General features: G+C 50.2%; 3 protein-coding genes and 1 non-coding gene across 5 annotated transcripts in view; 3 read left to right on the top strand and 1 right to left on the bottom strand.

Annotated features, from left to right (window-relative positions):
* Positions 1 to 24,635: 24,635 nt before the first annotated feature.
* ZDHHC14 (zinc finger DHHC-type palmitoyltransferase 14) lies at positions 24,636 to 196,725 on the top strand. Of its 2 annotated transcripts, none has more exons than XM_059699965.1 (9): positions 24,636 to 25,749; positions 139,981 to 140,141; positions 165,525 to 165,683; positions 177,404 to 177,541; positions 181,305 to 181,353; positions 188,004 to 188,106; positions 188,928 to 189,037; positions 189,832 to 189,934; positions 195,471 to 196,725. In XM_059699965.1, exons 1-9 carry the CDS (start codon positions 25,505 to 25,507, stop codon positions 195,867 to 195,869), a joined length of 1,467 nt encoding a protein of 488 aa, XP_059555948.1. In that variant the 5' UTR covers positions 24,636 to 25,504; the 3' UTR covers positions 195,870 to 196,725. The 2 variants fall into 2 exon arrangements, with proteins under 2 accessions (XP_059555948.1, XP_059555949.1); XM_059699966.1 differs by having other exon boundaries at positions 24,638 to 25,749; positions 195,516 to 196,725.
* Positions 196,726 to 236,068: 39,343 nt separating this feature from the next.
* On the top strand, positions 236,069 to 236,399 carry LOC132237850 (small nucleolar RNA U85). The gene has a single exon (XR_009453665.1). It is a non-coding gene; the product is annotated as a small nucleolar RNA U85 (small nucleolar RNA).
* Positions 236,400 to 238,135: 1,736 nt separating this feature from the next.
* LOC132236645 (large ribosomal subunit protein eL39-like) lies at positions 238,136 to 238,571 on the bottom strand. Its single transcript, XM_059699733.1, has one exon. It carries the CDS (start codon positions 238,569 to 238,571, stop codon positions 238,350 to 238,352), a length of 222 nt encoding a protein of 73 aa, XP_059555716.1. The 3' UTR covers positions 238,136 to 238,349.
* Positions 238,572 to 261,999: 23,428 nt separating this feature from the next.
* Positions 262,000 to 262,129, top strand: part of SNX9 (sorting nexin 9) — a 68,949-nt gene continuing 68,819 nt past the window's right edge. Inside the window, exon 1 of the mRNA XM_059699953.1 lies at positions 262,000 to 262,129. This exon is cut by the window's right edge and continues 77 nt beyond it. The gene's annotated coding sequence lies outside the window, so the exon portion shown is untranslated.

The following is a 262,129-nucleotide window of genomic DNA, read 5'->3' as shown; positions in this document are numbered from 1 at the left end:
GGCACTTAGTTGAGGGGTTTTATTCCCTCCCTAACTTCAGGGGAAAATCCCTACCTGGGGATTCAACCTTTCTTGGAGAGGTGACCTTGGTTAAAACACAGCGCCAAGAAGGTGAGCAAACATATTAAGAACCGTATGCCATATATGCCAGGTCCCTTGAAACAGCAAGGATGGACCGGCTCCCGGCATGTAACTTCACTTGCAGGAGGGCCTCCGTCTGGGGGACGGGCGGTGCTGGAAGCCAGCCTGCACGCTGCTTACTGAGCCCTGTGTCCCCTGCGGGGCCGCCACTGCCCCCCAGAAGGGCCACCTTTTCTGGCTCACAAAGAAGGCAGCACATGGGCAGCACTAGCTTTGGAAACCTGACATTGACAACTTGATATTCAGAGGTTAGAAACTAATTTGAGATATCCCAGCTGATGGGAGTGTCTGTACCTCAATGTGTTAAAGCAGAAAAAAAAATCTCGAGAAAAATATAAAGCTTCCAGGCTGAGGTCTCAGAAACCCTTGTATGGTAAATGAAGTGCGTATAGATTCCAAGTGCCTTTGGAATTCAGAGAATACAGCAGAAAAGCGCTTCTGAGAGTGCTAACACGCTCAGACTACTTGAACTGACTTTATGTAAAGATACACACACACATCTACACTAATAAAAGAGAAACATGCAAATTGGTGTCACTCCGCTACGCTTACCAGCCAATCAGATGAGTATGCAAATTAACCCAACAAAGATGGTGGTTAACTTACATTCGCAGACAAGGAGCGAAGACTGAAGACTGAAGATTGAAGGCTGAAGAGGCTTGGCTTCTCTGCTGCAGCTGGACCAAAGGCCTGAGTCCCGGGTGCCGGAGGAAAACCGGTGCCGGCAGCCAGGGGAAGAAAGGCCTATTGTGCGAATCTTCGTGCAACAGGCTTCTAGTATATATATATACACACACACACACACATACATATACATTTATATTTATATATATATAAATATGAATATAGATAGATATAGATATAGATATAGATATAGATATAGATATATTAGAGGTCTGGTGCATGAAATTCAGGTAGGGTCCCTAGGCCTGGCTGGCCATCAGGGCCAATTGGGGCCTTCCTTCCTTCCCCTGGCTGCCAGCTGCTGGCCAGGGCCTTCCTTCATTCCGTACCACGCCCTGATGGTCAGTGCACATCATAGTGAGCAGTCGAACTCCTGGTCAGTAGAACTCCTGAGGGGACAATTTGCATATTAGCCTTTTATTATATAGGTGATTATATATATATATATATATATATATATATATATATATATATCACCTTTGGACAGTATTTTATAATTTTGGCTCGCCAACTATTGCGCTCTACATGATAAAAGAAATGTCTACAGTTACTTCTCGCTGGGCAGTCTATTTCTATCTTAGTCACAAATTTAACTGAGATTTGACCCCTTTGATTTACTCTCATGTATAAAAGGACTAACCTCTTAGAACATGATTATACAGCACAGTAAACTATTTCAGTGTATAGTAAATTACATGCCATTTAAAAGATAGTCTCCTTTATTTAGGTCAACTGTACAGGGCCCGATGCCCTTTTTAAAACATTCAAAGCACTTGATGGATTCATTGCTGAGCGCTCTATAAATAAATACGACCTCAAATTGCAGACAATGAAAATATGCTGGGGATACATCAAAGCTACCACCATTAACGATGCCTCCCTCTTTCAAGGTGATTCAAAGAGCCAACGTCTAGGTCCCAGCCCTGCCAGTAAGGGCGCATGATGGTCTCCATGTCTCTTAATATGGGCTTTACTTTTCTCCTGTGTAAAATGAGGGGAGCATTGCATAGACCAGCACTCCTCAAAGCGCTTCATGGCATGCCAGTTCCAGAAGCTGTTAGGCATTACTCAGGGTGGGAAGTGGGGGATGGTTTTGTGATCAAATAAGTTTGACAAACAAAACATAGCATGTTTCTTTGCTTCCGGGCTTCTCAAAGTCTTCACGGGGAGGACACAGTGAACAATGAATCTGTGAGTTATTGGCCCGTGGTATCCTTTGGGAGCATCTTGTAGACTGGAGTCGGAGAAATACTGAGCTAGCTGGTCACTAGGGTTCCTTCTACTCCCCGTCTATGATCCAGCTAACTTTGGAGAAACAAGGCTTTTCTGTCGGAGGTCAGAGAGCGCGGCCTCTCCTTCCTCTTCCAGCTCAAGGTCAGAGCTGAAATGTAAGGTCTTCACTACGCCATTAGTCTGGACCCTAAGGTGGTTGAAAGAGCAAAGACAGGATTTCACTCAGGGATGGAGGTTTTAATTCTACTTAAGCCAAAAATAACATCTCAATTTCCCATGTCAAATTTAGAGCTATTCTTCACGTTCTAAGAAAGAAAAAAGAGAGCTATTTGTTGGGGGGTGGAGCGGGAGAAGGGAGAGGAAGCCAACATGGTCATGAATAATCTACTTCATTCCAATCAATTAGAAGAAAAATGCAGTCCCCAAAGCACATTCTGAATTAGTATAGTTGAGAAACCAAAATAGACTGACTTACAGTAGAATTAGACTTACTATTTCGAGCCCTGCTCTTTATTTATCCTTATTTGGTGGCTTTTCACAGAGTTGCATGGCTGTGGAAATGGAGGTGACCTTGAGAGGTCATGTAGCAGATCATCTTGCATCCAGGAAGGATTGCACTGAAATTCTCCTAAGTACAGATTCAGCAGCAGGTCCATCTTGACTGCTGATCGTAGAGCAACCAGTTGGTTTGGGCACATTCTATCTTATGCATATTTTCTCTGAAAGGAACCCCAGGTGCTGTGGTAATGGGAGCAGTACGTACTGGAGAAAGTCAACGGTGTGCTGCCTGCCAATCACATGCTCCGTTCTGAGGAGGGTGGCCACTCACATTTCCACCTGCTGAGTGTCCGGAGAGGACCAGGTTGTTCCTAAACCAGAGGGGGAGGTTGTGCAGAAGAAAAGGATATCCCAGAAGAACCTAAAAACAAACAAACCCAAAAACGTATGGCAGGGGAGTAAATTCAGCATAAGATAAATGCTCATAAAAGTTTTGTGTGTTTTTTTAAAGAATGGTCAAGAAATTTTTTACAAAGCAGTATCCCGAGTGCGACCTGCCCTGCGACGTTGGAATGCATGATAACCCACGTGCAAGTGCCTGCCACAGCACAGAGGACCCACGAGATCCGTGCAGCAGGATAGCAAGCACCCAAACGGACTTCAATGTACCTGCTAGCTTAGTAAACAATTACGATTTTTCAAGTCAGTGGAGAAAGCAAAACATGATTTTGGGGCCACTGGCCAATTATCTGGGAAAAAAGTTTGCGTTCTACGTCATGTTACACTGAAACCATAAAAGCGATGGAAAAAATACAGATGACTATTAGACCATATCATTGAGTTGGGGAAGAACTTTTTAAGCATGAAACCAAGGGAATAAATAAATATACACTGCTTTGACGATATAAATCTTAAAACTGCTCTATGGCAGACAGTGTAAATTTACACAATTAATTTCATCTTTCCTTCGCCCTGGCCTGCCCCTCACTTGCTGCGGGCGAGTGGCCATGTGACCAGTTCTGGCCAATGGAAATGAGCAGGAGTCTGTGGTGTTGTCTCTTTCTCCACCTTCCTCCTTCTGCAGCGGCCATTTGGTGACCATAAGATGAGAAGCGAGAGAAAACCAATAGAGGGCAGCGATGTAAGCCCTCGTTCTGTGCAGGCTCTGAGCCAGGTCCTGCTCCTGCCTCTCTAATGGCTTGTTATGTGAGATAAATCCTATTCGTTTAAGTCAGGGGAGTTGGGTTTTCTCTTACATAAAAGTCACATTCATTTCTCACTGAGCCTGAGCTTAAGGCCAAATACCATATTTTAATAAAAGGCAAATAATAAACAGGGAAAGATATTTGCAATGTATGTCACAAAAATTAAATTCTTATTAATATAAAGACCTCTACAATAAATAAGAGACAGATACTCCAATAAAAATGGCAAAGAATATACACAGGAAGATTAAAAGAAAGAAATTTAAGTGACCAATAAATTGATGAAAAAAAGTTTAGCTTCACTATTAATCAGAAAATTATCAATGGAAATAAACCTCATGATTTATCAGCTATAAAAATTGGCAAGTGCTGGGGCAATGCTATTTTCTGGAAAGCAATCTGACAAAATGTCTCAGGAGTCTTGGAAGGCGCATGCCCTTTGGAAATCTGTACGGTGAAATGGCTAATGAAGTGCAAAGATTTGCGGCAAGAATGTCTCTTGCAGCGCTGTTGGTAATTGCAAAATTATGGAAATGGAAGAAATGGGCAATAATGGAGTTCCACTTAAATAAATTATAGGATTGCTCCACCTAAAAAAAAAAATGTATCCATTAGCATGCTATAGCAGGGGCATTTTTTTTTTACATGCAAAGATGTTTATTATTCATTATTAAGTGAAGAACAAGCTGAAAAAAAACCTCAGTAAGGATAACACATTTCTATTTGTGTTACTATGTACATTTGTGTATTTAAGTGTCTGAGAAATGGCATTGGAGAGAATAAATCTAGGCATTAACGTCATCCCTGGGCCCAGTTTTCTGATAATTTCTGTAATAAACATGCATTACTTTTGAAATAAGAAAATTACCATTATAAAAATACGTCTTGGTGAGCACAGAGTGGAATGGAGGGATTAGAGGAATTGCTTATTTAATGGGGTCTGGCTGAGCGTGTCTCTCACCAGGAGGATATCAGAACCTCCGCTCACCCGGCTGTTCCTCCGCATGGCGCTCCTCGGGGCACAATTGCCGGCCGCTGGGATCTCCTTCAGTTGCCTCTTGGACTAACATGGGTTTGCTTTCCAGCGGTTCTCAACCTGGGGGTCGAACGACCCTTTCACAGGGGTCGCCTAAGACCATCGGAAAACACGTATATAATTACATATTGTTTTTGTGATTAATCACTATGTTTTAATTATGTTCAATTTGTAACAATGAAATTGGGGGTCACCACAACATGAGGAACCGTATTAAAGGGTCGCGGCGTGAGGAAGGTTGAGAACCACTGCTTTAGACAGTTTAATACATTAACCAAGCTAAAGCCAACCTTATACTTCCAGGGGTCCCTGTGCTTTTTAAGGTGGCTTTGCCTCTCTCGGTTCTGAGCAGTCCAAGGGCCTTAAAGTTGAACTCTTTGAGAGTAACCTTATATCCCTGATTTCCAAGATTGGTGGGTGTTGGGATGAAGATATGCCTCGTGGAAGACACTAGATATTGGCTGAGGGGTGCGCGTGGGAGTCGTGTGGAAGATAATTAGCATTTTGCGTTAAGAGAGGAAGCAGTGAGAAGGCAACGAGCAACAACAGATGAGCTTTGGAGAGCTCGGTTCTGCAAATTCCTGTAGCTTTAAACTTCCTCTTTTTCATATTTCTTAATACATCAAGCCACGAGTAAGGATTGGATTTCCTTTACAGTCTCGCTTCCAAGTAATACTAAAAATGACTATTTCCCTGGAGGCAGTTATCATCATGACCTTGCAAAAGCCACATGTGCCCGTTGGAAATTCTCCAGGATTTCTTTTTTCATGATGGAAAAATGTGTTATTGAACTAAGAGCATGGCTGATAGGGAGGCAGGTTGCATGGAGAAAGATGGACATTTATTATAAGCATATCTATCAACCAGGGCCCCGCAGGAAACAGACAATGTCTCAGGTGGTTCAACAGAAGGTTGTTTCGTGGAGGGACTCTTTACAGGCTTAGGGGACCTATGAGAGAGGTGAAGGCACCCAAAGGCTGCAGCGGCGGGCAACCCTGGGCCCGAAGCGAAACGGGGGCCCAGGGAGATCTGGAGTCAGGCGGAAGACCTCTCTGTGGCAGGAGGTGTAGCCTATAAGGATTTCACTCCCCGACTCGGGCCCCGAAGCTGGAGGGGAACAGAAAGACTGCCCTGTCCCTGCACTCCAAGGTGCTCCGGTGCCTCCAATTGGCCAAATCCTAACAGAAGTCAGCTGAAAGGGAGCTCTCGGGAGCACAGAGAAGAGCAGGGAGGGCGAGGAACGGAGCTGGGAGCCAAGTGGAGAATGTCCAGCTCACTCCCTGGAACAATGTTTTGTTCTCTGAAAGGTGATAATATATGAGGACAATTTTGACACTGGTTAGCTATGCTGCTGCAAGGTTCAGTTGTGAATGGTTTCAGGAATGTATTATTTTCAAGAGACTTTTTTTAAAAAAAGTCTCAGGCCCAGTGAAATTTTAGAAAAACATACTGTTATGGACTGAATGTTTGTGTATCCACCAAATTCATACGTTGGAGCCCTGCCTCTCAATGTGATAGCATTGGGAGGTGAGGACTTTGGGAGATAATTATGGTTAGATGAGGGCATGAGGGTGGGGCCCTCAAGATGGGATTAGTGACCTTGTAAGAAAAGGAAGAGACTGGCTGTTGTTCTCTCTCTCCACCACTTGAGGGCACAGCGAGAGGGTAACTGTCTGCAAGCCAGGAAGAGAGCCCTCACCAGACCCCGACCATGCTGGCACCTTGATCTCAGTCTTCCAGCCTTTTAGCTTCCAGACAATAAAATAAATGCCTATTTCTTAAGCCCCCCAGTCTGTGGCATTCTATTATGCCAGCCAAGCTAACTAGTCATGTACCTAAAATTAAAAATGCATATACTGTATTAAAGACTGTACTGTCATTTATCAAGCACATGCTCATTGTCAGGCACAGTGCCACATGCTTTACCTCCATGAGCTCATTTAATCCCCACAGCTGTGGGGTGGGTGCGATGATCCCCATTTGACACAGGAGGAAATTGTTGTCCATAGAGTTATTAGTCGTCTCCTGCTCCAGGTCACACAGCCAGTAGGTCAAAGGGCTTCTATCTCTGGGGGGCAGACAGTTGGAACTGGCAGCACGTGCTGCCTCAAACTGGGCTGTATGTGCAAATGCCATGGATGGAAAGGGTAGCTGTTGGGGTGCTCAGCCCCAGGAGGACTGTGGATCTGAGAGGCAACTGGGGGAGCCATTATGCTCATTTACTGTTTAACTTCCTTCACTGGGACGATGGGAGGAACTTGGTAAGTCTTGTTATCACTGTATCCACACTCCCTGGCACACAGGATGTGCTCAATAATGTTGGTGAAGTGAATACATGACCGGCATCTGATATGATGGATGTTTGTAACTTCCACTCTTTCAGCCAATCACTTGTGGGAAGCGCACCTCACGGTTTCCCACGTGGTTTGCAGGTGTGTTTGATCACAGAGAGCGGTTGCCGCTTCTGGTCTGGATGACTCAGGTCAGCAGCCCCTAGAGAAGGCTCCCCAGGGCGCTGTGTAGGGACACGGCAGAGCCAGCACTACAGCAGAGCCGGACAGCGACCTGGCACCTGCAGAACCAATCGGAATGGCAGGTGTGTAAGAACTGTGGCCGGCCTTACAGGAAGATGGAAAGGATTCAGTTACCTGCAGGTAGTGAGGGACTAGAGAAAGTTAACTGCAATCTCAGAGCGAATGCAGTTTCCGCCATGTCCCGCCAGGCAGGAAGGCCGAAGGAAGCTTTGGAAGATTCGGTCATGTTACCACTTGAATCCAGGCATCTTCAAGATCGACACCTTCCTCAAGGTGAGGACTTGGAGTCCCCTGCTGTCCAAGGTCAAGAAGGGCCCAGCGAGCCATCCCTGGTGCAGGTGGGATCCCGGGCAAATGCAGGCTCACACAGATGGGTCTCCTCCAGGACTCGGCTGCCTGGCCAGTGAGTGATTCTAACACCTGGGAAGACAACCCCGGTTTTGGGGGTGATGAAATTATTCCCTCAGTGGATGAACTGTGTGTTGCGTCCCAGGAAAGTTTAGAATTAAGCCTGGAGATAGAAGTGAATTAACCCTTAATACTCAGCCTTTTATGTAGTTCAGGAATACATTAGAAATCATTGGCAAATCTGGGTGTACATGGATTTCCCTGTTTGTAATAGAATTGAATGTATCAGAACAAAAACAGACTATTGTGATTCCAATTTAAAATGTGTAATTAAGTCAATGATTTTAGACTTGTGATCTAAATTAAATGCCGAAGTTTGATTAAATGTGTAAACAAATTGGAATACTTAAGTGAACTCGAGAGTCACAGTATTTGGAGTTTAATTTCTTAGACTTATTACAGTTATTTAAGAACTTGGAAAGGCTTTGCTGCTTAGGATAGGCCTTTAAAGTAATTCAAAAGAAAAGTGAATATATTACACTTATAACTGCAGTTTTACAATTGGAGGGAATTTAATTAACCAAGATGTAAATGGCAGTGACTGTTTAAGGGCATTTAGTTTATTCAACTTGGTGTAATTGGTCATTAATGAAAGAAAAAGTAAAATTAATTATTCTTGTTTTACTGTCTGAATAAGTAGACTAAGAGTTGTAATTTGAACTTGGAGGCACGAGGAAACACAGTTTGTAATCTGGCCTGCCTTCCGCCTTCCCAGCTCCCTAAAGCTTTCGCCCGGGACACACAGTATGAGACTAGTGGAGGGGCTGCCCCTGTGACCTTGGGGGTAAGCAGTGAGACATGTCTTTTGTTATTTTTGGGAAATAGTTTCTGCCCCATTCTTTCTCCTCTTCTGTAATGTTAATTACACACATATAATCATTTTCACCATGTCCTATGTAGCTCTCACTCTTTTCCCCATTTTCATTTTCCCCTGTTCTTCAATTTAGATTTTTTAAGTAATCTCTCTTCCACTTTGCTAATGCTCTCTTGTGCTTTTGATCTATCATTAAATCTAGTTTTTGAATTCTCAATTCAGTTATTACATTTTTCAGTTCTAGAATTGCTATTTAATAATGCTTTTGTAATAGACTCCAGTTCTTGGTGAAATCCTCCATACAAGGTGGGGTAAAAGGGGGTTTAGTTATGAGTAGCCAAAACACAGAGTTTGTTCTTGCAATATTAATAATTAATTATTGTATTTCCCCCCCATACAAACAACTGTAAGCCTACTTTTGCCTCACCTGGTATTTTAATCAATTTCCATGACCATTTCAAGCATACTTAAAGTCGGAGTTTCAGAACCTCAATGTCTGGATCACATGTGTTTTTTTTCTTTCTATTGTCTTGGCTTTTTCTCTCTCTTGAATTTTGGTCCTTGGTCATATCTTCTGTCATGTCTGGTCATTTGGACTGAATGATGGACATTGTGAATAATAACTTATAGAGTCTAGAGGATGATTACCATCCTACAGAGGGGGTTTAATTTTATTTTGACAAGCAGATCACTTTGACCCACTCAGGAGCTGAGCAGATCGTAGCTGAGTTTAGGTTGCATAAGGGCTGTTCACCTCTGAGTTACCCCACCCTCACTCCCAGGTGTGGCCCTTCGGCGGTCTCAGTTGAAAGTTTGGGGTGTGTACCAGCAGTTCTCTTTTTTGGAGGGCCCTGAACTCTATGTTTTGTCTTCCCAGTACCGAGACCATTGAAATCTCCCGTGACTCATTTAGTCTGAGAAGCTTTCTGTTGTGCGGTTGCTTGGTTTCTACCTGTTGGACTGTCTGCTTAGTTTAAAAATAGTTCAATGCCTTCGGGGGAATTGCGGGGGGGGGGGGGGATGTGGGGCTCATGCCTCCAGGATGCTGGCTCCTCAAATCCTTTCAGTTTGACAGCCCAGAGGTCTACTGTTCATCTCCTTAGACCAGTGAGGCTCCTGCAGCACTGACTATTTATGTCTCTGTCTTTTTCTCTGCCTCCATCTCTATTTCTATCTCTATCTGAACTATCTGGCTCACCTCAATGCATTTTCTTTCTCTGCAGGATCTTGAGCCCTTAAGTCCTGGCTGCTTTGGTTACGCATTGTTTTAATAGCTTTTGTATTTGGAGGGGCTGTCTTCATAGCTCTTTTTGTGGGAGAGTTAGTCTGATGCAAGGTATTCATACGCAGGTGCTAGCAGACGTTTCCCATCTTTAATGTTTAAAGAAGAGGCACATGTTGTCAGAAATGTGCACCTGGCAGGGGGAATGAACGCTCCTTCCCTCCCGAGCCAGCGGGAAGGCTTCCTGGAACGCTGTGTCTTCTGGGTCCCACTGCCTCATTCGACATTTGACCTCAAGCAGATTTGGAGAGCCTGACAATTTGGTCACAGCTTCTGTAACTTTCCACTAGTCCCCGAGGACCTGAGTTCCTCAAACTGATCTCGGGGGACAGAATGGCTTTCCGCGGCTGTGCAGCGGCTGCGAGCGTGGCTATGGCAGCACTAGCTGGTTCCCCAGCGGCCAGGATTAGCCTTGAAGAATCCACTCGGGTGAACTATGTGTTTGTGTCATCCAAAGCTCAACAAGGGAAAGCAGCTTCGATACAGAAGGCCCTGCTCAGAAATGGCCGCCGCCACCCCCAGGGAAATGGTTTCCATAGGAAACAGTAATGAAATAGCATTGTTTTGAAACTGGGAAGAAGTGGCCCTTGAGGTGTCCAGATTTAAACTAATAACGATCACAGAGGACATGTGTGAAGACCCTGCTGCTCTCGGTTTCCCAGCGCCCCTTGCTGCATTCTCTGGGTACATGACCTGGGACCAGGTTGCAAGGAAGGTTGTGAGTGGTCCCTCACTTGTGATGGTCCAGCCTGCTCCAGGAGAGTTAGTTGAAATCATTGTAGTATCTTATTTTCTATCGTAATTCTAGAGGTTAGGTGTTTTTTGCATTTATATAATCTAAACCAGTGATGGCGAACCTTTTGAGCTTGGCATGCCAGCATTTTGAAAAACCCTAACTTACCTCTGGTGCCGTGTCACCTATAGAAATTTTTTGATCTTTGCAAGCATAGTAAAACAAAGACTTATATTTTTGATATTTATTTTATATATTTAAATGCCATTTAACAAAGAAAAATCAACCAAAAAAATGAGTTCGCATGTCACCTCTAACACGCGTGTCATAGGTTCGCCATCACTGATCTAAACTGTTCTTAAAACTAAACTCCCCATCTGAATGAGGATGTAGTTCCTCATATCCTACATGTGTTTGAATGAGGATTTGAAGATCTTAAGCCTTTTCTACAAGTCAAACATGTGAAAATCTGGGTCTATTGAGAGTTTTTTTTTTTCTTAAGTTGTTACGGTTTCTTTCAGCCAGCTGCTATCAACAGACTATCACAGCGTTCCTTCTCACAATTAATAGTTTGTCTCTGATAAGAGCAAATGACTCTTTGGAATTTTTCCTCAATATCTTTTCTAGAGCTGTCCAGAGATTGCTCACTGCTTACAGACCTTTCTCAACATGTCCCCTTTCTTGGGCTCCTGTATTATTCAGGTTTCGGAATTACAGACTTCTGATGGTGAGCACGCGACAATGTTTTTAATCATTTAAAAACTGATCTACTTGAACAACTCCTTTCTGCTTTCTGGTAAAGCAACTCAGCCAACCAGAGACAGACTTGGAGGACACAGCGTCAGGTGGGTGCCAGGAAGTGCTGGGAAGACACCCAGCCAAATGCCCAGGGCAGAGCAGGTGTGAAATTGACCATTTAACCTCTCCATCATCCAATGTTAAAGAGACAGAGAGAGCACTTTAGAATTTCGTAACAGACAACCATTAACGGTGAATTCAGACAACACCTACACCCTGGGGCAGAGCTGTGCCTAGAATTGCCTCCAGGGTGGATTCTGGTTGCCTCAGACAATGCCCCTCCTGGAAGCGGTCGGCACAGCACTCAGAGGTCCCTGTCCGAAGGAAAGTGGCTCTTGTCCTTTACTGAAGTCACTGTGACCAGGTTACCCTTGCCCCCGCGGTTTAGCAATGACAGCCCTCGTTGGCGTCTGAGCCTCTGAGCATGCCCAGCTCTGCCTGCTATTGCCAGGGAATTTCAGTGTCCGGAAGGAAATGAGAGGTGATGGGAACAAGAAGACGAGGGAGCCAGCGATGCCTTGCTGTTCAGAGATAGTTTCAGGGGAGCTGGGAAGGAATAACACAGAGAAAGGTAGAAAAAAAGATGTTGTTTTGATTTTGTGGTAAAAGGAATCTCCACTTAATTAAAATTCTTCCTCCTCTTCAGAGCCAGAGTTTAAAGCTACCTGCTTTGAGAAACCTTCTGCTGCCCCCACCTGGAGGGAACGCCTGCCCCGCCGCCCCCCCCACAGCATTGATATTCTTCTCTTAGTAGTTGTTCACTCAGTGTGTGCCTAAGTGTAGCAGCACCCTGCAGGTTCCCCAGCCAGGCATAGAATGTCGAAGGTCACTTCGTGCCCTCGGCAGTACCCAGGAAATGACCTTGAATCAAGTAGTCTGTGTGATCTTGCCCTGGCCAGTGTTGTACAGTGGTTAGAGTGTCAGCTCACACACCAAAGGGTCTTGGGTTCAATTCTCAGTCCAGGGCACGTACCAGACTTGGTGGGATGCTTGAGAGGCAACCAATCAATGTGTCTCACACATCGATGTTTCTCTCTCTCTCTCTCCCCCACTCTCTCTCCTCCCCTCCCTCCCTCGCACTCTCTCTAAAAATCAATGGAAAAAATATCCTCGGGTGAGGATTAACAACAACAAAAATGTAGTTTGTGTGATCTCAAATAACATAACTTTTTCTAAGCCTCAGTTTCCTCATCTATAAAAAGGCTGCAGTCATAGTACCTACCTAATTGGGATTGTGTAAAAAGTAAATAATACAAGTGAAGCTGGCAATATGCTACTTAGGACATGATACTTAAATCCATGGATTGGTAAGTGTGTACATATATCCTATGTAATAAAAGGGTAATATGTAAATTGACCCTAATGGTGGAATGACCAGGAACGACTGGTTGCTATGATGCCCACTGACCACCAGGGGGCAGACGCTTAATGCAGGAGCTGCCCCCTGGTGGTCAGTGCGCTCCCACAGGAGGAGCTCCACTCAGCCACAAACCGGGTTGACGGCTGCAAGCGCAGCGGCAGTGGTGGGAGCCTCTCCTGCCTCCTTGGCAGCACTAAGGATGTCTGACTGATAGCTTAGGCCTGCTCCCCCGTGGGCTTAAGCTATCAGTCAGGCATCCCCCAAGGGCTCCTGGGCTGCCCAAGGGATGTCTGACTGCCAGCTTAGGCCCACTCCCCGAAGGCCTAAGCCATCAGCCAGACACCCCCCGAGGGCTCCCAGACTGTGAGAGGACACAGGCCAGGCTGAGGGAACCCGACCCCCCCCCCCTGCCGAGTGCATGAATTTTTGTGCACCGGGCCTCTAGTATTCTTATAACATTGATGACACATCATCCTAGGGCTACCTGGCTAAGATACAGGGAGAAAGAGTGGTGCCTGGCACACTTTCTAAATACACACCTTCTCCGCCTCTCTCTCCTTCTGTCTTTATCTATTCAATTTTTGTGTGTCTGTGTGTCCTCATCCCAAGGGAACCTGGCTAAAAGGTAGGGAAACCAGACGAGAAGGCACATTCCTGTCATCAAATACATTTCCAAGCGTGTTCTTGCCCCATTATGGAACCTGGCTAGGAGCCAGTTCTGCTGGTTGCTGCCAGCCCCTTAGCTTAGAGGGGCTATGAAGAGATTTCACTGTCAAGACCTGTGGTTCATAGAAACATCTTCCCACTTAGCACAAACTACAGGCTAATTGACAGATTACACTAGAATGAATGGATCTAGAAACACCTTTGGTACCATGCAGAAACAGCTGCCCATGTTGCCGCGGTACCCTTCCCTGGGTTTCTAGGGTAACGGGCATCTCCACATCCCGGGTGTGTATTCAGGCTATTCTTAGTATGATGATGACAGTGTGCTTCAGTTCCTGAAGGTCTGTCATTTCTTCATTATTCATGGCTTTGCTGCCTTCCTTCCTCGCTGCCCGTTCTCCCCACAGACCCTCACAAACTGGCCCCGCCTCCTTCAAACTGCTCCCCGAGGAAATGACTTCCCGGTGCAACATGCTCCTGCCTGACCTCCAGGCAGCTCTGCAGTGCTTACCACTAGCGAGCGCCCTGTTCTTCTGCACCCGCCCTTCACCAGCTTCTTTGGAATTAGACCCTGGGGTTTCTCCTCTCCCGCGGATCCTTCTTTGTTGCCTTTGCTCACTCCCACCTCTGTCCTTTAAATAACAGCATCCCCCAAGGTTCTGCCCTGAGCTACATGCTTTTCTTGCTCTATATATTTATTCCCACTTGACTGTTGCCACTCACATGCTTATTCAAATAATGGACCAACACAGAAAAGCCCAATGGAGAAAAAAATTCAAATCACACAAAACATCACCAATGACATTTTTAATCTATCTATATAAAAGCCTAAGCGACTGGATGACCGACGACCGGACAACCAGCCAGTAGCTATGACATGCACTGACCACCAGGGGGCAGACACTCAGTGCAGGAGCTGCCCCCTGTTGGTCAGTGCTGACAGGTGCCAGGCTGAAGGCTGGTGAGCGCAGCTGGGGCAGTGTGACCCTCTCCTGTGGACACTCCCCCTGCGGGCCCCAGCGTTGGTGGCAGGTGCAGGGGGGCCAGGATGAGCGGGAGCAGCGCCCGGAGGCCAGCCTGGGCTTGGGCTCCTCCCCGGCCACCTACCGCTTCACGCACTGCTTTGTGCTACGTGGGACTGACACGTGGACAGCGGGCTGGAGCCCGACGAGCTGGTGGGTAAGGCTGGGCTGTGGCAGCGCAGAGGTCCACTGATCCCCGCAGGCCAGGCCGAGGGAACCCACCGGTGCCTGAATCTGTGCACTGGGCCTCTAGTATTTATGTATATAGTTCCACGATTTTATAAAAATTGGATCTTTCTATACAAGTGTTTGATAGCATGCTTCTTAAAATTCAACAATATGGCTTAAATATTAAAGGGTTTTGACCATCATTTTTAGTGTACTATATTGAATTCGTTTGCTAGTGTTGCCATAACAAAGTACCACAGACTGGTGGCTTAAACAACACACATTTACTTTCTCACAAGTCTGGAGGCTAGAAATCCGAGATCAAGGTGCCAGCAGGGTTGGTTTCTTTTGAGGCTTCTCTCCTTGGCTTGGAGACAGCCATCATCTCTCTGTGTGTTCACATATCTGCCTCCGTGTAAGTCTGTGAAACGGGTTAGGGCCCACCGTGACTGAACACCTTATCTCCAAACACAGCCACATTCTGAGTTACTGGGGATTAGGGCTTCAACATAGGAATTTCGGGGGTGCATGGGGCATACTTCAGCCCATAACATATATTTTTAAAAATGATTCTTCACGCATGTCTTTTTTTTTTTTTTCCAAACACTTCAACAATGCCTTGGAAGTTGCATTTTATCCTTGGTTTTGAAATTTTCTTTTTATACCTTTGACTGAGGGTGGGTAGAGTTTTGGTAAAGGTGCAGGCTAAATGCTAGCTTCCCCATGAGACTCCACAATTGGTTATTCCCTGCTCACCGCGGCGGCACACACACAACTGGTCATTCTGTGGCCTGTGAGGAATGTTGACATAGCTCACCAGTATTACTCAGATTTACCTTGGGCACCCAACACTTTTAAGGGTCAAACTTTACATTTTTTATATCATACAGACTTCATCCGCTTTTTTCTTCTCGGCTGTCCCCTTCAATACTCTTGTTTTTTCAGCCTACAAGAGATTTTTTCAAAACTTTGCCCTAAGCTCACCAAACACTCGTATTAATCCAGATATTTCTGTTTCCCTGTTAAAATGCCAAAGTTAAGAAAATTGAATTTTTATTAGCCACTTCCCCTTTTGCCAGGAGGGTAGTAAATATTTAACAGAGAAGAGCTGGTTGAGATCAGGTAACACAGTCAAGTTTTTCTTATGGTGATGGTTTTACTAGTATGTGTGGACAAAGCCATCAAGAGAGCCCAACAAATTTTAATGTGTAACTGAGCTCTTTACCCTACTTGCACTGCAGTGATGAATGAAACACACCTTACTTTTCCAGCTATTCCTTCTAACCTGGGCTTGACGACTCTCACATTTTGCCCGAGCCTCCATAGTCAACCCTGCTGACGAAGTGCCCTTCCGTATCTCAGTGAGCAGATACAGACCTTCCTCATCAGTGCGGGACAAGGCCAGAAAGGAACTGGCTAATTACAGAGTGGGAAAGGTCAAAAGAAAATTCCCTTCCATTTGCTGGTTCCTAAAGAATAGGTTTTTATCTGAGAAGATGCATTGTTTGAAAACACTTTCATTCATTTCTAAACATATCAGGCTGTGGACGTGAAAGAAAATTCTGTTCCTCAAAAATGTGTGAAGGAATATTGCAGAGTTTTAAAAAAGTTGAGCTATTGAATATAACAATTTCCCCTGTGTCAATCACGCAGCTTAAACTCTGGATCCACTTTTTCTTCTTTCCTCCTTCCTTTTCAGAGAGAACAAATATCCCGCATTTTCAGTTTGGCATCCTTTGGATTTTTTTGAAAGTTCGCATACATGTATATAAACACAAATGATATGCCCTATTATAATTCATATAAAAACATAATAGATGTCTGTAACCTTCAGCAAAATTCTCTTTTCATTTTATATCATTTTTTTAATTTACATGTCTTGAAATTTACATGTTATAGTTCCAATTTTCCCATGTCACTCTGCATAATATTCCATTGTATGAATAATCCATAGTTTATCTAGGACATATATGTTATTTCAAATTTCAATTCTTTTTACTATGAAAAAACACACTGCTTCAGTGTCTGTGCTGTACCTGTCTCTTCTGAATAGCACCGGATGAATGCAGTCTATGAGAGCTCTGTTATTTCACCTCCTCCCCAGCATTTGGCATTTCATTATCATCAACATTTACTACTGAATTTTGCACTAGACAATGAGGAGGGGATTGGAGGACACTAATCTAAATCCAAGACTGCTCAAATTTTATCTTTAAATGGAAGTATGGAAAGATTCAAATATTAGTCATAGGTTTACAAAAGAAAAGGAAATATTGACAAGGAATTTTATTTGAATGTGCATTGAATGAAAAATATAAATTCATTTTTTTAAAAATATATTTTATTGATTTTTTTACAGAGAGGAAGGGAGAGGGACAGAAAGCTAGAAACATCGATCAGCTGCCTCCTGCACACTCCCCACTGGGGATGTGTCCGCAACCAAGGTACATGCCCCTGACCGGATCCGAACCCGGGACCCCTGAGTCCGCAGGCTGATGCTCTATCCACTGAGCCAAATCAGTTTGGGCTAAATTCATTTTTTTGTATTAAAGGGTGCTCAACCAATATCTCTCTCTTATTTATCCACTAGAGGCCCGGTGCATGAAAATTCATGCACTGGGGGGGGGGGTCCCTCAGCCCGGCCTGCCCCCTCTCACAGTCAGGGAGCCCTCAGGGCGGGAGGTGACCCGGCGATCAGGGGAAGGCGATACCCCATCACACCTCTGCTGCTGCCACTGCCAGTGGAGCAAGCCTTGGCCAGCCCTGGTTACCTGAGCCTTGGGCGGCCTGGGGCGGCTGGGCAGCCACCATCCAAGGCTTGCCTGCACCTTGGGCCAGCCCTGGGTGGCTGGGGGGCTGAGGCGACCCCAGAGGCAGGTGATGCATGCCTGCTGCCCAGGCGGGGCTGAGGAGACTGGGCACTGCCATCTTGTGGCTGTGGGCACCGCCATCTTTGAGGGTGTGACAATTAGCATATTCCCTCCTTATTGGCTATGGGCACTGCCATCTTTGAGGGTGTGGCAGTCAATTAGCATATTCCCTCCTTATTGGCTATGGGCACTGCCATCTTTGAGGGTGTGTCAGTCAATTAGCATATTCCTTCCTTATTGGCTATGGGCGCCGCCATCTTTGAGGGTGTGGTAATCAATTAGCATATTCCCTCCTTATTGGCTGTAGGTGTTGCCATCTTTGTGATGGTATTAAGGTCAATTCACATACCCCTCTTTATTAGATAGGATAGAGGGATTGTAATTAAGGTGAGTTTAGTGGAAAAAAGTCAATTTGAATAAGTCTGTCTTGTCCCCTCCTGATTTTATTATTAAACCACTAACTTCTACCCCTAAGTTCAACAGTAAACTACGTACTTGTGAGTAAGTAGACACTCTCATAAAGATCTCAATTTTCTTTTGAAAGAAAATATGAACAATGAAAACTGCCGAGAAAAGGGAAAAGAAGAATACGATTAATACCTGCAATTGAATTGACTACTTAGAAGGCACATCCACATATTTTTTTGATCTCACAACCTACCTTTGAGGTAGGTAGGTTTCAATTATTCATTCAATGAGGTTTTTATTTCCCAGAAATGCCAAGGATAAAAAAAAATGTCTGTTCTTGGACCTGGTTTCCATGTATTCAGAGAATAATAAAAGTCAAACATTGTTCCACTGACTAGCTTTAGTTCAGAAGTAGCCTTAGACATTACTCAGAATCCATTCTTTAGAGAGGAGAGAAGAAATTTCTGAAATCCACTGTGGATTCTTTTGGAATTCTTTCTGGCTACGCAGCATTTTTGGTTGAGATAAGCATTTCTTTGTTTTGTTCAAGTCCTTACAGGAGCATGTGGGCGCTGACTGTCCAGATGTAGGTGTTCTGGAAACAGAGGCAGGGCTCTCGCCTTTGGAAATAGACTTTGTAGAACTCAGCGCTGGATTCTGGGGTCTCCTGCCTGGGTGTGATCTCAGTAGAATTGTTTCTCATCGCAGATACAGAGCGTCTCCTTTTACCATGATGTTGACTGTTCTGGTGCGTGTCTGACAAGTCACCAACAAAATAGTCTGAGAGCCGTGCACCTCTTCATAACTTTTGCTTCTTAAAAATTGAGTGCATACCTTTTTGCCTCTTAATTCACAAGTGTCTGTATTTGGGTGTCAGCTTGGGTTTGGGCTTCAGGCACATTCCAGATTTACCCAGCACCTGCAGCGGGAAGCAGTATGGACGTGCTTCTTCCAAAATGCTCTTCTCAGGGTTGGAGCTAACTGTGGGCCCAGAAGGGGCAGCAGGCCTGACCCAGGCACAGGCTTTCAGCGACGCTGCCTGCGTGCACAGGACTGGAGCCTGCTGGGAGCCCTGTCCTGGATTTTACTGTAAAGAAATGCCAGCCAAACCCAAACTTAGTAACACTGCACACACAAAATAAATGCCTGTACTCTTCTGAATTGTCAAAAGCCAGAAACTAAAAGAGAGAGGTGGGGGCCTGTTCCATATTGAAGGCTACTCAAGGGACCTAATGTCTGAGTGCCACGTTCGCTCCTGAACTGGGGAAAATGGATTATAGAGGACATTGTTGAGACAATTAATAAAATTGGAATATGGGCTGTATCTATGTGTGTATGTATGTTTGCCTGTAATTATATGAGCCTGGAGGAGGACACATACTTGGGAAGGAGTGGGGGTGAAAGATTAAGCGGCAAAATAATACGATTATATATATATATATATATATATATATATATATATATATATATATATATATATAGTTATATATACAGTATATAATATATATATATATATATATATATATATATATATATATATATGCATACAGCGTGAAAGCATGCATGATACCATCCTATTTTTGTTAGATGATAATAGATGTGTATGTGTGCATACATGAACTATATAAGGAGGGTCAACAAAATGTTAACGATTAAGATGATGGTATTTTGAACTTTTCCATTTTAAATATTTATGTGTAATATAATTTCTCTTTCTAATATTTTTTCAATGCATATGTATTATTTTTATAAAAACACTAAAGTATTTTTTTAGTGCTAAAATGCAAGAAAAACTCACTTGAGGAAATTACAAGAACATTTTTAATTTTTTTCTGTCTCATCCAATTTTTCTTGTAGTGCTGAGTTTATTACCTTAAACACCTTATGTGTTTGGCTACAAGATGTTCCCAGATGTGCTGAGACATGTGAAAATGGGAGCAAGCCTCCGGGTTGGCAGGAATTCAGGTGTCTGGCTTTCTGAGGAACTTTGTTGGTCTGGGAGTTTCAGCAGTTACTTCCTGCCATCACAGGCTTGGAGGAAGTCCCTTTCTGGTCATTTCAAAGTTCTCCTTCCAGGACCATGTCCCTTTGACGTTTACATATTTTGAGCACATAGGACGCAGACTCCTGCGGGCCCCACATACTGTTCTCGGATCTGAGTATCTTCTTCTTGCACCACAGATAAGCCCACACTTCCTCCCGGCTGCCTGGAGGGGTGCTGAGTATTACCCAGGTGGGTTTGTGGAATGCTTTGAGCTGCTCAGATGAAAGGCACAAAGCTCTAATTTTGTGGATACTATAACCCCTGCTGTCAGTGGCCCCCGTGTCAGATGACAACAGGGAAAGACCCACTGGAATCAAAGATCCCGCCAACTGCCAAGGGAGGGCCATCTTCGTGCTGTGAGTGCTACTCTGGTAGCTGTAGGAGGGAGGTCTTGCAAAGAGGATAAAGAGTGAATGCTCCCGGAAGGAACTCTAACTAATGGCAGGCAGGTTGGTGGATAAAGTCCAGCTTCCTCTCTCCGCAGGTGGGGTGAGCACGAGGCAGGCTCTGTGCCACTTCCCAGGCCCTGGAGGGGCTGAGCTTCGGCTGCCCACAGTGTAACTTGCTCACCCCGAGATTCATAGGCTCCTTCTCCTCCCTATCTCGCTTCAGGAATATCTTAGCAGTGTTTTCTGGAACCCCCTCCTAAGCCCAGTCTACTCCAGCTAGACATCACGCGTTTTTCCCCCATTCCCATTTCCCTGAGATCTAAGCCCTCTAGCCCGGCCCATCCGAATTGTCACAGTCCCTGCGTCCCACCTGGTTACAGTCTAGGCCTCAGAGGTCTCTCCTTCCTCTGAAAGGAAGACACGCTACTCACGTGGCAGGTAGTCAGACACAGTACACTCTCTCCTCTGTGGGGTGGGCTGGAGAGAAAAAGTGGGAACCAGACATCGACACTGGGCCCCGAGTCCTGGCCTGGGTACTTCCTAGCTGGAACCTTGAGCAAATCACCTAACTTCTCTGACCTTCAGGTTCCTCCTTGCCTTGTTGGGTTGTTCTCTGGATTTGATGAACTAAATACAGGGTGTCTTCCCTCTCCCCCGCCCCCAATGTATGCACACTTTGTCTGTAGGTTCTATTACATTTTGAAAATGAAATGTATCTTAATGAACACTGCCTTTATAATTATTCAAAGCGTGCATACATTTTTTGGGACACGCTGTATGTAAAGAGCCAAGATAGGATATTGACTAATACGAGAAGATACTCCAGAAAATAGTTATTTGTAGTCCATTATTCTCTTTCCTGCTTTACTTTCTCATGCATCTCCATCCATCCTGTCCCCTGAACTAGACCATAGCTTCTCTGCCACATTTAACTTCTTTTCACATTGCCTTGCCCATGGCAGGCACTAAAAATTCTTCCTGAGTTTCCTAAAGTTTTACATCAATTCAAATTCATTTGCAGATTGTTTCTTAGTGTGAGGAATTCTCAAAGAATTTTTAGCAGGTCACTTCCGTTTGGGGCCTCAACTTCCTTAGATGCAGAACAAGTGTTTGGGTCTGTATTTCTAGATGCACTGAGGTCCTCCTAGCATTAAAGTTTGGAATCTATATATTCATTGAGGGCACATACTGTATGTTGTTATTCTTTCTGACCACCCGACACTTAATACAATGGTGGTCCTGAATTAAGTGACTACCCAGTGCATGTAGAACCAATTCCAGACACCTCCCAGCCGTACCTCTTACCACTGATCCTCTCTCTTCGTACTCCTGGACCTTCCCAGGCTGGGTCTGCCTTAAGGCCTTTGCACTTGCTGTTTCTCATCATTTGGTTCTCTGCCCAAGGTCTCCTCCATGAAGGTCTCTTGCTCCACCTGTCTATCCCACAACGCTTTTTTCATTTCTGTCACTGCTCTCTGAAATTGTCTTATCATTTATTTGACTTCATTGTTTTGTCTCCCTACCTCTTCCTCTAGCCCTCCAACATCTTGGATCCTTTCATATCCCTGCTGCTAAAATAGTACTTAGCACCAACGAGGCCCCTAAATAAATGTGGCATGAATGAATGAATGAATGAGTGAGCCCCCTCATGTTTTATAGAGTCGTTTTTAGGTGGCAAGCTCAAATCTGTGGCTATCATGCTAGGTTCTAGTGGGCCTCTTTAGGTATGTGTCCTACATGACTATTGCCATAGCGCCGAGTAAACATGGAGTGGGAAGAAACAGGAACTCCTAGAAAGAGAACCGCAAACAATTACATCAGTTTATCTAGAAACGTACTTGCAATGGAAAATTCAGGTATAATTAAAGAGAATAATTCTTTTTATTAAGGAAAATTTCAAACATAAACATTAGATGTGGTAGATAAGAATAGCATATTGGACTTGCTTGTACACTGTGGTGGACACCCCTTAGAGGGGCCCCCCACCCTAATGTCCATTCCCTTTCATCTATAATCCCCTCCCCTGAGTGGTGGAAACCTGTGATTGGCTTTCTCACCAACAGAATATGGCACATTTGATGTCACCTCTGTGTGATGACTAATGTAAGACTGCATCTTGCTAGCAGACTCACTCTGGGGCCTCTCCTTGCTGGCTTGTTGAAGTCAAGTGGCCATGCTGGGGAAGCCCACAGTGACAATGAACTCCGGGTGCTCTCTAGGAGCTGATGGCCAACTCCAGCTGACAGCCAGCAGTCTTACAGGCGCAAGGAGGTGAATGCTGCCAGTGACCTGAGTGTGGAAACTGATCCTTTTCCAGTTGAGCTCCAGACAAGAATGCAGCCAGGCCAACACCTTGCTGGCAGGTGTGAGACCCTGAGCAGAGAACCCCAGGTGCCTGGACACCTGACCCACGGGAACTGAGGTAATAAATCTGTGTTGCTTTAGGCTGCTAAGTTTGTGATAATTTGCTGCAATAGATAACTAACAGTTTTCAACAGTTTGCCAATATTGTTTCATCTATACTGTCATGTTTTGGGAGGAGTGGGTGGGCTGGAGTATTTTAAAGCACGTGCAAATACTTTAGTATGTATCTCTAACTTTTAAAAAACAGAACCACAATGCCAGAAAAGTTAGGTCTTAATTGACAACAAGGATGAGAATCTTTATTTTAAAGCCATCACGTCATGGATCTTGATTGGGCACCCTGAGAAAAGTGCTTGTAATAATTCGAATAAGAATAGCATCCCACTGATCCCATGAGCTAAAGGGCAGGACAGCATATGAGAGCTTTCACTTGAAATGTCAGGCTTGCCAGTTGCTGTTTTTTTTAACAGTGTAGCCAAAAAGCACTTAATAGTCCCCATAATGTGCTTATCCATCATGCAATATCTAACACCACTGGAACTCAATTCAGATTGTATAAGACCCTACTCATTCCCTTAACCTGCTTTGGGATGGCCGCTTGTAAATTCCATTTTTTAAAATTCTTAACTCCTTATAACTTCGTGTCTTTTTCTAATCGCCACCCCCACCACGTTTTCCTTACTGATCTTTTTCTTTTTCGATTAAATGAATCTCCTCTCCCTTTGACACAGCTCACCGAGGCGGCAGCGCTTTGCCAGGGAAATTCTCAGGGTTTGGGCCCTATCCCATCACCACAGGAGCGCTTTGTGATCGTTGGCAAGCAGTTGAGCATCTCCAAGCTGCAGAGATCAGTGCCGCGCAGGGTGAGGCACAGCCTGCACATATAACGTGCGCAACGTGTACAGTGCTAGCACGGAGGGGGCACGGCCGTCCCCGCCGTTCTCTTTGTTAGCTCCCACCTCCGACCACCCAGCACCAGAAATGCCCAGCACCATGCCTCTCCCGCCCTCGTCGCGGGGGATGCTGGGATTTGTAGTCCTTTAGTTCCCAAGTCGTTTCCTCTCGGAGCCGGACGGGGAGAGGAAGAACTACACCTCCCAGTGGGCCGTGAAAGGAAAGTGAGGCTCGGAAAACCGAGCGTTTGCGCCGGCTGCCTCCGCTCTCTGCTTCCCACGGGCAGTGCCAACCCGTGGAGGGCTCAGACCCCGCGGCAGGGCCGGGGAGGGCGCGAGCGCACCAGCGGAGCGGCGGGGGCTGCGGGGCGGGCGGGCACGCGCGGGCGGAAGGTCCCTCCGCGGCCGTGGGGGCTCGAGCGGGGAGCAGAGAAATAAAGCGAGCACGCTAAGCGCCCGGAGTGGAGACGTGAGAAAGGACAGGCCCGGGAGGCAGCAGCCCACGCAAAACAAGCCTCCGGGCTGGTCCTCCGGGCGGGAGGCAGGGGCCAGGCCCGGAAGCGGCCCAGACCGCTCCGCTGTCCTCGCCTCCCCGTGGGGATCCCCGAAACCTGGCCCGAGACCCCTGCCCGCAGCTCATCCCGGCGTCCGGCCTGTCTCGTCACCAGGCCCCCCTCCACCCCACTCCCGAGCAGCACTAAAGCCACCCGCAGCTCGGCCACGCGCCCCGCTAGGGGGGCAGGAGGAAGTGCCTGGCAGGCCCGGGAGGGTCACCTCTCCGCGCGGGGTCCTCGGGTCCCCAGAGTGGCTAGAAGGGGCTGGTGTGTTTCGAGGCTGCAGCTGCTGCCGGGAACCCGGGGGAGGGACGGGGGCGGCCAGGAGCCTGGGGGAGAGCGCGCGCCGCGGGGGGCCACGTCCTCGGGCGATGCCGGAGGGAGCCGGGCTCCGGTCCCCGGCCCGGCCGGTGCGGGGCTCCGCAGAGAGAGAAGGAGCGGAAGGAGGAGCCGCGAGGGCGCAGCGCGGGCCGCCGCCCACCCGGCCGGCAGGAGGCGGACCCGCTCGGAGCGCGGCGCGCGCCGGGCTGAGCCTTGCAAACAAGTGTCTGTGGCGCTCGCCCCGCGGCCTGAGACGCGCTCCTCCGCCCCCGCGGCCCTCCGCGCCGCCCGGCTCCTGCGGGACAGGCGGGAGCGAGGGGCCCTGGCCGCGCAGCCCGCCCGCCGCCGCCACGACCGGCAGCCCCGCGCGGGGGCCGCGGGCTCAGCGCCGCTGCCAGGCGCTGGCGCGGGGTCGCCGCGCGAGCCGCTCCGGGGTGTCGCCGAGCCCGCTCCGGACCGAATAACGTGCGGGGTGTCCCCACCCCTGGGAGGGGTGGCCGGTGCCGCGAGCGGCCTCCCAGGTCCCATCTCTCTCCTGGGGAAGACCCGCGGCCGCGAGGAAGGATTAGACTGAACCTGGCCGAGGCGCACAAGTGGCTCCCGAGCGAGCCGGCTCCGCGGCCGCCGCCTCGTGTTCTCCCCGGACGCAGCGCTCGCGGGTCGGCGGGGCCGGAGCCTAGGCGCGGCCGGCGGCCCGGGGGCGGCGGGGCCGGGCGTGCAGCGGAGCGAGGGGGCGGGCGCGCGGCGAGCACGGGGGCGGACAGGCAGCCCCACGCGCCCCACGCGCCCCGCGGGGGCCCGGCGCCCCGGCACGCGGGCTGGAAGCGACTGAGCGCCCCCGCGGGCTGCGGGCGAGCAGCGTCCCTCCGGGCAGGGGACCCGGCGATGAGAGCGGGGCTCCCCGCGGGGCCAGCCTGGGCGTCCTCCGCAAAGTTGTCACCGAGCTCGGATCCCGCCTAGGGGCCACCGCGCCGCGGCTCGAGGGGCGGCCGGGCGGCCGGCGGCGGTCGTGGCTCGGCGGGGCCCGCGCGGCCGGGGGGCTTCGAGGGGCGTGCGCCCCACGCCGGCTTCCCTCGTGGATGTCTCCCGGCGGCGGCGGGCCCATGAAAGACTGCGAGTACAGTCAGATCAGCACCCACAGCTCCTCCCCCATGGAGTCGCCCCACAAGAAGAAGAAGATCCCGGCCCGGAGGAAATGGGAGGTCTTCCCGGGAAGAAACAAGTTCTTCTGCAACGGGAGGATCATGATGGCCCGGCAGACGGGCGTCTTCTACCTGACGCTCGTCCTCATCCTGGTCACCAGCGGGCTCTTCTTCGCCTTCGAGTAAGTGGCGGGGAAAGCTCCCCACGCGGGCTCCCCTCGCCTCCCCGCCCCTCCCCTGCCCTCCCTTCCCCTCGGTACTTTCGTTTTCTAGAAGCTTTATCTACGGAATATTGTTATATAATGCAAGCCCTCTCTCCCTCTTTTTCTGTGGAAGGTGTTTGCTTCTGGGTCGGCCCTGGGAGGAAGGCGCGGGGCGTGGAGACACTTGTAAGGTGCACCAGCCTTGCTGCCTCCCGGGTTGGGTGGCACCGCGCAGGTGGCGACTCTTGGCGCTGTCTCTGTAGTTCGGAGACTAGCAAACCCAGATGTAACCTGCGGGAAGGGGGACGAGGCAGAGTCTCAGGTCAGGGGTAAAGAGAAGCGACTTCCCTTCTTGCGCACAAGCTGTAGGGCACCTTGTTAAGCTGGGGGGACTCTGTCTCCTCCGGTGCATACCTTTGCTGAATAATGCCGAGTCCTGGTCATTCTAGGTTTCAAAGTGCAGGCCGCCCAGTGTGGCCCGGAAGGGGAACGGCATTTTTCGTTCTGCTTAGACGTTCACTCTTGCACAACAATTTCTGATTTACCACGATATTTCTAAAAGGTCCACTTGTTAAGAAAACGTTCAACAGCCAGTGTTCCAAACAAACACCTGGCCTTCCCCTCCCGAATCCGGGAACAGGTGGAAGGAGACTTTAGACCTGTCCAGGAGAAGTGTGGCCCTGCCTGGAGCTTTCTCATTCCAGGAGCTGTACTTTGGGACTTGAGCGCTTTTATCTGGAACAAAAGTGCATGTAAGTCTTGGCTGTCTTCAGGAAGATCAAACTGGCCAGTAGCAACTGTCCAACTAATGAAAGATCTTCGTATTTATTAATGGTATTAGATAAAGCAGTTTAGCCACATTCCAGAATCGATTTCAATTGCTCTTATTGGGGCCAACATTTGCAGTGCAGCCGCTTACGTAATTCCTGGTATCTTATGCTCAATGAAAGTTGTAGCTACTTCCCCCCAGAATCAAAAAAGCAGTGTATTCCTGGGAGTTTTTTGTGCTTCCCATATCCTGATTGTTATGGGGCACCATACCCTTTTATCTCCTTCTGTTGGATAGAGTTAATTAAAACCCTGTCTTTCTTTACTTCTGTTTCTGATTAGTATTAATAGGCTCTGATTTTGCGCCTGAAGTTTGATATTCAAAATGCTGTCTCAATCAGTGCTCCCTCGACAGTGTACCAATGTAGTACTGAAGGCCCTCTGTGGGGGAACACTTTGTATCTGATTGTGGTGAACAGTTTTAACAGGATTGAGTTAGAACAGGTGAGGAGAGAGAGCTCGTTCTAAGCTGCTCTCCTCCCCCAGGTTCTTTTCACACACAAGTCCTCCATTTTCACTATGTAAAATACCCAGGTCTCTCCTAGCAGGCTAACTTTTGTGCACAGTTGAGACTAGTTGGTGGAGTCTGTCGGGGGGACCTGGGGACAGGAGGGGAAGGTTGTGACGGGGCTTTAGAAATGGCAGGAGAAATGCTCTGTCCCTTCTGCTGCTGTCCTCATCCGGAGCCGCCCTTGTCCTTACAGACCTGGGAACTGAGGAGGGCGCGAGATGTGCCCGGGGAGTTTGCGTTCTGAGACTTAAATTCAGGCACCGGAATGATGATGCCATGTGGTTCATCATTCTAATTAATGGTGGCTTTCATTACAGGTGGTCATTTACTGAAGATGGAGAGTATTCACTATGTTCCTACTGTTAAAAAAGTTTTAAAGGGCCAGCTGCCATGCTCAGTGGTTGAGCGTCGACCTATGAACCAGGAGGTCATGGTTAGATTCCAGGTCAGGGCACATGCCCTGGTTGCAGGCTCCATCCCCAGTAGGGGGCGTCCAGGAGGCAGCTGATCAGTGATTCTCTGTCATCACTGATGTTTCTCTCTCTCCCTCTCCCTTCCTCTCTGAAATCAGTACACAAATATATTAAAAGAAAAGTTTGGAAGGGATCTATTTTGGCATTTTTGCTCCTTTTAGCAATTTTAAGAGTGGAGAAAACGGGTTAATTTTGTGATTGTGTTGCAGAGCATCAGCCACAAGTGTCTTTCATGTAGAAGGAGGAGTATTTCATTTGCTACATTACCCAAATCTCCACTGTATGGTGAGGGGTCCCCCACCACCAATTATTAGTTACCACTTTTTATTTTCTTCGTTCAAACATTTAGTTGAACTAAACCATCATAAATTCATCTTCCCTTCTTTCTTCCAAGAGTTCCCAAAAGTCCTTATTAGCAGGCTGTCACGGATCCTTCTCTGCATCAGTGTTGTGCTAACTGATGGCTGTAGGAATCAACATGTGCCCTGGGGTTTTGTTAGCTGCTGTTGGCAGCTTCATTTTTATATCAGCTGTGTGTGTGTGTGTGTGTGTGTGTGTGTGTGTGTCTGTCTGTCTGTCTGTCTCTGTTTGTTCTCCATGAGTGTTGCTTAATTAGGCAATTTGAAATTTCAAGAAGGTAGACCCATCCTATCATGATGCCTCAGTTGAGAAAAAACATAGGGCTGTTCAGACTATAGAATATGATGGTTTGGCAAATAATATTTGTATTGCTTTTAAGTTCTTTGTCATTGCTAATTGTAGAGTGAAAATAACTTTGGCTAAATTAATTTGATAGAGACTCAGGGAACCAATTAGCTACATGCATAGGTAATGAAATACAAAGAGGCTAAAATAAAAGCGATCCAGACAAAATGCTGGTTTTGTCTGCTTCCTGCCTGATTCCTCTGCCCTTTCTTTAGTTAGTTATTGAGCACATACAATGTGGTTGCCTATTTTGATTGATTTCTTATCTAGATAACTCTAACATTAGTAGAATTTGTTTTCAAACATTAGATCCTATGCTTTCCCATACAGTTACACAAAAGCAAATTCAAATTTTGAAAAGAAGACATGTAACTTCTAAAGTTAGTTTTAGGCCTCCTTATCCTGGGACTCTCTGCCCGTCTCTCTCATTCCCAACCTTGAACAGACGGATGAGGAGGTCCGTGCCAGGGAAGGGAACTTACCGGAGCGCAGCAACAGGTGCTGTGCCTGTCCTCCACCCTGGGAGAAAGGCAGGGGAGGAATCACTCTTCCCACCCCGGAGGGGAAGTGCCGGAGGCTTGGAGAGCTTAAACACCGCTGAGATTGCACCGTAACTAGCGGCTGGGCTCTGACTGCAAAGCCAGCGGCCTCTCTGGCCCCGGTGCTGCGCTTCCTCCGACACACAGCAGTGGGGCATGGATTTTGGATGGATACGTCCCAAGATTCTTACCAGAAGAATGACCCTGGCCAAATTATTTGACTTTTTAAAGCCCCAGCTTCCCAGTCTATTCAATGGGATTAATAATATCTTTCTTTAAATGCTGTGAAGATTAAACGAACATGTGTACTTAGTACAGTGTCTGATGGAGAATAGCAAGTGCTCAATAAACAGTGCCTCTGATTAGAGGAAACCTTAGAAATAGCCTCTGGAGGACTCTGCTTTCCCCTTCTGAGAGCCTTGGAAGGACGGGGAATGTGGGTTAATAAGCAAGCATGACAGTGACAGCTTATTAGGGCTGAAAATGCAGAACTGTGGAGTCTGTGCTTAAAATAAAGGCCTCTGAGGAGTGGCTTCACCCTTGTCCCTTCAGAGTGGGTCCTGCAGGGAAGGCTGGGGTCCGTCCTTTTCCAGACCCTGAAGAAGAGCACTGAGCAAGCCTGCAAGAAGCGAGGACTGGATTTCATTTCCATTTTGGGAGCTGCCATCTCAGAACCTTGGAAACAGGAAAGAGCGCTACTAGGAGCAACCTGATGCAACTCCCCGTCTTTTCCAAGTAGGGCAGGGCTATTTGTCTTTTGGCATCTTTTATTCACCAGATGGAGTGTGGATGCAAAGCGACACATCTCACAGCTGTATTTAAGAGGGAAGGGGGGACGCTGGTTGCAGTTACGGAGACAGTTTCTGCTCCTGGAGGGGCTGGCTCGTCAGAGACTCCCTGCGCTGTCCTCATCTCACATCCCCATGATTGCAGTGGGAAAGATCAGTGAGCATTGCCAGTTTCTGTCTACACACACACACATACACACACACATACACACACACATACACATACACACGTACACACATACACACACACATACACACACACATACACACACACGTCTGCTGCAGTTTCGAGTTGAAAATAAAGTCTTTGGTCCGGAAATATTGGCATTTCATAGTCTCTTGATCACAAGGGCAGGAAGGAGATGAACTGGGAGGCAGAGCAGATTCCTGTTTTCAGGAGCATCCTGGGAGGTGAGGGGAGGCCTGCTCAGATCGTGCCCTTGAATGCCTCCTAGTCACCATGGACAGTTTGGAGGTGTTACTAGAATTCAAACACTTGAGAATGTGGGAACATTCTCTAATTTTTAATCACTAGAAGTCTATTGATGATTTTTTTTTAAAAGCCATATGTATTCCTCCTCCTCCTCTTCTTACTCCTCTTCCACCTTTGGTAATCACCTCTGAAGTACAGTAAGTTCCCACTTAACGTCCTCCTTGATAGGTTCTGTGACTTTAAGCAAAATGGATAATGAAACCAATTGAAACATAGGCTAATTGATATAAACAAGAATTAAGTTTCTGTGGCATATGGCATCTCCTCAACATTTTCATGCACGACGTTGAACGAAACTGGCATATTTCGAGGACCTGCTGTAATTGATGAATAATTGGTAGTCACCTTGAAGACGGAACAAAGGACTGTCCCCATAAACAAAAGCATCATTTCCAATAATTTCTCCTTTGCAGATGAGAGGGCCTTTATTATCTAGCAGAAGGTATTGCTCTTATGACATGTAAGCATCCCACCTTTTTTCAACCATCCTCTTCAGAATGGCATCAAATTCTCTACCACCTCAGAAAATATCCAGAAAATGCCCAATCTTTTTTTGTCCGAATGCTGGCCATGCTGTGCATCGTGGAACCCCATGGGGTTGATGGCCATTAGGACCTCACCACTGAACATTAGTACCGATGTCAAGGACATTTCATAACCCACTATGGCCCCATGCAAATCGTAGGTTGCTTCAAAACCTTATTAATGATTTCTTGGCATGAGGGCACGGACCCTTGCCTTTGTGTGTATGAGCAACACATGTAATTTTCCGGAGGGTGGGGACTCCATTTGCTGATGCACCCTGGTAAATGGCAGGTTCTCAGTAACATCTTCGTTGCTGAATGAAATAATGCTGATATTGAAACACTGAAAAAAAACTTTTGTCTTCAGTTTCTCATTTTGTAAAGTGAACAATAATAAAGTTGATAATTAATAATGTCTTATAGAACATATTTGCCTTAGAAACTTGGACTATTTGATATAGTTCTTCTGAATTCAGAATCAAGTATCACGCCTTTACAAATGCATAAATTGAAGCAGAGAAAATAAAAACTTTTTTTTTGTTACTTAGAAAACTAATGATAGAGCTGGGGTGTTCCCTTGGCTCACTGAGACTTCTTTCTAGTTTTTTCTTATATAACTAATGTGTTAAGCAATAAAGTGGTCTGTGACATGTATGAACGTTACCTAACAACCGTCAGCACCTAGAATAATTTAGCATTTTATAGATTCTTGACTTCAGATACTTGAGTTCACCTGATAAAGCTTAGAAGGATACTGTCCATTACTTATGTTTTATTGTGTTCAGTTGCAGCTAGTGGGAAGTGAGTACCAAGTCATTCAGAAAATGACTCTATGATAGTGATGGTGAATTATTTAATGGGCCATAACTGTGTAATCTGGAGATTTTTATTTTGCAGGATAGTGTTACACATAATTTATTCATGGCAAAGTTATTATGTCTTGGCAGGAAAATTTAAATTAAGCGTTTTAAGGAAGTACATTTATTCTTTTGTAGGTGGGGTTGTTAGGAAAGGGAAAATAGTGCTCAGTAGATACTTATAATTAGTTACACTTAGGAATTGGGCTCAGATAAGAGTTGGGGACCATCTAAATGTTTTTGTGTAATTCTTCCAAAAATATGGCCTCTTTTATTTCTTATGAGCAGTTCACTATTATTTTTAGCATTTCCCCCTGTCAGTTTTTGTCCCAGCTGATTTTCTCTTTATCTTTTGTTTTCGACAGCAGAACAATGACATGCTGAGGTGTGGTTTTCTTGATATTTATCCTGCTTGGAGTTTGCTGAGGCTTCTTGAATCTGTGGATTAATATCTTTCATCAGAATATCTTTTATCCCCTTTCCTCTCCTGAAACTCCATTTATTTATATGTGATACTATTTCATATAGTCCCATACATCTTGGATACTTGATGCCATTTTTTTTCCTCTTTTTTTCCCTCTTTGTGTTTTAGTTTGAATAATTCCTATTAGTGTGTCTTCAAGTTTACTTGATCCTTTTCTCTGCTATGTCTATGTTGAGCCATTTTTGATATCATATTTTTTATTTTGAACATTTGTCTATTTTACAAATAGTTTTTTAGTATAGTTTAAAAAATAATTTTCATTCTTCTGATGAAATTCCCCATCTGTTCCTGTCCTTATTTTCTACTGAATAATTAAACATTTTTTGTAGTGACTTTAAAATCCTTGTCTAATGATTCCAATATCTATATTATCTCTGGGTCTGCTTCTTTTGCTATTTCTTCTCTTGGTTATGGGTTATAAAACTCTTTTTGTGTGCCTCATAATTTTTGATAGAGTAACAGATGTTGTGCATAAAAGAATTGTAGAGGCTGTATTTATTTATTTATTTTTGTTAATCCTCGTCTGAGAATATTTTCCCATTGACCTTTTAGAGAGAGTGGAAGAGAGGGGGAAAGACAGAGAGAAACATTGGTGTGAGAGAAACACATGGATTGATTGCTTCCTGCCCCTGACCAGGGCCGGGTGAGCCTGTAACCAAGGTACATGCCCTTTACCGGGTCTAACCTGGGACTCTTTGGTCTGCAGGCCGTTCTCTATTCACTGAGCCAAACAGGCTAGAGTTGAGGCTGTAGTCAGCTAAAAGGGCACTGGTGGTTGGGCTGAGTCACTCTCATTTATAATTGAAATGAGTGTGGGTTTTGCCAAAGCTTTGGTTAGATTCACTTAATCACTGACTGTAGGTGTTTTGAGGGAAGTGTCAGGACTTTCCCGTTAGCGGGGAGTGGGATCTGAGCCCCGTCTAAACTCTGAAGATTTCTTTACATTCCACAGCCTCAGGCCAGCTCACGGAACTGGAAGATTTCTTTGTCAGCCAGAACGCCAGCTTTTTGGGTTACTGGTAGCTTTCTTTGTTTTCAGCCCAGCCCCACCTGTCTGTACCTCAGGACATCTCTTACTGCCCAGCGGCCTGGCCTCAGCTTGTGGAGACTGCTGCAGCGCCCTGGGTGAAGGCCTGAAGCACCTAGGGGAGATTTGTTCAGGTTTATGTTCTGGCTCCTGCCTTACCCTTGGGGAAGCTCCCATAGGCCTCAGGGAAGATGTCTCTCAGCTCCCCTGCCCTGCCCCAGCCTTCGGTGTGCTCTTGCTGTGCTTGGTGACGAACCATTGGAAAGAGCTGGCTGGTGGTGCAGACTTACTCCCTGGCTGAGGTTCCGTGGGATTCTAATCCATGTGGCAGTCCACACATGGCCACTAAACTTGTTTAAAAATTTTCCTGGTTTCTCCTTACTCCTGTCTATGGTGGATTTCTGTACTTCCTGCCAGTTTACTAGGCATGAAAGCAGATGGCCTTTTTTGTGGGGGGAGGGCTTGACATATTTAGACTTCTTGGCAGCCTCAGTTCCCTGATATGTTTTAAAAACAGTGCTTCTGTAGCTGATACCACTTGCCCTCATTGTTAGAGTGCAGTGATTATACTTACCATGATCAATTTGTGATTTTGAAAAACTTACTATTGTGTTTCTCAGGTTGTTGGTGTTTATATATGTAACCAGTTCTTATTGCTATATTATTTGATTTGTATAAATATGCTCAATGTATTCTTCATACTCTTGCTTATCTTTCTTTCTTTGACTTCTCACCGATTCTTGGCATTTACTATCATTTAAAGGGTAGGATATGCAAGGCCTCCTCTCCATGGATTTTAATTTCTTCTTAAGCGTATCCTAGCAATGTCTATGACATCCAGACTCAATGCCTAGGCCTGGATTACTGAAATAGAGTTTAGCAAGGGATTAATTCCATTATGCTTTTATATGATAATAAAATATTTATCCAAATGATAAATTATGACTATCAACTAATCATTGAAGTTGTATACATTTAAGAGCAAGATTTAAAGAAATATAAAATTTTATGATGATTGAAGTACTTTATCACGAATTCCATCTTCATAGTTTAATTTGATGCTAGTTTTTCATTGATTTTGAAAGAAGGCTTTCACTTTCCCTCCCTCACTTACAATACTTTGGATTTGGAAGCTCTTCTCTGATCTCCAGTCTAGTTTAGATATAGCCCCTCAGAGAACTTGTAATTGAGGTTCTATTACCAACCTCTTCTCAGGTAGCTGGCTGTAGTTGGCAGTGCTGATAGAAGGGACTTCCAGTCGAACCAGCCAGCCCTCAGCCCTTACAGACTCTTCTGTCTCCCTGATGCTGTACATGACAGACAATCTCTTCCTCTGCCAAGATCAGGCCCAGGATGAAGAGAACGGTGACAGGTGTGTGTGTGTGTGTGTGTGTGTGTGTGTGTGTGTGTGTCCCTTTCTCTCAACTCCATTCTTCCAATCTGTAGAAGTTGCACTCTCCTTAATTTAGGCCGATTTTTGCCTCTACCTCCTTGGACCTTCACAACTAAGAGCTAACATACCATTAGAATACACTTCCCTGTCCCTTTCTAGAGATTTTTGAAGTAGGCTTTCTTTCAATACTAAAGAGACCTTTTTTATTTTAGGACATTTTAAGCACATTTTGACAGAACACATCGTTTGAAAAAAACAGGGATACAATACTTTACATACGTCTTTAAGCTGGGTTTTAAAAATTGGTGACCTCAAAATCCATGGGAACTGGTCTTGCTATTGCGAGCCATCAGAATGTGACAGTGGGAAGGTGGCTGATAAGGGAGGGTGTGGCCCATGGGCCTGGCTGGATGGTTTGCTTTGAGATAACTTTGTCAGTGGAGGAATGGTGGTCTCCCTCTGGAAAGCGTTTAAGCTCCAGAAGTCTGTGATCCTTTGGTACTTTTCAGAAACTTCTTACAAATACAGAGAAACAGCTTATTTTATCACAAAATGCTGGGGTCTATTAGAGTCATTCGTTCTACTTGCTGAGATGAGAAATTACTGGCTCTCCTTGTTCAGGTAATAGAAATAAAGTAGGTCTGCAAAATGTGTGTCCCCAGTACTACCTTGACAAAGTCTGTTGTCTTTTTATTTTCATTTTCCTCCATTACTTTTCAAAGAGATAAAACTAGTGCATGGCCTCCCCTCCCCTCTCCTCTCCTCCCCTCCCCTCTCCTCTCCTCTCCTCTCCTCTCCTCCTCCTCCTCCTCCTCCTCCTCCTCCTCCTCCTCCTCCTCCTTCTTCTTCTTCTTCCTCCTTCTCTCTCTCTCTCTCTCTCTCTCTCTCTCTCTCTCTCTCTCTCCTTCCCTCTCTCCATGCACCTTTGGAGCCCCGAGCTGGAGCTGTCGTTTTAGGATTATAGCTACATGACACACTGATCACGAAGAGCAGCGGTTCTCAACCTGTGGGTCGCAACCCCTTTGGGGGTCGAACGACCCTCTCACAGGGGTTGCCTAAGACCATCGGAAAACACATATATAATTACATATTGTTTTTGTGATTAATCACTATGCTTTAATGATGTTCAATTTATAACAATGAAATTGGGGGTCACCACAACATGAGGAACTGTATTAAAGGGTCGCTGCATTAGGAAGGTTGAGAACCACTGAGAGACTCCAGGCCACATAGAGATAGAGGTGCCCATGGACCCCCAGCTATCCGAGCCTCTGGTTGTGTGAGGTTCACGGCCCAGAGGCAGACATGTGAGTGAGTGAACCCTCACGTGGTCCCATGGCTCACATAGCGTCCCAGTCGAAGCTGAACAGAGCAGACGTGAGCCGTCTCTGCCGAGCTCTGCCCATGTTGCAGATTCGTAAGCAAAATGTTGTTTTCAAGCTGTTGCATTTTGGGGAGCGTTGCTAGACAGCTGTAGTAACTGGAGGACTTTCTGCCAGAAATTCTCCAATGAAGTGTTGAGACTGGTTTGGAGGTGCAGCAGTTAGTGTGTGACTAACAATGCTAACCTTGCAGTGCTGAAGCTGGGGAATTTCTCAAAATTACGGTAAAGTTAAAGCTCACTCTTATCACTCAGGCTTCATTCCAGTGTGCCCGGAGTAGGAGAGAAAGGGGTTGCAGCTGGATAATGCAGCCACCACGGTGCCAACCCCACAGCTCTTTTGAGGGGTGTCCTTTGCCACGCGTGTCCCAGAGGGAAAGAAGTTTGAGTCCTAGTGATCTAGGCCCCCATCATCCCATGCCTGGACCACAGTCCCAGCTTCCTTTCTTGAGTTCCCATCTAAGCTGTTACTCTTACAGGGATAACACATTGTGTGGGAAGAAAGCCACACGAAACGGTTAAGATTAGTGTCCAAGGCCTTTCTGTTCTTCTCGCAATGGATTAAGAGTGACACACGCACATCTCTTTCTCTAAGGTCTCTGCGTAGCGCAGGCCTGTGGATTAGGAGAGGGCTGAGCATGGAAACAGCCCTGGGAGGGGCGCCGCTTCGACACTGACTGTTGTGTGGGGGGTGCTCACTCTTCTCTGGGTGACGATGAAGCTGGCTCACCTGCCCGCCACGCGTCTCCCCCACCAAGGCCTTTCCAACAACAGCCGGTGGTGGCCTTGCGTCTGCAGAGCCAGGCTGCCCTGCAGCGGGCACCCGGACAGCTACTGGCACCCAGTGATCTGAGCTTTCGAGTGGGCCTCGGATTTATAAATCAACACCACTTGTCATCTTGAATACTACTATTTTGGGGTCTTTTAATGTCATGAATTTCCCATACCCACATTCTTGATGGCCGATAAGGGCATTTTTGAACATATAAGCCAAAGTCAAGTGAAATTCTGCAACTATATATAGTTTATTTGTCTTTCTAACCAGGGAGAAGAATTTTTTACTCAGATTATCTCATATTTTCTAACGTGATATAAATTTTCCTGCTTTTTTCAGAGAGCAATCCATGCAAATTAAATTCCAGCATGGTCCTCACACACACACATCAATGGTGATTACCGCTCTGTCTAGGAGAAAGACTGAGTTTGTGTTCCTATTTCATTAGCTATAAGCGTATTTTGCACAGATAATTCAAAAGGCATGCTCTTGTCTTTTTAAAGGTAAATAGATACTGATAGTTAGAGAAGCCCACTCACCATCATAAAGTTATTACTTATCCAGGACCAGCGTTGTTCCTGTTACCCAGAGTTGATCCTGGTTGGTGTTTTCAAGAACGATCTCAGGCTTCCCTGAAGGGTAGCCCTGATCAAGCAGAAAAGGGGAGATAAAGTGTGGAAATAAATGAGTTATTTTTCATTCTCATTCTCTTTCTTCTATTATTGCCAAATTAACACACACACACAGAGTTAGTGCCCTGAAACACCAGAAGTTGATTATCTTACAGTGCCATAGGTACCATCTGGCACAGGTCTCCCTGGACTGGCATCGGGGTGTCAGCAGGGCTGCGCTGTTTTCTGGGGAGTCTTTTCTAGCTTCTAGAGCTGACATGTGCCCCCTCTCTCCATTGCTGGATGGTCCAGCACTCTGAGCTGTCTTCTGCAGCCACATCTCCCTCCTCCCTCTGACTGCAGCCACATCTCCCTCCTCCCTCTGACTGCAGCCACATCTCCCTCTGACTGCAGCCACATCTCCCTCCTCCCTCTGACTGCAGCCACATCTCCCTCCTCCCTCTGACTGCAGCCACATCTCCCTCCTCCCTCTGACCGCAGCCACATCTCCCTCTGACTGCAGCCAGGAAAAGCTCTCTACTTTGAAGAACCCCGGTAACTAGGTTGGGCCCATCCCATGGCCCAGGGTAATTCCCCATCTCAGTCCGTATTTCATCAGAGTCCCTTTTGCAGTGTAAGGTTACTTATTCCCAAATTCCAGGGATTAAGACATGGACGTCTTTGGGCGGCCGTTGTTCTGTCTGTAGTTGTACTTCCATCCTTGTAGGTGCTCATATTAACCTGGCTTTTAAATGCTGGAGACTTTCATACATCCCCCGAGAAGGGCTTGTTCATCAGACACCATAAAACAGTGCATGAAATGGACCCGTTAGTTCTCTGTGAATCCCGAGGCATTCCAATGAGAGGAGGCAGAGGACCTAAAGGATGGACTGGCCTGGTGAACAGCACGGGTAGGTCCCCAGGACGCTGACCCTGACAGAGGTTTGCCTGCAGGACTTTCTCCAGGAGCTGCTCTCGGGTTGACACCTGTGGGAGTGCAGGGCGCGGCGCTGGGCAGGTGCAGCGCAGTTAGGGCTCCTGCTGGTCTGCCAGGCAACGAGCAGCAGCCCCTTCCCCTCCTGCACAAGCGGCCATTGCTGTGCGCTGCCCCGGCAGGGGCAGGACCTTGGACCACGTAGCTCTCCAGTTGCAGGCAGTTTCCTGAGAGAGGCTTGGCCCACACTAGCAGAGGCCAGCATCCCAGCGGCCGGGGAAGGAATGCTTCCGCCCTGAAATAATAGACGGTGGGTGTGGTGAGGGCAGGAGGGGTCATCCGTCTGGCTCACAACAGTGTCCACTACAGGTAACGGCAGTTGGATGTTGCATAGGTCCACTGGCCAGTGGGATGACCCAGGCATTGGTGGGGGAGAGGGAACCAGCCTGGCAGGCAACAGTTGGGATGAGGGCAGCTCTGGTAACTTAATTTGGTAGAGTTTGGAGACAGGGAAGTATGCCATGGAGGGCGGGGCCAGCAAGAAGCTTTGTGCCCAGGGGGACTGGGCTGGCGGGGCCCAAAAGTGCCCGGCCGGGCTCTAGTTCTGGAGGGTTGCAGAAGAGGGCCTCTGGTGTAGGCAGCGTGACAAGATCAGGGTGGGGTTGTGGGACTAGGACTGGACACAGATTCAGGGTAGGGCAGTGGCCGGCTGGCGGAGGACAGGCCCTACAGCCTGGGCTGTGGCTGCTCCGTCCCCGCTGGGTCTGCATCTCGGGGCCTGTGAGCCAGCCTGCATTTGGGGAGAGAAAGGGAAAATGAGGCCGGAATCCAGGCTGAATCTGACGTGTAGCTAAATTTCCTTCACAGTGTGTGATAGCCCTGTCTTCCCAAAGAAGGTTTTAAAAGATTTCATGGTTTCTGCCTCTCTTTCCACCTAAGATAGAATCCTGGGAGTATTACTGATGCTCTAGAAAAAACCTTAAAGAAGTGCTGTGTCTTTTGAGTTTGCAAGACTGTGGGCATGTTTTATAGGACTGCATTAGAGTGTGTGAAATCATACTATTCCTTTTTATTTTAGAACAGACTTTGCTGTACTCATTTATTTTCTGTCTTTGTCGGAGAAAGGCATTCTGTAGCCATACCGATTCTTCCAGCAGCGAGGCTGCTCCTGACATCTCCGCCGACCAGCGCCGGGGAGAGGCGAGCCCAGGCTGCGTCTGTGCGGTGGACAGAAAGGGCCGCGCTGGCACGTAGCTTGCTTATTCCCACAGTGTCCGCAGTCAATTAGGTTAAGTCAGCCTCCAAAGAAAAATGGTTCTGCTGGGAGTGTCTGGCCTCAGACATTGATCACAATGATTCCGACGCTGATGAAGCCCTGTGATGTTCTGGAAGGGAACCCGCGATGGCTCTTCTCAGGTGGCCCATCAGCCCCGCCTTCCTGATTACAGCACTTAGATAGGTGAATGCAGCCTTTTGGGCAAGGGATCCATTTCCATTCTTTCAGGCTTATGTTTTCCATGTCTTTCTTCATGAATTTTTCGCTCTTCTTTTACTGTTTCTAATATATCTTGGTCTTTTTACTCTAGAAATATTTGTTGAGCTGTTATTGCATGCCAAGCACAGGGTGCCATGTAGTGGAGAGTACGTATGTGCTGGGAAAATTGAGGTGCTAAGGTCTGTTGTCAGGGCCAAGGTTAGTATTTTCTGAGTCTCCGTGGGCACTGTGCCGTGAGATAAAAAGTAAAGGTGTTTCCATCTGTTCGGTGTAGTTGCAGGTCTGTGCCCTTTCTTTAGATGGGCTTTGATCTCTTCTTATGATTCATGCCTTTTCCTTCTTAAGGTTCTTGATTCACAGGTAAAAAGCACTTGTTGGCTAATTGTGACTCATATGAAGACAATAGAACCCCCAGAAGCTTAGTAGGCTCATGAAGAAGAAAGTTCTGGAACCAGAATCTCTCGTTGTCCACGCACTTTCCCCTTCTGGAGCCTCTCTGGGGCTGGAGCCAGCCCAGATAGTCGCTCTCCCTGTGCACCTTCCCTCGCATGTCACAGCCTTTTTGAGGCCACACCTGCTCGTCCCTGTTCTCTGTGAACCCCTTTCCAGGGGCCAGGCTGTCTGGGCGGCCGTCATCCTGGTGCCACTCACCGTGCCTGCTGTTGACACAGGCCCAGGGTGGAAAGGGATGGGGATGATGACATTGGTGCAAGGAGAGTTTTGCTCAGAATCAGTTGTGTTGTCTCCACCAGGGCTGGATTAAAGCCTTCAGAAGCCGTAAGCACGCCCTGGCCAGTGGGGTGCAGTTGGTTAGAGCATCCTCCTGTATGCTGAAAGGTTGGAGGTTTGATTCCCAGTCAGGGCACAGGCCTAGGTTGTGGGTTCGCTCCCCAGTTGGGGTGCATGCAGAGGGCAACCAATCGATGTTCTCTCTCACATTGGTGTTTCCTCTCCTTTCCCCTCTCTAAAATCAATAAGCATATCCTCGAGTGAGGATTTCTCTAAAAAGCCATAAACACTAAGAAACTCATGTGGCCAGCCCCCTCCCCACCACCCAATGTAATTTGTATACTAAACTAAATTGTAAAAAACAAAACTCATGTTTTTCCAGTTGCCAAATTCTGAATAAGCTGATTGAAGCTGAATTTTTCTCTATATTTCACGCCACTGCCCTGCTGATGTCCTAAACCATGTGCGGTTAGCTCTGGAAGTGATTTGTGGAGGTCTTGCTCTAGATAGTTGTTGGGATAGAGGCAGAGTGCCAGCCCAGCCCTCAAGCCTGTGTCTGTGTCCTCCCCTGTGAGAATGCTGTCATGGTCCCGCCCTCCCCCTGTGAGAATGCTGTCATGGTCTTTAGTCCCACCCTCCCCCTGTGAGAATGCTGTATCTTCTTTAGTCCAGGGTCACCACTGTGCTCTGTACCCTGGTAGGTGGCAATGGGCAATGGGGATGATGGATGCTGGTAGACCAGCATCTTTTTCAGACTTTGAGAGAGTGAGCCACACCAAGCAGTCATCATGGAAATCCAGAGCACGCCATGCACGCACGCACACACACACACACACACACACACGCACACGCACACACACTAGAGATGAAAAGTTCCCAAAGCAGCACATGTGTGCTGAGCTCTATTTTATTCAGTGCTAATGCTTTATTCTAGACTAGTTCACTTAAAAATAATGTTTCTGGCCCAGTAAATTGAATTCATGACCCCCAGCCTGCAAGCTGACAAACACTGTGCCACAGCCTAGCACCCTGGACCCTCTGCCATGTCCCATGGACGTCAGGTCCTCACACCTCCTGTCGGCACTCCTGCTGGGTCCTCCACCCACACTCCTCCCTCTTCCAACCCTGCACCTCTGAGATGCACACCCCCAGCTTTCCTGGTCTCACTCAGGCACGCATGTTGCCTGCAGCCTTCCTGAAGGGGACCCAGCACCCTCCTCCTGCATCTCTGGTGCTTGCCCCGTGTGCCCACCTTCATCATCTGCCAGCTGGGAGCTCACTGAGCCCACGGCCTGTCGGACTGCTGTTTGGGTCCTGTGCATCTGGTACTAGTGTGTGGTACACAGTAGGCACTAAATCAGTGCTTCTGGAATTGCATTAAAACAGGTGATGTCCTGGAAAGGCGGGGCGAACCAAAACCTGCCTTCCAGGCAGGCACATCCACGTCCAGGTTCCCATGCACGCAGTGTTTACATACGCCTACTTCACTGTGTATGGGCCGGAGGCTTGGAAGTGACCGTCAGTACAACCCAGTGTTTAGACACAGAGGTCGAGACAGATAGAAACATGGGTGTTGCAAATAATGGACATCTAAACGCCTTCTATAGAAGCAAGAAAGTACGTAAAAATTGGTGCTTTTCAAATGCTTTTTTCATGATTAGCGTTGACTCTGTAAACTGTATTCTAGACTCTCACCAGCTGTCTGTGGGACCCTGGGATCGCGTAGTGGTAGAACTGGGAACGGTTCCCCGTTTTGCAGAGGAGACCGAAGGCCCAGGAGGCGAGGTGGCTTTCGCCAGGCCGCTCAGCTGCCTGCCAGCGGAGGTAGGGGGATGCTCATCTTCTGATGGTCCTCAGGGGCTTTCCCACCGAGTCAGCCCTTCTCAACGTCAGGAAGGGGACTCAGACGGCCTAGGGGGTGTGATGGTCTCCATCCTCATAACTGTCAACAAAGGTCTTCACCGTGAAACTCTTGATAATTGCTTGTTTTAAGCTTGTGTTCCTTCCTGGGAAAAGTGCTGCGCGGCCGTCATTTCATCCTCATGTAGATATTGACACTCTCAGGCTGGTGTTGCGTAGTTCCTCCTGCTCCCTGGCCTGGTCTCGTTGCATTCCACAATAAAAGTTACGCTGATCTCCTCCGAGGGCACAGGCGTGGCCTCTCTCCGAGCGCCTGCTTTCATGAAAGCTCTTCGCACATACAGGGACATGCCAACAGATTTCCTAATAGGCACTTTTGGATGGGAAAGGGGTTTTCACAACATTTCTCTCTTTTGTCCCTTTCAGCAAATACCATTTTGATATGTCACCAGCCATAATGAAAGTGAGTAAGCTTGTGGGTGATGAACTGAAGCATTCATTTTGTGAAATTCGTGGTCCTGTAGTTAGGTTGGGATGGAATAGTCTCTGATGTTTATTTTGTCTATTTTTTCTTCCACTTTTGATCCTCACACAACCCGGCACCTAGGAGAGGGGACGACAGTCAGTCTCCCTCTTCCTGCCCACAGAGCTGGGACTGGCCCTCTGCACCTGCTCCCTTGCTTAAAGGTGAAAAGGGGCGTGGGGCCGGCCTGACAGAGCTCTGCCCTCACCTGCCCGTTATCTCTGGCAAAGTGCACTCCCAGTTTTCAACAACCAGCACATGCATTAACTTGGGGTCTTCCGATTCACCGGCGAAGAAAGCTCATTCCTGTAGATCTAATTAGCTAAGCCGAGCTCATTAGCTTGGCTTAGTTTAGCAAGTATGATCTCATTAGCTGATGTGCCACCGTCACACACACACACACACACACACACACACACACACACACTCTCAGCCACTGGTGCTGGAGGATGAAAGGGGCCATGGAAGGCGGCAGGCCCGCTCAGAGTGCCGATTGCCCGGCCTGGGCACCTGCTGAGCCACCACTGGCACCAGCACTAGCACCAGCGCAGACAGGTGCTGGCACGGACTGCACAGGTGGGCACAGGAGCACGAGGATGTTTCCCAGTGTGGCTTGCCTGTAAGTGCCAGGTGCCTGTAAGGGCTTCCCTGCGTTATGATACTTCATCCTCACACCACCTCGCAGTAGGTACTGTTATCATCCCATTTTTCCGCTGAGAAGACAGCTGCAGCCATCTATTGTGAGAGCGTGTTGTCCCTAAGAATAGGATTTTCTGAAAGCGGCAAACGGCCCCTGCACTAACAGTGGTGTTTTGTTTGTTGGAGTTCCCAGTACTGAGCCTGCGGGGACATCCGTGAGCTGCTCTATGGAGAGTTTCTCCCCACTGCCCTCAGGGTACAGCCGCCCGAGCCTCGCTTTTCTCTAAAAGTGGGGTAATAGCAGCTTCTGGCAGTTTCCTGGCGGCTCTTTGAGGAGAACACGTACCTGGCAGCATTGAGCGCTGTGCTTGGCTCCTACACGCTAAATAGAAGTTGGATCTGTTTCTTTGCTTCGATAACTTGTTTTTAAATAACTGTTTTATTTTTGCATATTTTAGATGTACAAAATCACTGTGAAAATAGGCACCTTCTTCGTTTGCTTGCTCAGATTTCTCCTCTTCCTCATGCACTCTTTTGCCATTGATAGATTTTCCCATGGAGAGTTAAGAGTTAATGAATGAAGCTGCCCAAGGGAACTAAGGCAGTGGGTGGGGTCCAGTACCCCAGTCCGTCAATAGCGCTTACACATGTGCCTTTAGAAGTGGGGGAGCTCAGCCTTGGGGTGCCACGAGCAATGGAGCCGAATCACCTCCATTTTATTTATTTATTTTTTCGACTCATTAAAAACGGTTTGTATTCGAAGTCGCTCAGGACCATATTACCTTAGGGTCTGACTCCAGAAACATGACACAAGGAGAGAAACCCATCGGGGAACATTTTTACTCACCCAGGCTCCAAAGCGCTGCTTTTCAGGAGTCGTTCCTCTTTTGGAGTGTGGACGTGTGGCCAGCGAACCTGTCCCAGAGCCTGCATTGATGGTGCTGGTGATATGGTGTGGAACGTACGTGGTGAGGGTGAGGAAAACCACAGCGCATATCTGCACAGGGAGCCGAGTTACGAGCAGTGACTTACTTAAATATAAATGATTCTTCATTACAACCGCTTGGTCATGCTTCCACGTGGCAGGTGTGGCCGGTGCTTGGACGTAAAGACTGACCTTCAGCGTAAAGCACGGTACAGCAGAGAGGTTTTGTCCCGGCTCCCTAATGACTCGGTGCTGTGGAGAGGGGTCCGCATGTGCCCCGTGCAGGCTGTCTCAGACGGGGTGTTGATTGAGAATGCTGGGTGATTACCCTGCAGCTCCACCCCCACTGCGACCACCCCTTTCTTTTCCTCTCTGTTGCTCCTTCTAATTGGGATAATACCACCCCTGGATTTGTTTGTTGAGTTGAGCCTTGTCCTTGTGAGGGACACTCTATAAGTATTGGTTCCCAGTGGGAGAGGTCATGCGTCCAGTTTTGCATCGATCGTACCAGCTCCAGAGTGTGCAGCAGTTCATCACCGTCCCTCCAGCCCTGAGCTCTGAGCAGGAAGCTGCTGGGATGTGAGGGCTGGTGCAGGACCCGGATCCGGGAGGGAACGGCGCCGAGAAGTGCACGGGGAAGCGCGAGCAGGTTAAAAGGGGCCTGAAGTCAGAGGGACCGTGTGCCTGCTTGGTCATTCCTGACCCTTGTCCACAGGTGTGTACTTAGAGGAAGATTTGCTCTGAGCGTTGGGTGGGATTCGGTTGCTGAGTTAGGACTGTCTGTTTAAGACAGGGGTTTGCTGGCAGAGTCCTGGCTGCTCCCTCACTAACTTACCGGGCACCTTTGTGTCCATTCCAGGAAGTCATTCCTTCTTCAACATGGTTTATTTCCAGCTGTCTGAAAATTATTATTTTATAAATATTTTTATTAAAATAAGACATTTCCATAAAAAATAAAGCAGGACATTCCTCCCTGATGGAAAATTATGGAAATAGAGATATGATTCCGAGATGTCTGAATGTAGGTAGGGCCCCTTCGCTGTAACGCTTTGTTCAGTGCGTGCTGTGCAGCGGCTGTGGGCCCTGCTCCGTGCTGCTCCTCTGCCCCCTCCCCATTCTCCTGCGGTGCTGGGTCCCCACGTGCAGAAGAGGCTGCCTGCCTGCAGGGCAGGGGAGCTGAGTGCTGCTTGTCGGGTTCCCAGGGACCAGGTGTTAGTGTGTACACTTGCTTGTCACGTCAGAAGCATGGTTCTTAACCTTGGGTTGGAAATGCCTGGATATATAACTATGTTTTCATAAATGTAACAGGTGCCCCTTGTGGGCCAAGAATTTTCGCACATATCACACGTCCTTAGAATAAATGGCCTACAATGTTCTTGTCGCTCAGAGCGGGTGGGCGACCAGCCCATAGCACCCAGCTAGTAAGAACTGGAGTGTGGCCCGGCCACCGTGGCCCAGTGGTTGAGCTTGACCTTTGAACCAGGAGGTCACGGTTCAATTTTCTTATTCTTTTCAGGTTTTCTTTTCTTCTTTCCTTCACCTTCCCAGTCATCCTGTGACAGTAATTCTCTGGTTTCCTGTTTCCTCCGAGGGCACGTGGCAGCCCCGGGGAGAGGTTGGTTTCTCTCCTGGACAGCTGTTCTGAGAGCGCTTCCAGGGCCTGTCGAAAGTGGGGCTCGCGTGGCACTGCTCCCAGGCTCCTGCTGGCTTCTGTTTGAGACCAGGAGCTGCCTCTGCCCAGTGGCATCTGTTTTTCTCTTCTGCTTGGGATCCTCTATGTCCCCAAAGTTGGCCAAATTGCATCAAGAAATACATTGTTCTTATTTTCTAACTAGGGGCCCGGTGCACAAAATTCGTGCACTGGGTGTGTGTGTGTGTGTGGGGGGAGTGTCCCTCAGCCCAGCCTGCCCCCTCTCACATACTGGGAGCCCTCAGGCGTTGACCCCCATCACCCTCCAATCGCAGGATCGGCCCCTTGCCCAGGCCTGACGCCTCTGGCTGAGGCGTCCGGCCCGGGCACTGGGGACCCGCAGCTGCAGCGGCCCCACGATCGTGGGCTTCGCTTTAGGCCCAGGCAAGGGACCCCTAGCTCCTGGGACTGCCAACTTCGACCGTGCCATCGCTGGCTCCACCCCTACTTCCTGCTATCACTGGCCAGGGTGGAAAAGGCACCTGATTCTCTGATCATGGCTGGGGGGCAGGGCAAAGGCGGCCCCAGGGCCGCCTTTGCCCTGCCCCCCAGCTCTTAGCTCCCCCCGGGTTTCCAATCACTGTCAGTGGCAGGGGGCTTCTTCCTGCTTTCCCTTTCGCCTCCCTGCATTGTGCCTACATATGCAAATTAACCGCCATCTTGTTGGCAGTTAACTGCCAATCTTAGTTGTCAGTTAACTGCCAATCATAGTTGGCAGTTAACTGCCAATCTTAGTTGTCAGTTAACTGCCAATCTTAGTTGGCAGTTAATTTGCATATAGCCCTGATTAGCCAATGAAAAGGGTAGCTCGTACGCCAATTACCATTTTTCTCTTTTATTAGTGTTGACTAGAGGCCCGGTGCACGAAATTCTTGCACTTGGTAAGGGGAGGGGTCCCTTATCCTGGCCTGCGCCCTCTCGCAGTCCAGGAGCCCTCGGTGGATGTCTGACTGCTGCAGAGGTGGGAGAGGCTCCAGCCACCGGTGTTGCGCTCGCCAGCCATGAGCCTGGCTTCTGGCTGAGTGGTGCTCCCCCTGTGGAAGTGCACTGACCACCAGGGGGTAGCTCCTGCGTTGATTGTCTGCCCCCTGGTGGTCAGTGTGCATCATAACCGGTTGTTCTGCCGTTCAGTCAGTTTGCATGTTAGCCTTTTATTATATAGGATCACCCTTCACCAAAGCGGGAATGGGCAGATAGACTCTGTGATGTCATTCGGGCTATTTGACCATAGGGCAGCGATGGTGGACCTATGACATGCGTGTCAGAGGTGACACGCGAACTCATTTTTTTGGTTGATTTTTCTTTGTTAAATGGCATTTAAATATATAAAATAAATATCAAAAATATAAGTCTTTGTTTTACTATGGTTGCAAATATCAAAAAATTTCTATAGGTGACATGGCACCAGAGTTAAGTTAGGGTTTTTCGAAATGCTGACATGCCGAGCTCAAAAGGTTCGCCATCACTGCCATAGGGAATGCTTCTCTAGTAAACTGGCTGGGTTTATTGCAGCGTATTTTTGTGTGAAGAAATGACTTCTGAATGAAAAAGTCAGAACTAATATATAAAAGCTTGCAGACTTTTGAGCCAGATATAATTTTGAAAAACAACCTCATACAAACTCAATGATTAGGCACCTTAAGAAGAACAGGCAAGGAAGTGAAAGCTAGTTGAACTTTCTGAGGAAGTTGTCACATCAGACAAGCCCAGTTCCGTCCTGCAGGGTGACAGGTGAAGGAAGTGGTGGGTGCAGTGCTACCTGCCTTGAGCAAGAGATTTAACTCTGTCTTTAGCACCGTAGACACCCATGGCTGGGAGGACATGGGCGAGGCCAGTGGCCCATACACTACAGTTGATACGGATTCCCCAGGAAGCGTTTTAAATCTTTTGGGTCTCACCTTAGACCAGGGGTGGGCAAACTTTTTGACTCGAGGGACACAATGGGTTCTTAAACTGGACCGGAGGGCCGGAACAAAAGCATGGATGGAGTGTTTGTGTGAACTAATATAAATTCAAAGTAAACATCATTACATAAAAGGGTACTGTCTTTTTTTTTTAATTTTATTCATTTCAAACGGGCCTGATCCGGCCCGTGGGCCATAGTTTGCCCACGGCTGCCTTAGACCTACAGAATCAGAATGCTGGGCTTGGACGGGGAGTAGTGGTAAAACGTAGGGGGTTCTGTTTATTAAAAGCTATCAGTGAGTGAAAAAGCCAATCTCAAGAGATTATATCTGTGTGTCACCATTTCTATAACATTCTCCACACGATAGAGATGGAGAGGGGACAGGTGGGTGCCAGGGGTCAGGACGGGGAGGGACGCTGTGACCATGGAGTGCAGCAGGAGTTCTTTAAGCGGCTGGGACAGTTCTGCATCTTGATTAATCCATAAATTTAATAAAATGCCATAAAGCCACAGGCAAAGACATCAAATAAAAAGACACCCAGTATGTGAAAAACGGTGCCATCTGAGTAGGGTTTATTGTCCAGTTCACTGCACTGTGTCACCGACCTCGTTTAGGTATGTGAGGTGTCACTGTTGGGGCAGGTTGGCTGATGGGTACTTGCTGACATAGACAGTCAAGTCTGTGAAAGATTAAGGTTAAGGAAAATAAGGAAAGGCAGGAAAAGGAAGTGAGAAGGTTGAGTCCTCTGTACTGTTTTACTATTTACCGTGTGTCTATAATTATTTCAAAGGAAACATTTAAAGGAACTTGCCAGATGCCTCTGAGGGGTTGGACCCCGCAGGGGTTGGATGTGTGTGCGGTCGTGCTCATCAGCGGGTCAGTGTGAAACGGGGCAGGGCTGGGGAGGTTAGCCTTGGGCCCACCGTGTGCTGAATGTTTCATCCATGGCTGCGTCATGGAATCCGCTTTGCAGTGGGAGCTGTCCTAGCGTGGAGTGGTCGTTGCCTTCCAAATTCAGGTGGAGATAGTGAGACAACTGAAGGGACCTGGCCAGCTGGAGAGTGAAGAGGGCCATAGCGCACTTGGGGAGGGAAAGAGTCCAACAGATACGTACGTACACAGGTTAAAACCAGAGCAAAATAATAGGTCGAAGTTTGGGCATTGAAGTTCTGGGAATAAATTTGAAGGCGAGCACCTGTGCTCATAGAGCGTTGGAAAGTAAGATCTTGACAAAGGAGAAAAGGTTTTGGGAATCAGTACCCCCCCCCCCCCCCAGAGGTTGCACATATAACAGCTTTCAAATGCGTTTGTGTGCTTTGGAGAGCCAGCGGGTTCACCAGCAAAGCGAAAGGAGGTTAGCTCCCTTGCTGAGTGACAGACTGAAGAGATTTCATGATCGGGGCGGGGGGATGTGAACGCGGGAGGAGATGTAAAAACGTGTGGAGCAGTGGCCATGTGGGGCCCTACTGAGGGGAGGGGCAGCCCGGTAATTTTCCTGGTTCTCTGTTCCTACCAGATCAAGACTATCTTTACGACTCCAAACAGCTGGAGGACAGAGGTTTTGCTCATGAGATGCTCTGGAGCCTTTCTGTAGAGAGAGAACTGCGAACACCCCTGTTCTCACCCCGCCATTCAGTGTCTTACAGGGGATGTTCCTCTGTTGTGCCAGCACTCCATGGTGTGACGTCACCGCATTAGACAATTCGCCCAGGAAGAAGACTTTCTTCGTTCACAGTTTTAAAATGACCTCAGGTGGCATACAGTGTTCTTTCAGAATGATGGGCTTTTTATTTTATTTTTTAGGTGTCTCTCTTTAAAAGCATTTTTTTAAAAGTCAGAAGGCAGCCAAAGTGTTCTCACATTCAGATACGCAGTGGGAAGGCTGTGTGGGTGCTAAAAACCTTTCTACGCTGCATCTTCTGAAATGTCTTTTAATGTCTAATGCACGTCTCCATGGAACCTCAAGACTCTTTCCTACCCACAAGCGACCCCTTCCTTTCTCCGGAAGTCCTGTGCCTGAGCCCAGGCTCCCAGCAGTGCGCTTTCTCGTGGGCGCTGCTCTTGCCATGGGATGGTGTTCTGTCTGTTCGTTGCCATGTGGCCCTCCCTCCAGAAAGGCAGGCGCTGCTGGCGGTGCGGACGGCTCCGCGGAGGCGGCCCTCGCATTGTTGTGCACGTACTTCCAGCCCTGGGAGTGGATGTGGCACTGACGGGCCCTGTGACGAATGCAGAGGGACCCGCCACCACTTATGGGGAACTTGCCCTCACTCGGCGACTGCCTCGGGAGTCTGCTCAGTGTCTAATGCAGATACACGTGGCACTGAATAAAGGGCGTAGAATCAAGAAGAGATTTTGGATGTTTGTATTCCAGGTTCCTTCAAAAAATATGTATTAATTGATTTACTCAATTCCACAAATATGCATTTGGTATGATTGCATTAGGTGTTGAAATTAACTGGCAACCAAGACAGACGAGGTCCTTGCACTCATGGGCTTATAGTGTGAGGGCTGTGTTGGTCTGGGTCCTTGGAGAAGCAGAAGCAGAGGGATCCAACGGGCAAGGATTTTATGAGGGGAAATACTCGCTTAGGGGAAAATGAGGAGGAAGTCAGAAGCTTGGAACAGCCTTTTACACCATCCAAGTCTGACCCCCGCGAGGGCAGGAGGGAGAGAAGTTAGTCTGGCAGCATTCTGTGGGGTCCAGGGAGGTTTGGCAGAGCTTCTGGGAGTCCTTGACTCAAAGTCCGAGGACAAGGGGGCCCAGGAAAGAGTCTGTCTTAGTATTTTCGCGGCATTCAGCCATCAACTGGGGCAGCCCCCAGGAGCCATGGCCTCCAGCACGCACGCTCGCTGGGCTGGACTTCCAAGGCGGCTGCTGGGCTGTGCCCGTCCTCTGCTCCCTGTGGTGGGAGGCGTGGGAAGGTAACCGGGTGAAGTTGGCAGGCCTTTCAGAGGAGCAGTTGGAAGCTATCAGATGGGCGGGGATAGAACACTATCAGAAGTGTGCTTTCAAATGATAACTCTGCTTTAAGTATGGGAGCCGATTAGAGGGGCCGGAGTGGAGCAGGGAGAGAACTGGAGGGGCGGTTGAGGACAACCAGGTGGGGTGTGGTCCAGGTATGGCAGAGGAGATGGAGAGGAGTGGGGAGACGTGAGACATCCTGGAGAAGGTACAGTTAGGTATCGTTGCCTCTGCTTAGATTGGATGTGGGGATGGGGGTGGGTGAGGTAGAAGGAGAGATCATGGGTCAGTCCTAGGTTCCTGGTTTGCAGTGTGGGATGGATGGGGCCAGGAGAGGGAGGGAGGGAGGGAGGGAGGGAGGAAGGGAGGGAGAGAGAGAGAGAGAGAGAGAGAGAGAATTGGTGATAATTGGGGTTTGTTGAATCAGGTGCTCTGTGTAACCTGGGGGTTATCTGTGTATTACAGGCATCTAAGGAAACCGTTAACTGGAGGGAGAGGCCTCCTGAACACGTAGAGGTTGGGCGGAGCAGGATGTCACTGATCTGAGGAGTGGCAGAGAGGGGAAGGCAGTAGGGAGGGGCTGCTGTGGGCGGGGCAGGGAGAGCCTGTTTCTGGGAGGGTGATCACAGGAATGAATGCCCTTGCTAAAGCAGATGGCCAGATTTGGTGGCAGGGGGGCCATTGGTGACCTTAGCGAGGGCTGTTTTAGTGGAACGATGGTGGGGACACCAGATTGGAGTAGGCTGGAGTCAGTGGGAGGCAGGAAGCAGCCTGCTCTTTCTAGTGTGGCCATGAGGGAAGGGCAGCCGTAGGTCAGCAGCTGGAAGGGGGGATGAGGCTGAGAGACGGAGGGTTTATTTACAGTGTGGGTTCCCAGAGGAGGCCGGAGGGTAGGACCCAAAGCCCGGATGAAGGGCTTGGCCTCAGGACAGGGACCCATCTCCCTGGAGTCTCCGGGAGATGCCTCAGAGGAAGCAGCATCCACCCAGGATGTCACTGCCAGTGGCTGAAGGTTAAAGCCCTGGACGGCCTCTGTCCTCCAACACAGCCCACTCCCCTCGGACCTTAGCCGGACGGTGAGGGCAGTGCCGCATGTATCCGTACCACAGACCCCTGCGTATGAAGACATTTCCCTGTGCTTTCCAGGGACTTCCTGACATAGACAGAATTTCCTGGAGCATTTCACATTGGTGATGGTGCATTAGACAGAATTAAACTCTGTAGCTGTATCTTTAAATACCAAATGCTAATGATGTCTTCCAAAGAAGGAGGAGCTAAGAAAAAGCAGGAAGAAAGGAAGGTGGTCAACGATGTTAGACCAGAGCAGAAACTCTGAGTCCCCCAGGGACTTTCTCACCCACCAGCCCGTTTCGGGTGGACAGAGCCCTGGGGTAGGGGTCACTATTGAACTTTAGATGAACTGGGGCCAAGGCTGAGTTTCCCTCATTCTTTCTAGACGGAATTTTCTGCAGGTTCTCCCCAGAGTGGCTGGCGGGTGCCATCGTCGACCTGTGGTGGACACTGAGCTGTGTTCTCCTTGCCTGCGTTGTCTCGATTGCATGAGGAAAAGGCATCACCGGCATCAGACACTTCCAACCACCTCCACAGCCCATTGGTTTCCAAGCATGAAGACCTGGGCTCGTGCAGAATCTTGAGGTGTGCTTCTCGCCCTCCTTTCAGAAGGAGGGGGACGGTCTGTGGGTTATTTGGTAAGCGGGGCAGCTCTGCATGGAGCACGGAGTGTTTGGCTTGTTTCTCTAAGAATGAAAGCAGCTGTGTGCGCCTGGCCAGCGCCCCTTCCCTCTCTGTGCTTTCCTATCTTCATCTGTAAAAGTTCCCTGGTGATCCTTAAGCTTTCCTCCAGCTCTGATGATCTGAGAAGCTGGGAAGTTGGCATCTATGGTCACTAGAACCAGTCCCTATGGTGCCAGCTCTCCCCTTCTGCTTTTAAAAGAAAACCCAAATGGATATTCTGCATTGGTTCACACTCTGCCAGGAGGTGGGGATCTCCCATGGAGCGTTGGTCCTGTAGTTCGAGGTCCCCAGGGGACAGCAGGTGACTGTGAGGGACTGACCATCTCCGCTGGGCTGTGGCTGCCGTCCGAGAGACCCACGGCTGCATGTGTGCAGGGTCATTCTCCTGAAGCCACCAGTGGACATGCGGGGCCCTGCTCATTGTCTCCGTGATGTCGGCGACCACTCCATGTCCATTCCATGCAGGTGGTGGTGGCGTTCTCTGAGTTCACGTGACAGCCTGATGGCATTCTCTCACAACTTCTTTCCATTCTTAATGTTCTGTAGGGAGACTTCGTTCTGCACCCTCGTTCAGGCCACAGCTCCTTCTCAAATCTTGCCTGCCCAATCGAATCCTGAATCCTTTTCATTCTCCCTGTCTGGACCACACGTTTTCTAGATGTTTTAGTAACATTAGATTGGGTTTCCTTGTCTCTGCTCCCTTCGCTTGGCTCGCTAGTTACAGCGCTGCAGTCACCTCTATGGGGATTCAGAGGCCTAAAGGGCCGGGCTTCATAGAGAGGGTGTTGGCAGGATGTTGGCAGAGAAGGTGGGTGCCAGGCTGGCCCCACTGACTGTCAGGAGAACTACACCAATAATATCGGACTTGCCCAGCTTTCCAATCCATACACCATCAATAAACCCTTTAAAAATAGTTCTGTTATGTTCTGAGCTGTGTTCTGGGCTCTCCATAGCCATTAACTAATATTACTCAGTGATATGGTCATAACAGTTTATGGATATTGTCTTTATTGCCAGTTTATGAAAGAGCTTTGCAAGGGATGGGAAAGAATAAAACAATCCCCACTCAGATGACTTGATAGGCAGGGCGGCATTCTGTCAGGAATGGACAAGACCACCGACATGCTCACTGCATGCGAATGGACTTGTGTAACATCAGGGCTTTTGTAGGACAGGTGAGATGCGCTCATGAGAGAAGAGCTCGTTAGAAAAGAATTTGTCGGGAGCATGATGTCTATTTTTAAAAATCCTGAAATGCTTTGGGAAAATGGATTAAAAGTTAGTGGCAAAAAGAACTCTAGGTGAGCTACAATTTTCTTACCTGAAAAATACCAAACACAACATATTCACTCCTTCTGCGATTCTGATGCTGGGCCAGGCCGGGAGGCAGGCCCGGCCCCAGGGAGCTTGCATCTCGGAGACCTGAGCCAGGAGTGCAGGGCTGCGTTTCCCGGGCTTGACAAGCAGATGCCATCGTGGTTAAAGAGAAGTACATTTTGCTATTTTTTTCACTCTGCAGTTTCTCTCCCCTCTTTAGCATTCAGAACAGCCTTCTTCTTTCCTTGGGAGATTTTTTTCCTTTGCATAAATTTAGCTCACATTTTCAGTTTTTCAGAACTGTTTATTTTTCTTGGATCACTCAAAGGCACCGCGGAGCCAGGTCAGCGCTGCATGCGGGGACCTATATAAAGCCGGAAAGTAGGTCACGCCAGCGCGTCAGGTACAGCGCTGCCTGCCTTTCTCAGTCATGGAAATAATTGGTCCAGGAGGACCCAGGTGGAGTTTTAAAGATGATTCCTTCCATTTTCAAAGATCCTCTACGTTAAATAATTTCGCTTGGATGAGAGATGATGTGATAGGAAAGGGGAAGGGCCTGGGGGGAGGCGTTTTTAAATGAGCTTCTTGGAGGCCCAGGCACAATTCCTCCGCTAATGCTGGAGAAGGGGTTCTCGCCCCCCGGATCTCCACTTCGAGAGCAGGGACAGAGAGCCAGGGCCCGAGCCCGGTGCGGAGCGGACGCCTGGTGCGAGGGGGTGGCCCCCCGGGGCACCTGTCCTCCCTCCCTGCTCACTGCCCCGAGCCCGCAGGGCCCCGCTGCTCTGGGTGAGACTAGAACCGCACAGGCCGACACGCCTGGGAAAGACAGTGTGTTACACAGAATCTAGGACCTGCTGTGTGGACGTCGTTTACTTGTCTGGTGGCCAGGACCCCTTGTTTAAGGAGCCTTGAGCCTGAACTTCATGCTTCTAGGGTGGTACCACCACGTGATGAGATGGTGGAGCCCCTGTATCAGATAACAGGACTATTCAGATTAGTTTACTCACCGAGCATCTGTTGGGATCATCATTCTTGACTGTGACCACCACCAGGTCCCGCTGTCCACAGTGTCCGGCGCCCTCCACCTGGTAAACGAGGACATCCAGACACAGTTACTTAGCTGTGGGGGCGGGCTCGGCATCCCCATGCTGGTTTACCTCTGTCCAGCGTGCCCGACACTGTGCCAGGCTCCGGGACACCACAGGGAACAAAGCAAGACCAGGCGGCGGGAGCAGGGTGAGGTCGGGTGGCGCTGGGCGGGCGAGGCTCCTGGAGCCCGTGCTGCAGGTTCTGGGTGCTGAGCCCTTCCCATCAGGCCCCACGGCAGCCGGCAGGAAGCGGCTTCCCAGGCCCCCATCCTGCCGCTGCGGCTTTGTAAGTTAGGGGCCAGCAGCAGCAGAGGAATGAGGTTGAGGGCGGACGGCAGGGAGCTTTCCATGCTGTTCAGGTGAACGTGGACCGTGGGAGAAGCAGTGCGAGCAGTGGGTTTCTTCTGCATTGTCTTAACGAAACCCAGTTACCTGGGAACTCCTCATGGCCATCCACTGAGCACACAATGGTTTCTATTTTAATTTAATGATTTTTGAGGATGTCTCATGTTTTTAAGTTCTCCCCCCTGCCCCTTTGTTATCAGATAGGCATGATACCAGGAGGAGGAAAAGAAAATGTGAGGCATTGGCATGGACCTCTTCTGTGCTTTTCTGTGTCTTTACCTGGTATTTGTAAAACTTTGTACCTTTTTATTCTGTTTTTGCACATTTTCTTGCAGAACAGAGCGTCTCTTCCCACAATATGACCACCCCGAAGGCCTTGCGTGTGCAGAAACACGGATCTGTGTAGATATAGGAAAAACAGCTTAAATACGTGCATTTTACTTCTCTTTTTAAAGGAGAATTTGCTGCCTGGCTGGTGTGGCTCAGGGCACTGAGTGTCCTCCATGGACCAAGAGGTCCCGGGTTCGATCCCCAGTCAGGGCACATGCCCAGGTTGTGGGCATGATCCTTGTTGCATCAGGTTCTTTGACAGACGGCGACACAGCCCTGTGTGGTGGATCAGGAGAACGAGCCCCCAGCTGCAGGGCAACTCGTGAGCAGAGCGGCTTCTGCACTGCGAGCCCACCTGGGCTCTGGCCTCCTCGTGCCGCTGGGGATCGGTAGGAAGGCATCGCCTCGGAGCTCATTAGAAATGCAGAGTCTCGGACCCCCCTAGACCTGCAGACTCAGCACCTGCACCTGGACTCCCAGGCGATTCCTGTGCAGGAGCGTTTCCGGGCCGGGTTCAGGCACCTCATCAGTGCTTCCTGCGGACCCCCTGGGTGTGGGGGTGGGGGGGTGAGGGAAGCTGCACCTCAGCTTGTTTCCCACCGGGCGTTGGCTTAGCCACCTGAATTTTAACAGACACATGCCTTGTACCCAAAACAAATAGACGCCTTTCTCATATCCACGGCTCGTCCACTGGAATAATTTTTGCAGATGTTTTGAGAGGCAGCTGCTGTGCGGTAGATTTAAACTCTGTGCTGATTGAAAACGTGGTGGAAAGAGTTCGGAATGGGAGAAAGGCAAGCCTCAAAGGGAGACTGCGCTGACAGATGACAGCCCCGTGTAAACATGGAGCTGGATTTAGGTCCAACTCAAACAGGATCACTGCCCTGTGTTTTTCTAGCACAGTTTGGAATCACAGGGGCAAAAAGCACAGGAAAGGGGTCAGCCGGCTTTCTGAGGCTGAAACCCTTCTGTCCACTAACAATCCACACCGAAAGCCTACTGGACAGTCAGAAAGCAGAATCGGTGCTGCACTTCCTTACAGTCAGCAGCTCGTTCCACGGCCTTTCTGGTGGGCCTTGTTGAAGCGGTGGCGAGACCCTCGCCCAGAAGCCCTGCCAAGAGGGGGTGCATCTGCAGGAGATCTGATTGGTTAGTAAAATATACAAACAGAAACAAAACTCATTGGACATTTCCCTCACCGCCCAGACCCAGTCAATCACCATGCCCAACGATTTCCCCCAAATAAACATCTCAGATACATCCCCCGTTCTGCATTCCACCCCAGGCCCAGCCCAGACCTCCTCAGCTCTCAACTGGGACCACTGCAAAGCCTAACTCATCCCCAGCCCCACCCACCTCACTCCTTCATATATGGCTACACTATAACCGTACAATTATATAAACTCTAAAATAAGATCTCATTTTTATTGGGATTGCACTATGTTGACAGATTATTTTAGGAAGAATCAACATGATTATATTGTTGAATCTTTCTGTCCATAGACTTTTCAAGTGTTCAGCATCCCCCAGGTTAGTCTAAATTTTTTTCATATGCCTCTGTCCAATTCTTGTTACATTTATTCTGATTTCTAAATGTACAGTTTCTCCCACTCAAGTGTACTGGCCGGCTCCCTAAAGAAGGATGCTGTGTCTTGTTCCCTGTAGTAAAATGCTCCCAGTCTTCCCATCCTACATGCTAAGTCTTAGGTTGAGATGTGTTTTATCACGTTAGGGAAGTATCCATCGTTACTTCATTAAGCAGCATTACGGAGTGATCTTTGAAAACTCAGACCTGCTCACATCACCCCCCTGCTTCTCACTGCTCTGAAGCGGAAACCCTTCTCACCTGCCTCCCAAGGCCCTGGGCCTTCCCGCCCCTGGTCCTCACCAGCCACGGGTGCTCAGTACTGCTCCCTGGCTGCAGCCACACTGGCTGCCTGTGGCTTCTAGTGCCCACCATGCCCCTTCCACACTTAGAACCCTGGGACCCCTGTGCATTCTGGGCCTGGGCCTGGGCTGGAATGCTCATCACACTGCCTTCCCACCCACCCCACCCCACATTTCTTTGCCTGGACAGATCCTACCGTCTTTCTGAGCTCATCTCAGTAGTCACTCTCATGGAAGACTCCTGATCCCCTGGCTGGAATGGATCTCCACCTACCTCCCTGTCTTTTTCCCGTAGAGCCAGACAGAGTCAGATCATGAGGTGCCTTCATAGTCAATCCCTGGCCATATCAGGGTGGGAGGTCCGAAGGAGGCCATCATGCTGGTTCACGTTCAGATGATGAGCACTGGCATCAGGTGATGGTCCTGGCAGTGGGAAGGAGGGACCAGATGTGAGAGACATTATGGAGATCAAAGCTAAACGTGTTTTTTTTGTGTGTTTTTTTTAAAGCTAAACGTTTTGATCACTAACTAGAGGCAGGGGTTAGGGGACAGGAAAGGGACATGTAAGGTGGCCTGAGGTCTTGTCTTGGGTGATCTGGTGGTGCCATTTGCTGAGATAGGATTCCATAAAGAGAAGCAGGTTTGAGGGGGAAAGTGATGGGTTTGGCTGGGGACGTCCATTCAGCCATCATTTACGGAGTGCCTACAGAGCCGGCGCTGTTAGGTTCTGTTCTCAGTGTGACACAGAACCAGGGGGAGCTGTCGAACAGTCAGGAGGGAATTCTGGAAGAAGCAACTTTTAAGGTGAGAGAGGAGCAAATGAGACCAGGAAGGAATGGTGAAGCCAGAGAAGGAAAACGAGGATGATGGGGACCCAGGAACCTTGTGAGGAGGGAGTGTCAGGAGCGGGAGTGAGACTAGAGTCAACTTGGAGGTCACTGGTACCCTTAGCAAGAGCGTTTTTGTGGAAACAGGGATGTCACTGCAGTGGTAGCATCCACCGTAGACCACCGGTTCATAAAAGGGAAGGAGGAATTTAAGGCAGTGTCTGGAGGAGAAGGCAGGGGAAGAGTCAGTCCAGAGGAAAGGTAGAAAAAACAGATGAGAAAGGGAATGGCTGAAGAGCCAGGGCCCTGGGGAGGGTGTGGGGTGTTAGCCTGGGGCAGGGGAGGGCCGTCCCTGCCCTAAGACAAGAGGGAAGGGAGGGAGGCGAGAGGGTGTGTGGAAGGGCTGCCGAGGGCATTTTCACCCAGTGCCCCGGATTTTCTTAGAGGCCAAGTGCGGAGAGATGTGAAGTTCCGAGGTTTGGATGTGTCACTTAGTGAACTAAGAAGGGCACCTGCCTAGAGGTGAGACGGGATTCCTGGCCTCTAGGATTGGGGACCACTCATGTTTGGGGGCCTCTGCGCCCTGCTCTGTGGTTTTCCCCAGGAGGGCCTAGGAGCATGGGGCTGGTGTGCAGGTGGGGATGCTTGGCTTGATTCCTGCAGGGCTGCAAGACGTAGCAGAGAACATGCAGGACCAGGAGGCCAGGAAGCCAAAGACAATGGCAGGAGAGAAACCAAAGTGACAAATCCTGGGGTGCAGGCTGGCGGGGGGGAGGGAGGAGGAGAGAGGGGTTCAGGCCTGGCGAGCCTGCCTATTCAATTGGACTGTACTTCAAGGGCAGCAGGGCTGTTAATCCCGCAGGAATGAGGATCAGAGATAGGAGATGAAATTGACCCACTTTCCGTTAGCCTGTGGAAGCATCTTCTAATGCAGACCCTGGTTAGGAGGTTGTGGCGCTTGAGGAAAGCGCATGGCGGGACTCCCAGTCACAGCATCAAGGCCCTTGTAGGGGCATCGTGATCACAGGACACTGAATTCCTCCCTGGGGGCCGCTGTCCTCCACGTGCACTCTTTTCAGCACCTCCTCAACCTCAGCATTTCCTGCCAGAAAAACTATTGAGGAGACCCGGGAACCTCTGCAAGGGCAAGGTCGGAATGCGCCCAGACCCTGAAATCGCCTCTGTGGTATCTGCTTCCCCCCTTGTCGGGGCAGCCCCAGCACAGAGGAGGGAGAGGGCTGCTCGCCCACCTCACAGACGTGGCCCACCGCACCCTGCAGTACCCCTGGCCTCGCAGCCCTGCTGCTGTGGGCTCTGCGAGGGAGAGTGGACTGGATCACCAAGCAGGGTGGTGTTTTTCTAAGCTAGTGATCTGTGAACGGGTAACACTCTAAAATTAGCCCATGAAAAGATAAGCTTTGAGATGTGTCATTGGGTGGAATGACAAGTCATCGAGAATGAAATCTCCCATTTTAAAAATCCCTGCACGAGCCAGGCGCTCGCACACAGGGCGCCGTGACTCTCCCAGCTGGTCTTTGCAGGGAGGCCTCTGCAGCTGGTGGCCAGGGCACCTGTGGGTGAGCACGGAGACAGGCCACCCTGCTCGGCTGGTCACCTTTAGCAAAGGCTTGTGAGGCCGGAGACCGGACCTTTTGCATATTCCCTGGTAACCTTCCCTGTGTGTGGGGTGACTACGAAGTTCATTATAGCACGTTTCCGGTCACTGGCTGTTCTGCCCCAATGTCCTAGACTCGGTGTCCCCTTACATCGAGCCTCACCTCCCTACCTTGGTCCGGTCTGTGGGTGCTGTCCTTCACTGCTCAGAGCCCCTTGCTGTGGTCTCACTTGGGACATTGATAGTCATGTACCTGGTTGATGGGAGCGGTGAGTCACGGTTCTCCACATTCAGCACCTTGAGTTTCTTCTCATCAAGGAGGTGTGAGATTGTGTGTGCATGTGCGTGGGAGCGAAGGGGCGAGGTGGTGACTGTTACTGTTCAGAAGCCCCAAATGGGTCTTACTGGGCTGAAATGGAGATGCCGACAGGCTGCGTCCCTCCGGGAAACCCTGCGGCAGAATCCGACTCCTTGCCCTTTCCAGCATCTGGCAGCTGCCACATCCTTGGCCTGTGGCTCACTCCTCTGTTTCAAAGCCGGCAATGTTGGACGGAGTCCCCCTCACGCTGCCTTCTTTCTGGTCCTGGCTCCCAGTTTTCTCTTCCACTTGTAAGGGCCCTCACTAGAATAACTCAGGACCGTGGTTGGCAAACTGCGGCTCGCAAGCCACATGCGGCTCTTTGGCCCCTTGAGTGTGGCTCTTCCTAAGCCTTAGGAGCACCCTAATTAAGTTAATAACAATGTACCTACCTATATAGTTTAAGTTTAAAAAATTTGGCTCTCAAAAGAAATTTCAATCGTTGTGCTGTTGCTATTTGGCTCTGTTGACTGATGAGTTTGCCGACCACTGGCCCGGGATAGCCTCCTATTGAAGTCAGCTGTTTCACAGCCTTCATTCCCCTTCGCATGTCATCCAGCACATTCACGTGTTCCGGGGATTGGGACGTGAACGTCTCGTGGAGCCATCGCTCTGCTACCACATGTGGTCTGTGGTTCTGTAACTGCCGATCATTGGTGGCCCTGCAGCGCTTTTGTATTGGGGGAGTCCAGTCGGGCCGGGCATGGGTGCCGTGACATCTGATGGACGTGACGAATGGTTCCATTCAGGCCGAGCTGGGTGGCTGGCCCGGGGGAAGACCTGCCTGGCAGTGGGTTGGCCTGGGTGCACTGGACAGCCTGGCTGCGGTACGCTCTTGGGTGGGGCTTTTGCAGAGCTGTCCTAGTGTTGCTGTGTGCTCACGACGTGGTCTGTAGGTAGCAGCTGCCTTCCCCTGGCTCACCTACTCCCACCTGCCAGGTTGTACATGGAGCACACGGTGAGTGAGTGTGACTATGGGGAATAGTAGCCGAGAGCCTTTAGGAAGCTCTGTGCAGCGGTTTTTGAATTTAACCTCCAGGAGAGCTGTCCCCTGTTAGTGCCATCACTATTCCTGTTTAGAGATGAGGCAGGCAAGGCTCGAGGGGGCTGGTAATTCATCCAGTAGATGACTCAGCTGGTCCAAGTGGCCAGGCCTGGAGGCCGGCCCCGCACATGGAGCAGGGAGATCAGTGCCAGGCTCCGAGCGCTGGACGGGAATCTTTCTTGTTGGGTCATCCGTGTGCTCAGGTTCCCCACCTCCATTCCGGGAGTGATAGCCCCGGAGTCTACATCCAATGCGAGGGAACGCCGCGGTGACGGGAAAGAGCGAAGGAGCCGCTCAGTGGGCGGGAATTCTGATGGGAGGACCCAGGGTGAAAGGCCTTAGTAGAGTTGCTGTGCTTTAGGGGCACATTTCTGCATTGTTACCAGCATGGCTTATGTTGAACCTCTCTCAGCTGTTGATCCCAGGGTTCCTGCAACTCCTTAGGAAACTTCATCTGAACCGGTGGCCACAGTAAACCAAACAAGTGCCCGGCACTGTCCCTCCGGCTCTGTGATGAGCTGTTGCTGGAGCTGTTTCCCGGGGCCTCATGGAAGTGCTCAGGCAGGAGCACACGTGAGGTAAAGGGGCTCGTGAGTCGGTTCGGAACAGGCCGTGCGAGGAAACCGCCTCCTCGCAGTTTCTTTACGCTTGTGGGGAAATGTGTGTACGACACGGTTTGAGGCCTCTTGTGCTGGGTAGATGTTATTTTTAAAATAAATGGAAAACATCTTAGGAAAACAAAAGAACCTCGTCTTACTGGTGTTTATGTCTCCAGGACTGGATAGAGTGGATGCATGGCAACTGTGCAGAATGAATAGTCACAATATTCACCCCCTTTTCAATAAAACACCATTTGAAGACGCGGCTGTGTGGGGCCAGGAGAGAGCAGGCAGGGCCCGTGCTTCAGGAGCCTCCCCCGAGTGGTGTGTCACCCACTGCTTTTCCTGGGGCGTCAGCAGCTGCATAGAAGGTGGAAAGAGCAGCGCCCGGAGGTCACCTGAGATGGGACGGCGTCGCTGCTTCCCTGAGCAGTTTCTTTCCTTCGTCTGCTAGCCTTCCAATAGCAGGCGGTTTCTTGGATAATTTCCGCTATAATTTAATTCAAAACTCGATTTCCTGCGAGATAGAATAAAAGGTGTTGAGACTGCCTAGAGCAGAACTGTTTTGTGCTAGAAATCTAATTAGAGCGATTGCCACATGGTTTTATGAATGGCACAATGGCTCTCATGCTACTTAAACTACTGACAGGAGCCACAGTGTCATCCTTCTATGATTAGGAAAGGAGTAAGAAGAATGTAGTGGGCCAAGCAGCTCTTCCACGCTTCCCAAAGTTGCCATATACCCCTGACATTTCAACATGTGCTGTTTTCTGGGACCATTTTTGTGTTTCTGAGTCCAGATGGTTGCTCCAAAAGGAGCACTATCCTGCTGATCCAGTGGGAAGGAAAGACAACGTTTTAAAGCTTTAAAGTCGGCCGTGGAGACAGTCCTGCTCCTGTGGCCACGGGCCTGTCGCATCTCACCTCAGAGACGAGGGCAGCTGCTTCCGACGGAGATTTCAGTGGCCTGGGTCACTTTCTTTGAGAACCTCTGCGTGTGCCTTAGCAGATGGCACGTTCGCGTTTGGGCATGAAATCCCGCACACTGCTGGCACGGGCCCTCTGTGTCCTGAGACTTATTTGGGTAAAAGGAATTTATAATCGAATTACATTGGCCCCTATCACTAATGATTTTAATTTTATGTGGGCACACGTTTGCAAGCTAAATGCCAGATACCATCATGTGTCTTTCCCGATGCAGAAAGGGGGCTGGCTTCCTTTGAATAATTACAGCCTTCTCCCAGGTAATGCTTTTTATTTGTCTAAATGCAAAAGTGATAGGTGTTCACTAAACAAAAGGAGAAAAAGGTTACAGAAGTAGTGGCTAGGCCCAAACCGGAGGCTTCGGACTCAGAGGCGGGCCTGTGGTGAGATGTTGGGGAACAGCTGTCGGGCCTCCAGGCGACTGTTTAGTCCTGGTTACGGTCGGGGAGTGGCCATGTGAGCTCCAGGTCAGTTCCAGCGCTAACGATTCTGACTGCACGACTGGCGTGCTTAAAGGCAGGTTTTGGCACCGGCAGCCGGACAGCGTGGCGTGTGCAAACATGTGCACAGATGCGGCCCTTTATGGTCCAGAGCACAGCTGGTGGCCCTTGGTGACCTTGGCAAGCGTCCTTTTCCAGTGCAGATGTTAACAAATTGTGACGTGACGTGCGCTGTGAACATGGAGGATGCTTTGATGTCTCCCAGGGGCTGGCTGGCGTCTTTCCCAGGGAGCACTGCACTGTGGGGTAAAGGCAGTAGCAGTGGCTGGGAGAAACGGTCCAGTCCCTCCACACGCACCCGTTCCTGGAAATCGTATCTGTATGCGACTCAGCCAACTGCAGGCTTCATGGGGTGGTTTTAGGCTCTGCCGAGAGCCATGCCAAAGGATTTTAGAAAAATCCAGCTCTGATATGACAACTGCCAACAACAAAAAGAAAATAGGAAAGAAAAGCAGCATTATAACGAATATGTGATTAATTGCCAATAATCCAAATAAGAGAACCTAGCTTACATATACTTATAAGTCATGTATTTACATACAGAAGTTCTATTACAGTCTGAGTTCAGGGTCATGGAGCTATTCCGATGTCCTGAGTAGATAAGGCTGGATGCAGTGGGGATCCCTCCTGCTGCCCTGCCCGCCGCCCCCCAGCGGGTGAGAACCGCCTTGGGAGCCAGGGTTTCGTGTCAGCCCCCACCGTGGCTGGCAGGGCCCTAGCGTTCTCCCCTCTGCTCTGTAAGCCTTTTGAGACCTTGTCAGCTGTGGTGGTCACTCCCACCAGTTCTTACAATGCTCAGCGGCGCTCCCACCGAATGCACGGGATGTGGGCCACTGGCCGTGATCCTGGGGCATTAGGCCACAGCAGTAGCTGCAGTCGGGCTTCTTCTCCTATCCCCCGACTTCCAAAGTGGAACTTTGGCCCTGGCCACGTGGCTCAGCTGGTTGGAGCATTGTCCCGCACACCAAAAGGCTTCAGGTTCAATCCCCAGGTGGATGTTTCTCTCTCACACCGCTGTTTCTCTCCTCTCTCTCTCAAATCACTAAAAACAAATCCTCAGGCGAGGATTTTTAAAAAATGGATCTTTCACCACATTTTATTCAGTTGTTCCGATTTTTGTCAGGGCGGATTGGGCCACGTGAAGATGAGCACCCCGTAAGCTTTACATCGTGGGAAGAGCCGGGATTCTTGTAGAAAGGCAGTTGTGGTCTCCTCCCTTCATTGATCGTGCGCATGGGGCTATTTGCTTAAGGAGCCTGGACCTGCTGCACGGGGAGAGAATCCTCGAGTGGCGTGGTTCCTAATGGCCCCGTCTGGTGGCTAAGGTCTCGGAGAGGGGTCTGTGCGGGGTTCCCGTTCCTGGACCGCCAGCTGAGCCTAGAGCAGTGGTTCTCCACCTTCTGGCCCTTTACATACAGTTCCTCATGTGGTGACCCAACCGTAAAATTATTTTCGTTGCTACTTCATAACTGTAATGTTGCTACTGTGATGAATCGTCATGTAAATATCTGATATGCAGGATGGTCTTAGGCGACCCCTGTGAAAGGGTCATTCGACCGCCAAAGGGGTCACGACCCACAGGTTGAGAACCGCTGGCCTAGACGATGAGCGTCCTGGGGGTCTCCAGTGGCCGGTTGATTTGACCTTCACACAAAGACACGATGCAGGCCGTTGCTGCCGTCTCTGGGCTCAGAGCATCCTCCATTGCGCCGTGGGGTTTGTGGTCACAGGGGAGGAGCTGCCGTATCAGGTCCGGGGGTTACCTCTGTGTATCCCACTGAACCCTCAGTCCTAGCAGAGCTTTACAGGCAGTAAGGGTCTGACCCCTCCTCCAGGGAGCGTGTGAGTCAGGGGGAAGGCCCCACGGGCAGAGTGCTGCCTGTGGGCGGGTGAGCCGGGCGCGCAGCGGGGATCCCACGTTGCCTTTGCTGGGGGTCATCGTGTCCCGTCCCAGGAAGCTTTTCGCCGCACATTTTCATCGTGCCGTGGTGCCCATGGAGGCGACGTGGGGACACCAAACTGGGTCAGTGGATGTGCCCTTGGGAAGGAGGCCGTTTCCATGCCCCTCCGGAGGGCACCCAGATTCTCTTTATAGCGGTGTCGCAAAACCAACCCGCCGCTGCGCTCCTCCTGAGCGCCTTGGACGGGCCCTCATTCCGTTCTTAACCCACCGCGAGTGCGTTTGTCTTTGCGGTGAGATGGAGGGTCTTGATCTTTTAAAAAGGGAATAATGATTCATCTTCCCAGAAAAGTTCCTGATGAGCTTATATGTAGCATTGGGTCCACCCCGTGGGTTCATGGGTCCCCGGGGACCCTAGTGTAAGAGTCCTTCCCTCAGGGCTCAGCCTCGGCATTTTCTTGTTACTTTTTATAAAATGGCCGAGCGCACTCAGAGAAGTTACTGGAGGCTACAGGCTCTTCGATGCAGTTCTGTTGCTGATGCTGTGGGATAATGAGTTTGTGTATTGAACACTGGGAGACATGGTCCTGTGAATGCGATGATTCATTCTTCCCCATATGGATCAATTGTGGGATCACGTAGATGTTGTTTTGAGGAAGGGAAAGCACAGTTGGTTAAAGGTACAGACCTTAGTGTTTCTATGAGATGATATAGTAAAAAAAATACATCCAGGTTAACTTTCTCTTTATTGGATAAATTTTTAGTTTTTAAAGGGATTAGGCTAGTTAAAAGTTATGTTTCTGAGCTATCATGTAATGAAAGCACTTTGTTTTAAATTCTGATTCCTGGGCGCCACTGCAGACTTGCTGTGTTAGAACCTCCGAGCGGGGAGGGGTGTGGGCAGCCGGTGACTTTAAAGGCTGCTGCAGTGGCTCCCGCATGCGGCTGAGGTTACCTTCTGCTGGTTACTAGTAAGTGTTGCCTGACCTGAAACATCTTTACAGGAGCTTAAAATTCTACCAGCCAATCACTGTAACTTGGCTTAATGACCGTCCTCTTTCAAAGGTAAATGTCCCCTTAAAGATTAAGTTAACCAAACGCTTTGATTCAAATTAGCTCAGTCAGAGGACTTTCTTCCTGACCCTTGGCTGAGGTCAGCCCCATGAGGAGACTGACGTTTAAATAGGGCCGGGAAAGAACTCAGTTTGGAGCAGATCAGGAAAGGCTGCAGGAGAGGTTAGGGCTGCATGGGCTGCGGGAAGGGATGCGTGAGCCCCAGGAAATCATCAGGAGGAACCGAGGGCTCTCCAGATGCGAATATGGAAGAGGCTGGACCGGGAGTAGACCGAGTGGGAAGGACGGACGAGTGAACCACAGTCCGCTTGCAACTCCTTAACAATTTGTCCAGGCAAAAGGGTACAAACTTCCAGTCATCAGATGAATAAGTTCTGGGGATCTAATGTACAGCACAGTGATTGTCGTTAACAATACTGTATTGTATACTTGAAAGTTGCTAAGGCAGTAGATCTTAAATGTTCTCACCACAAAAAAGAAATAGCAATTATGTGATATGATGGCACTCTTAGCTAAGCTGTGGTGATAGTCATTTTGCCATATGTAAGTGTATCAAATCAACATGTTGTATACCTTAAACTTACACAGCGTTCGTTATATGTCAATGAGATCTCAGTAAGGCTGGAAAAAATGTTGTCTAAAAATATATTTAAGTCCTAGCTGGTTTTGCTCAGTGGATAGAGCGTCAGCCCTCGGACTGAAGGGTCTGGGATTCAGTTCCAGTCAAGGCACATACCTTGGCTGCAGGCTCTATCCTTGTCCCTGGTTAGGTGCTTGTGGGAGCAACCCATCGATGTGTCTCTTTCACATCAATGTTTCTCTCTCTCTCTCCCCCCCTCCCTTCTACTCTCTAAAAAAATAAATGGAAAATATTTTCAGCTGAGGATTAAAATAACAATAATAATAATTTTAAAATACATGTACATAAAAAATTAGAAAGTTTTACAACTGTTTTTAAAACTTTTCAGTGACAGTTGACATACAATATTATATTAGTTCCAGGTGTACAACATAGTGTTTAGACATTTACATAACTTACCGAGTGATCCCCCCATAAGTCCAATACCCATCTGACACCATATATAGTTATTACAATATTATTGACTATATTTTGCATACTTTACATCACTGGGACTATTTTTATAACTGGCAATTTGTACTTAATCCCTTTCACCGTTTTCACCCCGACCCCCTCCCATCTGGCAACCATCAGAATGTTCTCTGTATCTGTGAGTTTGTTTCTGTTTTGTTAGTTTAGTTTATTCATTAGATTCCACATAAGTGAAATTATGTGGTATTTGTCTTTCTCTGACTTGCTTCACTTAGCATAATACCCTCTAGGGCGATCCTATATCCTGTAAACTTTTTTATTGAAGTAAAGTATACATAACAAAATTTACCATTTTAACCCCTTTTAAGTATACAGATCATTGACATTAAGGATCTCATGTAGTTTTAATTAATCCTATCATGAAAAAAATTTTTAATCTTCAGAAAGAAATGAAGTGTATTAAAGTACTCGGAAAAATACATTCTTGAACTGGATGCTGAGTGTCACAGACGTGGGCTTTTCTGGGCAAGAAGAAAGCAGGCATTTAAGATAAACCGCTTTATGGCAAGTTCTCATAGATTCTAGAAATAGGATTGGTTTTTTTATATGAAATGATTATTTTTATTTTGTTGGAGGAGGAAGGAAATCTCTAAATTAGCCAAATAAGAGAACTGTAGAGATTGTAAGATTAAAATCTGGGCTTTGAATTGCAGGTGGAAGCACAGAAAAGCGGTGAGACTGGAAAACAAATGTCAGGTGTAGTCAGAGCTCTGCATTTCCATCAGCTGGAGTCAACACATTATCCTCACAGCTATGTGTGGCGTGGCACAATGTAAAACCCCGTGTGAACCTGCCAGTGTGCGTCACCATAGTAACATCTGTGTCAAACTTGCATTGTAGCATTGTTAGGAAGAGCTGCTGTGCCTGTGTAAAGGACTTGCTCAGGGAGGAAATTGTTCCCCCTGTTGTACCACAGGATATGCCTCCCGTATCCCAGGCATTGTTTTTGAAACCCAGGAGTCTGGATGTCATATTAGAAGCAGCCAAAATATTAGTGTTGGTGTCAGGAAGTTAGAACACTATTTCCAATAGCCGTTTAAGCCACAGCTATGGAATTTGTGGATGTATTTGGCTATGGGGATAGGAGGGAAAGCCTTGGACAAATACATTTTATAAGTGATAATTCAGGGTATTGTCCAGACGGTAGTGAGTTCCAAGAGCGGAATTCATCCAGAATTGAGCATTCATGCTGAATTAGCTTCTTTACCCCTTAAAGAATCACATTGCCAACAAAGACTTTTTTATTGCAGTGCATGCAAGGGTCATTAGGGACTTTTTCTGAAAACATTCTGTCACTTAGAGTTGGCACAATTCCTTGGCCAAAGAAACTCTGTCATTTTCCCCATTTAGTACAGTCATTTACAGCTCTTATTTCCTGCTAAATATTTCCTTTCTTCATTCTCAAAACGTCTTAAGACCCTTAAGAAAATAGCAACTACAGTTGTAGGACACTAGAAATTAGCTTTAAGAATTTGTAGAAGATAGGAGAAGCTTTGCAAAGGTTGGAGGACTGGTTCTAAGAGAGCTCTTACTGAAAAGAAATCTGGGTGGGTATTGATTTCTGGCCTGCCTTTATTTGGGAAGGCACCAAGTTAGACAAGCAAGCCATTTGCACACAGGCACCAAGACGCGCCCAGGGTCTGAGCCACAGTCGGTGGGACTCCAGGAAGAGCGGAGGTGCCACCCCCACCGAGCACGCCCGTGGCACAGCCATGCAGAGTCACCCTCAGAGAGCGCTTCTCGCCGGTCTCAGCCTGTGCAAGCAGCAGCCGCAGTGAAAGCAGGACGCTTTCCTAGCCCACCCGGGAGCCGTTTCAGAAGACAGGGCATTCGTCCGTGCACGGTAAAGTCAGGGAAGTTGCTGTCTGTGGGATCAAGCAGAGCCATGTGGGAAGGGCAGAAGCATCGCCAGCCTGGGGTTTATTAGGCCCTTTTAGGCTTCAGAAAGCCAAGACAGGACAGCGAGGAACGGGAGCTCCACAGCCGGGCTGCCTGGTTCGGATCCCAGCTCTGCCATTGACCAGCTGTGTGACCTCTTGCCTGTGAAATGGGCTGATAATGAATTTACCTCAAAATATGTGATGATTAAAAAAACATAAAGCTCATATCAGATGTTACGGAGAGCCAGGGGCACAGGACCCCTCTGTACTATTTTTGCAGCTCCCTGTGAGTCTGTCTACTGAGCATGGATGTTCTCTACTAAATATTTCATATGTGTTCTCATTTCAAGGCAACCCTGTGAGGTAGGTCCTAGGGCAGTGATGGTGAACCTCTGACACGCGTGTCAGAGGTGACACGCGAACTCATTTTTTTGGTTGATTTTTCTTTGTTAAATGGCATTTAAATATATAAAATAAATATCAAAAATATAAATCTTTGTTTTACTATGGTTGCAAATATCAAAAAATTTCTATATGTGACACGGCACCAGAGTTAAGTTAGGGTTTTTCAAAATGCTGACATGCTGAGCTCAGAAGGTTCGCCATCACTGCCCTAGGGCAAGCATGTGAAACTCAAAGGCTAACATGGGCCAAATAAACAAGGTTTATGTTGATGTGGGCCACAAAAAAACAAAAGCTTCAATTTTCATAGAAAGGTAGGTTTATTTCGATAGAAGTATGCTGAATACAAAATAAATGAGTCATCGTTAACATAAAAGAATAGAACATTTTAATAAAAATTAATATTTTTTTCTTGAACATTAACTTACCAGACACTGAATAACTGCACAAATTAGTAAGCAAATAAGCCTGTTTTTCTTGTTCTCCGAACGCGAAATATTTCCTGTTTGCGCACACCAAATAAGTCAGTCCAAGACTAATGACGTTGCCGTCAGCTGCTGAAATATTCGCTGCTGGTATCAGTGGAGAGAAATGGTGCACCTGGCATAAGGCGAGTAAGGGACATGAATGCAACACAATTGTAGTAATCAGTCATTAGCGAACGTGGTAGTTCATTATTAATAATTACAGGATATTGTAAAAATTAAGCTACGAAATCTTTATTAAACCGTTTCTTACATACCGTTATATTAGCTGGGCCACAAAAATATTCACTGTGGGCCGCGAGTTTGACATGCTTGTCCTAGGGCTATGCCCATGTCACAGATGGGGAATCTGAGTCGGGGGAAGAGTGAGCCGCTTTCCAAGGGCACCCAAGCAGGGAGCTGGGCCTGCTGCCGGTGCCTCTCCTGGGGGGTCAGGTGGTGAGCTCCTCCCACAATGCCGGTCCCTGCTCAGGCGCCCCGGGTGCCTCTCCACTTTGTCCTTCACGCAGGGGGAGCCGTGGCACTTGTCCCGGAACTCAGTGTGCGCTAGCTGGCAGTGTTATTTAATGATTTGCGGTAACCTGGATGAGGTCAAGGTTAGAGTGTTTGTAAGATTCACATTTAACACCAAATCTGGTGGATTTGTTAATGTCTCGAAAGATAGCAATCGAGTTCAAAGTGGACTTGAAGTCTGTGTGTAAGAAACTATCCATCCACACAGCAGAGCCTCGACGAGACCAGTTCAAACACAAGTCCCCCGTGGGCGAGGCGGCCACGGCCGTGGACAGACAGGCCGAGACAGACCTGGTGTCTCCTTGCGGCAAACGCACCTCCGTGTGTGAATAGCGGCGTGGCCTGGCCTTCATCAGCCCCTGCCAGAAAGCCGTGTTCCGTTTGGCTACGCCGTTTCCGAGGGAACGGGAACTCGTCGGGAAGAGCAGTCTGAGTGACCGAGGCTGCGGTTGTCGCCTTCACACCTGGAAGCTGAGAGCCCAGCAGGTGACCGTGGTCCGGCTCTCACACGGGGTGTGAGGCTTTCTTCTGCTTCGGTGATCGGTTCGAGCCTCTCTTTAAAGAGCATCTTGTTGGCAAGGCTGCCTTCACGCATCTCGACGTTGGTGCCCAGAGCGAGCGTCCCCGTTCCTCATGGCTGTTGACCAGGCCGCTCTGTCTGGGAGGAACATGGTTTGGCTTAAGGAGTCACCTCTGATGGCAGCCACAGGTTCACGGCTGCCCGGTCATCGCCGGGTCTGATCACTGTCGTCTTAATTGTCCCGTTTATAAATGAGGAAATGGGTGCTCAGTGCACGGCAGGGTGCGCCCACTTCTCCGTGTTGCTTTCCAGGGATCAGACACTGAAACGCACTCGTTCCCAGCTCCGCAGAGCGATGGCCCTTCTGTTGCCCCGTGTGTTAGAGAACATGCATGTGACTGATGGGACATTAGTCACCACCTCCACGGCTGCCTCCCATCCAGGCCTTTATCACTATTACCTGCTGATGCATTTACCCGTTCCCCCTACCCCATTCCAACCCTCTTCTCAACGCAACAACAGGAGTGGTCTTTTCAAACACAGCCTAAATCATGTTCTTCTCTGCTCAGGGCTGTCAGAGCTCTGAGAGCGGCTGGGGAGGCTCTGAGCTCACCTGTCTGACCTGCCCCAGTCAGCCCGGTCCCACCCTCCCCCTGGTCCATTTGCTCAAGGTCACCCTGGCTTCCGAGTTGCTCCCCCGACACCTAGTCACTCCCCTTCGTGATCTGGGCACTTGCTGTTCCTTTTGCTGGGAATTCTTTTCCCCTGGAGGTAAGCATGGCTTCTTCCCTCTCTTCCTTCAGGTGTTCAGTCAAATGTCACCTTCTGTCATGCCTCCCCCCTCCCCCCCAGGTGCATGGCCATCCTACTAGTATCTACAGTGGAAATCCCATCACCCTCTTCCCTGCTTCATTTTAACCCTTTATTCTGATCACTATCTAATATAATACATGTTTTATTTTTTATCTCATTCTTTCAATTAAAATGTTAAGCTTCTTGAGGGCAGAATTTTCAAGTCTGTTTTATTCTCAGTATCAACAATGGGGCCAGTTACAGTAGAAGCTTAGTAAATATTTGTTGAATGAATGAATGGTGAGTAATATTGTTCACAGTCAGTATTAGTTCCCTGATGATTAATGGCATGCACTCTTTTCTGTGTCTCCTGCAGAACCTGGCACACAGTATTATCTCAGTAAATATCTGGTACCCTCCACCCACAAGTATGTAGACAATCTCCTGTGCTAGACCTTAAACTTTGTAGGTAGACAATTTCCTGTGCTGGGCCTTGAACTTTTTGCAGGAAGGGAAGCAGGCTGTGTGACTTACTAGGTCTTTCTAGGGTCTTTGACCGTATCAGTGCTAACCCAGAACCTAATAGTTGCCTAGATTTTCATTGCTGCCCCTTTCATGTGTCTGTAATAGTTTCATGTCTGCAGGTAAGTCGCCAGTGGAAGTTGCAAAGAGGCGCCCAGCTCAGCTTTTGGGAGGGGAGGCCGTGGCAGTCGGGAAGTAGAGGTCTGTCTGTGTGTCTGATCTCTGTGGCTCACACCTGCCCGGGCTGCGCAGCTCCTGCGTTAGTCCCTGCCGTTGCTGGTGTTTGAGAAGAGAGCTGTCCGCTGGAGGTTGTTCCCAGGCAGACGCCAAATGCTTGTTCTGATTTCCCAGCTTCTGTTCATTTGGCGATCTGTTCCTGGGGCTGCAGCCTGCGCATGGCTTGCTGCTTCTGCAAGCACTAGATTGGCAGATGTGCTGTGTGGGAGGAAGGAAAGAAAATTCCCAATGTTAATTTCTCTCTGACAAGCACATGTACAAATCTAGACAAGCCTCTTGTATAAAAGTAAAGGATGAAGGAGAAATAACGTCTCCATTCTTTGGTGTGTGTGTGATTTCCACACGGAAAAGGCCCCCTGTGGAATGTAAATCTATGTTCAGAATGTGTGGGCTTCCTTTCCTTCTCACTCACGTGGGGGATTTAATCAGGGAAGAAGTTCTGCATATCTCAACTATAGTAGTTCATTTGTTAGTGGAGAGCATTGGGGCAGTAAAATTGTTAAGTGAAAAACAACACGAAATAGCTCCACTTGATGACCATGGGTGCAGAACGGATAACTATTGACTAATCTGTCTGTCTATATAAAAGGCTGATATGCAAAGTGTCTCCTCGGGAGTTCGACTCTGGGAGTTCAGTCGCTCACTATGACGTGCGCTGACCACTAGGGGGTGGCGTGGAACGAAGGAAGGCCCTGGCTGGCATCCAGAAGGCCCTGATCAGCCCTGATCGCCAGCCAGGCCTAGGGACCCTACCCGTACACGAATTTTGTGCGCCGCACCTCTAGTAGTCAGTAATGTGTGTTGTCTTCTTACTCGGTGCCAAGATCTCTGCCTGAAGCTTTATGTGGGTTTCTCGTGTATTCTTATGATAAGCCGGTGAGATGGATGCTCTTACTGATGCAGAAAGTGAGGCTTAGCGAGGTCTTGCTCAAGGTCGCACAGCCACTGCGCGGTGGAAGCTCTTGTTTAAAGCAGACGGTCTGGTTTCAGAGGCTCTGTTCTCACTGTACTAAAGCCCCTCACCCCGCGCCCCAGAAATGGGGGACTGACGCTTAGTGATGTGAAAAGGTATTCTGCATTTCACACCTGGCCTGCTCTGTCCGTCTTCACACTAAAATGCACTCAGTCATAGTACCATTTACTTTGCAAAACTTGAAAATAACCTTTGTTTGCAGGGAAATTCACTTAGCTTACAGCAACAGAATAACCTGGCACCGTCCTGCGTACACAGGTGGTGCCCAGTAAATATTTATGCAAAGAATTTCTGCGTGCACAGCGTTTGGTAATGAATACCAGAATGTCAGAATAAACGAGGAGGCTGAGATCAGTCAGTTCCACTGAGCCAAGAGCGGCCCAGCAGTGCAGTGTTTAAAGACTGCTTCAGCGGTAGCTGGTCTGGCTCAGTGGATAGAGCGTCGACCCGTGGACTGAAGAGTCCCAGGTTCGATTCCAGTCAAAGGCACATACCCGGGTTGCGGGCTCGATCCCTACAGGGGACATGCAGGAGGCAGCTGATCAATGATTCTCTCTCATCATTGATGTTTCTGTCTCACTCTCCTTCTCCCTTCCTCTCTGAAATCAGTAAAAATATATTTTTTAAAAATGTTTAAAGATAAATAAAGATCGTTTCAATTTCACTGCTTAATGGTAAATTCCATCAATTACTGACTGTCATTAGTCCCATGGCCATTCAGTGCTCTGTGCGATTGGAAAAGCTCAGGCATGTTGAGTGTCACTGTTAGTCACCCGAGCCCTTCCAAGGAGCCACAGCAGGACCACATTTGCAAAGAAATTGAAGATCAAACCCAATAATCATGTGATTCATGCCTTAGGGCAGTGCATCCATCAGCTTTTCTACTGTAACGCGCCGTTCACTGGTTTTTAACAATGAGTGTGTATTTCCTGCTCGTGTAACACGGCATGGCCCAGCATGGCTTCTGACATTCCGGGAGCAGCATATGTCTGGACGTGCCGTTCTCATGGCAGAGGGCAGAAGCAAGATGCCACTTCGAACCATCACATTGAACTTCGAGCTTCTCCTCTGATGTGGCAGGTGTCACACTGATTCACATTCTATGGCCAAAGCAGGTCTGGGCGGTCTGGACGGTGGGGTTAGAGGTATATGCTGCCTGCCAGGAAGCACTGCAGGTCATGAGACAAAGGGCGTGGTGTGTGGTCTTCTCGGGGATGGGAGGGGACGGTGGGCAGTGTGAGCAGAGCCTGCAGAAGCTGGCAGTCTGCACCCCATGTAAGGGGGAGGCCTGCTCTGATGTTGCCACCTTGGCTCAGGTGTTTGACCTTGGTTTGGAAATAAAATCTGTGCCACTAAGCTTCCAATTCCTCGCTCTCGCTCCAGCGTCTGAACTCCCTTTGGGAACTGCTTCAGGGACTGTAGGAAGCAGCAAAGTGGTTGTCGCTCCAGTCTCGTGTGTAAGGAGCTCTGAGAATGGGCTTGACTTGGGAAGCATGACCTTGACTTTCAATATCCTTGGGGCCCATGAGTCGGAACTAGCGTGCTGTCCCACCAGAGCAAGGCCTCCTGTGGCTCTGGACCGAGAGAGCGGGGCCCAGGTGTGGGGAGGTGACATGGTGACAGGAGTCTGAGTGGGCACTTGCCTGGAGGGAGGCAGATGGCCGCAGAGCAGAACCATCGCCGTGACTTCAGCTCTCCGTGTCACCATCAGGATGCTGGGTTAACCAGGCCAGTCAGTGGCCACACAATTCAATAGGAAGGGTAGGCGCTGGCCAGTTTGGCTCAGGGGATAGAGCATCAGCCTGCAGACCAAAGGGTTCGATTCTGGTCAAGGACACATACCTCAGTTGCAGGCTCCTCCCCAGCCTGGGCCCAGGTCGGGCAAGAAGCAACCAGTCGATGTGTTTCTCTCACATCTAAAGTTCCCTCTGTCTTTCTTTCTCTCTCTCTCTTTCTCTCTCTCTCTCTCTCTCTCTCTCTCTCTCTCTCTCTCTCTCTCTAAAAATCAATGGAAAAATATCCTCGGGTGAGGATTAAAAATAAATAAATAAATGAATAAATAAAGAGGGAGGGAGGGTGGGTGTGAACTCCCCTGAAAGTCGCAGCTCGGGTTGTGGATGAAAACGACTTTGGGCACATTCCTCTCCAACCTCAGATCAGTTTTTCGGAGCTATCTGGAGCCAACTTATTATTTAAAAAATGCACACAGCGTTATTTACTCAATAGACACTACATTCCCAGTGTTCAAAAGTAGAAGAGACAAAAGGATTCCGGTGAAAAGTCTCCGGCCCTGTCTCCCCACTCGCTTCAGCTCCCCTCCCGGCCATCATTCATTTCTTGTGCATTTTGAATCTTCTAACAGGTGTTACGTTTGAACCTGTTTGTTCCTTGGTACAAATATTTTGCTACTCCGTGTACAATAGGGAAAGTCTTTCGTGTTAATATAAATACGTTTTCACTCTCAGGTTCAATAATGGAAGGAGGTGAAGTTTATAAAAAGAGGCGGCACAGGCTGAGTCGTGAGTATGTTAAGGTTCAGCATTAGCATTAAGTTAACTCAGGATGCACATCTTTTTTCCTCATGATGCCGCTGTATTAACTGTAGGACTGATAGAGGGGTGCTTACCAGCCGGCCTCAGAATAGGAGCAGCGGAGCTCCACCGAAGGCACACGTTCCATGGAAACTTCCCAGGCTGCATTCATTAATGAGGCCGCAGCGGCGCTGCTCTGAGAGATGAGATTGGTCCGAGAAAGGTGAGTCGATTCGTCATGGAACACAAGAGCCTCTTTCCTGCCTCCAGAGCTCCCCGTGGGTCTGCAACACCCTCTCCTAGAGTGCTGGTGTGTGGACGGCAAAGTAAATATTATTTCCATCAACTAAAGAGAAGAGAAATGTTTGCAGTGCATCACCCCCCTGGCCTTCTGCCCAGGCCTCTCTTATCCTGATGGAGAAAGCGCTCCCTGAGCCACCGAACAGTGTGCCTTTGTTGGCCCTGCAGAGGCAGCCTGGTTGGGGGCAGCGGGGCCAGGAAGGACTAGCCCCTCCCCTTCGGTTCCCGCAGGTGCGCTCTGGAGGCGGCCTCTGCCCTGGCAGTGTTCCTGCTGGGTGTTTTATTTTTTAAAGCAACAATTCTAAGACTTTTAAAGGAAGAGTTATCCAAACTTAGACAAAGAACATCGTTGGGTAAAAGGGAGGTAGCTGTTTCCTTGCTACCAGTTTGAAGCAGCGTAGGTAACTGTCCCCAGGTGGCCTGGGTTGGGGGCCCACTGCCAGGGGGAGGGTCACGCAGGAGGGTCGGTATGATGACTAAGGCAAAGCCCTGAGATGAGCATGTGGCCAGAAGTTGGGTTTCCCGTGGAGGCCCTGAGTGGCAAGATGCCCGTGGAAGCCAGAGTTGGGGGCAGTGACTCTTTGCAGGTGGATAGCATGGGGCCTGGGCGGGGCCCGGGGACACTCCCAGTGACTCCTGGCACTGGGCTTTAGCACTCCACTCCCATCACAGCGTACCTCTGGAAGTTATATTTACGTAAAACCATGGAAAAAGGCTCTCTGAATTACTGGAGATAAGTTAATATTACCCCATGGGACAGAGGGATTCTAAGAGTTAATTTGCCTCCGTCTTCTACCAGCTTCTTGTAGCATTTTTGTTTAAACAAGGGCCATCATAGTTTATTAAAAATCAACAAAACCAGGTTGGGCTAGAAATAGATAACATCTTGGTTCATTTGTCTTGCTCCTGTCTTCTTCCTGTTACATTTCCATTTTATGCACTTGTCTGGCCAAAATAGTTTCTATTTTTAAAGCAACAGAGGATGCTTTCAGACTGGAGTTGGAGAGGCCAGCGGGGATGTGCCAGGGGTGCAGCGCCTCGCTTTGCCAGCCTCGCGTCACAGCGACTCACTGGTCTCCTCTGCCTTCTTGGGACAGGGCCAGGGCCAGGGCCAGGGCACAGCAGTGCAGGTCACCTGCATGGGCTGTGAAGTTCTAATCCTGGTGCCCCATAGGTGTTATCTGGGAAATCTATTTAAGTAGAGTCTGATCTGAAAGGGAAACATCCCTCTTCCACTTTTTTATACCAGGCCTTTAATGTTGTTTTTTAAAAACTATATTTAGATGCAGAAAAAACCCAACTGAGACAGGGTGGTTTTACTTTGGAAAAAGTCGGGGGGGGGGGGGCGGGGGGGGGAGAGAGAGAGAGAGAGAGAGAGAGAGAGAGAGAGAGAGAGAGAGGTGTGTGGGATTGCAGTGGGGAGTTAGGAGGTAAAACTAAATGCTTCCAAGTGCCTAGAGTTTAGTTAGTGTCATGAAACCAAGACATTAAACTTAATACCCCCCGCCCAGCCATTGCTCGAGCCTACAGCCACCTCTGGGTCTGGGGCCTTCGCACCAGCTCAGGCTCCGTACACAGTGTTGACCCAAAAGAGTGAATCCATTTGGTGGCATGGGTTTTAGCGGTGACGCTTCGTTGTCATTTGATCACGCTTCTCTGTTTATAACCTTATTCCAACATGAAGCTGAAGTGCCCACACTTGCCTTTGCTCCCTGCAATCACGTCTGATTTGGTGATTTGAACACACGGCGCCTGGTTCGGTCCTTCCCTGGATGGGGCTGTTCTGCCGTCCAGCTGCCATCTCCGGAAGCTCATCTTCTGTTCCCTGATGCACACACGGTCTTTACACTCATGCCAAGCCTTCTCTTGACACATTGTCTGTCTCATGTAATTAGTGACTTGCTATATCTGAATTACATGCTGATACATCGTTGTATGTATATATACACACACAAATGTAGCTGCAAAAATTTATCGATACATGGTGTCTGATTATAATATTGTTTTATCTGCTGAAGGTCTTATGTGTGCATTTAGTCTCCAGTGTGGGCAAGAGAGGCCCCTGCTCTGGGCTTTCTGTGGCGTGTGTCTCCCCATGGGCTAAGGAGACCAAGGGGTCAAATGGACACAGCTCCCCTTCTCGGAGAACTTGCTCTGGACCCAGAATTCTTTGCCCAAATGACCTTGGACCCACTTACACTGGCCATGCAGGCTCTTCCCCGTGCCGCTCTGCACCCCTAAGACTGAGGGGTGGGCAGGTGGCTGTCGGGGGAGGCAGGTGGGTGAATCCCGGGCTGTCCCCACATGAGGGGTAGGAAGGAGCCATGGTGGGGAGAAGGCGGGCTGGGAGCTGGGTGAGGAAAGCCTAGGAGGCAAGAATCCTCAGTTAGGACTTGACCTTCCAGGTCCTGTGAAGACATTTGTCAAGGAGGATAAACCCGTGTCATTAGGCATTAGGCTCTCACCTTGACCTATAGCATCCACCATGATCCAATTATATAAAGAAGAAAATTTAGGTTCAGAGAAGTTTAGTGACTTGCCCACAGTCACACAGCCGTGATGAAGAGGGGCCAGATCGGGAGTAAAAATCATCTGACACTCAGCGAAGGCCTCTTTGCTCAGACCTTGCACCTTCCAGGTGCCCAGAACCATGACCTCATCATAAACAATCACAAACATTTGTCAGTCAGGGAAGGATAGTTTTCCTGTGGGGTGAGGTTAGGTTCATAAAGAAATAGGAACTTCAAACTATGAAAGATTTTGGTTCTTCAAATACATTCAAGAGTTTTCCACCAAACGTAGGTTTACGTGAAACTTAGACATAGATGCATATACGCATAGCGCACGGACACAGACAATAGTGTTGGGAAGGCCTGGGGTGGGGCGGGGGCTGGGTGGAGAGAGGCAAAGTGGGGGACATCAGTAATACTGTCAACAATAAATAAATTTTAAAAAGGAATAGAAAGAGGATACATTGTATATTATAGGAATATTATTCAATTTCCTTTTTAGCCCACTTAAGAATCAGATTTATTAAGGTATAGTTTACATAAAATAAAATTAACCCATTTTAAGTGTGCAGTTGGATGAATTTGGCAAATATGTTCAGTTGTGGAGACATCCCGACAGTTATAATCAAGAACTTCCTCATCTTCTGTGCCCCTTTGAACCCTCCCTCCCCCCGCCCCCAGCTCTTGGCAGCACCCATCTGCTGTCATCGGAGTTTTGCCTTTTCTAGGGTTTCATTTCAATGGAATCAGACCATGTGCAGTCTTGTGTGTGTGTGTTTTACTTAACTGCGAGCCCACTGTTACTGTTTTTACTTTAACTGAGTCCTGGGGCACAGGAGCTCAGCTTTGCTCTCCAAGTGCTATCAGATGGTGCCACCCTTCCTTCTGACCTGTCATGGATGGGAGAGTTCAGCGAGTTAGGCACCTCAGGCAAATTGCTACCTGGAATCCGCCGCCGCCCCCCCCCCCCATGTGTTCTGACGTCAGACAGCTTGTTGTCGGAGCTGCAGCCTTCCCACTTCCTAGCCCTGTGATCTCCAGCAGGCTTGAGTCCTCTGGCCCTGGGTTCTCACTGTGCCGTGCGGATGAGGACAGTGTAGACCTCGCAGGCCTGTTTTGAGGACTGACTGATATTTACATGTGAAGTACTTAGCAGAAGCGGGCATGTGATGAGCGTGCATGAGGATGAGGATTCTTTAAGCACAGCCATTACCTCTGCTTTCTGACTCATCAGTGCTACGGGCTGACGAGGTGAGGTGAAGGAAATTACCCATTTTATGGTATTTCTCAAACCAAGCTAATTTGCAGATTTTTCCATAATAGATCATGAGCCTTATCTGATGGTGCTTTTGAGATGCATGGTAACAACTTCAGTAAATATTGATCAATGTTAGCATCTAAGTGTCTTCAAAGAGGAATGGCTTCCAGTCTGTGAAATACACTGGGTTAAGAACTAAAGAAAGAAGTAAACCACCAGACTGGCCCATGAACTGGAGGAATTCCCGAACACTCGCTATTCTTCTCCTTTCCCTTTGGTGTGCAGTATTTGGAACTAACCAGCCTTGCATGGATCAACCCCATTGCTTCAAGAGAGAAGTAAAAAAACAAACCAGTTTCTAAAAGTGTCATGTGTTTACTGCCAGTCAGTTTATGCCTTTTGGCGATGGGCTGTGACACCCTCCTCACCTCTGCAGCCTGAGCTCAGCCAGCCACTGCAGGTGTGCCAACAGCTGGGACGGAGCAGGCAGCTGTGCTTTCTGGAGATGCTACCCAAGGAGATTGCTAACTCACATTTCCCGAAGGCACCTATCCATAACCAGCCTGTTAGTGTACCCGGATTCTAACTTCCTACAATATGATGGTCTCTTCATGCAAAGACAGGCTAGTGTTTTTATTGCATCATTGCTGTCACCTGCGGGCGATATTTTGATGTAAGAAATCTGGTGGTGTGTCTGTAGAACTGGTGTCCTTCTTTACGTGTGAGCTCGGACCTCCTGTGGGGTGGAATGTTGAGGCAGGTGAACTAGAATGCGTACGCCACGCTCATGGTTTCCAAAGAGACCAAGTAACCTTTGCTGTGATCTTGACCTTCACCAGAGCTCACCCTGGCCAGTCCTCGGTGCATCTTTCTTTGATAAATTTAGCACAAATCAATATCAGAAGTAATAACAATTTTTGAGGTATTTGGAGAAGTAACAAATGGAGGAATGATGATCTTGGCTGTTTTCTGTGTCGCGTGTTGTTGTCTGGGACAGAGAAAGGTGACGTCTATACCTGCTCCTTAAAAGCTGAGTCATTCTATGAGTTGGATTAAGAGCTCCAAAAGGTCAGCGTGTCCCCAGGTCCTGGGACAGTGCCTGGCACATAGTGGGCTCGCTATTCAGTCAACATTGATTTAATAGATATGTATTCATTCAATAAGCAGTTACTAATAAATGAATACATGAGATGGTGAAATAATAGATCAATTCACTGCTAGACTACAGTGAAAAGAATGAACTTAAGAGACCATTAGGTTCACATAAACCAAACTCAGTTCTTTAGGGTAGAAGCATTTCACAGAAATTAAAAACAAAAAGCCCCACACTTGCATTGCTTTATGGAAGCCTTGTTTCTTGAATGCCAGTTATTGAAGTTGGTATGTGCTTTTTGGGGGAAGCAGGAAAGCGGTACTGCTACCAGGGCAGCAAGTCCTGGGGCTGAGGTGAGGGTGCCCACGAGCCCTCCCTCCACCCAAACCTAACCTTGGACTGGGCAGGTTTCCAGTGCCAGATGTATGTTTTTCCGGTATTTCCAAACTGCCTGCCACCTGCGCTACTAATTTCCTAATGCACTTAGCATTTTTCTACGAATGGACTCACTTGAAAGGACGTAAGTTTGTCCCTGAACCACTTAGCCCATCTGCTTTATGAAACAGCCTCTCAAACATGAAATACACCACCTTTGCTCCGACGCCTCTGTTTTCAAGCAATAATAAGTCTGAGGTCGGATTTTCTTGGAAGTGTGTGTGTGTGTGTGTGTGTGTGTGTGTGTGTGTGTGTGTTTATGTTCTGGTATGAAAAGTACCTAACGCAATTATGGATTTTTTTAAAAAAAGATCCAGAGACCTTATGCTACTTTTAAAATACAGCAGCCCCCATGAAATTAACTCTCAAATTTCAGCCTGTGCTTTTGGTAGAGTTCATGATATCTTAATTTTCTGTACTGTCAAGGAAATTTGGGCTTAGATTTTGTAACCGAAATGAAAAAGGTGTTTGACAAGTCTCATAAAGAACGCTGGAATATGGGAAGTGTGCTTTTTAACAAGGGAACTACAGTCACTCCTCCAGTGAGAGAAATAAATACAATATTCTGGTTTCCCCCACTGGCTGCGAGATACAGCTTTTTACGGGATAGAAACCTGCCTGCAAGGCTGCTGTTATGAGGTGGATTTGTCTACGAAAACAGAAGGTGTTATTGGCCTTGGTATCTGCAGGTCCTTAGGGGCAGTTTCTTCAGACAGGAATTCTGAAGGGATCTCTCTTTTCCATCTCTGTTCCTTAGATTCATTGAGGACGTTCTGTTGGTCTCTGTGTTGATCTTTTATCTTTAAGCTTTAGGAAATCTGAATGACAGGGTACGATACACAGAAACCTGGACAACCGTAAGCTCACTCTTTCTGATCCCACAGAATAAAGCTTTCACTTTGCATGAACTGTTAACTTCCCTTCTCTCAGGCCCCTCCACCCTGAAACTTGAACCATCAAAGGGGGTTGATTCCAAGGCACATTTCATACAAACTCGAGAGTTTTATATTTTATTATTTTGTTCTGTACTTAAAAGGGTCCTCTCATACTTGGGCTTAGATTGGCTAGCAATCCTTGACATCAGCTTCATTCACTAAGTAGGTGTTTATTGGGCATCCGCTGTGTCCCAGGCACAGTGTAGGTGCTAGAGGTGCAGCGTCCTGCCTTCAAAGACCAGGTGGTGACGAGGTGGTCCACCTGAACTTCTCTTAGACTTCATTCACCCTATGGTCATTATTTTTGTGGGAGGGACCACGGATGACCCCACGTATGTACTCACTTCTGGTCGCCAATGCATTATTTCCGGTCCTGGCTCTGAAAACAGCCCTGCTTATTCATTGGCAGCTGCTGTTACAAGTGTTAGGTGAGGGGTATATACTGTAGGTTGAGGTTTATCTGTGAGGGATAGGAAGAATAATCACTTGTTCAGACAAAATAAGTGTTTATTTCTCTCTCATAGGCTAGGGTTGGTGTGGCAGCGCTGCTCACGTTTCTCAAGTCCAGACTCTTTTAAAAAATATATATTTTTATTGATTTCAGAGAGAAAAGGAGAAGGAAGAGAGAGAAACATCAGTGATGAGGGAGAATCACTGATTGGCTGTCTCCTGCACACCCCCTACTGGGGATCGATCCTGAAACCGGGGCATGTGCCCTGATGGAGAATCGAACCTTGACCTCCTGATTCATAGGTCGATGCTTAACCACTGAGCCACACAGACTCCTTTGTGTTTAGCTGTACCTGACTGACATTCCCGAGATTACCTCATAGTCCAACACAGCTGCTCCAGCCATCACATCTGCATTTCAGCCACCCTGAAGGTCAAGGGTCAAAGAAATAAAGTCAAAAGATACGCGTCTGCCATTTTTAACCATTGTCTGCTCCTGTTCCCTCCATGACCTCAGTCTTTGCTGCTGGTGAATATACTTTCCTTCTGATATCGAAGAGTGATTCTTTGTCGCCTTTTCTAAATACAGTATGGTAACAGCTCATGCTTTTTAATTCTAGAAGACCCCTGGCTATGAAACATGTTTATCCATAAAATAAAGGAGAAACATACAGCATAATTATTACTAATGTTACAAATGCTTCCAATGGCCCTGGCCAGTTTGGCTCAGCAGCTAGAGAATCGGCTCTGAAACCGAAGGATCAAGGCATATACCTTGGTTGCAGGTCCCCAGCCCCAGTAGGGGCACGTGCAGCAGGCAACCAATCGATGTGTGTGTGAGTGTGTCTCTCTCCTCCCCCCTCCCACTTTCTCTAGAAATCAGTTGGGGGGAAATGCTTCTAATGCACCTTTAAACAGGAACTGACAAAATGAAAAGCAGGCCGAGATCAGTGCTCCTATCTCCCTTCCAGCACACTAACTGTCCGAAAATCCGGCAGCTTTCTCCATGTCTATGGAGGGTTTATCTGATGGCAGCTCCAGGCCAGCCTGGTACTTCCTTTGGTTAATGTGTATTTGCTGCTGACATCATGTTTAAATGCTGTCTGGGCCACAGTCTAAACACATTACAGATTTCAGTTGGCCGAAAGCATCCTTTTATGTGCCTTTGGTCCTGGGAACAATGTTGGTTACTTTGGTTGAAAACAGGCCTCGGGTTAGGTGTCATCTATCTTAACAACTGTATTTCTCGCAAATGGAAGCGCTCTGCCCGCCGTTTTTCCAGCGGCGTTTTCGTGGCCTGACGGTTCCTGGGAGGCCAGCAGGCCTCTCTGAAAGGCAGCACAAAGCTTTTAGAAGACCCCTGGCTGTGAAACGTGTTTATCCATAAAGTAAAGGAGAAACACACAACATAATTATTACCAATGTTAAAAATGCTTCCGATGCAGGGCATTTGCTGCAGTAGCATTGTCTTCCCAAGTTCTCGAAGCATCTCCCAGTCTGCACTGGCGGTCCTGGTCGGCCCGAGGCCGGTCACTGCGTCTCTGGGTAGAATGACTCAGGACCCAAAAAGGACAAAAGCAAGAAAGGGGAGCAGGTGGGTCTTGAAGGTCACGTGGGCATGCAGGTTCCTTTCATCGCTGACCTTCCCACCCCACTTGAAGCAGGTACATCACACGGGAAGGGGAAGCGCCCGGGCTTTTTGCAGAGAGTGGCTTCCCGCAGGGCTTCTTCTGAAGTCCGGAGCCCTGAGGAGGCTGGGCTTTTTGTTTGTTCTTGTTGTTTTCTGGATCCTAGAGCCACAGGGTGGTGGGGTCCTGCTGGGCGTCTCCCAGCTTCCTGGCCACAGCTGCTCTTTCTGCAGGCCCAGCCGCGCAGGGACCATTGTCATGGTCTCCACGAGGCACAGATGTAACCTTTCTTCCAGCCAGCTGGGCAGACAAGCGGCCCTTGTTAGAGGGCAGATGACTGCGGAGCAGCCCTTTCTCTCGGATAGAGCGGTTAGTTCAGCCAGGGAGCTGGAGAAACATGTTGGCCCATTGTGTGTGTGAGCAGCGTGCTCCCCGGCACTTATCTCAGCGTCAGATGACATCCCCTGATGGCTGCCACGGACCAGCCCACACCCCCGGCTGACTCCTGGGAGAGAGGAGAACTGACCGTGGGCATCAGAGAGAACAGAGGGAAGGGGAGTTTTTGGCTTTTTTGGCGATGGCTCGGGCGTATCATTGGTGTTCCCTGATCTTGGCTGGTTGCTGCTGTGGTTGTGCAAACAGCCTCCTCTGCTTTGTGGCAGGAGGGAGGGGGGAATTTTCCTGATTCCTGCTTCCCGGGGAAGCTGCCCAGCTCCTGGCCCTGGATTCTGAACAGAGGTGCCGGGTTAGGCCTGGGCAAAGGCAGTCCCCACCGTGTGCCTGTCCTGTTAGCCTGTTTTGTAACCACACCCAAGGGCCTGAGCACCTCCCTTGATCTTTTCGGTGGATTTGCTTTACTGCAGGTGCCAGTTTGTCGTGTGTGGTCCAGGCGGCCCTCTCCTTGCTCATCCTGGAGTTGAAAGAGGCCCGGGCGGGGGGAGGCGGGTATTGAGGCCGGGCCCCGTGGAACCTCGGTTTGTGCCAAGTGGGATGGATGACAGCTGCCCAGCACAGTGCCCGGAGCTATTAGGGGCAGCCAGGGGGTAATTTATTGCGACACCTGAAAAAGTCTCAGGAATGAAGGCAAAGCATTGCTGCTCCCCCCCCCCGCCCCGGGTCATTTGTGCTGCTGCCAAGTCTAGGGTGGGCAGGGAGAGGAGCCGGTCCACGCCAGCCTCTCTCTAGCCACCGTTGTTTAAAGCTTCGAACTTCTCACGGAAGGAGGAGGGTTAGAGGAGTTCTGCAGTTGTGTGGAAAGTTGGTTCAGCCGGTTCGCTTCTCTGCTTTGAGGCTTTGAGTTGCTGTGAAGCAGCGTCTTCAGTGATTCCGGTCGTTGGCCGTGCGGGTCTGACGCCTGAGTTGTCAGTGACGTCCCGGGACCCGAGCTGGCCAGGCCGGGCTCGGTGTCAGGCCGCGGGGCTGCACCGGTTTGGCCACAGTGAACAGACCCGCCCTTGGGCTCAGGGCAGGATAAGAGTTGGGACCGTAGAATCTGTTCTGTGGATTGGGTTGGTCAAGGTCAGCTGGGAATGGTATTTTCTGTAACCCAATATGAAATTGGCAGTTTGCTCTAGGAATTCGAGAGCAAAACCGCCCTGTAATGATCTAAAAAGCACAACAAGGCCTGCACTGTTTTCCTTTTCGGCCTTTGTCAGTAAGAATACACAGAAGTGCAGTGAAGGTCTCACAACGTTCACTCGAATCTCTACCACCCATGTAAATGCTCTCCCCCTGCCTTTCTCACAAGCCAGATAACGGAGAAACGGTTCTCCTGTCACCTGCTGAGAGGTGAGATTCATGATAGAAATTGTGCCTGGAAGTGGCATCTCCTTGCGGACTGGCTTGTGGCTCCTGCATGCACTCTGCAGTCTTGGCTTAGGTGTTGCAAGGGGTTGAATCCAGCGCCCACTGCCTGGCACCACCCCTCCCTCCAACTCCCTCCCAACCAAGTGCAGCATTGGCAGAGGGTCCCCCAGTGCAGAGCCTCGACCTCCATGCTGAGCTTTTACAGCTGGCCTGGGGTTGTCCCAGTGACAAAGAAGAGCAAATTTGGACTAATTAAAACACAACACCAGCCCGGCTGGCGTGGCTCAGTGGTTGAGCATTGACCTATGAACCAGGAAGTCACAGCTCGATTCCCGGTCAGGGCACATGCCTGGGTTGCGGGCTCAATCCCCAGTGTGGGGGAATCAGGAGGCAGCCAATTGATGATTCTCTCTGAAATCAATAACAAATCTATTCAACAACAACAAGAAACACAACACCAAAGAAACCAACTCGGAAAACACTGCTTAGATGGGCTCCGCAGGGAAGAGGGATAAACAGCCAGTGCCTGTCCCCCACCCCGACCCCATGCACTGGGGGCTGTTTCTCCTCTTTCCGAGTCAGTGTCCCCGGGAATCTGGCGACTGACATTTTTCTGCGTTCCAGCCCAGAGGAGAGTTTTTGTGGGGAGCTGGGAGGGGGACGGGAACCTGGGGTAATTTTATGTGATTGCTAACAAGTCTTTTCTCCTCTCCAGAGTTCCCATGGTGATTTTTCTCGTTAGGCGTTGCATTGATCTTGTGAGTTTTAATTAGACTCTGATAGTCCCCAGGAGCAGAGAGGGTTGTGAGTCCTTAGTACCTTTTTAAATTTAATGTTTGTTGATGGTTGGATAACAGAAAACGGTAGAAAATCTATTCTGTTGAAATCTGCTACGTTGTTTGATACCACTCCACAGATAGAAGGGTGTCATGCAAGGAGAAGAATTAGTAGTAAGTGGTTTTGCTTTTTCCTCTTGAAAATGTCAATGCAAAATTCCTTTGGGATTACCTAGTAAAGTTTTGCTTTTTAGAATTCACACAAGAAGATAGGTCATATTGGTTCCCCATCGGCGGGCCTCAGCCTGGGAGAGACGGGGACAACAGGTTACTTCAAGGGGTCAAGCATCCAGCATCGTCTGTAGCAGTAGACAGTGTACCTTATGTGTATGGGTGTGCTGTTGTGTGTTTCCACGCACATGTCCTGTGTGACTAATGAAACAGAGTCAGTTCAAAGCATTGCTGAGTTCATGGTAGCCTTCTCTACTGACACATTTTCTCAATAATCAAAAGATAGAAAATACAACTGCTACCATATGGGGTTGCACATAATTTTCTAACATTAAAAAATAGTTCCTATCCTTGAAATGATCCGGAACCACACTTCTGAGCTATTTATCAGAGTAGCATTGATCCATACGGAAGCTTAGGGAGACGTAGGATAAGGGCATTTCTCCAAAAGCATCTATGAAAGGACTTTCTGGAAAACAAATGATTGACATTTGTAATGTCCAAAATGTGCCATATAGCCCCTGCTGTTTCTCAATGACAGCATCCCAGATTACTGTGTCCCGGTGGCCCCCGGCCTTCGAGGCAGAGTAAGTTTCTTTCTCCTTGGCCTCTTCCTGTATCCCCTTCCCGACCAGTGTTTCCGATTTCCCCGGTGTTAGGAGGGAGACAGAGTCCTTGTTTCTGTGGTGGTGGCTGGAAGTTTGGACCCTTGGTTGGCGGGGCGATAGGAGTTACAGAGCGAGACACCTTCCATTGTGTGACAGCGAAGCTTGGCCAAGCTTTCCTGTGCCTGGGTGTCACTCACTGATGAGCTCGGTCTCCTGGTGCGGAAAGGGCTGGGGTTGGGGGGAGTCTGGAACAGAGGCAGCCTCAGGATTGGGATCTCCAGAACGAGGAGGCTCGGAGCACCTGGCGGTGCACGAGTGGCCTGTGCGTCCCTAAGTGGGGTGCAGGGGTAGCTGCGAGAGGGGACAGTTAATGGGCAGGACCCCCGCTTCCTCTGAGTTGACCTGTCAACACCCAGCGGCGACGTCTTTGAAAAAGAAGTTCCTGTGTCTGCTTCTCCAAGGATCGCTGTTGACACCCACACAGCACTTCCTGAGTCTCTGTGGCCAGGAGGTGTGCAGGAGCTTGCTGCTCCGGGAATAAGGAATAAACTCTCCTCGTTGGAAAGGATCATTTAGATGTCACCTAATCCAGCTTCCCACCCGCGCAGGAATCCTTTTTTGAAAAGCATCCGAGAGGTCTGGAATATGTATTGTTTTAATCAGGAGCTCCAGTTCTCACTTGCACATTTGACTTGAACAGAGGCAGAAAAGAGCGTGCCTAAAACTGGGCCTGTGTCTAAACATTCTCCATTCGCTTCACTAGCAAATGAGCGTTGACCTATGAACCAGGAGGTCACGGTTCTTTTCCCGGTGAGGGCACAGGCCTGGGTTGTGGGCTCCATCCCCAGTGTGGGGCGTGCAGGAGGCAGCGGATTGATGATTCATTATCTCTCTCTCTCTCTCTCTCTCTCTCTCTCTGTCTCTCCCCCCTTCCTCTCTGATATCAAGAAAAATACATTTTAAAGAAATGAGTGAGGAAGGGTTTCAAGGAGGAGTGGCGCCATGTACTGGGCAGTGCAGAGACTCACCGTGTGCCTCCTGACAGCGGTTTTCTGGTCAGCGATGCTTCTCCCAGTCGCAGAGGTTGGCAACGGCCGGAGGCAGGCAAATAATTCCTGGCTCTGTTTTTTCCTGTTTGGACAATGAATAAAACGAAGACTCCTTTTCCTGCCTGCTCCCATGGCGATTGGCGTAGCTAGCAGCAAAGCCGGGGTCGCTGCTGGTGGAGAAGCTGATGTCATTGCTGTGTCCTTCTGTTCTGGAATCTGAAATAACACACGCGCTCCCAGGCCTGGGAAATTCCTAGGTGGCCGCTGCCACGAACACTATCTCACTGAATCTCTTTCAACCGAGGCGTCCACCTCGAATGGTTTGGGGGCAAGGGAAAGACGCCTTGGAAAGCAGCCCACCTGTGGGTAGTCTCCTATCTTCTGTGAATACACTGGGTGTGAATGTCTTACCCTCCCTGGAGAATAATGATTGGCACTGAAAATAGCTTTAAAAGGGACATCAGGATACAACTATCGCAAGACATAGGAATCAGGCAGATGGATGGCTGTGGGATTTGGAACTTGGCTTTCCTGAACTCGTATGTGCGGTTCATTACTGGCCCAAGCCCTGTGGCTCACGTCATTCCCAATGGCAGAGGCGTCCGGGTTGGCAAAAAGCCTGCTCCCTGGCCATGCCTCCTAGGTCTTAGCTCTTTCTGTGACAGCAGCTCTATTTTGCATTAGGGTCTTTAAGTTAGAAGCCCCCTTACAAATACATTCTTGTAGATTTAAAATGAAAATATGCGGGTACCTGTTAGGTTTGGGACAGTGTGTACCAGTGGCAGTGCCTACGCCAGGTCTAAGGGCAGGGCAGGGAGATACTGGCCTCAGCTGACACCTCCCTGCTGCTAAATAAGGGCAGAGGCAGAGGAACAGAGGGACCGTGGTGGGCGGGGCCAGCCACCTAGTGACACTCTTCCATTCTATAGAGGGGACACCAGGAAGTGCAGTTCCAGCACTTTCCAGCTGGCCTCTGTGTACATTGCCATAGCCAGGGCTTCCAGGGATCGCCATTCACTCTCGGAAGCCACCCTTCAGAGCCCCTAGCCCAGGGGTGGGCAAACTTTTTGACTCAGGGGCCACAATGGGTTCTTAAACTGGACCGGAGGCCGGAACAAAAGCATGGATGGAGTGTTTGTGTGAACTAATATAAATTCAAAGTAAACATCTACACTAATAAAAGAGAAAAATGGTAATTGGCGTACGACGATACCCTTTTCATTGGCTAATCAGGGCTATATGCAAATTAACTGCCAACTATGATTGGCAGTTAACTGCTAACTAAGATTGGCAGTTAACTGCCAACAAGATGGCGGTTAATTTGCATATGTAGGCACAATGCAGGGAGGCGAAAGGGAAAGCAGGAAGAAGCCCCCTGCCACTGACAGTGATCAGAAACCCAGTGGGGAGCTAAGAGCTGGGGGGCAGGGCAAAGGCAGCCCTGGGGCCGCCTTTGCCCTGCCCCCCAGCCATGATCGGAGAATCAGGTGCCTTTGCCGCCCTGGCCAGTGATAGCAGGAAGTAGGGGTGGAGCCAGCTATGGGAGCTGGGCACGGTTGAAGCTGGCAGTCCCGGGAGCTAGGGGTCCCTTGCCTGGGCCTAAAGCGGAGCCCACGATCGCGGGGCCGCTGCAGCTGTGGGTCCCCGCTGCAGCTGTGGGTCCCCGCTGCCTGGGCCGGACGCCTCAGCCAGAGGCATTAGGCCTGGGCAGGGGTGGAGCCTGCAACCGCGGGGAGCTGGGGGTCCCCTGCCCAGGTCTGACACCTCTGCCGGAGGCCTCAGGCCTGGTCAAGGGGCCGATCCGGTGATTGGTGATCGGAGGGTGATGAGGGTCAACTCCTCTGGCCGAGGCGTCAGGCCTGGGCGGGGGGCGGAGCTGGGGATTGGGGGGATATGATGGTCCCCTTGCCCAGGCCTGAAGCCTGGGTCAGAGGCTTCAGGCTTGGGCGGGGGGTGGAGCAAGCGATCAGAGGGAGATGGGGGTCCCCTGCCCAGGTATGATTCCTGGGCCAGAGGCCTCAGGCCTGGGCGGGGGCCAGAGCCAGTGATCGGGGGGAGATGGGGGTCCCCTGTCCAAGCCTGACACCTCTGGCGGAGGCGTCAGGCCTGGGCAAGGGGCCGATCAGGTGATCAGTGGGTGATGGGGGTCTACGCCTCTGGCCGAGGCATCAGGCCTGGGCAAGGGGCAGAGCCAGCAATCGGAGGGGTTTGGGGGTCCCCTGCCCAGGCCTGATGCCTGGGCCAGAGGCATCAGGCCTGGGCTGGGGGAAGAACCAGTGATGGGGGGAAATGAGGGTCCCCTGCCCAGGCCTGACGCCTCTATCAGAGGCGTCAGGCCTGGGCAAGGGGCCGATCCTGCGATTGGAGGGTGATGGGGGTCAAAGCCTGAGGGCTCCCAGTATGTGAGAGGGGGCAGGCTGGGCTGAGGGACACTCCCCCCCCCCCCCCACACCCAGTGCACGAATTTCGTGCACCGGGCCCCTAGTCATTACATAAAAGGATACGGTCTTTTTTTTTTTTTTTTTTTTTTTTTTTAGTTTTATTCATTTCAAACGGGCCGGATCCGGCCCGCGGACCGTAGTTTGCCCACGGCTGCCCTAGCCCCTGCCAGAGGTACAGTGGTTCCTCAGACTAGTATATGAAGACTCTGCAACAAAGAACAAAAAAGAAAAAACACAGACTCTGCAACTAACTTAGGATAATTGTCATGCTTTAGACACAAATTTAAAAGCCCCGTTGGGTGGGCATTGGACACCTTACTTCCTTGATCAAGTCCCATGTTCACCACAGCACTGCTCACCGTGGCCAAGATACGGAAACAACCTAACTTTCCATGGATGGATGAGTGAGTTTTAAAAATGTGGCATATGCACACAGTGGAATAGTACTCAGCCATGGAAAAGGAGGAAAGCCTGCCGAATGCGAAAACACGGATGAACCTGGAGGACATTATGTTCCGTGAAATACACTAGACACAGAAGGACAAATACCTCATGATACCACTTACAGGAGGGTCTAACGTAGTCCCCATAGAAGCAGAGAGTAGACGGGGGTGCCAGGGGCCGGGAGGAGGGTGAAGTGGGGAGATGCTGGTCAAAGGGTGTGAAGTTTCAGTTATGCAAGAGGAGTACGCTCTGGAGCTCTGAGCTTCGAGGCTGATTGGAACGGCCCCTGCTCCCGGGAAGCTGCAGCCGGATGTCCAGTTTGTACGTGTGTTTTAATGCCCGTGCCTGCGGAGCTGTGTTCTTAATTACCCATGCCGAATAATTTATCCCCCTGGGAAACAAGTCATTTCTTTACCCTTTTACTCCTGTGACTACACATGGTTCCCTCAGATCAGGAAGTTTTAACTTGTTCTTAGTTTTGTACATAGTGGTGGTCAATTAATATGAAAGGAATCCTTCTACTCTTCAACTATATCTGTAACTGATGAAGTCGATTTTAGGGTAAATGTATGTGAAACTATCATTTGTCCAAATTCATTATCCCCTCTCCCCCTTTCTGCAAATGATTTATGAACAATAACCGCATTCTTTTTTTTGCCTTTTCGAATGAGCTATTATAGTTTCATAACCCACCCAAAGCGTGGTGGCGCCGAACAAACTTTCTCATGCTGTCCTGGTTCTGTGGGTTGACTTGGTTTGGCTGCGCAGTGTGGGGTTGGGATATTTCCGGCAGCTTCTGTCTGATCCCGACCGAGCTGGAAGCCCACGGCTTCTTCACGCACCAGGGAGACTTGTGTGGCTGTGGCTGTGGCTGTGGCTGTGGCTGTGGCTATGGCTATGGCTGTGGCTGGAACCGTGGAGGCTGGCAGGCGTCTCTGCGTTTCCATGTGCTTTGCCTCAGCTTCCTCCGGGCTTGGTGGCCTCGGGCGGTCTGACTGCAGAGGCCGCATTCCCAGGAGCCAGGGCTGGAGCTGCAGGGCTCTGATGCCTTAGAGACGCAGCAGAACCTTCTGGGACATTTTTCTTGCTCACATTAGTCACTGCGACCGGCCCAGGTCACCGGGAGGGCGGTTAGGTTTCATCTCTCAATGGCAGAAGTAGCCAAGAATTTGCAACCATCTTTAATCTACCACATGACATAGTAAAAAGTAGCTTTTTCTTTCTTTATTTTTACATTTTAATGATTGCTTATTGAGTTGGACCAGTTAACAAAGGGAGACTTATTTTTGTTTTCGAAAAGCACAAACATGTTCGGTTCTCCCGCTGTGCCATTAGATGGTAGATCCTGGCAGTTTTAGATGATGCCTCGACTCCCAGGCCGGCAGCCTGCGTCTCGGTGCCCCTTCGAAACCAAGGCTCGCCGGTCAGCTTTGAGGCCCTGACTCACTGTGATTCCCGAGAGCCTTTCTGAGAATTGTCTCCTTAGGAACAGAACTCCTGGGGAGTGGGGGGAGGAGGGGGAGACAGTGAACTCCCTACAGTGAACGAAGTAAAAATCCCAAGCGCATTAGACAGTAGCCACCCTCACAACACTTTCCCCCAGGAACTCGGGACATTGTGAGTGGAGTCAAGTGCACCAGCCTAGTTAGCCCTTCTTTCCGGTAGGACCTGCTTTCAACCAGGACACCCGACAGTTAACATCTAGTTAACCTGGTTCTATTTAGCAAGGGAGTAAGAGAACCAGCACTCTCCCAAGGCTGGCCTCCCAGGTGCCCGAGGCAGTGCTGTGCTCAGTATCCTGCCCCGAGGGCAGTGCTGTGCTCAGTATCCTGCCCCGAGGGCAGCTTGGCCAGTCTTTCCGGAACAGTCTGAGCTCAGGGCGGTCAGGCCCCTTCCCTGCCCGGTCCCAGCCACTCTGAGTGAGGCAATGGCTTGTCTCTTAGTGGAAACTGGGGAGAGTCCTTTGCAGCCTCTCTGGGCTCCCAGCTCACATCCACCTGTCTAACTGTGTCTGCCAGCAACACCGGTTCCCATGGCAACTCTGGGCCTCAGTTTGCCATGCTGTTGGGACAGCTCAGCGCATGCTGTGCAGTGCCATGTACTCCCTACTGCCCCGTCCACACAGAAGGAAAGCCAGCCTGTCCCTTGGGCCCCATCACATGGGATGACACTCAGCCACCTGAGCCACACCGGCCAGGGCCCAGTTAGCGTCCTGTTTTAAACATTCATGCATGTTGTAGTATGTGTCAGTATTTCATTCCTTTTTATGGCTAAATAATATTCCACTGAACAGATAACCATGGTGCTTGCCCATTCATCAGCTGATGGACATCTGGGTTGTTCCCCCTTTTTGGCTATTATGAATAGTGCCTGGACGGTCATCCATCCTATTGAGTGACTGTGTACTGTGTAGCATGTTAGGGATCAGAGAAAACTTGACAGCAGAAAAACAAGGACAGGTTATCAACATTCTAAAGTTTGGAAAAGCACCACTGGAGAAGGAACATACAGCCTAGCAACTTCCGGGTTATAGGTGGGAAGGGCAACGCCAGGGAGAGAATCCAGAGGAAGGAGTGCTGAGGGGAGAGAGGAGCGACGGTCGGAAGGGAGCACAGACACGCAAGAGGCTTGGTCCTTGGTCGGAGGGAGCCTAAGGCACTGTGGCTGGCAGCCGTCTCTCTGAGCGGAGGCACCCAGGAAATTGTAACTCCTAGTGGTCACTAAAGCTCCTCTGGGCTCTGGACACAGAGGCAGCAGCACCCACATCCTTAAAAGACCATTCACTGTGGTGCTTTAGCTCCGTCGTGGTGCACGGGCGTGGGGGTGGGGCAGTGGGAAGAACATGGGCGCGTGCAGAGCTGTCCCCTTGTTGCCGTCTGCGTGCATCTGCTCCGTGGGGCTGCTTGGAGAGGGTGCCGCTCCGCTAGGAGGAGGGTCTCTCGGGATTGCCAGAAGCCCCGTGGCATTTGTATGTCCCATCTGGCAAACACTGCAGCCCCTCAAATAGTTCCCCTGATGGCAAGAAGCTCCCCTACCTCGGTTACCCCAAAGACAAACCATGTTTTCGGAATGATTCCCCAAGTCTAAGATGAAACGGGTGGAAGGCGGCCTTGTGTTTTTGTGACTGTTTTGCTACAGTCGGAGGATTTGGCAGATTTTCCTGTTTTATGTCTGGGAGGATACATGCTTTATAATCAAAGCAGTAGATACAATATATTGGGACCTACTATGTGCTAATAAGCACATTCTTACTCTTAATTAGCCCAGAATCCTATGAAGTGGATATTTTTATTCCCGTTTAATGGAGGAGTAATTTGAGGCTCAGACATGTGAAAAGACCTAAGGTCATTCAGCTGGTGAGGTCTCAATGTGAATGACAGTCACGTCTTTCTGAGGCAAGAGGTGGAAGGCAAAGCTGTTCAGTAGGTGAGTCCCATGTGCCCAGCCCTCTACTCCGTACCTGTCACCCTGCTCAAAATACAGCCCCCAACGCACTGTCCTCTCTCACGGGGAGCTGAGGAGCCTGCCTCTGTAAGGGTGTGAATGACTGGGGTTGCACACCGCGTTACCATTCACCGCCCTTCACTCAAACGAATGTCACACAGGCAGTGCTTCTGGGCAGCTGTGGCCCAGAGAGGCATATGTGACAGCCAGTCTGGGAGTGGAAGGACATCACCTCGGGCAGGATAAGCTGGGCTGTGCTGTGGTAACAAACAGCTGCAAAATTTTACTGACTCATGACAAGAGAAGTTTATTTCTTGCTCAAGCTGCGTGACCACTGATGTCAGCTGGGATTCTGCTCTAAGCTCCCACTCCAGGCGGATGGAGCAGCAGTGACCTCCGAGGGTGACGGCTGTGTGGCAGAGGGAGAGAGTGTTCTGAGGGTAACCTCTAGCACTTAGATGCTCTGGCCAGGAAGTGACCTGCATCTCTGCCACTCCCAGCTCATCGGCCAGAACTATTTATGTGGCTCCCCCAGCCACAGGGGCCAGAATGCAGTCCTCCGAGCCGCCTGTACTTTGGAGTGGAGCTGGAAGTGACTGGCAGACAGCTCTGATGTCTACACAGGCATCTTAAGGTACCCCTCCCCTCCTCTGCCTCACCATGAGTTATAACAAGGATGGGCCTCAATCAGAGAGACCCAGACCCCCACCCAGGAAGCTGTGTGGCCTTGGGCATGTCACCTCTGTAAAGTGGAGACTACTGTTACTTTGAAGTATGTTGCTGTGATGATTGCATGTGCCTGGCATCTAGTAGGTGTTCAGTAAATGATAACTTGTGAGTCGTTATATTATGAAAGTTACAGTTTCTGAACAGCCAAAAAAAAGTCCAGTATTCCACTGTCTTTCAATTCCATTTTCCCTAGATAAGCCAGTGTCTGGGATTCTATTCTAAGTGTAGAAAATCAATACATTTTAAAATGCTATTATATATACATTTGAAAAACTGGAAGGAACCAAAATTAAATGTCCAGCCATAGGAGAATGATTAAGTAAATAATGATACATTGACTTTGTGAAATGTTATCCTATCTAATAAAAGAGAAAAATGGTAATTGGCGTACGACGATACCCTTTTCATTGGCTAATCAGGGCTATATGCAAATTAACTGCCAACTATGATTGGCAGTTAACTGCCAACTAAGATTGGCAGTTAACTGCCAACAAGATGGCGGTTAATTTGCATATGTAGGCACAATGCAGGGAGGCGAAAGGGAAAGCAGGGAGAAGCCCCCTGCCACTGACAGTGATCGGAAACCCAGGGGGGAGCTAAGAGCTGGGGGGCAGGGCAAAGGCAGCCCTGGGGCCGCCTTTGCCCTGCCCCCCAGCCATGATGGGAGAATCAGGCGCCTTTTCCGCCCTGGCCAGTGATAGCAGGAAGTAGGGGTGGAGCCAGCGATGGGAGCTGGACATGGTCGAAGCTGGCAGTCCCAGGAGCTAGAGGTCCCTTGCCTGGGCCTAAAGCAAAGCCCACGATCGTGAGGCCGCTGCAGCTGTGGGTCCCCGCTGCCCGGGCCGTACGCCTAGGCCAGAGGCATCAGGCCTGGGCAAGGGGCTGATCTTGCGATTGGAGGGTGATGGGGGTCAACGCCTGAGGGCTCCCAGTATGTGAGAGGGGGCAGGCTGGGCTGAGGGACACTCCCCCCACACACACACCCAGTGCACGAATTTCGTGCACCGGGCCCCTAGTACAACCATAAACATAACAAGGAAGATCATGTAACAACATGCAGAATGCCCATCATAGTACATTGATGATAAGTGTGTTAGAAAGTTGTAGGTAGTCATTGACCACAAGTATGTTCAAATGAATATAGTTGAAGAAAGACTGAAAATAAAAATACCAAAAAATGGCAGTGTATTAGAGTTGTAGAATTATGAATGTTCTTCATTGTTACTTATATAGTTTTAAAAACTATTATTTTACAGGTTAGAAAAACTTCAGGAAAATAACCTAATGCATGCATTTATTTATGCCTGAAAAACTATCAAGAAATTTTAAAGTGAGATACATTAGTACCATGTTGACATAGTTAAAAATACTACATAGATTATCTCCAGTTTCTGAATCCAGTGGAAGAAATTGGGTCAGAGATAAAATGACATGTTTTTAAAAAGCAGGGCTAATAGCACATCATGTTTGGGCAGTACATGTATGCACACACATGTCACCATGACTTCCAAATGTGAGCAGAGGTACAAAGTTTTGCAACGTGAAAAATTCTTTAAGAGTAGAAAGCTCTTAACACGTGCGGCTGGCCAGCCTGGAGGGCTGGGGTAGCTGCTGACCACTCCTTTGGTTGTTACGGGGGCGGGAGGCGCCACATGAGTCTCCCCTAGAGACGCTAAGGCCTGTGTGTGAAGTGGGGCCCTTCCATTTCTGTGATTCTGGGGTCTATTCCAGTGCCTGACGTGGTCTTCAGAATCTACCAGGGCCGGATTTCAAGCTCGGATTCTTGAGTTTCCACCCAGGATTTCCTTTCGGACCTCTGGAGAGGGGTCTGGGAATCGCTTTGACTTGGCCGTGGTGTGTGAGGACAAGTCTGTCCCCGGCAGGAAGGCCTCCAGGATGTTTGTGAGATGAGCAAACTATCCAGAATTGAGAAGAATTCAGCTTTAAATACTTACATAGCTTGCATTTTCCTGGTGATTCCTGTGTCTGCTGGCCTTCTGGCCCCCGAGCCTCCCCCTCCTGTGGACCACTCCCCCCCACCCCCTCCCACTCCCGCCCCCAAGCACACCTGCTCTCCCCCTGGGCTCCCCCAGGAGCCGGGATTTCCATTGCACAGCCGGCTTCCCCAGGGGCTCCAGCCTCTGCTCGATGTGGTTTGTGCTGGTTAATGCGCGTCCCCGGAGGAGGGGGAGATTATCACAGGAGGGAGCTATCTAAAATTAAGAGTTTGAGGGCTCGGAATTGCTGGGAAAATGGCTGCCTTTGTGCAGAACACTGAACCTGCTTTGCTGAGCACAGTGGTTGTAAACCCCCCTGGGAGAGAAGAACATCTTGGAAGCTGGAGCCGAGGGAGTGAAACAAACGTTTAATTGTTTCCGCCTTTGAAAGCACCCCCTCCGAGCCAGCTGCGTGTTCTGTGGCCAGATCTTGACGATGCTGCTCAGAGACCCTGTGTGTCTGTTCCCTCATCTGTGAAATGGGCCTAACAGCGGTGCCTCCCTGTGGATCAGGTGAAATGCTGTAGACAAAGGGCTCAGCAGGGTGCTGTTATCCTCCGGTGAGAGCGTGCTGGTGGCATTCCTGCAGGTGGGGCCAGGGAAGGGCACTTCCGTCACTGCCCGCCCCTCTGCCACCAGCGAAGATGCCTGTGGTCAGAACCCCTGTCCACAGCCGGGCGGTGGGACCTGCGGAGGCCCTGGTTCCTCTTGTCCCAGAGCCCCCTGATTGGTGGTGGCTGACCGTGTGGCTGCAGGATCCAGCTACGGGACAGTGTGTGCCCCAAGGCTGCTGACCCTTGTGCCTGGAGGAGACCTGGGGAGGTTAACCCTGGCCCTGAAACCACTGTCCCATCATCTGGGCGCGGGGAGTGGATGTGGGCCCCGGTGGGCCGTTCACAGAGAGAGAACCATGTGTCTCCAGGAACAAGAGCTGCGACTAGTGCTCTGACCTCAGACTATACTCGTGCTTTGACCCAGCGAGGAAATGGAGTGGAGATTTGATTCTGGGAGAAGAAGACACAATTTTAATGCCAAATCCACATTTACTATGTGAAATGTCTAAAATCAATATAGAGTTTAATTTCTCCTTTTGTCATCCCCGCTCCTTTGCTAGGTGGTACTTTTCCATGAAAAGCAGCTGAGAACGCGTGTTCCAGCAGGAGCCTGTCTGAGACACTTATTGCAGAAGCGTGATGAAGGGTCTAACTGGGGAGGCGTGCGTGGTCCTTCCAGGTGTCCGCAGGGCCGCTCTGCTCTTAGATGCAGACAAAACAAGTACCAGGTTTATACCCGACAACATCAGTTGGCCAGGCCGCCACACTGCGTGTCACTTTTCTGAATGAAATTACTGCTTTGTAGACACTGCTTTTGTTGCAAGTGGAAGCGGGTCCTTGCAGTGTCAGGAGAAAAGTGTTTTCGGGGGCCCACATGGGAGAGTGGTGTAGTGGGAGGGTTCATTTCGCTGGAAGTAGAAGCTTGCCCAGGTTCCTGGGGTCTCTTCTCCGTCTGTGCCAGCCTTGTCTTCATCAGGCCCAGAAGCAGGCCCAGTGTCCAGACATTCTGCACCATTGGTTCGTTCCGGTCCATTCTGTCACTATCTGGCTCGTTTAGTCTCTGTTCCTGGCTGCGCTCCGGCTGGCTGTGCCCAGGCCCGCGCTTGGAGTCTGCACACCTGCTGGCCGTGGCTGCTAGGCCCGCGTGGCTGCTTGGAGAGAGAATCCTAGTGGACAAATGGGGGCTACCGTGCGTTATCAGGCGAGAGTGAGAGCTTTGTTTAGCTTGGGTTCTGTTATCCTGGCTGGGAAAGGACCAGGCTCCTCTTCAAACTAACCAAGCAGTTTCCTAAGCTTTTGTGGGCTGGTGCTGGACCCTCCCCTAACCAAGGTATATATGTATTTTAAATTTATCCTTATCATAAGGAAAAGCTTACTTGGCTAAACAGTACTAGGCATGCATGGGCAAAGATGGATTACAATAAAGATAAAATTACAAACAATTATTTGAAATTTTCTCTATTTTAGGCCTCTGTGGAACCACAGTGTAGCTCTGGATCACATAGCTATAGTGTTTATTTACATCTAGGAAGTTGTAACACTATCTTTTGCCTCTGGGATCTTTGTCATTTATTTATGTTGCTGGAGGAAACAAGAACGGCTTTCCCTACTCTTTTTGTTAATATAGTAGGAGTTTTATCATATTGTTGTATGAATGATGTTAACTTTCTTTTGACATAGGCAACATAATGAGCAATCTCCTTTGTGTTTTGGTGCTGTGGGTTTTATCCTCGTAGACATTAATTAAATGCCCTTTGCTGTCCAGTTATATGTCTGTCTATTTAAATCAATTTGACTTTAACACAGAGCTACAAGGTAATTAAAACAGTGCAGTGCCACATCCTGGATTGATGAGAAGTCCTGGTTTAGGAGCACATCATTGGAGACCTTTGCATTAAGCATGTGCTCAGGAGTCTGCGATATATTAAGCCTTCAGTCACCTCTACCTGGATGCAGTCATGATCAAGAAAAGTTGAACGATGATAGAGTTTTGTATTATGTATTATTAGATGGGATGCATGTAAGTTATGAAGCAGAGTGATAAAAGGAACACCCATAAGCTTATCATCTAATCTAAACTAGAACTTCACCAGACAGCTATGCTTCTCTTATAACAACCTCAGAGTCTCATACTCTCACCTCTTCCCAGCCTTAACCACAGGACCAATGTTATTTTATTTTTCATAGAGGAAGGTAGACTCAGATTTGACACCTCCATTGTCAGGTTTTATTCTCCTTCTGGTCATTTTGCTGGAAGTGACTTTCCATTGAAGTGGATGATCCACACTTTGATCAGACCAAGAGGTCAAAGAGCGGTGCCCTGGCTGCCTCTGGAGAGGGACACTGCCTGTTCAGGTTGTCCCTGGGCTCTCAGGTCTGCTGCTGGCACCCTCCCAGTAACAGAATCATTCGAAAGGTTAGCTTTGTATCCTTAACACTTAGAGTAGTGCCTAGGACATAGTAAGTGCTTAACAAGTGTTCATTATATTTAATTATTTAATAAATGCTCACAGAAAAATATTTAGGTGGAAAACCATGTCAGGTTCATACTTCCTTTAAAATCAGTATGAGCATGTGAAGTCAAATAGATAGATAGATAGGTAGATAGATAGATAGATAGAAAGAAAGAATAGATAGAATAGATAGATAGATAGGTAGATACAGGTAATGTGTGTTTTTTAGCCATGAAGTGAGTTGACCTATGACCCCTCTTGCACCTGAGGGTGGCCTGTGGGGAGACATGACGTGAGCCAGCTGCACTGAGTCGGAGGCCTCTCCTGTCTTCCCGCTGTGATCCGCCTTCAGAGGCCAGCACGCACCCTGGAGCCAGCTTCCGGAGTGCAGGTCCTGGCGCAGCCACCGGTAGCTGTGTGATCTTGGGCGAGTTACTTAGCTTTCTGTGCCCAGTGTCCTTTTGTGGGAAATGGCAATGCAGTGCCTCCTTCATAGGGTGTTTTGAGGCTTCAGTGAGTACAGACAGGTAAAGCTCTTAGAACCGCGACTGGCACATCCTGAGTTCGGTGTAAGAGTTTGTCATCACTTTAGGTGTCTAAAGACTTTTTTCACCGGGTTCGTACTTTTAGTTGGCCATCACCCCTCTTCGGTAAATGGGGTCCTCACACCCAGCAGGAGCGTGGAGGGCTGCCTCCCAGGGCTCTGGGAACGCCTTCTGCACAGGACTTCCTATAGAATTTGCACACCCCCCCCCCCCCGCCTTTTCCCAGTTTTCCTCAAAGCCCTTCGCACAGGAGTTTACACAGACTTTTAGCACTGCGTTTGCCTCAGGCTTCTGAGCTCACAGGCGGCTGGTTGGATTTCCCTCTTGAAGGTGTAAACAGAAGTGGCAAGATGTTTACCCTTGAACCTGAGCATGTTGTTATGGGGGCAAATATGTCAGAGAAGTCATTCACCCCAGATGTGTAGTAGGTTGCATTTAATGTCCTTGAGGCTCTTTGTTGTGTCAATGTCTTTCAGCACAGTCTTATTTTGATTGTGCTATTCAAGTTGCTTGTAATTGATCACATTGTTGAGAAGTAAGAGTGGTGGGAAGAATGATGTTTATAGGTTCTGCACAGGGTTTGTGTGGCTTGTACACATGAAGACTACCGTGCCTCGGTGTCCTCCTGCCTTTTCATGTGACGGTGCAGACACTGGTTGTTGCAGTACAGTTGGTGCCACATGACAATGTATTGGTCAACAATACACCACATACCTGATGGTGGCCCCATAAGATCACATGGCACTGAAAACTTCTCCGGCCTAGTGACATGCAACTGTTCTGACGTCGTAGCAACAACGTGTTTGTGGTGATGCTGGTGTACAGCGTTTATAAAGTCTCCAGTGTGTACAGTATGTCCTGGGCCTTCACACTCACTCCCCTCACTCACCGACTCACCCAGAGCAACTTCCAGTCCTGCAGGTTCCATTCACGGTAAGCGCCTTGTATGGGTATATACCATTTAAATCTTTATACTGCATTTTCACTGTGCCTTTTCTACATTGAGATACACAAATACTTTTCATTGTGTTACAACTGCCTACAGTATTCAGGACAGCCGCATGCCGTACAGGTTTCTAGCCTGGGAGCAGTAGGCTGTGCCATACAGCCTAGGTGTGTGTGAGTGCACGCTGTGATGTTTGCACAAGGACAGGCTCACCTAATACGCGTTTCTCAGAACGTATTCCTGTCATAAGTGATGCATGGCCGTAATTCCACCACAATAATTGAACTCGTCCAGTGAATCTGGGTTCATTGCCCATTTATCGCCCCGTGAGGGCAAGGACCTTACCTTACTCATCACTTCAGTGCCAGCCCTGAGAACTGTGCCTGGCACCTGGTAGGGGCTCAGTCAGTCTTAATTGACTGAATGTATGAATGAGTTGGCAGTGAAGCACCCTCCTGCAGGGGGTTGCCTGCTCCTTCTGTAATGATCATGTCTGTCCGTCACACAGAAGCTGCTTGCTGGTGAAGGTAGCATGCAGACGTGTCATGGAAACTGCTTTCCATATGGCTATGACCTCTCCACCACATTGTAACCAGTGTCCCCGAATCCGGTATGAGTGTAGGGGCGCACAGAGAAGGCTTGCGTTCAGAATGAATCTCAGCGAGTTGATTAAGCTAAGCGACCTTTTCATAACTTGACCAATTCCTGGCACATAACATCCCCATCGATACTACTTCACAAAGAACGCTCACGAAAAAGTGACTTCATGCTCTGATCTTCAAATTCTGGGAGTTGTTTTTTTTCTAGGAAATTATGCTAAAGTATAACTTGGGCTCTGATAGTAGCCAATTGGAAATGTTTGATTCGAGTGCCTGAGTACAATGAGGGCAAGTGTGTAGAACATTCTAGTGTCTGTATTTCATTCACTGCTTCTCCTTTAAAAAGCGATCTAGGTCAGTGGTCAGCAAACTGTGGCTCGCAAGCCATATGCAACTCTTTGGCCCCTTGAGTGTGGCTCTTCCACAAAATACTGGCTCTTCCACAAAATACTGACTTCTGTGCATGGGCCACGAAGTTTCAATCGCACTGTACGTGCGTGCCTGCACGTGGTATTTTGTGGAAGAGCCACACTGAAGGGGCCAAAGAGCCACATGTGGCTCGCGAGCCGCGGTTTGCCAAGCCGCGGTTTGCTGACCACGGATCTAGGTGAAGGTCAAGCCAGTCAGCACGCTCTTCGCAGCCCTTGGGCTCCCAGCCTAATTGGCCTGAATTGTTGTTCTTGGTGTGAACAGTCCTCTCTGCTCTCAAGTGAGGATTTGATGACATCTAGTGATCCCCAGAGCGCATCCGGTGATGAGACAGTGTGAGAGCGGACCTGAGCCGGCTGCCATCGCGTGCTGGCTGCGTGTGTGATCATGGTTCTCTCTCTGGGCAGCTTGTCCAATCCAGGACTCACCAGACTGTAGGGAAATGAGTGTGGTGGCACAGAGGAAAGAAACCCTGCCACCCAGCCCTACTCTAATCAACTCATCTTCAGAAAGAGTGTCTTTCTGCTGACGCTCTGCGAACATTTCCGTGTGAGGTTATGCCTAACGAAGCAGCGCGTCTGACCTGGAGCCCTGGGCAGTGCGGCATTTGTTGTGAAACTACCCTTAACGTTGGATGAAGTATGCTCTTCAAGCTTATTTTGTTCATAACTGGTGACTTGCTTTCCTGTATATAAAACCAGAATCGGAAGATGTCAAAGTGGACGTGGGCTCCCAGTAATGATGATGGCCTTGATTGAGCTGTAAACCATCTCATGGTCATTCCAGCTAATTCCTGGAATCCTTTCCACTGTAAGGGCGGTTATTAGGGTTTCTGACAAGACAATAGCCGAGAAGTGGTTCTGGGCGTGCGACAGTGGGTAGAGCCCTTGCATCCCGTTCTGTGTGCATGTGTGTGTGTGTGTGTGTGTGTGTGTGCGCGCGCGCGCTCACTCTGCAAGGAGGTCAGGCTTCTGTATTTGGGGGGGCTGTAAGATGAATGACTTACTGCTCTTTACTTCTATTTGCAACCTGCTAAAATCTATCCACGTGCTGAAAAATACAAAGGCATCCAAGGACTTTGGGGCTGCGAACCCCAGTGAATAAAACCGGGGCCAGAAACCTCTTTGAAAATTCCTTACTACCTTATAATTGGGGATATTGAAGCTGATAGAAATGGGAGGGTTTGCTTCCTTTTAAAATGATACAGATATTGGGATCATAGACTCTCAGGCCTAGAAATGAACTTGAGGCCCTACCCCCTTCTGGAGGTCTGGGCCTGGGGGAGCTCCCCCCCCCCCCCCGGGGTGCATGGGATGTTGCAGCAGAACCAGGGCCTCTGCTTCCCGGGTGGGAGGGCTGCACTGTGCCACGCCCCGACCCACCCTGGGGGGCAGTTTTGTTTGGAGAAAGGTTTCCAGGAGAGAGTGTCGGAGCAAGGGATTTGGGGATGTGATTTTCCTTCTCCTGCGGTGCCTTTCCTTTCCTTACACCTTTTCCGGGCTAAGCCTTAGCCAGCGTGTCGTGTCTGTAGCCCCCGCGTGCTTCTGCAGTGGGTTTTGTAGTTGTTTTTATTCCGGCCACTGAGTGCAGCTGCTGCCTTGGAACCCTGCTCCGCGCGGGAGACCTGCTCTCCCACCTTGACTTTGTCTCTGGCAGGAGCGCGCAGGGCTCCGGGGACTGGATTTTAACTTCTGGAACAGTTACAATTTAAAAGCCACACCTGCAGCTCCCGTTGCGGCTGTTTTCCTTCACTTCGGCACTGGGGAACGAGGTGGCTGTGTGTGTGCCGGTCGGTGGGACTGCTGGCCTGTCAGCCAGCCGGGGCCTGGGGCCTGTGTGCCGCTCCGCTCCCAGGTGCGCTCCTGGTGACTCGGGGACAACGCTGTCCTGCCGCAGTGAGCCGAGAGCAGACAGGGCTCTTCACTGACGTCTTGTTTATAATAGCGAAAAGCCCAAGCAACCCGGATGCTTGTCCAGCGTTGAAATTGCAGCTCCAGAGCCGCCCAGGTCGTGATTCTTCTTGGCTCCGTCCACCTCTGCCGTGTGCTTGCCTGGAGCCACCAGTTGTTTCGCTCTGTCCCAGCACAGAGCCGGCACCGCAGTCCTCTGGAAATGTCACCGGAGCCATCCCTGCTTTGGCAGGCCCTTCAGGGCAGTCACTGAGTGTAGCCCGCTGCCTCGGAACCATGTTTAAGCGGCCGGCACACCCGTGGCGCCCTCCCTCCCTTCCCATCCATCATCCACGTCCACCTCCCTGGGACCTCGCCTGCTTCATCACCCGTGACCATGGCCCACTCCCCTAAAGTCTTCTACACTCTTTGTCTGAACCTATGTTCCTCAGTGTGAAAAGACGGATGGGGAGAGGCAGAAACTAGGCATGTGTGGGGTCCATAGATGTAGGAGCTGTTAGAAGTGGGGAAGTGGGGGGCAGGGCATCCCCTGAGGCTGTGTCCTGAAGATATGAGCGGCAGCCAGTTGTGGTCACAGTCATGTGAGGGTACCACTTTCCACACTGAACATCCTGAACCCGGGCACTTCTTATTGCCTCATCAGAGGGGACCCCCATTGGCACCTCATCCCACACTGCAACATCCAGGGCCGTGTGCCCACCCGGGTAGCATGCAAATGAAAGGACGAGAGGTGTGTGAAGCAGGGCCAGGCACACAGGAGGGTCCTCCTCAGTGACGGTGAAGGTCCGTCCACTTCTTGGTGAGGAAGAGCCCACACTTGCAGCTCTTCTGTATGCTTAACGGGCACGAGGCACACTTACTAGTGTTTCCTGCTCCCCCGGGCACCTGGCACACTGCTTGGCATGTAGCGGGTACTCATGAAGTATCTATGGCATGATTGATTGGACTTGGTTACTGTCCCTGGAAATGGAAAGAAAGGAGGTAAATTCATCAAAAGGCTTTGTAAAGGGAGAAACTGTAGGATTTGATGAATACATTTTTAATGAGATCATATAGCTTTTCCCTTTGATTTTTTAAATCAATCTCTGTAAATGAGCTGAATGTGAATTTCTACATTAAAATTTAATTTGTTGAACTCAGAAACCAAAGGCCCAAATCACCCATGTTGGTGGGGAGTCCCCAAGCCTTGGGCCCCTTCCGTTGTCTCAAGTCTGGCTTCAGTGACAAGTGGCCTTGGCTGCCACCCCATCAGCAGCTCTGGCCCCATAAACTGGCAGGTAATAGGAAATTGGAGAGTAATCATGGAGCCTGCACGTGGCAGGCAGCTCAGTCATAATCCTGAGGATTAATTATTTTGATTATCCAATTATCTCTGGTGCAGATTTGCCATTTTCAGAAGCGCAGAGCTCTCCCTGCAGACCGACCTGCCCCTCATCACATCCGCCCTGAGCGTCACCTCATCTGTCCCACTTAGCAGCCCCCCAGCCCCACCCCCTCCTCTCCCTCCACCCTGGTCTAACCCACCGGCACCCCCTTCCCAAGTACAGGTCTTCCCTCCCTGCATCCGCTCCGGGGCTTTCCATATTCCAGCCCCATCTGTCACCTCCCGGCTGGGAACTAGCACTGGGTCCCACCTGGGCCACGGTGCGCCTTGTCCGCCTCCCCTGCCCTCGCTGTCAGTCCACCACACTGCCCTCCTTTCATTCCAGAAACCCGGGTGCTGCTTCCCCCTCGGGGTTCAGACCGTCCGTCCTGCCTGTTTCCTGCCCTTCCCCGTCAGCCATCGCTTCCTGGGGAGGCACAGCCAGTTCTAGAATTGGGGAGCGAGCTTCGGGCAGTTCTGCTCTTGTGGGCGGGACAGCCGACCCAGAAAAGGAAGCCCTGTTCTTCACCCGGTTAATTCCTCTGCTGAGGACCCCAGTGTCCATCCGGAGTCAGGCCCTGCTCTCGGGGCTGGACTAGCCCAGGCAACCAAGCCAAGTCCCCGCTCTCGCGCAGCTTGCGGTCTGGGACCCTGGAGAGAAGGTCAGGACGGGACAGCCGGGACCCCTGGTGAGGACCCGTGTGCGGGCAGAATCGCCTGGACCGCCGCGGACCAGAGCCAGGCTGTCTCGCCGGCCTGCTCAGGGCCCATGTCCTCCGGGGCTGAGGGGCTCCAGCGGCCAGGACGCACGTGCAGCTGGGCCCCGAGAGCCGTAGTGACCCCTGCTCTCCTGCCGCCGGTTGTGGCAGCGTCCTAGGAACCGAAAGCATGCCAGTCACACATGTTTTCTAGGGGAAATAATCAGCAGTAGGAAAGCTCTCCCAACCCACACCTGGGACAAGACTCAGAAAAGCCTGCGTTCTGGCCAGTGGGCGGCGTCAGGAGGTCGGTGTGATGGGAAACCCCCTCCCAGCCCGGGATGCGGTCCTCTGAGCCTCAGGCACTTGGGGTGGAGGGGCTCCCCCAGAGGCGTCGCTCAGCCGCTCCAGCTCCAGGTCCTGCCATCTCCTGGGCTGGGGGGCAGCACACAGCCTGTGTCCCTGCCTCGGGCTGGTGAGCCTTTGGAAGTGGTCCTTGACCTTGGGCACCGTCTGCGCTCAGCTGCCCGCTGGGGCATGCCTAGTCCTCAGCCTGATTGTCAGCCCACTGAACATACCAGGTCCCCCGGCTTTAACGCCCGGAAGGAGTGGGACCAAGGAGTGTGTTTGTACGCGGTTTGGGGTGCCTCGTTTATAAAGAAGTGTGGTTCCCGGAGGAGCCCGGGTGTCCTGGCTGGGCACTGACCCTCAGCCGCCTTGGGCATGTCCTCAGTTGCTTCAGCTCTGATATGAGTGGCTTGGACTTGATTATCTTTAAGAACCTTAAGACCCCTAAATGTTTGAGAGGCCAAGGCACAGTCCACGAGGTCACTCTCATGCTGGGCACTGCTCGCTGTTTGACATGAGATGGGAAGCCACCTGTCCTTGGGTGCGTGTCCTCCCCGACCCCTCCGCAGCCCCCTCTCCCTGGGGCGCTGCAGTCGGATGGCAGTGACGACAGTAACCTGGGTGCATCCCCTCATCTGAGCCTCTGTCTGGAGGGTGCGCCAGGCACTTGCTCCTGTTTCCATTAGAAAGAGGGTGGCCTAAGGTCTAGAGAGGACACCAGGCATCCAGGACTGGACTCCCAGGCTCCGGCCGTTCCCCCCAAATCCATGCGAGAGGCCCCCGACGCTGGCAGGTTCTCATGAAGAGGAACATGCTGACTCTCCCCGTGGAGCGTGGCCCTGGGAGAACACCCCTTCTCGGGAGACCCTTTGTGGCACCGCAGTTCACTTTGTTTCATGAAGGCAGTTTAAAGGGAAATAACGTTTTAAATATCTCATACATTCCAAGAGAGAAGACGTGAAATTGCATTTTGTAGGCTCTGAAGCCTCAAATCCATTCCATTTCCTGAATTTGTATCTCCAGTCCGTTTCATGCCCTGAACACAGCCTGCATTTGAATAGTACGGGACGGCGAAACCAACAGGCGAGTGATGAAACGCTCGCCGACAGCCGATAGCCGAGCGTTGCCTCTTGTCTTCTTGGCCGCAGAGAAGCAGCCCTTTTCTGTCTCACGTTCCCAGGACTAGCCTGACCTGCACTTGGTATCTCAGCCTCTCTGTACGGCTGTGTGACGCTGATAAACGGGGCAGGGGCTTCCTGGAGTGCTTTGTCGGGGTCGTTTCTCTCTCCTTCCAAAGTGGACATAGGAGAAGGGCACCCCAAGGAGACTGAGTGTTCCAGGCACCGCCCACCCCCTCCTGTCCTGTCCAAAGCTCCCATTTGCGGATTTCTGGCCAAGCACTAAGCAACGCAGGCGTCTATATTGTGGAGCATTTAAGCAATCACTAATTTTGTTGTCCGGTGTAACCCTGAGACTTTTTAAAGGTGGCCTAAGATTGCGACAGAATCTGCGCCTTCTGCACTTCCTGTTTCATTCCTTTAACCATCGTGGGGTGGCCGTGCAGGAGGTGCTGGGGACACGGGGTCTGTCAGGAGGGGAGGCAGGAACGGATGGCGTCAAGGAAGGTGTGGAAGGAGGTCAGGGCGAACATTTGGGGAGGGTGTGGAGGAGTCCGGGTGAATGGCTGCACCTTCGTTCTGGAGTGGACGGGAAGCGGGCTGGGGTGGAAGGAAGGACGAGGAGTCTGTGGCTCACCAGGCAGCTGGAGCTCTTGGAGGATCCGGAGCATGGAATGGCTACCAGCGTGGGTGTTGGTGAGAGAAATGTGGTGCCCAAGCCCGATCCCACCTGGGCCGTGAGTTTGCTGCCAGAACCAGCCCTGAGGAAGAGGCGGGGGGCGTGGTACCCCAGAGGGGAGGGCTCAGCTAAGTCAGCTTTAGGAGAATCAGGACTGTGTTGAGGAGAGACAAGATAGCAGAGGGGAAGTGATGGCAGATGTTAGATACGAGGACAAGGAGAGAATGAGACAGGATGGTGGGCAGCAAGGTGGTGAGGAGGCAGGTGGAGGCCACTGCAAGAGGCAGGCAGGGCTGAGTGTGCAGCTCCGGCTCAGACATCAGCAGAGCGCTCATGAACCGGTGAGCCTCCTAGGACAGGGACCACATCTGTGTCACCCCTGGACCGGTGGTCCCACTTCCATGCTTGCCAACGATGGTGCTCAGCACATGTGTTGCCTTCTGCTCTCTTCTGACTTGATGTTTAGTGTGGCTGCAGGAGATGGCACAGGCACACGGAGGCTCCGGGGCCCCTGGGGGCTGGACAGGGAGCACTGCCCGAGGGGCTGCCCTCCTTATGTTGGGTCCTAGTCCATTCAGGCTGCTGTGCAAAAATACGTAGACTGGGTAGCTCACAAACAACAAAAACGTATTTCTCACAGTGCTGGAGGCAGGAAGTTCACGACCAAGGCAGCAGCAGGGTCACATTCTGGAGAGAACCCATTTCCCGGCTCATAGGGCCGTCTCACTGGGTCCTCATGTGGTGGAAGGGCCTGGGACTCTCTGGAGCCTCTCTCCCCTCCTAAAGGCACCAACTGTTGCTTATAAGCTGTCCAGTCGGTGGTATCCGATGTAGCGGGTAGAACGGGCTAAGACACAGGAAAAGACGCCCGTGTGGCTGGAGTGATGCATCCGTGCACCAGGCAACCCCAAGGACCGTGGGCAAACACCAGAAGCCAGAAGAGGAGAGGGAGGATTCTCCCCGGGGCCTCCAGAGAGAGCACGGCCCTGCCAGCACCTGCATTTCAGACATCTCGCCTCCAGAGCTGTCAGTGTCTGTTGTTTTAAGGCCCCGGTTTGTGGTCCTTTGTTATGGCAACAGATACACAGGCCAGCTTGCATAAGCCTTCAAAGGCTTCCTTTGACACAGGTCACAGAAACCAGACTCGATATTTCCTTCACCACTTCCTCTTGATCTCTTCTTATCTGCTTTTCTTGTGAACACAGCAACATCAAACATTTAGCGGGCGTAGAGGCAGGGCGGTGTAGCAGAGCAGAGGCGGGGGGGGGGGGGGGGTGGGGTGGCGGTCCTCCTGTCTGCTGTGAGTAGGATGGATTAGGGAGAGCAGTTGTCGGACCTGTTGCCAGAATGGAGACCGGGCACCAGGGGCCTTGGAGGCTGAGAGGAAGCCAGGAGCCCGCCCAGCGTAGCGGTGGATAAGGAAGGCCTGAGACTGAGGGCGAAATCCAATATAACTTCATGACTTTGAACGTGAAGGCTCTCTGATTTGGGGGGTTGTTCCTTGCTTTGGAGAGTGATTATGACTGTAATGAGAAGGTGGGGAGGCATTTAGGAACAATGGTGGATTCCATTGCTAACAGGGAATTGGAAAAGGGGTAGTTTTTAGGGGTTTCTGGAACTTAAGTGGTTAGAAGAACCTGAAAGGTATAGATTGGCACAGTTGGTGGGATGTTGGCACTCACAGATTAGGATTAAGAGTTTATACCAGTGATGGCGAACCTTTCGAGGTTGGCGTGTCAGCATTTTGAAAAACCCTAACTTAACTCTGGTGCCGTGTCACATATGGAAATTTTTTGATATTTTCAACCATAGTAAAACAAAGATTTATATTTTTGATATTTATTTTATATATGTAAATGCCATTTAACAAAGAAAAATCAACCCCCAAAAAATGAGTTTGCGTGTCACCTCTGACACGTGTGTCATAGGCTCGCCATCACTGGTTTATACTGTCCTGTGAGTAGTCCTTAAAGGTCATGGTCTCTACTAAGTGGCAGTGGATCTGAAGACACTATCCCACTGGGGTGTGGTCAGGATTGCGTGTGTCATGTGCCTATCACCTGAGTCCCCTGAGGAAGGAGTTCTGAGGGGTAGTTTCCAGGGGGCCCACGGAAGCCAGAACCTCCGTCGCATTTACAAGAGGTTTTGAGCCTGCGGATTTGACCACCTGAGATTTGTGAAGGAGACGCGGTGTCTGTGAGCATACATTGTTCATGATTTATGGGATCAGAGTTACACACTCAGAACCGGAATCCCATTTTCCAAGGCTCTCTGTGCCACCCCAGCCAGCCGACATTTAAAGTCATTACCACAGGGGACACACTTTCTTATCGCCTGTAACCTAATCAGAGCGGCCAGGCCAATCGGCCAGTGGTGTGCGTTGAAGACAATAAGGGCAATGAAGACAGCCAAGCTTCCGTAGATCCCTTAGCTCCAGGAAAAAGTCTTTTCTTCATCTATATCCTGGACTAATAGTATTTGTCTTGTCCCCTGAACTGGTTACCTGGAAACAGTAAAATGCACTGCGAATGGCGACATATTAGCAACAACGAGTCCGGGGAAGAGAGACTGGCGGAGAGTTGGAGAGGAGACTGCACGCGGTGTCTGTCGTGGGTGTGGATTCGACAGAAGACATTTGTGACTGAGGAGGGTGCCAGGCAGAATGAGCATGAGCAGAGGTGGGAGGGTGTGTGTTAGGGGGTATACTGTTCAGCTTGATCAGTTGGACTAGGATGGGGAGTTACTGTACATCTTCCAGCCAGTGTTTGGGGTCCAGACCAAATCAGTGACTCAAGGGATTTGGTGCAGAATAATACCGTTATAGACATCATGGTTGCCCAGGTTAGTTTTCTGTTTATGGAAGGTCTTTGAGACACACAGTCCCTGGAATCCCTTAGCAAACATCTGTCCCTTTGAATGGGGAGAAAGAGAATCTTACTGAAACAGATGCTAGCACTTTATTCATGCCCCCTCTTGTCTTACTTTATTCCATTTGCACGTATAAATGTTAAAATAAAAATAAGGAATTCAGATAAAGGTCGCAATGTATCCAAAGAGGGGTGCCAAAACATCTGTTAATTTAAATTGAGGCTTTATTATTGAATGAAAGCTACCTATTGCTTTTATCTGTGTTGACTTTGCACTGACTTCCGTGGCTGCTCTGCAGGAATAACTGAGCAGAGTATGACCGCCCCCCCCCCCACCCCCCGCCTGCTTAATTAACATAATTTGATTCATATGGGTTCTTAATAGCTTTGGTAAAGTGGAACTGTGTTTGACACTGTTTTTATTTGTGGTTAGATGATGTATTCATTTCTGAAAACTTAACGAAGAAAAAACATGCAGAAAATGCTGACAACCGCCCGGTTTTAATGCCATTAGCCTTGTGCAGCTCTTAAAGCTCTCCTAGCTACATTTCCACTGGGGCGCAGGGCACACGGGGGCCTGTGGGCGCTACTGTGGCCGCCCTTTGCTGCAGAGAAACATTCGGTCTGAACCCCTCCGTCCAGACCCACCTCACCAGGAGGGTTTAGGGGCTGACATTCCCAAGGACACCTGTAAAGGCCGGCTCACGGGACGGGAGGCGCAGGAAAGCTGTGTCGTCCGAAGTGCTGGTTTCTGCCGCTGGGATCACCCTGAGCATACAAGCTGCCACCTGCTTATAATCGTGTGTAATCTATTTTATCTAAGAAGTAGGGATGTGTTTGGATTTTGAACTCTTAGGTCTGCAATAGCATCATCCATTTAATATTCAACAAATATTTTGTGAGGACTGGGCATTGTTCTTAGGACCATGTTCTAGGAATGAACAAGACAAAGTCCTTGCCCTCCATGGCCTTACAGTCCAGTAGGGGTAACAGACAATATGCAGATCCACAAAGAGTTGTGTAATGTGATATCACATAATGATTGTGACGGTTAGAAGCAAATGAGAGCAGGTAAGGCAGTAGATTGTGACCTGGGGAAATAAGGCTGTTTCGGGTGGAATTGTCAGGGAAGGCATCTTTGAAGAGGTGGCACTGAGCAGAGACATGAAAGATGGGAGAGGGTGCGGCTTTGGAATATCTGGTGGAATGGAGTTCCAGGGAGGGAACAGCCAGTGCAAAGGCTCTGCAGCGGGATGGAACGGGCGTATTTGAGGAGTGAGAAGGTCAGTGTGGCCGGAGTGTACTGAACAAGGGAGAGTCGTAGAAATGAGGCCAGGGAGAGAGCCAGAAGCCAGATCCGCAGGGTCCTTACAGACAATGGTCCAGGGATTAGGTTTTGTTCTAAGTATAATAGGAAGTCATTTTTTAAAATCACTCTATCAATTGTACTAGTATGGAGAGAGGGCTATTGGTGAGCGTGAGAGGAAGCGGGAAACGCAGAAGCTATTGCAAGATTCCCGGTGAGAGACTGGAGTGGACTTGACTGGGGCCAGTAATGGAGACATAGGAAGTGATTGGGATGGGGAGTGTTTTGACAGCTGATGTGACTTGCTGATGGATGGATTAGGGGTGTGGGTATCAGGACAGCGGCTCTGCTAAGTCTCCAGTTGGGGGATCCCACGGACCACGGTCGTAACCCCCACTGCCATCCCCGCCCCATTGCCCCAGAGTGAATAGGTCCATGGCATTGGAGTCCACAGCCCCTTCGTGGGGGTGAAGAAGGAACGAAGCCTTAAATGGCTTTCATAATTTAACATAAAAATTGAAATTTTAAATGTGATATGTTTTCAGTAAAGAATAGAATAAAGATTTTGCTTACTTTGTAGCACCTTTAAAAAAACAACCACACACACAAAACAAAACAACACAAAAACCTTTCCTTAGCAACCTTCCAAAACCACAGCAGATGTTCCTTAGAAAAACAAAGTAAATTGCCATTTTCAGCAAGAAGAGACCCATTATCGTGGCTCATTACAAAGTGCATTATTTTGTGTATGGGAAAGACTGGGTTTAATGTAAGGTTTCTCCTCCTGGATCGGAATCCTAGACACAATCAGGACAGTTAAAAAGGAGGCAAATAATGAAAATTCCCATTTTCCTCTCCTCAGCCCTGGCATCTGAAATTTTAAATAATTTTCTTGTAGAAACAATACTCAGAGTTGGGTGGACTCATTTTGGATTTCCTGTTTCCTTTCCTTTTGTTCCGCGATTATTCCTTCCTTCCTCCCAGGCTGTTGATCAGATTTTTCCCCTGCAGAGAATAATTCAACATACTTTATGGTATCTAAATGTTCCTAAGACAACTATGTTATTGCTTTAGGACACTTTTTTTTAAATGTGCAAAATGGAAATAATCTGATTTTGGGGGTGGGGGGGGAGAGATCAACTATTTCTTGGTATTTTTCTGAATAATTACCCCAGGAATCTGTTCTACTCTAAATCAGCTGTGTCTTTGGATAGTTTTTATTCTTTAGGATTGCATGGACAGCCTGTGACTAGATACAGCTCATAGCACTGACATTTAACCTGATAGTAAAACTGTCAGCTGTTGTGTTGCATGAGGTTACGAAAGAGTGCATCCATGTTCAGAGCGTCCCTGTTTCTAAAGCCAGTGTCGGTGTGTTATGGGATGCACCGACAGGACTAGCACCATGACGATTACGGGTTTCGTGCCTTACTGTTTTGTGCAGCTGATAGCTTTGCCTGTAGCAGGGTATCAATGGTTAGTTTTATGAATCTGATTTGATAATAAGATCATCATTCTTCAGCAGACACAAATGCTGTTCAGATTTTCCTTTATGGATGAGAATATAATTTAATAATGTTTTACTTCTTCCAAAGAGGAAGACTTTTCCAGACTCTTTAGGACATAGGTCTGACTTTATGTTCTGGTTTGGAAGGGATCCTAAGGCTAAACCGTGGCTTTTGCCCACACCTGGCCGCCCTGGACCTTGTGCACTCACGTACTTACTCAACATCAGCCAGTGCTGATCACCAACCACTTAGTATGTGTTGTTGTGACCACCCAACAGTCTTGCAGTGTTGTTTTTGTAACAAAGAAAGAAATGGAGGCCCAGCGGTGGCTCTCGCAGGGTCCACAGGAGTTAGCAGCAGGACCGGTGTTCATACTGGTGGAAAGGAGGCTACAAAGTAGAAGACAGGGTAGCACTTTCCTTTAGGACAGTGGTTCTCAACCTTCCTAACGCCGCGACCCTTTAACACAGCTCCTCATGTTGTGGTGACCCCCAATTTCATTGTTACAAATTGAACATAATTAAAGGATAGTGATTAATCACAAAAACAATATGTAATTATACACGTGTTTTCCGATGGTCTTAGGCGACCCTTGTGAAAGGGTCGTTCGACCCCCAAAGGGGTTGCGACCCACAGGCGGAGAACCGCTGCTTTAGGACATGTCCATCCTCTGAGGGAAGACCAAGAAGGTGAAGATGACGCTGTGCAAGCAGGAACTCTGACAGCATCTGGGCTGCCTGCTTTACATACGTGCTGAGAGAAAGCTAGGAGAGCCGTGAGCACCGGCCAGCCCACTGAGGAGATGCCTGGACTGGAATTTGATTAGTAATTATTTTGAATGTTCCTTTTCAGGGGGGGGGGGCAGGTAGTTAAGAGCTTGCCTTTGGTAATAAAACTTGTGCTCAGCAATCCCAGATTTCTGAATATTATCCCTGCTGCCTTCCCCTCACCTCTCACCCTCTAACATAGTGACAATGAGGGGAGCTGAAGTTCACAGACAACATTCCACCTTTTTCTGTTGGCCAGCTCTCTACAAGCATCAGGAGTGCTGTTCATGGCTCACCGTTTTATGCTGTTTTTAAACCACATAGCTTGTATCAGGATGCGTTTGGTTGAAGTAACAGAAGGCCAGGTTCAGACTGGCTCACGCGATGCGGAAATTTCTTGGTTTACATAAGGTGGCGCCCAGAGGTAGGGTGGTTCGGTGTTGGTTCACTTGGCCGATTAGCAGGGTGATCAAGGACCAGGCTGTTTCCATTGGTCGGCTCTGCCCTCCACAAGGACCACTTCATTCTCGGACTGGTCTCCTGGTGAGGACCCCCTGCTTCCTCTTTCCCATCTGGTGTGTCGGATAGATCCTGGCTTCCCACTGCTGCTTGTAAAAGAAAGGGAGGATTTCCCTAGAAGCCTCCAGTAGACAGATGTGGTTCACGTCTCCATTCCTAAAGCAGTTACTGGCAAGAAGGTGGGATTCCCTTAGACCAGTGGTTCTCAACCTGTGGGTTGCGACCCCTTTGGGGGTCGAATGACCCTTTCACAGGGGTCGCCTAAGACCATCGGCAAACACATATACAATTACATATTGTTTTTTTGATTAATCACTATGCTTTTTAATTATGTTCGATTTGTAACAATGAAAATACATCCTGCATATCAGATATTTACATTACGATTCATAACAGTAGCAACATTACAGTTATGAAGTAGCAACGAAAATAATTTGATGGTTGGGGGTCACCACAACATGAGGAACTGTATTAAAAGGTCGCTGCATTAGGAAGGTTGAGAATCACTGCCTTAGACTGTGATGCCTACATGTGCCTACATGTGAGCTGAATTCAGCTCTCCAAGCCACAGGCTGCCTCTGAGGGGGCAGAATTAAATGGTCACGGAACCAAGGGCATGTCCATTACAGGGGAGCTCGGAGCCTGTTTCCTGAGGTGTCTTGTTTCCATCCTCCTACGCAGGACTAAAGTTATCAGGGGCCAGGCGACAGACAACTTAAAAACACGGGAACATGCTCAGCCTCATTAGTAATTGAGGAAATGTAAATGGGGATAGCAATGACACACTCGTTTACTTCCACTCAACTGGCAAAAATTAAGAAACCTGACAATACCAAGTGTTGGCGGTGATGTGTGTAGAGAAACAGACACCTCCGGCACCGCTGGTGGGGGTATAATTCGGCCACCACTTTTGGGGAAAAGTTGGTGTTTTCTTGTAGAACAGAAGATGCATATACCGTTTGATTTAACTGAAGTATATGTACTATATATGGTATGTGTACATTTATAAGATACTTACTAGAAAAAAATTGCAATCTCTTCAAAATCATGTTTAGGAAGGCACAGATCAGAAGTGAAAAACAAATTTAAAAGAGGACTTCAGTGAGCCTTCATCTGTGGTCAGAAGTGTCAGGCTTTCGTTTCTGTAGTGACCAGTCATTATTTGCCTTTTTGCATATTTTTAATAAATAATTTGGAAGAGGAATGAACAAGCCAGAGGATTGATTCCTTGGTCATAGGGAATGGCGAGGAAGCCAGGTGGTGAAACGCTGAGCAGATGAGGTGTGAGCTCAGCAGCAGGGCCTGTGTGACTCAGGAATACAACAGATGAGCTTTAGCGCAGACGGCACACCTGTTTGGTGATTTCCACGTCTCCTTACCCCCCCCCCTCCCCCCGGGCATGGATCCTCAGTGGGAAAACACCACAGCTCCTGTGGTTAATTAAGGGTTTCTACCAACTGAGCCTAAAATAGCATCTCTCAGTGGTTCAGCAACAAGTCCTATTTCAGGAGAAGGTGAGGCTTGTGGGGGCATCCACCTGAGCCAGCACCCCTCCCCCCTCTGGGAACGCTGTGTCTCACTCGAAGTGTAAACCCTAGCCTGAGCCCAGCGTTCCAGTCACTGTCTAACCCCAGTGGCTGTGCGGGACAGTGTGACTTTGTCACCCTCTCTCCATGTTCCGTTAGTAAAGTGAAAGGGTTGAACTTGAGATTTCTAAGGTCTCTTTCAGATCCAACTCTGAGAATCAGGGAATCTCTTGGTAAAGAGCCCCACGGCCTGCTCACCTCTCCTAGTGGCAGGAGGCTGCCGCTACCTGCCCCCTTGCTGACACTGTTATCTGTGCTTGAGATAAGGCAGACCTCTGTAATTCCCTGCAAACATCCTTCTCAGTTGTCTTGGTTATATTCTAGGTACCTCCCTCGAGCTACGCAAATGATAGTAAACTTAGCAATGACAAGCCAGAACCTTCTCAAGTCTCTCCAGAGTATAGGGATAGAAAGCTCAGATGGTGTGCGGAGACGTCCGCTGATTTTGCTGAGCTCATGGGCTCACTTGTCTGGCGGAGTGTTCGTGGGAGCTGTTGTCTGTAGCTGAAGGAAAGCAGGCCCTCTGCACACTGGGCAGTAGATGGCACTGGGCTGGCACAGCTTCCTACTCTGACCCTGAATGACTGAGGCTGTTGGCCAGTGCCCCTAGCTCCCCGGTATTTGAGGGTTCTCTTTCCTCAGTGTCCTGAGTCCTGCAGGCGCTGGGCACAAATCCGCAGCCAGGCGCCTGTCTTGTTTCATTCTCTTCGCCGCCTGCCCTGGGCGACCCGGCAGGTCCCGTGCCATTTAACCCTCGGCATTAGAAGGGATGGCCACGGTCCTCTTCGGGGACTTCCTTCTCCTGGCTTCCTGTGGCTGCTCTCTGGGGTTCTTTTCCGACTCTCTGCCTCCTCTTCTGTAGGCACGTTTCCGATTTCCTTCTCGGCCCGTCTTCCAAGGGTTGCTGGTCCAGGCTTCTGCCAAGGGGGAGCCAGTGCAGCCGCTCGGGGGGCTCGCAGGAAGCGTAGGTGGGAGGGTCGCCGGGGTGATGGCCTGTGCAGACCGCAATGGGCTCACCTCTTCCGTGTGACACAGCACCCTGCCAGCCAGCCACGCCCATCTGTGGGCCAGACACGGCCACCAGGCTCCAGGCGTCTGTCCTCAGGAAGCGCGGTGCTTCAGCCACCACAGCTCTACCGCTTCCTGCCCGTGTCTCTGCCGTTTCCTTGAGAACGTCCTCTTTTATTGATATTAAAGGTGATATAACGCACATGTAACAGTGCACAGTTCTCTCCTCAGTAGGTCCGCTGATTAGCCTCGCCTTAGAGGTCTGGACCCTCCAGCAGAGGGAGGGGAGGTAACTGGCTGAAGTCACATAGCAAGTACGCGTGAGCCAGGATTTGAACACCGTCACTTTGACCTGTGGCTGCCCAGCTGTCTCGGGTGGGCTCCCTGCCAGGCTGACTTGCCCCCCCAAGGGGCGTCTCCGTAGCTCATGGCTGCACATCTTTCTGGAAGATCAACAGCTCTGCTCTCAGTTTGTCTATTTTCTCCCTTAGGGTTTTTACAATCCATCTTTCAAAGATGGTACATTTCTGTGCTACGTAGAACACAGTGTGGTTCAACACACACACACACACACACACACACACACACACACACCCTGGGCTTCTTTAGGGAAAGAGAGTGAGAATAAATTAACTGCTTATTTAGAAGTGGGTAGATTTGTTGGAACAGATCATGTCCGTCTTTCGATGTCTGTATTTTCTAATTTGTGCGCTCCTTAGAAATTAGGGTTCAACTACACTAAACATTCTTAAAGCTTTCTCATCATCCTTCCTGAGGAGTTACATATTCTACACGTTCCAACGAAATATTTGCCCTAATGTCAGGAAAAGCTTATGTTTCTGCCTTTGTGTACAAGTAGGATTTCGTCATCAATAACAGCAAGTTCAAAAGAACCCAGAAAATAAACAAAGTCCTCGTGTTTGGGAACATGGAACCAGGCATGTGTGTAACTGCTGCATCAGCTCCCCAGGAGAGTTTACCGAGGACCCCACTAAGGAACGCGGCCACTTCTAAGTAAAGCTGTTCCTCTGGCGGAGACGCTGAGCTGGGACGCCAGGAGAGCTGGCCCAGCGTGTTCTGGCCGCTAAGCACAGATTGCTCTTAATAGCCACTGCTCTCGGGAAGAGGAAAACGAAATAGACTCTTCAGCACCGTTCCCCTTCTCTCGGAGCCATTAGCTTCCATCAGAGCCCGGAAATCGTGGGACCTGCCGCTGGCGTGTCTGGAGAAAAGATGTTTCGCAGCTGAGATTGTGGCCGTGGCTCCAGGACCCGTCAGGAAAGCCGGTGCTGGTCATTTAAAGAGTCAGGTTCTGGAGGCAACTGCAGCCGGTCCATTTAAGATCTGGAACCAGCGTTGTCTGGATGACCAGCAGGGGAAGGCCTAGGGGCCAGGCGCTGTGTGGTCCTGGGCACGCCCCTCGCAGCTCTTCCTCGTAAAGGATTCGTTCACCTGGTGTGTGGCGTCAGACAGGCATCGGCAGGGTGCCCACTGGAGCCTGGCGCTCTGCTAGGTCCGAGGGGAAAAGGCCAACCACCCATCCTGACCAGACAGAGAAATAAGGAGTCAGCAATGAGACTGCGGTGGGGGACGGGGTGCCCAGGTGCATTGGTGGCACGGATGAGCTGGAGGTGCTGCTCAGGAAAGACATGGAGGGCTGGCATTTCAGCGGAGTGGAAGGGAAAGGGAAGGGCCTGGTAGGACAAGGGATGATTTCCCAGTCCCCTTCCAGATCTAAAATGTCAAGTCTAACTGAGGGGCGGGTCCTTCCAGAACTTGGGCTTCCCTGGGTTCCAGCCCAGCCCTGTGCTGGCCTGGGGGGTGGCCCTGCCCCCCCATCTGACCAGGTGGAGGGACCTGCAAGGAGGGTCAGCTGTTTCCCTCCGTTCCGGCCGTGATGTGCTCTGGCTGCCTCTGCTTCTGGGTCTTCCCTCCCCAGCTGTCAGGGCACCTAATTCCTACGGGGACATGTTTAAGGATCGAGGCAAGAGCCCACACGGGAGTCAGATCTCTCTTGCTTTGTTTTGTGGTTTGGAGTCAGACGTCACAGCTAAGTGTGAGTCACTGCAGCCCATCACAGAGGTACTCACAGTGTACGCAAGAGATGACTTCCTGAAGACCTCAGTGATTTAAAACTTACATAATTTGAGGCAAGTTTTCCCATAGGAATAAGTTTATACAGAGGGAGATGTGATCTTCAAAAGCATGAATCTACAAACATTCTTTTCTCATTTTGAGCAAAATATTTTAAATGCACAATATTTACACATAATAATAGTGTTTTATAATCTCTAAATTTCTTTTCAAAGTATTAACTTTCTAGTGTTTTCCACTACCATCCCTGGCATCTACATGTAAACATTTCTATAATATGTTCTTTAAAGATTTTAAATTATAATAGCAGTAAATATTGAAATAGCAACACAATAGTCACCAAGGTCATTTCCATGTGCTCTCAGACATGAAACACAAGTGCTGGCCACAGGATGCTGATGCAGGGAAGGCTGGTATGTCCTTTACCTGGGGAGGGGCCCTGAGCACAGGATGCTGATGCAGGGGCGGCTGGCATTCCCTTTACCTGGGGGAGGGGCCCTGAGCACAGGGTGCTGATGCAGGGGCGGCTGGTATGTCCTTTACCTGGGGGAGGGGCCCTGAGCACAGGGTGCTGATGCAGGGGCGGCTGGTATGTCCTTTACCTGGGGGAGGGGCCCTGAGCACAGGATGCTGATGCAGGGGCGGCTGGCATTCCCTTTACCTGGGGGAGGGGCCCTGAGCACAGGGTGCTGATGCAGGGGCGGCTGGTATGTCCTTTACCTGGGGGAGGGGCCCTGAGCACAGGATGCTGATGCAGGGGCGGCTGGCATTCCCTTTACCTGGGGGAGGGGCCCTGAGCACAGGATGCTGATGCAGGGGCGGCTGGCATTCCCTTTACCTGGGGAGGGGCCCTGAGCACAGGATGCTGATGCAGGGGCGGCTGGCATTCCCTTTACCTGGGGAGGGGCCCTGAGCACAGGATGCTGATGCAGGGGCGGCTGGCATTCCCTTTACCTGGGGAGGGGCCCTGAGCACAGGATGCTGATGCAGGGGCGGCTGGCATTCCCTTTACCTGGGGAGGGGCCCTGAGCACAGGATGCTGATGCAGGGGCGGCTGGCATTCCCTTTACCTGGGGAGGGGCCCTGAGCACAGGATGCTGATGCAGGGGCGGCTGGCATTCCCTTTACCTGGGGGAGGGGCCCTGGCCACAGGATGCTGATGCAGGGGCGGCTGGCATTCCCTTTACCTGGGGAGGAGCACCGAGTACTGTACTCACAGGGAGGGGCAGTAGTGTGACGTAGCTGGCAGTGCACTCTCTGCCAACTTTAAAATGATACGGTCCTTGATAATGTTTTCAATTTAGAGGGATGTGCTGGATTTTTGCACATAAAATGGAGCTTCATTAACATGTTTACAGTCACACCATTTCAAATCCACATACGTTCAGATCCACATAAAATGTCCCTGCACCGTGTTTGTCGTGTGTCAGTGGATTGGGCGGGGTGGGGAGGAGGGAGAAAGATAAATGTGTGTGTAGATGTGTATTTAAAGCCATAGAATGTTTGAGCCCCGGAGCCCGTGGGGGGCAGTTAGTCCACCTTTACTTATAGCTGAAAAAGCGGGGACCTGGGGAGATGGAGGCAAGAGCCCACACGGGAGTCGGATCTCTTTTGCTTTGTTTTGTGGTTGGAGTCAGACGTCGCAGCTAAGTGAGTCACAGCCCAGCTCAGTGCCACCGCCCGTCACAGAGGGCGGCCTCAGACAGTCCCGGGCGCAGCCTGGGGGAAAGGCTTCCCGTGATTTCCCCTCCGAACCTTAGCTTCCGAGCAGGAGGCTGCACAGGTGTGAGAAGGGGTCCCCTGCCTCCTGGAGAGGTGGGGCTCAGGGAGGGTGGGGGCCAACGTGAGCTCTTGGGGTGGGCGTGGGGCTTCAGCTTCCACAGCCACATCTCTCCCTCCAAGGAACATGGGGAGCAGCCACGATTCCTCGGTGGTCGGGTCAAAGCCCCCAATCCACGCGCAGAATGGAGCTTTAGAGACTCTCAGGGCACATGGTAAAGGGGAGGACTGGAGAAGGTTGCACGAACCTAACTAACCTGAACGTTGCCTGCCTGTGTGACAGATGGCACGGAAAACCTCACAGCGCGGGCGGCGCTGACCTCCAGCTGTGCCATGAGGAGGTCCTGGGTGCTTTGCCCTTTCACTGTGGCTTAGATGACCTTGGGCAGGTTGCTTAGTGACTGTTTCATCACCTGCCATGATACCGGCACACCACACACCGACTTTGGGAAGTTAAATGCAGTCTTCGGGTGAGGTCCCCTATTCATTCCATATGTTAGTTCCTGCCTTTATAAATGTGAATATTATGTCAAAAGCTTTCACAACTAAAAATGAGAAATTCTACCATCAGACAGTTAGAGTTTAGACCTGACGTATCATCTCAAGTTAAACTCCGATGTTAACGAGAAACTGGTGAGTCTGTGTCGCGAACAGGAGTGGACTTGACAGTGTCCCAGCTCTCCTCTGGGAGGGTCGGCCCTGTTCTCCCGTCCTCCGCTGCTGTGATCATAGAGAAATAACTAACACGGGAACCACAGGCTTAGGCAAGGCCATTCGGCAGCCTCTTTGGGGTGGTGTAGCCTTTAAGGAAATTATTTGTCTCAAAAAGCTGCCCAAATAATTTTTTAAATAATTTGTTTTTGCTATTAAAAGTAATGTAAAAGTAATTTTTTGCTTCTTAGAAGTCTACTTGCTGTAAATTCATTATTTTTTCTTTTCTTGCCTTTCACTTCCTTACCTTCTCCCCACTCCCTTTCCTTCTTTCCACAGAAAAAGGGCTTAAACCAGAAGGGACTTTAAACTGTCAGGCTCCGGGCGGTATTTCCAGGCCATCTTCTAAGAAGGCTGCACGCACCTCTGTGCTCCGCCTGGGGGAGGGAGGGGCATTCTCGCATTCTCCCTCCTCCCTCCTCTCCCTGTCCTCCTTCCTTCTCTCTGAAGTCTTGGGGGCACTTGCCCATGTGAATCTACAAATGCGATTGTTAACTTGCCTTTATTTGATTACTGGAGGGGTGGATGGCCGTTTTATTTTCTTCTGTTTTGAAGTCCTTTCCTGCCCTTTGGGGGCCATCTGCTTTGTCTGCTTTACGGTTTGTGTAATGTGTGATGTGTAATCCACAAATGCCTTTCTCTGCTCGTCCCCACCAGCAGCCTCTCAGTGGAAAAACCCCTGGCCTGTGGCCTGTGGAGTGCTCTTATCTGCAGCCGTCATTGCTGCTGACATGTTTTCCTTTGTGTCACCATGAGGGTTTAATGGGAGTTAGAGAGGGGGGACAGCGGACAGGCTTGTCTGCTGCTATGCAAACCCACCACAGAGACTTCTGACTTTATTAATTCATGCCACTCACAAAAATAAACCCACAGGAGCGCAAACGTTGGCACAGCCTAATTCCAGAAAGAATATTCTTTAAACTCACGCAAAAACAGAGGCTCACTGCTAAGTATTTATCTCTTACCATTTTATATAAAAGGTGGACACATTTTCCTAGGAAATGCAAAAGGGGAAGTAGATGTTTGGTGGCGTCTCGCACAGGATTAAAGAGACGCAGTGGGTAAATAAAGAGATTTCAGAGGATCTTCAGGAGATGCCAGAGGGCTTATTTGCGCTCACTTTATGAATTTCTGTTTATTTGCAGTTTTTAAGAAGGTAGCCAGTTTCCAGCTCCCTCGTTTAATTTTAAGGTCCCTGTGGCATATAGCTGTGCATGAATATATGCTTTCTCCTTTTACATATTAAGAAGTCAGACTGTCCTGGCCATGGTTTCTATAAAGTTTTCACAGATTGCCCTGGTCATGGTTTCTATAAAGTTTTCACATTGCCGTGAACGTAGCCATTTAGCCCATGGAAAGGTGACTCAGGCTTCAGTTAACTAGAGACAGAGCCCAAACGAATCATTCGTAAGTTCTCCTTCTCTCCGGAGGGACCCCTGTGTACCACTCAGCTAGTCAGAGCACGTCACAGGTAGAAAGGATGTTCAGGGTTTGCTCTGTGCACTGGGATGCCAGTCCATTCACTAGAGCAGTGGTTCTCAACCTTCCTAATTGTGGTGACCCCCAATTTCATTGTTACAAATTGAACATAATTAAAGCATAGTGATTAATCACAAAAACAATTTGTAATTATATGTGTGTTTTCCGATGGTCTTAGGCGACGCCTGTGAAAGGGTCGTTCGACAGCCCAAGGGGTCCCGACCCACAGGTTGAGAACCGCTGCACTAGAGGAAGACGAGGATTTCATTTTACTTGGCATATACAGTCTCCAAATGCAGTCTGTGCCTGAGAGAGTCATGTGTGCTAGTCAGCGACTGCTGTGTAACAAATTTCCCCGGAATTTAGGAGCTTAAAACAACAACCGCTTATTATCTCATATTTCTGGGTCAGAAATCCAGTGCAGCTGAGCTGTGTCCTCCGGCTCAGGTGTCCCACAGGCTGCCTTCAAAACAGGGCTGGGGATTCCGTCACCTCGAGGCTTGCCTGGGGAGGACCTGCTGCTGAGCTCACTCACCAGGAGCCTGCTGCCCAGAGGCCATCTGCGTCCTGAGTCTGGCCGCGGGAGCCCCTGAGACGGTTCACAGCTGCCACAGACTTCCTTCTGGGAGAGCCAGCGAGAGAGTGAGAGGAGGCCAGAGGGACGTTGCTGTGACTTTTGTCATCTAATTCTGGGCGTGAGACCCATCACTTTTGCCATTTTCTAGAAGCAAGTCCCTAGGCCCAGCCCCCCTCCAGGGATAGGAGACTATCCAGGAGACTACCTGCCATACTGTGGGGTTGTGATTTATAACATGCATTTGGCCTTGTCTACCATGTTTGGCGCATAGTTTCCAAAACCCTTGGAATTTCCAAAGTGAGGAGGGAGAACAAAGGTGTGTTTGTTAGCTAATGAGGTGCCTTTGGGCAGCGCCTAAGGATGGGGCTGATCAGAGGGTGGCACTTTCACCCCATTCCTGACCTCACGGAGGGGAGCGGAGCTGGAGGTTGAATCGGTCATGCCTGTGTAATGGAACTTTCACAAAACCCCAAAGGACAGGGTTCTCAAACCTATAAAATAAGCACCAGATTTAAGAGTTGAAGCCAGTTGGCCTGATTCCACTGTCTGAGGACTTCCCACAACACCATGGGACTTTCCATGGCGGCTCTCTGTGCCCCCCGCCCTCCGATTCTAGTGTGGAACTGAGTCAGGTTCTTCTGTCGGTCTACTTTGTCTTGTCAAGGTGAAGTTCTCAGGCTCCGGACAAGGCTGGGGATGAGTTGGTACCCTTCCTCAGTCTCTTCCAGAACCTCCTTCATACTCTCCTTCATTTGCCTTGGCTATCCTCCTCCTCCTCCTCCTCCTCCCCCCCCCCCCCTTCCTCCTCTTCCCTTTTAAAATATATTTTCATTGATTTCAGAGAGGAAGGGAAAGGGAGAGAAAGCTAGAAACATCAATAATGAGAGAGAATCATTGATTGCCTGCCTCCTGCATGCCCCACAATGGGGATCGAGCCTGAAACCCAGGCATGTGCCCTGACCGGGAATCGAACTATGACCTTCTGGTTCATAGGTTGATGCTCAACCACCGAGCCATGCCAGCCAGGCTGCCTTGCTATCTTCTTCATGCAGCAGTTGTTCCAGCATTTAGGAGTCATGCCCACCCTCAGGCTCACGGATGGAGAAGGGGCTTCACTACCTGCCCCCCATTTGCACCAGCCGCGAAGTGGCCCCTCTCCCTGTCCCCTCTTCAGTGACTGTGCACCCGTCTGCTCTGATGAGACTGGGGCGTGTGCACCACACCGGCTGAGAAGCTGGTTCCCCCTTAAGGCCTATGGGCAGAGCTGACAGCCAAATTACTTACGAACTTCTGGAGCTGGGACCTGCAGGCCTCCGACCTGGGCAGACATTGTCTCTATTTCCTGGCTTGTGGCACGGTCCTGGGGGTGTGGGAGAGGGCGGGGCAGCTGGGGAGCATTGTGGCACTTGGGGCAGCATCTTTAGCAGCCAGTGCGGGAGTGCATTTCCGAACAGGTACCCGGGTACACGCCTGCCTTCCTAGGAGGTGTTCACAGTGCTCTCGGGGTCACAGGCCCCTTGGAGCCTCCGTGGATCTTCTCTCCATAGACTGGACAAGACACGGCCACCGAGGTTTCACTGAGCCTCCCAAGGGCTGGGCAACCGGAAGGCAGGTAGCCACAGGCGAGGCTGGCTGCCTCAGTGTCCCCGCTCCACCCAGACCCCGGGCCCCTCCTGCTGCTCTGGGGAGAGCTCTCGGTCAGTGGTAGCAGCAATGGCTGTTCCTTGGCTCAGTGCATCGTTTTTCTAGAGGTCCTGTTCAAGAGCTCTGCTCGGAGAAGCGTTTTTGCAAAGCCTGCCGCCGCATGTAGGCAGCACCGCAGCCTGTCATCCTGAGCAGCTTAGCGGCGTGCTTCCCACCGAGGGAAACTGCTTGAGAGTCTTCAAGAGCGCCCAGAACCAGCACTCCACACGAGGCCTCGCCCCTGAGCATGGAGGCGCAGTGAGCGCATTGGAGAGCCTTTTTTCCTGCGCCCTGCTTGGTGGACCTCTGTGTTGCGACATCATTAAGTCTCACCAGGGCTCACGACCTGAAGTGATGCTTTTTGGCAGCCACGTGACAGCCCTGTCAGGCCATTGTCTCTGGAGACGTGAAAGGCCGTCCTCAGAACTTGACCTTTCTTTGGGATGCATTCGTTCTGCTGTTTAAACCACTGGCCAGCGTGGCCCAAGCCCTGGACGGATGAGGCCTGGCTCGGGGCAGCCTTTCCGACGTTTCCCTCTCTGGGCCTCCCGTCCCCCCCCCCCCCGCCCCCAGGTGATGCTCAGCTTTGCCATCTGCTTGGCTCACGTCAGGGATGTGGCGGCAGTCGTGTCGTCATTGAATCTGCCGTGGCCGTCCGTCTCCCAGATGCCACCAGGACAGCCGGGCCTGCGTTCCTTTGCCCAAAGGCCTGGTGGAGGTCACCCATGAAGTGTCTTCCCAGGGTCGCTCCACCCTTGCCCTTAAGGTTGTTTCTGCGATTTCCCCAGAACTAGTGGGCATTATTTTGCCCTTTGACCTCCTCTTTTTACATTTTAACTAGTCGTCATGTTTGCCACTGGACAGTCCTTAGGAACCCTGTTCTGTTTTTACATGAACTGAAAAGATGGTTCTCTCAGAAGTCTGTGGCTTAAAAGAAAACTGAGAGACTATATGAAAGTTCAACCCCAGAAAATAGACTTGAAAAGTGCAACTAGATGAGGGGGGTGGTGAAGGCGGGGATTGGTCAACAGCATGGGGTCTTCATTCTTTCCCAGAGAGTTCTAGAAGCTTCATAAAAAGGGTGTCATTGGGCTTAGAAATATTTGGTAGAGGCAGCAGACTTCCTGGTGTTACCTGCTACCCCCCCCCCCCGGGTCCTCCTGAGGGTCCTTGTCTCACCTCCTACAGGAGTGTGATGGGAGCAGAACGTTCCCTGCACGCGCGCTCCCCGCCCTCTCCTCGCGGGAAGCATGTTACTCCGTGGGCCTCCCCTGGGAACTTGAGGGAGCTCTGCTCTCGCTTTATACCTGTCGGAATCCCCCGCAAGCCAAGTGAAGGCCGGTTGGTGTGAATGTGTTTTGATATCAGAGGAGCAGTCTTCGCCATTCAGTGTCCAGGCTTGGTCACCAGGGACTTGGGGATCCAAACCCTGCTCCGTGTACAAGTCACGGGGCTCGTTATTTATCCCATGGAAGTAGAAAGCAGAGCCCAGGAGAAACGCTCTTGACTTCGGGGCTCCTGAGTCTTACCTCCAGCTCAGGAGCTGCCCTGAGCAGTGGAAGACCCCGTGTGTCCCTGCAGGTGCAGAACCAAACGTGGCTCGTGTTCCCTCCCCCGTGTCCCACGCGTCAGGGGCCGTAGCTCGCCTTGGACAGCAGCCACCTCCCACTGCGGTGCCCCCGCGTCGGGCTCCCGCCGTGCTCTCGGCAGTCAGGAGGCGGCATCCTGCGTCAGCTGTCTCTTTGGCAGGTCCGAGAATCCGTTCCTTTCCTTCCCATCTGCTGGCCATCCATCATGGAGAGGTGCCGTCGGCCATGACTCCTGAAGCTGTGTCTCCGAACTGGCAAGGCGCCGTGAGGCTCAGTCCATTTCAGGCCTTCTCAGCTACACGTAGTGACGGCGATGGAGATCATTATAAAAAGATGCAACCGTTACTGTATTTTATCCAGAGAGTGCAGAGGCTGCACGGTGGCTCTGTTGAGAGAACGTGTCGTGGGCACATGGCTCTGAAGTCAGACGCCCTCATCTGATTTGGAATTCTGGTTCTGGAATTTCCTAGCTGGGTTCCTCGGTCCGATGAGTGAGCCTCTCAGGGCTTCGTTTCCTCGTCTGTAAACAGTCTCAGTATTACCCAGCTCGTGGAGTTTTTGTAGAGAATACTGGAACTATTACATGTGACTCTGCTTAAAGCATAGGTTCTTGCCCGAGCTGGTTTGGCTCAGTGGATAGAGCGTCGGCCTGTGGGCTGAAGGGTCCCGGGTTCGATTCCGGTCAAGGGCACATACCTCGGTTGCAGGCTCCTCCTCGGCCCCGGCCCTGGTCGAGCGCATGCAGGAAGCACCCAATCGATGAGTTTCTTTCACATCGACGTTTCTCTCTGTCTTTCCCTCTCTTCCTCTCTTCCTCCAAATCAATGGAAAAACATCCTCGGGTGAGAATTAAAACAAAACAAAACATAGGTTCTCGATCAAAAAATGTAAAGTTCCCCTTCTCCCTGCAGCCTCTCTGTCTAGCTGCCAGTTACTTTAAAAACCATGTGACCACATCCATGTGTCTAGCAAGGGTGGGCCTCCCCTCTGTGCCTGCCTGTTCTGGCCTTGCCTTCCGACGGGCTGGACAGTTACCGGTAGGGGTCCTGCTCCCCACCGGGCAGGAGGGGTGCCTTCAGCGGTGCTTAGGGCAGGGGCACTTGACAAAGGAGAGTCGTGGATACCATGGGCGGTGTCTTGTGGGGGCGGGGGTGGGGAGGTGAGGGGGATGAATCATTTGTGAACGTGAGAAGGGAAAAATAAATCAGCAGCCACCCAGTATCCAGAAACTCTTGCAGAAGTTACTTTTGGTCACTTTCCTACCAGATCTGTGCCCTGAAGCTGTCTTTGCCGGTGGCTCCCAACTCAGTGTCATGGGCTTGCTGATCCACTTGCCTTATTTTGTTTTGTTTTTATTTCTCTCCTTTTGGGTAATAAAACACTTATTTTCTTTAATACATGTTTAGCCTTTTTCTTCTCGAGTCAAAAGCATCATATTTCCATTTTACATAAGTACCATATACTATTTTTCAAATCACGGTGTCTTGATTACTTACTGCGTTGTTCTGTGAATTTATGGCTTTACTACCTTTGCTGTCCGAAGTCACGTGTAGCTCTACCTAAAGGATCGGCTGTTTCTAGCCTGTATTTGTCCTCTAGTGTTGATTCTAAGAGTTGTGATGGTGGGTATGTTGAAAACCAAACCTTCAATCCCTCTTCAATCTTAGGGAAACATCATAAAGGAAAACTTACTTGGTAATTCTTGCCTTTGCAAACTGAAGGAGGTGGCCCCCTTTGACCTCCAGGATTAGGAAGAAGTGATGGGGGGTGGGGATGGGAGTAGGGAGGGGGAGCTAAGGGAGAGGGAGCTGTGGCGTCGCCAGCAGAAGCAGGGAGGGCACTGAATGAGGGTCTGCTCATCCCCATGCATGGTTTCCTTACGTTTTTCAACTGCATGATGGTCTTTGCCGTAAATCATCTTATGCCAGCACACCCGGCATGAACCCCGATCTCTCAGGTCTGCTCTGGTAATTCTATTAAATTCGATTTAGCAAGTACTTCTCCAGTGCCTGCTCTGCCACAGGAAGTGTCTGGGGCACCAGGGATAGGGCAGGGACTGAACAACCTGGAGAGACCCCTGTCCTGACAGTGGATTCGGTCCAGGTAGGTCTGAGAAGACTCTGCCTTGTTGCTCATCAGTCAGCCATGGAGGCCTGGACACAGTGAATCAGAGGAGGGGTTTGTGTCCTTGTCGATGTCTTTCCTCATAGCTGGTATACCTACTGCTTATATTTTGTTATTGAGTTATATGATCCATTTACAGATTCAGTGCAATTCCTATCAAAATACTGATGTCATTCTGCTCAGAAACAGAACAAATAATCCTAAAATTTATATGGAACCACAAAAGACCCCGAATAGCCAAAGCCATCCTGAAAGAAGAACAAAATTGGAGGCACCATGTTCCCAGATCTCAAACTATGTGACAAAGCTATAATAATCAAAACAGTGTGGTACTGGCACAAAAAAACAAATAAATAAAAACAGACACATAGATCGCGGAACAGAATAGATGCCTCAAAAATAAACCCTCACTTATAGGGGCAATTAATCTATGACAAAGGAGGTAAAAATAATGACAGCCTCTCCAAGAATTCGTGTTGAAAAACCTGGACAGATAACATGCAAAAAAAATTAAAATAAAACTGGACCACTCTTACACCATATACAAAAATAAACGCAGCATGGGTAAAGACTTAAATGGAAGGCCTGAAACCATAAACCGCCCAGAAGAAGACAGGGGAAGTAAACTATCTGACATCAGTCTGGGTAATATCTTTTTGGACACATACCCTCGAGCAAGAGAAACAAAAGAAAAAATAAACAAACGGGACTACATCGAACTAAAAAGCTTCTGCACAGCGAAGGAACCCAAAACGAAAAGGCAACGTGCTGCCTGGGAGAATCTGTTGGCAACTGATGCATTCGATAGGGGGTTGATATCCACAACATGTAGGGAACCCGTACAACTCAGTAATAGAGAGCCAGCTCGGGGCAGAGGAGTGCTGGCTTCCCTCCTGTTGTTTACACATCCATCAGAAACCTTTGGCTTCCTGGAATTTTGAATCGAACTCAAAATCACTTGGCAAAAACTTTGAAACACCAGTTCTCCCTCATAGGCCCTTGCACATTCCTGATGGTAGATGGGTGTATCGGGCTGTGAACACACTTGGATTGGATGCCTGTGTTTGTAAACTACAGTTTCCCAGGTTCTCTGTCTATAACTTCATCTGTCTGGGTGGTCTGGGGACCCCCGAGTTAACAATCATGGCACTGACTTTGTCACAGAGGAGCTCGACAGGCTTCAGGCGAGACTGGACTGTGTCCAGAGACATCCCTGTGGTACGTCGGCACCTGGTGGGGAGGCCTGCAGGGGAGCACCCGGTTCCCTAGGCCTGTGCCCGGTCCGTAGGGTGGGTCCTCCGCCTTCTTCCCTCCGTGAGCCTGGAAGCTACAGTTGTCCAATAGGAAAGTAGACGGAGATGGCTGTAACAGTGAGCCTGTGGAGCTTTTGATGACGTGGTGAGTCATCTTTACAGCCTACAGATTTATGAGCGGAGTTCCACTCTCACCCACCCCTGCTCTCTGGGTCTGAGTTATTCCTTCCAGGTTTCTCTTGTTACGTTTCCCCGCTTTGGTCCCTGACCCTGTTTATTTACATGTCATATTGGTAGATTCATGATTGTGTGCAATTACTAAGCAGGAGCTTTGCAAACACGGGGTGCTGCCATGGGGTGTCTCGTAGAGGAATGGCGCTCTTAGGAGCTTATGAAATCGTCTTTTTGTTTTTCCCCATCCTGGCATTGTGAGTGGCTGCTATTTCTGCATCTCCTTTCCCCTCGATTTGTCTCCAAGGAATGTACTTAGCATTGCCTTGTAATGGTACATTTCTGTGTATGTGATTAAGGAACAAACCATAAAGTTAATGGTGTTTATGTCCCTGCCTATAAATGAAAAATACATTTATTTTTCAGTGACTCATACGCAAAGGAGAACGATCATTTTTATTATAACCCTTACAACCTCCATTCTTCACAAAGCTACTCTGTTATTGTTTCAGACGTGTGAGTCATTGGCTCAGATTATTTCACTTTATGATCATTTGCCTTAACTGTTCATTATGGAAATGCATGGCAATGAAGACCCTGAAATTTAAAATAATAGGTTAACTTTGTGATTCCTGGAGCACAGGGACCCGCTAGGATGCAGCATCAACGAAGCAAGGCCACTTACACTTCCTGTGCCAGCTTTCATTGCCGACCTTGTTTTGATGTATAAAGAATAGCATCCGTATGCGTAAGTTCCCACAGAACAAAGCATCAAGCCCAGGCCATGTTGTAGTTATGGGTCCTGAGCCACAATTAACAGGATTTTTTTTTTTTTGTCTGTGCATCCATTTGCAGGCAGAATATTAACAGATGACTCATTTCGATATGGAAAAAGATTCTCCACTTTTTGTTCCCCAGGCCTCTTGGTTTTAATGTTTCTGCTACATCTTGTTGATACTGTTTTGGTTTTGTTTTTTAAGGAAAGCTAATCTTTCCCCAAAGAATGTCCTGTGGAAAAAAACAGAGAGACCTCGCTACCCGATAATGAAATCCAGATTTTCTATCTGAAATGTTGAAAAAGTTAGTTTAGTCCCAGGATTCTGTCCAAGGAACCAGTTTTACGTCAAATTCCAGCATGTGAGGCAGTCAGCCTCTGACTATGAAAGCAAGACTACTGACAGCATTGATTCTGGGACGTCAGTATCTGATGGCAAAATAAATGTGTCATAGTTAATGACAAAACACACTAATTGCATGGTGCCCGGTAATATGGCTCCCAGCAAACAGTTCCACCCATCATGTATGAAGACCGAAGCGCACGTAATTGTTTTTCCTAAAGATTTGAGAAGATGCCCGGCCGGCGTGGCTCAGGGCTTGAGCATTGACTTATCAACCAGGAGGTCGATTCCTAGTCAGGGCACAGGCCCGGGTTGTGGGCTCGATCCCCAGCGTGGGATGTGCAGGAGGCAGCCAATCAGTGATTCTCTCTCCTCATTGATGTTTCTCTCTCTCCCGTTCCCTTCCTTTCTGAAATCGCTGTGTGTGTGTGTGTGTGTGTGTGTGTGTGTGTGTGTGTGTGAGTTGAGAAGATTGCCATAGGAACTGAAAGAACTCCTGGTTACCTGGAAGGCCCTTCTTCAACTCTAAGCACAGGGAGCTGGCAGTTTACAATAGACATTCAGTCATCACATCGGAACTCAGCTCGCAGGGATGTGCGTGGGAGCAGGGGCGTTCCGAAGGCTGTGCATCTGTTAGCAGGTTTGGTCCGGTGCCACCATCACCCATTCCTTTTCTGCTGTGAAATGCATGCTTTCAGCTTCCCGTGCCCTCCCTCCAGCCACTTCCCCGCTGAGCTTCAGGAAGACTGAGACGCTGGCAGCCTTTTTCCGCGCGGCCCTGGCTGTATGTAGGTCGCGGTTCCTCGGATGGAAAGAGGACTCCGCTTGGTGTCTATAACTGTGGCAGCTGCAGCCTCAGCTTGTATCAAACCCAGAGCCTCGGGGAAGGGGGCTCCTCCTCGCAGATGCCACTCAAGATGGAGCTCCCAGCACAGTCGCTCAGAAATGGGGAGGAGCCATTTCTAGTGCTCTGGACTCGGGCTAGGAATTTTCTTCTCTCTTTGTGGAGCTTTGGCTGTCAGGCCCTGCAGTGGCGGAGGGCTGGCTGGTGGAGATCCCCCACTGGCCTGGCCTCTGGAGGTCTAGTGATCAGATCCGCTTGCTGCCTCCTCTTTACCAGAAGGACTGCAGACGTGCCCTGCTTTTCCGAGCAGCAGCTCAAAGGGATGTGTGTAGCTCTGGCCTCAGGGTTTGCTGAGGGGCGTGAATTCTGCTGCTTTTGTGAAGAGCATTGTCCAGAATTTCAAGGAGAAACTGACATGGTTCTTTGTCACATGGAGGCTGATAGGACAGAGGACTGTCAGCGCACCTCGTCTTGTACCAACTTGTACCAACATGAGGTGTTTCATCTGCTAGAACTTTAGCGTGTGGAAGGGCTAGAGGCTCAAGTTAACACATTGTATGCGGGAAACGTGTCTACACGTTTTACGTATTTATACGTTCTACCAGTGTAGTAGAGCGCGGGACACGTATTAATACGTTTTTTATAGACTAGCGGTAGAATGCGGGTAACGTATTAATACGTAAACTAAAGTTACCGTAATTTTACTGAACGTTGCCATTTGCGCAAAAAATTAGCAAAAATGGCCCGCGCCACCTGTTAGCGCGCGATAAAAACTACCCGCAAACAATGTGTTAATGCTGGGACCGTGTTCATTTATGTGACCGACTCAGGGAACCACGGAGAGTCCACACCTTGTAAACGCGGCCACGGAAGCCTCCTGGGCAGGCAGAGCCTCTGCGCCTGTTGGAAGAAAGTCATGGGACCCAGCAGGCTTGGGGGACAGAGAAGCGAGCCCAGGCACAGGCACATGGGGATGTGGAGGCCCCGGCTGACCTCACTTTCCTCTTTTCTGTGTTCCAGTAAACGTCGGTCAGTGGGTCCCATTCACTGAGTTCAACAAGTGTCACCAGGCACCTGCCATGCATGGCGCACGGTGGCGGGTCTCGCCCTGCGGGACTTCAGCCCAGCCAGGCACCGGAGGCCTGTCCACGGAGAGCCACAGTCCCGCAGGGAGGGCAGGGGCACGCGAACGTATCAGGGAGGGCCAGACAAAGAAGCCCTCCCTTCTGCTTGGGGAGAGCCGAGGTCAGCTTCTCACGGCGTCTTTAGAGGAACTTGAACGTTGGGGAGGCTTTAAGGAGCTGAGATGGGGCTGGTGGGCGGGGGGCTGTTTGGGAAGGCTGAGAGGTCCGCCCGCCCTTGAGTGTGAGAAAAGGGGAGTGGGACGGAGGACGAGGACGAGGAGGAGGAGAGACAAGACGGGCGTGTGCAATAGGATATGGATGGCAGACCAGGAGCGGGAACTTGATTCGGCAGGAAAAGGGGTGGTTGCAGGCTTCTGAGCGGAGCCGTGTGGGACAGAGCTGCCAGTGTCGGGGGCAGACTGAGAGGGCGGCCTGTGGTGGGCAGAGGGCTGGTCCCCCGGTGAGGAAGCCCGAGCCAAGGAATTGAGTGCAGCCAGGTTTTAGACAAGACAGGAACGGGGGGTGGGGGGCAAAGAGATGAGGGAGGAGCCTGGCCAGAGTGGCCCAGTGGTTGAGTGTTGACCTATGAACCAGGAGGTCACGGTCTGATTCCCGGTCAGAGCACATGCCCAGGTTTCAGGTTCCATCCCCAGTAGGGGGCGTGCAGGAAGCAGCAAATCCATGATTCTCTCTCATCATTGATGTTTCTATCTCTCTCTCCCTCTCCCTTCCTCTCTGAAATCAATAAAAATATTTTTTTAAAGAGAGAGAGAGAGAGAGAGAGAGAGAGAGAGGTAGAAGGGTGGGTTCTGGGTAGAAGGAAGGCAACGGTGCCTCAGGACAGTACACTTGAGTCCCGTGGGGGCTCTGAAGAACTCACAGACTCTGAGCGCGGTTTAAACATCTGGTTGACCCCCAATACAATAGCCACCTGGGATGGAGCTGTTCAGATCAGCACTTTCCAGCCCCCCTTCCCACCCTGAGCCACGGAGGGCCAGACGCACCTGCCAGATGGGTGCGAGGAGGAGGTTTAACTCATCGAGTTCGAAGTGTCCACGTTCACTGGGACTGTGCACTTTTAGTTCCCGTCATCTCGTGGCCGGGGACGCCCTGGACCCGCGTGTTCATGCAGGGGCAGGGGCGGGTCTGAGAGGGAGACGGAGAAAGTTGTGTTTCAGATTCACGTGTTGCTCCCACTGCAGCCCCGCGTTGGCATTCGGGTTCGGTGCAGTATATATGTGATTTTTGTTGTCAGTTTATTTTGAGTCTCAAAGGGAAGATGGTCATTTTCTGACCAGACTTTTATTCTCCACGTGTCTCAAGTTGCAATGCCAGCTCTGCACAAGCCCACTTGAGAGGAGGTTCATCCTTTACAATCTTCTTTCTCGTTGCCAGGACTCTAGGTGCAGGAAAATATTCCCATTACAAACCCAGGAGTGTACACTGAGTGCTATTTGCCACTTTCTTCAATCCTTATTTAACTTGAAGCTTTTCCGTTTTTATTAATTTTAGAGGGAGAGAGATGGAGAGAAACATTGATGTGAGAGAGAACCATGGATTGGTTGCCTCCTGTACGTGCCCTGAGCGGGGATTGAACCCAAGACCTTTTGTTGTATGGCACATTTCAACCGACTGAGCCACCCAGCCAGGGCAGCAATCGCCGTTTTTATGCAGAGCAGGCTTAGTTGGATTTATAAAGTCCTTTTCATAATTTAAGTGATGACTTCCCCAAAGGGGTTTTTTTTAGGTAGACTCTCTCACATATATTTTCCCACAGCAAGTTCCTTATATCTTTTTTTAGAAAATATATTTTTATTGATTTCAGAGAGGAAGGGAGAGGGGAGAGAGAGAGAGAGAAACATCAATGATGAGAGAGAATCATTGATCTGCTGCCTCCTGCATGCCCCCCTACTGGGGATCGAGCCCGCAACCCAGGCGTGTGCCCTTGACTGGAATCAAACCTGGGACCCTTCAGTCTGCAGGCCGATGCTCTAAAACCAGCTAGGGCAAGTTTTTTATATCTTCTTGCTCTCTTTGCTAAATTTGCTTTCCTATGAGAATCCCTGAGGATGTTAAAAAGGCTCCAAGTACCTGGGAGTTTGGGCGGGCCACATTGGAGCAGGAATGACAGTAGTTTTTTATGGTTTCCCATGAACCCTATGAAGAGAAGTCACAACCGGCAGTCCGGATGAGGTGACATGACGTTTGTTTGTTTGTTTGTTTTGCTCACTTTCTGCAGGTGGTCGGTGTGGGAGAGAGGAAGAGATGTTAGAAATGGCATATATTTTTGTCTCTGAATCACATGACTCTTGGAGGCCACCTGCCTGGCAGGAAGTCCCACCTGGTGGTGTTTGGGGTCCCCGTCCACCTTCTTAGAGTAGTTGGGACGCCTCTGGGTTTCTTCAGGGCAGGGCATTCAGGCGAGGCCGTGGGCCTGCAGTGCACGGTGACCACCCTTATGTCCACGCCACCATCCTCCTGGAGGCCCGGCCTCCGACTCACAGTGTCTGGCCCTGGCAAAGGGGATCATGGCCTGTGGTCCCTGAGGCCTGGACATCGCCTTGCCATCCCATCAGGCACCTTACCAGCCCCCGGTAAGCACTGCACGGGCGTGGGGTGCTGGTCCCCAACACCCCCACGACCGAGCCCAGCCACCTCCTCATCCTTCTCTAGCCCCAGTTTCGCCTTCAGTACCTGGAAGAGAGTCACTGATGAGGTGAGCCTCGGGGAGGCGCTTTTCACTCTGGCTGTTACAGCTCTGTGGTTGCGTGCTGTGCTCCTCGGCGCCCGTGATGGCGCTGAGCGTGGTGACAATAGATGGCCACGGCTACGCAGACCCTGTCCTTCACTCCGCCTCAGGCACTGAGCTAATTCTCACTCGGCCTCTCGCCCTCTGTGGCGTCAGGGGGCAGCGACTGTGGGCCAGGGCGTGGTGCGCCCAGCTGCCCTGGCCTCTGGCCCCCAGAGCCCTGCTGGCCTGGACTTGAGTCTGTCCAAGGACCCTTCCCCCGGCCACCGCCCTGGCTGCACGTCAGCTCCTGGGCTGGGGACAGTGAAGGGCTTCCCAGAATGCGCTGGCCGTGCTCAGCAATGGTAGCTCCAATCCTTCTGAAGAGCAGGCGGTTATAATATCCCAGCCACCGAACCCCTTTCATTCTTTCTGGAGACTGGTTGCAAGTTCATTTCCATAGCTCATTAACCTCTTTTAATAGATAAACTCCAAAAATATGGATTAAAAAATCTTTTTTTGCCTTTTGAGGGTGAATCCGCATTTCTCAGCATCTTGAGCCCCGGGTTGTGTGACCCAGTGAGGAAAGGCCAGCTCATTCTGGCGTCTCCAGGGACGGGAGGCAGGTCACAGACCCATGGCTGTGTCTGTATGTCCGGTGTTGATTGGACAGCAGGCTGTTCCCATTCTCCCGCCAGCGTCTGTGCGGGAGGCGCTGTGGGAGCTGAGGGCCTGGCTGGTTGTGGCGGGGGAGGGAGGGTTTCACCGTCTGCGGGAGAGAACGGTAGGCCTCCCCAAATGTAAATGCTGAGCGTAGATGAATTTTTAATGGAAATCAATTTCGCTTCTCCAAAGAAGCCTTTAGCTTCTTGGAAAATCTAGACTGCGTACTGCCGATTACTGACGTTATCTTTCCTTTCTCTCCCCCCACCCCCCGCCTTCCCACCTGCTGGCAGCTGCCCGTACCTCGCTGTGAAAATCACGCCTGCCATTCCCGTGGTTGGTGGCATCCTGTTCTTCTTTGTGATGGGGACCCTGCTTCGCACCAGCTTCAGTGACCCCGGCGTCCTTCCGCGAGCCACGCCTGATGAAGCCGCCGACCTGGAAAGGCAAATAGGTAACCCTGAAGATGTGCCCTTAGCCTCGGTCCCTTCCCACCCGGGCCCAGCCCAGGTGCCCCTGCGAGAGGGCCCGGGCGCTGCCGGGGACGAGGAGCTGCGGCGGAGTCCCCGAAGCCTTCACGCACTCTGTCCGCAGGATGACCTGAGTAGAAGGTGGGATGGAAGGTGGTCAGAGGTAAGACAGGACGGGTGCCCCTGCGGCGGCTGGGGGTGCCCCTCACCGAGCATCGCCACCGAGCTCCGTGTCCTGCTGTTTCCATGAAACCCAGGTGTCCACGTCGGTCCTGCCGGTCTGCGGTCGGTGCCTGTGCTCTGTGCTCTTTTGTGATCATAGCCTAACTCTGGCCCCATCGCATAAACCTGGAAACGGAGACTAAACTATAAACTAAACCTGAAACTACTGGTTCATTTCCCCGGCCAGTGACCAGAAAGAGTCTCTTTATTACAGCATAGCTAAGATACGTATTTGTGATCTATGTATTGAGATGAATAGCTTCAGTTTTCCTTAGATAATGAGATCCTATGATGAAGTTTACCACAATCCACTTGAAAGCTATTAAAACAAATCCTAATCCCTCGCACAACAAACTTTTAAAGTCCTTTTTTTATATTAAATTAGAGCTTTTTCTGGGAAGTGTGCATTTGTGAACTTGTAGCTGTGGGGGCGCGGTGATAATTGGACAGGAATGGCGGAGGGCAGTGAGGGCTCCGTGAATGTCAGGTGACGCATGAGAAACCGTGGGCAGACGTCCTCTCCCTGCTCCCCCGACGCCCGGGCACGGCGCCCAGCCTCACTCGCTGAAAGATCCCCTTGCCCCAGGGCAATGGGTGCAGGTCCTCAGTAGAAAGCGTCTGCTCTGGTCCACCACCCCCAGGCCCCGAGGCATGGCTGTGTCCTTCTCTGAGCTGCTGCCTCTATCCTTCGTCTCTGTCTCCTGGGAGGAGAGCGGTGAAGGAGTTGCTGGTGGGAGTGCATGGCGAGTAGTCAGGTGGGAAGCAGCCTTCCTGTGTCCTGAGGCAGAGAAGAAGGGGGAGGAAAATCCTTAAATACAGCTCCTTCTTAGTCATTGCATCTTGGGATTTCAAATAATTCATGCTTTCAGGCTTTGCATTTCTAGCACATTAATAATTTATAAAGGCTATCACTGAACTTGATCACTTCCAAGCACGTTTGTGGGGAAGAAGTTAAATGGAAGAAGTCTCAGCCCTCGTTCTTTCCAGGTTGACATGTCAGAGGGGAGAGGGGGACTCGGGCACAGTGTCCTCCAGGGAACAGGACTAGCCTATAGAAACTGCGCCGTCTGTGCCACATCACAGGAGCTTGTAGCTACAACGTGGGTGAGCCTTAAAACGTTATGCCAAGTGAAAGAGGCCAGATCGGAAGACTGTTTTGTGCTTATATGATTCTGTTCACGTGAAATGCCCAGAAAGGGCAGATCTTTAGAGAGAAAGCAGGCTGGTGACGGCCTGGGCTGGGGTGGGGGATGAGGGTTGATGCACACAGACATGCCAGGACTGTTTGGAATAATGAAAATGATCTAAAATTAGGTTGCAGTGATAACAAATTTGCTAAAACCATTCTACTACACATTTGTAATGGATACTACACTATCACAACTACACTATTACGGTGTGTAAGTTATAACACAGAACATCCGCCAAAGCTATAAAGGATGGAGAGGGGAAGGAGAGAGGAGGAAGATGGGCTCCCCGCTCTGAGCTGTGTGACCCTAGGCTGGTCTGCACCTTCTGAATGTCATACTTCCTGCTCTCATCCGTAAATGGGGACCGTGACACACATCCTGTAGGGTTCTTGTCAGGTTAGCTCAGCGAATGGTAGTACTTTTCTAAGAGAAATTATCCTCTTTCCCCACCCAGTTCTCTCTTCACCTTCCACAAACATAGATTCTCATAAAAACCGACCCGCAATGTGGTTGGAGTGGACGGCAGTGCTGGTAGTGGGGGTTCTAATACTTCATATCGAGCCCTCCATGTGTTTCTGTGGAAAATAACATTATGTTTCAGTGGAATCTTAGCACATTTATTTTGTGCTATCTAACTAAAAACATGAAAAATGAGACTTAGAAACTTTTTATTATTAGGGTTATTAATTCTAATTATTTGTAGTATACCTCTACTTCTAGAAGCCCATAATACCCGCCCGAAGTCAGCCCTCTGGGTAACTTGTTAAAGGTTTGCCGAGGATCTGAACACCCCGTCTTCAGCCTCCTGGTGAGCGGGAGGCTGTGTGTCTCAGTCTTGACAAGTCTCCTGAAACGCCTTACACAGTGTTTTTCTGAAAGAACTTTCCCGGTAACTTATATTGTCACCAAATAGACAGCAAAGAAGGGCAGCAGGGCCCAGGGAGGCCTCGATGGGTCCCTGGAGTCCTGCTTGGAAACGAGTCTCGGAAACTCCATTTCTTTAGTTCACTCGGACAGCCAGACACTCAGCGACTGGTTTGGGATCAGAGCGTTTTGTTTCGATTAGAGATAGACCTCTCCAGGCAGCACAGCAGCGGGCCTCGCTCTGCTCACGCCCACGTGCACCCTGCACCTTCTTTCCCGGCCCCCGGCCCTCCTGAGGAAGCGAAAGCCAGGAAGTCAGCCGCGGGCTGAAATGGGACCTCGTCTGGCTGTGGGGCTCCCAAAACAAGGCGAGTTACTTAGGAAGCTCTCCTGTGACAAGGTAACCCTGACACCAAGAAGTGATCCTGCCGGGGAGGTGGAATCGGATCCGAGGAAGCTGGTGGACTTCAAAAAGTCGCCTGCGCTGTGGCAGAGCCTGAACACTGTTCACTGGGCACTTGTGCTACCGGCTAGAGCACCACTCTGCCCGACAGTGCGGCGTGCGTGCGTGCGTGTGTGTGTGTGTGTGTGTGTGTGTGTGTGTGTGTGTGTCCCTCCTCCCTGTCTCTTGCCCTCCCTCTCTCTTTGTCCCTCTCTTCCTCCAGCCCTCCCTCTTACTTCTCCCCCTCTCCCCCCTCCTCCATCTTCACCTCTCCTCCCCCTCCTCTCCTTTTCCTCTCCTCCTTCTCTTTTCCTCCTCTTCCTTCTTCCTCTCTCACCTTCCCACCCCTACTCTTTCGGTCAAATTCTCATACAAAACACGTTCTTGTAGTACACAGAGCTAATCAGTATTTCTAAGACTAAAGTTTATCTCGCACCGATTCCTAAATTAGGCCTCAGAGTCGACCTCCCTGGAGGAGGGTTAGGAAGGCGGCTCGGTGGCTCTGGGTGCTGGGGAGGCACAGGCCCTGCTGGCAGCCCGTCTGCGCCGGCGCAGAGAGCCCAGGGCCTGGGAGGACTTCCATGGGGACAGGATGGTGTCAGCACCTATTCCACTTGCCAGACTTTTCCCTCCAAAGACTCTCATTCTGTGTTTCACAGTAGAAATATTATAATTGCAATTTTAACAGCACCAATGGATTTCTGTTGAAGAAAATACTTTCCGAGAACACTATTACACCGATTTAAGACCATAGTCAATTTTCTCTATTGCAAAGCTAAACCATTTCCAATTTTTCCCACTTACATTTTTATTTTACTAAAATTATTTTTATTGGAGTAATTGCTTTCTCTACATAAAATTTATAACTGGTTTTTTATATCACAAACATTGCAATATGAATTTTCTTACAGAACTGTTCTATCCACTAAGTCAAATTTTCCTGGTGATTTAATATTTTACCATGTACATTTTTTAAGCCATTATTGATTTCTTTTTTTGTTAGTTATTCCTACTGGTAGTATTCACCATAAAGTTACTTTAAATTTTTATGGTTTCTTATTTTTTGCCTTGTGATGATTCTGCTGTCTGTGGTTGATCTGTGGTTAAATCTTTCACACGCTCTGCGAGCACTGTGTGCACTGCACACTAGATGTCCACACTTCTGAATATGCTAAAAAAAAAAAAAAAAAAAAAAAAAGGTGAAAAAGCCAGCAGGCAGCAGGGGTGGTTAATTTGACTTTTGCCCGTTTTCTTTTCGGACGGTGACATTTTCTGACCATGTTCCCCAATTCTTATTTGCATCCCGACTCACCTCCAGAGTGCCCGCGGCTTATCCCCTGTGGAATTCTTGTTGCAGTGGTCGCTTCGGCGTCTCATGACCATTCTGTGAGGCTCGCGCACTGTTCAGAGTCCCCCGCCTTCCCCACCCCACCCCCTGCTGCTCTGCGCCCTGTTCTCCCCAGACTGACTGTGACGCCGATTCATTAGCTTTGGGACCGTCCCTTCCAGGCACCCGCTTAAGCATTTAGCTGCGCCCCTTAGAATGAAACATTCCCGTGCTTGTCCTGTACAGCAGTGGCTTATTGGCCCACGATGAGCAGGTAGAACAGTAGCAGTAGCTAGTTCTCACCGAGGGCTTCTCCCGTGCCGGGCAGCCGGCATCATGTAGCTCTTCCCATGACGACCTCACCCAACGCTCACGACCGCCGCTCGCCGGCACTGAGTCACTGTAAGCGCTCCGACTGCATTGATGAGAAAGCTGGGGCTCAGGAGGAAGCGTCATTTCCCACAGGTCCCTGGGCCAGGGCTGGGGTTCGTGCAGGTCCGTGCCCTGAGCCACAGCACAGCACTGCCCACCATCTAGTTGCCTTGGGGAGCCAGGCCCTGAGGGCCGTAAGTCATAGTCTGTCTCCATCGTCCAGCCCTCAACTCTCCTGTCCCATCCGCTGCCTCTCCCATCACATCACGGTGGCGGCTGGAGGGCCTGGTTCTCAAATCCTGGCCCTCGTGGCAGAGAAGGAAGAAGTACAGTGGGGCCTTGACTTACGAGTGCCCCGACTAACAAGTTTTTCGAGATACGAGCCGTCTCTTGGCCGATTTTTTGCTTTGAGTTGCGAGCTAAACTTCGGGTTACGAGCCAGCTTCAGATACCCCACTACTAGCTGGCGCAGCGAATGTCACAGTGAACACCACAACATCAGCCCAGCATCACGTGTCTCACTCGTTCACTGTTGATTTGACTTGCTAGTAATTTGAGTTACGAGCTCCGTCACGGAACGAATTAAACTCGTAAGTCAAGGCCCCACTGTACAGGGAAGCTACAGTGACCTGGCGCGCCTGTTGGAGCCGCCTGGCGATACCGGGGCCTCTCCAGTGATGTCGGACGCGTCCCCCCATCAGGTTCCCCAAGGTGCTCGTGAAGGAGCCAGGGAAAGTGGGCAGCGGGCGTCCCCCGTGTCCGAAATACCTTCTGGAAGAGACAAAGGCTTTTGAAAAAGCTGGCATTCGAGGAATAAAAAACAGTAGATCCCTATTTGTGGGAAATTGCTAGCTTTTTAAAAAAATATATTTTATTGATTTTTTTTACAGAGAGAAGGGAGAGGGATAGAGAGTTAGAAACATCGATGAGGGAGAAACATCGATCAGCTGCCTCCTGCACACCCCCCACTGGAGATGTGCCCGCAACCCAGGTACATGCCCCTGACCGGAATCGAACCTGGGACCCTTGAGTCCACAGGCCGACGCTCCATCCACTGAGCCAAACCGGTCAGGGCGAAATTGCTAGCTTTGTGCAGTGTGCACAGATGCCTGGGAAGGGGAGGCCGCCATCCTCCTGCACAAACACAAACACAGGGTGGTGCCTCGGAAAGTCAGAATGCCTCACTGTCCCTTTAAAAACAAATCCCAGCCGGGAGAGCTGGAACCAGATGTCACCGTCCAAATTACGGTGTTCGGTGTTCGGGGAAATACCACGAGGCTTTGAAGGTTTACTTCTGAGGGAGGGAAGGAGCTGGAGACAGTTTTCATCCGGAAAGTTCACTGGGGCCTGTATGACTTCTTCCCATAAAACGCCAGTGTGTGGGAGTGTCCATGGTGTGGCAACCAAAGCCAGTTTCTGATTTGAACGTATCTCCTCGTCTGTGAGGTTGGGATGGGGCCTGTGCTGGTCGGAGTGGAGACTTATACTGACGGAGGCAGCACCCACAGCTCCACTGTCTCATGATGCCCTGACAGGGTCCCCTTCGCGGCCCTCCAGGCGGCTCCGTGGGTGGCACGCGGTGCACGGCTCCTATTCACAGGAACAGAAATTTAGATGAGGGGGCCCTTTAACCTGATGAGATCACACTTTCAATTCAGGCTGCTCTGAGCTTGGGAATCGAAGTTCCTAAACCCACATAGTGTTTTAGTGGCTCCCGTACTTCCCATCCTGAATCCACTGGGTGCCTCTCCTCACATAGTTGAAGGTGTGACTTGCCTATGTGTACATATGCACAATTCTGTAGGGAAGATTGGAATCTTTTAGAATTGGTGAACTCCTCCCTAAAAGCAATGGTCTTACTTCATTTCAGGTAAGGGGACTCTCTCTCTCTCTCTAAATCTCTCTCTCTCTCTCTCTCTCTCTCTCTCTCTTTCTCTCAACCTTTATCTCTCAGCACCAGTGTCACATTCTTTCACGAGTTTGTGTTCAATCAGCAAAATGATGGCATAGAACAGTGTTGACACGCTTTGCTTAAAAAGAAAGGAAACGCACTGTAATTATAATCAGTTCTGTACCCCGGGCCATGGGAGGGGAAGGATGATGAAGTAACAAGGGTGAGGAAAAGGTCAGCCTCGAGGGAGCATGGGAAGCGAAAGACCAAACGGCATGAAAAGGGTGGAAAAATGGGGACCATGTGGTTCAAGAATATGCCACAGGGGGTCCGGAGCACGTGACTGGAGATCTAAGGCCACCCTCCCCGCCGGGCACGGAGACAGCTGCCAACGCGGAGACCCTCCCAGCTACCGAGAGGGCCTCCTGCCTGCAGGCGTGCTGGTCCGCCGCAGTGCTCCTCGGCGCAGGACATCCCAGCAGTCCTGGCCAGCATCCTGGACAAGCCCTCAGCTTACAGACCGGCAGGCGAGGCTCAGAGGGAGACAGGTACACATCCGCCTGTGCTTGCACAGAGCTCCTCGGTGACAGCCCCAGGGCCAAGCCCCTACTCCACATGAGGTCCTGTGCCTCTCCTTGGACTTGTTTGCTTCTGAAACATAAACCCTAAATCCTTGTTACTCAAAGCAAGGTCCGAGGTCCAGGAGAGAGCCACATCAACACACCTGGGAGCCTAGGAGACAGGCCGGACCGCAGGCCCTGCCCACCAGCTGAGCCAGGAGCTGCCTTTTAAACAAGACAGCAGTGGTTCCTGAAAGCTGAGAAGCCCGGCCTTGATGCCTTCCCACCTCTCAGTGGTGATGGTGACCCTGACCATGACCCGACCTGCGACTTCCTCTCCCACAGTCAGCGTCTGCTTCCCCTCCGCTTAAGCTCTCAAGTCATATTTTAACGGCAGCCCCATTCAGTGGAACAACCTCCCTGCAGCGCCTATAAGTGGTATCTTATTCTTTTAAAAAAAATACATTTTTATTGAACTCAGAAAGGAAGGGAGAGGGAGGGAGAGAGAGATAAAAACATCAGTGATGAGAGAGAATCATTGATTGGCTTCTCCCTGCACACCCCACACCAGGGGCTGAGCCCGCAACCTGGGCATGTGCCCTGACCGGGAATCAAACCGTGACCTCCTGGTTCACAGATCAGTGCTCAACCACTGAGCCACGCTGACTTATTATTATTACTTATTATTATTATTGCTTATTAATAATAACTATGTCAATAAATCCATTTTATTTGGATAGTGCTTTACCGATTTCAAAGTCCATATGTTTTTATTAGAAGTTAACTGGCTATGGGAAGGGGCTCTCCCACTTGCTGTGTGACCTTGGGGAAAGTTTTACCTTCTCTGGGCCCTGATTTCACTGTATGTACAGTCACCCGCTGAGGGCAAAGGTCCATCCCAGCGTTACCATTCTGATTCCAGAAAGAAATCCTTCTCCCTCCTTTGCTTGGCCCTGGAAGTCCAGGAACCTGAATACTTCAGAGACTCGTTAGCCTGTTCAGCTGCTTAAACGGAAGGAAAGGCATATTCCGTTAATAACTTTAGAATGCAGAGCTACGTGCACACCCATGTAAACTCAACAGGTATACTGTATGTGCTGCAAAATAAGTGAGATTTAAATGACTCGCGGGAATATTGCTGTCATTATTTAACTGGTAAGCTTGGGACGTAAAGCAAGAGGGTGAAACAATAGCTCTTTTGAGTGAAGGAGTGAGTCAGTCCACCAGGAAGGTTTTAGAGGGAAGTCAAAGATACAGCACTTCACCCAGGAGTAGGCAGGGCGTGTGGGGCTGAGATCTAGAGGGCGCTGGGTGGGAGGAGGAGGGAGGCGAGAATGGCTTTTCAGGAGAGAAAGCCCCGGAGAAGGTTCATCAGCAGAATGGGCCGCTCTTGGGGCCTGGAAGTGGGAAGCGTTTTCTTCTTATGAGGGTAGCGTAGTGGGAAAGGCAGCTCAGGAACCAAAGGAAACAAAGGACTCCCTGAGGAGGAAGGAGAGGGACCTGGGAGGAGGCAGGGGAGGCTGAGCAGGGGCGGGGAGGGAGCCTGGGAGGGGAGCCCGCCCACGCTGAGCAGCAGACAGAAGCCAGAGGAGTCAGATGGTCAGAGAAGCAGTAGGTGGTGGGCCACTGAGGCTCTCTCGGGAAGAGCTTTTTTGTTTTATTTAACAGACCAGGGAACAGTACCCCCTGCGAACATGGCACTGTGTTGAGATGTCGCTTTGGGGGCTGTGATATTCATGAACTTAAGCCACAATCGTTACCCTCTGACACTTCGTTATAATGGAACCGACTTGTGGTTTGCTTTCCGAGTGAATTTCTCCTTCCTTTCAGCATTGAATGCTATAGAGGGGGACTGGTGGCCAGTTTGGGGGGGCTGTACCTTCCTTCCCTTCTGTGCCCTGGAACACGGTCTGAGTTGTGGGAGACAGAGCAACGGTACTTTGTGAAAAGGTCTGAGGCTCAGAACTGTTGCCTGAGGACACGAGTCATGGATATCTGCTGTGTCCCCAGAGTGGACATGGGCAGTGGGGCCCAGCTGTGGCCAGTGCAGAGGCTGGAAGGCACAAGTGAGAGAGGGCGGGGGAGTAGGGCTGCCCGTGGGGAGCTTGGCGGGGTCCTCAGTGAGGCTCTTCTTGCCACCATGGAGAGTGAGGAAAAAACTCCTCATGTTTGTCCTGGACCCAAATGTACCTTCTGAGGCTCCTGGAGGAAAAGTGTGGCTTACACAGGTGATGGAGGTGAGGACCCTTGTTTGGAAACTGTAGATTAACACCTTTCAGAAAACAGAAATCCGAGTGGGTGAATGCCACCAAAATTTGGAGAGTGCACTTGAAAAATCTATTTTCCTTTAAGGGTGGAGACTTGCTCCTTACACTTAATGGAAATCAAATAGGATGGAACCTCCAGGGACCCTCACCAAAAAAGTCACACCCGAAGATGTGCTGATCAGAATGTCCACTAGAAACACAATGCAAGCTCCGCATGTAATTGTAAATTTTCCAGCAGCGACAATTTAAAAAGTGGAAAGGAACAGGTAAAATTAATATTATAATATATTTTAATCTAGTATATCCAAAATATTATCATTTCAACGGGTATTCAGTATAAAAAAATACTTAAAAAATCTCTTACCTTCTTTATGTTGGTCCTGTCTTGTCCCTGAGTATTTCACTCTCCGGCACATTAATCCCCAGCCGCCACCTTCCTGTGCCCAGTAGACACACGGGGCTGGTGGTTGCCGTGCTGGGCAGCACAGACTTAGAGGACAAGAAGTTGGACCTAAATAGTTCCTGGAATCTCAGAGTTATTGAGACTGTTTATCTTGTTTTGGACTATTTGAAAGAAAAGCTGGGGCGAATGGTTTTTAACTTCATCCATTTTGTTTGTTTGTTTTGAAGGAGAAGTTCATAACATGCATTCACCCCCTAGCTCACGGAGCGTGTATTTACCGGGTGCTCACTGAGCACGAGGCACCGTGGTAATGGGAAATTATGCTCTTACCAAGTTCTTCTTCGGGTTTCTGTCTGTGTAATTGTGAGGTTATAAACAGTGGAGTCATCTGAAATACCTGAACAGACTCTTTGTGCTGCTAATTATCGGGGTCACACTCCATGCCGTTTCATGAGGCCACCGGTCCTTAGGCTTGAGCGGGCAGAGAGCCACCTGAAGGAGCTGTTACCGGGCTGCGGGCCCCCGCCCAGAGTCGGAGTCAGTAGGTCAGGGTGGGGCCCGTCACTGAATTTCTGACAGTTCCCAGGAGTTGTTAATGACGCGGGGCTGGAAGCCACCCTTTGAGAAGCACAGTTTCCCCTTGAAGATCCTTCACCTTTTATGTATCCACATGTCTGGAGGCAGAGTTGAGCATCTCTGGAGGGTTGAACAAACACAAGTTTTCATGCATCTCAGAGGGGTTAGTTGGGGAATGGGTGGATCGCCTTCCTGTGGTCTGTTTCCCAAGTGGGAAATGCCTTGAGAAACTTGAGAACAGAACCTGGATGAGTGACCTAGTGTGGGCTCATCTAGGGGAGCATCCCATGTTTTCACCTTGGGGACCAGCCCCACAGATCATGGCCGAGCAACCCCCCCGTGCACAGACCCACTGCGTGCGAAGGACCGAGGAGCTGCCATGGAGCACCTGCCACAGGTTTCCAGGCCTCATACTTGAACTGGGGGAGAGGGGAGAGGGTTGGGTATCCCATGGTTACCAAAGCCCTTGGGTGCCGTGCACCTCCAAAGAATGTGTAAGACACTCCTTCTGCCTCCTGTAGGGGACAGCTGATCCCTAAAGCCAGGTGTAGCCGTTGTCATTCCCAGTGTGGAACTGTCGTGTGCATGTGCTCAGACAGTGTGAACCGCCGTGTGTGCTCAGACAATGTGGAACTGCCGTGTGAGCTCAGACAATGTGAACTGCCGTGTGTGCTCAGACAGTGTGGAACTGCCGTGTGTGCTCAGACAATGTGAACCGCCGTGTGTGCTCAGACAACATGGAACCGCCGTGTGTGCTCAGACAATGTGAACCGCCGTGTGTGCTCAGACAATGTGAACCGCCGTGTGTGCTCAGACAACATGGAACCGCCGTGTGTGCTCAGACAATGTGAACCGCCGTGTGTGCTCAGACAACATGGAACCGCCGTGTGTGCTCAGACAATGTGCACTGCCGTTTTATGTGTTTTGTCAAGGGCTGCTCCAAAGCCACAATCGTCACAGGGGCACCCGGGGGACACATGTGATCTTACAAGGTGTAAATCGTATGCACGCGCTCAGGTACAAGGATGCACCTGGGGTGGGGAGGGTCGGGCTGTCCTGGTGCCAGTGAGGCCAGGACCTCTGACCTGGCCCTGGTAACACTCCTGCGTCAAACCATCGACGGGAATTTTGGAAGCACCTGAGAAGAGGCCCGCTCTGCCTGCTGGTGAGCCCTGGCGCTTTGTTTGCTTTTCGTTTGTGTAATCCATCCCCCACCCGCACCCCCCTGGTTCAGGTCTACGTTACTGAGCTTGGAATGTCAGCAGAGCATTGTCTAAAAGATGGCACACATTCTCTCCGAGCCAGAGCCCTTTTATCTAATTATTACTACAAATTCCACCTGCGAGGGTACAGGTCTCCTTAACAGCGTGGAATTCAGGCTTCTCAAGCCAGCGACTAAAACATGGGTGCCAGGGCAGGGCAGCCCTTTTGCTCCCGGTGATGCTGCTCCCCACGGTGCAGAGGAGGAATTCCTGAGAGTAGCGCGAGAACGCCTGTTCTGCCATCTTCCTTCCTCAGTCTCCCCTTGGGCAGGGCTGAGTTCAGGGCCTGGTCACTTCCACGCTATGTAAACCCGGTGGAGTTAGAGTCAGGGCACAGAACCCTGGAAGATCAAGGAAAGGGGTTGGATGGGGGCGGGCCCAGCACAAGCCCAGGAAGAATTAGGAAGAAAATTGGTTCATTGGAAAGAAAGCTCACCCCTTCCCGAACCCAAGAAGATACCATCTTCACAAAGCTTGTGTGTGCTGTTTAGCAGCCTTGGCGGCGGGCGTCCAAGTGAGAAATGGGCCACAGAGAAACTCTGCCTCTGGGCCCTGGCCCCCCTGGGCCTGACAGCGCAGGTGCGGGGCTGAGGCCCTGGAAGCTGGACTGCCTCCCAGAGAGATGGAGCCGAGCCACCCGGTCCGGGAGGAGACCGAGGTACCTGGCGCAGGCCTGTGCTTCTGCTCCCGTCAGTCTGGCCGCTGCTGCTCACATCCCCCTCTGCACGCGTCCCCCAAGGGCGTCTCTCACGACTCCGTGGCCATTTCCACCCGCAACTTGTGCTGCCACCAGAGGTGCAGTGGAGGGATGGTCTTTCCTCCCCACTGTTTCCTGTCATTTCTTCAGGACAGACCGGTGACAGACGCGGGGACGTGGCCTGGCGTCCCGCTCCCCGGTGCCCTAACGACTCCACATCCACTTGGGGTCCTTGCCCCTTCCGCCACCACCACTCCCGTTTTAGAAAAAAAGAGACATTTTCTCTCAGATGCAGATGACCGGGTTTTGCTGTCATATATGGCAACCCTGTGAATACGAACAAAAAGGTCAAGTTCTTGGAAGAGAGCGGAGAGGACAGCGTGGCAAACGGGTTCCCTGGGTCGTTGGGGCTGCTGTTGACCCGAGGCCGACTGCCGAGCCCTCCTGGAGGCGGAGACTTCTGGTCGGTGCCTACAGGAGATGCTCATGCTTCTCTCTACAGGTGCAGAGCGCTGCATGCATTTGTGTGGCCGTTTTGTATCTTGTGATGACATATCCCGAGACATTTAATGACAAATATCCCTGGCTGGCTGTTTAGTTAGAAAAAAATCATTGTCTGGAATCAATCTACTTGAAACGCGCACCCTCTGAAGTACCAGGGAAGATTCAGAAGAAACCTGGGTGGAGGCCAGCACGGAGGGCTTTTCCTTAAGCACCACGGACATTTATTCTCTCTCAGCTGTGGAGGCTGCAAGTGCAAGATCAAGGTGTCAGCCAGGTCCGGCTTCCCTGAGGCCTGTCTCCGTGGCTTGCAGATGGCCAAGATGGACAAGAGGCTTTTTTTTTTTTAACAGAGGAACATCGATGAGGATAGGTGACTACAGGGCAGAGTGTGTAGTCTCTGCATTGTTGACAGTCTGGGCCAGAGGATTCTCGGGGGGAGGGGAGGGGGGAGACCCCCTGTGTTTACAGGGTGTTCAGTAGCAAACCCCTCCCCAACACCCCCTAGATGTACCTAGCACCCCATCCCTGAGCTGTGACAATAAATTACCTCCTGACAGTGTCCCCGGGGGCAGAATCCCTGTGGTCGAGACCCCGTGCTACAGAGGGAACTGAGTTTGTGAGAGGGCGCCTGGGCCTAGGAGAGAATCGAGAGATTCGTCACTGGGAGTTGTCTGGAGAAGACAAATCTTCCACCGGGATTTCAAAAGACGTGAGGATAGGGCTCAGAATTGCCTAAGGGGGTGGCATTTGGGGGCAGGGAGGGGAGACCACGAATAGGAGAAGAGAGGTGTTTCAGAAACTGGTGACTGAAAGGGAAATTCAGGCGCCCACGTTACCTTTCTTTGGCTGGCAGGGGCATGGACGAGCGTGAGGAGTAATGATTTGTGAACTGGCCCGTGTCAGACAGGTAATAGCTGCTCAGTTCAGAGTTCAACAGGCCCGAAGGCAGAACCAGGAGAGGGTGAGCATGGCTAATCCTTCCCTGGCACATACCCTGTGCCCCGCAGTGTGTCATATATCCCTGTTGGCAATTGTAGGAGAAACGGAGGCACAGTAAGAACAAATCACTTACAATAGAAAATGTGAGTAAATGGCAGAGCCATCGTCACCACCATAGCAATCCATCTGGTTGCCAAGACCGGGTTCTTACCCCTGCGCTGGGACAGGGGACTGAGAAGGCCGTGCGGGTGATGGAACTCTGGCCACGGGCCGCCGAGGGGGTCTGAAATCCAGGTGGTCAGGAAAGGCTGAAAGCAATAAAATGCTACTCTAGTTTGCAGAAATGTCGGGAATGTGTAGGAATGGTCAAATAGCTTCCCAGATTTCAGAGGAAGCTGGAGGTGAAGAATCCAAGCAGACAGGTCAGTGCTGCCAGCCCCAAGAATCGGAGCAGGGAGGGCGAGGCTGACCCTGAGACCGGCTCTGGCAGGAGGTGACCTTGAGGCCTGGGCAGGCCTGGGCCTGGGGGCGGCCTCGGAGGGAGAGGTCGCCGTCTCCTGAGGAACAGACTAGGAGAGAAAGGAAGGCTACACCAGGTTTTTGACTTCCTAAACCAGCTCTACCCAATAGAAATAGATCATAAGCTACAAATGCAAGCCACACGTGTCATTTTAAACGTTCTAGAAGCCACCTTTTAGTAGTAAAAGGAAACAAATGAAATCCATTGTGGTGATGTTTTATTGTGTCACCCAGTTTTTCACCGTGTTACCGTTTGAACATGTCATCAATAGTTAGAGTTTGGAGATACTTTACATTCTCCTTTTCATACTGCATCTTTAAAACCTGGTGTGTGTTTTATACCAGCAACACATCCCAATGGAGACTGGACACATTTTCAGTGTCAGAGAGCACCCAGTGGCCGGGGCCACCGTACTGGAGGGCGGAGCTCTAAGCTCCCCGCTGCCGTTCCGGAGAACGGCTGGGGATTGCTCTGAGCTGGTGGCCCCCACGCCACCTGCCTCCCGCCCGCTGCCCGGTGTGCAGGAATGCGGCTTGCAGTTCCTTTCCCGCCTGGGCCCACGCGGGTCACCAGAGGGAACTGCCTTGGAGCCATCCATCACCCAGGGAGCCCCCGATGGGCCATTCAGTGACCATCGTGGCCCGTCCAGAGCCCAGCGTCCAGCCGTTCCCAACTCCGGAGGAAAGCAAAACCAATAGCTTCAGTCTGAGATGGAATTCAAGTGTGTGGGGAGGAGGAGTTTGTAATATGGGGAAGGCAATAGCCCATCGACAGAGAAAGATTGGACTCAGGCTAAAGCAATGAAAGACAAAGAATTGCGTTTTGGATTTTATTTCTTCTGTCTGAGCAATTCATTTCAGATCCTTATGGTTCCATTTTTCCACTTGGCTGCGCAGGGTGGATCTGGGGAGTCGTTACTAAAGTAAAAATTGTTGCTGTGGCGCTTTGCAAACATCACCCAGTGAACTTGGGGAGTGTGAAGCCGTATGACAGTTTGAAATCCAGGTGGGATGGAGATTTCTCCTCTGATGGAGGCTCCTTCTCGATCCCTGGCCGAGCCCGAGGGAGGAACTGGCTCAGGAGAAAACATCTGGCCATGGGGAGGGCTGCAGCCACCGGTTACCAGGGCTGGGCTCCCCTCCGACTCAGAGAGAAATGGAAGTGAGCACTTCCGATTCTCATCACGCTTCAGCGTTATTACAGCTCCAAACGCACAAACTGTGGGCGACAGCCTCCCGCTGAGCACTCCAAGATAGACGCCGTGAACAACTGCTCTTCCCTGAGGATGAATGGTGGTTGGTTTTCTTCCATCAATCCTATATAATAAACGGGTAATATGCAAACTGACCCTAATAGCAGAAGGACTGGGAATGACTGGTCACTATGACACACACTGACCACCATGGGGCAGACGCTCAATGCAGAGGTGCCCCCTGGTGGTCAGTGCGCTCCCACAGGGGGAGCTCTGCTCAGCCACAAGCCAGGCTGACTGCTGCCAGTACAGCAGTGGTGGTGGGAGCCTCTCCCGCCTCCTCAGCAGTGCTAAGGATGTCCAACTGCAGCTTAGGCCTGTTCCCCGCTGGCAAATGGACATCCCCCGAGGGCTGCCAGAGGGATGTCTGACTGCCAGCTTGGGCCCGATCCCCCAGGGAGCAGGCCTAAGCCAGCAGGTGGACATCCTCTGAGGGGTCCCAGACTGCAAGAGGGCATAGGCCGGGCTGAAAGACACCCCCCTCCCCCGAGTGCACAAATTTTTGTCCACCGAACCTCTAGTATTTTCAGAACTGCTTGCACATTGTGGCCGTTATGGGCACAGAGAGTCTGATGACGATCCCAGAAGCACACGGCACAGGAGACTCACCAGACACAGTGGCCGTCAGAGGCAATGCCATCTTTGTGGCAAGCGATTCCACCCAGCACCTGGCTGCCTGGCAGCCTCTGGAACCAGGTGTGCCGAGACCGCATTTGGCTACCTTCTGATGCTCTCTTTTTTTCTTAATACATATATATTTTTTTTTGGAGAGGGAGAGAGAGATAGAAACATCAATGAGAGAGAATCACTGATCAGCTGCACGCCCCTTACTGGGGATGGAGCCTGCAACCCGGGCATGTGTCCTGACTAGGAATCAAACCGCGACCTCCTGGTTCACAGATAGATGCTCAGCCACTGAGCCACACCATTGGGCTGATGCTCTCTTCTCCCAGGCAGCCCAGCTTCCCTGCATGCACCCTGGGGACCCCACTCCGGAATCAGCCACTCGCTTCTTCCTGTTGGTATGATTGGCCATTGCAGCCGTTCTGGGCGTGCGCCGGTGGGAGGCATCTGCCCCCGCTGTCTCTGATGGAGAGGGGGACCCTCACTGCAGTCGTAGAGCGCACCTTCGTAGAGGAGAAGTGCTGTTCCTATTCCATGGACACTCCATTTCTCCGTTAAAGTGATAGTCCACTCATTGATTTCACTGTTCCGTGTTCCTCATTTCCAGCTGCAGGTTGTCTTGGATGTTACTCTGTAGTGCACCGGTTATACATGATTTGCACAGAAAAATGTCTGGGAGAAAAGATGTTGAAGACCTAGAATTTGTAGAAGAAGCATTAGGAGCTGTCTTTCCAGTTATATCGCATTTTAGAGATGAATGTGGGAACCAAAATAACAAGACGATGGAAGGAATCCAGTACAGATGCAAAAAAGATGGGGGTGGGGTTAGGCAGGGTCCCAGCCAGCAGGGCAGACCCGCTGGCACTGTCCAGGGCCGAGGCTGGTGGGGACCCCTGGCCAGGCAGAGATGCTGTGGTCCAGACCTCCGGGAAGGGCGTGGGTGACAGGTCAGGGGATTGCCCACTACCCACACCCTCTCCCCTTCGTGAAAGAGCCTTCGAGGGCTACGAAGGCCGAACATCTAGGTCAGCCAGGCTGTGGGGCTGCAGTGCAGTGCTGGGACTGTTGTAGAAGCCTGAAGAGTGAACCATGCGGTACTGTGGGGGCTAGGGGCTCAGGCATCTGTCATCCTGCATGGGGCCACCCGGGACCCATTAGTCAGGTCAGCTCCAAGGGCATGCTTCACGCTGAGAATACCGAAGGGTAGGGGGCTCACAGGTGCAACTGGGCTGGAAACAAAGGATCCCTCTGTCACATTTCTTCTAAAAAATTGATGGAAGAATTGAGACACTCCTACCCTGCTGACCAGATACCTCAGAGAAACAGGCGTCACATTCTTTACAAATAAAACTGTTCTGTGGTGGTCTCCGCTGACATGTACTGGGAGTGGGGCGGGGGCTTCATTGGATCATCAGAGACAGATGCATAAAGATTCAGATTGTCATTCACTCTTCATGCCAACCAAGCTTGGGACCAAGTAAATCACTATTTGTCAGAAGGGAAGGAAAAATCAGAGCTACCTATGCCTGAATGGCTGGAGGGAGAACGGTAGGCATTTAGGAATTGTCTTTTATATTACGCATACCTATTTTTTACAATATGTACAAATTGGTGGCCATTGCCTGCTAACCTCTAGAAGTGGAAACTCAATTTGCTTCCTATCCAGTCCCACAGACATTTAGTGAGAGGTTGGCCGTCGCTGTGAGCATGGGAAAGAATACAAAGGAAAATGAAATTGCCTTGTTTTTGTCAAAGTCTAGAAGGTGCTGTTATTGATCACAAGGTGCTTCTAGTAAATAATTCAACTGAATTTTGCTCCTCGCTTACACTTTTATTTCACGGCACCTGCAGGCCTTTATTAAAGTCCGGATGGGCAGTGAGGGCAGACAGTCACTCCTGCAATCTGGGTCAGGGTTAGGGAAAGCTCATTCTTGGCCTTTTTCTGACGTGGCACCAGGCCCCTCACAGAGCTGGGCTTTTGCGGGCTGCTGTGGGTTCATCGAGGCGGGTGGGGCCCTCGGTGAGACCTGGGGACCTGTGCATGAGCTCTTGTCAGTAAAGGAATACGTCCTCATGCTCCATCCGAAGTTGGGGTTTTTGAATCATTTCATTTTAGTCCCTGCGAGTGGAACGGTGTTGCATTAGGGCCATGGTTGGCAAACTGCGGCTCGCGAGCCACATACGGCTCTTTGGCCCCTTGAATGTGGCTCTTCCTAAGCCTTAGGAGGACCCTAATTAAGTTAATAACAATGTACCTACCTATATAGTTTAAGTTTAAAAAATTTGGCTCTCAAAAGAAATTTCAATCGTTGTACTGTTGATGTTTGGCTCTGTTGACTAATGAGTTTGCCGACCACTGCATTAGGGTGTTGATCTAGGGTGGGCTAGATCCAGGTCAACAAGCACTCACTAAGTGCTTACCTACAGTGCCTTCACTCCACCTGCAAAGTACAAGAAACATGTTCACGGACAACATAGGCAAGTCATTCGGTTAATTCCTACTTAGTCACATGCCTTTGAAGAGCACAAAGCAAAGTGGAGTCTAAAAGTTGGGGAACACGAGCCCTGTACAGAGCCCTACACCCCAAAGCAGTTGGGAACCTCATCAGTCATCTCCCCAGCCTCCATTACATAGATCTGAGGAACCCAGAGAAGTTATGTCACGTGGCGGTGACAGAGCGTGGACGATGTAACAGGGCCTCCTACGCCCAGGAAAATGTTCTTTTCCCCTGGCTTTCTCCTGGCACGATATCTGGACAATACTTCGCAGATGGAAGAACGCGGTACCCAGCAGCACGAAGGCACTTCTCCTGGAGATGAATGTGACGCTGAGATCACCTGGGTTGTGATCTGAGTGTGTGACGTGGCCTCGTCCAGCCCTGTGTGGCTGCCGGAGGCCCAAGAGGAGAATGAAACGTCCAAGAGTGACCAGTGGCCCGAGATGAGTCACAGAGCCTCCTTCTTAGAGAGTTTCAGGGATGAAAAGGAGCCTGAAAAACATGTTGCTCACAGCCAGTCTTCAGGGGAGGTAGAGAGGACATGTTTTTAAAACCGTTGATGAAACCTATGAATTTCCATTGACGTCAAACTTTATGAACTGTAGGGAGCCAAAACTACCCCAACCCCTTTTGCAAATGTATGCCCTTTTCCAAATTCTCTTAAAAGTAATCTTTTTGTTGTTGTTCATTACAAAATAATATAGGTTGTAGACATCTTGAAAAGCATAAGAATTCTTTATTTTTAATGAATTTATTTAATCCTACCAATCAGAGATATTCATGGTTAATATTTTGATGTATCCTTCCAGTATTTTTTCTCTGCATAATATATTTTCACAAAAATATGGACTCACATTGCACATTATTTTGAAAACAGATTTTAATATATTATGAACCATTCTACTCCACTGTTAATAGGTGTATGACCATATATCATAACTTGTTTAACCACTTCCTTCTTGTTGACATCTATAAATATAAAAGCCTAAACGACGTTTACAACTGAACAGCCGGAACAACCGGTCACTATCATGCACACTGGCCACCAGGGGACAGACGCTCAATGCAGGAGCTGCCCCCTGGTGATCAGTGTGCTCCCACAGCCAACCTCCCCCGGCAGGCCCCGATCCGCACGGTGGCGAAGGAAGGAGGAGGCGGGGAGGCGGAAAACCACTTGGTGGTGGCAGGGTCGGCGTCCGTTCCTTCTGCGCCTGGCCCAGCGACTGTTGCCTCCTCTCCCAACCCCGCCAGGGTCTTCAGGCCCCGGGCTGGGATGGGGAGCCAGGGGTGGGTGGCAGAGAACATGGCCCCTTTCCCAGGGGGGCCGAGGGCTGGCTCCTTCCTCAGGGCCAGTGGTCAACCTCCTGTGGTCCCTCCCCCAGCCAGCATGCCCTGTCCCTCCCCCCAGCCAGCAGGCCCCAGTGGCGATGAGGAAAGGAGGAGGCGGGGAGGCTGGGAACTGCATGGTGGTGGGGCACCAAGGGCGGCATTGGCATCTGGCGTGCGTTCCTTCCACACCCAGCCCTGCGACCGTCGCCTCCTCTCCCAACCCTGCCAGGGCCTTTGGGCCCTGATCAGCCCTGATCGCCAGCCAGACCTAGGGATCCCATCCGTGCATGAATTTCATGTATCGGGCCTCTGGTTTACTGTAAGTTGTTCTCCATCCTATATAATAAAAGGCCAGAGGCCATAAGCATCATGACCGGAATGACCGCTCAACCAGTCGCTGTGAGGTGCATTGACCACCTCTGGTCCCTCCCCCGCGGCCCATAGGCTCCGATCGCAGCAAGGGGCTCAGCACCCGCAGCCATGGCAGTGGCCGCCTCGGCCCTCACAGCCCGGGCTTCGTCCAGAAGGACGGAAGGACGTCCGGTCTAATTAGCATATTATGCTTTTACTTTATACACACACACACTTTTGGAACTTGCATATAGATAGGTAGGTAGGTAGATATTGATTGGTTGATTCTAGTCACTGAAGATTCTTATTCATTTTAACCAATCTGGGTTGACTAAAGAGATAAGAGTATGAGACCATAATGGATGAGCATGGTTTTCCTTTAAAATAGAGTGTAGCCCTGACTGGTTTGGCTCAGTGGATGGAGCATCGGCCTGCAGACCCAAGGGACTCAGGTTCGGTTCCAGTCAAGGGCATGTACCTTGGTTGCGGGCACATACCCAGTGGGCTGTGTGCAGGAGGCAGCTGATTGATGTTTCTCTCTCATCGATGTTTCTAACTCTCTATCCCTCTCCCTTCCTCTCTGTAAAAAAATCAATGAATTACATTTAATAAATAAATAAAAATAAAATAGAGTATATTTATAGATACTATGTACTAGTTCTGTACTGGCAGCCTTAACTTTCTTTTCCTTGTTAAAGGTACAATCACATCTCATTACTGTACAGACGGAGATGTAAGCCAGTTCTTGCATTCAGGTCTTTGCTGATGCCCTCGTATGAGTGCCACTCAGATTTCAATAAAAGATTCTCAGGTTTTCCTGGCCATAATAATGAAACACGGCCCTGCCCTGGCATGATTGCTAGTGCCCAGTTCTTACCTTCGTTCTCATCTACTTGTCTTACAGTATTGCAAACGCTGACCTCCCAAATTGATCTCTGTCATCATATAATATGTGGTGGTTTCTGGTAACGCAGAAGCTGTGCCCGTGGAGTAGAAAAACAAATATTTCTAGCTTTGGCCTCCGTAGAAGAATCGATTTTCATTCACACAGCACAGCAGTTTTGTGTGTGTGCTCAGGGGACTCTAACAAAATTGGAGGCAAATGAAAACTTTGCAAGGACAAAGCCACCTTTATTTCTGTTACACTGGAGGGAAAGGCTTGGGCACCCAGGTGGAAAATATAATCTGGCAAAACATAAGAGGGTCATTAATTTTCATTTAGCTATCAGCATATTTTGGATTAACTCAGTTGGTTAAAATTAAAAAGGTCAAAAGTACTAAGCACTTTCTTTTTCTTGTCTTTAGTTGCATTACTTAGTGAATATATGTAACAGACACCCCCTAACCCCTAAAAGAGAGCTTGTGGTAGCTGCGAACATCATAGCATCTGTCCAGCGAGAGACCAGGTTGGGTTCTGGCCTTCAGCTCACTTTATATCAAAGGTTTAATCTTTCGGAAATGTGCTTTGGAACGACAAGATCACGAGTTTGTCTCAAGGTGCGCTAACGAACACTCCCTCCTCCAAGTCATTGCCGCACAGAACTAGGCGCTTAGTGGTCCTTCTAGTGCAGTGGTTCTCAACCTTGGCTGCACATTAGAGTCGCCTGGGAATCTTCTTAAAATCCTGATTTCTGGGCCTCATCCTCCGGAAATTCTGTTTCTTTGTTACCAATGTTGTGGCCTCACCCCATAACAAAGAAACAGAATTTCCGGAGGATGAGGCCCAGAAGTCAGGGATTTTAAAAAGATTCCCAGGTGATTCTAATGTGCAGCCGAGGTTGAGAACCACTGCAATAGTGGATGCGTTTGTCATCCCTGCTTCTTAAAACATCTCCTTGACAAATCGGTGTTTAAACTTCTTCTCATTAAATGAACACAAATACAGTATTATTGGTTGGGTTCTGGTTCTTTTTAAACCTGTATCTGCTTTCTAGTTTTTCTACCCATGTTTGCAAGAGCTAAACAGACACAGTAGATCTCACAGCCGACATAAGGCTGGGGAGGCACCAGGTCATAATTAATTCAGGCCCCACTGGCACCCAGTTGGCACTGGGAGAGATCTGACCTTCACGTTGATGGGTTCAAAGCCAGTTATTTCACCCTGGAGCTCAGGGAAGCACCAGCTCCCTGGCTGAGATCCTTCCGCGTCCAGTGTGGATGCTGTGGGGGCTCAGGGCCTCCCGGAGGTCTGCTGCATTTAGCACCGTCCCTTAGGGCAGCCACTGGGGTGCCAGGCCGGGTGGCACATGCCAGGAGGGTGTCCTGCCGGGCAAGGCCACCGAGAGCCCTTGGGATGGCGCCCCAGCAGTTTAATCATCCTGAGTAGAAGGGTTGTCCTCACGGAGGTAAAGCAGGAAGTCTGCTCCTCACGTCTCCACTTCCGTGCCCACCAGACTTCCGTCTCCCCCTCGGGTTCAACTCTCCTTCCTCTCCTTCTCCAATCGCTTGTGGAACTGTAATTTTCCATAAATAGTAATCACTCAAAAGGTTCCCCTTGCCAGTGGTATTTTCCAAACACCAAAGCCTTGGTCTAAAGGGCTAGGGGCAGGTTTCAGGGCTCTGAGAGAGGGGAGGGAGATAGAAACATCAATGATTTCAGAGAGGAAGAGAGAGAGGAAGGGAGAGGGGAGCGAGATAGAAACATCAATGATGAGAACGAATCAGTGATCAGCTGCCTCCTGCACTCCCCACACTGGGGATCACGCTGCAACTCGGGCATGTGCCCTGACCGAGAATCGAATCTCCTCCTGGTTCCTAGGTCCACACTCAACCACTGAGCCACACCAGCCGGGCTCTGAGAGCCTCTTAAAGAAGATTGGGGTGAAGGGGGGGCCCTGGAATCATCCCGTGTGGGTTGTGGATTCTGTTGGTGAGTGAGGGCGGCCCTGCAGATACCTCCGGCTCTTCTGGGTCACCGGGGTGGGGTCTCCACGGAAAACGCTTGGGCGGCTGGGAGTGGCGTGTGAAGCGGCTTCCTGTGAGCGGGACTCGGGCGTGTGTTTGGGTACATAACCAGGAGGAATGGGAGGGTAAGAGGCGTGGGTGATGTGGGGGGGGGGGGGAGCACCCACAGGCCTCAGAGCCCGGTTCTCAGACTCCCACGCGCACGAACCCCAGGGGTCTTGGCAAATGTAGAGTCTGCGGCACTGCTTCAGGGGCATCCAGAGCCTGCTTGTCTGCCAGGCGCTGGTGCGTGGGTGCCGCCCGGACCACGCGGGGAGTGACAGGCCCTGCAGTGTGGTCCTCAGCGTCGGCTGCGGGGTCCCATCTCTGGGGAGCCTTTCCCACCCCTGGGGCCAGACTGTCCTCCACCGATGAAGTCAGGCTGAGTGTGCGTGGGGCTGAGTGGATGATGGGACTCCTTCCCGCCTCTGGAAATTTACCGGATGTATGCCGCAGGGTCGCTGTCCGCATGTCCTTCGAGTGTGTGTGGACTAAAGTGAGCAGCTACCTTTCTGGTATCAACACTGTTTTGAGAAACACGAAGGTTCCCCTGGTTTCCTGCAGCCCCAGGCCCGCTCTGCCTGTGTTCTCCCCGTCAGAGCCCTGGCCGGAGCCGCACGGATATTCTCACTGTTCGCCGTCACCTGTGGCCTGTGGCCTGTGGCCTGTTCCCACACAGCTAGCTGCCCCCGTTCTCCCGGGCAGCCTGCTAGGGCTGTGAGGTCTGCGCGGGGATAAGACTGGGTGTTTTCTCTTCCCGCAGAGCAAGGCTCTCCTCCCTGCAACGTCTGAGCCACCCCGGGGTCTCTGATGTAATGGGCTGGGGAGGGTCCCTGCATTCAGGGAGTTTGAAAAGCTCCCTGGGATTCAGGGAGGAGAACCAGGCTGTAAGATAACATGGCACTTAAAAATTAGATGTATTTCTATTTTCTTCAACGTTTAAAAAATGATTCTAAAAAATAAGGTCAGACCATAAACAAAGCATAGACATTATTTTTAAAATATACACGTAATGATTGCATATATATACACATATACATATTTATTTATTCCCCATAGCCAATACCTGGTGTTTTTGAGGAGGCCAGTGGACAAAATGAAGAGATATTTGAGCTCAATTTGCAGTACACCGGAGAAAGTGTTCCTGACGTACTATCATTAGGGGCAAAAATAGAATATTGGGGACTGGCTATGGTTATGAGAAATATTAATCATGCTGTCAACTCTGATTGCCTTGTGCTGGTTAAAGAAAGGACATTCTAACCTGGCTGGGAATTGTATGCGCCCCCCACCCCATGCAGTCCATTCTCATTCAATAACTGCCTATTATCATGGAAAGATTAACAACCTAGTTGCCCAAACAATGGCGTCCCACCCCAGCCTGCATTGCCTACTCCCCCAAGTAATCTTTGTCCTACTGTATCTAAGCAGCTGGCTTATGGGGGCTGCAGAGCAAATTTTTGTGGCTGACCTGCTCTCCCATGCTGCCTGCAGTATTGGAATAAACGCTCATATATGATCCAACTCTGTCTCTGCTGAATTGGCTCAAGTAATGACAGGCAGCCCGGACCCCTTGGTTGTCCAGCTTCACTCTCACCCACAGTATGAGGGCAGTGCTAGCTGCTGTAACAGGTGAAGCCAAACCTCTGGATCTTGTAACAACACAGCCCGGTGAAGAGTTCCCGAGGCCTGTGGTCGGCAAACCGCGGCTCTGGAGCCACATGCGGCTCTTTGGCCCCTTGAGTGTGGCTCTTCCACGAAATACCACGTGGGGGCGCGCACGTACAGTGCGACTGAAACTTCGTGGCCCATGCGCGGAAGTCGGTGTTTTGTGGAAGAGCCGGTATTTTGTGGAAGAGCCACGCTCAAGGGGCCAAAGAGCCGCATGTGGCTCGAGAGCCGCAGTTTGCCGACCACTGCCCTAGGCAACAATGTAACAACGTAGCCCCGTGAAGAGTTCTCAGGGGTGGTCTTCCTGGGCGTGGTCCGTCCTTCAGGGCCCAGGTTTGTGGCTCCATTGTGTCCCGAGAGCGAGAGCGGGAACTGAGGAGAGAGGGGACAGTGAGCAGGACTCCGGGAAGGTTCCCACCCTCTGTCAGTGCCCGCGTGCTGGCACCCCTGTGGCCAGAGCTCCGTCACGTGGCCACTCCCACCTGCCTGGCCAGGAGCTGGAGGCTAGGGGACAGCCAGCCCTCCGGGCCTCAGGTGTCAGGAAACTCCCAGAAAGGCGCAGGGACCCCAGGCCGGGCGTGCAGACCCCAGGCCCCGAGGTGCGGGCCTGCAGAGGAGGTGCTCTGTTAAGGGCGTGTGCTCTTTTTCTTCTTTTCTCCACAGATATCGCCAACGGCAGCAGTTCAGGGGGGTACCGCTCGCCTCCCAGAACCAAAGAAGTCATCATCAATGGCCAGACCGTGAAACTGAAATACTGTTTCACCTGCAAGATTTTCCGGCCCCCTCGTGCCTCTCACTGTAGCCTCTGTGATAACTGCGTAGGTGAGTAGAGCGGTCACCGCCTCCGTCCCCAGCTCTGCTTGTGCTCGGACGCCGTGGCTGATGGGGTGGCCGGCTGCCTTTGCCAAAAGGAGTGTGTGCGTCTCTGTAAGCCTGTGAACCGAACACTCAGTAATCGTTAACGTTTCACCGTCTTTTCCTCCCGCCGCTGATCCCGGTCACCGAGCCTGGCTACCAAACCCTGTACTTTCCTCTTTCACACCCTGCAGCATCCTGCCCCGTGCCGTGCCCGAGGCCTTCTCCCTGAGCACGCATACCAGGGGGGTTCCTTGTTCCCTGGAGCCTCCAGATCAGCAGGCACTTGACATAAGACCACCTCACCCCGAGGTCCCCCGGTTGCCCAGTGAGCGGCTGCGGGAGTTGCCGGCTGTGCTCTGTGTGGTGCCTCCAGGGGCAGCTGGTGTGGGGAGTTGGAGGCATGTGAAGTGAAGGAGAGAAAAAGGGACGGGAGCCAGGAGACTTCCGGGCCTACAGTCAGGATTGTCACTTTTCCCAGAGACCACGGAGACCTCCCATCTGTCTACTGACTTCCCCCCAGGACGGACTAGGGGATGGACAGAGGGAGCACAGTGGAGCCCAGCGGTCCTCAGCTGCAGGACTCGGCCCTACTGTTTAGGTCACGGCCAGCCCAGCACAGGATTTATATGAGTGACCTGGCTCCCCAGCCCCTTGGAATTTTTTGTCAAGCACTTCCTGTTAAGGAGATGGCAGCAGACCCCGGGCACAGGGAGGGCAGGGAGAAACGGACGAGGGAAGGCCTCGTTCCTCAGCCCCACCCCTGCCTCTAAGAGACATACCCAAGGACATTCCTGAGCACGTAGGCCCCGAAACCCGTTCCCTCCTGCAGAAAGGACCTGACGCCTCGGAGCAGACTTGTTCCCTCGGTAACACACGATCGATTGCCAACATTCTCTTTGAGTCTGGCAGAATAGGTAGTCTGTTCTCCTTGGGGAAAGTAAAGTGGTATCATGTACTTCCTGCTGTGCAAAGCCGTTTTCCTCTTAGTTATCTGAATCGTGCTTTATTCTAACTTGAATCCTCTACGGGTGGTTAGAAAGGCCAAGATTCCCCTATCGGGCCTGGTCTCGGTTTTCCTGGCCCACATAGATCACCTGTAGCCTTGCTCCCGGCGGGACAGCGTGGAATTCGGTTCAGTCTTGCCCAGGTGGGAAGTAGCCTATGGTTAAGAGCCTGGAATCAGGCACCACATGGCCTGGATGCAGATACGAGCTTTGTGACGTACACAAGCTACTTCAGCTCTCTGTGCCTTGGTTTTCTCATCTCTAAACGGGGTCCATAGCAGTCCCTTCCTCGTGGGATGGTTGAGAGAATTCATGATTTAACACACGCAAAGCACCTGGAATAGCGCCTGGTGTACAGCGAATGCTCTGTAATTGTTAGCACTGTCGCTGTGATTAACGCTGCTCCCTTCATACTTTTGATTGGCTTTCCCTGGTCAGTTTCCTAATCTCCTAGAGCAGCGGTTCTCAACCTGTGGGTCGCGACCCCTTTGGGGGTCGAACGACCCTTTCACAGGGGTCGCCTAAGACCATCGGAAAACACATATATCACATATTGTTTTGTGATTAATCACTATGCTTTAATTATGTTCAATTTTAACAATGAAATTGGGGGACACCACAACATGAGGAACTATATTAAAGGGTCGCGGCGTTAGGAAGGTTGAGAACCACTGTCCTATAGCCATCTACGGTGGGAGGACCAAAAGCATCCCTGGTCCTCCATGTGAGGGCACATCGGGGTTTCTACAGGGACACTGACAGCCTTGTTTGGTTTCTCATACCCTTCCTGCGGACGCCAGCTCAGGCCCATCTTGAGGACATTTTTAAGCCAACACATCACAGTGGCTTATGTATCTTCAGGGGAACCATCTGTAGGGATTTTCAAGACCCTTTTGGGGGCTGTAATTCTGCAGTTACTAATATTATGGGATGGAATGTATGTAAGTTACACTTTTTCACATAAAATCCGATTTGCACACCTTCCCTGGAGTCTAAAGACTTTGTCCAATTTCTACTATGGTAGGGAGTTAACTTCGAACCCCCTTCTCTATCATTTGTGGAATGTTTACTAGACACCTGACTGCTTATGCTCATTCATTTGTAGCAGTTGGTCTCAGTCCTCTGTGTCTTATTTCTAGGCTAGATTCCTAATCATGACACAGCTTTCTTCCCCGTCTCATAGTGTTTTAAAAATCCCTTTGGGTTATTATAAAACACTTTCTAAAAGGTCATCTAATTCTCTCATGTGTTCCCTCCATCACCCATAGGTTTACATGTTCCTTAAAGAACCCTGAGAAATTAGGTATAAAATCCCCTTACAAAATGAAGTGTCGACCCCAGTGAACAGTGCACTTCTCCTCTGGTATAACCGCTTCAGACGGTATCCTCTCTCGTGGAAACCACCAGCTGGGAAGATCAGAGTCCCTAGTCGGGAATAGCCAGGGGCCTTCCGCAACCGACACGATAAATCCCAGTCACGTGGCAGTCAGCTCTCACAGCCAAGCATGCTGGGCGCCTGTAACTGGGAGAACAGTGAAGGGAAAGGAGAGGAGGGCGATGTTTGGGGGTGGTGTCAAGAGGAGGAACACTTGCCCAGCCACTGTGGCTTAGTGGTTGAGCGTCGACCTGTGAACCGGGAGGTCACGGTTCAATTCCTGGTCGGGACACATGCCTGGGTTGCAGACTTGATCCCCAGCTGGGTGGCTGCCCCAGGCCAGTCCCATTGGCGACAGGACAGCACAGGAGGTGCCAGGGCCACCAGCAAGGTGTGTGTCCCCACCCTGGGCTCTAACTCCGCTGCTGACGTCGGATTAGAACTGTGACTCCCTTTGGGAGGCCCGTGGGTGCTGGCTTCGGAGATCTGGCCAGAGCATCTGGCCCGTTTCGTTCTACAACCAGGCCCTGCCCCACTCCCAGCTTGTATAATGGGGCAGGAGAGCGGGGCCTCGCCTGGCACCTATTTTGGGGTTCTCCCCAAACAGGAAATTTGCTTGGATGGTGGATGGTCCGTGAAATAAGAATTTTTTAAAAGTCGAGTACAAAAACACAAAACCGAACTTAGAAGCAAATAAACAAACACAGCATCCATCTCAAGAAGATAGAAAAAGAATAGCAAAATAAACGAGTGGGGGGAAAAAAGGAAGAAAACAGTCACCCAGAAAAAAAAGAAGCAACCACAGAACTAATTCTGTAGAAAACAAACAACAAAAAGGTAAACGTCTAGTGAAACTGAAAGAAAAGTGAAAATAGCAAATTCAAATGAGATAAATGTAGTTGTTTTTTTACTTATTGGAAAATACACTAGTTTGTATACCAATTGATATGGAAATCTCAATGAAACATTGTTTTATGGGAAATTAACCAGAGAACGAGAGGAAAACTTAACTAGATGACCAACAGTGGAAAGCTGAGAAGTTTATTGAAGAATTCGCCAGAGAGGCGTGGCTCCCCGTGTTCTGAGGAGTGTTTCGAGCTGAGAGCAGCTGGACGGCCTTTCAGCTCATTTCAGCAAGAGAGCGAACCCCAAAACCGGACAGAAATGAGATGCAAAGAAGGAAAGGAGATTCTCATTTATAAATGCAAGTCAGAGCCGGCGTGATGGGACAGCCAGCTTCATCCAGAAGGGATTCGTCATTCTGACAGAGAAAGGCGTATTCCAGGAGTGCGATGATTTTCTAATGTTCCTGAGCCTATTCATTTATCAATAGGTCAGAGGCCGGAAGTGTGTGATCGTGATCATGGACCCGCTCTGACCCTCAGAGCACCGAGGCTGGGGGCGTGGCCGGCAGAATCTCGGCTGCGTGACCTTGGTCCTGGGGCATTCCTCCCGGGGTTCTGTCACCTCACCTGGCAGAGAGACTCTGCAGGCGCCATTCGGGTCACTAATGAGCTGACCTTAAACGAGGGGGAGGATCCTGGGCTGTCCATGGGCCACTGTGATCACAAGTGCCCTGTAGAGAAGATGGAGAGATCCAAGCAGGAGGAGGAGCTCACGTGCAGCTTGAAGATGGGGGGCGGGGGGCTGGGAAGGAGAGAGGAAGAGAATCCTGCCAACCGCACCCGCTTGGGAGGACCCGAGGCCTGCACCCCGCCCGTGTGATCTTAGCCTGGAGAGACCCTGAGCTGGGCTCCTGACCGCTAACGTTTCCAAGCCATAGGTTGGTGTTGTTTAAAGCCATGACATTCGTGGTCACTTGCTCTCTAGCAATAGAAAACTAATGAAGAATATTCCTTTAACATGATTTTTTTCAAAGCTAACTTTTTCAAAAAATAATAAAATACTGAATTATTTACATTAAAGTTAGGAACAAATTAGGATGTCCACTATCACTGCTAATATGTAACATTTCAAGCTTTTCTAATTAACATAGTAGGATGAGGAAACTATGAACATATAACCATCATAAGTGAGCAGACACTATTATCACTTTCTTATAGATGATGAGAAAACCAACAATAACGGTACCAACAAACATGAGAGCTAGTTTTTTAAGTTTAGTAGGTTTTTTAGACACCAAATAAATGCAATAAAATAGGGTACTGTGTGTCAGGAACCACAGTAGAAGTCAAGACACAGTGTCTCCACAAAATTATTTATAAATTCAATGCAATTTGAGGCAGGGGACAAGATAAAATAATAGTAAAGTTCAACTCAAAACCAAGCCAGCCACAATAACCAACAGCACTTTGTTTATGTGATGTATCACGTTTATTGATTTGCGGATATTGTACCATCCTTGCATCCCTGGGATAACCAACAGCACTTTGGATAAAGAACAACGCGGTATTAGACAGTGTGAAGTCCGAAGTGTGTTCCTAACCCACAGACCAGCTGGAGTGGCCCGTGCGTGCATGTGTGTGCGTGGTTTCTGCATTGTCCACGTCCGTTCTCCAGGTCTCCAAAGTGGTCATTACATGCACGGCTCTTGTTAGAGAGGGCCTTGCAGCCGCTGGGGAAGGCTGTGGGAGAGGAGTGCACAGTGGGGTGCGCTCAGGGCTATGGGGGGCGTCTTTGAGAGCCCAGATTTCTCTGTGCCGGTCACTACGCCAAGTGTCACGGCGTCGGTAGGAGTTTCTGGGTTGAAGAAGAGCGAGAAGCCCAGCAGGTAGACAGACAGACAGGACAGTAGGACGGAGGCTCAGAGACCAGCCGGGAAGAGCAGGGCTGTTTGAAAGCAGTGGAAGAGACAAATCACCAAGATTGTCTGCTGCTCGCGGAGGCGGCCCCTGGGATTTCTGCTCCTGAGCGGCCCCGAGCCTTCGGGTGGGCCCGTCAGCTCTCCTCAGCGTCTCTGGTTGAAGCAGCAGAGCTGTGCATGCTTTGGATTCAAGCTGCCCGTCACGTTTTCTCCCTCCCATTCCGCGTCCCCTCCGGAGGCTCCGGGCGCCTCAGCCCCGCCGTAACTGTCCCCACCTCTGACTTGAAATGAGCGCGTACAGTCACGAGATCTGTCAGCGGAAGATGAAGTGGGAGGTTCTTCTTCTCACAGATCATCTATTTGGGGCCCCGGGGTTTCACGAGACTTGCACAACAACAGAGAAGTCGGGGAACGTTGCCATTGCTGTGAGGCAACTCGCACTTTGCAAGACTTAGAGGGAGCCAGACTCATCCATGGCTGTGCAGGAGGCGGCCGTTTTTGTAAGAGGTTTTAGTCATCAACACGACGAGCTCAGAGCCAGGTTTACCCCCCTGTAAGCAGGCAGATAAGACCTTGGGCATGGATGTTGGCACTGACTTCTTCCTGGTTTTCTTATGAGCAGCTCAGCTGTTTCTCAGGAAGAGATGGGTTTTCATTCCAGCTCATTATCAGTGATTCAGGGAGTAGCTCCGGGGACAGGCGACACATTCCAGGTCACCTTTCTGACTCGCTCGGCTGTAAGTTGACATTCTTTCCTGGAAGCCTTTCCCTTCCTCTTGTGTCAAATTAAAACCATTCCTGGTTGTCAGGGCGCTGTTTTCTCTGTCTCTTCCTGCCAGTTCTCATTTCCTGCCTTTCACAGCGGCTCCCTCTCCGTCCCTGGCTGCCCCAGATCCTCTCCCGGTCCTGCTCCGTCCCCCTCGAGTCTGCATGCTGGAGCTGGAGCCACGCTTTCATTTGAGCCAGATAACTCCCCTCCCCACCCCTCCTTCCGCAGGCTCCTTCTGAACCAGGAGTTACTTCTATGAACATTAAAATTGCAAGAGAGGCAATAACCGAAATACAGTGAAATCCCACCAAGTCTTTAATCGCTCAGAACAATCTCTGTTAGGGTCTAAGTACATATAAGTAGGTATGAATTCCTTAGATGGAATACCCGCGTCCAGGAGTCTGCATTTTAGCAAAATACCAGGCATTTCTTAGCAAGTGTGAGAGCCTGGGAAGGGACTCTCTGCCCCCGTCCGGGTTCCGCCCTCAAGCCCAGGCCTGGGGATGCAGGGGGATGGCCACCGTCACAGAGCAGCGGCTTCTGTGTTTATCCCACGAGAAGTGCTCGCCTCACTGCTGCCTGCGATGGTCAGACTGCAGCTCTTCTTCTTCGATACCCAGAGAAGCCACAGGCAAACGCCACGAAAGTCTCTCTGCGTCTCTGTCTGTCACCTGTTTGCCCTGCTCTGCCTCCCCCGACGGGGGCTCCTGGCCGGTGTCTGGGAGTGCGTGTGCTCATCTCTGAGTCTCACCCCCTTTCGCATCCCGAAGTCCGTCTTTCTCTCAAGTTTATGTCTCCAGGTCAGACCCAGAACATCTGAGGGAACAGAAGTACAGGCTGGGGCAAAAGTAGTTTTACAGTTGTGCGTACTCAACACAGAGTTCATTCTTATATGATCGTGCATTAATTATTGTATTAGTTTCCATACAAAGAACTTGGATTTCACTAAAAGTTTTAGAACAGCGTGAATTATTTAGTGTCTAAGAATGTGGCCCTCTAGCACTTGAGTCAGTTAAAGATTTTTTAATATATATTCTTACTGATTTCAGAGAGGAAAGGAGAGGGAGAGAGAGAGAGAAACATCAACGATGAGAAAGAATCATTGATCAACTGCCTCCTGCAGGTCCCCCACTGGGGATTGAGCCCACAACCCCAGCATGTGACCTGACCAGGAATTGAACTGTGACCTCGTGGTTCATAGGTCGACGCTCAACCACTAAGCCACGCCGGCCGAGCTAAAATGTCCTAGGTTTAAAGAAACATCCTTTTCCACTTCATACCTTTAAGAACATTTAACTTCATTAAAATCTAATTACCATTCAAAGTAGGATTTCACATTTCAGTTGCATGCTTACATCTGTTGTTTCACACACTCAGTCACTCGTGGAGAGCGGAGTCGGATATGACCCCTTCCCCTGCCCACGCTGAGGCCCAGCTCCCTGAGCCCACGGCGACGGGCAGTCCAGCGCGTCCAGCCTGCGCTGGGGCTGAGGTTCCCCTCATCTCTCCCTGCATCCCACTCTCCGGGGCCTGGGTTAGAGCCCAGCTTCTGGGACATTTCAAATTCTGAACATTTTGAATACTTTTCCCTTAATATTTCGGTGGACTTTCCTGTCCCCTACAATTTTAATACTTCTCCGTTTCTCCTTGTTTTTAAGGGCTCTTTTTTATATTCCGTCTCTCCCAGAAATGAAACCTTCATTTAACCATTAACTGCCACGCGTCCAAATGGAAACCATCCCCCACGCCACGATATTTGAATTTGCGTCTACAGAGCTTGTGGCGGACAAAGGATTAATCCGGGCAGGTGTCACTCAGCTCAGTGCCTGCGGGTCCTGGGGCACCTCCTCACCTCCCTGGGAGCGCCCCCTGGTGGAAAGTGTGGGCTGTGGTCAAGGATAAACGCAATAATGACGTCACGGGCGCTCAGTGGACGGTAGTTTTCCTCGTCGTTAATAATGTCCTTTTCGTTATTGCCTAGAGTTTGGGGCTAACAAAATAGGATGTATCGCCTTTTCCTAGCCTATGGTTCCACTGGCCATTTTAAAGGAACCTTCTTCCCCACATGGAATCTGAGGGCAGGTGACTTTTCGGAACGGCTGCCCCCACTGGAACTCCCCCGCAGCCTCTGGGTCCCCTGTAGTGTCCTGTGAGCTGTGGTTACTAACCCACCTCTGCCTCCGCTGGGAGCTGATTCACGTGAACAGAACAGCCGTCTGCGCGGCCCTTTTAGCTCGAGTCACCGTTTGCCAGCGCTCAGCCCTCCTGAACAGATTCACGTTTCACAGGCCCCTGCCTTTCCTGCCCTCGGCGCCCGAATCTTACCTTTGCTGTCACTCTCCAGTGCAGCAGTTCTCAACCTGTGGGTCGCGACCCCTTTGGCAATCGAACGACCCTTTCACAGGGGTCGCCTAAGACCATCCTGCATATCAGATATTTACATGACGATTCATAACAGTGGCAACATTACAGTTAGGAAGTAGCAGCGAAAATAATTTTATGGTTGGGTCACCACATGAGGAACTGTATTTAAAAGGCCAGAAGGTTGAGAACCACTGCTCCAGTGTCTCCCCCTGGCAGCAGGAGCAGCGGTCAGAAACACTAAGGGCCATTGAAGACGTCCCCCCTCACTTAGAGCATATTGGGGAGCAGCTGCTCCCTGCCAGGCATTTGCATAAGGGCCAGGGCGACTGGGGTGACGAGAAATGATTTCTCACTTCACAGCCTCACCTGGGGAAGGAGAGGAAAACCACAGACTATCCCAGGGCAGTGAGATGCTAACAGGTGTGAGCATCAGCGCGCGCGCACACACACACACACACACACACACACACACACACACACACGCTGAGTCGGATCTCTGTGATTAGAGAACCTTCTAGGTGTAGCGCTCCGCCCCCCCCCCCCAGGCTCTGTTCCTGTGCGGCCCCTTAGGGAATAGCTCCCAGGAATCCTGCCGAGATGTGGAGCACAGACCCTCCCTCTGGCAGGGGCATCTTCAGAACCAAGGATGTGGCAATGACTAGTGCTTTTTCAAAGACCCACACATCGCACACCACACACACACACACACACACACACACACACACACACCGCCTTCCCCCCAGGACAGAGTGCACCCCGTCAGTGTTTCCACAGAAATACACACACCGACCTCTACTAATAGTTATTTGAAACGTCTCAGATGTTGTGGTTGCACGCAGCTCACGCTGCCAGCTGTCGGCGCCCCCCCCCCCCCAGATGTTGTCCCTTCCAGCCAGTGGCTGCTTCAGCCAGGTCCCCAGGAGCCACGCCTGTGTCAGCTCGTGCACAGATTTGATGCTCTTCTTCCCTGGAAACCACGTAACACTAACATCAGCCTCCCACAACATCTGAGACGTTTCAAACAACTGTTAGTAGAAGTTGGTGTGTGTATTTCTGTGGAAACACTGACGGGGTGTGCTCTGTCCTGGGGGACAGGCGGGGGTGTGTGCGATGGGTGGGTCTTTGAAAAAGCACGAGTCATTGCCACATCAGCCTCCCGTTCAGACCGGCCCCAGGCAGCTCCTGGGCCCCCCCACTCCCTGGAGCCAGGGCCGGGGCGTTCAGAGCAGAACCGTGTGGGACGGGGGGAGCCACCCCCACGCCCTCACCCCGTCCCAGTTTATCCTCGGCCCGTGAAGGGAGGATGTGTGTGGTGGGAGAGCAGCCTGGTTTCCACACTGAGTTAGGTTTCCCTGTTAGAGTCCATGCCGGGGACTGAGGAGTATTTGGAGTCTGAGAATAAGGGTCCCCCCTGAAGAAAGCAAGGAAGGCCCGGAAGCCAGGCGCTGTGGCCTTTTTCCTTCATGGCAGCCTCGCCCTGGACCCTGCCGGGCGCTGGCCCTGCTCACTGGTGGCACCGGCGTTTAGTGGTCCAGGTCTGTGTGCCAGCTCTGTGACATCGGGCGATGCGCTTGATCGCCTGGGTGCCCTGTTGGTGGTAAGAAGGTTCATTCATTTATGTGACAGTTATTTGTTAATGGCTCAGAGTAGGGTGGGCAGAGAAAAGCAAATAACTAAGATAATTTTAGATAACAGTGGGAGTTGCTGATGGGACTCGCTCGTGGATGAGATGTGAAGGGGAGGGAAAGAACGGAGTCAAGAACGGTGCCTGGGCCCTGACCACATGGCTCAGTTGGTTGGAGCGTCATCCCATATACCATAAATGTTGCGGGTTCGATCCCTGGTTGGGGTGTGTATGGGAGGCAACCGATCTCTCTCTCTCTCTCTTTCTTTCTCTCTAAATCAATAAAAACGTATTTTCAGGATTAAAGGAAAAAAAGAATGGTGGGATTCTGGGTTGACAGAAAGGAGGTGGGAAGGGGAAAGAGGTGTGTGTTTGGGGAGGAATAAGGGAAGTTCTCTCTGGGGTCAAGGCTGAGTTGTTGGGTGGCTCAGCGTGAGGCTATTGCTGGAGACAGCATGTAGCGCCATCGGGTAGAGCTGGTGTTGGAACTTGGGGTAGAGAGATTGCCCGTGAGAGCAGGTGTCCATGGAGGAGGAGAGGCAGCCTGGCACTGCGTGGGGCCCACGCTGTTAACTGTGCCCCCACGCCCTGCTGTCCTCTGCAGCGTGAGCTCTGGAAGAGGCTCAGCCTCCACACCCTGGGATGTGGAGTCGGCCTCACGGCTGGAATAGAGGCTCCGTCCCAGGCCTCTGGTCCGGCCTCCACGCCTCACCATCTCCTGTGCTCCTGGGTAGAGAAGGAAGAGGTCTCCCAAGACAACAGCCTCAGAGTCTTAGGAAAATCTAGCTGATCCGCGTGTCTTCTCTTTGCCCTTCTTCCTGTGGACCTCGCCGCTGCACAGCCCGTGTAGGTCACTGACGTGGGAAATGACATAGTTGGATGCGGGTTCCCTTTCCAGCTGCACTCGGAGCCCGGCACTCCAGATGGCACGCCAGTCAGACTGCTTTCCTTTGAGGGCCGGCAACTAAGAGGCCACTGGCTTGTCACCAGGACCGTGACGCTGAGATTTCTCTCCAGATCCTCTGCGAGGACTGGCTGCTTCTAGTGACTCAGTGGCTGAGCGTCAACCTATGAACCAGGAGTCACGGGTTCAATTCCCAGTCAGGACAGCTGCCCTCATTGTGGGCCCAATCCCCAGTAGGGGGCATGCAGGAGACAGCTGATCCATGGTTCTCTCTCATCATGGAAGTTTCTCTCTCTCCTCGACTCCCTTCCTCTCTGAAATCAATAAAAATATATTTTTTAAAATAATATCAGTTCTTCTCCGACTATTGAAATAGCGGAGACATTTCTTAGGAAACAGTTGTCATTGGGATGGGAGGCCAGGGATTGCCCCTCTGTCCTGTCCCGGCCCCTTGGGACCTCGGTATGGTCACCATGAGAACCTGTACCCACGAAGGCGGGGACCCCACACCATCCTGCCCAGGCCTGACGTCAGAGGCGTTGGTACCATCTTAAGGAAAGACAGTTCTGTGAACCAGAGTCCTTATATTTGCATTTGTTTTGTTTTTTCCCAAAGGGTGAAATCTTACTTTTCTCATTGTAATGAGAATAAATGTATACTCTTTGTTTCCTTTAAACAGACAAGTTCTGTGGGAAGAATAATCATGTTCTTGAAATGTCTTCATGTTAAGCCTTGCTCTGAGTGGCTCGTGTGTAAATACGTAGTTGTGTTATTTTTGTTATATTATCGGCATTGGGTGGGGAGGGAGGGAGGCTCCTGCATGTAAAAAGACACTTGATTAATCGATTCCCCTTTTTTTCTTTTCTGCCTCTCTTTTCAGAACGGTTTGATCACCACTGTCCCTGGGTAGGCAACTGTGTGGGGAAAAGAAACTACAGATTTTTTTATATGTTTATTTTATCTCTGTCTTTTCTGACAGTCTTTATATTTGCATTCGTTATCACCCACGTCATTCTTCGTAAGTATGCTGGTGGAATCAGATTACGTATGTAACCATTTGCCTGACTTCGGTTTTCTGATTTAAGTTTGATTTACTATTTTGATCATCCCGGGCTTTCTCTTCCTTCTCCGCCCCCCAACCCCCTTCTCCCTGTCCCCTCCTCACTTCCAGCTGCCCCCCCCCTTTGCTTCTGCCTTCCTCCCTCCCACCTCAGCCCCCTCCTTCCACTCCCCATCCCCCATCCTTCCAGGGGCAGCTGCCTGACCACACCTGGGGCAGGCTCCCCACTTTTTCCTTGATACTTGCCCCTATTCCCACCTCAGTGACTGCACTTCTCGTCCGCTAGGGAGCCCCCTGGAAGAATCACCCCACATTTTCTCAAAGAATATTGTGCTGCACTAATCACCGGGCTTTTTAATTTTTTAACGTGATATCTACTTCAGCAGAGCAGTCACCTCCCTAGAAAAAGGTGTCTGGGGATAAAGCCTGGGTTTTCTTGCACACAGAGCTACATGTTAAAGGTTCACATTGGATAAGATGTTCAGTTATCTGCTAGAACATGAGGAAGCTACGGCGGGCATTGAAAGGAAGCAACCTGATTAAAAATGAGATTTGGATGTAAAGAACTTTGATATATGTATTTGTCTAAGCCAACGGCATTTTTCATTCCCCATGCTGAAGGCCATAACTGTTTCTTTTGTCTCTTGGCCTTTTACTTTCCTACAATAGGCAGTGATGAGAAGGAAGTTAATTGACTTTGAACTATAAATTTAAGCCTTTAAACTCCCATTACAGTGCCATTAGCAGCATTAAAGACCAGCGGGGCCTCTTGTCCACATTCCTGAAGTACAGCCACCCATTAGCAAGTACAGAGCCTCTTTCTGGAATGTTCCAGAAAGTATCTGAGTACATGCCTCACTTTCTTCCCAAGCAGCAGCTCTCAAACCACAAAGGGGGTGCACTGAGGCTGCAGCCAGAAATGTTTCCTCGCTTCTCCCCAGGGGGCCCGTGTGGGCCTGTGTGGGGCTGGGGAAGTGGATGGTAAGGAAAGTTTCACATTAGTTCTTTTTCTTTTTAAACATATTTTTATTGATTTCAGAGAGGGAGGGAGAGGAAGAAAGAGATGGAAGCATCAGTGATGAGAGAGAATCATGGATCGGCTGCCTCCTGCACACCCCACACTGGGGATCGAGCCCACAACCCAGAATCGAACATGACCTCCTGGTTCATAGGTCGACGCTCAACTGCTGAGCCCTGCCGATCGGACTCACATTAGTTCTTTTTAGATTTTGGTCAATTTTGTACATTAAATGGAGGACCCCAAAATTTCAACAGCATTTTAAATCCTAGTTCCAATTTTTTCTTACTGAAATCCCTCCATCTGAAGGTGACACAGATTTGTAACATATGCCTGAGCGCCATGCCATCACTTGGCGGGGCTGCAAGAACAGGGGTGACATTCGTTCAGGCCGCCCCCATGCGGCCTGCGGGGGATGCCAACGTGGCTCTGCAGTTTTCAGCCGGATAATGGCAGAAGCAGCCGGGATCCTATCTGTGAAAACAGCCCAAAGAATCGGAGAGAAGACGCGATTGCGTTCACACCTGTGGAGAGTTATGAGCTGCTCCAGCACACTGTCTATGACACTACAAACGGTGTTTAAACTTTATATGTTTTTGTTAATCCTCCTCCGAGAATATTTTTTCCACTGATGTTTAGATAGAGTAGAAGGGAGGGGTAGAGGCAGAGAGAGAGAGAAACATCAATGTGAGAGAGACACATCGATTGGTTGCCCTCTAGGGGCCCTGGATAGAGCCTGCAACCAAGGTACATGCCCTTGACCACAATCAAACCCAGGACCCTTCAGTCCATGGGCCAACACTCCAACCGCTGAGCAAAACCAGCTGAGGCTAAACATTACATTTTTCTGTCATCTTTAGTTGCCTCAAAATGCTTTCCTATATATATGATCACATTCTGGATAATAAGGGCTGGTTTTTATTTGCTCAGCCACACACACAAATTCTGGGAACATTCACACACACACACACACACACACACACACACACACACGGAGGCCCCCGCCTGACCACAGCGGGTTGTGATGTACATTTCACTGTCACCTACGTTACACTTCACTCACCCGAGCTCAGAAAACAGCTTTGCTGTGGCTTCAGGCTTGTGTATTGTCAATCCAGTCTCCACACAAAAAGCACTGGGACCGGATCTGTCCACAAGGTTCCCGAATGGATTGTACAAACGCAAATAATGCTTTTCCTCTCCTCTGGCTCTGCACCCCGACACCCCCACCCCGCCCCCATTTGGCTTGGTCTTAGTTCCCATGACCGCCTAAGATTGCAGCTGGGGAGCTGTCACCCGAGTTCTCCCTGCCAGGTCATGGGGGACGGGGCTGGGAGGGTACAGTGGGGTGACGATCTGTTATCGCAGATCCCTGTCAAGGCGAGGTCTGGAATTCTCACGGAAGAAGGAGAGTTTGGGAAAATGATACACATTGGGTCCAGGAGGGACAGAGAAATCATTGCTTCGGGTCTCATCTTGCTCAAGGTTGTGTTTGCTCAGACCTGCCATGTCCTCCTGCGGGTTTTGCCCTATGGCCCTAGCAGGGATGGAAGAGGAGCCCTAAGCCTTCCTTGTGGGCTCTCCCACGGCTGGCATCCTAGTTCATGAGGCACATCCTCGTGCCTCGCGGTGGCCAGTGGGCGCACAGAGGAGGGGGGACGCACAGAGGAGCGGGGACGCACAGAGGAGGGGGGGACGCACAGAGGAGGGGGGACGCACAGAGGAGGGGGCGACCCACAGAGGAGGGGGCGACGCACAGAGGAGGGGGACGCACAGAGGAGGGGGGACGCACAGAGGGAATGGGAACTCGAGGAAGAACGTGGAGACGACCACTCACAGCCTTCCCATCGCTGGACAGGTGTCCACGCACACAGCGGGGCCTGGGACCCTGCCTGCAGCTCCCACGCTGCAGCCACGCCAGCCCCGTGTGCCGCAGGAATGCACTAGGACCATCCTGTTCTGTCAGTCCTCCCTGGTCATCTCATCGCTGCCCCATAGCCACACCATGTCCCCAAACACAGGGACCCGCATCACCCCCAAAATGGAACAGCCACGGTTCCTCCTATGGGCTGTGAGTCACAGAAACCATAATGTCAATCCGTAAACTAAAGATTGCCTCTCATCAGATGCATCTTCACTCGAGCCCTTAGAGAAATGTTTTCTGGCACAGACAGCTCACGTTAACACGTCTTAAACCCAAAAGGAGTCAGTAGTAGACGTCAGCGTAGTGCGTGTGCGTACTCTGGGCGCAGAGGAAGACGTATTTTATATGTAGCCTCGTTCCTAGGACCTCCAGAGTCAGGGGTTAACAAACCCTGGGAAAACAGTCTTTCATGAAAGAAGAGAAAGAAAACCGCATGCAGTATTCTATTTTCCTATTAAAATGAGGGAAACAAAGGAGTCATCAGAACTACAATTTATGGGCGAGGATGCAGACATCCATCTGCTTTGACTGAAAAATCACCCTGCAGCTGTTGCCTCCCGTGAATCTGCCATTTTCCTGTTGAGTAGCTTCAGCGGCATCGCCATCCAGGCCGTGCCCTGGGGCCGCAGCACATACACGATACAGTTACTGCATTGATCCTGAGACACCGATTGTTTCCGTGCGGATGGGGGAGCGCCGCGTGAAGGCTGTTTTTCTGGGGGTGAATGTTTGAATACTAAGTGTTGGTCTTAATACTAAATGTTGTTTTGTTCCCCCAGGTTCACAGCAGACAGGATTCCTTAATGCGATTAAGGACAGTCCCGCCAGATATCCTTTGTGGGTGTGGTGTTGTGTGTGGAAGGCTCAGGTGTCACGCCTTGGACCGACCTCTGGGTACCCTCCACCCCGTGCCTTGGCTTGTCTCCCGGCAATCCTATTCTTTCTGTCCCGAAAAGCGCCCGGAGAACTCCCTGACGTCCGCCTGCACGAGGAGTGGCGTCCGAATGCTCCAGCTCCGAGTGGCGCATTGCCCAGTTTCGGTTGACGTGCTCTTTAGCTAGAAAGCAAGTGTGCGTCTTGCCCACCCCAGGAACCCACATGATCGGGTTCCCTCGGGTTGGTTTGGGGAGAAGCGAGGCTGCAAGCTACAAACTGGCTTCGTTCTGATCAGCGGGTGGTCCCTACAGAATCTTTATGGGTGTCCCTGTGGGCGGCCACCAGAGGTGACCCCGTGAGCCTCTGTCTGGATTCTGTCTGGGGTCAGTTTGGCCTTCCTCTGGGCCGCACAGATGACCCGTACCTATTTTTCAGAAACGGAACACCTTTCACAGCCCTGGCTGGACCAAAGACGGTCACTCCCAAGTCATGTGGGCGAGTCCCATCCTCTCGGTATATATGGGCATGTACCATAGTATTTTAAACTTCTTGAAAGGCAGATGTTCACCCATTAAGTTCTTGCGTGGGCTCCCACTTCCCTGTCCACTGAGGTTTTCCACTCACTGGTGTGGCGCCCGCCAGCCGGCCCCACTGACCACTCCATCTGGGCCCAGGCTCTCTTTCGTCTTCAGGTAACCAGGTGGCCTGGACTTGAACTCCCCGTTATTCCCAGGAGTCCTCATCTCGTGGTAGGGAATTCTTAAGAAAAGAACTTTACTGAGATGACGTACACATCACCTGCATACGTCTCAGTCTGGGGCAGACTGACGTCAGTGACAGGGACTCCTCGCTGTGGCGGGGGCCGAGGGAGCTCAGCTGCTCTTCCCCCCGGGGCCTTCGGGCTGCCCGCTGCTCCCCGGGTTGTCGCGGGCACCTGCAGACACGCCCTCCCCGCTGAGCAGTGCAGCTGTGTGGCTGGGCTTGTTGCTGGGGGTGTGCCGTCCACTACAGACCTCCGCACCCAGGGAGGATCTTACCATCTCACCATCCTGGGGTGAGTCGTAAGGAAAGACCGGTAGCAAGTCCTAGACGGGTAACAGCTTTGCCTCCTGCTCCATCACAGCCAATTATGAGGTTCGCTCATTTCTTCAAACCCTTTTGTGTCTCAGTTCTTTGCTTTAGGCTTTGCTTTAAGCCTCTAAATGTGTGGCTGTTGGTTACAGACGTCAACCACTCCGCACTAGACAGTGCTACGCCAACAAAATCAACTATTTGGGATATATGTGAGCATGCTCAGTGCCAACGCATCGCTCACGTGCGTGGGAGGAGTGATCGCAAGGAGGCGCCTGCTGCGGTGGGCAGCTCTGCCAGGCCCCCGCCAGAGCTCACGCCTGCTGCCCTCGCGGTCTGGCCGTGCTCAGAGTCTGCAGAGCCCAGTGCACTGCGTTCCCCATGATGGGAGGAGGCAGATGCTGCTGATGGAAGGAAGGAAGGAAAGAGTGGGATGTATCGGGGTGGCACGCCGACTTTGCTGCAGAAACTATTCACGCGGGGGGGTGGGGGGAGGCTCTTATTTGGTCCAGAGCAGAATTTTAGCTTATTTTCTCGCGGAAGCTCATTCTCAGGCGGAGGTGAAGACTTTTCCCATGGCCCGGTGTGTGAACACTCACAGAACCTCAGCCACTGTTTCCGGTGTTGCCACACCGCGCTGCTGACCCTCCCCCACAGCCTGATGTCGTCCCTCGAGGCTGTTTCCTAAGCCGGGCCTCACGGTCAGGAGCCTGGTGGCCTCGACCTGCCCTGAGTGCATGACAGGCCCCTCGCAGCACTGCTGGCTGTGTGAGCTTCCTGTGGCCGCGGTAACAAAGCCACAGTTTAGAGGCTTAAGCAGCATGAATGTATTGTCACACAGCCCTGCAGGTCAGAGTCCAGTGGGCTCGGCTGGATCCTGCTCTGGGTCCCACAGGTGGAAATCCAGGTGTTGTCCAACCTGGACTCTTACCTGAAGGCCCTGGGGAGCGTCTCTCCCAGGCTCACGCGGGGGCTGGCTGAATTGCTGGGGAACGGGACAGGTCCCCATTCCTTGATGCATCCCCTGACTCACGGCTCCTTTTCTCTGCAAAGCTAGCAACAGCGGATCAAGTCCCTCTCACACCTTGAATCTCTCCTTCCTTCCCTTCTGCCATCGCTCTGACCTCAGCCAGAACCTCCCTGCCTTTGCAGACGAGCCCCGCCCTCATCATTCTGGGTAACCTCCCATCTTAAGGTCCATAACCTGCAATCCACAAACCCCCCTTTTGACTGGTAGGTAATGTGTTCTCAGGTGCCAGGGATTGGGCATCCTTGGGGAGGCCCTTGTTCTGTCTGCCCCTTAGGCCTCATGCAGCTGACTAGCTGCCTGGTCACTTCTGAGTCTACACGCTGACCTCCCTCCCCTGTTCTGCCCTTTCTGTTATTAAGGAGAGACAGGATGAGAGACAAAAAAGGATGGGTAAAAAAATATGTATGTTAATACACACAGACACATAAGAAGATGATAGGTAGGTAGGTAGGTAGGTAGGTAGATAGATAGATAGATAGATCTATCTTCCCTTCCCTGAGTTCAAGTTGAAAATGGCAACAATAGATAGATAGATAGATAGATAGATAGATAGATAGATAGATAGATAGATAGATAGATCTATCTTCCCTTCCCTGAGTTCAAGTTGAAAATGGCAACAGAGGCCCCATGAAGACTGAACCAGCAGAGTTTACAGGGATTATTATCCGTATAGCTTTGCTCCTGCTGATTCGGTCCCTCTGGTTTTGTGGCATCTCCTCACCCACTGTCATGCCAGGCTCCTGCCTGGAAAAAGGTGACCTAACGCCAAAGCCAAAATATCCCAGGGCAGCTCCTCAGCCAACACAAAAGAGTCTGACAAAACCCCCGTCGCTCTCCCAGAGAAAATGAGAGGCGAGAGCGAGGGTCAGGCAAATGCGACGGCAGAGCTGCCCGTGCCCGAGGGGCAGAGCAGGAGGGCGAGTGGGCGTCCGGGCGCCGCTCCCAGCCCTCATCTTCCTTATTCTTTCTGGAAGTAGAGGAGGATTTCAGGAGCATGTCCATGCTTAGAAGTGAGGGGCTGGGCTTTTTCACTAAAAAGCTCACAAATATTTCATGTGTGTCACCAACCCCTGGCCCCCCGGCAGTGGTGTTAGTGCCAAATGCCCCCTGTCCTGACGGGTGTTTTCTGTGGAAATACTTGCTTCGGAGGAGAACGCCCCTGTCCGTGGAGTGAAGCGGTTGGGAAGTGGTGAGTTGCATTGCTGCATCATGAACGTGCATTCCAGAAGAGCATGCTTTAGTTCTGCCGGGTCATGATGTGCTTAGAACACGAAGTCCTCGTTAGTGAGGATGTACGTGCGATGGGTAGGACGGACCCTCCGGGGCCGCTGGTCGGTGTGTCTTTGCTGGTGGCCTTGGGGAGGTTCTCTCTCCCCAGGAGTCTGGGGGACCACGTTCTAGCTCCGTTTCACCGTGAACTGCTCTGGGAGCTCTTCTCAGTGGCTGGAGGACTCTGAGCCTCAGCTTCCGGTCTGTAAGACGAAAGGGTTAGAACAAACCAGGACATCTTCCCGAGGGTCAGTGTGTGTCCGTGGAGCTGTGTCGGGGGAGTTTCTAAGCCGCCTGAAGTCATAAGAAAAATGTGTTGGTTGTTTGTGTGCATTTTTTCTGAGTTGGCACGTTTCCTCTCATTTCTCTTTTTTTAAAAATCAGTCCATGGGTTTTTATACATTTCAGAGAAATTCATATTATTCTTATTCTGGCATAGACAGCATCTTTGAGGGTCAGGGAGCAGGTGTGTCGTCAGGTGTGGGTGCCGCAGTCAGGGTGAGTGTGCAGGGCCGGCTCCTGCAGGACCCGGACAGGGACTCCCCAGCAGAAGGGGGACGGGGAGCCGGAGCCTCCTGCCCCAGCAAGAACGAAGAGAGGAGCCAGCCCACAGGTCGTCCCACTAGAAGAGCCATACCCAGGGTTCAAAGCCTAGCTCTGCTGTTGCTTAAGCAAATTCTTAACTGCTTCCTGCCTCAGTTTCCCTCGGTGTCAAGTGGGGATTGTGCTTCTCACTGGGTTGATCTGAGGGTTAAGTGCATCCCTGTAAAACCTTTGGCCGGCACCTGGCACGTGCCCGTGATGCCAGCCATGGGCAGGAAAGGTGATGATTTCCGTTCAGAGCCACTGTGGGAGGAGCTGGAGGGGGCCGCGGTCTACACCCCACCTTGCATTGTGTCATTTTGACACCGCAGTGAGCTGATGGGGAGACTGCCTTCTGCTATTTATAAAACGTTTCTAAGGCACGAGATACTAATATAGAAAGCTGCCTATTTTGTTGTTGCGCTAAACCTTTAAAGTTCCACATCCACCGGAAAACAGTGCCTGCCTGTGGGGTGGCGATAGAGGCAGCTTTGCAAAGGGACAGGATCTGGGGGCAGCCACGCTCACCGCTGTCCCTCACCTCCGCTCGCAGTTTCCCATGGTTCGCACACAGGAACGTTGTGGGTATCGGGCATGGCCGTCGGCCGCCCTGGGAGTAAACTTCTGGGGCACAGAGCACTTCTGAGGTCGGCTGGTCCCGTGTTGTTCGGTGAAGTCTTTGCTTCCGTTTTTCATTTTCTCTTTTCCCCCGCGACCATTTCTTGGCTGGCTTCGTGTGTCTGTCTCTTGGCTTGACTGCCAGCCTGCAGATTCCTTGCCAGCATCACCTCCCTGGACACCCAGTTTCCCGGCTGCCGGCCCCTGGCCTCCTTGCTGTCCCTGGCCTCCACTCCGCCTCTGCTTTCACATAGGGGGGCCCGGCTCCCAGCGGGCTGCCCCTCAGCCTGCCCCTCTTGGGTGGCCGATGGGGTTAGAAGGGGCACCTGCGAGAGCGACCTGTCGGAAGGCAGTGAGAATGAGACCATCTTCAGCACGTAGGCCGCTGTCCACGTGTCTCCAGGTGCACACCAGGCCTCCCACCGGAACCATTTGCCATCGGGGCAGCCCTGGGAGAAGGAAGGGGTTGCCGGGCTGCCCAGGGAAAAGCAGATTAACATGGATGGGGAGGGGTCCACCTCTCTGCATCTCTCTATTCCCCCGCTGACCCTCCTACCCGTGCATGTTTACCCCCTGCCCAGCCACGTCTGTCTGCTTTTCCAAACACCGCCTGGGCTTTCCTCTCCTCCTTCCTCCGTGAGGGCAGCCGGGACATCGTGTGCTGGCAGTCTAGACTCCAGACCACCCGGCTGTCCCCCTCGGCCAGCCGGCCCGGGGACACTCCCCCCAGAGGTCCTGCTGAATCTGGGCTGCCTCTCTGTGAGCTTGCAGCTTCGAGGCTGAGACCTTGGAGAAGGGAAGCGCTGTCCGCCTCTCCCGGAGCAGCCCCGCGGCATGTCCTGATGCTGACAGTGGGTTAGCGACCTGGACCCCTCATTTCTCTGTTCCCCAGGCAGCCCCGACCCCTGCGGTCGCGCAGTCACTGACGTGGCAGATCATGGCGCTGCCCCAGGGAGTGTACGCATGTCTCTGGTCTGAAGGGGAATTACCTCCAATCCTGAAGAAAATCAGTGGCTCTGTCACAGTACGACCTGTGGCTTCCACGCGTGGGGGCATCAGGAAGCCTGAGTATTTCTTCTCTCTGGCCTGTGATTCATTATTGGGGATGCATGGTGCAGATTGAAACTCCCAGGCCTATGAGAATTATTTTTCCCCCGAGAAACATCTGTATCTTGTAAATAGAATTTTATAAACATTTAGGGGACAGAAAAAATCCTCTAGTCTTTTCACGTTGCCCCACCCTTGGCGATGATCTGTTCTGTTGAAGAACGCGGCCTCCTCCTGCTGTGGCTGTAACACCTGCGGGTCTGCCCGTCACCCAACACCGTGAGCCTCCAGGGCTCCCAGCCTTCTGTGTCAGGCCTGGCTGAGGGGCGGGGGGAGCGTCCCCAAATAAAGTGACCCTCACCCTGAGCCAGTCTGCGAAATGCCCCCGCTGGTTGGGAAGCCCACGCGCAGGGGGGAGCAGGCAGCACCCAGGTGTGGGAGGGCTGCCCAGGGAGAGCCCTGAGGACAACCCCCCCACCCCCCGGCACAGCCACCCATGGTCACCCCGGGACAAGCCCCCCACAGCCTTGCCCTCAGGCCGGGGACAGACCTGTTGGCACCACAGCCCTCGGCACTCAGTAGCCAAACTGAGAGTCTGCTCGAAGTGATGCTCAGTGTGGAGTCCTTCCCTCGAAGGCGAAGGCGGGGCCGCTGCCAGCCCCAGCCGCTCGCTTCCCGGTGCAGCTGTCGGTGGCCTCCCAGTGTGAGTCACCAGGAAACGGCGCGGAGGTCCGGCAGGGAGGACAGTCCGAGGCCGTGAAGAAGCCAGGTCACGTGCAGGGAGCCCGTCCGTCATTTGCTGGGCAGGTGGCGGGAGGATGGGGGAGGGCCGGTCCCAGGTGCCCCTCGGGCAGGGAGCTCACCAGGGGAGGCTAGACAGACGCTCGAGGCCCAAGTGGGGGTCTGCGGCATCCCGTCCGCGCCCCCAGCCACCGCAGCCCGGCACTCAGAGCTCCGTCCCCGGTCCCGTCCTTGACTCGGTCACCGTGCTGGAGGGCGTGGTGTGCTTCTTCTCCGTCTGGTCCGTCGTCGGGCTCCTGGGCTTCCACACGTATCTCGTCAGCTCCAACCAGACGACCAATGAAGACGTGAGTTCCTGCAGCGCGGGGCTGGGGCTGTGCTTTTGTGTGCGGGAACCGAGGGGGGTGCGGGGAGGGAGAGAAGAGGTGAGGAGCCAGGGTCCGTCCTGTTCCTCTGCAGTGGTGATGTGAGCCCCTCGCCACCAAGCCCAAGGAGAGACAGGGCAGGTGAACGTGGAGCCTGCCTCCTAGTTAACGTCTCCACGTCGGCTCTGGGGGTCGGCCAGACCCAAAGTTTAACCTTTGCGCAGGGTTACCTGCCTCTACTTCATGCGGGTGGAGAGGGGGCATCAAAACAAGGCACGTTCTGTTGGAAAATGCTTCTTCATTTTCCTCTGCTCTAAGTATCCGTCCATGTCTCCGAATCGCTCCATTTGCCGTAGAGGCTCAAGAAAACCAGCACCGATGAGATGCAAGAATATGAACAGTTACTTAATTTGGTAACTGTGACTCTTAGAATCTGCACAGTTACTTTGGCAACACGTTGAGCCCAAGTTCAGACGGCTCTGAACTGCCGCTGCCGTTCACCTGGTGGCTGTCTGAGCACTGAATGTGAGCGTGAGCGATCGCGTGGCTCGTGTGAGCGGCCTCTGGCGCCACGTAGCAGCAATAAGAGCTCGTCCCCAGAGAATGCGTTCTCCCTAGTCTGCCTGCTGTTGGGGGTGTTCCCAGGTTGGGCATAAATGCCAGTTTCCCTTGAGGGCAGCACCTCCATCCCCTGCCGCAGACGGAGGGAAGAGGATTTGCATTCCCACGGACTTCTCGTGGTCCAGTCGCTCAGACTGTGGCATTGGTGTGAAGGATGCTGTGTTCCTGTCTCCTTCTTTCAGATTAAAGGATCTTGGTCAAATAAAAGAGGTAAAGAAAATTACAACCCCTACAGCTACGGAAATATCTTCACGAACTGCTGTGTCGCCCTGTGTGGGCCCGTCTCTCCAAGGTGAGGTTCAGAAAGCAGGGTGCTCCTCACCAGACTCCGAAAACACAGGCCTTAGCACACGCCCTACCACAAGCCCTAGAACACGCCTTAACACACGCCCTAGAACACGCCCTAGCACAGGCCTTAGATGAGGGAGCACAGGCCCCACTGGGAAGAGATGCCACCACTGCAGTTGGATTAGGCCACACCGTCCACTGGTGCCACGGGGGTACGGCCTCAGTGAAATAAAGACCACAGAGACCTGGCTGTTTGTTGTGTTGCACTTGACACCTTCTTGGTTCTTCCAATGAATTTGTGTCAAGTTTGGGGAAAATCCCCTCAGGGTCAAATAGGGAAACTGAGGCATGTGACCTCATGAATTGTTGTGGGTCAGTGGGGAGCAGAGAGCTGTCATTAGCACAGCAAGGAAACCAGGACACGATGCAGGAAGCAATTAGAAAACCTGTGGAACTGAGTTAGGAGTGAGTTGTGTAGAAGGTCAGTGCCAAAATAGTTAGAGGCAGACGTGTGTGGCCTGAAGCAGTGGCGGTTGTGGTGATGATGCAACAATGACATTAACAGTGGCAGCAGCTGTGTGCCTGGAATCGTGCACTGCAGTTGCCTCTAAGACATTCCTATGCGGTATGACAATGTGCTCATGGGGTGGGGGGAGGTTCCCGTTTCCCAGTGACAGCTGCAGACCCACATTCAGCTCCCTGCACAGGAAGAGGGACCCCCCCAAGTAGAGATAAACAGTGTTGATGGCATCTTCAGCTTTCTACTCTCCTCCTGTTCGGCTTTGTTCTCTCTTGTAGCCTCATTGACAGAAGAGGGTACGTCCAGCCTGACACGCCTCAGCCAGCCGCGCCCTCCAACGGGCTGGCCACGTACGGAGCCACCGCCTCGCAGAGCGACATGGTAGGAGCTGCCTGCAGGGTGACACCCTGGAAGGGTTCTCTTACGCTTCTGTGCTCACTAACCCAGTTACACCAGGCGCCCCTAGACCGGGCACCTAGACCAGGCACCCCTAGACCGGGCACCTAGACCAGGCACCCCTAGACCAGGCGCCCCTATACCAGGTGCACCTTCAAAGCTTCCTGGACACCAGGGACTGGGAGGCTTGGGCAAGGGGAAGGGGTTGTGGGCGCCGAGTGACAGGTGTGTTAGGGGTTGTGAAGGGGAAGGACACACAACATCTCTTCCAGAAACAGCTTGTGGCACCTGGTGATGGAAAGTCCCCTTGCACAGGCCACAGTGTCACTGGGGGGACGGGTCCAGCTGCCCGCGGCAGGACTGGGTGGCTGGAGGGTGCCCAGGCCCCATTCTGTCCCTCCGCTCAGTCTGTTCTGATCCCATCCCCCTTTAGTGTGCCATGGATGGCACTGCCAGTTCCCCACGTTCAGCCAAATCTTAGACCTGCCACGCACACCTGAGTGCGAATCATCAGACCAGGGTTCATTCTCTCCCAGCAAAGGCCGAGGGAGCCTCTCCAAGGGGCTGCAGGTGCGGCTGAGCATGGAAAGGCGGGCTTTGTTTCTGGGTGGCAGACTCGGGGGGGGGGGGCGGGGGCGTCTTTCCGCGGGCACCGGGAATCCCAGCTTTATCTGGACCAGATTCCCTAAAGAAGTTCCGTGTTTCTGAAAGGGAATGGGCGTGGGGGCCTCGTGGCGCTGTTGCCCTCCGTGGCCCTGAGTCACCCACAGCAGAGCTCCGTGATTGACAGGCCTTTCCCGGCCTGAGGCTCCCGGGCCCTGGCTTCTGAGCACAGAGAACTGTGAGGGGAAGGCGCAGCCTCCGACCACTGGGGCTCGGGGAGACCGCTCGCCCGTGGCCTCCGTCCGCGGTGTTTACAGACAGGGAGGCGAGGCCCAGCCCCAGCAGCCTGCTAGGTTTGTTTGTCGGGAGTGGTGTTTCGTTTGTTGTGTTGTTTTGCTTTGCTTTGCTAATAATTCCTCTTCTTTGGAAGAAAGTGTGTACACATCAGTCCTTGCCACGCACCCCCATGCTATCGGGGACGTTTTGTTCTGTCTGCACTCGCCCACACAAACGGCCCTTAGGAACGACTCTGTCAGAGAGAAATGTTAAAATCTCAGGGGTCACTCTGGAGCCGGTATACAGCACCGCCCTGGACCGGAAGCCAGCCGTGACAGGTGTGCAGCCACATCCTCCCAGTGCCAGCCACAGGCTTAAACAGGCCTTCCCTAGCCCACCTCCAAGCCGGGAGGGGGACTACGTGTGTGAGGAGCCAGACGGTTGTCACTTACGAGAGGAGTGACCTTGACAAGTCACTTAACCTCTCATAATTTTCATCCAGGGGACTGTTGGATCCTGACCTTGCAGGGTTTCTATGAGGAGTGAGTTGATGTACGCAAAGCACTTAACATCTAGGATTAGCTATTATTCTTTTATTATTATTTACCTCATAGCCATGGGCTGCAAGACCAGCCAGCTCAATTGTATCCACTCTGAGCAACTGGGCAACAATGGAAGTAACTGGGTGAGGGGAAGAGCCAGGGGTGGGAAGCTTAAGGTCGTTACCTGATAAGGACATCGGGGCTGTGGGTTTGGTGTCTGGTGACCGCTTTTTTTCTGGACTCCAGATCACATTTTCCTGTCTCTGGATGTCTGTTGACATTGTATTGAATACTGCGTATTTTGGACAACAGTGTAGAGACTCTGGATTTTGTTATCTTCGTTAGAAGACTTGATTCTCATTCTAGCAAGCAGTTCAGCTACTTGCTAATCACCTTGAACTTTCCAGGGTCTCACTGTAGGGCATGATTCTTGCTCCTAAGGCACAGCTTCCCTCGCTGGATCGCAGGGCCGTTAGCAAGGTGTTGGCCGTGTTCCTGAGGTCAGTGGCGCCAGCACTACTTCTTTCGCCCTCTAGTATCTGTGTCCCTCTCTCAGCCCCACTGCAGCTGCTGTCTTGGCAGCCTCTGCAGGGGGGAGACTGCACATGCGTACCAGAGCCTGTGGCCACAGCCGCGTGAGGGACCCCCACGAGGACTGCTGGTTCCCCTCTCTGCACAGCATCCTCTTCTCCAGGGCCTGCCCTGTGGCCCAGCTGCCCCACTCCGCAGAGCTGCTGGGCCCTGCTCAGACCTGAGCCGGCGTCCTGGTTGGGATGTTTCCCCAACGGAAGAGCTGGCTGACTGTGGGCCTCGCCTTGTGAGTTCCCTTCTCTCAGGATTGCAGTCTCCCTTTGTCTGTTTGCCTTATGGGAAATCGTTTATCTCACTTATTGGGGGCAGTTTTATACACCCCTCCCCCCATATACAGAGGGATGCTAGTCCAGTATCGGTTATGCGTCATCCCTTGAACAACAGCCTGTCTCTGTGATTGGAGGACACGTTGCAACCGGCATTGCCACAAGCCCAGACGCACAGTTTTGTTACCCACTCTGCGGATAATAATGCCGCATTAGCCTTGGGGCGTGAGCACTCTAGCCAGACCTTTCCTTGAAGGAGGGACATTGGGAAGCATTCGATTTAGCAGAGGAAGGAAATGAACACATTATTTTATTTTAGGACCAAAGTCCAGATCTGAAAGGTACTTTCTGGATGATAGGAAAAGCGCTTCTGGGGAAATAGGTGCTATTTTAGGAATGAGAGGTAAAGGCTTTAGGTCTTAGAGAAGCACAGTGATAGTGCGGGATAGAAAGGTTAGGCAAATCTAATTAGCCCTGGCATCCAAGTCAACACTGAGGTCTGATTTATTTCCTCAAAAACAGGACAATGCACCGTTAACTTGCCATCTCTCAGGTTTGTGGTTGGGGACAGGTATGTGGTGCCTAAGCAGCCTCCCTCTACGACAGTCCCCAGGAGGAAAGTATAGGGAAGCACCGAGGTGGCCTCTAAAGCATTGAAATGGTGCGTGCAGCCCAGGAGAGCGTCTGTCGTGTGAGCACCTGTGAAATTCCAGACCCTCAGTGCCACCTGAGCACCTGTTCTCCCCACGATTGGCTCTCATTGTTACCCCGTATTGAAGTTCTGCGCGTGTGTACACAGTGGTGACATCACTCGTGGTCCAGTTCTTAGCATATCTCATTTGATGGTCAGTTTCAGTTCTGTCTAGCACCTGGGTCATAGTTTATGTTTAAACCTCTTGTCAAATACTTTTAAGTTGTGAATAGCGTCCCGGTCACAGTTTATGTAGCTACAAAGTTCCTTTGGGATCACATGCTAACCACAAAGATAGTTCCTAGTTGTTGGGATTTCTTTTTGTTTTTTTAGAAGATCATTTGATATATTTACTTAACCTAATTTCTAAATCCCCTTAATCCAATATCAAAACAAGGCTAAACCTAGCAGTGGGATGATTTACTCAACTAGTAAATCAAGAGAACTCTTCGTGCATAATCTGAAAAATCTGTGTCTGAGGGTCACCGCAGACACGAAGTCAGGGTAAAATGAAACGTCTTCCAACATGAGCGATTTTATTTGAAAATCTGCAGAAACAAAAAGTAAATGATCTCTGGGGTGCTTCTGAATTGTAGCATCCGAACACCTGAAGCCATAAATCTCTCTGCAAGTGAAACGCGCTGCGTTGGGGCAGTGAATCAGCGGCCACCACAGTGACTTCCTGCAGGTCCGGCCAGCGCTCTGGCGCGCAGACGTATCCGTGTTACGCTGCCAACAGGGGGCGCTTTTCATAAACAGGCTCAGGAGTGATCCCACTTCTGTTCTGTCAGGACTCAGCATGGGGGTGATTTTTGGCCAAAAGAAAGGGCGATTTCATGTGGTTCAACCCATATCTGATAAACAGGAACTTGTAACGCGGTTGTTTTGGAATGAAAACACGAGTTTCTCGGTTTCCTGTTCAGAGTAATGAATTGTCGTTGTCCAATATCCTGGGGCTTGTTATTTTCCCAGAGTATATAACTGGTTAGATACATTAAAATACTCCCAATGGCTTCTGAGTGTTGGTGCTGGGATAGAAATAAATCCTGCCGAGCTGGGTGGCTTGGGAGAGAAACTATGGAGCAGTGATGTCTCCCTCTACTGGATGAAGACAGGAGACGCCAGGAAAGGAGCGGGTGGATATAAAAAGATCAAGGTGAGAGGAGAGAGGTGGGAAGAGAAGAAAAAGAGAAGTGGGAGGGAAAGCACACAGGTGGGCGGGACAGAGAAGAGAATCAGTGGGACCGGGAGAAAGCCGTCCAGTGGAAAGATCAGCAAGAAATGGGCAAGTAAGAATGAGAAGCAGAGGTGGGAAGGACGCGGCATCAGGACACCTTTCCCTGAAGTGTTGGCCATTTTCCCCTCGAACTTCTCCAATGGGATTTACAACCATGAAGGTTGTGCAAAACGAGGAAAAGCTCTGACCTTTCAAAAAACTCACATATTCCCTAATCATTGAGCTTCTTCCGAGAAGGAGATGTTGAGAGCGTGCAAAGTTAATATGATGAGGATGATAAACCCTGCTGGGCAGTCGTTGCGCTGTCCTTGGTCGGAGCCTAATACAATCATGGTGTCCATCCCGGTGGCCGGTCTGGAGCCAGCAGGCGCCTCCTGTGGGCGCCGCTGCGGGAGGAGCCTGGCCCCGGGCCCCAGGGGGCATGGTCTTCCAGCGGAAATCAGTTGAACGGCAAACCGTGTCGGAAGTTATGGAATGCACGCAGCATTTTGAGACTTAGATCTGTGGTTGCAGTAATTGTGCCCATGGATGAATACTTTTAATGAAATGCTTTAGGCTACGTTTTTATTTTCACATTTTTAAGTCCTTAAGTTTTCCCCCAGGTAAACCAGAGAGCCTTTCATTAGGGTCCTGGCAATGAGGCTGAACGAAGATTTGGTACAGTTTTAACGAGTCATCAGTGTGGCCACGGGAAGTGTCCCTGGGTGTGTGCAGGAGTGGGCCCAGGTCTATGACGTGCACTGACTACCAGGGGCCAGACACTCAACACAGGAGCTGCCCTCTGGTGGTCAGTGTGCTCCCACAGGCAACCTCCTGCAGCCAGCCAACCTCCTGCAGTCCCTCCCCCCGGCTGGCCCTGATCGGCCCCAATTGGCCCACATGGCCGGCCAGGCCAAGGGACCCCACCCGTGCACAAATTCGTGAACTGGGCCTCTAGTTGGTCAATAAAATTATGTAAGTTTCCCGTGGACAGTTCTATGATGCATGGGTGGGATTGTTTGAAGTGAGGTCCTTTCTGTGAGCCAGGGCCAGGAGCATGGCAGGCCGAGGCTGCCCCTCCTCCCTGGGCACCTGTGGGGGCTGTGAGCTGGAGCAGCTTTCCCAGGTGCCGGGTGTTGGGGTTTACCACATGCTGGGTGTCCCCACGTGAAACCCGCTACTGCACGCGCTCCCTGCCCTGCTGACTGAGGGTCACTAATGGGTTTCTCTTTCTCTCGCACCCTGCCCTCCCCCTGTCCCCCTATCTTCTTCCCCCCCACCCCCACCCTGTGCCATCTCGTCTGGGCTTCTCTTTGCTGGCTCCCTCCTGCTCCAGTGCGACCAAGACCAGTGCATTCAGAGCACCAAATTCGTTTTGCAGGCCGCGGCCACGCCCCTGCTGCAGAGCGAGCCCAGCCTCGCCAGCGAAGAGCTGCACCTGTCGGGGAAGCCGGGCCTGGGCACGCCCTGTGCCAGCCTGACGCTCGGGCAGCCCACGCCGCCCTCCTCCATGCCCAACCTCTCTGCCGAGGCCGGGCTCACAGACATACTGCCCCTGAAAGAGGAGCACGTGGGCCACCAGTTCCTGACCCCGGAGGAGGCGCCCTCGCCGCCCCGGCTGCTGGCCGGCAGCCCCCTGGCCCACAGCCGCACGGCGCACGTGCTGGGCCTGGCCAGCCAGGACGCGCTGCACGAGGACTCGGTGCGCGGCCTGGTGAAGCTCAGCTCCGTGTGACCGCGGGCCCGGCCGGACTGCAGGCAGTGGGGCCGACAGGGGCTGCCCCCTGCAGGAACTTCCTGGTGACTCAGGGCCGTGGTGGCGAGGACTTCAGGCCCTGCGCACAGGGACCGCTGCCGAGCGCATGGATCCCCTCGCGCAGAGGCGCACGGCCCAGATGCTCCCAGCTTGGTGTGATGGGCATTTCTCCCACCCCGACCGCTGTGATGATGGTGAAAACAGGGAAGTCGCTGTTGTCAGGCCTTTGGAACAGGGAGGGCGTGGGGATGGGGGAACCGGGGTCTGTGATCAGAGGCTCAAGGGACAGGACGTGCCCGGATGTCAGTCGCACTGTCTGCTGCCTGCCACTCTCGGGACAGACACACAGAAGGCTTGCGAGACTGGTGGCCAGACTGAGATTGCACTTATTTGTTATGCTACTAATATTTGAAATAGATATGCTATTCCATTTGTTAATTTTTTTTAAAAAAAAAAAAGTCCAAAGGACAAAAATGACCAGATGTGAGCCTGCATGCCACGCTCGTCCGTTCACGGTGGTGGTGGTCTGCAGACGGAAGCGCTCCTTCTTCCTTTACTTTTGTGAATTCCAAGTCCTGTTTCATGGGAAGATGGTGGGAGAGAAACCAAGACTAATGGACAATGCCATCCATCGCCAGTTCATTCAGCGTAATTGTACCTGGGTCGGTGGTGCCTGGGCCGCAGGGGACTGCTGGGGGGTTAGCAAATGGAGAGTCAGTTAACCTTCAGTTCAGTAGTTAACCGAGGTTTTGTGTTCTACCACACCCACCACACCTCCTTGTGTGACCAGACTTCCTGTGGACAGCCAATAAATGACGCCCTCTGTTATTTTGGATCTGTGTGAAGTTATCCTTAACAGCGTCAATGACAAGGTATCCTGTGGCTGTGGAGAGTTTGTTGCTATCGAAGTATCCCTAGTGAGGAGTGGTCCCCAATGGCCAAAATCAAGCCGCTGAATTGTGGGGTATGTAAGAGAGCAGCTTCTTGTCATTTTTTAAAATATATTTTTTTTATTGGCTTCGAAGATGAATGATGAGAGGGAATCATGGATGGGCTGCCTCCTGCACACCCCCTACTGGGAATCGAGCCCACAACCCGGGCATGTGCCCTTGTCTGGAATTGAACCCGGGTCCCTTCAGTCCATAGGCCGACGCTCTGTCCACTGAGCCACACCAGCCAGGGCTTCCTGTCATTTTCCTTTTTTCTTTTCTTTCATCATCTCTTTCTGACATAGTCTTAGCGGAACATGCTCTGCGTCCGCAGGTTATCCTGCGGCAGTTTATATCTCTGGCACGTCGAGGGGACGGCCGTTCAGCACATGGTGTGCTGTGGGCCACCTTCCCCGCCCTGCCTCCACCTTCCCCGCCCTGCCTCCACCTTCCCCGCCCTGCCTCCACCTTCCCAGGCCTGCCTCTACCTTCCCCGCCCTGCCTCCACCTTCCCCACCCTGCCTCCACCTTCCCCGCCCTGCCTCCTGCGAATGAGGCCCCAGCGCTCAGAGGGTAACCCACCATCCTAGTAAAGGCATCACAGTGGGAGGAGACACCGGCTCACAGTGTGGGCTGGGACCGTGCAGGTCATCGTTCTTCCCTAGACACTAATCAGAATGGAGTTAAGAAAATTACACTCCATTCACGCCCATTTCTCACCTGGCTTTGGACTTCGGGAGTACGTCCCTTCGGGGCAGACGCAGGGACTCGGCAGACTGTCCCTGCTTCTCCTCAGGTGATAAATCCCACAGCCAAACCGACTCAAGCTGCACGTCGTGCTCGGGCCCCTGCAACCACATGAAAGGCAAGATGCACTGATCAGTGATGCAGGGGGTCCCCAAAGGTTTGAATTCATGGAAAAGGGCTGTTTCGTCTGAGAAAGAGCTGCCATTTTATATAAAAGGGGAAAAAAGGATAAGACAAAAGCACAATGTCAAGTCTCATCTGGGATAAAGCCAGTTCTCCGTGGGTCAAAAAATTGTGCTGAAAATAACCAGAGTTCTTGGGTCCTAGTGTCTTCGAACGATCCCTATGTTTCCTACTGTATATGTGAATAGAAAATGCGAAGGTAGAGTATGTGTAGCCATTATTTTTAATTTTTTTTATGATTTTAGAGAGAGAGGAAGGGAGAGAAAAACAGTTTCACCCAACCATGCACTCATTGATTGATTCTTGTATGTGCCCTGACTGGGGATCGAACCCACAACCTTTTTATTTTTTTATTTTATTGATTTTTTACAGAGAGGAAGGGAGAGGGATAGAGAGTTAGAAACATCGATGAGAGAGAAACATTGATCAGCTGCCTCCTGCACACTCCCCACTGGGGATGTGCCTTCAACCAAGGTACATGCCCTTGACCGGAATCAAACCTGGGACCCTTGAGTCTGCAGGCCGACGCTCTATCCACTGAGCCAAACCAGTTAGGGCGAACCCACAACCTTGATATATCGTGACGATGCTCCAACCACTGAGCCACTTAGCCAGGGTGGCATTATTTCGTTTCTGGACCCCCTAACTACTTGTACACACTGGGAATTTAGAATAAGGGGGACAGTGTCCCCTCCTTAATCCACCTCACGGTCATCAGTGCACAGGGGTTCCCCTGCACGCACTGCCTGTGACCAAAATCCACAGCCCCCTGCCTGCCTTCACCCCCGCCTCCCGCTCTGCTCTTCTCCTTCCATCCGCTCCCCGGAAACGGAGAGGGCTGGCCCTGGGAGGAAGCGGGTGATTCTGTCTCACTCTGGAGCTGGCGTGGCCCTGTCCGTTCCCAACTTCTTCATCTGGAACACGGAGACGGGCCTTCGGAGCCCTCTCCTTCCTCACATGTTCCAGTTCAGTGTTTCCTGACTTCCCATAACCAACCCTTCTTTCCATCTCAGCATGAAAAAACCCAAGAAGCAAGGGCCAAGATTCATTTGTCTCGACATGACGAACATTTCCTTCATATTTCTTGTCAGCCTTCCATCCCAGCCTGGACCCCATTCCCTGGACCCACATCCTATATCCAAGAGGGGGTTGGGAAGTCTGGTGAAATGCATCAAGTCCATTCAGGGTCCACGAGGGAGATGAACTTAATGAGCCCATTTGCTAAGACAGGTCGCATCTTAAAACCCCAAACCAGAGAGGTACCACCGGCCTCTCCTCTGGCTGGGGAAGAACGGAGGGTCCTCTGCATGGGCCGGGAGCCCCCTCCTGCCTCCGGTCAGGGATGGTCTCGAACAGCGGCTTGCCTGGCGATGAGCTTGCCTTTCCCATGAACTTGTCTGTCTCTTTAAATGTTGAGTGGTTGCATCTAGCTGTGGCTGAGCAGACCTTCGTCTTCCTCGGCTCTGTCAGTGTGTTACAGATTGATTTCATGCTAGCTAAGAAAGGAAAAAATGAGATAAACATTTTACCGTGCTATTAAAGCTTGGACCATTATCAAACACACATCCACGCTCTTTTTCCTGTTTAAAAATTCATCTGCTTCTGTTCTCCCAGAAGCACTCCAAGCATGCAGGCTCCCCAGGCACTGAATTTAGCCTGAAAGCCCTGCTCTCCCCAGACGGACGCTGCAGGGAGCCAAGAGCCTGCGTCTGAGAGGGCGCAATGACACGTCGCCCTGTGCCTGGGAGAACTGGCCCGTCTTGTGTGTGTGTGTGAGTGTGTGTGTGTGCGCGCGCGCTGTACCCACATGAAAAATGCTCGTTCCAGCTTTTAAATGGAACTGTCAGCCTGTGAGAATGATGGCAGATATCCACCCTGTGCCAGCAAAATGCCAGGTGCCTGTCCTGGTCCAGCAGGGCACCCAGGAACAGGCCTTTCGGGTGCTTCCCAGGGCTGTGCCCACCCCTCTGTGCACTGCAGTCTTCGCCTGTTGTGTTTAGGATACTGACGGGTTCAAAACAAGATGTGAACCCCATTTTACGAGCCATGTTCCTACTCACTCCTGAGTGGCTTTGAAAGCCCCTTAACTCTTCTCCTTTTATATCATTTACTAGAGGCCTGATGCACGAAATCATGCAAGAGTAGGCCTTCCTTCCCCCTCCCCCCACCCCCAGCTGCTGGCACCAGCTTCCCCCTGGCACCCCGGACTGGGGCTTCTTCCCCCGCAGCCCCAGCTTCGTCCGGAAGGACATCCAGAAGGATGTCTGGTCTAATTAGCATATTACACTTTTCTTACTATAGCTCGATTTTTAGAGAGAGAGAGAAGCATTGGTTTGTTTCTCCACTTACCTATGCATTCATTAGTAGATTCCTGCATGTCCCCCTTAGCTCTTCATGGCCTGGGCCTGGGCCCTCCGATCTGATTCAACAGCAAGAAAAATGGATGTGCCAAGTGTCCCCTTGGCACAGGAGTTTGTGGTGGCATCTCCAGGGAAATTCTGGAACCCACGCCATGTGGGGCCACCTTCCAGTGGCTGCCGAGGCTTCTGAAGGGCGAGGCCTGACTGGCCCATTGAGGGGTCTCGAAGCCACCCGGGGCTCCCTGTCCCAGCAAACAGCCTCTGTGACCAGGCTGTCCCCGCCCCCCCCCCACACACACACACACACACAAACCGTCTTCTCCACCAGGACCCCAGTGCCCGCCCAGCCAGGCTCCGGCTTCTGCATTTAGCCAGGAGGGTCGGGTTCTCGGGGATAGTTTAAGGAGTGATTCCGGAGGCAGTTGCCTTTCCTTCCTGCACGTGAGTACACTGTTTCGCCCCTTTAGTGCTTGGTCAGATAAGAGAAGAGAATAAAGGGAACAGACGTTAAATATACTTTTCTGATTAATGCCTTACAGCCGTTTCGAAGTAGAGCCTCAATCAAATCGATGTTCACATTTTCTCCTAAGGACCTGTGAGCTGTGGGAGTCTAGCAGATCCTTGTCCGAATGAGAGAACCTTCTGTGAATTCTCCTCTGGTCCCTCCACGGCCCTGAGGGTCTGTGCATGGCATTGCATGCTGTTTCCGTGTTACCTCGTGAAAACGGCCTCTCAGTTCTTCCCTGGAAACGCCTCTCTCTCTCTCTCTCTCTCTCTCTCTCTCTCTCTCTCTGTCTTATACGAATAAGTTATTGCAGTATTAATGTTAAGAAGCGTTGTCTTCTTTCAAATAAAGGTCAGAGATGCTAACAGTTTTTAAAAAATAAATCAGCAGAGAGAAACCAAGATGGTGGCATAGGTTAACGCCGGAGATTCCTGCCTTGAACAACCAATTCAAAAAACAACTAAAGACGGAACGGACATCATCCAGAACCACAGGAAGGCTGGCTGAGTGGAAATTCTACAACTAGGAGGAAAGAGAATATCCTACCCAGACTCAGAGGAGGCCCAGTGCTGAAGTGAAATACTCAGGTGCGGAGTGCGCGCGAGTGGGCTGGCGGCAGAGGGCGCGGTTGTTGTTTTCAATCGGGAGAAAGTTTCAGACTCTGAGCTCCAGATCCGGGCGAGTCTCTAGGGACCCAGACTCAAACAGGAAAAGCGGGACTGTCTGGCTTCGGTCGGAACTCGAAGGCAGCTTTCTCTCCGAGGTTTGCAGCGGGTTGCTGGGACTCTGTGAGGCAGAGCCCCTAGGGACGGAACTGAGAGCAGCCATAACTGCTCGCTCCTGCCCGCCCTGTAGATCCCCTGGGACCCGCCCCGCCCAAGCCCTGCGCAGAGCCATTTGCCGGATAGCCTCAGGCAAATGCTAGATTAGCACCGCCCTAGAGATCCAGCACAGAAGCTCTCCCACTGCAGACACAGTGGACTCTCATAGCCAGTTATCCTGGAGGTCAAATCACCCCCGGTATTGCCGTCAACAATCAAGGCTTAACTACAACAAGACTGCGCACAAAGACCACTAGGGGGTGTACCAAGAAAGCATAAAAAATGCGGAGACAAAGAAACAGGACAAAACTGTCAATGGAGGATATTGAGTTCAGAACCACACTTTTAAGGTCTCTTAAGAACTGTCTAGCCAAAACCGGTTTGGCTCAGTGGATAGAGCGTCGGCCTGCGGACTGAAAGGTCCCAGGTTCGATTCCGGTCAAGGGCATATACCTTCGTTGCGGGCATATCCCCAGTAGGAGATGTGCAGAAGGTGGCTGATCGATGTTTCTCTCTCATCGATGTTTCTGACTCTCTGTCTCTCTCCCTTCCTCTCTGTAAAAAATGAATAAAATATATTTAAAAAAAAAAAAAAAGAACTGTCTAGAAGCCGCCGATAAATGTAGTGAGATCCTCAAGAAAACTAATGAGACCCTCGATGTTATGATAAAGAACCAACTAGAAATTAAGCATACACTGACTGAAATAAAGGATACTATACAGACTCCCAACAGCTTACCAGAGGAGCACAAGAATCAAGGCAAAGATTTGAAATGCGAAGAAGCAAAAAACACCCAACCAGAAAAGCAAAATGAAAAAAGAATCCAAAAATACGAAGATAGTGTAAGGAGCCTCTGGGACAGCTTCAAGCGTACCAACATCAGAATTATAGGGGTGCCAGAAGATGAGAGAGAGCAAGATATTGAAAACCTATTTGAAGAAATAATGACAGAAAACTTCCCCCACCTGGTGAAAGAAATAGACTTACAGGTCCAGGAAGCGCAGAGAACCCCAAACAAAAGGAATCCAAAGAGGACCACACCAAGACACATCATAATTAAAATGCCAAGAGCAAAAGACAAAGAGAGAATCTTAAAAGCAGCAAGAGAAAGAAACTCAGTTACCTACAAGGGAATACCCATACGACTGTCAGCTGATTTCTCAACAGAAACTTTGCAGGCCAGAAGGGAATGGCAAGAAATATTCAAAGTGATGAATACCAAGAACCTACAACCAAGATTACTTTATCCAGCAAAGCTATCATTCAGAACTGAAGGTCAGATAAAGAGCTTCACAGATAAGGAAAAGCTAAAGGAGTTCATCACCACCAAACCAGGATTATATGAAATGCAGAAAGGTATCCTTTAAGAAGAGGAAGAAGAAGAAAAAGGTAAAGATACAAATTATGAACAACAAACATGCATCTATCAACAAGTGAATCTAAGAATCAAGTGAATAAATAATCTGGTGATCATAATAGAATCAGGGACATAGAAAGGGAATGGACTTACTATTCTTGGGGGGGAAAGGGGTGTGGGAGATGCGGGAAGAGACTGGACAAAAAATCGTGCACCTATGGATGAGGACAGTGGGTGGAGAGTGAGGGCGGAGGGTGGGGCGGGAACTGGGAGGAGGGGAGTTATGGGGGGGGGGGAAAGAGGAACAAATGTAATAATCTGAACAATAAAGATTTAATTTAAAAAAAATAAAATAAATCAGCAAATCCTCTGTCTGCTTGCCCGTTGCATGCGATCCTGATAATGCAGCCAAGATGGATTTTAAACATGAGCGGTTAGTACAGTAATCCGGATGTTAAAGATAATTGGGAGCTTCAAGACAAGATCGTTCCTGGAGCAACTGAATTTTCAGCTGCACAAGACTAGATAAATGGCCTCAACTGCCATTGTTTTTCCAGCCTCAGAAGCCCCAGGAGTTAGATACCGAGTGGACTGGAGAGCAGATGCGTAGCCTGTGCTTTGCAAAGACTGTTCTTCCACAGGTTGTTGCTGTCTGGAAAGGTATGTGGTCGTACTGATGAAGAGGAAGGAGCAACTATCTTAGTTCCCTGGATGTTATAAGATGGGTAGTTCCACCAACAGGCAGTATGGCATATACAGGAAAACGTGTTTTCCAGTTCTGTATGAATGGAGATCTTTTTTTTTCTTTATTGATTAAGGTATTACATATGTGTCCTTATCTCCCCATTGCCTCCCTCGCCCCCCCCACACTCATGCCCTCACCCCCCTGGTGTCTGTGTCCATTGGTTAGGCTTATATGCTTGCATACAAAGTCCTTCGGTTGATCTCTCCCCCTTACCCCCACGCTCCCCTATCTTTCCTCTGAGGTTTGACGGTCTGATGGATGCTTCTCTGTCTCTTGATCTGTTTTTGTTCCTCAGTTTATGTTCATTATATTCCACAAATGAGTGAGATCATGTGATATTTATCTTTCTCCAACTGGCTTACTTCGCTTAGCATAATGCTCTCCAGGTCCATCCATGCTGTTGCAAATGGTAGGAGTTCCTTCCTTTTTAGAGCAGCATAGTATTCCATTGTGTAGATGTACCACAGTTTTTTAATCCATTCATCTGCTGATGGGCACTTGGGCTGTTTTCAAATCTTAGCTATGGTAAAACTGTGCTGCTATAATATAGGGATGCATATATCCTTTCTGATTGGTGTTTCTAGTTCCTTGGGACATATTGCTAGAAGTGGGATCACTGGGTCAAATGGGAGTTCCATTTTTAGTTTTTCGAGGAAACTCGAATGGAGATCATTTTAGCCAAAAATAATAACATTACAATAATATAACAAAGATTGAAGTCTTGCTAACCATTTCCTCAGGGCACCAGGGCATTCTGGGTTCATATTTCATAGTCAATCATTTTCATACGAATGAGGAAAAAATAGCATTTTGAACTGTAGTGTATTCAAAACCATGAACAACAGTGAACATAACACATAGCATCGCATGTTTTCAGAGATAATTAAGCTTATTGAAGTGCCTTTCGTGTTTTAATCAATATTTGCAGAATTGATCTTAAGCCTGAAATAAATTAAGGAAGTATTTTCCTCCTTCAGTAAAAATTGCTAATGTCCTCAAATATAAACGCCAGTCTTTGTAAGACAGACATTGTCAAGGTCAACAATGTGTAGGAAAGAGTGTGATCAACTTGCACGCAATAAATTCGCACTATAGACACCCACCTGGGGAACAATGGGGTTTTCTGATCACAGGTACCCAGATTGGCCTTCTACAGTCCTGATTCTCAACTTTTTCAATTCGTAAGTGACTTTACTAGTAGAGCTATGCAGGTCCTCAGAACCCATCCATGCGTCCTTCTAACACACACAGGGACACACACACACACATCAGCCTCCAATCTCACCATGAACTTGAAATATATTTTTTCAGGGAAACAAAAATCATAAATGGTATTTAGATCCTCAGCCAGTCTACAAAGTAATCCGTAATTTGTCTGAAATAATACCAATGACAGTCCTAGGATCAAAACACCACCAAGCATTCCTGAACCCCAAACTTCTCTTAGTTCTGAGCCCTGATCCCGGTTCTATGACCCTCAGAGCCCTGGACCCCAGATAATGGACTTCCCAGCTGCTGCTATTTCTACCTCACTGCCAAGTAGATTAAATCCATTTTACGAAAGACATGGAATTTGTTAGATTTTTTTTACATTTCTACTAGAAAAAAATAAACTAAAAAAAGTCCTTAAATTTCCTATTTCCAGAGATTCAAACAGTTAAATGATCTTTTAAGCTCTCTCTTGAAAACAAGCTTTTCCTTTTTCTTTAGGGCCTTCAGGAATTTCAGCTGAGATGATTTTCTGGCAGAAATTCCAGATGACTCTATAGCTGAATTCAACTTGACTCATTTGTGGTTGAGAACGTACCTTTCTGTTGACCCCTGGATGAAAACATGCCGAGTGCTTTGAGGCACGTCTGTGTAGCTGACAGTGGACGTCCTGCTGAACACAATATTGGTTCTTTCATAAAGCCTCTGAAAAGGGTGCTGCAGCTAAGGAACATTCTGGGAAGGTACACAGGAGGGGACACATGCACAGGCCCCTCTTAATGCCCCTTTCGATTGAAATCTAGTATGAGGATCGAAACTTAATTAGGTTGTTAGGGCAGCCTAGCAACTGCACCAGAAAATACAGTTTCTGGGGATAATGAGGACAGATGGATTGAGAGGCCACCGGATTGTTCCAAACCAAGCATGTCAAACTTGCGGCCTGCAGGCCACATGCGGCCCACAGCAAATACTTTTGCAGCCCAGCCAATATAACAGTGTGTAAGACATGTTTTAATAAACATTTCGTAACTTAATTTTTACACTATCCTGTTATACATAATCTATAATAATAAAAGCATAATATGCTAATTAGACTGGATATCCTTCCGGACATCCTTCCGTCCTTCCAGATGAAGCCAGAGCTATGAGGGAAGCCTGGGTCCCAGGTGCCAGAGGAAAGCCGGTGCTGGCAGCCTGGGGAAGGAAGGCCTACTCCTTCACGAATTTCTTGCATTGGGCCTCTAGTTATTAATAATGAACTACGACATTCACTAATGGCTGATGACTATAACCACGTTGCATTCATTTCCCTTACGGGCTCTCCGCGCAGGCACACCATTTCTCTCCACTGATACCAGCAGCGAATACTTTAGCAGCCAATGGCCACGTCATTAGTCTTGGACTGACTTGTTTGGTGTGCGCAACAGGAAATATGTCGCTTTTGGAGAACAAGAAAAATGGGTTTATTTGCGTTACGCTTATTAATTTGTGCAGTTATCCAGTGTCTGGTAAGTTAATGTTCAAGAAACATTATAAAGTTTCATTAAAATGTGCTATTTTATGTTAATGATGACTCGTTTATTTCAGCCCTTTGTATTCAGCATGTCTCTATCGAAATAAACCTACGTTTCTATGAAAATGGAAGCTTTTGGTTTTTTTGCGGCCACATCAACGTAAACCCTGCTTATTTGGCCCGTGTTAGCCTCTGAGTTTGCCTTGCTTGCTCTAAACCCATTGTTCTCGGCGTCCCGCTCTCACTGGAACCCGGGGTCGCCGTATGTAGCTGTCTTCCCAAGATCTCAGTGCACATGAACTTGAGATAAAACCTAATCCAGAACATGTTGGCAGGTAACTGAAATGTGACCGTGAGGAGCCCCTCTATGAAGCTCGGACCTGCCTGTCACCGGCTGGGCGCCCTCCGGTGCCTCCCTCGCAAGGACAGCCCCGCTGCCGTCACCCAGGACGTAAACCAGGGGCCTCGGCCAAGGAAACGGGCCGCGGTGTCGGCTTCCCTGTGGTGTGCCACTTGCTCCTCACCAAGGGGCTTCTATATATTTTCAGAAACCCGTTCATGTGTGAGCTTCCTGTGGCTGTGGCTGCCCTATTTTTAAGTTCTGTTTTATCCGAAGGAAGGGGCTGGCGTGTGTTTCTGCCAATCCCTCCCTGTCCGTCCACCCTCGGGCGGGCCTGCCGCTGAGGCGTCCCTGGGCCCGTCCTTGTCCTCGGCACCCGCACCTGCCGGGAGGGGCCGCTCTGAGCTCAGCGGGAGGCAGCGTGTTCCCAGGGGGGGCAGAGCTGCTGCTGTTACTTTTCTTTTTTTCACAGAACCTACTTCCGTTTTCATAACCCATGGTAACCAACCGAACTGCATTCAATGCTCTGCGTTTCATAAAAAGCCAATGAGTACACAGATGATCCGAAAGAAGACATCAGGACTTCTTTGACTATAGACTTGGTCCTGATACGTTTTGCAGTGGTAAGAAAGGATAATCATACATTTGAGAGGACGTATTATTTGATGATAATTCATCAAGTAATACATTTGATTCACAGAGGGAGGACTGTGCCCTCCAGGGACCCCACACACCGGGAGAGAACCGAGTGTTGATGGCTCCTCCCAATTCACAAGCCTGGGTCCTGACACAGGAAATGTGGTGGGCAGGGGAGACCTCACATGAGTTCCTTGGGGTTTTTACTGTTTTATTCTCAGGAATAACAGGAGAAGCCTCCGCTCAGTGTAGTTACAGAGAAGCTAGAACTGGTGTGAGCACGTGAGTATCCCTAGTCCCAGCCGGGCCCGCAGAAGCCACTTCCTGTTTCCTGGCTCACCTGCCGCAGGTTCAGACACACAGTCTTGTTCAAGGGCCCTGTGGTGTCAGGAAGTCACCATAAAGGCCACCTAATGCCGTGCTCCCCGCCTTGGTGGGAGCCAGGAGCAGGCGTGGATCAGTGCAGTGGGGGCACACGCCTTTTGGAGGGCGTGGAAGAGGCTGGCGGGATCACACAGGGAGTGGCAGACTGCTTTGCCTGGAACAAGAACAAGCAATTGGACCAGGATATAACGATGCTTTCTTACAGTGGTCAAAAAGAAAGTTCGAAAAAGTACTGATCTAATCCCCCCTCTCCCACTCCCATCCTACAAAAGAGAAAACTGGAGAGCAGGAAGCTGGAAGGCCATGTCCAAGTTCGAAGAGACTGAGCTGAGGTCAGTGTTTCTCAAACCATCTGTGATAAAGAACAGCTTTTATTTTTTTTAAAATGTCCTATCCATTGCACACTAATACTTCTGTAAAATATGATAAAAAATGAATTACTGGAAAAATAAAATCAAGAGTCATGCAATAGAAAAGCCCCAATATCTCACTATTAGATTCAATAGACAAAACACACTGACAAACTGCCCTAGAAGTTTCTAGACATGTGTGTTACTTTCTGCTGGTGTCCCCTGGCCTTGCCCAGTAACCCTCTGTGGATTTTAATCGATATCCTTCGCCGTAATAAACCATGGCTGTGAGTCCGTGAATTCTTCTAGCAAATTATTGAGCCTGAGGGTGGTCTTGGGGACTCCTCATCTTTGCACCCCGGTATAAGCTGCTACCCCATCACTCCACAAACCTGCCATCCCTCCCACCTAAATTCTGTGCTGCAGACGATGAAAGCAATGAGATGATCAACGCAGATTATACCCGTAGAGGGATGAATCGCAAAACCAACAAAAGACATGTCCCAAATGTTTCTCCCATGAAAAGTCCCAACAGGCGGCCTCTGCCCTGCTCTGGCCCTCTCATCCTCCACTCCACCCTCCCCCCCCCCCCTTCCCTTCACCTCGGATTGCTTCTGACAGCTCTGCCCCCTAAGAGCTCTGCCCCTAGGGGCTTCACCAAATTACCCTCAGGCTGTAAAGGGACCAGAGGACAGAGGTGTCCCTCTGAGGGGCCCTAGACAGCCGTCAGCCCAAATGACAGCAGACGCCTGCTTCTGCCTGGATGAGCTTTGCTCTGCTCAGAAATGCAAGGCCTCGTTGACCGGATTGTCTCTGGGAGGGCAGTGTGCTAACTGGGAAAGTAGGACTTGAGAAAACAATTCACCGGCTCCTCTCTCTAAAGCAGGGTTCTAGGCCGACCTCTCTGTGAGAAGCAGCTGGTGGTTATGGTTTCAGGAGAGCAGAGCTCATTCCCTGCGCCAAGGGGGCTGACAGCACCTCCTAAGTCCAGGCTCGCACGGGAACCTGACCTTCAGGATGGTGACTGAAAGGTCTACACTGGTGGATGGCTGGTGACGGGCCTGAGTATTGGGCCGAGAAGAATTCTGAGGCTGCGCCAGGAAGAGTACCGTGTGCCTTTTGCAAAGTCTGCCGTGAGCAAAGCGTCGGAATGATGCCTGTACCACGAAGGTGACACGCCTCACCTAACCTGCCACTCAGGGAGCCTCTGTGACCGACCGATGGGCACAAGTAGATTCACAGCCCTGCCCTCGCACCAAAGCGTCACAGGTGTGATTCCCAGTCAAGGGCACAGACCTCGGTTGTAGATTCGATCCTGGGGTGCGTGGGGGAGGCAACCAATTCATGTGTCTCTCTCACATCGATATTTCTCTCTCACCCTCTTTTCTCCTCCCTCCCTCCCTCTCTGACTAAAAAAATCAATGGACATAAAAATATCCTCAGGTGAGGATTAACCAAAAATATAAGTAGGTTACCGTTGTGAGTATGTGAAACACAGAGTTTATTCTTGTATTATTATTTATTAATTATTTTATTATTTATCTGAGCAACTGTAAACCTACTTTTGCTCATATACCAGTTGGACAAAGGCTTCCGTGGCAACGAACCTTTACCCAAGCAAGGAAACCGTGGCAACGAAGAGTGTTCGCTCCTCCGTGTCTTTCTCAGGCCCAGTGTCCGAGTCAAGGGTGCTTTTCGGAAGTAAGCCTCTTTCTAAGCCCTCAGGTACTCCTGGCATAAAGAAGCCAACCCCATCTGTATCTGGTTTTTGTTTGTTTGTTTGTTTGTTTGTTTGTTTTTTTAATATATTTTATTGATTTTTTTACAGAGAGGAAGGGAGAGAGATAGAGAGTTAGAAACATCGATGAGAGAGAAACATCGATCAGCTGCCTCCTGCACATCTTCTACTGGGGATGTGCCCGCAACCAAGGTACATGCCCTTGACCGGAATCGAACCTGGGACCTCCCAGTCCGCAGGCCGACGCTCTATCCACTGAGCCAAACCGGTTTCGGCATGTATCTGTTTTTATTATTCTCTTCTGCAAAGATTATGGGATAAATGATGTATAAACAGGGGGAAATCAAGACAAACTCTAAAAAACAGGAGTCCTGGCTGGGTTTGGTCAGCTCTTCTGTGTTCTTGCCATGTGACTCATTTGTGAGAAAAACTCAAATTACATTCAATTTATGAGTAACTTGATGGTGTGCAACCAAGGAATGAAGAAATCTTGCAAAACAGCTCTGTTTCCCAGGGCTGTGTCCCAACAGTGAGTTAGAACAACCCTCATGACCAAACTGGCAGGCCTGGGTCCCGGCTGCCTGGCCCGGCCCCCGCAGGGCCCTGAGCAGCAAGGAGAACAGCCCTACAGCTGAGGGAGTAGCTGGCCTTCCCCCCTCACCCCTCCTGCTGCCCCCCCCCCACCCCCTGCCCCACACACACACACACACACACACACACACACACACACACACCCTCCCCAGGCTTAACAAATCAGAGCTGGGTGCACCCCCCACAGGCCTGTCTCCTAGGGTGACGGGAGGTCATGCTTTGTTATTCAGTGAAGCAGAGACTTCCTGCGCCGGTTCTGTCCTGCTCAGGAAGGAAGGAAGGAAGGAAGGAAGGAAGGAAGGAAGGAAGGCAGCCGAGAGGAAGGGGTGCTGTTGACTGTCCTCTCAGCCGGCGAGGAAGGAGTGGGTACGGGAGAGGAGACCGCGATGTAAAAATAACCCCGTCAGGGTGGCTGCCATGTTTCAAGCAACCCTGCTAAGGCAGGCACTGTCTTTTTATTATTATTAATAACAATTATTGTTTTAAATGTCTCTTTATTGTTGAAAGTATCACTGATGTCCCCTTTGTCCCCATGGACCCCCTCCACCCCACACCACCTCCCAGGCCTTGGCCACACTATTGTCCGCGTCCATGGGCTGCGCACCTATGCATAGGCGTTCCCGGTGAGTCACTCCCCACGCTCCCCCCCACCCCGCCTTCTGGGTCTTTGTAACCTTTTTCATTCATGATCTCAGTGGCTCCAAAGAGGTCCCTCGGTGGATGGGAAGGCTGTGGCCCAGGGCCCCACGGCCTCGGCAGCGTGTTCTCCCCGCGCACCCAGGCGTGCGTTTCTGAGGCCGCGGGCAGACGCGGTGAGGCCTGTCACACGGGCGGAGGGAGGCTTTCTGCTTGGAGGGTTCTGCCTGAAATGTTCTGCGGGAGGGTTTTCTTCCCCCAGCGCCTCACATCCTAAACGCGGTGCCCCAGCAGCTACTGAGCAGACCGGACAAGCCCCATGACGCGGTGTATAGCTTCTCCGCATTTAGAAGGAGCAGCTTTTAATGGAAAATGGGCCGGATGCTGCAGCCCATGTTAGACATTGGTCTCATTTTGCCAGTAAGTGATTGATGCCTTGCGTCCATTACCGCCTCTCATTGGACGGAGGGGAAATAGTCACACCAAACAGATTCAGTGCCCAATAACTGCGTGCGTCCTGCTCGGCTCCCGCGGCATCTCCCGGGCACGCGCTGGCCGGGCTGCGTGCTGGTTACCGAACAGCCAGAGCCGGGGCGCCGGCTGCAGGGGCTGCAGGGCCAGCCACGCCGCACACGTTCCTAGAGTTAACGAGAGGAGAGCCGCTGGGATTAGACCGAGGTTGGCTAGAGTTCATCTTTGTCATCCCTGCTCATTTGTCACTGAAAGCAGCTGTGCTCTGCCTGGCAGGCCTTCGGGTCACGTGCATGCCCGGCTCTTCTCCCCCTTCCCTGCGTGGGAAGGCGAAACCCACCTCTCCCTCCCCACACCTCCCCGCTCCCTGTTAGTTCTCCAGCAGTCTCTCCATTCCTGCATTGTCCTACTAGGTACTGCCCTGCATGCTCTAGAAGGGGTGTGTCCACAAGCAGCAGGCCTGTAGTGCCTTCCAGCCCCTAACACAAGGCCTTGCACACAGTAGGTGCTCCTTAAATGTTTTGTGGAAATAACAGGCCCCATGCAAGTAACTGGGGCTGAGCAGGCTGTGTTCGAATGGAGACTTGTCACAAGCCTCTTGGAGCTCAAATCTGAACCCTTATTGCTCTATGTATTCTAAAAAGACCGCGGCTTGGAAGATACAAGAGGCTTTGCCATAATAAAGGAATTCTACCTCCATGAGTTTAGCAGTCCTGAATGAAAAAATGAAAGCTAGATGGGCTTGGCATGGTTCACATTAGACGTATGTAGCTTGCTGCTTTCTTAACAAGCTTAACTTGGTATTCAGTGCTCAACAAATGTGAAATTGCTTTATTTTTCTTATTCATTCAAATGAAATGAAAGGCCCATCCCCCCCCCCCCCACACCCTTTTCAAAGATCAGGGGAAAACGTCTGATTTTTTAATAAAAATGATGAGGGTAACTGTTATGTTCATGGAAAAGAGCCTAAAGTCAGAAAGTAGAAAATAGGAGTCAGTCCTAAAGCGCTTACACTTTGCGTTGGAATGAAGCCCAGGATTCGGACACAGAAGCAAACACACTTAGACTCCGGGAGACAAACTCAGCTCAAGCCTGTCTTCCCCTGAGTCCGGCCCGGCCTCTCCCGGGAGAGAATGTTCTGAAGGCAGGGTCACTATTAGGGGAAAAATACATATGTCATGTCAGGGGCTCAGTGATTTCAAACAAACAAACAAATACTAGAGGTAAATTTCAGCTTCCAGCATGAGTCTGAAAGCGTCAACACTTGACCCCAGGTGTTTGGATCTTCTTGAATATTCTTTTTTTTTAAATATAAGCCAGAGTTTATTTCTATTTAAAACAATGGGTACAGGGGTCCAAAAGCCCAAAGATTTGGGTTTAATAAAAGTGATAGTCTAGTGCCTGCTGCGCATGCCTCCATTTCACACTCGATATTTCTGCGCCTCTGAGTGTTTCTAAGGTTTGATAATTCTAAGGTGAAAGGTAAATCTCTGAGTTTTGGCAAGCTTCATACAAAATGGACATTACAACAACAACAGCAAAAACAACTCCAGAAACAGCCATTATCATTGCAAGAGACAAAGGTATATAACTCGATAAGAAAGCTTCCACAGAAATTCCCAGTAGGAGAATGCTTAACCCAATATTAAAAAATGAGATCCATTTGTAAAAATCCTGGGGAAACCATCCCTGCCTTAGTCTCAGCAACCAGCTCCTCTGGTCGGAAGCTTGAGAAAACGGGATCATGATGAGTCTTATCTGGTATTAAATGCAGCTTCTGGACAGTGGAAACCAGCAAAAACCCTTCGAGATGAAATCTTCTTGAAGATTCTTAAGTGTGTCTGGTCACAAGGATCTGCCAAGAGATATTAGTCATGAGAAATTTTGTTCTCCTTTGGAGATAAAGAGCGTTCCCCTTCCAAACGCTACCAGGGATGTGAAGGCGACCTGGCTGTGACCTGTCACCCCACTGATGGCCAGGGTTGACTCACCAGGGCATCCCCCTCCCTCACTGCTCCGTCACCTCCCTCCCAAAGCTGCACACTCAGTCGAAGAGCAAAATCTTCCCCAAATGAGAAGGACCATTCTCCTGTCCAGGGCATATGCTTGAACCCCAAGCAAACGCCCCCAAACTCCTCACCAACACGAGAACCCTGGTGTCCAAACCCCTGTGTTGTATCCTCTGTGGATTGGATCTAGAACCCACGCTCCCCTTTCCTTCCCTAAGGGAACTCTGATTTTCATTCACGTAGCCTCCTCCACCTCATGCAGCCCATGGGTTTGGGGAGGGGTGGGTCCCTAAATCAGGAGGCCCCCGCTTAGTCTAAGAGGGAGAACGGGGTAGCAGGGTAGCTCTATCTCAGACCCTGCAGCGTGGGCCCAGGCACAGAGAACGGTGTTCAGGCAATCACAGCCTCGGTGCAGCTGTGCCCGCGGCCCTGCCGGCTCCTGAGCCACAGAGAGGTTGGCTGGGAGGCGTCCCTCCCTCCGCTGGTGGGTCTGTGGGTGCTGAGGTGACGCTGTCAGCAGGGAGGACCCAGGCTGAGGACACGCTGACCCTCGGGAGGCAGGGGAGAGAGACGAGGAGAACCCGGGCTCCGAGGACCCGTGAGCCAGGTAACCAGCGCCCCTGAAACCGCCGGGACTCTGGCCTGGGGGGGTGGGGGAGAGTTGCTGGTGAGGGTGCTCGTTAATCCAGCGCCCAAACCCAGCCACGTGGGAGAGGGAAGGGCACCATCGGTATTCATACCAGGACCACGGGCGGGAAGGGCCTGGGTCAGGCCAACGGGAATGGGTGGCTCTGAACGTCACTGCTCGAAACCGAGGCCTCGTCCCGAACCATCACCCGGCTGAAGGAACCGTGAGGTCAGTTTCTCAGAGGGGTGACGTCCCGACTCCTGTGATTTGGGGTCCTTCCTGCTTCCTTCTCTAAGACAACGGGGTCTCTCAAAGCCCAGGTGTATGCACGTACATGCATGGCCCGTGGTCACGGGCAACGGGGTAGTGGAGACCTGCAGGGTGGGTAGGCGCGGGGGAAGGGGGCGGGGCTGGGGGAAATGGAAGACATCTGTAATACTATCAACAAGAAAAAATAATTAAAAAAAAATCCAGGTGTGATCATAGGCTCCCCCGCTTACCCTACAGCAGTGCCCCAGCTCTCTCCCTCCCTCTCCCTCCTCCCCACCACCTCTCGCTCTGTAAACCGAGCAGCATTTCTTTGTGGGGTCTCTGTCCTCCCAGCCTCTCCACCCGCTTTGTGAGCTCTGCTGGGAGCAGCCCTTCCTCCCCTCCCCCCTCGGAGGACTTCCTGCTCCAGGCCTCCCCCCAGGAAGCGCCCCCTCCTCTGGATTCCCCCCACCCCCCCCCCCCCAGCCCAGGGCTGGGCCTGGCGCCTTTGCTGCAGGGCCTGGTAGACCGCCCCTCCCTTCCCTTCCTGGTGCCCCTCTCCCTGTGCAGTGAACACGGCTGTGCGGAGCCTGTTCTTTGTGGTGAGAGCCCTTCACGACGCCCGCCACGCAGAGACTCAAAGCACACGTGTCCACTGACGGACCCAGGCCAGGCCTGGACGCAAAAGCTGAGGCCGCGGCAGAAACCCCCAAAGGGCCGTCTCTGGGTTCAGAGTGGCCCTGCCCCACGGACCGAGGGGCTGTCCCTCACCATGACTGACTCTGGGTGAGGCTTGCAGCCCCTCCCGTGTGGCCAGTGTCCTGAGCACAGTTTCAAAGGCTCCCCGGGGAGGGCCGGGCGCAGGCAGGTGCGGTAAAGCCAGCCAATCTGCCGCAGGTGCGCAGGGCTCAGGAGGTTAAGTGCTGTGATGTCTTCCTGACCCCCAAGCTGCAAAGGGGCAGTTTCTTCTTACATTTTCACTTATGCAACGGCCAAAGCTCTCTCTCCAACCAGTACCTTCCCCTGTTGGCTGGCACAGGTGAAGGTAAAGTCATCTCTCTCGTTATCTCAGCCTGATATGAGCTCCCTAACCAAGGTTCCTCAGCGATGTCCCTGTAAGTGCTCGAGACAGAAGATGGAAGGAAAGTTCTTGTGCCCTGGCCTGTTGCTCAGTGGTTAGAGCATCAGCCTGCGGACTGAAGGGTCGCGGGTTCGATTCTGGTCAAGCGCACGTACCTCGGTTGCAGGCCTAGGCTCACCCCTGGCCCCGGTGGGGGCACGTGCGGGAGGCAGCCAGTCAATGTGTCTTTTCTCACATCGATGTTTCTCTCTCAGTGTCTCTCCCCTCCCTTCCACTCTCTCTAAAAAATAATCAATGGAAAAAATATTTTTGGGTGAAGGTTAACAAAAAGAAAAAAGGAAATGGTGGTAAGTCTTGCCTGCATCTGTGGTCACACACGCTCTTACTGGGCCCCAGGGATGACAGGGCGGCCTCTGTCGTCACCAGGCTGCCTGCTCACTGCTCTGTCCGCGCTCCCGGAGCTCCGGCGGCTCCCCCAGGCGAGTTTGCTCCCTTAGTCAGCGAGTCTCGCAGGTTTCTCGCTGCCTCCAGCTGCCTGGGGAGGTTGGCAGGGGCTGAATGCAGGACGCTGGGAGAAGGCACCAGACTCTGGTCTTCCTGCAAGTGGACACTGACGCTCCCTCAAGTTTTCTTAGTTTTCTTTTTTTTTAAGTGTTTTCTTTTTTTAGATCTTTTATAAAATCACTGCAAAGACATGGTTGAAGGTGCTACCCAAGGCCCTCATATGAGGATTCATACAAAAAAAAAAATCCCTCATAAAGTTCAGTCCCTGGAAAATATTCTCTCTGGACGGTTTTCTCTAATCTGGCACCGTGGTGGGCACCATGGGTCACGACACTTTTGTGTCACTGCGTTAGCCACCTCGCCTGAGCCCCGTGCCTGAGCTCCTGCTGGCTCTATCCTCCCTGCTTTTCACACGCTTTCATATTTTAAGCCACCTTCAAGCCCCCTTTAAAGCAGACAGCGCATAGATGATCAAATTCTTTTTCCTAATATTGAAAGTGTCTTTAGTCTTATGAAACCGCATTCTCTTAGAAGACTAGAATCCCTCTTTTTTTAATCCCCCAGAGGGCTAAATTCTCACGTGAACTATGACCTTCAGGTCCGCTATGCAGCCAGCCCCATTTCCTGGACTTCATTTCCTCCGCCTCTGGGTGTCTCCTCCTGAGCCGGATGCATTGTCAGGTTTGGCCCCGGGAGGTTTCCTCCAGGCGTCGAGACACCAGCCTCCCGAGGGCGCTGGGAGCCGGCCAGGCTTTTTTCTGTTTGGGCTTGAATGAATATTTTATAGGGAACCTCTGAATACCCTCCAAGAACTGAGCCCCAGGACACAAAATCGAGGGAGAAAGGAGACTTAGCTCTTGATACAACCCAATAGCAAGGACATGCCCCTGTAGCCTTGCGAAGCTTCAGACCATGTCAGGGACAAGGGTCCAGTTTGACATCCTCCCTTGGAACAGGGTCAGTCCCCCTGCTCGCTGACCACAGCCCCGTGGATGAGGCCTGAGCCATCTCCGGCTGGTGGGAGGTGCCACACTCATTACATCCCATCAACTCTCCACGGTATGCCTCGAATCTTTTAAGTAGTGATCGGATGGTCATGCCACGGGGGCAAAAGAAGATGGAGCACATCAGTTAGAGCTAGCTGTGATCCAACTTGAACTCAGTGATGGCACCGTGATGTGAGGTCATTGTTACGTGTCTGGTTGTGCTGAACTGTAAGTTCATGATGACAGGGTTCGTCTTTTTATCGTTCGCGGCGACGTGCACGGCTCCTGCAAACAGTGCCTGTTCCCTCTGTGTGCAGGCGAACGGATCCTGCTAATCAGCAGAAAGTCGTAGGTTCTCACAGCTACTGCACTCTCTACTGCTCGTACACAGTCAAGCCAAGTTGTTGGTTCATGTCTTTTGCAAATCTTCGTTCAGCCGATGTTAACGTGCAAACGTGGGATTGGAAGTACCAGGTGGCTCAGGTTTCAGGGGATGCACAGCCTCATGGCCCGGCTCCCAGGGGCTCTGTCCACGTGGACCCCAAGTGCTGACGCCCCTGTGGCTGTGCAGGGGTGAGCACAGCCCCTCCCGGAGGGAAGCTCGGACAGCTCCCGTAGGAAGGACTCCTCTCAGAGGCCACCCGCAGACTCTGTCACATCCCAGGGGCCCCTCGCCCGCCCGTGGCTGAATTACTGGCAAGCAGAGCGGAATTCCCAGGTAATCAGCGCATTAGGAATCACTGGCCTGGGGTGGGGGGTGGGGGGCCGTCCCTCCCTGAAGCACAGTCACCCAACACGGGGAGAGTGAGTTCCGACAGCAGCTGCCACCCTTCGCTTCGAACCATCAGAGTTTCCAAGAACATGGCTGTCCAAAGCCAGATAGAGCGCCCGGAGCCGCGGGGAGCATGGAGCCAGGAGCCCCCGTGAGTAAGAGGAGAGTACACACAGCAATTGCTGGAGAAGAGAGGTCACAGCTGCCACCGGTTTCCCTCGAAAGTAGGGCCCCTGCCAGGGGCTCTCACACCCACACAAGCTGTCTCAGCCGCCCAAATGTCACAGCCGCAGGGATGGCCTGGCAGCCCGGATTCCTCTGTGGGCAGGTGAGGCAATTTGGAAAGGGCGCCGGCTCTTGAATTAGATGGGCTCAGTGTGAATCCTGGCTCTGCCTTGACTAGCGGTGTGACCTGAGAAATGTTACTGGATGTCTGGAAGCTTCAGCTTAAAAACGGAGATAGCCCAGCCGGCGTGGCTCAGTGGTTGAGCATCAACCTACAAACCGGGAGGTCACGGCTCATTCTCCTTTAGGGCACATGCCCGGTTGCAGGCTCGATCCCCAGTAGGGGGCGTGCAGGAGGCAGCCGATCAATGATTCTCTCTCATCATTGATGTTTCTAGCTCTCTTTCCCTCTCCCTTCCTCTCTGAAATCAATAAAAATATGCCAAACTGGTTTGGCTCAGTGGATAGAACATCGGCCTGCGGACTGAAGGATCCCGGGTTCGATTCCGGTCAAGGGCATGTACCTTGGTTGCAGGCACATCCCCAGTGGGAGGTGTGCAGGAGGCAGCTGGTCGATGTTTCTCTCTCATCGATGTTTCTGACTCTCTATTCCTCTGCCTTCTTCTCTGTAAAAAATCAATAAAAAATATTAAAAAAATAAAATAAATGAAATGAAATCAATAAAAATATATTTTTTTATAAATGGAGATAATATCTCCTTTATAAGATTGTCGAGATTTTTATTCTAATCGGATAAAAATCTCTAACACGTACTCAGAACTCGTTTAATCTGTGACTCAAACTTCGCCGTTCCTAAGAATCACCCGAGAGTCCAGCTGGGCATGTGGGTTCCTGGGCCTCACGCCCCAGACATTCTGATTGATGCCCCTGAGCCCGGGAACCTGCATTTTCCACAGCTACCCCCAGGGGGCGCTGATGTAAAGGAGTCACTGGCCACACCCTGAGCAGCTCTGCAGGAGGTAGCCCTGATACTGTGGTGTTGTTACTGTGCTGTTACTCGGTGAAGTCTGAGCATGATGACTATCTCCTGCCACAAGAAAATTCATCATAATTTTACTTATCTGTCTATAATTAGCTGCACGTCATTAAAACTAATCAAATCTGAGTTTTGAAGCAAGCCATGGTCCCACTGGTTCCTGCTGAGTTATTCCTGGGGCATGCTCCTCGCCTAAAGCCACCGGGCACACAGGCCTTGAGTGGGAAGGCCCTCCCCAGGGAAGGAAGGCAGCCACCTCTGCCTGTGCTGCCAAAATAAGACTCTCTGTGAAATTACCAAGCGGCACACTTCTTTACTTTTTTGTTTTTTTTAATCCTCCTCACCCAAGGATATTTTTTCCCACTAATTTTTAGAGAGAGTAGAAAGTGGGGGGGCGGGGGGCTGATGGAGGGGGGAGACATCAAACACCAACCAGGGCCAGTGCCCTTGACTGGGACTTGAACCCAGTGCACAGGCCGATGCTCTAATGGCTGAGCCCAACCGGCCAGGGCCCAAAGGGCACATTTCTGACAGCTGGCCTCAGGCCCGGGTTAGTGAAGAGTCAGCCCCACCAGTTGACTGAGTCAGTCTGTCCAGTTGACTTCCTGCCCCAGGAAAGACAAAATGCCCAGGAGAACAAAGGTCTCTTCTCCCCCCCACCCCCTCCCTTTTGCTCCCCTCCCCCACTGCGACACCTTTGGCTCTGCTGATGGTCTCAGGAGGAGATAACACGGCTTCTTGCCCATTTCCAGCCTTGGCTTCCAGCAGTGGTAGCACTGTTACCCTCAAATCCCCATTCCTGCCCATTATTGCAAAAGCCGACTAGAAGACATTTCGCAGAAGCTGTGACTTGGAACGAAAGAGCAGCAGGGAAGAGAAAAGGAAGTCAGCCACGTCTGAGTTTAGAAGGACATTTAAGGACAGCGTGAAGGGTGACATTTGGTGGGGAGAAGAGTGTGCTGGGAAGCGCGCTCTCATGGATCGGAGGCAGTGGGAGAAGGAAAGGGCTGACGACAAAGCCACCTTTGACTGCGAACAGCACTGGGCTCATCCCGTCCGGCTAAGGGAGAGTTGGCAGCAGACACATTCACGAAGAAATGTGGTTTAGATGAGAGTGATCGGCTACTCTTTTCCAAAAGGGCAAACCAAGGTCAAATGAAATGAGATGAGATGGGAGGAGCTCTGGTTAAAATCCAGAGGCTCCCAAATCTGGCCCGTCGTCAGCATCACTTGGAATGCTGGCCTCGTGGTTCCCAGAGGGTCCTGGTCTGTGCAATAAGCACAGGTAAAGTGGTGGAAAGCGATGGAGCTCTGAGTTGCGCAGAGCTAAGTGCAAAGCCCACTGTCACTATTGACTCGGTATGTGATTTGATCACGTTTCAAACTTCTCTGAGCCTCTGCCCCTTCATCTGCCAAGTGTGGATACATTACCTTCAGGCGAGGCTATTGTGAGAAGTAGAAATCAAATGTGTCAACAGCCTGGTACATAGTAGGTGCTCACTTAATCGCAGCAATTATTATAGCTGCAGCCAGGTGTCAGTGAAGGCTGCAGCGTGCGGGTCAAAAAAGCCATTTGGGACAACCTGCAAGTCCGGGCCTGGCGTTTCGTCGTCGGCTTCAGAAACGTTTCTTCCTTCTCCAAACCTAACAAACTCCTCCGCAGGCGCAGCCACCTTTCCGTACAGTAAGTGATGTTGTTGTTCCCTCTGTGATTTGTTGATCCGAGAACAGAGGACTTGACCCCTCCCAGGCGCTGTTTGATTTTAAGTAGGAAAAGTTGACTCGGAAAGTCTGGCCCCGACGTGCTGCCTGGCGTGAGGTTGGCCTTGTGTCACTGGCCAGAGGAGGAGGGGGAAACCCCAAGGACGAGAAAACGAAAGATTTCTTATTAAGGGGGAAGGGGAGTGGACAAATAAATGTATGACAAAGTGTCCCATGCTTGGATGCTTATCCTGGGTGGGGACTCAAGGAGGCTTTTCACACCCTGAACTGCTCCAACCTCGCCAGTTCCTTGGTCCAAAATTACTCTTTTTTCTTCCTCCATCTACACTCCGAAAGCACGAAAACAAATCAATGTAGGGAAGAGTTTTCGGTCTTGTTGCTTGAATCCAATGTGACACAAATATGTTGTTACTCCTTCTTAAACTCACTAGCCCTGGGCTTTTGGTTCTTCTGTGTGTAGGAGCACAAACACACAGAGACAGAATCCAAAACAGCAGTCAATAAAAATGCACCAAATATTGGGATTAATAAATATTGGGATTAATAAATGGCATCCTACAGGGATCCCCAGGGACCCGATGTACTGGAAATTCTTAATTTGTAATTATCAATATCTTACATAATGCTTCTGTGAAACCCTGAAAATATGGGAGGAGCATATGCCCACACGTTGACGTATTCTAAGATTGACTTTGTATATATTTATGGCACGGTTGTTTCTCTTAAAAAGTAATCATTAAAAATGCGGAACAGGCCACCTGTGGGCCTCGCCCACTGGGCAGGATGCTGGGCATTCGCAGTGAACAGTCACTCTGCGGGGCTTGTCACCAGGCACACGCTGGGCATGGCCCTTACGTAATGGGTGTCAAGGGGGCGTGCTTCCTTCTGCCCACGCCGTAATGTTTTTAGGAAGTTACTCTTCCGGCCAAGCAGAGCTCAACCCAACACCCTAGGGCAAGGCTAAGAATGAGGAGGAGCCTGCAGGAAATGGGGGCGGGGGGGGGGGGGGAGGAGGGGGAGGGTGGGCCTCGCCAGGTGGATGCGTAACCAGCAGCAGCAAACATTTCTGCAGGTTTTTGGAGGGAACCAAAGACTCACTGGGGATTAGATTATGAATATTTCTGTTATTTGAAATATGAACTCTGAGAAAATATATTCTCCAAAACACAGAATAAAGACAGCCCACAAGAAAGTATATTCCCACCCGGAACAAAAGAGGGGCTAACGTAGCCTGAGTCCCTGTTATGTACGGGGCACTGTGGGAAGTAATTGAGGGCTGTCACTGTCTTTAATCTTTACTTGAACTCTAAGATGAGTGCTATTCTTGTCTCAGAGAGGTTAGCTAACTTGCCCACAGTCACACAGCTGGTGAGAGGCAGAGCTGGGAATTTAACCCAGACAGCCTGCATCTAGAACTGAAACTCTGAACATAGAGAACCAAGCAAGCATTTTGCTCTTTATATCGTCAACCCAACTTACTTTATTTCAGCAAAACAACATCATCCATCAGATTAATGTTATTAGTCTGACTTTTCTTGGTTTTGCCATTTTGTTTTTATCTAATTTGTAAATGTATCTCAGATTTATAATTATATTAGATCTAGCAGTCTAAGGCACTGTACCTAGTTTTAGTTTGTTCATATTTAAAAAGTAATTTAGGTTGACATCGATATCTGTAAGCATTTTTTGCTTTAAAGAAAGGGTCTGTCCTTTACTTAGGCTGTGCAAACACCAATGTAAAAAATAAGAACACCCCTAACTCAGCGTAACCTTGTCTTCTGTCCAGTGTAAAACCTTGAGCATTAAAGAATATTCGGCCGATAGCTGATAATTCTGATTTCTCATTTTCACGGAGCCTTTCTCCTGAGAGTTTAAGGAGCAGAATGGAAAATTTTCAACAAATTAAGATGTTCCATTGCACTGTCCGCATCCTAACAGTTGGGAGGAGTTATTAAAATCACATTAATAACGGCCTGGCATTCGGTGGTAGGTTTCCTCTCGATATGGCAAAATGCTTTCGGATACATTATCGCATTTATCTTTTCATATCCTGAGGAAGAAGGTGGTGGAAAGCCTCTTTGTCACAACCTCCCAAACAGAGAATGTGAAGTACAGAGAGGTTACATACACTCACAAGAGGGTCCGTGTCCAGCGGCAAATCTATACCCTCACCTCCTTGAGTCTCATTAGATGTCACATCTCCGGGGACCTCACGTATCGATGCAGAGAAACCGCCGGGTGAAGAGATCGCTGCCCCGTGGTGCCTGCTACCTCCGTGATTGGCCGGTGGCCAGTTCAGGGCGCTGGGCAAGGGCGTGGCCAGCGTCTGGTTTGACCCTGAGCTCTGTCCCTTACTGACTCTGAGAAATGGCAACTTTTGTGGGCCTTGGTTTTCTCCTCCATCAAGCGGGAATAATTACCGTCCCTACCGCATGGAGTCAAGTGGATGATGAAATAGGATAATACAGGCAAAGGACTTAGCACTGGCCTCACCCAGGGCCCATGATGAAGCCAGGGGAGCAGTTAGCACCCGTGTTGGCCATCGTGTTAACATGCATTTCCCTTCTTCAGTGGAGCTAACGAGCTCCAGGCTCAGAGTTGCCCCCCATCTTAGAAGAACTGCTGAGACGGAGGGGAGGGACCTGCTAGAGGGCCCGGGGGACACGGCAGTCTGTGCACAGAGACAGCAGCTCGTGTGGCTTGTGGTTGAGGCGGCTTTCAGACTGAGCTCAGCGTGGTCTGAACAAGGGGGCTTACGCTCCTAAAACAAGGAATCCAGAGGTGCCGCCGCTCCAGAGTTCGTCGCTTCAACAAGTCAGAACCCTCTAGGATCCGGGCGTTCACATGTCTCCCGTCTGCTCTGCTCAACAGCCAGCTTGCCCTCGGCTGGCTCCCTTCTTCACAGGAGGCTTTCCTCTCCCAGGATCGCACACACACAGCTGTGGCAGAGCCCGAGGAGGACCGGCTGTCGCTTTCTTCTCTCTGTGTTGTGTAAGAATCAGAGAAACCTTCCCCAGAAGCTTCCAGATTTCCCCGCAGAAAGGAAGGTCAAAAGCTTCATTTTACTTATAATGTCCTCCTGATCCCAAATCAGGGGACTTTAATTCTGGCGAAAAGTGAATTGCTGGGACTTGAGGTGATTCGGGCGATGTCACTGTGCCCAGGGGCTGCCCAGACGCAGAAAGGATCGCCCACCGCCCGAGCGTCCCAGGGAGACCAGCGCGTCCCCTCTCCTCCTGCTGCCGCGGGAGCTCCTGGAAGGAAGAATTCTCCCGCCAGACACGAGCAGAGACGTCCTGCACGTCCGGTTGGGAGTACCAATGGATTTATGTGCACTTCTTCCTCTTCTTTGCTTTCATTTAATCCCCGAAGACCCTCAATCGGAGGCAGAAAGCTCTCTGGTCTGCCGCAAACCAAAGGACAGCTGTGCTGGCTCCCACAGTTTCTGCACACAGTGTCCAAAATGGTGTGAACTCCCCAACTGTCATCCTGCTCCAGAAGGGTCATCTAGGTTACCCCTGGGACAACCCCGTCCCCCTGGCCAGGGAGTGGCTTAGCAACAGGCGTGAAACAGACATGCAGCCCAGCCTGTCCAAGGAACTGCCAGGGGAGCCTGGGAAGCTTTCCCTCCCGGAGGAAGAACGATTCACAGTCTCTCTCGCTCAGTTGTCGCTCTTTCCTAGCGGCCCCTCATGGCGCCATATTCCTGAGCCGTAATCACTGCTTCCTTCCTAGTGGGAAGAGGGTGCGTCCCAGAGAGAAAACCACCAGCTCTGAGTTTGTGGGCATTTCTCTCTGAGCGTGTGCAGCGATAGAGATTTCTCAGAGCCTCGCATCATTCTGGAGTTTTCTTTGTGTGTTTTTTTTTTCCCCTCAAAGACTAAAGAGGGGAAAAAGGACCCTTTCCACTATTCGAATTAACTTACTCAAATAGACTGTAACGTAGCAATATCACTGTGATTTAAGCTTAACTATTAGGAATTTAAAAGAGGTTGCTTGGCCAAAACCGGTTTGGCTCAGTGGGTAGAGCGTCGGCCTGCGGACTGAAAGGTCCCAGGTTCGATTCTGGTCAAGGGCATGTACCTGGGTTCCGGGCACGTGCCCAGTGGGAGATGTGCAGGAGGCAGCTGATCGATATTTCTCTCTCATCGATGTTTCTAACTCTCTATCTCTCTCCCTTCCTCTCAGTAAAAAAATCAATAAAATATATTTTTTTAAAAAAAGAGGTTGCTTGAAAAAAGTTGTTTTGCCTTTAAAAATAAAACACGACTTCAGAATAGTTTTGGTTTTCTGTTCCTATGAAGAAGTAAAGCTAAATGCTTTTATCTTACATGTATCCTTTCCTAATTTCTAGGATCGTGGTTGTGAGACAGAAATTGAAAATACCCACAAGGTGTCCTCCAGTCATCGCCATCTGTCTACCTCGGCTCTTTGATCTTCTGAGACATGGCTGGTGAGCGGGGGTAGAGATCGCCGGTGCCTCGGAAAGATAACACTGGTGAGTCATATCCGCTGGGTTTTTTCCTCTGAAACTAGACTTCGTTTCAAGTGTGACCTCTGAGATGAAACACAGCATCAGCTGACTGGCAAGACAGTTGTCAATAGTCACATCTGATGACAGCAGCTTCGGTCTCCAGCGAAGTGTCTGTTTTATTTCATTAATGCCATCCTCTCTGGTGTGGGTGAAAGGGTTAACCGAGAAAATGTATGTCGCAAGCGCCCCATGCGTACGATCCGTTGCCATCACCCCACAGGCACAGAACTCCTGCGTCACTGCACTGAGCGTTCTTCTGACTTTGACTCCTGGTTCACATTTTTCCAAGATTATTACAGTTGCTCTCTCCTTGAACGTGGACATCGTACCTTGAGGACAGGAGTCACCTCTCTGCCCCTGTAGTTCCTAAGAGCACGCAGGTAGGAGATACTCCAGCCAGCAAGGACGTATTCACTGAGAATTGGGCCTGATCCCTAGAGGGCAACAGAGTCCAACACTTTGGGCCCAGCCAGTGGCAGCCAGCAGAGGGCGTGGCCATAGGAATCCTGAGTGTCAGGAAGGCAGTGGTGCCAACATGCAAATGAGGCCAGGCTCCAGGCCCTAAAGCTGCTGGGAGTGACCAGGTCATCCAGATGGTTGGGACAGCCTTCCCCTTGGATTTCAGCTGGGGAGTGTGTGTGTGTGTGTGTGTGTGTGTGTGTGACATTACTTCACACATCACACCAGATCTTGGAATAGCTCTCCATCTTTTACACCCAGCCTCCTACACACACACACACACACACACACACACACACACACACACACACCAACCCCACCCCAAGAGCCAGCAATTTGAATACCGATAGCATCAGGATTATGCCACTTCTCTAGTAAAAATCAGGAAGATTAAGGTAATTAACAGCCCAATGAAAGGGAGCACAGAGAAGTGAACTGTGAAGAACAACACAGAAGCAACTTAAGCTCCTACAAAGGTTCTATCATTAAAATACTTGCCAGGGACTGCCCTGTGCCCAGTGCCTGACACTTAAGCTTTGCACTCATCGGATGAAGGAGCAACTTTGTGGATTAGGTGCCCGAGCTCAAGAAACAAGGGTTTCTTGACTACTTACTTCCCAGGGGCCCTGCACGGCCCTCATTGTCAGGGATACAGAGATAAAAGACACAGCCACCTCCTTTAAAAGCTCATTTTCCTAAGAAATGATTACAGGATGGTATGTCATGGCCACGATGGAGAAGAGTCACCAAATGCAGAGTGGGTGACTTTAATGGCATTGTCTCATATACCACCCTGTGCCAGAAAAGGGTCATGGTAACCGACATGACTACAGATGCGAATGGTACCCTTCCCTTGTTTTGCAATGCCTACTGCACAGCCCCGTTGGCAAACTTGCATCAGAACAAGTTTGGAAGGTTGAGTAGGAGGAGCAGGCAATCAAAGAAGAGAATGGGGGTGGGCGTGGCATGGGAGGGTGGAGGGATTCCAGGCAGAGGAAAAGGTGGGGAGGCCTGAGAAAGGTGTCTGCAGCTGGAACACAGGTCCCAGGTGGCATGGTGATAAGAAGACCGAGAGGTCGACAGGGAGCCAAGTCACACAGAAGGCCTTTTCTATCATGCCAAGAAGCATAGACATTTGTTCTGAAGACTATGAAGGTCTTTGGGGACATTTTATACAGGAAAACGGTAATATCATAAATGTGATTTCAAAAATATCATTCCGCCAGCATTGCAGAGAATGGGCTGGAACACAGAAGGTCTCTGGATGGAAGGACCCGGGAGGGGCTTCCTGCAGAGTCCAGGGGAGAGGCACCAAGGACCTGGGCAGACAGTCCTGGTGGGGTTGGACGGCTTGTTCAGGAAGTGGGAGAGATTAGGGTTACGGAACCCTGGTTATAATTAAGCTCTGTGGGTGAGGCAGGAATGAAGGGTGACTCCTGGGCTCTGGCGTGGGTCACCGGGCGGATGGTGACACCATTTCCTCTGAATCAGCTCCGTGAGGACTGGGGCTGCGGCTCACTCGGCGCTGCGTGGTGAGCACACGGCACAGAGCGGTTGGTCAGGAAGTCCTTGTGGAATGAGTGATAGCACGAATGCCTGAGGGAGGAGCTCAAATGAAGAACAAGTGAGCGGGTGGAATGATGCTACTTGTAAATATGAGATGCTCATGAGGAGGTCAGGAGTTACAGATATGAGACTGGAGTTGAAAAGAGAGAGCTGGTGGCTTCACCAGTATTTATTCAAAGAAACTCAAAACACCAAGCTAAACGATGCACCCCAAATGTTCATTGCAGCGTTACTCACAATCGCCAAGACATGGAAGCAACCTACGTGTCCACGATAGACAAATGGATAAGGAAGAAGTGGTACATATAGACAATGGAATATTACTCAGCCATAAAAAAGAATAAAATCTTACCGTATGCAACAACATGGATGGATCTAGAGCAGGGGTGGGCAAACTTTTTGACTCAAGGGCCACAATGGGTTCTTAAACTGGACCGGAGGGCCGGAACAAAAGCATGGATGGAGTGTTTGTGTGAACTAATATAAATTAAAAGTAAACATCATTACATAAAAGGGTATGGTCTTTTATTTCAATAGTTTTATTCATTTCAAACGGGCCGGATCCGGCCCGCGGGCCGTAGTTTGCCCACGGCTGATCTAGAGGGTATTATGATAAGTGAAATTAATCAGACGAAGAAAGACAAATACCATATGAGTTCACATATATAGAATCTAAAAAACAAAATAAATGAATAAACAAAACAGGAACAAACTCCTACATACAGAGAACATGTTGATGGTTGCCAGATGAGAAGGGGATTGGGAAAATAGGTGGAAAGGGGGAAGGGATTAAGAAGTACACATTGCCAGTTATAAAAACAGTCATGGGGATGTAAAGTACAGCATAGGGAATATAGTCAATAATCTATAATTATAAAAGCACAATATGCTAATTAGACCGGACATCCGTCCAGACGACCTTCCGGACGAAGCCAGGGCTGCGAGGGAAGCCCAGGTCCCGGGTACCAGAGGGAAGCCGGGTGCCGGAAGCTGGGGGAAGGAAGGCCTTCTCTTGCATGAATTTCGTGCATCAGGCCTCTAGAATCATAATGACTATGGATGGTGTCAGATGGGTGCTAAATTTATTGGGATGATCACTTCATAAGTTATATAAAGACCAATCGCTATGTTGTAAAACTGAAACTAATATAATGTCGCATGTCAACTGTAATTGAAAAATAACAAATTATTGTTTAAAAAAAGGGAGATCTGGGCCAGAGGTCTAGATTGGGAAGGCATCCACAGTCACCTTCAGAGCAAGAGAAGGGAAGACCTAAGAAACCGTGGTCGGCTCCCGGAAACGTCAGCAGTTAAAGGGCCAGCAGAAGGGCAGGCCCACAAGAGCTGTTTAAAAATAATGGCAAGAAAGGATGTGTTGGAGACTTTCAAGGAGCTGGTGGCGTAGGCCCCTGGAAGGCCACGCAGAATCAGGACTGGAACGTATGCATTAAGTGAGCGATGCGCTGTGGGCGATGTGCCGTGGGCGATGCGCCGTGGGCGATGTGCCGTGGGCGATGCGCCGTGGGCGATGCGCGGGAGCTGGCCCCCACAGGCTCGAGAGGACCAACTTAAACACAGCCATAGAAACACAGCCATAGAAACACAGCTATAGAAACTTACAAATGGAAGAAATTATACTCAATGTAAAACGAACAAACACCTAAAGCTCATCATTTCCCAGTGATGTACACTTTCCAGGCCCTCGAGGTGGTTGACATCTAGTGCCTGGGTCTGGCGGAAGCACCACGTGACCGAGCTGCGGTGCATCTCTCCCCAGCTCCTCATGCGGTGACGTCATGGAGGTGGTTGGCCACTGTGGGAGGACGTCCATCAGGTGGCAGAGGGCAGGGCCCCTTCCTTCCAGAGACCCGGCTGTCAACGTTTACCGCACACATGGACACCAGGCCGGGGTGCCCCCTCCACGTTCTCCCCTGGCGAGTGGCAGGACCTCCATTGTCCATCCTTGCTGCTTGACACAGTCGCTGTAGGGAAGAAACATCTGCACAGCATATTGAAGTCTGGTAGCAATCATCTCAGGTAGAAACTATAGTTTAACTTTAACCCTAGTGTTTGGCTTCTGTACTTACTTGCTTTGTTTAATAATAGAAAAGTTATTTTAATTTTCTGAATTATATAAATCATCCCATTCAATTGAATACCCCATTGGTTGTAATGTGGATATCCCATTGGTTGTGGTCATACTGCTCTTAGAAAGCACATTTTCCTTTACCCAGGAAGGGCAGCACAATTATCCCAAGGTCGGATGGCTCCAGCTAACGTGTCCCTGTTGACTCAGTGTTCCAGAGACCCAAAAACTGTGATTTAGATAACATGCTGCTTCTGCTTCTGTAAACTGCTTTTTTGCAAATCAGGTTCCTCATTCCAAACCTTGGGATGTAATCAATACCTTTGTGATCTTTGCCTATATTAATCTGGTGTTTCGGCCATCTTATCATTATGAGATTTGGGAGACCCGAAATGCCCCCTCATAGTCCCGGATTGCAATAAATGTGACTCTTTAATTCGACTTCTTGAGGCATCCTTCTGTGATTCGTGGGGTACATTACAACATATGTTCCAAGGGACCTGGCGTATATGGCATACTGTTCTTAATATGTTTGCTCCCCCCTTTTTAGCGCTATGTGTTATAACCAGAGCCACCTCCCCAGAAAGGTTTCCCCAAGTGGGGATTTTTCCCTGGAGTTAGGGATTAACAGGACTAAGGAAGGGAATAAATCAGTAAAACCCCTTAACTAAGTGCCAGGCGGGTAGTTAATCACCTTAACTACGAACAATCACGCTTAAGCTACATAATCTTTATTTAGGATAATCTCCTTCAGTTACTTCCTTGTAGTTTAAGAGAACAGTAGAGTAGTGACCTTGGAATGGAGATAACAAACTAGCCCTAATCTTTGGAATCAAATGGATAGGATTAAAATCAACAGAACTAGATGGAGATGGGATTTTTGGCAAAGGTCAGATAAGAAACTATGGACATGAAACAAGGAACTGTAGAGGGTCAAGGGAGGACCCAAAACATACCATGATGTGACTATAGAGGCATGCTTATAGGATCAATTGGTATAAATACAGATGTAACAGGAGAATAAAGGGAGAACCTGGCTATGCTGATCATCTGAATGCTGTCTCCGTGTCCTTCATTCTTCGCCGACTCCATCCACACCTTTGGGAACCCCTGGACCACTGGGGCTGGACCCTGGCACCCCATCAGCCTGGCGAGGCCGGTGTAGGAGAGGCTGATGGGGGATGTACAGACAAGGGTAGCTCTTCACTTAAGGTCACTGCTCGAGAGAGCTCGGTCCACGCTGATGCAGAGACCAGCCTCCGAGGAGACAGAGGGGACAGGGAGGAAGCGGGTGGCAGGGATTAGGGTGTTTCCTCCCTGACACTTGGGGCTGGATTTCAGGGTCAGAAGAACCCAGGATCAGGGCAGAGGCCAAGCTGGTGGACCGGTCACCCACACTGTGCCTGTGGGGGGGTGGGGGGGGGGAGGGGACAGCAGCAGACTGAGCCCAGTCCTCACTCCCTAATGCAGAGCGGTTTCCCTTCTCCTGCCTCTGGCCTGGCCGACAGGAGCCTGCAGGCAACTGGGGGGTCACCAGGCTGGGGAAGGCAGGATCTGGCAGCCAAGCAGTGGGAAGTGAGATTCGTGTATTTTAAACGAGAAAAAGAAAACAATAAAAATAATTTTGAAACAATCTGATCTGATGGGTAGGCAGCATGAATCACTGGTTACCCTTGGTGGTGTGCTGAGGGGGCGGAGGGAGTCATGGGAACCGAGTCGCATTGTCTGTAGAGAATTGAAAGAAATAATAAGAAAACCAACTAATTGGCCTGTTTTTTATTGTCACCATATGTGGCAGTTCTCAGCAATGGCAGAGAGAGAACACTTCTCCCTCGGGGAAGACTGCCCACCGCCACCGGCCACACGGACATGGGTTTTGACGGTTCTAGGTAACCTGGCGATTGTATCAGAACAGCTGGCGAATTCTCCTTCGGTCAGTGATTGTATCAGAACAGCTGGCGAAGTCTCCTTCGGTCGCTTTCCGTGCTGTTAATTGGGTGGCCCGTGGATTTCAGAGTGCTGCAGGCGTGTCCTGCTCTCCTCTCAGACAGCAGCATGCTTCGAGGGCCCCTGCCCGTTACGCTTAGGGTTGAAGAACATTCTCAAAGACGGACTATGGTCTTTGGAAAAACAAGGCAGAGAGCCTGGTTTTGCGCGTGCGATACCAGGACTCGGACGCTGGTTGAGTCCCCACCTCCCTGTTATTCTCCAATGGGGCCCGCAGAGCAGAGAGGTCCAGGCACCAAGCGGGCTCTTTAAAAAGACAGAAGCTGGCAGGTGGTGCAAGGGCTGACCTAGAAGCAAGTTCTGGTGCATGTCAACGGGCTGACCCCAGAAGTGTTCTGCTGAACAGCTCCGAGCCTCAGTTTCTCCATTTGTGAAGCGAAGCTAACAGTTTCTGACGGGTTATCATGAGGGTGCCAGGCATGGGGAGGGGTGATGTCTATTAGAATGCTTTCCAGGACCCAACCAGGGAGCGTGTGCCCAGAGCGAGCACCTGAGGGCGGCTACGTGTGGCTTTGGAGCTGGAACTTCTATTTCCACTGCCGACATGGCGAGTAAAAACGTCTGTGGACAGCAAAGTGAGAACCGGAACTTGGACCCTGGGCACAGCTCTGGGGGGAAAGGAGCCAGGCCAGGGCTCTCGAGGGAGGGACCCACCCCTGGAAGCAAGTGAAAAGGAAGGTTCGTGGGAGCAGTGATCACACGGGGGAGGGGGGGGGGACCTCTCACCAGCTCTCACAGGGCCCCTGTGTCGCGCTCGGAGGGAAAAGTTAGGTCCAGGCGCAGCTCCGGGAGCAGCGTCCCCAGCACCCTGCCAACCGGCAGATTCAGTTGTAACCGATGACCCTTCTGTTGCCATCGCCTTTGCGGCGTTTCTGAAGAGTGATGTCTCTCCTCCAAAACGGGGAGAGAAAGCCTGTGAAGGCACCAAATGTCCCCAATCGGACGGAACCCCACCAAGCACGGACGCCCCCGGCCCTTCCCGCCCGCTGCAGTGTGTGAGGAGCTCCTTCCTTACGCCCTGAAAACCAGCGGCGGAGGGCTCTGGAGGCTGCTGATGCTGGCATCGGGGTGCTGTGGCGGGTGCCAGCCCTCCCGGGCATGGGCCGCCTGCCCTCCTGGATGCTGAGGGGGGCTGGGCTCCTCCACCCCGTGCTTCCAGGCCAGACCCTCCCAGAATGAGCGGGGCTGTTGGCACAGATCTCCAGGCCCCTCCGTGGCCTGTGGGTGACTAACTGCAGAGACAGATCGCCACCGAAAGGGCCGCCCCCGCTACCTACCTGTGCTTCACAGACAGGCCGAGCCGAGGGGGGAACAGAACAGACCACTTTTCCCGTGACGGTTTATTATTCTGTATCAGTTCCCGACGGACAGCCTAGTGGTTAGATAGTCATGTACTGTACGGAGTGGTTCCCCTGATATTTCAAGTACGCGCCTGGCCCCGTATATTTAGAATCAGCCTCATTATGTTTCGAGTGTGCTTCGAGCAGTTATCACAATATTATTGACTATATTCCCTCAGCTATCATTTACATCTCTGTGACTGTTTTGTAACTACCAATCTGAACTCCTGAATCCCTTCACCTTTTCCACCCAGCCCTCCCAACGGCCCCTCCCATCTGGATCTGTGGGTCTGTGTCTGTTGTGTTGTTAGTTTGTTTTGTTCCTTAGATCCCACCTGTAAGTCGAATCACAGGGTATCTGCCTTTCTCTGTCCCACTGATTTCACTGAGCATGGCACCCTCGAGGTCCGTCCATGCCGGCGCAGACGGATGTGAAGAAGCCGCCGTCACGTTGGTCCTGGGGCTTCGATGGCTGGCCCGGTGGGGTCAGGCCAGGAGCCTGCCGTCATGTTGGGCCCGGGGCTTAGATGGCTGGCCCAGTGTGGTCAGGCCAGGAGCCCGCTGTCACGTTGGTCCTGGGGCTTAGATGGCTGCCCCGGTGGGTCAGGCCAGGAGCCACGAACCTGGTGACTTGCCTTCTGAGCTGGAGAGAGACCAAGTGAGCTTCCCCCCCGTGGTGGGGTCCCACCTTCTCTACGAGCCACCCCCTGTCTATGCACCTGCCTGCCTTCCTGGCAATTCCTGAAAACACCGAGGGGAGGTCACGTGAGATTTCATCCCAGAAAAATCTGCAGGTGAAGAAACAGGGCCAAGCGCCGCCAGTGAATCCCTGGCAAGTTTAGAATCAGCCTCCTTCCGTTCCTAGTGTGCGGCACCAGCTGCCTGGCCACGTGGCGTCCTGTTCTCCAAACGGAATGTCTATGAGCGAAGCCGCCTCGCGCCAGGCGCGGCTCCCACAGCAGAGGAAGGCAGCAAAGCAGGCGTCAAGGCTCACTAACCGCACCTGGGCCCCCTCCGAAGACGGGCGCACGGAGACACCCAGGCTGCCTTGTCCCGTCCCCCGTTCACACGATGCAAATGCATGCATTTTTAGGTCCCGTTCTGAGCCGGTTGCTGCACTGAATCAAGATCCTTTTCACCCTGGCATTCTGGATCTGAACAAGCCTGCGGCGCTGTGTCCCACCCCTGCGCCCTCTCTGCGCCTGTTTCCACGTTGGTATTCTGCTCCTGCCCACTCGCTTTCCCGTCCGAGTGGCCCACGGAGGCAGAGGAGCACAGCCTCCGTGTAATGGAGGCCACAGAGCCTCTCCTCGGTAAAACCGAGGGGGTGCATACACTGTAGGAGCAGCAGCAGCAAGTCAGTTGTGATCAGAAGCGGACTCCCCTCCCCACTCCTCCCAGGCCGTGCTCAAACCTCCTCTGTACAGTAAGTGTGCAGAGGAAGCGAACCGTAACCACACCGAGGCTAAAAATGTCACACTGGTTTCTGTATGTGGCTTTTGTAAATCAGTTTAATTACGTCACATTTCCACCACGAACATGTGATAATAAGGTCAGGGTTACCCAGTAGAAGGCAGAAAAACCCCCGGATGTATCACCATATGGCACCCTCCGACACAGTCTGTTTTTCCCTACCAGCTGACGATGAATCGTGTTGACATCGCGGGGCCATTGCATGCCGACACGAGGTGGGCTCCCTGGAGCGAGGCCGGGAGCAGGGCTGTTGCGGGAGTGGAAGGCTGGCACTTCCTCCTGGGGGCCAAGTGTGACGACTCTCTCTCTCTCGGCATTGTCTAGAGTTAAAGAGCCACGTGTCAGAAAGTTACAGCTACTGCCTCCAACGCTGAACTGTGGCCTGTGCTCCACCCAGTCCTCTTGCAAAATGCAATTGCAGGTGCCAGTGCTTTGAGATTTGCATGGAAATGATCCAAATCAACTCAAAATAGTATCAAAGGCTGCGTAGAAACCTGTGACGTAGATTTCTGCAGAGGGACCAGGGGGAAGGCCAGGAGTCATAAGCCTTTCCAGATTGACCTTTTGATTTGTTTATCATTTGAATGTAGTTCAGTGATTTTCCAGACGGAAAGGACTTGGGTTAGACTGGGCAGCGTCCACCCACCATCCTGGGCCAAACATTTCACAACTGCTAATGTTCCATCCCGACTCTCTCGCAAAAATACTGTAATAATTATTCACAAGGGAGCCTCGGGAACAAGTCGGACATGAGCCAGGAAAATCTATCGTGGCAGACTCCTTTGTACCAAAAATATTTAGGAAAGGTCTTGGGCCCATCCGCGTAGCTGACAGGGACTCTCTTAGCCCATTTCCCCACTAAACTAGTATCATAAAAAATTTAAAAATGAGAAGCTTAAAGAGAAGAATTGATCACAACAATAAAGACAATATTTATAGCACACATTTTTTTCTGGAAGGTTTTAGTGAAACCAATACTTAGCGACCTATTTATGAACTCAGGCACTGTTTAACCGTATTGTGGTTTTTGTCGGGATGTTGTCATAATGCTTCATTCTAACTTTTAAAAAGCCTGACACCTGGATACATACAGACACCCACCAGCTCATCTGTCCAGCTGACAGGGGATGAGGGTTCCCAGGGATTGGGCCGGCCTTGCACATCCTGGGTCACCTGCTTGCTGCCTACAGCATGTAGGTGCCCGCCCTTCCCAGGCCTAGCCAGTCACTGGCCCTTCTCCAGGAAAATGAAATGGAACAAAGAAATCTTTCCCCTTAGCTGGACTTGAAATGTGCAAGCTTGGGAGCAGCCAGGGACCATGCTCTCTCCCCGCCGCCACCCCCGCCCCTCCCGCCCTCCCTGAAGAACAGGGGAAGTCGGTCCACAGAAACCAGAGAGAAAGCCCTGATTTCTTCCCAGGCTGGTGGCCAGTCCATCCCAAGGCTCAGCTGCAGGCTCACTCCTGGTTCTGTTTGACAGTCCTGAGAGCTTACATTCTCCTTGTTGGTTTCACTCTGGGTGTCTCCTGGCCCATACAATGGAAAGCTCTCTAACTATAGTACAAATTCTTATTTCAGAATCACACCATTCCATGGGGTTCTGGGTCTGGGCTGATTTAACATCAAAAGTCTTGCAGCTTCTCACAGGCACTGGCTCTGAGTTCTTTTGGCAGAGACCCTATTCGTGTGAAGGAAGTGAACTTAGCAAGTCCTTTAGCCTCTTTGATTCTTAGTTTCCTAAACCATAAGCCAGAGAAATTAACTCAAACATAATAATGTGATCCAGTTCGAAAAGCTGGAATTTTGGGGTGAGCCTTGGCATAAAGTCCCAGCTCAGTCACCTCTCAGAGCCTGTGTCCTAATTGGACTGTTTTAAAAATTAGAAAAAATTTAGGCCCAAGCACTTGGCATATGACAAGTCCCACGTAACAGGCACTTGTAGTATTACTATTACTATCATTGCTGCTACTGCTCTGCCTTCTCTTCCCAATGGGTGGGAAAGTTCTTCATAAAGAACTGTAGCGTGTCCCAAAATTCACGCAAGAAGTAATTTTGATAGAAAACACAGGTTTTTAATTAAAAATTGTAAATTTTTTATTGATTCATAAAGTATACAGTATATGGTTATGTATGAAATAGCACATCAGAGGGCAGACCAACAAGAAACTCTTCCTGCCTTTGAACTATCTCTCTTTTATGGAGATACTTCTTCCCAGTTGCCAGGAAGAAGTTGTAACTGGAGTGAGTAGGGAGGGACAAGGCATGTTCACGGTATCAGGGTCAAGGGTCCCAAAGGACTTAGCTTGTGTTGTGGCCACTGAGAAATGAAACACAGATCCTTGGTAATCTGATGGCTAAAAAAAAAAAAAAGAAGAAGAAGAAAGAAATAGCATATCGGGTAAATGGCCTTCACGGCTTTGCTGGCACATACACAAAGCCGTGGTCTTCATTGGTCTTCATTGTCCCTGCTCCTGGGCCATCATTGGTACTTGGTAATGCTTATCAAATTGAAGGGATTGAAATCAAAGGGCAACAGATATTAGAATCTGATTCAATAAACCAAGTAAAATTGGGCTTTTATTTTTTTGTTGTTGTTGTTAATGCTCACGCAAAATTCAAATCTTGCGTGAATTTCGGGACACCCTATATAAGTATTTCTTTCTTGGACCGCAACCAGCACGTCTAGAGAGCGGATGACAAGTCCTGAGTAGGGACTTGAGAAAGAGGGTTGAGAAAAAGAAAGAGACAGACACAGAGACAGTAGGGAAAGCTGGGACCGGGTGGGACAGATGCCCTCTGATGGAGAGACAGCGTCCCAGAGCTGGTGCAGCGCGTTTATGATACACAGCACGATTCCAGGAAGTGTTACTAGAGTTTAAGACAAAGGAAATTATGTGAAATCATGGTTAAGGATCAAGCTGCAATTCTTCATTCTTGTGGCTTCTTTGTCATTGTCACTCCTGGCTGAGCCCAGATAATTGCGTCCATTCCTTGCGCTGGCTGAACTTAGATAATGAAACCCACCCCCTGGCACCTGAGCTAAGGGTCAGGCTGACAACATACCTGCCTCTGGCATGGAATGTTTCCAGGATGTGGCTCTGCCGACGCCACTGGATTCAGCTGACAACTAGCTCATGTGCCTTCCCAGGCGCTCTTTACAAAGAACAATTCCCTAAATAAAAGGGGAAACTAAGAGGATATTTCTCAAAAGTAAAGAGCAGCTTCTGTTTTGTCTCTCCTACACGGCTGCAGGGGTTCAGCTCTTGGGCAGTCTAACTCCCCAGCTCTGACGGGTTGATCGGGCATGGGTGCTGGAAGACAGGAGGGAAATAGACTTTTTCTACCTGTGAAGAAAGAGAAATGCAGCCGGTGACCGGGGTGCTGCTGGCTGGAGGCAGCCAGACCTGACGTCTGTCCTCAGGCCATAGCCTCTCTGTAGACCCCGGATGCCGCTGCTATCCACTCCTTGGGGCGCTGGAAACACTGGAGGTCGTGTGTGTAACGGGGTGCCCAGAGCTAGTTTTCATGGCAGCCCTCGCTAGAATGTACCCTGCCCTTCCTGTCTTCCACCCACTTCAGCAGAAATGGAATCATTGTTGTGACAGCTTTGCAGAGTGTCTCTGTGTTAACATGAACCCCTGACGTGTTTTTCCTCCATCAGCAATTTTCCTACCAGGTCATCATTTTAGGGAAAGAGATAAATCAGACCTCCTTCCCTGAGTATTTACTACCTTATTTGGGTTTTTTTAGGAACTGAAATTTGCATTCCGTGCAACTTAAAGGGAACAATTTTGGCAGTTCATACCAGGATCTCATTTTCTCTTTAATCACAAATTATTTTAAAAAGTTAAAGGGATCTCATTCTAGGAAAAATAAGAAGTGACTTTATAGAAATAAAAGAATGGTCTGGATTCCCAACGGCAGGCAGAGTTGATTCTCAAAAGTGCCCTACAAGAGCCTGGCAAGCATGGCTTGTGGTTGAGCGTTGAACTATGAACCAGGAGGTCAGGGTTCGATTCCTGGTCAGAGCACATGCCCGGGTTACAGGCTCAATCCCCAGTGTGGAATGTGTAGAAGGCAGCCAATTGGTGATTATTATTATTTTTTTTTTAAAGAGCTCACATTTATTACTGAATCAACCTTCTATTTCAGGAGGAAAAAAATCAACAGAGCAAAATCACAAGTTCATTAGTCTTCCAATTAAAATGCCCCAACTGTCCAGACAGTAGCATCTTTTCAATCATTTGAGGGTGTAGGCAACCTGGATACAGCATAAATATGTGAGTCATCTCTCATGTGTGATTTCTCATAGGCCCAGTTTGGTTCTTCTCCAATGTCTCCTCTTCGAATTGTACCTGATTTTATTACCAGTTTTCATCCGAATCCATTGGGGAATGGGCCGATTCTGCTTTTGTTTCTTGGCCAAGAACCTCTTGATCCTGAAAGTCTTGTGGGAAGATATGGTGAGGCAGAGGCGAATGCGCGCACCTCGATGGCGGAGAAAGAGCCAATTGGTGATTATTATCATTGATGTTTCTATCTCTCACTCCCTTCCTCTCTGAAATCAATAACTATGTATATGTATGTGTGTGTGTGTGTGTGTGTGTGTGTATGTATATATATATATATATATATATATATATATATATATATATATATATATATACACATTTAATGTGCCCTGGAAGATAGTACTGCTCTGCTCTGAGGTCCTGGGTGGAGTCTGGGGGGGAGAGATGCTGAGCCACGTGACACCACAGTGGGGCTGTCCGAACTTCCGTTCTGGGAGGGCCCTGCCGGAAACATCCCCTGTCTCACAAGCCGTCAGGTGGCAAGGCGATCGACTCATCTGGGTTTGTCCAGGACCATCTCAGTTGCAAGCCCCGGGTCCAAGCGCTCCTCAGTCTCTGGCAAACTGAGATGGTCAGTCACCCCATCAGGTGCTGGTCTGCCCCGCCTCATGTACGTCGAACCCATTAGCTTTCCTAGACACCTGATCCCTGCCCACTCTGCCCCAGAGACCTTTCTTAAATGTTGTTTCTTTTCCTTTCTTACCTAGACAGCAGAAGACAAATACAAGAGAAGGAACTAAGTGTTTAAAGACCGGGCCCTTCTGTCCCACACCTTCTCTGGCATCTTCAGCTCGTGGCCCGTCTCCTGTCCCTGGGTGTTTTAGTCTCCCTGGCCTTCTTCCATGCCAGGGAGATTGTCCAGTGAGGCCCGAACCACTGCTCTGAACGGCCATGGCCTTGGGAGAGAAGGCCATTGCCTCCCTGGTCGCATAGCTCAGGGCCTCAAAGCAGAAACCCCATTGCTGGATCAGCAGCACTCGGGGCCTAGCTTTGGGGCTGTAGTTGCTTTCTTGCTTTTATGTAAATGTTTTAAGAGAATATTAATTGTTAATTGGCACCATACTACCTTCCTCACCCTTTCTCCTGTCACGTGTGGAATAGCAGGGGGGCGGGTTCCCCTTTCCAGCCGGAGGAAATACATTTGCAAAAAAAAAAAAAAACCAATAGGAAATTCCTCTAGCCTGGTACTTTGTTTTTGAAAGCAAAATTTGCTGGGGAGGGTGTGGTTCATTTTGGTTGTCAGAGTAATATATGCATGTATTATGACAAACTAGAAAAGTGGAGAAGGAATTTTTTTTTAAATCACCCAGAATCTCGGAATGGTACCTTTTAAAGCACACTGGATACCCACCAGCAGTAGACGCCGGCAGTGGGCAGTCCTTGGTCAGGTGGGTCCCCGGCCATTCACCAGAGCCACGGCTGTTCAGAACATTCGAGTTCTATGGCCTTTTCCGCACCAGCAGCCACAGCAAACACGGTTCCTCGTTACGGACTGTAGTTCTGCTGCTCCATGATGCTGGATTTATGGCAGAGCCTGGAGTCCGTCAACAAGTGCTTCTAGCGTTTCTATGGCAGTGCAGGCCCCTCCGTGGGCAGGAGATACACAGAGTGAGTGTACCAAGTTGTCCCAAGTGGCAGAGAGAGAGCTCGGGGGTGGGCAGCCAGGGCACCCATCCTAGTGGGAGGCAGGGGAAGCTTCCTGAGGACGTTGTCCCTAAGCCAAGACCTGACCAGAGAGCAGGTGACGGCAGAGAAAGAATGGCCCAGGCCAAGGGGCCGCCCGTGCGGAGGCTCAGAGCTGGAGGGCCCTGTCTGAGGGGCGGCATGGAAGAAGACCAGGGAGACTAAACACCCAGGGCCAGGGAGGCGGGGGCCCGAGCTGCAGATGCCAGAGAAGGAAGCCAGGGAGAAGGGGCTGGTCTGGAGGTCCATGTTCTGGTTCGTGGCCTTCCACCAAGAGCAATGAGAACCCCCCACACCCGCCGACACACCCCCAGCAAGGCTCATCCACGTGGGTGCTCAGTACCCCTGCGTGGGCAGGGCGGGCTGCTGAGAGCAGGGTGGGTGTGGAAGAGAGTGGCCGGAAGTGAGAAACATCTTGAGAGGACCGGGGAACATGGGTGTGTTTGCAAGCTAACTAGGTGACAGTTTCAGTAGAACCTGGTGACTGATTCAATATGCGGCGAGAAAGGGCCCAGATGACAGGTTACAGAGGAGAAAACAGTCTGAAAGCTTCATCATTTTTGAACAAGGGGCCCTGCGTTTTCATTTTGCATTAGGCCTGCAAGTTTCAGAGCCGGTTCCTGCCCAGGGCTCAGTGTCTTCTGTGTGTTTATGCAGGATCTTCACTTGGCTAATGGGACTTGAACTCCATCCAAGGCCTTGAGATTGTTGATTTATGCTGACAGGAGTGTGAGGCAGCCCCCCGGGCCCGCTCAGTGCAGTGTGTGTCTGCGAGGGGACCAAGGGTGGTTTGTGATGCAGTTCCCGAGAGCAGGAGCAGACAGAGGGGTACTGTTCGCTAGCGTGGAGACACTTAGGGGACTGAGGGCATGTTAATAACATGAGCTTCGAGTTTGCTGCTTCGGTCAAACAGGAATTTCCCTCACCCAAGTTTCATTTAGGTTAGTGACTCAAGCTAAAAAATTCCATCTGCTCAAGCCAGAGCTAAATCGGTATGCAGTTTGGCAGAAAAGATTTCTTCTAAGTGAGCGGTTTATTATTTTATTTGGCTAAGAATGTCACAGGATGTCTGAATCTCATGCAATACCAAATTTGCATTTGAAAGAAAATTATTATTGAAAGGGTTTAAAAGAAAATTTGTGAATATTCCTATGTTTGATTTTTTTTTTTTAACCAAAGCTTAAGGTATCACACAATAAACTGATTATTTAAGGAACTGTCTACAAATTTAATAGAATTGCTTTGCAGGCTTGTAGGCTCGACCAAATAATAATTATTACTTTCGTTATTAAGTGTGAAAATACGCTATTAAGAATAACCGAGATATGGATTCACCATTCTAAATTTCTTTAAGTGTCTTATATCTACTTACAGCCAGCAAATCTAAAAAATATTAAAATTATAAGGAAATTTTAAATATTAAAATAAGGGAAATTTGGCAAGTCCCTCCACATATTTACAAGGCTACAAATTTTGAAGTCGATTTGGTAATGTTGTTAAAGGAAGGGCCTTGAAATCAGACAGTTTTAGGCTCAAACCTTGGCTCCATGTTGGGCAAGTTGCTTGAGCTGCCTGAGACTCAGTTTCCCCTGATGTAAGTGAAGATAACCTCTCCTTTCTATGTGTATTCTGCAAGCTGTGATCATTTAATAATTTGTATTGTTTAAACTGTATTTTTTTAGTAGCTGCTAAAGGCCACTTCAATGCACAGTCATCTGTGTGAGTCTTCGTGAATCTCCTTAAAAATAAGCCTTCACTCCTTTGATGAGCCATGCAACTGCCTCTGAGGACCGAAGCCAGTGGCTACTGAGCTAGCCTGTTCTGCACAGGACAAAGCGACGAAGAAACTGGTGCTTTCCCCTCAGAACAAAAGAGGTAGAGAGGGACTGAGGTGGGGAGGATGGGGGAGAAGGGGTCCATGAGCTGGCGCCCCCTGAGGGGCCACTGGATCATATTCGAGGGGTAGGATGGTCCTTAAGGGATGGCGTTTCTCTGAGTTTATCCGCAGATAAAGTGATACTATTTGTACGGCATTTGTACTAGTTTTTAAGGGCCGTCGCCACAAAGTACAGAAAAGTGGGTGGCTTAACACACCGGAAGCATATTGTCTCACAGCTCAGGAGGCTGTTCTGGTCGATTTCATTGAGCAAGAAGAGGGCTGTTTAGAATGTGGAGTTTCCAGGGGTTTCAGAGCACCCTCACTCCTCTTCTCGGGTTTTATCTGGGCTCTCTGCGCGGCCCCGCCAGCCTCTCCCTGGGCTGCCCTGGGAGTCCGCCCCCTCCTTGGCCCTGCCGACTTTATTGCAACGTGAGGGCAGTAGAAATATTCACCAACCTCAACAGGATGTCGCGGCAATTAACAAAGGGATAATTACAGAGCGCACTCCCATGAAAGCTCCTGATGCAGCTAAATATTATTGTTGCAGGAGCTCTCCAAGGGAAGTCCGGCTGGTGGCTGCGGTGGTGTGAGCTGGGCCTGTCTGCCGGGCCCCCCTTCCTCGCAGAGAGGGGGCCGGGAGCACCCCAGCCGGAGGCTCCTCTCCCTGGGGTGCGGGCTTCCTGGGCCAGAGTGCTGTCCCCTTTGGCAGCACTGAATGGGAACGGGGGGTTGCCAGGTAAATGTGAAGGGCAGAGCAATGGCAAACAGTTTGTTCATGTCAGTATGGTTCGTGTAACAGCTGTAAGAGAAGCAGCGCCTACTTATACTAAAAAATTATTCCTTGTTTATCTTAACTCCCCATTTAACCGGACATCCTGTTTTTATGTATTTGTTTGCTTGCTTTGGCTATATCTGGCCACCCCCAGGTCCACAGTTTTAGGGTCAGCATCTCAGGACCATGCTATTTAGACATGAGAGGACAGTGTCTCCATGAGAGGACAGTGTCTGTTATTGTTGTTGATGTTAACGTGTGGCATAGGGGTCCATCAGGCGACACCCTCCTTAAGGCCAAAAGAAGTCTTTCCTTGGGGCCGCTCGCCTAGAGCCTTCTAGAGCCGTGATTCTAACAGCCAGGTGGTGGCCATCCTGTCTGCGTGTCCCTCCTGTCCGCGAGTCCCTCCTATCTGTGAGTCTACAGATCACAACTAGGGAGTGTAACTTTAGCTCCAGGACTTTGTAAACATGAGAAAATGTTTGAGAAACAGTGAAACCCACACTGTAAGAGACCATTTGCTTGAACTCCCAACATCCATGTTCTTCAAGGTCATACGAAGGTCAACAGTGGCCATGTCACCTGGTTCCACATGCAGGCTTCCATCCAAGAAACCACTGAGGATGCAGGGGGGGAGGGGTCTGCTGTCAGGCCCAGCGACGCCTCAGTGGCCCGGTCCCTCCGCGCTCTGTACGACCACAGGGTCCCGTCTTTGTTTGGGTATCTGCTTGTTGCATTTAGGCCCTGAAGGTAAAGCGTGTGCCTAAGCGTGTGCGTCCTCTCCAAGCAGGGTGTGTTCGCTAACTGATTTCAAGGGAGGCCCTTAATGTCACAAAATTCTCTGACAAAGTTTGACTGTGAAGATTAGGTTTTTGTAAAGACATAGTAGCTTGGTGAGACCAAACCCCAGAGATAACAAGGGAAAATTCTTTTAATATCTGGAAGCAGTGGGGAGTGACAAAAAGCAGGTAGAAGCTGGAGTGGAATCTACCCTGAAAGAGGAAAACTACCTGGTGAGATCTGGAAGTTTGCAGCTTCTTTTTTCCCTCTGAGGAAAGTTCCGGAACCCCGGTGCTCCTTATAAGCAGGAAATGGCCTTGGACTGGCTTGAGGTAGATGTAATACATATGACAACAGTAGCACAAGGAGTGGGTGTGTGTGTGTGTGTGTGTGTGTGTGTACATGTGAGTGTGTGTGAGTGTGTGTATGTGTGTGTATGTGTGTAGTATATGGAACCACACTGCTATATGGTCTGATGAGGTATTTGATGTAGAATGATATTCTTTCTTTCTACATCATGTATTTCTTTCTACAATATATGTCTGTATCACAATCCACTTAGGCAACTATGAAAAATTGCAGAGAGTTATAGCTAAAGAGTCAGTGGAGAACTAAAATGGAATGTTAAAAATATTTAATGCCAAAGAAAGTAGGGAAGAAAAAATGGGAGAAAGAAAAGCAGCTGGGGCAATTGAAAAGCAAATATGCAGACGGTAGACGTAAACCCAACCACAGCAGACAGGCAAGACCGAAGGAGAGCTGCTGTGAGAGCAGCGCTCTCAGCACAGGTGCCCGGGCAGGACGAAAGAAGCAAAGATGGAAAACTGCTGCATAGAACCAACAAAGAAAGGAAAGAGGGACGGGAAGGCCGCAGGATGGTTTCTTGGATTTTGTTCATTTGTGGTCAGCTTGTGAGGAGGTTGACAGGGAGGACCAGGGCCCAGGAATCATGCCCGACAGCCCTGTTTGTCACCATTTACCAAGGAGAGCAAGACACTGTCATTTCCTCCACAGGCTGTTCTCACCCCTCCACCTGCGCAGGGCAGTGGGTGTGGCCACGGGGAGGATCACCAGGGAAATTGCGGGATCTCAGAGGAGGGGCCTGGCCCAGCTTCTGAGCTCTGCTCCGATGGTGTAATTGGGGCTCCCTCAGTCACTGTCCCCTCCATCCCAGACAGCCTCCATCTCCCCTCGCCTGCTCCTCCAGCACGTGGGGGTAGGGTGTGGACAGGAAACTGCCTTTCTGGCTCGCTCTTCACTCCCTGAGCAGCAGACGCCGTAGACCTCGCAGCTTGCTGAGTCCCGAGGGTGGAACAGCTCCTCAGCCTTTTGATAAGCACTGTTGGATCGCCTTGGGAAACCATAGGATGAGAACCAATTTTATCTGAGGCACTTCGATGCATTGCGGTCTGTGACTGTGGGTTTGTTCAGTAAGATGGCCTTTGCTGTTTCATTTTGTTTTGTTTATAGACAGACCGTGTTGGAGAATTTTTAAACGAGTGTCTCCCAGACTCCTGCAGGGCTGGCTTATGCTGCTGAATGGCTTTGCCACCGTCTCCAGTTCTTCACTGTCCCCAACGGCGAGTGCACGTTAAATTAACTCAATGAGTCTAGATGACTGATGGGACTCTTCTATTACTATTGTCTGTTCCGTTCAGAAGAAATGTTTGTAGTCTTAAACCATACAATGGAAATTCCTTTTCCTCATAGCCAAGCAAAGAATGAATTCAGTCTCTGTCTTTGAATGCCAACCGGTCCCCCTCCGGGCTAATCAGCCAGTCACCTGCTTGATTGACTGAAATAACCATAAACGACAGCCCCCCAAGACTGGTCCTTGGTAGTTTTCAATAACTATTGCGTGAATACATAAAGGAGATTCCTGATTAGGCTCATTAATATTTTTGAAATGCTCATCTTCCTCAACAAAGATTTCTCCAGCACTTGGCAAGGTGACACCTTTCTTCCTGGACAGACTGTGGGTGCCACGTCGGTAATGTGACTGGCTGCCAGTCCGCCCAGCGATGGCTAGTCAGGCCACTTCAAGGAAACACGTGCTGGTTCCAATAAGACAAGCTCCTGTTTGTGTGGGGTGATGACAGCTTTCCTCTTACCAGTGTCTTAGCTGGGAGGCAGCACCGAGAAGCATCAACAAGTGACTAATTACTAAAATTTCTGATCAACGTAAGAGATGCTTATCGGTATGACTGTGAAGAAACCATTTAACAAGAGCTCTGGGGGAACTAATCCAGCAGAAACCAACCCCTGCTGGAAATACCTGAGCCCTAGGGTGTTTAATTGGGGTTATCTGGGAACAAAGGGAGCAGCATTCCTTCCTACCTGGTGTGAGGAACCTTCCATGACCTTCCTTCTTAAAAGAGTCCCTGTTAATTATTTTCATTATCGAGAGGGCAGTGTGTTTGCTTTTGGCCAAAAGGATGCTCTGAGCTCTTTAACTTCCGGCCCTTGTTCCTGTTTCCACCGGGCGCTAGACTGATGACACCAGAGTCGCTTTGGAAAAGCATCAGATGGCAGTCACTTGATCAGCCTCCACCAAGAATTTAAAGCCTTGAGAGCCGAAGAGTCTACTTCTCAAACGCAAGGATCTTAGCGCCGGAGATATGAATGCTGTGCTGAAGATATGCCCTCCCCTACCCCCGATTTTTATTCATCCACTTTTGCTGTTTTGCTATGTGCGCATTCCCCCCTCCCACCAGCTTGCCAGTTCCTCAGCCGGCAGGGACTTAGTCTTACCACCTTTGTGCCCACCTCCGACTTGGCAACCCTAGGACCTAGCACAAGTCTTCATCCAAATAGCCAATCCACAGTAAGTGCTCACTGAGTAAGGTAAGAGATGTGCGTCAAGGCCCAGGACTCATTTTTTGTATGACTTGTGAATGATTCTGAGCGTATTTACAAAAACATTCCGTGCGTGGCAGCCTCAGAGAAATCAGTTGATGGCTCTGACGGGCCTGATTGAAGAACCACCCTTCTGTGCAAGCCTAAGACCTGGCGCATTTGTTGGGGAGACAAAAAGGATTTCATTGTTTCTCTAGCCACATTGCATGATGAAATTCTAGAGTATTCCAAGTATATCTTTTCCACCAAGTAGGCCAACCTTTCCCAAGAAAATACCAAGGCTAAGACAACTTATAGGACTTATTTAAGTCATTAGTTCACTGTAAAGGCAGGACTAAACCCCAGTCTTCTTACTCCCTAAATCTCTAGGTAGTATTCTTCCTACTACTATATCACAATGCCTTTAGAGCAGCCGTGGGCAAACTACGGCCTGTTTGGCTGTTCTATCCGGCCCGCGGAGCTGAAAGAGTGGAGGGTTCTCTTGCTCTCCCCTCCACTCCTTCACCAGCAGCCGTGTTAACCTGGCAACGTCGGGAAACACGGCCGCAGCTCCTTCTTCTGAGTCCAGTTTAAGAACCCATTGTGGCCCTCGAGTTAAAAAGTTTGCCCACCCCTGCTTTAGAGACTGCTAAAACAGATAAGTAAATTGCATGTGTTCATCTTTCTTTTTTTAACGAGGAAACTTCTTTATAATAATTCATTGTCTTATTCTTTCTCCTTTTATACATAAAATTGTTATAAGTTTTCATGTGACCAACATTGAGAGGCACATTGGGTGATGGAAATAGTCTTCTCATTTAAGCTAAATACCATTTCTGTGTTGAGCAACTTTGGGTATTGGTGTAACAGTAAAACCATCCTTGCTCTGAAAATACCAAACTAGCTGGACAACACTGTGCTTCTCACCTGCCCATAATGAAAAAGATGTCAGAACTTAAGAAGAAGCTATGAACAAAATCAGTATTTTCTTGAACGGGGAAGTGGGACGTGAAGACTGGGCCTGGCAGGAATAAAGGAAGTCAGCCCCGGCGTCCGGCTCAGGACTGATTCACAGGAGGTGGTGAGGCAAGGAGCCCTCAGTGTGCCTTCGGTTCCAGGAATCTGGGCACCGCCCCCCTGTCTTTTAAATTAACGTCCTTGTACGGTCAGTGCTCCCTTTGTACGTGAATCTTTGTTTTTAAATGATTTCTGTGGGTAGTTATGGATAGTCATATGTGTATGTATATATGTACACGTGTGTACATATGAGCTCTATTTCTTGATAAAGATGAGAACCTGTGCTCTACCACAGATAACTACTTGTCATATCAGGGGTGGCTCACGTGATCTGAGGCGCCTTGTGGAGAGGAAACGGTGAGAGGGGCACATGCACACCTGGCCACCGTTGAGAGAATTGAAGTTGCAAGTCCAAACAGAGGGGCTCAGGTGACCCAGGGACAGAAACCTGGCTGCGGGGACCCGTCAGAGAGGCACCTGTGAGCTCCATGTAGGGGGCGGGGGTGGGGGGTGGGAGGGCTTGCTTAGCTGAGGCTGCTCCCAAATGGGAGGCATTTGCTCCTCTCCCCCGCCGCCCCTGGGAGGTCCTAACAGACGCCAAGAGGGGGTGCCCTCTGAGCTGTCGCCTCCGGACCCACTGCAGGTGGGAGAGGTTAGGGCCTCAGCTCCGGGCCAGGAGCAGCCGCACTGCTGTGTGCTGCCCACAGGAACCACGGAGATGACAAAACACCGTTGTCCGAGGGTTCCCGTGGCATCGTCCGAGCTCTCAGAAGACGTCGCCACTTCTCCTCCTCTATGAAGCACTGAAGACAGAAACAGAAATAAGAAACAGAGAGTCCTACGGACTTTCCATTCCCTTATTGCGGGCAGTGATATTTGTAGTCTTGGGTTCCATGAAACTTTCCTGTACCTATGAGAGTTCCATTTTTAGTTTAGGTTACATCAAGTTCGTTTCAGATACTTGCACCCAAAGAAGCTTAACCCACACAGATGAAGGAAATCAAAAATAGCCTCTGAAGACAGGGCTAAGAAATGAAGATGAGCGGACTAACACGGAGCCAGCATGTGGGGTCACCGTGGCCGCGGACCCCCCCCCCCCCCGCCCCCCAGCTGACTTGGCAGACCCTCCTGAACTTCCTAGTGGAGTGCCTACAAGTGGGCGCGCCAGGCCACGGGGAGCAGAGAGGGGAGAAAACCATGGGCCAGGACGTGGGGGATTTCCACTGACTTCAGCGTAGATGAGGTTGGGTTGAAAATTCCTCTTCTGAATCATACCTGCCCTTTCCCTAAGCCACACAGGAAGGGATGGCTGGAAAGGCAGAGGCTCTGACTCACCGCCATTAGGAGTTCCTAGGAATAGTCTGAGAGCACTTCTCTGAGCAAGCCAACTTTTCATTCGTGTGTGAAAGCAACCAAAATGGGCTCAGATAGGCAAGGGCTCAAAAAATGCACCAGCATATACCTTCCCGAGAACATCATTCAAAGAACAGGAATTCTTTAATAATATTAATGATAATAATAATAGAAACCAATTAAACATGTACAAATTTGGGGGAATATGATTTCAAAATTGACTAAGCAAAAAAAATTCTTAAATATTTATATGAGCAAATACTTAACCTATGTTATCACACACACACACACACACACACACACACACACACACACACACCAGACAGGGAGAAGATATGGGAAAAGGAGATCTGTACATAAGGGAAAATGTTGTTCTTAACTTTTAAACTAAAGAACTAGACTTTAGCCATGTGGCCCTTAAACCTCAACAGAACGCGTATTTCCAAATCACTTTAGGAGATGGACGCAAATAAAACACAGCACAGATCCCAGATGACAAGAGAGAAAAACTAAGGAAATAAGGAGGCGGCATAATGAACAGGGAGCACACATCAAGAGGACTGGAGTGGGACCAAGAGCATCAGTAAGATTATCAGTATTTAATGACACACCAACATGCGTTAGACTGAATGTGAATGAACAAGCAGAATAAAACACCACGCACATACAAATATGTTTGCGTAAAACACGGTTAGAGGAAGCTGGAAGGAACGTAGGGGGAAGTTTAAGTGAGTTGTATCTGGGTATATGTGAATGTCTTCTGTTTCTTTGTCCTTTTCTAGTGTTTGCAGCTTGTCAACAATGACAAATATTACTTTACTAGGCCAGGCTCATCGCAAGCAATAGAAACCGGCTCTGCCTTTGTTTGCCGGGCGGGCGGGCAGGCTGGGGGCCCAGGGAAGAGCTGACACTGCAGCTGGTAGAACTCCCTCCGCATCAGGGGTGACATCAGTCTTTTTTCCTCTCAAGGCCTTCTACTGATTATATGAGGCCCACCCACATCACTGAGGGTAATCTGTCCTACTCAACACCCACTGATTCAAACGTTAATCTCATCCACAAACACCTTCACAGCACCATCTGGACTCGTGTGCAACCAAATATGTTTATGGGGCCCTCTCCCACCCTCTCATGTATTCATTTCCACATACATGCAGTCACTCAGCAAAGCGTCATTGAGTGTCTCGGTCAGGCACCGTGTCAGGCACCGAACATACCCAGATGTGTAGGAAAGGCTGTGTTACAGTTCACCTCCTACGTCAGTTTTTCCTGGCCACAGGCCTGGTACTGAGGTCAGGTTAGTAAGTGCCTGCCACAGTAATAGACACCCATCCCACTGGTAGTCTGTGAGTTGAAAGCTGTTATTTGAACATTTTATTGGAATTCTATATACACACAAAAAAAAATGAATAAATGAAAGTATGTTTCCTTCTTTCATCAGACTACTAAGAAAGATAAACAGCCAGAACAGTGTTAGCCTAAAATTGAGCTAGTCTGTATAACTCTTCATCATTAAAACAAAACAAAACAAAACAAAACAAAACAGTGAAAGGCCTCCTCTTTTCCTCTGGGCCGCTTTTTCTGCTCTGCATGGCACACCCATCAGCTAGGCCTTTTCCCGTCTCCTGATTGCCATCCCTCCTTCCCTGCAGGGGCCTCGGATCCTGGGTTGCTTATCCTCAGCAGATGTCACGGTTTCTCGAACTCTCTGAAATATTCGATAATTGCGAAGAGAGGCACATTTGTGAAACCTTATTCCACGGGTACCACTTTGGCTATGCAACTCTAAGTGGGGAAAGAAAACATCCGAAAGTTTCTCTATCAACGTTTAACAAACGTAAAGCAAATCAAACAGTTAACCTGCATCTCACTTTCTACGAAATAATCTTGAGATCAAGTGGAAATGGCAGCTGGTAGCAACCAAGCCATCACTTTGCCTTGCTGCACCGCTGATCCTTGAACAACGAGGAGGTCAGGGGTGCCCACCTCCCGCACAGCCGAAAATCCCCACATCGCTGTCTAGTGGAAGCGGGTGGTTTAAATCAATCGCCAAATGTTTGCTTTCCTTCTGAAATTTAAGCTCCGTCTATCATGGCCGCAGACGATTGAGATGATCTGGAAATGGAGAAAACTACAACAATTTTGCAAATTTGCCATCACTGCTCCTCACCCCTTAAACTCCTCCACGCCCGAGGCTCCCCTTCAGGGGTGTGGGGCCGTGGCCACTAAAACTTCTCTTCGAAGATCATGTGCGCTCCACACTCCAGAGGTGCAGAGGCCCAGCTGCAGAGGAAGGAAGTCCAAGCCGGGGCTCCTCCCTGGAACCTCATTTCTATTAATGGCTTCCCGCTTCTCCAGGAGAGTTCATATGGAACATGCCAAAAATAGTACCTGGCGCCCACAGTGTGCGGAGAAAATGTTGCAAGCATTAATATCCAGCCTCAGAACCACATGACCTTTTTCCTTTCCACATACACTACGTCCTGCATGCTCTTCATTCAAAATGTCTCTTATATATATGTACTGAAATAGCTACCGATGAGATGCTGATGTCTGGGATTTTATTCAATACTAGAGGCCTGATGCATGAAAATTCATGCACTCGGGGGTTGGGGGAATCCATCAGCCCGGCCTGCGCCCTCTTGCAGTCTGGGACACTCGGGGGATGTCCACCTGCTGGCTTAAGCCCGGTCCCCAGGGGATCAGGCCTAAGTTGGCAGTCAGACATCCCTCTGGCAGCCCGGGAGCCCTCAGGGGATGTCCGACTAATGGCTTAGGCCCGCCGGACATCCTTAGCACTGCTGCAGAGGCAAGAGAGTCTCCCGCCACCGCCGCTGTGCTGGCCAGCCATGAGCTGGCTTCTGGCTGAGCGGTGCACCCTTTGGAAGTGTACTGACCACCAGGGGACAGCTCCTGCATTGAACATCTGGCCCCTGGTGGTCAGTGCGCATCATAGCGACCAGTCGTTCCTGGTCCTTTCGCTGTTAGGGTCAATTTGCATATTACTCCTTTATTATATAGGACTAGTATCTCGGTGCACGGATTTGTGCACATTGAAAGGAAATTACTTAGAAGAAATATTTTAATATCGCTATTTGCACTTTCTCTATAATGGAAGTGTCAACCAAATTTACGATCGACAATGACAGATCGAAACAGGCCTGCTCCAAAGCTCCCTGCACACACTGTCAGATTCATTTTCCAGGAACATTACTTTAAGATACTTTCTAATGGTCTCCCATGGCCTCCCAAAGTCATAATCTGCCCTCTACCAATCTTTCTTTTTTTAAAATATATTTTATTGATTTCTTTTTTTTTTTTTTACAGAGAGGAAGGGAAGGGGATAGAGAGTTAGAAACATCGGTGAGAGAGAAATATCGATTCAGCTGCCTCCTGCACACTCCCTACTGGGGATGTGCCTGCAACCAAGGTACATACCCTTGACTGGAATCGAACCTGGGACCCTTCAGTCCACAGGCCAATGGTCTATACACTGAGCCAAACCGGTTAGGGCAGGGGTGGGCAAACTTTTTGACTCAAGGGCCACAATGGGTTCTTAAACTGGACCGGAGGGCCGGAACAAAAGCATGGATGGAGTGTTTGTGTGAACTAATATAAATTCAAAGTAAACATCATTACATAAAAGGGTACGGTCTTTTTTTTTTTTTTAGTTTTATTCATTTCAAATGGGCCAGATCAGGCCCGCAGGCCGTAGTTTGCCCACGGCTGGGTTAGGGCCTCAATCTTTCTATCTGGATTTCTCACATGACCACCTCTGCCCCAGTACACTTGGATTTGCTGACATCAGAGAATACAGCCTGAACTGTTATATTGTGTCCTTGCTCACACCATTCCCTCTATTTTGAAAATTTGAAGTTTTAACTATCTTTAAAAATATAGCTCAAATTCCACCTTCTTTTGAAGTTTCCTGAGTATACCAGTCATGGGTGACAGCTGCCTCAGTTTTACGTGACCTGGGCCTGCTCAGAGCATAGGTATCCGATTCCTAACAGAGTTAGTAACCATGTTGCAAAATTATTCACTTTCCCCTCATTTCAATGAATTCCATCTACTGAATATTTATCAAACTAGTTTTATACAAGGGACGAATAATGTCTTAATCCTCAAAAAAACCAAACAAGCCACAAACCATGTACATTTTCAAGAAAGCATGCTAAATTGGTCTCTAACTGTCACATACTGGTGGGGGACATTTGAGGCAAGAGATGGCTGCAAGGCGCGTTTGCCCTGGGGCAAGCGTGTTGGGGTTTGAGGTTGGGACAGTGTGGTTTGACTGCCTTTTCACAGCTTTCCCTTCTCTTTATTTCTGAAACCACATGTTCTTTAAAACACAGGTGTGTCTCCCAATGGCTCTCATGGCAACAGCATGAGAGTTTGGGTCCATTTGTGTAGTTACGAATGAATAAGCAGTCAGGACAGACTTAACGCCTCGGACTGTGGGAGCAGGAGGGGTGCCTTATTTTCCTTATGCCATTCCACAATCTAGGGGAGCATAAACTGCATTTCTCATGACTTTGTGCTTATCTACCATAGGTCTTTGCACATTTTAGCCTCTCAATAAATGTTTTGTGAATGAAATTAAAAGTAGCTAATAGACCGAATGAGCTCTAATATAAAGAACCACCAGGCCAGGACTCTGGTACCTATCACGCCAGTCAATGATCTAACCGTCGCCACCTGCAAACCGCACCCTTCCAAATATTGACACGCACAGTAACTGGTAGATAGTGTCTGTTTATAAGCACCATACGTGTTTCTGAACAATTATTTATTTAATACTTTTTAAAAACTAAGCTTGGAACGTCTCTTTCTACAAAGTATAACATTAAACTTGTTACTTATTTTAAAACTAATGCAGAACTTGTGTTTATAAGAATTGTTTCTATGCACTTATTTAAAGAAAAGGATATTTTGCATTTTGAGATTTCCTGACTTAAGCAAAGGCTAATTGACCTTAAGAAGCAGAAAACTGGCTGAGGTGTCTGTGAAAATACCGAGAAACTAGAGATGTTAGACTCGTGAGAGAAGAAATTAAATATATCCAATGACTGAACTGAAACACAATGAGGATGAAGAAAGGGAATACAGTGGGGCCTTGACTTATGAGTGTCCCGACTAACGAGTTTTTTGAGATACCAGCTGTCTCTCGGCGGATTTTTTGCATTGAGTTGATAGAGTAATTTGAGTTAACGAGCTCCTTAGCGAGCTTAGTCTCGGACCGAATTAAACTCGTAAGTCAAGGCCCCACTGTACCAAAGAAAGAGAAGGCTGAATAAAAAGGAAAAGAAGGAAAATGAGTACTTATGCTACTGGATGCAAATCATTTAAAAAGCTATAATGATTGTGGGACAGCATATTAGGAAATTGGTTATAGATCTGAGAACCGCAATAAGAAATTGAAATCCACCGAGTGGACAGTTATTGATAACCGTTGAGATTTGTTAGAATAGCAGGCTACTCCCGCTAAAGGTGGTTTGCTAAATCTTCTGAACAACTCTCAGAGCAGCATCACTATAAATGAGAAAACGGAGGATCAATATTAAATAGCCTGCTCAGATTCGCACGCGTGGCAAGCAGCGGAATGAGCTCCAAGCCACGGACTGTCCACATCCAGGGCTACCTGCTTACCATTCACTCAACAGTGGGTGGCCTTTCTGACCAAAGGCCTGGGGAAGAACAGTTCTCGAGAAGTGACTTAGTCAACAAGGGACAGAGGCTGTAATTCGCAGCACCCAGCAATAAAACATGCTGGTGGCAGCAGATGTCCTGCACTTGTGGTTAGCAACACTGTCATTAGATTGCCTTCCACGAAGAAGGAATCATGTGTTTGTGTGTGCTCGCCTATTAGGTGGGACTTGTAGCTTTAAAAGTAACTCCCATAGCTTGTGACTTGAGCAATGACACACGAGCTAGCACAATGCCCTGTGCTGTCCATCTACTGCTACAGCCACTGTCCGTAATTATGTTTCTGAGAACTCACATTAGTCTGTCCACAGCAGGTCAAAGAATCAAGGCAATGTCCTAGGGTAACGCTTTAGGGGACATCAGGATCCTAGAGGCTGTAAGCCAAGTCGTTAGCCAATCTCACCATCACTGTGCTGATTTCACTGTTCTATCACAGATTTCCTTCCGCGAGTCAGGACTACCCAAAATGAGCAAACTGCCTAGTACAGAACCAAGAACAGACAGTCCTCGTTGCAGCCTAACCCTGCCTGCCCGTGCCACCCCTGCCATGTATGCAGCTCTGCCAAGCCCAGCCTTTTCCCGCCATTACCTATGTCCCTTCCTGCCTGCTCAGATCCTAGCAATCAGATTCCAGCTAAATCTCCAGTTCTGGATACCATTTCCCATGACTGTACATGGACTGTGTCTCCCAGACAATGGAGAGAGAGAAGTGACTTAGTCAACATGGAAGCAGTTAGCCAACCAACCAACCAACCAACCACAACAAACAAGAAACCATCCACTTTTATACATACCATTGACTAGTTTAACACCAAGGAACAGCCTTATATAAAACAATCTTCCCATTTCTCTAAATCCCTTGCCCTGCTTGATTTCCCATCAGAGCACATACTAAGGCATCTGACATGTCATATATGTAATTATAGTTTATTGCCTTCCCCCACACGCTTTAGATTCTAAGGTCTAAAGGACAAGGGACTTTTATCTCCAACACCTGCAACAGTGCCTGGGACAAGGTGAGGATTACATACATTTATTGTGATAGAAAGGCACTTGTCACACCCCTCTCTGATGTTTATTTTCATCAGCCCGAGGTTCACCTTAACCTCATTTAACTCAAAAAGTGAGAGAAAATATACTCTTGTTCCAGACCCAGAATGACTCTGGGGGGTCTGTATTATTCCCCACTTTTCCCATTCTCCAACATGTATAGTGGGCAACCATCACATGTTTTCATCCCATTTCACATTATTTTGCATCGTTTCATTTTCCCACAGTTTCACATTAGTTGGCCTAGCACTTAGGGATCTGAGCTATTGGAACGTAAAGACAATCTAATTACAGAAAGAAACAGGAATGATGACTAATATTTACTGTGTTTATTATGTACAAAACATCATGCTAAGTCCTTTGAGCTCATTATCACACAAGAAACCCATGAGATAGGTATTATTATCATCCCCATTTTGCAGTTCAGGAAACTGAGGATGAAGTAATGTACCTAAGATGATATGGGTTGTAACTAACAATCCCGCCCTGTTGACAGCAAAGTCTGTGCTCCTCAGGAAAAAAGGAGGGAGCCTGTCAGTGTGGCTCAGAGGTTGTTGACCCATGAACGAGGAGGTCAAAGTTTGATTCCCCATCAGGGCACATGCCCAGGTTGCAGGCTCCATCCCCAGGAGGGGGCCTGCAGGGGCAGCCAGTCAATGAGTCTGTTTCATCATTGATGTTTCAATCTCTCTCTCCCTCTCCCTTCTTCTCTGAAATCAGTAAAAATATATTTTAAAAAAAAAAGAAAGGAGGGAAAAAGAGAAGGGAGAAGGGATGGGGGCTGTATTTGTGTGTTGTTGAACCATTGTAGCTGTATCTAAGAAAACTCAAGTTTTTGAAAAAGATTTTTTTAAAAACTATCATTTCAATGTGAAAAAGTGAGTTTGGAGCTAGAGAGTTTCTGAATTACAATGATGAATTAATTTCTGCAGTAAAAATAAAAGTGCTTTAACTTCATAGGTATATAGTCATAACACCAATTACTGGACAAACTCAGGGCAAGGGTTAGATGAGCCTCTAGCACAGGCTTCCCAGCAATCCTTATCACTCCCTCTCCCTGGCGTGATAAAAAGACCACGATAAGAGGGAATAGCTCTGCTCCAGCTACACCTCATTTTTTTTCTTTCAAAAGTGCAACCAAAAGCAGTCTGCAAATGCAAATCAAATTCCTTACTTAGCAATTGTATTCTCACCAATGGGAGTAATGGAAACTCAGGCTGTACATATGTAGAGGAAATAACTGAACTTCACATGTGTCCCAAGTTCAATGCCGGGGATCTGGGTTCAGAGGGAGCCCCCATAAGGCACCACCTCTGTGGAGGCCCAGAAAAGGAAGGAGGTGGAGGGGCAGGAACAAAGAGGTGCGAATGGGTGATCAGATGGAAGCAGAAGACCACCGACTTCCAAGTTTGGCCAGGAGTTTTCATGATGACCTTGAGCGAGGTCTACTTCCTAGTTTGGGAGAAGCCACTGTTCCACTGGGCGGCCACACTTCATGGGATGAGGTGAAAGGATGTCATGCCTCTGTTCTTCCATGTAGGTGGTGGCTCTCGCACAGTTTGGGACAGGAGTTCTTGCCCTGTTTTTTATCAGTGGCTGTCTTGCCCTTCACACAAGTCCCTTCAAACCTCTTACCTAAAATATGTTTAGTTCAAAAGCTGCCGGGAGCCGGTCCATGCTTGCTGTTTCAAGGGACCTGGCATATATGGCATACTGTTCTTAATATGTTTGCTCACCTTCTTGGCGCTGTGTTTTAACCAAGGTCACCTCTCCGAAAAAGGTTGAATCCCCAGGTAGGGATTTTCCCCTGAAGTTAGGGAGGGGATGAAACTCCTTAACTAAGTGCCAGGCGGGTAGTTAATCAATTTAACTACAAACAATCATGCTTAAACTACATAATCTTTACTTCCTGGAATGGAGATAAGAAACGCCCTAACCTTTGTAATAGAAATTGACAGGATTAGAATCAACTGGTATAAATACAAATGCAACAAGACAACAATAGACAGAACTCAGAACACAGAACCTACAAAGAACATTCTCTAGAGACAGAAGAACTTCGCTGGAGAGAACATGGCAAAAGATCTTGGACAGAAACTGGCCTCAGAACTAGAGACAGAACCTAGCGAGAGAACATGGCAAAAGATCCTGGACTGAACCTGACTACAGAAATATGGCAAGAGAACCTGACTAGAACCTGGTGACCGAACCTGGCTGGAGATCCTGGCTGGAGATCCTAAGCAGAACCTCTCTGGAGATCCAGACCAGAACTTGGCTGGAGATCCGGGCTAGAGATCCTGGCTAGGCTGCTGATCAACTGAACACTGTCTCCGTGTCCTTCCTTCTTCGCCGACTCCGTCTACACCTTTGGGGACCCCTGGACCTGCTGGGGCAGGACCCTGGCAAATGGCACCCGAACAGGGACCCCTAGGTAAGCGCCCCGCACTCGGGATGGATAGGACTCCACCATAGGAAAAGGGTGGATAGTCTTCGCCGACTCCGTCCACACCTTTGGGAACCCCTGGAACAGGATTCCCATAGGTAAGCCCCCCCCATTGAGAACCCCCACATTCAGGACGGATAGGACTCCACCAGGGTGCTGCAAACCCCCCTATAGAGGATAAGTAGGGTAAGAAGGTGGATAGTACAGAACTTAGTTTGAGAAGATGTGCCATACTGAGTCCAAAGAAAGAAGACTCTGTATTGATCTTTAAGAAGATGTGCCATACTGAGTCTAAAGAAAAAAGACTCCGTATTGATCTTTTAACACATATGCTTGCTAGCAGAGGAGTTAAGGTTACTCCCAGTCAGATGGAACATTTTATACAAGAAATACGTCCATGCTTTTCTGAGGAAGGAAAGGTGCCGGAAAGGTAAATGTAGAGGCATGGGAGAAGGTAGGCCCAAGGAGCCTTATCCTTAACCCCACTGCAGCCTTTCTACCCTGGGAAAGTGCAGGATTGGCAAGCTCTCCCTGGGATGATAGATCAGGACTCAGGTAATAGCAGAAAGCGCCAATCCTACTCTTAAAATGGATACAAGAGAGCATTTCAGGTTTTTCTTTTTAATGCCTGCTTTTAAAAAATAAAAAAGGGGGAATTTGCCGGGAGCCGGTCCATGCTTGCTGTTTCAAGGGACCTGGCATATATGGCATACTGTTCTTAATATGTTTGCTCACCTTCTTGGCGCTGTGTTTTAACCAAGGTCACCTCTCCGAAAAAGGTTGAATCCCCAGGTAGGGATTTTCCCCTGAAGTTAGGGAGGGGATGAAACTCCTTAACTAAGTGCCAGGCGGGTAGTTAATCAATTTAACTACAAACAATCATGCTTAAGCTACATAATCTTTACTCCCTGGAATGGAGATAAGAAACGCCCTAACCTTTGTAATAGAAATTGACAGGATTAGAATCAACTGGTATAAATACAGATGCAACATGACAACAACAGACAGAACTCAGAACACAGAACCTACAAAGAACATTCTCTAGAGACAGAAGAACTTCGCTGGAGAGAACATGGCAAAAGATCTTGGACAGAAACTGGCCTCAGAACTAGAGACAGAACCTAGCGAGAGAACATGGCAAAAGATCCTGGACTGAACCTGACTACAGAAATATGGCAAGAGAACCTGACTAGAACCTGGTGACCGAACCTGGCTGGAGATCCTGGCTGGAGATCCTAAGCAGAACCTCTCTGGAGATCCAGACCAGAACTTGGCTGGAGATCCGGGCTAGAGATCCTGGCTAGGCTGCTGATCAACTGAACACTGTCTCCGTGTCCTTCCTTCTTCGCCGACTCCGTCTACACCTTTGGGAACCCCTGGACCTGCTGGGGTTGGACCCTGGCAAAAAGCGACATGTTTTGGAGACCTGTGATAAGAGAAGTAGGCTCTTGTTCCTACTCTGGCTTACTTCGTGGCCTGGGTAAGTCATTTAACTACCCTGGTCTTGTTTCTACACTATAACGCAGGGGATTGGCATGTTGTCATTCCATGTACTTGGTAATTACATCCAAGACAAATGCCAACCAGGGTGGTATTAGAGGGAGCTGGAATCAGACTCATCTGAGGATTAGTGACTGCACTTCTGGGCTCTATAAACCATGCCATAGTGTTTCACTCTCTCAATAATATGGACAAGTGAGTTCATGTTTTCTTTAATATTTAATTGGGTTTCATTGGTCATGATGAGTTTGGTGTCTCCATGGTGACTTATAAAAATGAAACCATGACTACAGAAATTGTCCAAATAGGAAAAGCTTGGACTCTGGTCTTGCTTTCTTGGTGGCTGCTGCCCAGAATTGGTTGCTAGAAACACATCAACTGAGGGTGTCACAGGAGTGACCCTGACTTTGTACCTTCCTATCAAAACGTGCCTTGTTGAACTGTGACAGGAAGCTGTACCCAGCTTTCAAATCAAAAAGAATATGGAAAACTCTTTATAGTATGACCCGAGTTCAAATCTTAGCTTTTCCACATATTCAAGTGCGCTCTTCTTAGTCAAGATATTTATTTTATTTGTTAGAATGTAAACTCATTTTTAAAATAAAGTAAGACATTTTCAAAACATTCTGACAATGGCATCTGATGAACCTTCAGAAAATTTCTAGGCATATGCAACGTATTTTCTATTTTTTGCACACATAGGTTGTGCTATACATAAGGTTCTTTCTACCTTTATTAGTACCTCTTAAAACATTACCACTTTCTTGTGGGCTTCCTAGAATTTCCTTTGTATGGATATAGCATGTGTAGTGAAACCGTCCTATTAACCAACACAAAGGGTACTTTCTGTTTGGGGTTGTCACAGAACGCTTTCCTGAACAGCTTTGCTCACTTGTGCACACCTGGCAGCAGCAGGATAAATTCCTAGAAGTGAAGCTGCTAGGTCCAAGGTCAAGGTCATTTTCAATTTTCTAAGTATCACCCAATCAGTCAAGTTATTCAAGGGAGCCTCGGATTCTTCAGGGCTGCACACAGTGGGCCATCAGGACTTTCTCCACGGTTTCCTCTGCGGATGACATGAGATGAAGGCATGTGAGAGCCTAGCACGCGGTGGGCGGCTGTGGATGAATGTGAATCCTTTTACGTAGACAACTGTTAATGAACATCACGATGGCTATGGCTTTGGACATGAACTCCGTGAACATAAGAATGTACAGAAAACTCTGGACATTTAAAATGTGCCTATTTTAAACTCCATTGTTGAACATCACTGGTGAAATCTCTGGAGGGCAAGTTGAATATTTTCACACGCACACAGACTTGACATTAACTGTAAATACCGCTTTCCTCGCCCCATCAAGCTGCTTGACTTGACAGCTGCCTCTCTGCACACGCACATCCCCGGCGATCGCGCACACTCCAGGCGATCATGCACGTCCAGGTGGTCCCCCACATCCAGGCAATCACCCACATCCCAGTTGGTCCCCCACATCCAGGCGATCACCCACATCCCAGATGGTCCCCCACATCCAGGCGATCACCCACATCCCAGTTGGTCCCCCACATCCAGGCGATCACCCACATCCCAGGTGGTCCTCCACATCCAGGCGATCACCCACATCCCAGTTGGTCCTCCACATCCAGGTGATCACCCACATCCAGACGATCACCCACATCCCAGGTGGCCCCCCACATCCAGGCGATCACCCACATCCCAGGTGGTCCCCCACATCCAGGCGATCACCCACATCCCAGTTGGTCCTCCACATCCAGGCGACCACCCACATCCCAGGTGGTCCCCCACATCCAGGCGGTCCCCCACATCCCAGGTGGTCCCCCACATCCAGACGATCACCCACATCCCAGGTGGTCCCCCACATCCAGGCGATCCCCCACATCCAGGCGATCACGCACATCCAGGTGGTCACACCAGGGCGCACCAGGCTGAGGCCACCTCCAGCGTGTCTTCCAGGCACGGCTCTTGATCCTGCGTGGAAACGGCTGCCCGAGTTCAGCCATCGATTATCAATAAAACCCGCAGGCCCAGCTCTGAAAGACAGCGGGACAAACAACATGGAAAATTCCGGACCTCCCCTTCCCTCCCAATTGAGCTAAGCGGCCGAGTCTTCCTCGGCCGCCGGGGCCGAGGCGTTGCAAATGGATCCAAAGTCCGGAAGGAGGTTCCTGGGACCGAAGCCCAGCCGGGCGAACTCCAGGCACAACCTTCTGGAAGGGCCGGTCGGACCAGGAAGCCATTGCTCCGCGCGGCCCGGCGGTGGACTCGGCGCGCCTTCTGCGCAGCCCAGGGCACCCGGCCCCGCCGCCGCCGGTCCCCGCGGACGGAGCGGTCTCCTCGGCCTCGCGCCTCGGCCCCGGACCCCGCGGGGCGGCCGTGAGGGAGCCGGGGGCTCGGGCGGCAGCGTCCCCGCCGCCTGACCGCGTCCGCGCCGCGAGCGGGCGGAGACCGGGCGCGGGAACAAAGGGCGCCGCCGGCGGCGCGGCCCGGGGCGGAGGCTCCGGCGGGGGCGGACCGTGGGCGAGGAGGCCGGGCCGCCGCGGGCCCCGGGCGCGCTTCCGCCGGCCGCGCCGCGCACGGTCCATGGGAGGCTGGCCGCGAGGGCGGGGGCCGCGCAGCCGGGACTTTGAGGAACTGCGGGAGCGGCCGGCGGCCCCAGTCGCCCAGCGCCCACCCTCGGGGCCCAGGCGCCGCCGCCGC

This window comes from Myotis daubentonii, chromosome 6, assembly GCF_963259705.1.
Source record: "Myotis daubentonii chromosome 6, mMyoDau2.1, whole genome shotgun sequence".
Taxonomy (NCBI): Eukaryota; Metazoa; Chordata; class Mammalia; order Chiroptera; family Vespertilionidae; genus Myotis; species Myotis daubentonii.
The sequence above is the reverse complement of the archived record's forward strand: the minus strand, read 5'-3'. Positions and strand labels throughout refer to the sequence as shown.

Excerpts from the sequence above, each read along its gene's own strand:
- ZDHHC14 (XM_059699965.1), top strand. The coding sequence starts at position 25,505 with ATGTCTCCCGGCGGCGGCGGGCCCATGAAAGACTGCGAGTACAGTCAG. Across the intron at positions 25,750-139,980 it reads GGGCTCTTCTTCGCCTTCGA|CTGCCCGTACCTCGCTGTGA; the intron begins GTAAGTGGCGGG and ends ACCTGCTGGCAG. Across the intron at positions 177,542-181,304 it reads TATCACCCACGTCATTCTTC|GTTCACAGCAGACAGGATTC; the intron begins GTAAGTATGCTG and ends TTGTTCCCCCAG.
- LOC132236645 (XM_059699733.1), bottom strand. The coding sequence starts at position 238,571 with ATGATAATAATCACCAATTGGCTCTTTCTCCGCCATCGAGGTGCGCGC.